This window comes from Caloenas nicobarica, chromosome 5, assembly GCF_036013445.1.
Source record: "Caloenas nicobarica isolate bCalNic1 chromosome 5, bCalNic1.hap1, whole genome shotgun sequence".
Taxonomy (NCBI): Eukaryota; Metazoa; Chordata; class Aves; order Columbiformes; family Columbidae; genus Caloenas; species Caloenas nicobarica.
In genome coordinates, this window is record NC_088249.1 from 5,952,209 (window position 1) to 6,238,741 (window position 286,533).

General features: G+C 45.0%; 3 protein-coding genes across 5 annotated transcripts; all 3 read left to right on the plus strand.

Moving 5' to 3' along the window:
* The first annotated feature begins 7,845 nt into the window (after window positions 1-7,845).
* On the plus strand, window positions 7,846-126,926 carry PRKCH (protein kinase C eta). Its single transcript, XM_065635143.1, has 14 exons — window positions 7,846-8,272; window positions 32,503-32,566; window positions 54,940-55,090; window positions 55,912-55,946; window positions 57,412-57,500; window positions 59,186-59,315; window positions 60,235-60,362; window positions 62,522-62,665; window positions 63,391-63,564; window positions 77,356-77,510; window positions 104,657-104,795; window positions 105,751-105,939; window positions 124,348-124,491; window positions 125,934-126,926. Exons 1-14 carry the CDS (start codon window positions 7,913-7,915, stop codon window positions 126,078-126,080), a joined length of 2,049 nt encoding a protein of 682 aa, XP_065491215.1. The 5' UTR covers window positions 7,846-7,912; the 3' UTR covers window positions 126,081-126,926.
* A 47,016-nt stretch (window positions 126,927-173,942) lies between these two features.
* HIF1A (hypoxia inducible factor 1 subunit alpha) lies at window positions 173,943-208,290 on the plus strand. Of its 2 annotated transcripts, none has more exons than XM_065635812.1 (15): window positions 173,943-174,135; window positions 188,886-189,076; window positions 190,042-190,187; window positions 190,289-190,373; window positions 193,100-193,212; window positions 194,265-194,467; window positions 195,845-195,951; window positions 196,108-196,255; window positions 197,135-197,355; window positions 197,541-197,821; window positions 198,352-198,474; window positions 198,737-199,131; window positions 199,982-200,090; window positions 202,874-203,000; window positions 203,160-208,290. In XM_065635812.1, the coding sequence occupies exons 1-15, from the start codon at window positions 174,101-174,103 to the stop codon at window positions 203,309-203,311; spliced, it is 2,436 nt and encodes an 811-aa protein (XP_065491884.1). In that variant the 5' UTR covers window positions 173,943-174,100; the 3' UTR covers window positions 203,312-208,290. The 2 variants fall into 2 exon arrangements, with proteins under 2 accessions (XP_065491884.1, XP_065491885.1); XM_065635813.1 differs by lacking the exon at window positions 173,943-174,135 and adding an exon at window positions 174,496-174,759.
* Window positions 208,291-211,915: 3,625 nt separating this feature from the next.
* SNAPC1 (small nuclear RNA activating complex polypeptide 1) lies at window positions 211,916-223,994 on the plus strand. Of its 2 annotated transcripts, XM_065636398.1 has the most exons (10): window positions 211,916-212,066; window positions 212,716-212,875; window positions 214,347-214,487; window positions 214,943-215,047; window positions 216,072-216,230; window positions 216,681-216,755; window positions 217,485-217,547; window positions 218,521-218,656; window positions 221,016-221,099; window positions 222,974-223,994. In XM_065636398.1, the coding sequence occupies exons 1-10, from the start codon at window positions 211,939-211,941 to the stop codon at window positions 223,006-223,008; spliced, it is 1,086 nt and encodes a 361-aa protein (XP_065492470.1). In that variant the 5' UTR covers window positions 211,916-211,938; the 3' UTR covers window positions 223,009-223,994. The 2 variants fall into 2 exon arrangements, with proteins under 2 accessions (XP_065492470.1, XP_065492471.1); XM_065636399.1 differs by lacking the exons at window positions 221,016-221,099; window positions 222,974-223,994 and adding an exon at window positions 220,648-221,001.
* The last annotated feature ends 62,539 nt before the right edge of the window (window positions 223,995-286,533 follow it).

The following is a 286,533-nucleotide window of genomic DNA, read 5'->3' on the forward strand; positions in this document are numbered from 1 at the left end:
CGGCTCCCGCTGTTTCTCACAGAGGTTATTCCTCACTCAATGCCAGCAGACAAGAATGTCGCTTTGTCTCCTCGGGACCAGGGCATGGCAGCTCTTGGTGCTGCCTGCCAAACTCTCTCCAATCTCCTCAGCAATGGAGCCCTCAGCAGAGTTCCTGCCCCAGAGACATCGTGTCAGCACCTGCACAAGGTCTAGCACAGCTCGCAGCCTGTCCTGTTGATCCAGAAGCACGCAAGCTTCATTTGGCTGTGGTGGGTATCTTTCCTTCACGATATCTTGTCATCTTTTACCTGAGACGTGCATCTGTGCCTGGTGCAGTGTGTGTTCCAGAGACAAGGGAACCACAGGGTTGAAAGCTAAGTGCTTGTCCTCACTAAAATCTTGCTGCTCTGATTGGGAACACCGGGGCTAAGTCTCCATCACCTGAAATAAAGTTACATACTGTTGCAGTGACAAGCCCTGGCCTGACTCTCCCCTCTGAATCTTAACATAATTTATTAATTCACTTTCTTTTAAAATGAGCTGAATTTGAAGTTCTGACTGCGTGTGTAGGGGGCTTATCAGCTCGCCTTAGGCAGCAGCTCCTGACCAGAGTAATGTGGAGAACATAAACCAAGGTATCAATGTGCTTTGGCTGGGTGCACTGGCAAATCACAATGTGCTCTTCAGTTGCTGCGGCAGGATCTCTCTTCCTCTGCTGATCTGACACCTGGATACTTGGAGAAAGAAAAATGATCCACTGGGAGCACAAAGAAGGAATAACACGCTGCATTGAAGTGCAGAGTGACTTTGTTAGAAAGACCTATTTCTGCAAGAGCTGAAGGGAGAAGGAGGGGAAGCAGCTGAGGGAGGTTGGTACAACAGCACCGTGTCTCATGCGTGAACAGGGAATGGGCTGCCCAGGCTTTTTGTAACACAGGTCTAGATCACGGCTCTGGCACCTACTTTCTGTATTAAAGCAAGGACTGTGGGGCCTCCTCAGTGTTTGAACAGTCCTGCTGTTCATGGAAAATCCTGGGATTTCTTATGTTCTGAGCTGTATCAGGAGCTGAAAGAGGCAGAGATGCTCTTTTTATTCTACCCTGTTACCAAAAGGTAAGGAGAATGTGTACATGCCTGACGATCTGGGGCCCTTCCTAGCAAGTCTCTGCTGAGTCAGCTGCTTAATGGCATAATGTGCACGTCCTTGGGCTTCTTAAATACTTCTAAATTTCTCGTCCGACTGGTTTCGTTGCACAATATGTTAGCACGTGCTAGCTTGGGAAAGCAGGCAGGAAGGAAGTTGTTATCAGAAGCTGACAGGAGAGAAGTTGTATCAGAAGTGCCTTGTTTATGGGCAGGAGCAGATGAGCTGACTCATCGTTCTGTCCCCAGCGCCACAACATGACACATGCCCGTGCGCATACCACGTGAGACAGGCATGGGCAAAGAGAAGAGGCTTTAACCTCTGCCCTGAGGATAATAGAAGCACTTTCTAATTACTTGTGCTAGTCATGCAAACTAGCAGTGTCTTGGGCCTGTTCTTAGCAAAACCTCTCGTCTTTTTCCTCTTGATGCTGCGTTAGATCCATTGGCTCCCATAGCATCCAAATGGGTTTGCAGGTAGCACTGGGCTGATGTAATTTGGCCAAATTTTCACTCCATGAGCATCCTCTCACCACTTCGTGCGTAATCAAATCATGATAAGACCCTATTTCACGAGCCAAATGAGAAGAGGATTGGTGGGGCATCTCTGGTGCAATGTGAATAGCTTTATTTGGAGGAGTTTGGCCTTTCTTCTTCAAAGAGTTAAGCACCGTGTGTGCCGCTGATGCGCTGTGTCACTGTGCTGGTCGTGGCCCTCTCTTTCTGATTGACCCGAGCCTTTAGTGAACAGGCTGGATCATTGATACCAGGTGTACCCTTGTGCCTTTGTAGGAGGAGAGAAGAACTTAAAAGTACCATTAGTAACTGCAGTGCAGTAGAAAACAATCAATAGCTCAGAAACCGAGCTATTTCAATCTCATTAAATATACCCATCCCCACAGAGGGTAAACCACAGTCACTTCACATATCTCCGCCTCTGAATTGCTGATAGTTGTCTTGCAACACCAGTCAGGTCCGAAACTGATTGCGGGGAGTCCAGAAGATCCTGTTTCCAAACAGTAGTAACACCACATTTCTGGGTGTCTCCTCTCTTATTTGTGTATCATGGCACTGCAAGTTGAAGAAAACTGCTCAAACTGCTCGATGAAAACCACTTTCATGACAAGCCATTGCTGGTTCTTCATGACAATTTGACACCGGTATTGTTATTCCCTTGCTTTGAACTGAAGCAGGGTGAAGAAAGCAGAGCAAGTAAAGTGAGCATCAGGGCTCTTTGGCATTCAGAATGTGGAAAGTCTTGCAGATCTTGATAATACTGGGCAATATTCCTCACATACAAGGGTTTGCAAGAGGGTGGCTCTAAGCTTATTTGTAAACCACAAGACCAGAAGAGACTTCTACAATTATCTGGACTAAACGTCTGCACAAGGCAGAAAGAGATCATCCTTACTTGATGTATCAGTCCCAACAAAGAGGAAGGAAAAGATATTTTAAAATTTGATTGTTGGATTTCAGTGAATTAGAGAGAGAACCATGAAGCAGAAGATTTTACAGCCTCCTAGATACACATTAATGAATCTTTTACTTAAATCTCGTTATTATGTATGCGGATGAAAGCTGCTGCCCAACAAAAAAGATACAGAAAAATCAGAAAAGCAGAGGCCACTCCAGATGCCTGGTACTTTGGAGCTCTCTTTTTTTAAAGGAGAGGTTTGTTGGGTGAGGTGGGGCTGGCAAGAGGGGCTGGTGCGTGGAACCGACAACCTCCGTGGATGGTTTGAACCCATCTCTGAGTGTGTCAGTCATGTTTGGGAATAAGCAAGGAGCTAAATTATAAATAATAGGGCAAGACTGCTGGGAAAGAAATAAGCCCCAGTAAACCAAAACAATCAGTTTGTTCTCCAGTGTTTCCTGTACAAGTAATAAAATCTAATAACTGAGTTGCTGTTAACGGTTAATGACCACTGCATTTGTTAATGGACCCAGACAAATGAGAGCAGTTTAATACGACAAACAGGCCATTAGTTGTATTAATGGTTGGCTTGTAGGAGTTAGTGCTCTTATAAACTATATTCTGCAGTTTATAATACCAGCACTTTATAAAATGACCTGGTGTTTTCCAAAAAAATAAAAAATAATAAGGATCAGGTGAGCTCCAATTTACTTGTGGAAAATAAGTGTATGCATGCTAACTAAGAAAAGCTGGTATTAAGCTAAATCTCTTTTTCTAGTTTGCACTGGAATAAACCAGGAGCAAGAGCAGACATATAAACCAGGGCTGATTCTTGTACAGCTTAAATCAGTGGCAGCTCTGCTTTTGATTTCAGTGAGTTTTGGATTGATCTCATAATTATTATCATTAGAGAGGAATTTGATATTTTTTTTCTTTTGGCCCAGACCACAAGTGATTCCACACATGGGATATTCAGTTTTTAGCAGCTGTCATTATTTAGAGATTTAACAAGCACTCTTATAGAAAGAACTATGAAAGGGAAGTTGTATAAATAGACTAAAATTAATAGAGGAACCAAATAGAGTTAGTTCCTGCTTCACTAGCCTCTACAGCTCTTTTAATTTTTGTATTTTTAAAGTGTATTTAACTGCAGTTCCATTTACAAGAAATGTCAGTAGCATTTTTGCAAAGGTAGTTGTGAAAGCCAAAGTCTCTCCATCGGTTTGCAGACTCACTTCTGAATGTAACCAGTGTTAGCTAGAAATTTAAAGTGGAGCAATTTAAGCATTTGCCCTTAAATTGCCAAATAGGGCCGATCCTAAATTATTACAGAATTATAGGTTACTGGTGAAGGGAATAATGCACACTTTGGTAGGAAAAAGAAGTGGAGGTTTTTACATGGTACATGAATGGACTCTAATTTGTGTGTAGCTGTAGTGTAAAATGAGGCCAGGCTGAAATCATAAACTTACAACAGGGCTTAACCAAGCTCTTTAGCTTTGTTTGTGGAGCCGAACTGCAAGTTTTCCAGATAGACTCCCAAAAACATAAGAGACAACTTGCATAAACTTATCCTTAAGGTTACTATGACCTGAAGGAAGAATTCGAGAGTCAACTTGGAAGATTGTTCCCGTCTTTGGTCAGTCACCCATCTGCAGGGAATGATGTCTAAGCCAGTCTAAAGAGGTGTCACTCCTGAGTTTGCTTACTTAGATATGGAAATTACAACCCAGATGAACGTAATAGGCACACTGGGTCTCTCCTAGATTCATCATACCTTGGCTGTGCTGTTCCAAACAGTGGCCAGTAACTGAGGCTTCAGAGTAAGAAATAAGATGCTTAAGCAGAAAAGGCTAAGAAATAAGAGAAAAGCAGAGTGGTCCTTCCTCTGCCAAATCCTCTCAGCTGGCAATTTGTGGTTTAAGAACTTTCTGGGCCAGGGTTTATCTCATGATCAGTAGCTACTAGTAAGTCCATAAATATCTAGCCCTTTATGAAGCTTTTTATATTTCTGGCCTCTACTTTTGGTAATTAATTCTATATTATAACTATGCATTATGTGAGTGTTTTCTTCTGTATGTTTTAAACCTGATACCTCATAATTTCAGTGAGTGCCCCTTAGGTCTTGTCTGGGAAATAATGAGAAATCCTTTCTCATTCATCCAGCTCAGACGGTTTATGATTGTACAGATCTTCCTCACATTTTCCCTTTCAGTCATTCTTCCCCAGACCCAGAAATCTTAAGCTAGGCAGTCTCTCTCCCTTCACAACCCTGTTTCATGCCTTTGATCACCTTCATCATCTTTTTCTCTGCCTTTTCTAGTCCTACTCTGCATTTTTTGAGCTGGAAGGAGAAGCAGACTTGCATGCAATATAAATGGTATGGGCGTACCATTTACAAGGTCCTGAGTGAGAGTTTTGGCTTTGCTCTCAGTTCTGTTTCTAATAATTACTAATAGTCTATTTGTCTTTTTGATAGTCAGCGAGCACTAAGCTATTTTCTCCAGGGGTTTCTCCACCATTACACTAAAATCTTCTCCTAGAGCAGCAGAAGCTTAGTAAGATTGTCTATTGCCTGTTTATCCTGTAATTTACGTATAGTTCATATTTTATCACCTCATGTGCTTTATTCTGTATTTGTTGCCCACTGCATGCCATGTCTGGAGCCTCGTCCTGGAGCTCCTGCTGGGGAGGAGAAGAGAAGAGAAGAGAAGAGAAGAGAAGAGAAGAGAAGAGAAGAGAAGAGAAGAGAAGAGAAGAGAAGAGAAGAGAAGAGAAAAGAGAAGAGAAGAGAAAAGAGAAGAGAAGAGAAAAGAGAAGAGAAGAGAAGAGAAGAGAAGAGAAGAGAAGAGAAGAGAAGAGAAGAGAAGAGAAGAGAAGAGAAGAGAAGAGAAGAGAAGAGAAGAGAAGAGAAGAGAAGAGAAGAGAAGAGAAGAGAAGAGAAACCATGGTCCTGCAGACCTGCCTGGCACTGGGAGCTGTGCAGGAGGTTCAATGCAGCCATCACCAGATGGTGCTGCTGCTTTCAGCCTTGCAAGGTCATTGTGCACAGGGATGTTTTGTTTCTTGGAAGAAAATACTGAACTGGGGATGTTTTTTCAGTTGCTTGGATGTCTGGAGAGTAGGCAGGGTATGTTCTGACTTCATGTCACTAGTCCGTCCTCTTTGAGAACTGGACATTTGGGCTTTGGCTGGGAGTTCAGAATAGGGGTGTGTTCTGATGCTGTTTGAGATGATTTGTTCCAGACTGGTTCAAGTGGATAAACAAAATTAATTAAATTCACATCATATGAGTCCACAGGATTGATTTTTTTCTCCAATGGAAAACTGGCTAGCAATGGGTACTGCTGCTCACCAGAAGTACTTATCACTATAGCTCACCTGTTTTTTTTTCCATAAGTGTCACAGTACTTGCTAGTTTTTGTAAAGGCTCATGTACAGGAAACATGTTAGCACATGAGACTCCAATGAACCAATGTATAGAAAAAGTTCTTTAAGTCCCCTTTCCCATTGCTATTATATATGAAACTCTGGTGCAGCAAAACACTTTAGCTTGTGTGATTAAGCAGAGGAAACTTTTAACTAGCAGATTTTGGTCTTCTCCCTGTTTGTGCCGGTAAACATGTGAGCCAGTAGTTACTTCAACCCAACAAAAAATTTCTAAATTTTTAAGTCTTTTCTAGGAAAAGACTGCTCTGTGTTCACTTGGCAATACCTTCTGTGAAAAGACCCGGAGCTGGTCACTTCTGGAGACAAGATCCTGGACCCTGCAGTAGCTGGATTTCATGTAGTTTAGCGATTTCTGAGATGAAGCCTGTGTTCCTCCCCAGGACAAACTGTCCTAACCAAACTCAAGAAATTCTTAAACACTCGTTTTCTCCAGCTAATAGTGACAGATCAAGGAACTTAAAAGCCTTGCAAGGAGACCTGTCAAAAGTCTGATTTAAGGGTCTAAGAGTTTTTCTGGCAGAACTGTTGCTTCCATGTGAAGAATGATCACATTACAGAACCTGTTCCACCTGCTCTCTCCTTTGGAGGCAATAGGAGCCCTGCTCTGTCTGAGGCTGGAAGGAGCCTTGGCTTGGTGCTCCTGCAAAATGTGGAGTGCCTAGAAGGAGAAGAGGGTTTGGGGAGGAGGGCCAGGAGGAAAAAGGGTGGGAAACCAGAGGCAGTCTGCTGGGGAATGGGCAGAATGAACGATGAAGGGCTGAGGGGAGAGGAATAGGCTGGAAAAGTAAAATAAAAGAAAAAAAAATGAAAGGAACACACACACACAAAAGAGACTGCATGCTCTCAGCCAGCCTTGGCACCAACCAGCTGTCATTGGGACTTTCAAAAGACCGCATCTTCTTCCGCTGTGGGGATTGCAACCTAATTCAGGGAATGTAGGCCAAACAGCATCACCAGGAAAGCAGGATTTCATTGTTCCCCTGCCCAGTCCACACCATTTCGCCGTGAACTTCGGAAATCCATTAAAAGTATTTAAATTCTGACTTCATTAAGTGCAATGAAAACCCCAAAGAAATCCACCCCAAAACAAACCTCGCTCGCAGAGTGCCAAGAATGTTAATCACATACAATTAATCCCAAGTTGTAACATTAAACTTTTCAATAGTAAACCCAACATATCTTTGCATTTTCTCTACAGGTTGTTACAGTTAAATGCGCTGCTACGGTGCTGCACAAAACGAGGTCCAAGGCAGCTGAGACAACAGCGCGCTGTGTCACTGCTCTCCGTGCAGCTGTGCCAGCGATTACACCGCAGGTGCGACCAGGGGCAGCCTCAGCTCTTCCCCAGGAGGTGTGAACCGGGCTGGGAAGGGGCTGCGGCAGCCGGGGGGTGTGCGGGTCCGCGCCCCGTGTGTGCGGGGGCAGAGAAATGCGTTCGCCCGGGCAGGCTCCGCACCGGCGCTGCCGCCGTTCGCCCCGCCGCGCTTCTCGCGGCTCCCTCGGCGGGGCTCCCGGCCGCACCTGTGCTGGCGGCGGCGGGCACCGCCGAGCCCGGGCCGGGCTGAGCCGTACGAGCGCCCGTCCCGCCCGCTCCCCACCCCGTGCCCGCCCTCGCAAGGCGGGTTGGCGGCTCCTCCCCGCCCGGCGCCGTCCCACGCCCCAGGTGTCCCGAGCCGCGCCGCTGCCCCTCGGCAGGAGAGGCCCGGGCCGGGCGCTGCGGCGGGGCTGGGCGGCGGAGCGGCTGCCCGGGGCCGCGGGACGTGGGCGGTGCGCGGGGGGCGGCGGTTCCGGGGCCCCGGCATGGCCCGGGGGCGGGTGCGCCGCCGCCGCCCGGCCCCCTGAAGAGACGCGGCGGGGCTGGCGACCGGCCCGGCTCCGCGGGAGAGGGGGCTGGCTCTCCGCCGGGCTGCCGGCGGGGCGGCCATGTCCGGAGCTATGAAGTTCAACGGGTACCTGAAGGTGCGCATCGGGGAGGCGGTGGGTCTGCAGCCCACCCGCTGGTCCCTCCGGCACTCGCTGTTCCGCAAGGGCTACCAGCTCTTGGACCCTTATGTCACCATCAGCGTGGACCAGGTGCGCGTCGGGCAGACCAGCACCAAGCAGAAGACCAACAAGCCCACCTACAACGAGGAGTTCTCGGCCACGGTTACCGACGGCCATCAGATCGAGCTGTCTGTCTTCCACGACACCCCCATCGGCTACGATGACTTTGTGGCCAACTGCACCTTGCACTTCCAGGACCTCCTGCGCTCCGCGGGCCCCAGCGACAGCTTCGAAGGCTGGGTAAGTAGCCGTCTCAAGGAGAAGCTGGAGTCGGGCTCCTCTCTGAATGAATGAAGGTGCTCAAAGCGTATTTGCAGAGCGGGGGCTTGTCCTTGCACGCCTGTGCTGCAGATGCAGGCAGCCCAGTGTGTGTCTGCATTTACACAGGTGTACCTTCCTGCACGTGTTTGTGCCCCTGTGCTTAGAATGCTCATCAGACTGCTCTTTCAGCTGATGCATTTGGAGCAAAAAGCCTCAGCTGTCGTAGTTTGAGGGTCAAGAGCCTGTAGCTGAGGGCTGTGAGGTAGATGTAGCAGAAAGGAGACTTGTCATACATCACTGTCACAGTACACCTGCAGACTCTCACAGTCACGTACCTTCCTTTTCCTGTTTAGCACACAGAGACAGGCTTGGGAACTTGCATACCTGGGGTTGGATGTATTTCTGCTCAGATCTACACATGCTTGCACAACTGTTTGATGTGTGCGTGTGAATTTCTTTGACTTCTTCACAGAATGGCAGGACTGGTCTTGTGTCTATGATGTACACCGTTGTGCTGGGTGAACACAGTTTCACTTGGAACTAATTCTAGGTTATTTCCAAGTAGATGTCACTTGCATCTGGCCCAGAGAACCTCATTTATGTCTTAGTCCTAGTAGTAAGTGAAAGGAATAGTACAGGCTCTGAAGTTGTTGCTTTGCTTGTACTGTTGCTTTTCCAGTACTGTATTGCTCCAGACAGTAGTTTGCTTGTAAGTGTTTGATTAAAAAAGAAGATTTTTTTTAAAAAAAGGCATTTCTTCTGGGTAGAGACAGTGCAGAAGAGCTGAGAACTTCCGAGGTTAATGCAGGTATTAACTTTTTGAGGCCAGGAAGTTCAGCACGTGTGGTCAGGTAACCACCACAATAAAATCAGAGGTGGAGGAAGGAGAGCTGACATGTAGAGAACAGATAGACATCTTGATCGTATCGCTGGGGAGGAGGATGGTACTTTCTGTTCTCAGCCGGTGTCTGTGACTGAGGTGTGATGCTACACCTCTGGGGTGATTACAGGGAAATACCGGTCACAGAACTGGTTCATAGGTGTATATTGGTACTTTTTTTTCCTTAATTCTTATTGTGTACCCTATGGGTAGGCTTGAGGTTCATGCATTAAAGATGGTCACTCTCAGGCTAGCGGTACCTTTGGAGAGAAACTGCTTCAGGGACTTGTCCTAGAACACTTTTAAATACAGAGGGGGCCCGTATGGGCCAGGGCAAAGGAGTGAGCTCAGGACAGAGAAATGTGGTTTTGAGGAGTTTCTTTGTGTTTGATTTGTTGGGGTATTTCCTCTTTGGTGTTGAGAGAGGCCCCGTCCTCTTGAGAGGCCAGAGTCCTGGTCGCACTGGGTCTGGTTACACGTGGGATGGGGCTGCTCTGTTGAAAAGGTGGTGGCCTTATTCACATTACTAAAACATTTATAATAATATTGCTGCTGGTATGGATAGATTCGTGCCCAGGGACCCGCTGGTTCTTTCATTTCATCCATCCTGCAGTACAGATTTTTAGGGCAGATGTAGTTTGTGACCTGACATGCTTGTTTGATCTTTGGTGAGGGAAAAGTTTCCTATCCCTGCTGGATAGGCACGTGTTTTATGAACTCCTGTACCTGTGAGTTGATGGGTGCGATAGGATGGGAAATCAGTGAATTTCTTTAACTAGACTGATGTAAACTGATGTTATTTCTGGGCATGTAGACAGAGGCTGAGAGCTGCTACTCTCCTTTTTAGTTAATGTCTATAAATTACACCTGGGGTGGATTTAGTGAGGGGTGGGCAAACGTTCATCTTCTGTTCCCTTTCTCCTTTCCCCTCCCTTTTGACTTGCTTCGTTTGCATCTCGCATAGCGTGTAGCCAGGATCACATGATGACAGGGAACAGCATCTTGCTCTGATAATCTAATATGTCTTGATAAATCTAGCAAGGCTGTCATGGGGTTTTGTGTAATCAGAAGAGTAGGAAATGCTGGTTTGTACTAACGCCAGGTCCAGAAACTGCTGGCACGATACAAGACATCACAAAGGATTTGTAGATGATTTGCATCACCTCCACTTCAGAATCCTTCATACTGCCCTTTTTCCATCCCCAAAGCAAAAGCACATACAGGCAACGAAGGAGTGAATGGAGTGAGGGGAAAACTGATGAATCCTCAAAGTTTAACCTGGCTTACACTTAATTGTCTGCGCACGATGTTTCATTTTGATTTGAAATAGAATGTTCCCATTCACTTATCAGAGACAAGGACAACTATATATAGGTAAACTCTAAATGCTGCTTGGATCGCTAACAGCCAAGCAGGGCAGGGCAGCTGGCTGCCTCCGCTCCCTGAGCATTCCTCTGGATTGCTGGGGATTACCTGGGATATTCCCTCAGCGCACGTGCTGGCCTGAAAGTTTTGCCCTGAGCTCTCAGGCTCATGCTGCTCTGTTTATAAATGTGGATTTTCTCCGGCTATTTAAGGAAAAACAAAGAAAGGGGATTAGTTGTAACATTGGTCACTACCTCTGGTGAGAACTGTGGCGAGAGGCAGGTAGGAGCAGTCGGTGTGGAAGCGTTGGTGCTTCCCGCATGACTTCATGACTTGCAGGTACATCACTGCAATTATGACCCCAAACACTTATGCACATGAGTAAGTGTATGGACATGAACTGTCTCATCAGTAATGCTTGTACACCTGAGTCATCCCACCGGGTACTGGGACAGAGTTCTCTGTTCAAGGTTTGCCTTAAAATCCATGTTCCAGAGGCTCTTCAAAACTGATCCTTTTCCTCCTAACTGTTTTGATTGTTTTCTGAAGTCTTTCTAGTAAACACATTAGCACAGTCTGGATATTTTTTAATTTGCCTGTTAGTTGTCAAACACTTTTGACCAATTTTACACAGACGAAATCTGTAAGAGCTTATTAACTTCAAGATCCTTCTCTCCATTTCCCATTTCTTAGATTTACTCGTCAAGTTGCAAAGCAGTAGTTTTTATTAATATTGTCAATTAAATGCCATCTTGCCTTCAGCATGCTTTAATGTCGTTAAAACTGGGAGCGATCTCTCCAGTACCGTGTTCTTTCTGGTAGGCATTTTCCTGTGTGGGTGTGAAATTGTGCAAACCTGAATGGCAGCATTTTACACAGGTGTGCATGACCCTGCTAGGTGCAGCGCAGTGGAGGATTAAGCTGGCTGCTATCCGAAAGCTGTTATGTTATGATTTACGTCAGGGTTGAAACTTGTCTTTTTAAAGCATTTAATTTTGCACTAGCATGTGCTAAACTCTTTTTACTCAGCATATGCATCTTTAAAAGGTACTATTCTCTCTTTAACTGTCTCTGAGTGCAGTATAAGAAGCAGTGATGTCAGTGAAACAAAACAAATAATTTGGAGTACTGACTTGTAACTGAAAGGGGAGATGTTTACAGTACACAGGATTATTCCTCTGAGTTTTATATAGTAGCCGAAGTAAATTTCAAGCTTGGGGAAACACTATTTATAGATACTGAATTGCGTTGTTACTAAGGAATTATTTAATTACTATTGTAAAAATTGTTAGTCCCTGGGTAGAGATGTCATAATTTAACAAGGAGTTAAAATTAAACCTTGATCTTGAAGTAGTGAGTTATCAGATTATACCGAAGGAAATTAGATAACAGATGGACTGTAAGATTAACGAGCCAATCGCAATTTCCTGATGAGTTTGTTACCATTTGCTCATGTGTGCAGGAAGAGATTAAGACAAATAATTCTAATGAATTCCTTAACTTGAGTTTTTTTCGCCTGTATCCTTTTCTGGGAGGTTTTTTTCTTTCTTAAGGCAAAAAGAACAGTATTTTACCCACGTTTATATGCAACTTTATTTATTGAACATTAAACTGAAGAGTTAAAGGAGAATGCAACTTCTTCCCCAGAGCAACATGACCTTGGCAGAGAACCAGGGTGCTGCAGGTCAAATATGATATGGTTGCTTCTTGTTTTAGCGTGCCATTTGCTGCAAAGTGTTCTCCAGGTGGGCAAAACTTGCACCAGGAAGCCAAAAATACCTTATAACTGTTGACAGGGGGTTTTGCAGTGCAGTATTTCATGTCTGCATCAGCCTGTGCCCGCCTGTACAGATGGGCTGCAGCTTGTAGAGCAGCAGTAAATGGTGTCTCCTTCCACAGGGCAGTAGCAGGCTGAGCTGAAGAGCAATAACAATCTGTCCATATGACTTTGTTTCCATGCACATGACAACCACGTATGTAGATCTCTGATCTGTGTCAGCGTCAGGCTGTGCATTAATTGCAAACTAGGCTTGAGTAAACTAAGCTCATTCCCTGTTTCTTGATAAGTTTTAAGTTATTTCTGTAGTTATTATTACTGATGTGCAGTTATTATGTTGAATGGGAATAGTGGAGAGAAACACCCACCACAGGAGGTAAAAAAGTTTTTGAAAGCAACCAGAATTTCAGCTTCTGTTTCTTTTCTTTAGCACACAGCTGTGCTTTGGCCCTACGATCAAACCCTTCAAAATGCAAGCAGAGTCCCATTCACCAAGGCTACCTGAATGTGCCCTGCAGCCTAAAAGAAAGGCTGTAATAAACGGAGGAAAAAATGTTGCTCTTTGTCAGATATTAAATAATCCTGGGGCGGGTGTGAAGCTAATAACAGTTTTACTGATCAAGGTGGATAAGAGTAAAGCCGAGTGTGTCACGAGGAGCTGCACGCTTACCGCCTGGTTTCAGCATCAGAAGCCGAGCTGGTTAGGAGTCCGATTTCTCGCTCGTCCATGAGCTCCTCACCAATAAATGGCCTGTCCGGCAACTGTGAGCATTCTTGGAGAAACACAGGTGTTTTACCTGAGAGTGTGTTAGGCTGGACAGGTTTGATCTAAGTGTGAGAAGAGCCTGTTTCCAGTGGTCAGAGCCACTGGGATGCCAGTGGGGGTCTGTGGGATTGGAATTTATGCCCTGGCTTCGAACTCAGGGTGTGAGTCTGGCTTGCCTTGATACAGCTGGGCGCCTGCTCCTGTTGTGGTACCAGCTTTCTAGTGAGTTGCTTAGTCTGATTTTCCATAACTTTGTCTTGAAAAGTCTTGCTTTGATGCTGTTGGAGTTGGGAAGGGCTCTGGGAAGATCGGAGAGGTGTGCAGGAGAGGTGCACGCTTGCCTACGCCGTGTGGTTTGGCTGGGACAGGCTGTGCAAGTGTCACCACGTCACTTTTCCCGGTTGCGAGGAGCCACTGAGCCAAAACCTCAACCAAAACCCTACTGAAAGGTACCCAGGCCCTCTGGCTCGGCAGCATGGTGGGCACTCCAAGTTTCCAGCCATAGCCCAGTCCCCCCGTCAGCTGGGAGAGTCCCCAGCTTGCACAGTCACACAAGGTTTTCTGGAGTTGTTTGTCGGAGCCCTTGCTAACGTGGGTGCAGGGCTGCGGGCTTGACTTTGCTGCCAGGCTTATCTCTCTGTCCCTGCTGCTGCCTGGTCAGAGGGGACGGGCCAAGGGCTGGTGCTTGGGTCTCCTTCAGCAACGTTGGTCGTGGCAGGAGCAGCTCCTGAGAGTGTTTGCAGACCTGTGTCCCCAGCCCTGGGGTTGCTCTTTTCAGAGAGGATGTGTGCGGAGGACGAGGAGGAGGAGGAGGGGGCCAGCGGGGCGACCGCAGCACAAATGAGCCCAGCACCCCAGGAAGCTCTGTCCCCAGCCCCGCTCTCTGCCACCACGAGCCTCGCCTTGCTCTGTTCACGTTTTATATTTAGCTTTCACCACTGGTCTTTCTGTAAAAAATGCATTTCATCCAGGCTGTCTGAGGCTTTCTGTTTGGAGTATTTTCTGAGTAATGATTTGGTTTCTGGCCATTTTGAGCTTATAGGCAATAAACCCCGCAGAAAAGATTGTCAAGGGGGCCATTTAAGCTATTGAAATGCCATTAGAAAGTCTACTGATTTACAGTGTAATTCAATATGAAAGCATATACCTTACTGAAGTGAGTAAGACTCCCACCCTTTCTTTGCAAACTATTAAAGCTCCTTTGATGTTTTAGGCTTGATTGTAGCTATTGTGCTTTGCTAATACAATCAAGAAATCGGGGACCTTGTGTGTAACCATGGAGAAAAAGACAAGGAGAAGAATTATCAAGTGAAAGAGTTGCTGGCAGCTTTTGTAAAGGATTCTGGATCGGGCATCGCGCCTTCTTGCCTCCCAAATCTCAGCCTATGTAGGCACGTGGTTAATGTATGTCAAACCATGCTTCAGATTTAATTTATTCTGAATAGAGTGAGCAGTCTTTGTTCTGATGGCTTATTCTGCCCCTGTGTTATTATTGGGGCTGCGGAGCGAACCAGACTGGAGTCCTGGGCGACTGGCCTGGCGTTGTGTCCCGAGGGAGCTCGCCGGGCGGCTGTTGCTCTCCCAAGCTGTGCCCTCAATTGTGCTGGTACAAGAAGTTCTGGCTGGTTGCGAGGGAGAGACTTGCTTTATAATTATATCAAAGATAGCAAATGTACGTCTAAAACAAAGTGCATCCTGAAGCTTCCAATTAATGTTGCTAAGCCACTTAGGGTAGGCCAGACAAATGACTTAAATTTCTGCAATGCCAATGACATTTTTTAATTCTTTGAGATCATGAGATGTTCTTGTTGCTCAGGGAAGTCAATCACTGAGGAAACCATCCTGTTTTATTCTGAAAGCCAGTGCCATGAACAGATATAAGCCGGGCTTTGTTCCGTTAGCGCGACGCTGTGTGAGAGCAAGCCTTTCTTCAGCAATTCTGGTGCTACCGAAATTCAGCGCTAAAATCTCGGCATCAATGCTGGACCCAAGGTGATGGAAAAAATTGCTTTTTCACTGCCCCTGCGAGGCCTTGTGTGCCCTCGTTACGCTAGACCAGAGGCATCTAAGCGATGGCCAGATCCATCCCAGAGGCTGCCAGAGCAGTTTTACCGGCCGATGTGCCGCTGCCTGCTTCGCTTTGTCCTGGGGCCGCTCAGATGCGGGGCAGGTGGAAGAATTCCTCTGGCAGCCTCCAGCTTGTTTTCAGCCGCTGTTGTCCTAACTGCATCTCCAGAAAGCCTCGTGCTCTCTAGCCCACCGGTGATCCGTGCCCTGATGGAGGGATTTAGCCTTCAAGACAAAGAGGTGCAACCACCACAGATGGAGGATGTCTGCACCTTGTCTGTGTGACAGGTGGGTGTCACATCTGGAGTTATCTTCTCTCAGTGCCACCTCGCAAAGCCCAGCCTGGGAACACTAGCAGCCCTGGCACTGCGGGTCTTCAGGTCTGGAACAAGATTTCAGCTTGTCCGCTGGCTCTCCGTGGCCCTGAGTGGGGATTTCTGCACTCCGTGATGCCACACGGACCTGCCCTTTGGGTCGACACAGCTCGTCAGGCCGTCCTGCTGTGACTGTTGTCACCCACGGGCTTCGCCAGCACAAAAAAATGTTGGCAGGAGAGGAGGGAAGGGAGTGTAAACCTGTAGATGACATTACATAAAGACTTTTTCTTGGTATTCACTTGCCGAGTTTCACAAGTATTGAATTTCGTGTGTGAGCTGGTTGTGTTTGTATCAGTGATATGGTGGCAGCTCTCCAGGCTCCTTCCAGGAGAGGTCTCCTTGCTGTTGAGCAGACAGGGGGTGAAGCACTGGGGCAGAAACAAAAGCTGGGCAGCTTTGGTAGCTGACTTCAGTTCGGAAGATTGGTTCTTTATTCTGTCCTTTTAACCGGCATGACAATGCTGTGTAGGCCTTAGTGGAATTTTTTTTTTACTTTCTTTTAAATTATTTTACCTTTTATTGCAATGCAGGTATTTATGTCAAAAGGAGGAGAGGAGGAAAATACGTCCATGCAAGACATACTTCTAAACATGTGATTTAGTGTATGGGTATTATATGTCTGCTGGGCATTAAAAAAAAAATAAATTGATAAAGTCATTTGCAGCGTGAATCACTTGACAGATCAGCAGAGCCCTGTAACCTCTCAGATGGAGGCAGGTGAGGAGGAGGATGTGAGGAACAGGCTGCATATCTGTGCTCTCCCAGGACATTACACCTGATAGTAAGAATTATAGTAACAATCTGACTGTGCATCTAGGGCTGAAGAGAGGTTTGAGATGGTTGTTCCATAACTGAACACTAGAGATGTTTTTCCTGCCATTGTCTCATGCATTTAGCATCAGCCATCCTCAGAGGGAGGATTTAAACGGGTCAGCTGGTCTGATTTGGTCTGAAAAAGCAGCTCATACCTCCCTACAGCACTTCTGGTTTCTAGCCCTTTCTGGCCTGCTCTGTGGTTTCTGTCTTTCCTTTAGTATTTTCTTATTTTTTTCTTATGTCTTTGTCATTAGTCTCCATTTTAGCATAGTACTGTATCTTGTGTTTTTCATTTGAGTAAATTTAATTTTACTTTGTCATGTAAGCAAGATGTCACTGCAAATTAAGTTCTTCGTATACATCTCCACTTACTTTAGTATCTTAAACCTCCTATAGTAGCAATGAAGTCTTAGATTGGGAATCCTTTTATTGCTTTTTGGATAGAAAATACTTGCCATTGTTCACGGTTTTATAGATGCTGTAGCAGATTCAGGCAGGGATCAGTCATAACTGCTGTGGGTGTGAGTCAGAGAGAGACACGTGCTGTCAGGGAGATCATTTGGGGTTGTGTCAGTTCTCTGGGTCTGGATGGGAAAGAGGGGGACAGTTTTGCTGTGGCGGTAAAAATCAGCATGGGATGTCTGTACTCCTAAGTGCCTTTATCTGACAAAATAGTTGCAAATAAATGCTGTCTCTGATAGCATTGGAGCTGGTTTGTGTACATGTGAGTTGGTCTCTAGAGTGTTTTTCTCCACCTAGACTGGTCAGTGTGCTCTTCTTATACTAAATGTATTCAATTCTGGGCTTAGTTCCTTCAGAATAATGAAGGTGGTTTAGATCAGGAACAACTAATGAAAAACTAGCTTATCCTGTTTGAATTCCTGCTTTGTCCTGAATGTATTTTCCTTGGTAAACAAGGCTAAGTAACTTGTTGGGTTGTTTTTTTTTCCCAGGACTGAAGAGCAGAGGAAAAGTATGTTGCTCTGAGTGGTGAAATCTAGGGATTGATTTACCGAATATTTTCAAATATCTCATATCCTTTAATTCTTTTAAAATTTAAATGCTTTAAATCTGAAGAAGAGAGGGAGAACCCTTTCATGCAGTAGGGCCCAATTCTTATACTCCCCTCACATGTAAACTCTGGCACACTGCATGAGAAGATGCTCTCCCTACCTCACTTCTTTCTGGCATATATTTTTAATAACATTAATGTGGAAGTTGTCTTTTTCCTTTCTTACTTGTTGTAAAATGTCACTCTATAAAGAGTTTGCCTTGTGTCTTCTGTGAGATTTCAGCAAAATAGGAGCCCGGTGCTTGCCTCTGCTTTTGCTTGCAAGGTTTACATCGGTGGGTTCCCAATGGCATCAATGAAGTTACGCTGCCAGCTTTGCACTGATCTAATTCAGTGAAGAAGTGGACATTTCTTTCCTCCTCCTTGTATGCAACAAGGGTTTATAATGATGTCTGGATTGTACATTATTTATTGAGGACAGTGAGTGCTCATGGAGCTCTGAGAAGGAGGAAGGAATTGGCTTCTGTGCAATGAGTTTATTTTCTGGGTCATTCACAGACTGAGGCATCTAACATTAATATATTCAATGCAAATTTATTCTGTAAGGCAGTTTGCTGCTTAGCCTGGAAGAAAATATAACCATGTGAGGAAAATGTTCCTGTGCGGCCCAAATCCATGGTGGGATTTCGTGTCAAAGCCACTCAGTTGGAACATGCTAATACAAAAGCTACAATGGTGTCAAGTGTGTAGGGTGATCTTCCATCTCCTAATAGATCTTTGTGGGAGTACTGCCGCTGATAATCAGTTTGTGAGATGGAGCCCCACACCTAGCACTTCATTAGCTGTTTACTTAATAACGAGTCCAGTGTAGGAGCTTCGGGTGCTCCCACAAGAATTGCTCAGACTGGCTTGTGAGGGAGGATGACTGAGTGGCGATGGTTGGAAATGGCCCTACAGGCGGTTTCCTTTCTTACTAGTTTCAGCCTCTTGTCTCTGCAAGGGACTCGTGATGCGGCAGCTTACAGACCTACACGAAGGGAAAAAAATGCCAGTTTATTAATTATTCATTCATTTATTTATTATTGTTGCTTAACATAGTGGGAGCTAATTGTGGTGGTTTAGTGGCTACTATACAAGCAACTAAGCTGTTCTTTTTGGTTTGGCGTGGAGCAAAACTGGGTAGAAACGCTGCTGTGCCTAGGATGAGCCATCTTCCTTCCAAAAATTAGCCCCTATGATAATAGCCCCATTAGTACTTAGCAACTCGTTTTGACCCCATTTTCAAATAATTAGCTCAAGTAACATTTAAACTGTTTTGCCAATAAAGATGATAAAGTTTTTCCCCATCTTCTTGATTCTAGGAAGGAATATCTTTCACTTTACCTGGCAAAATCTTGCTAAGTGGTTTTTAACCTGAGCGTAGAAGAACATCAAGTTCATTGTGCTCTTGTCCGAGAAAAGAGCAAGTTCTAGAGCTGCGCTAGTGAGCCCAGACAGCAGGGCCTTATTCTTTCCCTTTGAGGGCCAAAAGGGGTGCAATGCAGACAAAAGAAGTGCGCAGTAATGTTAGAGAAGGAGAAATTATTTCTCTTGCATGTTCCAGATCTCTGTAGGTTGAGGTTAAGACCTCTAGCTCTACCTAAAGGATGGGGGGACTGGGTTTACTGTTACGGTGCTGTCTCTGCAGGCCAGGACTCACTGTACCCTAATACTTAGGGCTTGTTGGAGTGACAGTCTTCAAATAGAGAGTAAACTCTTGGATTCTGGAGCATCTGAGTGGCTCAGGAATAAAGCATCAAAAATTCAGGCTATGCTGCACATCCTCACAGAATTGTTTTCAGTCACTTGTAGTCAAAATATGTTCATGTGCTAGTTAAGGATGAAACCCTTTTTCTTCAGGTGAATGCTTACAAAATCATCCAGACTAAGAATGGGGTTTGTGTTTAATCATGATGAAGCACTTTTTCGGTAGAGTTGTGAGCTCTGGCAGTTTGTATGGGGCAGACCCAGGAGGACACCCAGCAGGTTTTTGTCCCCCTGTGCCCCATGGCGCTTCCTGCTCGCGTCTCTGCTTCTCGCCTACCCCGTTTCACAGCCGAGCTCGCTGAAGTAAATATCAGTCAGGGGCAGGATGAGTTAACGTGGTGGGCTGTGAACTGTGGTTTCCGAGACGTGCGAAAGCGGCGTCCATTCTGCCGCCTTTGCAGAGAAGTGGTGACGCCCAGAAGAAAAGGGGGGGGAAGATTTTGGGGGGACTGGGAGTATTAATCTCCTTTTAATCAAAGCTTGATACTGAAATGGCTTTTCCCTTTGCCTTGTGTCTACTGAAGAGCTTGATTAATGATTAATCAGTTCATCATCAACCCTATGTTCTTCGCAGCAGTTAAGCACAGCCACTGTTGGACACGTACAAAACCGCGCTGGGATTTTCCCTGAGCTCCACCGGAGCTGGTGAAAGCCATGTCTCAGAGCTTGTCGTGCGTGAGCAGCTGCTGCGTGGGGCTGCACATCTGCAGGAGTGCAGATGTGCACGCTGGACGTGTAGAAGTGCTCATAGAGATGTGCGTGTTGAGTGGCAGGCGGGACGCAACGCACACTCATTTCAGTCCTCGCTTAGCGCTGCATGTAACGAGATGAAATCCCTTTGACTGGTTGTGTTGCCTCTGGTTACCGCTTTGTTGGGTAAAGCTCTTAGAAGTGAGAACTTTAAAACTCCAGGAATTTAGAACTTTAGAATGAAGAACTAAAGCTACATCCAAAATTAACAGATGGTTCATTTAAAAATTGCACTCTTCTGATTTTTGTGAGGAACAAAATTGTAGGGTCTGGGTGGTTTTCTTCAAAGAGGAGGGATGATAATTCAGGTCATCACATGTTTTGGCTGATGTGGATGCGATCTCAGAAGGTTTCTGATGTGTCCTTGCAAGTTTGTAATTTCCCTTTGTCATAGAGAAAGGCGTGTTAGTGATTAATACGAGGTCAGTGGATTTATTTTTACATATAAATAAACTTACTGCAAAGAGACTTGCCTCAGCAATGGATATGCAGTACTCATTGGTTTTAAGCAATGCTACTTCTTATTTTAGTAACATTTTAGAAGCGCCTGTTCCTGTTTTGGGCATGAACATTAGGTGAGAGAAGAGTAACTGAGTCTTGCTGGTTTTAAACATCCTTCAGTGGCTCCCAAAAGATTGTTCTGAAAGAATCTTCCTGACCTCGAAAAAACTCGTGGACATTTTCTCAGTTTAAGTTTTGTGGTTCATTTCTGGGTCAACTAAACAGTCTCCTTCTGCTAATAGTCCTGGGCATATGAAATTTTATTTGCAGGAAAATGTGGGTTTGTTGTGTGTAGTTTTGTTTTTTGTGTTGGTTTTTTTTAATTACTTCAGCTGCACAAAATACTTTTTATCTGTGCCTGATAATTTTTTTTAATATCGACAATAGGAACGGGACCTTTTTTTAAAAAAAAGAAAAATACATATATAGCCACTAAATGGATAGCTGCAAAATTCTGTACACCTACAGTATTTATTCTCACTCCATGTCTAACAATATTAAGCAATTATTTCCACAGGAACAGTGCTCTTTACAATAGACGGTGTTGTGGCTTGCTTCAAAGCCGCAGTCAGAACACACAGGTGTTTGGGGGGTACCAAATCTTTCCATCTCTCGCTATGAATTTTCCAGTGGGTCATTACTTGTTCAGACTTTCTATCTCAGTATCCGAAACCACCCCAGTGCTTCATATTACTGTGCGTGGTGATGTCCCAGAAGCCTTTCGAGGGCTGCGGGGCTGCAAGAGGAGTCTTTTACATTCATAAAAAGCCGAAACTAAGGGCGCAGCAGTGGTGAGGATCTAGTCAGCAGCTCCAGCTCAGCTAGGTCCAGCTCATCGCTTCTGTACTCTTATCTAGGGCTATTTCAATATCATGCATATAAGGAGTTGAACAGCATTAGGTGTTTTATTCCATTTCTTAAGGGTTTGCATTTGTAGTGGTTAGTGTCATTGGATGTACAGCAGTTGTCAGGGTGACTGTATCTCTTTCATTTTCTCCCCTCACAAGGTCGTTACTGGGCGTCCTGCTTGTACAGAGGAATTGTTTGGCTGGCTTCTTGGCTTTGTATTGCAGGGCTCTGTAAACCTTAAAGAAGGGAAGTTATTTGATTTTATTTTGAAAGAAAATAAATGCTGTCCAAGGGATTTCTCCCCTGAGCTGGTGAAAGCTCTCCGGTTAAGGTTGTAAGACTAAAATTGATGGCACTTTTCCTGGAGCGAATAAAATTTTGCTTTGGTTAATTCCCAAAGCAAAATTTTATTCACTCCAGGAAAAGGTAGTCTGTCCCACCTCAGCAAGAGACATTTGTCAACGGAAAGAGGAGCATAGTGTCCACATTAGCAGTGCCACCCAGGTAGGGAAGTACTTTTCTCCAGAACGGAATTTATACTTTGAAACGTATTAGTTAGTGGGCTGGAGTCAAAGGCATGTTTGTTTGTAATATGAAGGACATGTAACACTGGCTGTAGCACAGATAACATGCCAGGCCTGCAGTTCACAAAGAAACAAAATATTTATCGAAGAGGAAACATGGCAGCAGTTGTCCCAAATATGATGGCCATGTAATGGAGCTTGTCCTGCTCTTGGCTTACTCAGGATTGCCACGTGCTTGGACTTTCAGCGATCCCCAGCAAAAGCTCTGCTTGAAGAGAACATTATGTGCAGCTTTGCAGGTGATGTTGAGCTCCGGATGGGAAATGTGGTCAGCATCAGGTTGTGTTCTTGGTTAACGTGAGCAAAGCCACTCCAACCCTGTTCTGACCTTTCCCCATACAGACCCTTTCTGGATTCTCCCCCACCGCCCCTTTCTTAATTTTCTTCTTTAATCCAAGGTACCTCTCGGTTGTGTTGTTCGAGAAGTGCTTCCTCATCTTGAAACCACACTTCGGAAAGGGAAAAAGAAATATTAAAAAGGGGAAATATGTGACAACGTGCTGTTGGGAGATGCCAGCAAGCTGCCTGTCAGCTTGCAGTCGCACGAAAGCCCCAGAAGAGCCTCGTCCTTCCCATGGGGGCAGATGGCTGGGTCAGCTGAACAGCACATCCCAGTGACACAGCACCTTGTCACCCGTCCGGCAGCCTGGACAAGGCTGGAGGCCGATGCTTTTCAGTTCCTTCCCGTCTCAGCTCAATTGCTGGAGTCACAGCTATGACTCTATGGTCATAAGTGTGTGGTGAGATCATCTGTCTCATGAGGTAGATGAGGAAAACTGTAATCACAGACTTGATGGGACTAAAAATTGCTTGGTCTTGGACAGTCTGCCTGCTATTGCAGTGCTTGGCTTCAGGATTTCAGGACTTCTTTTTTTTTTTTTTTTTCTTTCTCATCATCCTTGCAGTATGAATGTACGATCCAGGGTCCTTTACTATGAAGAACCTCATCTATGCACCCTTTTATTAACTGCTGTTTTATAGAAATGTTTATTGTACTCTTCTCCCTCTTCCCTCCCCAAAAGAAAACCAAGCTGAAAAACAAACCCACAAACATAACCCACTGTACAAATAGGATATGATCTAACTTGGCAAAGCAAGTGTTGGCAATGGCGTGTCCTTTCTGGGTGTTGTCAGCCATGTACTGGATCCCAACCTACATTCTTTTTGCTGCATGAAGACTTGACTGTGACTCCCGGTGCTGAACCTCATGGGATTAGAGCGTAGACATGAGGAGGAACATCTGGACAGCAGGAGCAACAGTCATACCTTCAGGAATGCCGGGGGAGTGCATGCCTTGGCACTCCTTTTTTTGTACCTTTAGAAACATCTAATTGGCTATGTGGCCAGAAACTGCTACTGCTTTTGCATGGTGTTCTGGGATGTGTGTACCAGGGATATTAAACAATCCCATAAATGGTTGGCAGGGAATGGGAGAGGCGTTAGTGTGTGGGCCGAAGTACTTTTAACCTTCCTCTCCATCTTTCTGTGTGTCCTAAGCAGATTCTCTCCTGTGAGACACCACCTGTATCTGATAGTTTGTGTTTCATCCTTCCGTGTCATTGTCCGTTTCACTGGACAGATCATCTCGCAAGATGGAATGTGAAAGGAGATGCAGTGTATTGATACTAGCTGGATATAAATGTTAGTTGTTAATAGTTTCAGGGTTAAGAAACTGCCAGGTAAGGAAGTGAGAGGAGGAAGAAAGAAGTTGCTGTGATTAATTCAAGATCTGGAAAAAATGGTCAAAGCATAGGTGCTTAGGCTTCTCCATGGTGTTACAGTCTGTGCCAGGATCCAAGTTTCGTAAGTTGCTGGAATTAATCCCTCCTTTTCATACCTCATTGAGTATGAGTAGTGCGGTTATGGCTCTAGATGGGGATATCTGTGATGGGAGCTGTAGTTCTGAAGACTGGCATGCTGCTGAGACGTGTCATTTGAAACCACGCTTTTTGTCAGAAATGTTGCTGATAACTTGATTTTGCACATAAATTAATTCATCGTTATACTAACAGAGGTGGTGGTGGTGTTGTCCCATTTGCTCCCCCCCATAATGCACTTAGACCAATACCTTATAGTCACTGAGAAGAGCGATGGATTCCGGTGCCGTGGAGCAATTGACTCTCGTTGACGTCTGGACTGCTGTGCAGCCCAGGCACACGGTGCTTTCATGGGTACTGCAGAGTCTTCCTTGCGCTTTTTGACAGCAGTGTGCCCGCCCTGCGGTGTGCTTGGCCAGGCTTTTGAAGACCACAAGCACTGTTTCTAACATTGCTCCTGCCATCCCCATATATTGCTTTCCTTGTCTATAAAATTGGTCGCGTAAAGATTCCCCCAGCACTCCAAGGGGCTTTGCAGTCTTTGATCGAAAAGGTGCGGATGTGTATGATTTCATGTATGCAGTTCCGTATATCATGTTGGCTTTAGGAGACAGCAACACCGCTGTAGGAATGTGGTACCCGTGTTGCCACAAGGAGATGGCAGCCTGTGTGGGAAGCTTCCCTGGGTGAAAGCAATCACTGTGAGTCTACTGGGTATGGGGGTTCCCTTAGCCCTACCATCCATGTTTTGGGGTTCCAGCTATCCCAGTGTAGTGCTACAGCATCTCTGGAAGTTGGGCTGAGGTAGGTGAGCCATGATCAGAGCAGATAGCTGTTGGCCCCTCATACAGCACGTGAAACATTTGCCAACCAGACAGCATAGCGTTGGGTATTGCAAGGCCCTCTGTTAAGTACAGATCTCTTTGACACTTGGTGTCGAAGGGAAGAAGAGAGTAGGTGCCTGCAAACCAAGCTCTATGCAGAGTTTTTTGTTTGCGTTTGCATCTCTGTATCGTGGAACCCCAGCTTCCTGCCATCAAGCTGCAGGCATCAAGATGCTTATCTCACTCTGGGATCCTTGTTTGATTTTACAGCACCCATTAGTAGTGATCAAGCACCATAAATAGCTGGACTGTTCCAGCAGATTGCCTTTTGCTATACCACCAGGGCTTAACTTTTTAACTGTTGTTAAAAATATGGGTCTTGGTTCTTCAAAAGTGAGTCTCTGACAGCAATGGTCCGAGTAGCAGAAAGTTGTGACCTTTCCCCTTTCTACCTGGGGTGTTGAGAAACTTGATGGGTTGTATCTGGAGGACTAATGGATTTTAGTGGTTCATGATCTCATCAGCTGTGGCCTAGTTATGGAAGGAAGAAAGAGCTATTGGACAAAAATAGAAAAGCAGCAGTACACCAAATGAATTATATGTAGTAGGAAGATATTTTAGGAACAGTGACACACCTAACGGAGACTTGAATGAGAAGAATTTCAGAGAAGTTTAAGATTATGTAATGAAACCAATGAATAGAAGAAAATATTTTCCAGCACTGAATACTGGAGAACAATACAAGATGTAAAGAGGCAAAGTGGTGGCGGGACAGCTGCAAAGGGGTACTTTGCAGAGTGTTGCAGCTGGTTTAGGGGACCACAATTCCTTGGGCTGGATCCACGAACAGGATATTGAGGCCGTGTCTGACACTGTACAATCCAGTGGATTTCCCTCAAGTTACACAGCGCTCTCCTGCTGTAGCTGTGCGGTGACATTCCTTGGGCAACCACCAAGAGTGCCTTGAACAGAGAACCTCAGACGGTGATGCAGACTTTGCTGCTTAACGTAAAGTCATGAATGATTCATAAGCCTGCCTAGATTTGTTAATAAGGTTAATTAAAACTGCAGGTGAATGCTGTGCCTTGGAAGACTTCTCCTTGAGACCAAGAGCCTTGTTATTGCTTCTTTGCTCAATCTTGTTGTTTACTCTCCCCCATTTCCATCTGGTGCTTGTTCTGTTTGTCCCCCGGGCGAAACCCAGGTCTCTGGTGTGCGCTGGCTAGTGTGTGGGCTACCTGGGCTCGCTCCATCACTAGCCCTCACCTGCCCTTGCCTTCTTAGGGGCTATTGCATTGGTGCTAAGCTCAGCTATGTCAGTGTTTTACTCTGAGGAAACTCCACTCACCAACTCATTGCTATTGGCCCTTGGAGCATTTCCAAACGGGAAGCGCCACCAACTCATCTGCTCGGCACCCATCAGTGAATTATTTCTTTCTTACTGTAAATAGCAAAACTGACACAACTTCCTGGTTTTTCTGCCAAGTTATACTGAGCTAACATATGTGGTGCAAAGTAAGTGTCTTGGTCACCTCCAGAACCTGGAGACAGAAAATGGTATTTTCTGCAAGGTGTACTTGGTGAGAGACCTAAAACATGAGGTATGTCGTCATCCCTTCGCAACTCCTGTCCAGGGTGTAATAGCTCAAGTGGTGTCCCAGTGGCTCTACAGGTGTTGAAAGATTTTTGGTTTGTTGCTAATAACTGATTGTTGAGGCTTATTGACCTGTTGTTAGTGTTCATTGAATGGAAACAGAAGGTAGCGTGTGTGTTTGTTTTTCAAAGCTCTTAAGTCCTCTCAAGAGCAGAGACCCTGTCCCACTTTCATCCTCTTTTACCTGCAATTGGAGTGTGTGTGTGTATATATATGTGTGTGCGTATATATATATATAGGCATTTGCAGGCAGATTTCCGTACATTGCATATGCAAAGCCAATAGCTTGATAACAGCTACTCAATGTGTACTTGAGTGTATTTGCTGTAATCAAGTGTTCAAACAGCTGAAAATGAAGCCCCGCGTTTGCCATCCTGTTATTTAGTGGTCCTGCATTGATGTCGGTATCTGCCTGTTAGGAAATGAAAGTAATCTGTGATTCTGCTCCCGACTGCCCGGCTCCATCCCTTAAAAAAATAACTAAAAATAGCTGTAGGAGGAAGGCAAGAGGAGCTGGGAGAAAAAAAATCCAGTGATGGACAGGAAACGGGCTGTGGTGTTACAAAGCAAAATCTGCATTTAATAATTTGTGCGCAGTGGAGCTAAAGCTCTACTTGTATGTGCAGGTGGTGGCGAAAGGCAGAATGTGTCCTGCCCACACGATTGTGGTTTCACAGGGGCCGCGGCTGTGGGAGGGAGCCGGGGGAGGTGGCAGCAGGTTTTGGCTCATGCTTTTGAAATTTTTCTTTTTTTTAAGATTTGAAACCTCCTTTTTAATCTATATTTTATTTGTAGCCCATCAAGCAGGTTTTCTCGGGAGGAATTTTCATGGGACAGGATAAGTCTTTTTGCAGCTCTTGCTCTTCCTACCTGGGCAAATCTCCTGTTGAGCTGGGTAGTCTCTTGAATGAAACCAGACTAAAATTGATCAAAGAGTCCAGGATTGGCTAAGAGTCATTAGTTATGCGTGATTGTTCATGGCTGGCACACAGCTTATAATTATGCAACTTGACTGAAAACAAAAGTAATATTTTAAACAGCTGTCCTGGAATAAAAAATTAGAACGACAATATTACAGTAATAGCTGGAATAACTGGTTATAGGAGTTACAGGAGAGACTAACTTTCCACCTATTTGTGGGTTTACCTCCAGAGTGTTAAACATATGGTGGTAATAGTCATTGGAAAGGTTTCTTTTTCCCAGTGAAACTTTGACATTTAACATCACTTGCAGGAGACAGAAGTTTTGAGTCTTCATCCCCTACGAGGGGGGAAAAATACTTTAAATCTGCTGTTGGTCTGGAAATGCCCTATGGATTTCTCTAAGGCGCTTGACTTGATAGGCAGGTGGCTGTCAGGCTCCAAACAGTCAAGAGGGACTGATTAATCCAGCTACCGTGTATTTGGCTGAGAAAGTTGCTACTTGACCTGTCCAACAAAGGCATGCTCAGGTGGAGGTGCTACCTTATTAAAATAGAGAAAGATCTGACGTTCCATAAGCATGATCTGTTAGGAGGTTAAACAAGAAAAATTAAAAGGAATAACTAGAGGCATGTGAAAAACCAGCTTTAGACCAACCCAGACTTTCAGCTCTTTTGACTGAACAGAGCCTTGGGAATTGCCTCTACAAATGACTGATTATATATGCAGTTCTGTTAATTAAATTTTAAAATGGTGTAGGAAGTCAAAAGATATAGCTACTTGTTTAATTAAGCTAATTAAGTCCCCAGGTAGCTTTTATATTTGCTTTATTCACTGCAAGCGTCTGACTTGTTCTATTTTTGAAGCCACGTCAGCATTGACATGGCTTAAGAAAAGGTTGTACTTCTAGGTTTCTTAATAATTGTGCCTGTGGGGAAGACAGGACGGAGCAGCAATGGGATAAAGCATGTTCAGGGCTCCAGGGTAAACACTGTCATTTCTTGTGTCTGATCCAAAGCCAATAAAAAGATTCCCACTGATTTCAGTGTACTTCAGATCAGTCTTCCCAGAGTGGGCTGTTTGTTGTGGGGAGAGGAGGAAAAAAATATTCTAAATCCTGTGTTTGCAAGAATTAATGTTCATGCCAGATGCAGTGTTGAAGACGTCTCTTCATCCTGGATGTCCACCTGGTCTCCATTTCGGAGAGCGAGCGACTCGCAGGTAGCAGCCACCCTTCGGAGCTGCTTTTTCCCATCCGCAGCCAATTTTACAGAGAGGCACGTCAGGCTCTCTCGGAGGCCGACTGACTATACCTGCTCTTCGAGTTCAGCGGATGCTTCAGCTGGGTGTTGATATGTTGCCTGAGCGATTACCCTCCTCCCAAATTTGTTTTCCAAACCTCTTCCATTGATGAATCACGCGCGACCAGTTTTTATTATATGCGTGAAGGCATGTGATTAAGGAGTCCTGTTTCAGTCTCCTTGCATCTGTTTGCTCCCAAACTAGCTTTTTAAAAATTTTTTTGTAATGCAGAGAAAAGGAGTAAATAACACCTAGATAGTTGTCAGGAATAACGTTAGTACAACCCTTTTCTGGAGAAGGTGTGTGAGGTGGTTGACTGGGGCCCCTCCTTGTGGGAAACCAATCCCTTGCAGCTCCCTTTGAAGTCACGCGGAGCTGCAAGATCTCAGCAAGTTCAGGCATGGGGCACCGTGTGAGAGGTTTGAATTAGGAGCGAAGATCTCCTCGGTCCTGTGTGCAGCCTGGCTGCCAAGATGTTGCGTCTCGCCGTGGAAGCATAATGAAACCGCGGCTGAACTCATCAGTCCTTACCTGCTCATTTCCAGCTCGCTTGCCAAAATCCTCCAGTGTTTTTTTTTTTAATTAGATACGGCTGTGAAGTTCAACAGGAGTTAAAGTGTTCGCTTAGCTCTGGGCCAAAATTCTGCGGTGTTCTTATAGATACAAAGCATGTTCCTGAGTAACAAGTCAATATTACCCACCCTTTATGCTACGGGGGAACATGCTGTCTTCCAGTCCCTTGAACTAGAAGAGAGCGGCAATAGGAGACTTTGCTACACTGATAAGCACACTTTCCTCTCCTAGTTAGCCAAAACTTGGCCAGGTTACCTCTAAACCAGCCAGAAAATCAATGTTTTTTTTCCCCCGTTGTTCTCTGGAGGACCAGGCTGAGGATGAAGGCACCAGAGAGGGGATGTTGGTTACGGTTTACAGCTATGCATGGCGATGGTGTGATGTTGCGCTGTGCGGGCTCTTCTTCCTGCTGCATGCCACCAGCTTAGTTTGATTTGTTCTGAGATCAGCGTATCTTGTAGCATTCACAATATCATGCATGCATGAAAATTCAGATTTCTCCTTTGCTTGTCCCAATACAGCAAGACCTTCCCATTGCAGTGTATCTGCAGTGCTGATACTAAAACATTCCAGGCAGTATTGTGCTATTCCCTAAAAGAAGTTATCCTGTACCAAATAGATCTTGGCATTAGGAAACTTTTCTCTATACTTATTACTCTTTGAATGTTGTCAAATACATACAGATGGTTACATTCCTGTATCACTTATCTCCTATATTTTGATATGGGAGCTCCCCCTTAGCATCATCTCTGCTGCCTTCAGGCTGTTGAGTTTCTCTGAGCCTCTCCTGCTTCCTTTGAGAAAGAAGATCAGCATCAGCTGCATTGTTGACCCAAACTGACTGCATGGTCTGCTTCGGATTTTAATAATTCTGTCAAGAATAATACTGTGGCCTCTGCTTCTCTTTAAAAACATAATTTTTGCCTTTAAGCACCCGTGGTTAATGCTGGGAAGAAAAGAGATGAGAGGCAAAAGTTGGCATAAGCGTGGCACTTGTGTTACACCCGCACTGCTGTTGTGAGGCTGGATCTCAAGGGTGTTTGCTGGTGCTGGGAGGTACCGACGTTGCCAGAGCTATGTCAGAGCTTGGGCCGCCAGCCAGCCGTGCTTAGGTAGGGTTATCCCTTCCGTGGCCGGAGGGCCAGGCCTTTGGCAGCTGCTTCCTTTTGAAGTGCTCAAATCTTATTAAATAACAGCATAGTGAGAAGTCCTCTCAGTCTGTGAAAGTAGGTGCTGGTGACAGACATTCTTTAGTGCCTGAAGAGACTGAACAAGGGTATATATAATATAATAAAATATGTAATATTTGGGGGCAGAAGTTAGGGTACCACACTCCTCATTTGTGGGCATCTGGCTTCAGATGGTTACAGGCATGTTTCTGCGTGCCCAAACGTGGCTTGCTGGATCGGTAACGCTATCCCACAGCACGTGAGCTTTCTGTAGCTGCGATGGAAAGGGCGAAGGCAAAAATAAAGGTGTAAAGCAGGAGCGGGAACACGGGGAGCTGTGCTGCAAGGATGACCGAGGTTAACCCCGCGGCTTGGGCTTGCCTTGCTGTGAGCATCCCTGCGGCGGCACCGGCATCACGGCTGTGGCCAGCAAGCGTGAGGAGCCCACAGGACAAACTGCCACCAGCACGAGTCCCTCCACGTTGTGTGGCTGTGGGACGAGGGGTCCGTGTGGTGGCGAAAGGAAGCACGTCCCGTCAGGTGGGTGTTGCTGTCCGGGAGCTGCTCGGTTGTCTGATCTCGGGCAGGTCTGTGGTCAGACATTTTCCTTTCAGTTTTCTAGGTCAGAGATAATTTTCCGTTTCGGGCACTTTCCACATATCTGGGGGTTGATCTCAGATACTGCATTGGCTGCTATTTAGCTGGTCAAATTTCATCTTTAAAGGAGATCACAGCAGGTCCGAAAGCCAGGCTTTTATCAGTGGTCTATTAATTTTAATTATTTAATTTCTTTGTAATTTATCTTTTATTGTTACTATCAATTTAAAACCAGAGAGACTATTAAGACTGTCTGCTTTAATCTCTTGCATAACACGAGATTTTACCATCGTTCCTGCATCCAGCAGGATGCCAGTGTGCCAGAGATGTTCTGCTTCTTCAGCTTCTGGCATGCTGGGACTTCAGCCCTCATTCTGGAGCCTTTCAGCTGTAATATTTCATTAGATCCTGCTAATGTGTGCCATGAAATGATCTTGAGCGTAGCTAGATCCTCTTTTTTTGAGACCGTTTGGCTCCTCGCTTAGATATATGGAGTTCAACTTTCTTTTTTACCTGTATCTTAATGATATTCCCTTGAAAGGACTGGCTGGTGCATGGCAGGGTTTTGCATGCCACAGGCAAATGTTGTGTGGATTAGTGGTGGTCCCTACATCATTGCTCTGAGAGTTTAGATTTGTGGTTAGAGGTTTGTTTGAATGCTGTGGTATGTGTTCATACTGGAGAGGAATCAGAGTCCTGGCAGGATACATCGTGTGTTACCCACGACAAAAGGAGGAGCCAGGGCTCATCCTTTCTTGCAGGACCAGGAAAATATTTTCTGCTCCGCAGTACATACTGAGACGTATTAAATTCTGAGCATCTCCGTGATGAAACTTGGTGCTGCTGATGTAGAAGACTTTGCTTCTGTTTCTGCCAGACCAAGGAGAGGTGACTGTACGAGAGCAGAGAGAGTCTGAACGATCATGTTTGGTCATTCCTCCAGAGAGCTCTATTTTCAGAATTTCTGTTCTGCACAGATTATCATTATCACAAGGTGTGAAGCTCCTCTTTGCTAATTCTGACCTTGCAATTCGGAGGTGTATGAGGGTTTGCCTGTTTTTTTTGAAGTGAGATTTCTGTGTGACAGTCTGACTCGAACTTCAGGGATTCTTAGCTAAAAACTAGCTGATGAGCAAAAAGCCAAAAGCAAGACCTTAATTAAGAATGTAAATAAAAATGAAAAAGCTACTCACCGAAAAAATAAATACCTTATTTCAAGGATGGGTTGACAGACACTGGGGTTGAATCTCTGATCCGTAAAATGTTATTCTGTATCTCTAATTTGGATTAAATGACAACAGGTCTTTACATAACAGCACTAACGGTTTCCTATTTTCTATGGTTTAAGGCCAAAAGGTGATTTATGTAAGAAATTAGAGTTTACCCCAGCACTGATGGTATTTTGAGAGACTGACATGATTTCAAGGGAGTGAGAAATAATAGGGAGAAAAATATGCATATAATTCACCAAACAGATGCACATGGATCTTTACAGAGAATTGTGCGTGTTTAATGTTACTTTTTTTTTTTACCTCGAATCTTTATTTCCTCTAGCAAGTTTGAGATTGTTCAACATTCAGGCTCCATAAAAAATAAGGAACTTGATTCCTTCCTTTTCCTAGAAGTGCTGAACAATTTGAGCCACGAATGCTTGATTTTTTTTTTTTTTTTTTTTTTTGGCAAAATTAAGGGTGTGCATGCAAATATATACAGATCTTCAAATATTATCAAACAGTGACAGGATTTCTCCTGCAAAATCCTGCCTTGAAAAACAGTCTTTTAATATTTCCTTTACTTTTTCAGGTGGATTTGGAGCCAGAAGGCAAAGTGTTTGTCGTCATAACTCTTACAGGCAGCTTCACAGAAGGTAAGGGAATTATTTTGGCCTGTTTCTGTTAAGAGCTGGACTCTGGTATGTGTTCTTGCCATCAGTTACCAAGTGAACAGCATTCTTCACGTGGGCCATGTGCTGTTGTGCATTGGAGATTTCTTGAGCGAGGTGGGAATTCTGGAAAGGGCCGTTCGTACTGGCTGGCGCTGTGTGTGCCCAGGGAGCCGATTCCTGCTTTATCTCATTTGTTTATCTGAAGTTGTCCTTCGAATGGATTGTTTTTGTCACTTGTACTTTTCACCTGGGTGCCTCTTGAAGGGCAAGCTGAGGACCGTGTTTAAAATAGAACATGTTTAAAACATCTGGAGGATTTTATTCCGTGTTTCCCATCTACTTCACGTGCGTTTGTTTCCCGCGTTCACTTTGCACAGGAAACTTTGAAGTTTTTAGTGTGACAGCTGCCCTGAAAAAGTATCTGGCCAGATTTTCTTTTTCTCTGACTATATTTTATAATGTGATGGTTTTAATTTCCTTGTTGTTTGTTGTGATACCAGCTACGAGCATGGATGTGAGCTGTGCTGGAGGAACCCAGGAAATCTGGGATGGAGCTCAGAGAAAGGTTATTTTCTTCAAACCTACACCATGGTTCTTACTTGTTTTAGCTGTGGCCTCACACTGCATTTGTTGGGGGTGTTTTCTGTACAGAAGCCAAGAATCAAGGCAGGATCTGCTCCACTATCGGTTATCTGCAGCCTGAGCTGGATTTTTAATGCTTTCTCTTGGTCTGCCCGGAAAACTGATTGCTTGGCACAAAGATTCTGCTGGAGGCTTCAGAGGTGACGGAGAGCTCTGCTCTCCCACCTCGCAGCTCCCCTGGCTCCCACCTTGTGCCAGGTGCCCAGGCCTGTCAATACCCCTGCTTTTGTTTTTCAAATGCAGGTTTAAATATAATACAAGCTTGTGCTTTATTTGGATGGTTTTGGGAAACTGTCTCGCTCTTCCTGAGCTGGCAGCCTGGTGTGTGCTGGGCCCCGGGCAGATGCCAGATGGGGAGTTGCTGCTTCAGAGGAGCTGGCGATGCTTTTGGTTTCCTTTTGGGCGGTTTGCACCCTGGGAGAGCTCTGCTCCTGGCAGGATGGCTGTGGCCTTTTAATGCGTTTGAGCCCAATCCAGTCTCTGATCAGCTGAGCCAGACTTGTGGGTCCAGCAAGAGTTTGCAGGAAGACGGTGTCCGTGTTCTCCTTCTCCTCCTTTTCCTCCTCCTCTTCCTCCTCTGCAGCATCCCCAGCCCCGTGGCGTGGAAGCGGTGGCAGGATTTGCAGACATCTTTCCCTGTATGCATCTAGGAACCACGGGCAGGGCATAATCCTGCTTGCAGGAGGGATGTCAGGAGGTAGACAGGAACAGAAAGCCTGGCTGGCTTTGACTTTTAAGGAAATGTGTGGTCTCAGAGTGATGGAGAAGATGAGGAGTATCACACCCTGGCACTGCAGGAGGGCAGAGAGAAGCAGAGTTATCTTTTCCAGTGAAGTTCACTTTCCAAGTAAAGCTTAGCAGGCCACAGAGCATCACTGCAACTTTCAGTTCTTTATCTGTCAAGTAGGAATGTGTGTTTTTCTCTGCCCGGGTGGTAACTCTGGGGTCTGGGAACTGCTCTGACATTTACCCATGTGTTAAAATGTTTACAGATCATTTACCCTTTCTCCTCTAGGGAGATGCTCCCTACAACTGTGCTTTGACAGGGAGACATAAGGATTACTTTTTCACGTTATAATTTGGGAGAAGCTTTCTATTTGTAACCAGAGAACGGGGAGAGTGCAAAAGGATTCTAGGGAGACATGGAGGACTTTTTTGCAGGTCCAAGGCAGTGGCTCTTAGGGAGCAATAGGGGTCAAAAGGACATTAGAAATTGGCTTTAGTTGCCTATGATAAGCTGATGATGGAGAGGGAGTTGTATTGAGATCAAGAAACTAGAGGGCTTTTACTGACCAGCATGGCAGTTTGTATCCACATGCAAGTGTGTCACGCTTGGCTGTTTAAGGCAGGACTGAGCGGGGATGATGGGCTTCAGCATAAATCCAAGGAGTGGTTCATACTCATGCTGGTAGCCAAGCATTAAGGCACGTTGCTAACAAGGTCTCAGAGACGAGAGATGGAGAGCTCAAATGTTTGTACCGCTACTGCTTTCTGAGGAAAATGGGAAATGTTGGAAATATTTACTTCTCATTCTTCTGCCCTCTTTCTTCTGAAAAATACTGAGGTCTTTTTCATAACATCATATTTTATTCTATGTTTCTCTCTCTCCTTTTTTTTTTTTTTTTTTTCTTCTCTCTCCTGGAAATGTGGATGCTCAGAATTGTATTTGAAATGGAAGTCTTTTTGGAAAGAAGTCCGAGAATAACTCACAACTTGAAAGCACAAGAAGTGGCTTTCCTACATGTTTGCCCTAATCTGGGGAGCAGCAGCTACCACGTCCTCGCTGTTAGTGACAGCTAACACAGCAGAGACTGCTTGAAGGCTTCGTGTGCCTATGGGTACGCAGAAAACCCAATTGTCTGGGTTAGTAGTTATAGTATGGGTTAGTAGAGATATAGTATGAGTTAGAGATATAGTATGGGTTAGTAGAGATAATCCACAAGATCTCTGCCCTGGTGAGGCCACATTAGACCCCAACAGGATATCATGTAGACCCATGCGGAATTTCAAGCAACACGATGTTTAGGACTTTTGATCATTTTTTTGTGACTTATAAATGGTTGTGTGTAACTCCAGTGCGTTTCCTGCTCTGAAAAGGTTCCAGCAATGGTGATGTGGTGCTGCAAAAAAAGCCAGGCTCCAGCAGGTAAAAAGAGCAATGTGGCAGTGTCTGTAGACTGATTCTTTGAGACACCAACATGCTTTTCTTAGCAGGTTTTGCCTCACTGCTTTCAGGAGACCAAGGAGACAGAAGGATAACTTAATGGAGTCAGTCTGGACTATGGGGAGCATCTTCCTCTGAAAAGCTTCTGAGAGCTCCACTGAGCAAAAGTGGAGGGTCTGTGCCTGCTGCTGGTCCTCATGCTATGGACAAGTTATTCATTTCAGAGAGGTTTTATGCCAAGCTTGTTGTTTTGTTTACGGAAATAGCCAAATTCAGAGGGTCTCAGCCACCATCATCTAACTCCAGCAAAGTAAAAGACGAAAAAGTGGCTGGAGAGAGGGAAGATCACAATTTTTAAAAAAATAAAAAGGGCAAAAAAACCCCAACAAACAAACAAGCCTGAGGTGTTTGGTCCACCTGAGACTGAATAATTTTGTTGTCCTAGAAAGCTTACCTAAAATAGACAGTCCCGGTGGTGTTGGCAACGTGTACTTTCTTTAGCTTCAGGAATAGTGGGGTTTTTTGTTTGATCGAAAGTTCAATTTGGTTCTGCTTACTTATGGTGGGAATGGGGGAGAGGGTGGCCCTTCTGCCAGGGATGCAGTGTGTTCGACATAAGCATTCGTGTACCATCGGGGTGAGGGCAGTATAGAAAACGTACAGCTGGGAAGAGGTTAGTACTTTGTAGGTTCCCATATGGCTCTTCTGTCCATCTGTGTTAACCTGCAGTTTTGAGGCAGGGAAATAAGCCTGTTTCACGTGTTAAAAATACATGTAATTTTTCAGGAAGAGAAAGGAAAGGAGCTATAGGAAGCAAGGAAGGTCTAGCAAAATTATCCCTGCCGGTCTCTGTTTTCTCTGCTGGATGTATTTGTTGCTGTGCTAAGCTATATCTGATTATATTAACTCCCCTCATTCAGCTGACATTTCCTGTGTAAAGCAACCAGTGCAAAATTAAATGAAAATCCCCTTACCTCGGGAGGAGGTGACCTCTCCCAGCGTGACCGTGTCTCTGCTGGTGGTGCCGGGTCCTGGTGGCCCAGCTGGGGTGGAGGGAAGCACCCACTCCTCCTGCCATCTCCCACATTGCCCCAAGAGCTGTTCCACTCCAGGCTGTTTTCTGGAGAAGGTGAGGACTGACTTCTGCCTGCCAGACTTCAGGTATTGCTAAGGAATTGATTTCTCCCCACTACCTCCCTCAGAGGATTTTTTTTTGCAGTCTTTGTTAGATTTTATTTATTTAACCTTGCCAGCTAATGAGATTTTTTTTTTTTCCAAGTCATCAAAAATCATGATTTCTCTTTAAATTTCCTTATGCTTCTTAATCTGGATATTAGCATGTGTTTGTTGCTGATGGTGCCTTTAGAATTTCTTACCTCTCTCTTTCTTTGTGTCTCCTTGCCTCTTTCTCCTTTTAAGAAAACAGATGTGGCTTCTCTGAGAGATCTGTCTTTGTGCTGGATGTGCCTCATCCAAGAACGTTCTGGGGATGAGAGCGGGGCATAGCATGCTGTGCATGGGACCAAGCAAAGCTGTAGCTGTCCGAAGGACGTTCAGCTCTGCCCATCCCTGGGGACCACAGAAGCTGTGGTTTAACTGAAGTGCTAGTGTCTTCCCGTCCTCCCTGTGATGACCCATGTGTGTACCAGGTTTTCTGAGATAATCCACAAGATCTCTGCCCTGGTGAGACCGCATCTGGAGTACTGAGTCCAGTTCTGAGCTCCCCAGTTTAAGAAGGACAGGGAATTGCTGGAGGGAGCCCAGCGGCGGGCGACGAAGATGATGAGGGGTCTGTAGCACCTTTCTTATGAGGAGACACTGAGAGAGCTGGGGCTGTTCAGTCTGGAGAAGAGAAGCTGAGAGGGGATCTCATCAATGTTTATAAATATCTCAAGGGTGAGTGTCAAGAGGACGGACCAGACTCTTTCAGTGGTGACCAACTACAGGATGAGGGGACAGACCGAAGCACAGGAGGTTCCATCTGAATATGAGGAGGAACTTCTTTGCTGTGAGGTGCCAGAGCCTGGGACAGGCTGCCCAGAGAGGTTGTGGAGTCTCCTTCTCTGGAGACATTCAGACCCGCCTGGACACATTCCTGTGCGATCTGCTCTGGTGACCCTGCATTAGCAGGTGGGTTGGACTGGATGATCTCCAGAGGTCCCTTCAGCCCCAGCCATTCTGTGATTCTGTAATCTCAACTTAAGGGAGAGTTTCTGTTTTAGTGGTCTCTAAAATAGGTAGTGCTGCATGGGGTGTCAAGTTTCCTAACGTTGTTCCTCTTCTCCTCACCTTGGTCATAACCGTTTCCAGGTGGGCAGCTTCTGAGTGGGGTTGTCTTCCTCACCACTCCTGGAAAGCACCTGGGAGCATCCTCTCAGGAAGGCACCACTGACCAGGAGCCATAGTGGTTCTCCAGCGCGGTGTGCCTGAGGGTATCATCTAGGTTCTCCTGGCTCTGGCTGAAGGTGACCTGGTGCCTCTGAAGAGACTCTGTCTTTGGGGCTTGTGTTCCTAGTAAGTGACTCTGATGCTATCAGGGTGCCCCGTCAGGTGTTGCACAGCTGTTGACGGTGGCATGAACTCAGACCTGCTCTACACAACCTGTCTTTCCTACTGAATACCAGTCTCATCTGCGAAAGGACAAGCCACGGATTACCTTCTTCTTGGGCAGGGGGTGATTGATTTTAAATAAAAAGCCTTGCAATGAGTGTGGGTGAATTACTTGTCTTGTTGGTGCTTCTGGACACCTGTGAGAAGTTAGTAGAGATACTCAAGAGCAGGTGAAGGTGGATGGGTCAGGGTGTTTCACTGCAGCAAGCCCAGACTGGGCACCAAGAGGCCCCAGGTATGTGCCCAAAGGATGGCATGAACCTCTGTCCCTTGCAGTACAGGAGTCCCGGAGCAAGCAGAGTCCTCTCGCAGCTTTGCCTGCAAGGTGTGTTGCTGTGCCCTCAGTTTCCCATCTCTTTTGCTGTTTGCCATTTTTAATTTTGAGCACAGCTAATTAAATTAATACAACGTAATTATTTGACAGAATTAATGAATGAAGCAAGCCTTGTAGGAAGTAAGGCGCTTCTATTTTAGTGCTTTGAACACTCGCAGTTTTCTTTTTTTTTAATGTTGTCACTCAAAGTGATAATTCTGGCTTGAATTTCAATTTTAATTTCATCGTTGTGGGGTAAGTAGTGGTTGTTTCTTTTCTTTCAGTGTCAGGAAAGACAAAGACAAATTTGAGTTCTGGGCAATAAATAGAACAATGAGAATATTGAAAAGCCAAGTGACTTGCTAGAAGAGCATATATAGAACCCTTTGTTGAATATTTAATGTCGGTAGGCTTTGCAGCAGCAAAGAAGCCTGAACCTGACTCTAGAGCAAGGAAATGCTCCTTTAGTTTGCCACTGTCACATCTGTGTTTGGGGTGGTTTGTTCTCAAGCATGAAGACTCTTAGTCTTTTGGTGTTGTTTTTCTTAGAATACATTTTTTTAAGGTGAAGTGGTTTTTGTCTTAAGAAACAGCACATAATCACACAGGCACCAGTAAAGATTTGCAATCTTGAAGTCTCAACCAGTATATAGGCTATATGCTAAGAAGGTTTTTAGTTAAGGGCATCATTATTGGAAACCAGGAACCAGGAATGGAAAATGCCCTGTTTTCATCCCCTGGCTAGTTGGTCCACTCTTCTGTTTTGGGTTACTAGCCCAAGCAGAATTTTGAGGCATGTAGTAGACACCATCCAGAGAACCTCCTGATCTAAACAGGCAACATCAGTGCAGAACAAGATAAAAAAAGTTTTGCTCTCTTTGGTTCACAGTCTGAGAACATGGAAGTCTTCAACGTCTAGCCCAAAGTCTTACGTGGCAGAGAACAGCAGGAGATGTGTTTTTCTATATCCTGTACTTTTTTCCAATGCCTACACTTTTTCCAGTGCTTTACACTTGTCACATATGTGCACACTGCAGGCAAGGGATTTCCATGTGCACTCCATGATGGTTCAACTCTGCATTTCCAGATGGAAATGGGTCAGAACAATGTGCAGTCCCATGGGAGAGAAAATACACCCTAAATGCACCCTGGAGAAGACTCAGCCCTTGCAGAGACCAGGAATGTCATCCACAGATGCTGTGAACTTCAGTGCATCCTCAGCCTTGCTGGAAGATGTCCATCAGGTTAAAAAGTAAAAGGCAATTCCAGAAGCTGATCTGGACGTCCTGAGCAGGTGCTGCTCTCCTGGAGGTCAGACCGTGCAAACCTGCACCCCAAAGGACCTGTGTCAGCCAAGCCAGCGGGAGCAAGAGCGGCTCTATCCATGTCACGAAGCCCCCACAAATTAAACACAAGGACAGTAAAGTTTCTTAGCAATGCCGAAGGTCTCAGGAGAGAGTTTAAAAGCCAGAGAGACTATGAAGAACCTCTTGGAGATCTTTTTCAGAGGGAGGAGCCTTTAGACATTCTGAGAAATGTCCTGTGGGCTATGAGATGCCGTTAGGAGAAGTGGCTGTAGTGCATTTTCCCAAGCACTGCCTTTCAGTTGCCCTGTTAAAGCTGACAGTAGCATGAGGAGAGGTCACTGTAATGAGACAGCCCAGCCTTGGAAGATAGACAAAATGGAAAAGCATGGGGGTAACAAATAGTTATTACTGTTTATGGTGGAAGGATAGTGTGAGTAATTTTTTCTAAGGTGAAGCCTTCAAAATTTACATTTGCATTTCACATTGAAGTATTGCAGAGAGAAGCCAAGTATTTTTGCACCCTGGCACTCTTATATCTCACATACGCCTCTCCTCCTTCTAAAAAAAAAAAACCAAAAAACAACGGAGAGAAAAACAAAAAAACAAGTTGAGTAAATTCTGAATTTTCACAGGGAAAAAGGTTTTCAACTGGGAGAAAAACAGCATCCCTAGACAGTTTATTTCTGATTGCTGAAAGATCTAGGGTGTGGGAAATGATGTGCATTGCTCAGTGTTACAGAGGGACTCTAATGCAGAGCCAGGAGGTGAGCAGCACCCCAGTGTGCTGCATATCCACAAGATCACCTTTATTTCTTGGAAAATGATCCATTTGAGCTCCACAGCTATTGCAACATGTCTAATACTGAGAGGTTTTTGGCAGTAATTCAGGACTTGCCAAGATCTGCCAACTGCTTAGATATCCAGAGGCCATAAAAATGCAAAAAACAGCAATATCAGGGTTAACTTCACTTCCTCAGTGGGCTGTGTTTTGTCTGGGCTCTGAAACCTAGATATAAATATGCAAGCTTGCAATCTGCTCTGGGATTTCAGTGTTCCTGGCTGTAATGAGGAACAGAGATGATTTTTTATTTTTTTCCTCCTTTATTTTAATGTGATCCCTGGAAGAAGTGACACTCATTCCCAGAGGAGCCTAAATCTCTCTACTTGTCCTTGGAGGGTAGTGCTGTGCTGGGGTGGGTGTTTGTGCCGCGGTGAAGCAGGATGGCAAACGTGGGCTGAAAGGATCGGACCAAGAAGCTGTTGGAGGTTGGGACCATGGTCCTGTGGCCAGGGATGATGACAGGAGCCCTGTCCCCTGCTGCTGCACCCTGTGCTGGGGGATGCTGCTTCATGGGCATCTCCCTCTGCGCCCATTGCGGTCAAGGGCACCTGGATGGTGCTGTGGACTGGGGTGAAGTGAATTTCCCTAGACAGCAATTTAGGAGATACCTGACTGATGAAATAGGTGAATTGGCTGTTCAAAAGCCCCAGTATTTTACCGAGGGTCATCGTGTAAATCTGTAGCAGAAGCTGAAGGAAAAAAAGAAAACAACAAAACCACGCTTTTTTTTTTTTTTAATAACCTCACCTCAGCTGACTGCTAAATCAGGCTGTGTCCCATTTGATCCATTTGATATCCAGGACTGTCAACTCTGGCTGCTGGAGGATAGCGTTGAGCAATTTAGGTGGTAATTTAGTTGGTAGCACCACAGACAAGGGTTTTCCTTCTTTCTGGGTGTCGGACAGCCCAGTCTGTCAGGTGTCCCAAAGTCCCTGTCACCTGGATGGGACAGCGCTGGACTTGGTTCATGAGTGGATCTGCTGGGCTCGTCGGCATGAGAGGATGGGCAAGGTAACAAGATACTGTTGTGCCGCAGTGCTTGATTACCTCAGTTTACCTGGAAGGTATTAATGCATCATTAATTGCTTGCGGGAGGACCAGCAGCATCAGTCGGCCGCATATTGAGGATGTTGTGGCACTTAATTCCTTCACTGCACTGGACTGGGGTAAAATCTCAATAATAGCCAAGCAGAACAGGGTCTTCAGGCTTAGGCGAGCTGGTGTGGAGCTGTAGGAAGCAGAGCTTATCTTCTAGCAGTACTTTTGAAGGCAAATACTCATGCTCGCGAATTATACACCCTTGTTTTAGATTCTTCCTGAGTGTGGCCAGCATAAAATGCTGAGTTTCCTGCTCTTCAGTGCCAGCTGTTTTTTGTTTTCTGGAGCACTTCACTGTTTCCCAGAGAGATGCTGCATCAAAATAGAGCTTTGAGTGAAGAGATCCTGATGTTGTTTTGCCAGGGCAACCTCAAGTTTGGCAGAGGAGAGGGTGGGAGGGCTGAGAACCTCTGCAATCCCCATCTGCCTTCTGCTGTCTTTGGGAAAATCTACCCATTTGTGATCTTCTGGGAGAAACTGCGTGAGATCAGCGTGGCTTTGAGGGCTCTGGACATCCCCTGCATCAAGCAGGTTCCCACCTCAGTGATTGTTTCTTCTGGCAACGCTGGCACTGAGGCGATTTCATAATTGAGGGTAAATCTGCCTGTCTGAAAAGGATGCTCTTGGGTTTCCCTTAGGCTGGCCTTGCACGGGACCAGTTCTGCACCGGCTGGCTGGACTGGGAAGCTGAGCAAATCTGGAACAGGGGTGCGGGTTGGTTTTTGGGTCAGATCTGTCCTCTGATTGTGCTCAGCTCTGGCCCGGGGTGCTGCGGTGGGGCAGGAGGGGGGTCCTTGTTGGTGCACAGAGGAGGGAGGAAGGTAGGAGGTCTGGATGAGCCGATGTCCTGCTCTCCATATCCCATCTGCTGGGGCATGGGGCAAGGACAGTGAATGGTGGAAACAATGGGAAAAGTCACTTGGAGAAAGAATAGAGGCATAAGAGTCTAGAGGAAGGACAGAGAAGAAATATAAGGAGAGAGAGAAGGAAACAGGAAACTGGTCTAGGGAATGGTGGTAGGTAGGTATGGGCAGGAGGTATAAGAAAGAAGAAGCTTAAAGAAGCTCAAAGGGTTAAAGAAGGTGGGAGGAGGAGAATATGGACAGATGGATGGTAGAGGAGCTGCAGAGGATGATGAAAGGCTGCAGGGGAAGGGCTGTGACCAGCAAAGCCTGTTTCTTGCTAGAATCTGGAATCAAGCTCTTAATCCGAGAATCTCAGCTCTTTTCTGCCGTCTAGCTGTCAGACTTGCTGAGCAAGTGTGTGTGTCGGTCGCTAGTGCTGGATCTGCACAGCAGAGCACAGTCCTGTTCTGTGAAGTGTTCTCCTGTTGGTGCTGCCCCCGCTCCCTGGAGCTGCGTGTTTGAGACCACAGCCGTGCTGGTGAACCAGGACCATGGAAGGGAGACGCTGCTCCAGTTCCAGTGGGTGAACTTATTTCCAATGATAGTTTTTTTCGAAAACTTAGGAAATCATCTTAGAAACTTTTTTTTCTTACAGAATCAAACTCTCAGAAGTCAGGGAGCACTGAATTTTTGTGCCTAAAATTTGTCCTTTCTATGTGTTCACGGTACAGACTTGCAGATCAGCAGGAGCAACAGCAGAAAGATGTTTTTCTCCAGCTTGCCCAGCTCAGAGTACTTAAGTGGTGAGTGAGGAATCTGGGGCCTCAGTCTGGTCCTACACACGTTTTTACCTGCGTTGTCTCTGGTCTTGTATCTCGCCTGCGAATGTGAGGTAAGGCGCGAAAAGCCCTTCAGAGAGAAACTCCAGTGTTGTATCCAAAAGGGCTCATGGCAACTTGCACATCGGGGCCATCGCACACCTTAGCCATAGAGGTGTCCTATGTTCCTGCAGCGCAGGTGGCTTTGGGCTGTGCTCTGAGGAGGAGCGCAGAGCCTGGATGCCGGGGACACGGAGCCTGCAGAAGACACAACTGAATCTGGCGGATTTTCCCCCCAGATTGCTTTCGCACGTCACATTGCGCCAATGCAGCTGCTTGTGGGGTGCATGGCAAACCAGATTTGGGAACTGATCCAGCTGGAAAATGACTATGTGGAAGGAAGGCAGGATGCCGTATGGGGGGACAACTGCTGAAATCTCTGTAAGTGAGCATCAAACCGCAGGCTGGCTGTCATCTCCTGTCACTTCAGCGTAAACAAAGTCCCTCCCCATTGAGGGACTGGGAAAAAAAAAGTTGAAAAGAGGTGCAAGTTTTAGGTGTTTCTCACAAGCTGTAGGAGAAAGTGGCTTTATTCCCACTCACCCACCTCTACTTGTTTGTTAATTGGGAGGAGTGAGATGGGAGAGCCTGCGGGAAGGCAGAATATGTACCTATTACTACCGCTCTTACACCGGGTGGAAAGGGCCACCACTTTGCGAGACTAAAATTGGTTGGTGGTGCTCGTGGCCATTATGGAGCTGGTGGAACTGGTAGAGTCCTTCGCGCTCTCTACGTATAAAGAGATCCTGAGCCGAGGCAAGCAACACCCTCTCCATGTGGCACCCAGCATTTTTAAAGCTGTATTTGTATGGATTTGGGACATCTGCTTTTGAAGTCTCAGAAATGGAGAAATACATATTGCAAGGTGAAAACCCTGTTGGGGAGGAGATGGGGAAGGGGGATGGATCAGGTCTGGCTGTGTTAGCTGCAGGGGAAGCTGTTGGGAACAGATGTGTTTTCTGAACACGCCGCTTCTCCTGGCCTGCAGCCCTTGGGAAATCCCTCTGGGCGATAATAATAATAATAATAATAATAATCTACCAGCACTCGGAGGGGTGCAGTGCATGGCAGAGCAGTGACGGCCCCTGCCACTGGTGCAAGTGCTTTAGGACAGGCTGTGCAATGAAGCCAAGTGCAATTGATAGTCTGAGCACCAAGTATTTCCCTGCGGCATTACCAAGGTGGGGACTGTCCTGATGCAAAGAGGTGCTGCTTTTTTGGCAGATATCTTCACAGTATCAATAAGATTGGAATACAAGAGGCTGAATTTGGAGGGGTTTTTTTGACAGATGCTTTGCTGCAGCAGCGTGTGGCGCAGTCTGTGGTGCTTGGGAACGCGCGTGGGAGAGCAACATGGTAAACAACCTGCTTTTTAAGGTTGTTGCAATTAAAGAACTTATTAGCAAGCTGCCCCATGGAACTCTCAATAGTACTGAGAATCGGCTGCAAAATCAGAGCTGAGTGTGCGGCTGGACAGCTTGGGCTGGGTCTGGGCAACTGCTGGGTGACCATTTGACCAGGAGAATCCAGGTATTGCAGGGTGGTGATTCAGGTGCTGGTCATCCTCCCAGGGGAGCACAAAGCCCGTGCACGACCAGGGAAGGGCTGGGGCATCGCGCAACAGCAGTCAGAGGCCCCGACAGCAGAAAAAGGGGAGTGTTTAGCTTGTCCTACTTCATTAGCTTTCTCAATTGATTTGTTCCTGACTAGATTCCAGTTGTGCTTTGGGTTACAAATTGCTTTCCCACTGAGAGGTGCGGTGCCCGTGGTGAAGGAAGGCTTGAGGTTTTGTCCCAGGGATGGCTGCCCTGTTGAGGAATGTTCTTGCCGTTTGTAGAATTGCTGCAAAACCTTGGATCCTTCTGGATGCATCTTTCTAGGTGCTTGATACTCCCATTTCAACTGGCTTTCTGTTGATCCTGGTTTCTTTGTGTGTTTTGTTTTGTGTTACATAAAGAATATTTTCCTGGTCATCCTTCTTTGAAACAGATGTTCAGCTCACGTCTCTGGAAAACCGCAGTGCCTAAACATAAAGATATGCATTTTAAACAGACTTAGTTGAGTGCAAAACCTTGTGTGGACACTCTTGTTCTAATACCAAAGTGGCTGATTTTGAAGCTGGCCACACAGCCCAAAAGAAGGATGTCCCCAGAGCATCTACTTAAAAATAGCTTTAAACTGCATCTGGTTAAAAATAGGTTTAACTTGGAGCTCATGCTTCCCTGTGTGGGTAGGGCCTTATAATGGCCATTGTGATACCACCTCCGAGCTTGTGAGTTGCTGATGGTTACAACACGCACGAGCCCCGAGGCGTCGGGAGCAGGGGAGGGTTCAGGTTCTCTTTGCTCTTTGCCCAACCTGCCAGTTCTGCTTTTCTCAAGGATTTTGCACAAATGATGCTAACGTTGACCCGTAAATGCTGTCACTCCGTTAGTCCTACTTCTACACTGTGGCCAGCGTAGTTTGAAGTCTTCTAAAACTTACGGTGCAGAGCGCATGAATTAATCATGGAAGAGATCAAAGTTACTTTGTTAGTTTTATTTTCCCATTTTTAATGAATAATTTTTAAATAGTTTCCTTCCCTAATAAATCACATCTCAACATTTTTCTCTTGAGTTCAATAGTTGGGAAGGACTAACAGGAGGTTTTACAATGGAAATTCACTTGCCTAAGCACAAGGAAATAATAATGATTATAGTTGGTGAGGGGAGGAGAAAGAGGAATAGTTTTGTTAAAGCTTTAATGAACAATACAGTAAGAAGCACGAGGTATTAGTATTATTTGCACATCTTAAAGTAAGGAAGAATATTGTCCCCATCTTATGATAAAATTGAGACTGCAAGCAGGTGTGCCTTTCTGCCTGAAGCTGAGGAGGGAAGGCAGTTGTTACCGCCAGTTTCACACTGTTCGTGTGGGTCAACTTAAAATTTTAATAATACAGCTTTTCTTTTTTATTTGCTGCCTGTTCTTACCCCAGATCAATGTGACAGGACTGGCGTATGGAGTGCTTGCAGATGGAGTCATGCTGGCAGGTCTGAGATGGCCAGGAGGGGACTCCATGGTGAGCAGGGAGCAGTGGGGCTGGGATGTCCTTTTGGATCTCTGCCACTGCTGGAAGATGACCATAACTACAACCAGAGGGAAGTGTGTTATCTGTCATCCCACTGGATACAACCTGCCTAATTCATCTTGCTTTTCCAAACCTCATGGGGACTGTGTGGCCTTCCAGTTATGATGCCTATCTGGCGCTCTGAAGGGCTCGGTTCAGAGCTCGAGTTTCTGCTGTTTCCCTCAAGTCCGTCCTCTAATTTAAAATAAAATCCTTCTCTCCTGGCATCTCCTCTTTGTGCAAGCCGAGGCAGTTCTTCTCCGCTGTTATCACTCCAAGCTGATCTCTTTCACAAACAGAAGTATCATAAGGTTACCATCTCCAAATTAATGCAAAAAACTTGCGGAGATGGAATGATAAAATGAAGTGCAGGTAAAATGTTTCTTGCCTTTGGCAGAGAAGGAGGCGCAGGGTGAAAAAAAGGGGCTGTCCCCTTCCTTGTCTCACAGTGGTGTGGCTGTAAAGAGAAGTGGTTGTCCCCTTCAAACATCCTCCGTGGCAGCCAGTGACTTTTCTGTAGCCTGTGCCCTGGAAAGCACCAATGATCTCTGAGAACCTCATCTCTTATGGGACGGAGTGGCTTATGTTCACTGAAATATTTTGTTGACCTTCACTATTCAATTTGCTCAGTTCACTGTTACTGACTGCAGAAAATAATGGAAAGGCTTTTCCATTGATATTTTTCAGCCTTGCACAATATGCTGCAGTGCCTTGCTTTCATACTCTGTTTCCCTGAAAATAAAACAGGCTCTTATATTAGTTTTTGCTCTAAAACATATTACTTTTTTACACATATAGCTGCCTGGACACTATTTAAATTGACTTTTTTTAATGAACTGTAACTAGGGCTTATTTTTGGAGTAGGGCTTATATTTCAAGCATCCTGAAAAGTCATGCTAGGGCTTATTTTTGAGGTAGGTCTTATTTTTGGGGAAACAGGGTACCTGTTAACACCTGTTAAGCAGACATCTAAAAAATTTTCCCAGACATAACTTGCAAGAGCAGATGTGGAAAATAATATTTTTGAGCTGCCCTGTGCATGTCTGAAAACCTGCGCAGCAATCACAGGTAAAACTCTATGCAAAATAACCTGTATGGTATTCATAACTGGTTGGTAGACTTGAAGTGGCAGCAGAATACTTGCCTTAAGAGTTTCTCAAGCTGCTTTCTTCCTCCTCTCTCACGTTCTCACAGACGTTATGCAAACAGATAAAAAGCAGCTATTCCTTCTTCAGCCCCAGCACCAGGCTCTGCCGACTGCTTTGCATCCCTCTCCCCTCCTGCCCATGTGGGTGGCTGCCTGACAGCCGCGTCCCGGTCACTCCAGCTCTGCAAAGCTGTCCCGTTGTCCCTGGCACTGCTGCATCTAAGTGCAAGAGACTGTGAGTAAACCAAGCTGAACCCCCCAAAAAGGTCCTGGACCCTGGTTCTCCACCAGTGATGGATGGAGCAGGGCTGTAGCTGGTAAGCCTGGGAAAATGTGGAGACATTTCCAGTTGGCTTTGTGGTCTCTTCCTCACCCACTGCTGCCACCAGAGCTTCGGCATCACTGTGTAATTCTAGAAATAAGCCTGTGATGGGCTCTTGTAGCAATAGCTGAGAACTGTCATGTTTGCTAAAATTGTTGGGTGAACTTCATCGATCCTGTTGTCACTGCTGCCACACTGAAACATCATTGTTAAGCCTCAGTACTCAAATGCTGCTAATTGCTGAGAGCTGAGATGAATTTATGCCCTAGACCTGGCAGGAAAACAAGATGGATCTGCTCTATGTCATCACTTGGATGAGAAACAGAGACCTTACCTCAACTGCTAAGTTCCATGTGATTCGATACAGAGATAATTACATTTTTTTGCATTTTCAAGACTACTGATAATGCTGTTTCATACTCATGAGTGGGAAAACTTTATTTCTTTTGATTCAGAGCATCATCGTTTCAATTCATTCTTTCAGACAGTATTGATGGGTTGGGATCTTAAAAGATGAACAGCACATGGGTTTCCTGCGAAGTACTAGAAGACAACCTAGTGCTGCCAGCACTAGCTGACTCTTTGTCTGGCCTTTGTACAAAACTTTATCCAGTTTCAGAGGGGAAAACAGCAACTGGATCAAACAGAAGTCCCAGCCTGTGTTTGATGTGCCACATGTTCACTTTGCAGTGAGCCTCTCCTGGGATTTGGACTGCCCTGGTTTCATGCACAGGCTGGCAAAAGCAGGAAAAGGACAGAAACTTCGACGGACGTAAAGTGGGAAGGAAACCCGGTGTGGTTAACATGATCTCTGCAGATGTGGCTGTTTTCCAGTTGGCCGATTCATGCATCCAGCTGACTTTTGAGAGGAACTGAAGAAAAAGCTTTGCAGTAGTTATGAAAGGCAAGGCTTTCATTCTGCAGCACTAATACCAGCAAGGCAGAACAGTCAGCAATGGAAATACCACTTTGGGTTGTAGCCTTTAAATCCTTTTTCCTTTTCAGATTCAGGCTGTTGGCCACTTCTTCAACACTGTGTTGTGTTCATAATGTTTTCATTATCAAGGCTTCCTGTGATTTTGACCATCCAGGGGATTATGGTGGTAGAACTCTTGGTTAAAAGATACCAAGCCTTTGTAAGGGATTCTTGTCATAACATACGTATTTTCCAGCTTGGAAAATAAACATCTTGGTTTAGCCTCTGTTTATATTCAGTAGGTGTGAGGAAGCCGGCTGTTAGGTAAATATTGAGAGAACACCTCCATACTGATGGCTGGAGGGGTAGGTGTGTGTATTCATTCCCTACCGTTGACTTGATTTTGTTTTATATACTCTTTTCCTAAAACACCCACTACTACTTGCCATTAAGGCATGGGTTAGATGTGCGTTTAGCCTGATCTGAAATCGTTGTTCAGTGCCGTGGTGCTTGCGAGAGGTGAGGGGTCTGTCAATCCGCTGTCTTGCTTTCTACAGTCTAATAAGTTCAGTGGTTGGTTTCCGCTTCCCACTTGTGTATCACTCAGTGCAACGGGATCTTGCTCGCATCGGAAAACCTGTTTACTGTTCCTGCTGTGAGTAAAAAAAGGCCTAATTAAGCTTTGATCTGTTAACATTATTGCTTTTTTGAATATCTTTCTTTCAAAGAAAAAACCCATTGATGCGTATGGCAGTATAACACTAGAAATTGTTGTGTATGGGGACGTATCCAAATGACCCTTGTACTCAGCACTGGTGAGGCCGCATCTCGAACACTGTGCTCAGTTTTGGGCCGTTCACTACAAGAAAGACATTGAGGTGCTGGAGAGAGTTCAGAGAAGGGCGACGAAGCTGGTGAAGGGTCTGGAGCACAAATCTGATGGGGGACAGCTGAGGGAACTGGGGCTGTTCAGCCTGGAGAACAGGAGGCTGAGGGGAGACCTCTCTACAGCTACCTGCAAGGAGGTTGTAGCGTGGAGGGTGTTGGTCTCTTCTCCCAAGTAACAAGTGGTAGGATGAGAGGAAATGGCCTCAAGTTGCCCCAGGGGAGGTTTAGATTGGATATGAGGAAAAGTTTCTTCATGGAAAGGGTTGTTGGGCATTGGAACAGGCTGCCCAGGGCAGCGGTGGAGTCACCATCCCTGGAGGTGCTTAAAAGACAGGTAGATGTGGTGCTTAGGGACATGGTTTAGTGATGGACTTGGCAGTGTTAGGTTATGGTGGGACTCTCTGATCTTAAAGGTCTTTTTCCAACCTAAATGATGCTATGACCTTCGCTGTGCCAGCGTTTTAGCAGCAGTTGATAGTGCGACAGTGAGATTGATTTCCAATAGATGAGACCTTGACGGTCTCTAACTGCTTGGGGCAAATAGTTACACACACAACACTTCATCCTGCAGCTCTCCCTCTTGTCTCACTGTTGTAGGTATGTCACCACTGTGACGACTTACCTGAAATTACCCTGTGGAATAGAAGATGGGGTGAAGAGAAAGTGGGGATCTGTGGCTGGGAAGGGCAGGATCAGAGAAGCTCAGGGGCAGGCGGGGCGGCGCGATGAGGCTGCTGGGGGGTGAGCCATGTGCTGCTTTTATCATATGTCCTCAGATGACTTGGTGGGTTATTTATTCTCCTCTCCCTCCGCATGCATAATTTCCACTGCCATAAACACGTGTTAGGCATGAGAGGAGAGGAAGGAAGGGGGAAGAGGCTTTTTAGTATTTAACTTCATAGTTACTTTTACACATAGCCAGGCACAGTAAATACCCCGTAGTTACAGATGTCCAAATTTAACTGTGGATGTGGACAACTCCCTTCACTGAGCAATTACTTGCCTGTTTTTATAGCAGTATTTGGACATTTGAACCATTCATAGCGGTTGTTGTTTTACCACAGATCAGAGGCTTTTAAAAGTCTGCGTCTCCTAAAGTGGTCTAGAGCTGCTTTGTTTTGTAAAACACTCTCCTCGTGCAGAAGGAAAAGTACATATTCTATAGGACAACTGTCCAGAACGCGGAATATGAGTGGGGAGAATGTCCGTGATGACTTTACATCCTCTGACACTAAAGGTGAGAGGCACGAGGGGCTGGAGCATTGGCCACCCTGTCCACAAACAGACTTCAGTGCTGTGTGGATGGTTTCTGCGCGTAGCCCCTTGCCCAGCGGCAGACGCGAAGGATGTGGGATGAGGAACTGCGATCTTGGTGTCTGGGAGGAAGGTGGTTTTGGTAGCGATATGTCCCACCGTTTCAAAATCACTTGCACCTTGTTGGAAGGTTAAACTCGCCTGTTCCGTGGTGTGGTGTGTGGGATGGGTAAGCGCCCAGGCCTTCTGAAAGAGGGGTTTATTCTGTGGGGTGCGGTTGTATGTGTAGATCCACTAGATCTATGTGGTGGATGGTCTCCTGCAGCCCGAGGTGTGGCTGAAGTTGTGCTGTGCTCTCCCTCTCTTTTTTGCTAGAGACAGCATCAGGAAATGGGAAGAGCAGTACCCAAAAGAGCAGATTGCCAATGAAAAGTAATCCAGGCCTTGCTGAAGTCAGTCTCAAGCTTATTAATGCTATAATTTAATGAGAGATTAATATAAGCATGAACGAGGATCACCTGGAAGATGTGCAGCATCTGGAGAAATTAGTAGCCAAGTGGTGTGGGAAAATGAGGAATTTGAGGAATGTTTTAAATCTGAATGGTGCTTTAAAAAGAAAAAAAAATAGACAAAAACTTTGTGGCATGTGTCTTAATGAAAGGTAGGCCTGTAAGATGGGAGCTCTTGCACTGCATATGAGATATTGGTGTCTGGAGAACAGGAGATGGAGGCCAAGTACAGCTCAGAGAAGACGGCTCAAGGCTGGCTATGGATGTGATCCACCAGTGCAGGCAGCATGGAGACTGCCCCCACCGCCCGTGAAAAAGCAAGTGCCTGTCATGTTTCGGTCTTCCTGAACCATTTCAAGCTTACACTCTCTCTGAAAGCAGGCAAACCACAGGGATACACGGCAGTGTCCATCTCGGTGGTTTTACAGGTCACCTTTGAGTGTCCCCCGTCCCTCTGCAAAGGGCTGGTCTGTTCCTGGCTGCGTGTGGGCTGCTCGCTGCGTGGGAGACCGCCGGAGGGACAATTACCCCATGCTGATCCTCGAGGGGAGCCGTAACAAAACCAGAAACCATGTGAGCTAAATTGGGAACATATTCTCTTAAACTCTGGTATATGTGAGTGAGTGAACTTAAAGAGCATCAGCTGCTGGGCTTCTAATGGAGCAGCTGGTGTAAAGCAACTGGATTGCTTCTTTAGGTGATTTACTTACATGCTCAGTACTCACAAGCCCTGCTCTTCCTTTTCCATGCCTTGGAAGTTCTCCTGTACGTACTGGATGCCAAGACAGGATACTTTGCCAATTGAGGCTTTTGGCCCTGATCCAGGAAAACACTTAAGCATATGCTTAAACCTAGATCGAGATGTTCTCTTGAATTTAAAGGTGGGCAAATTCTGTAATACTGTAAGGATTTTTTTTTAAGTGTTTTTAATTCTCACATGAAGCTGCAGGAGTCTTGGGCTCAGTGAAGGAACTGGCTCTTGATCTTTCTCTTTTGGGGAAGAGACATCAACTGGTTGACCTGTCCAAGTTCTTCTCAGCCATGTTTTCTACAGTGGATAATGAGGCTATTGAAATTGTGCAATGATGATTGAATGCTTGGAAGGGATATTAAACCTCTGCACATCAGCTCTCACTTCTGGAGATCAAAATGACATATTGTGTGTGTGTGTAAGAGGCAAATTATCCTCCAGCTGCAGGATTCCTCCGTTTTGCTGTCATGTGTTTCTGGTTGCCCACTGACAGAGGCAGAATGCTGAATGAGATGGACCGATGTTCTGATTCATCCTGGCAATTCCTGTGGTCCCTGGAGTCCTGTTGACTTCAGTGAGAATTAAACGCGTGTTCAAGCACTTCCCTAGAAAGGCAGGCTTTTCTGCACCAGTCTCTGCCCAGCTGTTTGAAGCTCTACAGTGAAGAACACAGCTTTCTGTTAAGTGCTGGGATCAGCCCTACCACATACTTTTTTGTTTTAACGCAAAAATCTTAATTTATAGTGTGCACTTCCATTTTAAAAATAAATGCAAGCTGTCTTAAGAGTGCTCCATGTTGCAGTTTTGCCATCAGGCAGGAGGTTTCTATTAGTGCCTGTGGAGGGGACACATGCACAAATGGCTGGGAGAACACAACAGAAAGAAAAAAAGCCCTTGAGCTTTACGGCCGGCTTTGCTTCTAAACCTATGTCGCAAGAGTACCGAGAGGAATACATTGTGTGGCTTGCAGCCTTTTGAAGTGGCTGGATTCGGTACCGACGGGATGGCTTCCCTTATCTGCACTCCTACAAAGAGGACCAGGAAATAACGCCTGTGATGTGGGACTCTTATGTTTCAAGCCTTGATCAGGTTGACAGCTTTTTCCCTTTTTGTTTTCCCCCCCAAGCGGTTAATCAACAAAGCCGGTTGAAAGCAGGGAAATGCTCTGCTCTCTTTTGAGGGGTAAATGAAGCGGGAGGGTAGCAGCTGTGTTTGGGTACCGATGCACCGCTCCGGGATGATCAGACATGTGGGAAGTTTAGACTGCTCTTCCCTTCCTGTGTCATTATATCGTACAGAGGGTTTGGCAATAGCTGGCATTTTATCTTGCATCCAGTCCATGCTCCAAACAAGAGTCCTGAGTACAAACAAACATACATCGGTGCACGACCACCTCTAGCAGGCTGTATGTGTTCCCAAAATGCACTTGTTAGCAGCCCCTTTCTTTGCAAAGCAACTAACTAGATAAATGAAAATTTCATGTCTGTCTTCTGGGGTGAGTGTGCCCCGGATGAGGCTTTGATCTGGGAAGCTCAGCTTGTTTTGGGTAAATTGAGCTTTGCTAGGAAATTGTATATGGCTGAACTAAAGCCAGTTAAAAAAAAGAAAAATTAAATTTTGGAAAAATTCAGATTTAAGCCTCAGCAGTTCCCGGGTCCCTGCTTTCCAGAACTATAAAATATTATCTGTCCTTTGGAAAATGAGTCCTTTAAAGAAAACAGAGAGTGGTGCATATCAAACAACTAACAGTCGTTGAAAAATTAGGCCGTGCCTACAAAAAATGTGGACAGGCTGGAGAGGGTCCAGAGAAGGGCCACAAAGATGATGAAAGGACTGGGAAGGCTGATGTAAGAGGCAAGGCTGAGAGATCTGGGCTTGTTCAGCCTTGAGAAAAGAAGGCTTAGGGGAGACCTCGTCACCATGTTCCAGTATTTAAAGGGTGGCTATGAAGATGGAGGTTCCCTTTTTACAAGGAGTCACATGGAAAAGACGAGGGGTAATGGGTACAAGTTACTCCTGGGGAGATTCTGGTTGGACACAATAGGGGAATTTTTCACCATGAGAACAAGCAGCCTTTGGAATAATCCCCCCAGGGAAGTGGTGGATTCCCCAACATTGGACACTTCTAAGATGCATCTGGAAAGGGTGCTGGGCCATCTTGTCTAGACTGTGCTTTTGCCAAGAAAGGTTGGACCAGATGATCCATGTGGTCCCTTCCAACCTGGTATTCTATGATTTGATGATTGTTATACAATACGAGTGGTAATCCTGAGGCGTAGCATGAGAACACCAGATGTGGATAAATGCTGTTCACCAAGCAAGGCCCTGCTTTGGCTCAGCATGTGGGGTGCTGCCATCTGGGGCTGGTCGATTAGTTGTACGCAGTCATGTTTTCAGGAGTTATTGCCCCAAAAATTGTTTGTTATAATAACTCATTAGCCTTGAGCATCTGGTCCATTTACAGCTTGTGTATTAATGGATTAGTATATGTCTCAACATGGAGGAGGAGCAAGAGGAAGATGGGAAGAGCCGGTTATTTCTGGATAGAGAATATAATTTTGAGCTAAAGAGGCCTTTGCAATTGGCTTCCTCTGTTGCCTGTCCCAGATGTTCTCCTTGTTCTAGAGTGTGGTCCCGTGACTTCTAAACCATGGATGTAATTGTGGCCTTTGAAAGCAGTTTGTGCCATAGCAAAACCAGGAGTAATAACTGTGCATGATCATGTAAATGGTTTGTGGATGTTTTTCTTTTGTCTTCACAGGGACCCTCCAGAGGGATCGAATTTTTAAGAACCTCACTCGGAAACGCCAGCGGGCGATGCGAAGGCGAGTGCATCAGGTGAACGGGCACAAATTCATGGCTACCTACCTGCGACAGCCAACGTACTGCTCACACTGCAGGGAGTTCATCTGGTAAGAATGACTCCAACACGGTGGTGTGGAGCTTCCCATCCCTTTGTGTTTTTGGGACCAACATGCCACCCCCGATCCTTAATCAGTTACCCAGCACTTTACTAAGGGCCACTGATGTGACTTCTCCTGGCCATCAGGTTTAGCAGGTTACATTTATGCTGCAAACTGGATTCTACTGTGGAGAACCTGGAGATGATGTTTATCTTGGATGCTGGAAACAAACTGGGAGAGTGTAGGGATGGGGAAATGTTCTTCACTCATGAGCGTAGATATTATTTCAGGGTGTAAAAAAAATAACGCAAGCAATCTGAAAAAAGACCTCAGATAATAACTTGAGTGGAGCTTTGAGATGACACTGAGGAAAAAAAACAGTTGTTTGAAAGACTAGAGAAAGTGCCTGAGAACAGAAAAGCAATCAGAGGTGTGAGGTGGGGTGATGCATATGGAGGAGTGGGTAGAGCAGGGAGAAAAACTTAGATATGTCTCAAAAGAACATGGAGTGGGAAAGATAATAGCAGGGTGTGGGCTGCTGGTATCGGTCGAATAATTGTGGTGTGTGTTGTAATAAAGTGAGATGTTTCAGCAACTAGAGTGAGGGGGAATAGGGGGAATAACAGGCATGTTGACAGCCTGTCCTGTAAGCTGTGGCCCTTGCAATGTTTTATTACCCTTTCACACCCCTGTGCTGAATTGCACCATTATTGCTGGGAATTTTTACCTCAGGGATATGGTCGTTGGGGATCCTCTTGCATTTTGGCTCTTGATCTGCAAAAAGACTGGCTTTCTGATATTAGATTATGTTCCTATTTTGTTTCGAACAGGGGCGTGTTTGGGAAGCAGGGATACCAATGCCAAGGTAAGGTGCTCTGCCCCTGCACAGTGTGTGTGTGGGATGTGCTGTCCTGGGAGAGCTTCCCCGTGCTGCTGTGTCATCCTGTGGTTACAAGCTTCTATGAAGTCACCACTCCTCTTCCTCCCCAGCCAAAAATGTACATTTGAGCAGCTGTCAGGCTGACGCCTTGCACGTGTGCAGGAGCAACCACCTACTATGCTACGTTCATGCAAAACCCCAGGGGTCCAGTTGCTGTTTCATCCTGTGCAGATCCACTGAGCTGCAGAGTACGTGCAGCACCCAGCTAAGCTTGAGACATCCGTGGTCCCTTCAGGACAGTGTTCAGCTGGTACTGGGACACAAAGTACCCTACTGGAATGGCCACCCTCTTCTTTTCTCTCTCTGTGAAGTTCAAAAAACCCCAAATCAGGAATGTGACTTCAAATGGCAGCCTTGTGGGCTGGCACGGCACTTTTGTCTGAATGCATGCTTTGGCTGAATGGCTGTATAGATGTACGTGGTGCTTAATTATTGTTCTTCCTTTCCCTTTTTCTGTGGTAAGGTGACAGAATTACTTGCTTCACAAGTGCTTGGTCATTCAGCACAGCCTTCTAACGCAGCCTGTTTCTTGTGCAATATAATAGGGCACTGGTGTCCTCATATGAAAGGAAGCCGCACATAAACAAAATGTGTCTGGGGTGCAAGTGAATGTTTTTGGTAGATGCTCATGGGTGCAAGCTTGAGCTGGCAACAACTGGAATAGTGTGGGACCCTGCAACACATCTGTGACTTCAGTTTCCAATACAAACATCTTGCGCAGGCAGTAGCTCTGGCCCTTAGTGGTGTTTACAGTGCCTGCTGGGTTCTGGAGTGGAGGAATCCAAGTTCATTCCAGCCAAGCCAGCTTTAGACCTGAAGAGAGCCCAAGTTTAGGGCTGATTAGCCCTCTTGATGGGGACTAACTAATTAGCCTCAACACAGCACGGTTCTGCTGCAGTTACCAGCTTCCCAGACCCAAGCTTTGCAGTGAGCCTCAGGGACAGACTAACCTGGGCAGGACTCACCTGGATATCCAGCGTAGGAAACGCTTTGTCACTGAGATGAAGGGACGGCTCTGGGTATCTCAGACCTGTGTTCTCTAATGTTCTTTATGTGAAATCCTCTCCGCTGGATAACTATTTCAACAGCTTTTTTTTTTTTAGTTCATCTAAGAAGTTACATTGTCGTTTCTGTGTTCATGACCTGTATTTTCTATAAGCAGTTGTTTTCTAGGCTGTATGAACGTTCCAGTGCAGAATTTCTCTTGCAGTGGGTTGGAGATGCATCTCCAGATCTGTTACGAGATTTTGGACGTTCCAAGCCCCTGATTATTTTTCACATTTTTACTGTGTCCTGATGAAACAGCTGAGCCTTAAATGACCCAGCTGGTGGTTTGATGTGTTCTGAGTCGTTCAAGAGCTCTTTTCAGCATGCCTCTTTTATTTCCTAGTATGCACCTGTGTTGTACACAAGCGCTGCCATCACCTAATTGTTACAGCTTGCACGTGCCAAAACAATACTAACAAGACCGATCTCAAGGTAAAGTCATGTTGGTTATTTCGGGTCATTGTATTTTTTGAATATTCAGGGTTGCCTGGGTTGCTGGGGGTTGTCCTATAATAGAATTTACTCCGTGTTATCTTTATTTATGGATTTAAAAGTGGGAAAGAGTGATAGAGACATGCATGAAGGCCATGCAATATCATATGGCTGTTCTTCTGTTAATGCCAATAACTGGCTGGAATAGCACACAGTTTAGGAAGGCAGGGTGTCTTCATTGGAAGACATCATGAAACAGCAAATGCACTGTTTATGTTTGTTGTTTCCTTGCATGATTAACTGTATTGTCATCAAAATTTGGTGCCCAGTTCTTAATGTGGATTTCTCTGGCTTTAAAATCCAACCACTGGTCTTTGTTATGCCTCTTTTTTTCTTTTCTGGTAAGTCAAAGAGCCTATTTAGTCATTGCTCCACACCTTTACTCCATGAAATTATTTATGTAGTAATGAAGAACTCTTGCATAACTTGTGTTTCTGAAGGTTTTCTTCATTGCTAGTTTTGGCTGTATTTGACAGGAGTAGCATCCCCACCCAAAACTGCCGTGTGCATTGCATGTCTCATTTCTGTACCTGGAAATTGTTTAATAACTGTGCAAGGAAAATTCAATTGAAATATTTTTAATTGGGAGGTAGCTCTGTATGGTGTTCCATGCAGAAACCTTCTTTCCAGTGCAGATAAGCAATTGCCTTTGCTCGTTATTTCTTGCCTCTGAACTGCTGAGCTAGACTTCTTACAATGACCCCTTGCCAAACGAGATGAAAATAAGTTAAAATGCTTACGGCTAGTTAAATGATGAGGCTTCTCACCCCACTTTTAGGATTGTGAAGGGTTTCTAATGCCTCCAAGCTACTCTGAAAAAAAAAGACAAAGGTGAGGAGCCACCGCTCGCTTTGAAGTCATTGTTTTGGTCCCACCTCTGACTTTTCTTTGTGAAGTGGTGGGTCCCCCCTCAGTCTTCCAGGATCTGCAAGTTGAGACACAAAATGGAAACTAATTAATAGGCTCAATGGAGATGGGTTTCTTCAGCTGCTGTAACATTTTTCAAAGGTGTCTTTGAGATCTGAATGATTCACATTTGGAAAATAACAAGGTTAAAAAGGGGATGAGAGCAAGCGATAAAGTGAAATGTGGGCCTGAAATGAAAGACTATTAATAACAAGGAGGGCGAGAAGAGGAATGAGAATTTTAGGAGGAGCTGGGAAAACCAATCTGTATTGAATTTAATAAAATCAACAGTTTGACCTGAGGTTACATGTTTGCACGTAGTATGTAAGTCAATAATTTGAAAACTGTTTAGTTACAAAATGCCATCGCTAACTTAATTTGTATGTGGCACTTCAGTGTGATAGGTCTGTGATGAGGTAATCCGCACTTCTAATTCTACTTGCTTTTAAGAATTTAAAATTGGCTAGACAGCCCTTTTTAAAATCTGCTTTATTAGGTAGTCGAGCCTGGCCGGCAAGGACACCAGAGCAGCTCGCAGCAGGTGAGGCCGGTCACTCAATGTCCACTCGCAATAAACCTCAGTGAGGTGGTGGATTGGGTCATTTTCTGAGCTGGAATTGTTTTTATAGTTTTGCACTTAAATGCCTGTATGTAAATGAACATCAGCTTATATCCATGTATTTGAATTTTAAATCCGTGCTTTTCTTTTGGTGCCTCAGGTGACTGAACAAAGGTTTGGAATCAACATTCCTCATAAGTTCAGCATCCACAACTACAAAGTCCCAACTTTCTGTGACCACTGCGGTTCGTTGCTCTGGGGAATCATGCGACAGGGCCTACAGTGTAAAAGTGAGTGGCTTCTTACCACAGCCTTTTCACAAAAATACATATATTTTTAGACTCTTCATGCACTACGTGGGCTTGATTTGTGGAACCTACAAGAGAAAGCCAAGCAATGAATACTAATCTTTGCAAAAGTTAAAAAACCACTGATCTACCTTTTAATCTCTGGCTTCTAGAAGGACTCAGCTTTGCCCTCTCAGCACAGCTTTATTTAACTGGCAGTATTGAAAATATTATTGGGTATCCCTGCTTCTTGCATTCATTTTTCCCTTTCCCTGAAAGTTTTTCTTCAGCTAATGAGATAAGGCAATGAAAAGGCATCTGAGGGGAAAAAAAGGTCATTGCTTTAGGTCGACTGCCCTGTCTGTCATGCTGTTAATTGATGACAAAGCATGTCCTGATGTTACGTTTTTGTTTCGGTAATCCAGGCTGTAAAATCTTAGCAGTCTCCATTTGCCTTCATCTCCCACAAGAGAGGGTGTGTGTGTCCATGAATGAGAGCAAGAAAGATTTTAGTTTCCCACTGAACAATATGTCTTTAAAATTAGATACCTGCAAGTACTGGGAAAGATTGTTGCAAATTCTGTGACACAAATACTAATTTTGTCTGCAGGCATAGATGCAATTATATTTATATACCTGATGAACGTGTGCTTATGAATAGCTGCAGGCAATGTGGAATCCTGCTTGGAGAGTTTGGGGTGCATTCCTGATTTTCAGGAGTTTATTCTCTTATGAGAATCCTGATTTTATTCTTGGTGAGATCACTGGCAAAAATCCCGTTAGTTTAAAAACATGGAGTAGATTCAAATGGGTGTATTTTCTGAGGCAGAATTGCTAGATAATTTCTCAGCAGTAAATCCGTCCAAGACATTTTAATTGTTCCTTTCCTTTTCCTTTCCATCCCTACCATCACCCTTTTTAGTCTGTAAAATGAACGTCCACATCCGATGCCAAGCGAACGTTGCACCGAACTGTGGGGTGAACTCAGCAGAGCTTGCGAAAACCTTGGCATGTATGGGTCTGCAGCCAGGAAGCATCTCCCCAAATTCCGTGAGTCTTTTCATTTTTTTTTTCCCCTTCTCTATTTAAAACGTTTACAACTGAGTCTTTATATGGGTGCAGGAGAAGTTGGAGACATCCGTTGTAGCAGATGGCGTTGGGCGCTGGACTGCATGAGGAGGTTGTTACTGTCTGTGGCTTGTGGCAAAGACTTCACCTAGGAAATGGGTTTCTTATATCCAGGTTTACCCTGACAGAGGCTTTAGTCTAGAGGTGTTGCTTCGTTGCCTGCTTATGCTTCACAGTGATGTGACTCCATTAACTTTTGTCTGTTTGGCATGAATGAGAGGAGAATAAGACCCCAAACTAATTAATGGTCAATGTAATTCATGCCATACCCTTTTTTACTTTCACCGAAGCCCAGATGCTCTGCTTATGTGGATTGGAGTAGAGCATAAGAAGAGCTCAGCAGGAGGCCTACGTTCTCTGCCCTGCTTCTTCACTGTTTTTCTGAGTGATTTTGGAGAAACCATTTCACTTTTCATTACAGTTTCCCCAGCTAAAATTTGTGGTCCCTGACAACACAACATCGTCCCTGGTCTTTGCTGTCTGAGGCAGGGTCCCAGTGAGATTGCTGCCAGAGCTGGGACATATGTGTACCATTTCTGCTTGGCAGTACTTAAGGCATCCTAAAAATCCAGCTGTTGTATATCTGAATCTATTCAGAGAGTTTAAAACACACTGTAAGAATTTGAGTGAAGATGGCAATACACAGTAATAGAAATCAGAGCTGTCATTCGATAACAAATCAGTTTTCATCATGCTTCCTTTGCAAGCAGTTTTGGAAAGTGAGTTTGCTTGAGACCACAATAACCCATAAAATGTTGGTCTATTTATTTTTATTTGACCAAAAAGGAAATAGTAAAACCCAAAACATAATTGCCAAGCATGGTAAATCTTGTCATAGAGTTAACCAGCGACATCGATCAACCACATGATGCTGTACCAGCCCAGCCTGCTCCTTAGGCTGTGCTGCCTCTTTTGATTTCAGTTAGTTCATAGCAGACTGTCTTACCTTTGCTCTTCGTGCTGTGGCATTTCAGGGGACAGTTATCCTGGGAGTTACAGGGAAACACAAGTCCCAGGCTCCCTGCTCAGTTCTGTAAAAATCAGCACTTGTGAGTGTTTGTTATTTGCATAATCTGCATATCAAAAGGAGATAAAACTAGGAAAATAAAAATCTGTGCTTGATGTTTTAACAGTCTTTTCTCATTATTTGTGAGCTAAAGGCTCTAGGTAAGTGTTCAGACTGTGCTGTAAGCTTAAATCTATAGGGAGTTGTGCTGGGTGCTGTTCTGAATGCTCTTGGTTCTTTCCCTTTGGCTGGGGTTGCCGTGGAGCAATTTTGCTTTACACCAAAATAGTCACAAGGTGGAGCTCAAGAAGTCTTGTGTGACTTTGTTCGGGCTAACAAACTGAATAGAAGTACCTGTGGTTTGTATGTGTACTCATACGTGAAACAGAGCTGTGAACAGAGGGCACTAGAGGTTGACTTGATCTTTGTATACTGCAAAACTAGAAGCTCTAGAACCGTGTGCTAATACTGGTACAATTCCTGAAAACGTAGACATCTGACTGCTCGTGTGGGAATGAACAACCTTCCTCCACTGCTGTAAATTTGATGGAAGCCAGCAGCCCAGCTGTGGGAAAGGAAAATGTTTTGAAGTTTGAGTCCCACTGAACTGGGCTTTGAGTAAGATTCTTAAAATCGAGTAGAAACCTAAGAGGTTCAGATGAAATCTGCTCAGGTTCTTGATCTCACCAGCACTTTGCATATTGCAGAAATTATGCAGTCCTCCTCGCTCTGATATTAAATAGGAGACTTGGATCTGATTTTTTTCTGGGGAGCGAGGATCGAGAGAGGCAAATTTGCCTCTTGGATCTTCTGGGCACTGGGTTTACAGATTAAAATGCCCAGGTCAGGAAGCGGTGTTGATATCTGAGCCCAGCTCTGTGTGGTGCTGAGGTTGACCAGTCACATGTAGGAGCTTTCTGGGGTGGTGGTACCAACGTGCTTTCGTTCCGGTGGCCATTCAGTGCATCTGAACAGGTCCTTGATGCCCAGGTTGGTAGGCTGACTACCTGTGAGCACCTCTGAGGCCGAAGTACAATTTCTATGCAGACTGATGCTTATTTACTTTCTTCCACAGAAACTGGTTTCAAGATCTACTTTGAGACATCAGGGGAAAGGCAGCCTGAAAGATGGCAACAACGTTAATGAAAGTTCAGCGAGCAAACTCGGGATCAAAGACTTAACCTTCCTTCGTGTATTGGGAAAGGGCAGTTTTGGAAAGGTGAGAGTTATTTGTGGCTTTTTTGGGGAAAACCACAAAGCTCCAAGGTAGATGAAATTAATTCATAATGTGACACACAGGCTATCAAGTGGAGTATGCTTTGTGCAACAAAGTTGGTTACAGAGAGCAGGGAGAAAAGGGGAGAGAAAGAAAGCTGACAGCAAAGTGAAGAATTGGAAATCACAAAAAAAGAAAAAAGCAACCAAAGGAACAGCTGCATGCCAGGGCACATACCATAAATTGCAAGTGTGTATGTTAGCACTCGTTTGGGCAGCATTTCTTGGAGCATGTAAAGAGTTTTCCTTTAAAGGAAACGAGGCAATGGTTTCAAATGCAGTGAGACCAGGGTTTCATTTCTCTGCCTTGCCACAAAGCCAACGTGAAATGGTGCATTTGGATTTGATAACTGAGGAGGGAGGTGGGGTGGATGACGCTGCTCAGGGGCTTTGGCCTGGCACGGTGGATGAGCTTCGACCAGCTAGCCCAGTGCCAGACGTTGGAGCAACGTGTGTGGGTATTTCTATCCGGAGAAGCCTGCCGCAGACAGTAGCAGATGTGCCATTGATCGTACACCGATGCCCATGCTAACAGGCTGACTCACTCGCATCTACAAGCCTGATCATGACGCAACTGACCTTTCTAGTGTGAGAAGGTGCGAGAGGCTCCGTGTTGCTCATAGAGACCGAGGGCTCAGCCCTTGCAATTCACCCTCCCGTTTGGTTTAGGTGATGCTTGCCAAGATGAAAGAGAGTGGGCAGCTCTATGCAGTGAAGGTGTTGAAGAAGGATGTCATTCTCCAAGATGACGATGTTGAATGCACCATGACTGAGAAACGCATCCTTTCCTTAGCAAGGAACCACCCATTCCTCACCAAGCTCTACTGTTGCTTCCAGACTCCTGTAAGTATAGCCCAGGCAGTTCTTCCTGACACTGGCTGGCATGTTCAGGACAGAGGCTGTCCCTCGTGTATTTGTTCCCTGGCCTGTTATAAATGTCCTCCTTAGCCCCAGGAGAAACCTCTCTGCTCAAGGGCGAACAGCACACTCTGCTATATTCCACCTCTAACATCTGCTGGGCATTTGACAAACAAAATCCTGGCTTGTTCTAAGCTCCCTAACAAAATGGTGGGAACAGGGGAGCATTTCTCTGTGTCTTCCCAAGAAACATCTTTGTGCCATTCAGTGTTTCCAAATGCATATGTGCAAATGTCTGCAGACCTGCAGTGTCCTCCGGTTCCTGTGAGATCTCAGACTCTGCTCTGAATTTTAACAGGGCTGCATTTGCATTGAATTATCTGCAAACTCAACAAATTGTGCCTGGAAGCAGGGGTAGCGTCCTATCTCTCTACCAGCCTTAGCAGAACTGCTCAGAACTGAATGAAAGATCTTTCTGGGGTTACTGGAAAGGATCTTACTGACATGAGTGGACACTGAATCAGATCCATATACAGTTGGTATTTCTTCTGGTGTAGATAAGACAAACGATAGCATTGCTGTCACTAGCGGTGCATACACCTCAATGGAGGAACGCACACGTGCCTCCTGTCCAGCTTAGAGCATCATTTGGTGTGTGGGTGGAAGCTCGTTGCTGATGTGGGTGGTGGAGGGAGGAGAGGCTGTGATGGAGGCAGCAGCCGCAGCCGTGTCCCAGCAAGGTACATTTGGGAGTCCCCAATCTAAGCTGTTACTAGGACCAAAGCATTTTGTGCAGTTCACCTCTTCCAAAAACTGCCTGGGCTTATTTCCAGTTGCTTTTTGTCCATTTCTAAATGCTAGCAGAGCTTGTTTCCCTCTTAGAAGAGGCAGGAGAAACTTGCCCTTTTAATTTTGGCTTCACTCCTCCTACATAAACCCAAAATACTAAAAAAAAAAAAAAAGAAAGGGGGACAGACAAATGCATCCTGCCACTCACCCGTTTGTCTTCTCACTGGGGTGATGCAACAGCCAGCTATGGAGTTTAAGAGTTGTACATGTTTAGGGTGGAGCCCTTGGGTAAACTCACGTAATAGAAATGAGGTGATTTTTCTTTTTTTTTTTTTTTTTTGTGTACAGCTTATGTGGTTCACAGAGCAGCTGTCCTGTATAGCAGAAACAAAACTTAAAGCTCACTGTTGTCACTAGTAACCAAGGAAACTCCTCTTTTATTTCACAATATAAAGACACAGGGCCAAAATTTGAATTACTTTCCTGAAGTTCACATGTAAAATATCAGAAAAGTCCAGTACTGATGTGTGCTGTTTGAGGTCAGATGAGGCAGAGCCGTGGTTTTTGTCACTCACTGGCATGCTCTTTGCTATGGCTTTGCTTACTGAAGTGTGATGTAGATGTGAAAATAACGTGTGCTCCTGGGTTGTGTATTTTCCATGAGCTTAGGGAAGATTTAAGGTCACTGTGCTAGTACCATCCGTCATGGTCAAAAAATGAATGCAAGCTGCAATGGGTGCAGACAAGGTCTTCTGGGCTGGTGAAGTAATTGCAGAGTCTTTTGCAAAGGGGAAAAAAAAAGGGAAGAACTCAGACTGTTTAGACTAGCAAATTGAAAGCAAAAAGAGGATCTGATTGATGTCTGCAGATGTCGAACACTGAGGAGGGAAACAAATATGTCAGAGTGCTGGCTAAGATTAAATGAATCTAGACTGGCCATGGATACAGTTAGACTGGAAATGTAAAGGAGGTTGCTAAACAGTAGAGTAGCCTGAAACAGGAATTTCTGGACCAGCTTGTCATCAGAGGGGTGAAGGACCCTCGGCTTTTGCTGCCCTGAACACAGGGCTGGTCAGTCTCCGAAAGGCTGCCAAGGGAGTGGTGCAGGTCATAGCAGGACCCTCCTGTTTCCAGTCTTTCCCAGATTCCTCTTTTGCTTCAGTCCCACTTTGCTTCGTTATCTGGATAGTTAGTAACAGAAAACCATTTCTCCCCAGTAATAAAAAACCAAAACAAAACAAAAAGGGAAGCATTTACAAATGAAAAAGTAGATTTCAGACTGATGTTGTTTGTTGCGTCTTTTGCCCATGTTCTACACTCAGTGACACCCACTTCAATCCAGAATAACCAGATTTAAATTGCTTATAAAAGCATAATTAAATCCCTTTGCTATAATAGAGAAGTGATTGCAACAGCAGGGTATTCACTGGACAGAGTCCTTCCAGGAGGGCTTAACCAGGCTGATTCAGTACTTAAGGCTTCTGCCTGTTCTTTACATGGCATTGGGTTATTCCCTCCATCAAGATGAACTTGGCAGAAAAGAATATATATATATGAGTAACCACTTATTCAAAATGTTGGCCTGCAGCCTTATTTAAAAATGTTACCTATGCTTGGAGTTGGGGGCAGGGTTACACAAAACAATACCCGGTTTCACTTGCAATTATGTGGAAACCGTACCACATATATCTCACTTACAGCCCAAACTCTGAAAATGTGGTATTAACAGTTCACGTTATAAAAAACAAAGCATGACTTCAGTCTGCTGTGGAGATCCTGGGTAATTAATGACCTACTGGGCCTGCCTTTAGGAATTTTTCAAGAACTAGCCGTTTTGTGCCTTCTTACCATTTATCAAAGCGAAGTCATAGCCTGATCCCATAAGATGCATCAAGACAGGCTGGGACTAACTGGCAAGGTAGTAGCCCAGTTGGAAGGTACCTGGGGCTCCTGGTAGGTGCCAAGTTCAGGATGAGCCAGCACAGCAGTCTCATTGCACATAAGTTAAATTACGTCCTGGACTGCTTCAGAAGCATAAGGGAAATCATTATCCTTTCTGCTTGGCACTGGTGAGGCTGCACCTAGAATAGGGGTGTGCACTTATGGCCCTCCCAGTTCAAGAGGAAATTGTGGAAACTGGAAAGGAAGGGCCTTGGAAGCACCTGAAATACTGCAGCAGTTTGAGGACAGAGCGCTCAACGGGTTTGAGGGTTTGGCTGGGTTTAGAGCCATTTGAGTTCTGACTCTTGTGTAGTATTTCACCCAAACCAGCAAATTCTTCTCGTGACTTACGCAGCCTAGGGCTGACTTAAACAGCCCGGGGCATGTCTGTGCTGCACGATGCAATGTCATGTAGTGCCAGTAATTTAGCATTAGCTCAGCTGGCACAAGTAGCAGAAACAGCAATGCATTGCCTGAGTTCATTTATATTGCTGCTACTTTTGCTTGCCTGTTTTGAGCTCGCTGAGGTTTTTTTCTGTGCTTACATTAGCCACTGATGTTTTTTTCAGAAAGGTTTTCTGTTCTCCTGTGCTGCCTCTGTGCTCAGTGTGGTCTTAATTTAGTCTCAGCTGCAGCATAAGTGATACCCACTAGCAAGGCCTGCTTTATTTTATTTTATTTTATTTTTTCTCAGCCAGGGTGGGCTGAGGCTGCCTGACCTCCAAAGTGCCTCCTTCCTCTATCACAGAAATACTGCAGCCACTAGGTGGTAGGAGCTGCAAGGAGTGTCTCTGCCTGGTGTGGGTGACAGTTTTCAGAGCCTAAAGAGGAAATATCAGCTGCCCAGCAGGCTGGCAGAGCCCAGACCCTCTTCGTGCCCAGCGCTGGGCTGGGCAGTTTTGGACTTGCACCTCCAGATTCCTTTCCTGTGAAAGGCATGGAAGGAGTCCTGCTGCTCTCTTGCAGGGGGGCAGTTTAAGTCCTGCTCCAGCTGCCTCTGTGTGAGGTCTTCCTTGCTCACACCACCTCTGGTTTTTTTATTTTTATTTTTTTTTTTCATTGAAAGCCTTGCCTTGGGAACTTTCCACCTTGCCTAAACCATTTACCTCTGCTTTTACTAGGGCCTTAGAATCATCCTTTAGTGTCAGAGAGGATTACACTTCTGCTCCAGTAATCTGTGAGGTGCTGACAGGTGCTGGGGCCAACCTGCGGATAATCACGGATCCTGTGTTAGGGGTCACAAGCCCCCAAAAGTGCTTGTTTCCGTTTACTTGACACTGGTGTCATCCAACACCTCAACAATACTGTCCTAGAAAGGGTGAAAGAGGCTATATGTATAAATAGCTAAGTCAGTAATTTAATCCTGGGGAATGTGGATCCTGGAATGTTTTAATTAAAATGAGTTTGCACTAAGTAGGTTCTGTCTTCTGTGGGGTTTGGGAACCATCCTTCCTGCGCAGGTGGTTTACCTTTAAATCCTTTTGTCTCCACTCATATGCATGAGAATGAAAAGGGCTGGGGGCAGATCAGCTTCCCGTGCAAATAGTGTCAAATAGCTCCTGCGGTTTATGTTTATTGCCTTTATCCCTTTTCTCCTGACCATGGGGTGCTTCCAGAGGACGGTGCCCCAGGCGATGCTGTTTCCAGCACTGTCCCTGCTTGCCTGATCATTATATGGATTTTCTTTCCGTGTTGTGGCTCTGCTGACAGTTGCTGAGGCACAGAGCCTGCCCGTGTCCTTCCAAAAATAGTGAGACACGAGAACTTGGTAGAGGGATGTGATTTTCTGTAACGAATGTCCTTCCAAGATAACAGCTACCGGGGTGCTACTGAAACTGGTAGGGACTGACCCAGGGACGCCAAGGCAGTTAATGATTGAACTGGTCCCATTTTACGAGAGCAGCCTGCTGTCCAGCATGCAGCTTTCTGCCCCCTTTACAAGCTCGAGGCCGATGTCGTGCTCTTGACATGGAAGGGGAACGTTTCTCCACATCTCCACTGCTTCCCCGGGTGCTCAGACAGTTCTCCCAGGGTCAGCGTGGGCATCATGTCATGAATCACCCAGGTGTGTAGGGAGGTGAGCCTGTATTTCGCCTCCTAGAAGTGTTAGAGCTGACCTGGAGCATTCGACAGGGCCATAACTTTCAAGTGAGGGCCAACAAGCAAAAGTGGTGGGATTGAGCCATGGCAGCTGGCTGGTTGCTCACCCACCCGCTGGTCCCTGGGTGCCACAGGAGAGGTCTAAGTGCCCTTGTATATCCTCGGAGTCCCCCGATCATGCTCCCTCCAGGGGATCTCCAGCATCAGCCTGGTTGTCCACCAGCTGCTCCACTGTCACCAAATGGGTAGAGGACAGGGCAGCCCTGGGGCAGAGCCTGCCATGGTGGAGGTGAGGGAGGCTGGAAAGGCAGCAGCAGCCTTTATGGAGCTCTGGTTAGATGAGCAAGCATCCTGACACAGAGCTTGGAGCGTGCTGGTGGGTGGTAAGGAAGCAGTGAGGCCTCTCTGATGTTCTCTTTGAAAGGTGCTGAGAGGGATCCCTTTGGGAGGTGAGAGAACAGCTTTGATCATCTCCCAGGCTCTAAACCCCCAGCCTTCCCTCTCTGGCATGTCGAAGAGGCACGACTCCATACCTGCATACACCCAGCAGGCATGTGAACTTCTTGGATGTTTTTCTGCAAGCACTGAGGCTTTTTCCCCTGTCCCTGAGCATCAAGACCATTGCTAGCCCCAAGCCACTGTTCTGGAAGACCAGCATGTGCTTCTGTTTTGTTGCTGCCAGTCAAAATCAAATGAAGATGTTGATGGGGACATCCTGTTTCCAGGCCTGGCATTGCCCAAAAAGCTTGGTACAGTCTACTATACCTTCTGGCCATCAACACAGGCACCCTGCTGGAGGCTTGCTGCAGAGTCCTTCTGAAGTCAAGTTTGAAGGAGCTTGAGTTGTGGTTTACTTGAGGCCCTGAAAAGGTGAGTTAGTTTTTTTGGGGGCTGTTGGACAGAGAGGTACCAGGGAATCTCCTCTCTCCGTCTTTGCTCTCCAGTGCAGCTTATGCAGATGTATGTGCCATGGTGCCCTCATGTTGGCTTTGTGACCATGGGAGAGGTAGTCAGTTTGTGTCTTTCTGTGGTTTGACAGTGTTCACATCTACCAAAAACCTGTGACATGTCTGCTGGCATGCTGGCTCAAGTTGCTGGTAAACCAGATGTGTGAGGCCTCCAAAGCCGGGTCTGAAAGGCTGAGCTTTCTCTGATGTGCACAGTAACATCTTGTGGTGGTCTCTTCATTGCGGGAACATACAGTGTTGGGCTATTTTTTTGTAGACAGAGTGGTTTTGCTTGAAGAAGATGAAACAAGATCAGACTGACATTTCTGATTTTGTCTGTGAACTTTGCTGGTGTCCGCACTTCGGCTGCACGTTGAGGTGATATAAGCTGAAGTGAAAATATGAACCAAAGGATTAGCTGCCATCGTTGTGTTGTAGCTCCCGAGTGCAACTTTCCCACCGCTGGTTGTTGAGGGACTTTGGATTTTTATGAAGCCGAGAAAACGCCTGTCTCCATCTGCAGTGGCTTATGAGAGAGATTGTAACTGTTAGACAAAATTGTGAAGCTTAGTGCAAGGGTGCCTGAAGGAGATGCTGTTGCCTCTGGTTAGCCACAGTACCTGAAACTAGTATTTTTTTTCTTTGGGCTCAAAATTGAGGAGGCTGTGGCATAAAAAGGGGTTGAACTGGAACCAAGTCACAAACAGCCTGAGTGAGCAGGTGCCAGGCAGTATTGAGGAGAAAAATGAAAAAAAAAAAAAAAAAGGCAATTGAAGCTCAGAGAAGAGGTAACTAGTTGAGGTGTGACCCAGCAGTGCCTTAAGTTTCTATCTTTTTCAGTCTGTATTACTTTGCAGGTGCTGTTTGAGGTGAGATGATGGATCCACAAAGCCCTCGTAGCAAGCCCATTACAAGTGGCCTTGGGTATTTCAGCACTTTTAATTTTCCTGAAGATCTCTGGCCAAGCTTGTAGAGGTCTCTAGCCTTCCCCAGCACAGGCTGGGGCCAGCAGATATTGCAGAGTTCAGTATTTTTAAAAACAGGACATAGCTGTCTCAAGTTGGTCACCCCAAACTGGAAACAGCAATTCCTGTAGCTTTTTTCTGAACTGAGAGCTGTAAAAAGAGCAGCTCTGTCCTGGGGCACCATGATACCAGCAGCCAGCTGAGGGGTGCAGATGTCCTATAAATCTTTGATTAACGGGTGATGTCTATAGCTTGATACATTCTAGTTCATTATCCCTCCATTTATTCCTTCGTTTTTCGATCTTTCAGGTGGGAAGGAGTGTTTATTTAGTTTTCTATGATACTTTACAAAGTCTGGAGGGGGAGATTTAATTTAATTTTTTCTTTAAATTTTTTAGTATTTTTTTAATATTTTGTTATAATGGTGGCCAAGCTGTCTTTTTTGTTGTTTTTTAATTGGGAGTACACAGACATTTTTTTTGTATGTGATTTAACTGATTGACCTAGTACTGGAGTTTGGTTTGTTTTTTTCCTAGTTGGGGTTTTTTGTTTTGTTTCTAATGGAACAGAAACAAATGAACGATAGTGATAAAAATCATCCTCTTGCGTGTATGTTGAGTAACAGTTTCTAGTCATAAGATGAGCTAGCCATGTAATCCTGCTGTAAATTAGACCGTTTTGAGGGGAGGGGATGAGGAGGAAGGATGCACATTCAGTTCAGTCGTGTATCCCAAAGGATGCATTGTTCCAGAGAAACGACTGAATTTATGTGTTGCAAAACTCTCCAGCGTGGGAACTTGACATTTCAGCCATGCAGTTAAGAAAACAGGGGCAGAAATTTGGAGGCTGTAGTTAGATTTGTGATGATTTTGTTTTTCTCTAGGGCAGGTGGGAACCCGCAACTCCCATCAGCTCACCGTGGGTTGTGGTTGTCGTTGTTCAGCTCTTCTGGAATGAGCTCTGCGTTCATACGGTGCACACATGCGTGCGGGAGGCAGCCTTTACCCCGAGGGACCCCGCAGAGTTGATTTATGCAAATGGCAAGAGCCAATTTATTATTCTCCAGGCGATGTTTATGTGCCTCGCTGCCACGGCGTAGGAAAGCCTGCATTGTGCCCGCTATCGGCAGCCTCAGATAGCAGAGCGCGGTTGTGATAACTGGTGATAACTGCCCCATTCCCGTAGCTGTGACAATGACACCGGTGGCTTTTGTTGAAGGAGCTAAAACCGAGCTCAGCCCACTCACTGGCTGCCCAGCCTAGGGGAGATACCACATGTGTCTTACACCCTTTCTGAGTTCACTGAATATTCACTGTGTTTCCCTCTGGCTAAAAAAACCACCCCAAAACCAGCGAAAGGAAGAGACCTTCCCTTTCTCAGCATTTCAGACGTGGCACAGCGATCTCCCCCGTCTCAATAGCCCCAGGGCTGTGTGTGCCGGCACACTCCCTCGCCGGGCTTGATTTCTCCTCGGCAGTAGTGGTTCCTGAGGCTGGCATCTACTTCTGCAGTCACTGAAGCAGAGGGGTAAAGTGGCGAGCAGAGCACCAAAATCAGCTGGCAGATGGCTGTAAAACCTGCCGCCTCGTTCATCTGGGAGTCTCGGGCCACGGCAGCAGGTGCCGTGGCAGTCGTGGCTGTGGCTGTGTTTGGGAAGCGGCACTAATACGTGCAAATAATTCTGGCTGAGCAAGCGCAGGGCGGAGTAATTCTTCTCCTCTGTTTAATGTCGTTATTCTGATTTGAAATCAAAGGACCAAATCTTTGCCTAGCGTAAGTCTTGCTCCATCGCAGTTGGGTGAGTGCAGCTGTGACACTGTCCAGAAATTTGGGGCTGAGCTCGTTACACCTACCTCGGCTCTTGTGCACGTGTTTGTGCCAAGGTTGTTAAGGCAGCTCCCCCTTGGTGAGCCTGTTCGTATGACACCTGCGATGCTCTGGTTTTGAAACACTGCCATGTACAACCCCCTGAACAGCCTGTTCTCCCCTAAACCCCTTCGCTGGGGGCAGCAAGCAGCTGCCAAGGATGCAGCACTGTCAAAGGGCCAGGTATGGAGGGAAAAGGCATTTTGGCACAGAGCAGCATCTGAGCATGGTTCATGGTAGTGTTTCTCCTATAAAGATAAATATTGAGGAAAAAAAAAAAAATGTTTATTATTCCTCCTCCGGGTCCTATGCTTTGGCGTGACTTGACCCAGATGTGGACAGCCACTGGCACGGCTGGGGAGATGGAACATGTGGCTTTCCTAAGCCTGGTACTGAGCACGGTTTATTTGTGTGCTCCCAGCAAGACCTGAGGTGGATTGCTTTGTGTGGGGGTTGTGGACCACGAAGGGCAAACGGGAACATTGGGAGCGCTGAGGGAGCCTGCCAGCTCTTGTGATTGTCTTGTAATAATTTGCTTGCAAGCTCCCTAAGCCCTGCTACTCTTTTTGGAAACAATAAACTTTCACTGGGAAGCAGTGACACAGCTGTCTCTGTATGGAGTTAATGCTGAGAGCCTGCATTCTGCTCTGCAAAGCGTAAACTGCCAAAACAGTGAAAAATGCCTGTTTTCTTGGGGAAACCCTTTGGCTTCAGTGAACTCAGATTGAGCCCAAAGCTGATTTTGTAAGAAGTTGTGTGCATGAGTTATTTCCAAAAAGATGAAGTGCAAACTTTGCAGAGTTCCCAAGCCAGGCCAACCTTTTTTTTGGGGGGGGGAGGAAATTGGACGATTGCTCTAAACAGCATTTAACCAGGTCTCCATATCCTCCAGATTCTGCTTATATAGCAGCTGTCAGCTAAAGAGGAGGCTTGGGTGAAACTACTGCTGGGATGTGTCCTTGATGGGGCAGCTCAGCCCCGTGTCCTGCAGACAAATCAGTATCTGGGGGAGCTCTGCTGAGACAGGGACGCGCAGAGCTTGGCCAAGCCTGTTCCTGGTGGCTCTGGAGGCGGGAGAGGCCGTGTTGGTGTTTCCCAGTGGGTCCCCTTGGGTCTCCTGAAGCTCCACCGATGACTGTCTTGAGAGAAGTCCCCTCTGGTCTCCATTCTGCCCTTGGCACAGCAGCTCTCGTAGGGTGGCAGAGAGGGGAGGCAACTTCGCTGTTATCTTCTTCCATGTTTGCAGGTAGGAACCGCTTCTCTTTACCCACCTGCTCCCTCCACGCTGCCTGAACCAGGGTGGTGGTGCTGCCCTGTCCCGTTTATTGAGCATGAAAGCCTGTGGTCAGAGATAAGGTTCTCACCCTTGTTGTCTTCAGAGCTCTTTGGTCTCGTGTGGGTTGTACACTGACGTCAGCTATGACTCTTAACTGGAAGGCCGTGGAAGTCAGCTGTCACACTGGCCTTTTTTGGGCATGGGGAAGGAAAGGATGCTCTTTTAGTAAAATCTGGATTTTTTTTTTTTTTTCTTTGTTTGTTTCCCCCGTGATGATGAAGAGGAAAGGTCTGATGGTTCAAAACAGCTTTCTAGTAGAGCTGGTGAGGACAAAGGGCTAAAGTGATGTTTGAGTTGGAGTTCAGCGGGTGCTTGTGTTTGCAAGGGGCAGTAACCAGAGTGTGGATTGTCCCACCCAGTGGCTTTCGCAGCCAGGGACTCTCTTCAAGCCTCACCAACACCCCACTGAGATAACAAACAAATAAAGTGAGTACAGGTAATTGCTATCAAACACTGTCCTTAAGACATAGTATATGGTTCCAGCAGCCCTTACCCTACTAATAGTGAACAAATACAGATGGCAAACTGAAATTTAAACAAATTGAAAAAAACCCATCTCTCTTGCACTGAAATTGGCAGGGCTGATCTCCAGATGTAAGCCAGGAACTTTGTTTCCTCCAAGTGTTTCTTTAATTTACAGTAACAATTGCTCTGAGGCTTTATTCACCTCAATCCCAGTCCAGAAATGGTGCAACGCGAGTTCCTCATCTGTCTGCCGCTGCCGCGAAGGCTTTTGCGTCACCATTTCCTGTTGACTCAAATGCTCTTTTCTTACTTTTGCCGACGTCAGAGATAGCGGATCAGGGAAGACTTCTGAGCAATGCAAAACAGAAAAATAGAAATGCTAGGATTTCAGCATTAAGGCCTATCAAGAAACACTTCAGCTTTCAACTCCTAATTCCCGCTGGTAGACCCCAAGAAAGGAGGCACGTAACTCCAAGTCAGGTCAAATTTGCAAGTATCAGAGCTACCTGCTGTTTTAGTATTTCCTTTTCCTGGCCCCTATTTAAGCTATTTATTCACTCTTACTCTGCCTGCTGCAAATTGCCTTTCTTTTTTCTTTTCTTCTTCTTTCTTCATAAAACACCACTGTTTATTTCTCAGTGATTCCTGTGAGAGTGGTTGGTCTCTGCAGTTTGGCAAGCTGATGGCCTTGCTTAAGAGTAAAAATGGAAGACCTTGCTTGACTACTAGATCCTGGTCCCCAAAGGGTGTTCATTTAGTGCCGATTTTTCTGATATTGTTGCCAGGTGTGTAGCAAACCAATGCACAAACACTGTATTATAAGTAAGTTGTAATACCCATCCTGCTCTTTTCTTCAGCAACCTCATAGGATTTCTGAGTGTTAGGAAACTGGACAGGTAAACAGCTGGGCCCCCTTAAAAAAAAACAACGGCTAGTCCACAGTTTTGATAGGCCTGAATTGGAGAGCTTCAGTAATTAAATCATCCCTATTTATGCTTGACATGTGAAACGAGACCATGGGTGAAGGTGAGGTGTTAACCGTTACACTTGTGAGCACCATGTAACACACACAATGATACTTGCTCAGGTTTGCAGTTAGTCTGAAGCAAGAGCTGTTTGTAACAAAAAGATGCTAATTCCATGTCATCAGTGATGTGAGTTGTAAAACTGGCTGTTTCTGTGCTCACCTGAACATTCGAGATAGAGGTAGTATCATCCTTTAAGCATCATGGTACAGATGAGTACATCTAAATGTGCTGCGGAGTTTTGCCAGCGCTGGAGAGAGAAGCAGGACATGTGTGTTTTAAGATAGGAAGAGTTCACTTTGTTTCCCCGAAGCTCACCTTTAAGGAAAGATTAGAGAAAATATGGATGTTCACCTAACCATATGCATGTTTATACAAGCACATGTATTACGTACATAAATACACACACACACATCCCTCCTCAGGTTGCTGGTAAATTAAATTACTTCCTGTCGGAGACCTGGCAAGAGAGATTTCTTTTTTTAAGTACTGGCTTGAAGAGATGCCTGGACAAGCTGGGCTAGATAAGTGTGTAGGGAGATCAGTGAGGAAGGAGGTGGGAAGGAATAACAAGCAGCTGTAAAAGCTGCCCGGACTGGCAAGACAGAGGTGGTATCTGTGCTACAGCTGGGGGAAGGGTTACAGAACAGGTAGGCGCAGCATAGCCAGTCTCGGTTTAACCAACTGCAGCAAAGATGCGGCATTAGAGATCTGATGTGGGCTGAAGAGCTGAGATTGCTGGTGGATTTGTGCTGCTCGGGCTTGGATTTCTGGCACAGGCGAGCTGGCTTGGGTGTCTTTCAGCAGCCCTGTAATAAAGGCAGAGTGAAAAAATGAAGTATTGTTGTTTATACAGGCTGGAGATAGCACTTAAAATGTAGCCTCGGTGCTACATGCAGGAGTATTGCGACATTGCTGGGAACACATCTATCTTGGCTTCTGGAAGGAGCTGTTGAGCAGAGCCCAGGATGGTGACAAGAAGCAAGTTGTCCTCATCTGTCATGAGCCATTTGCTCTCCTGCTTGTGTCCAGAGAGGGATGAAAGGATTCCTGGTTGCTTTTCTTCTGCCGTGTGCATCTCAAGATGTTAATACCAGTAGTCATTTCAAGCTGGCTGGCTGCCAGAAAGTGGAGCATAACAATGCTTATCCTCTTAAACTTAGAGAGGCTTTAAAACTAGCTTGTAGATGATTAACATCGGACCTGCGAAGGGGCTTATGAGGAAAGAAGGGCAAATAGTACCATTAAAAGGCTGACTGGTCTCAACTGAATTGTATGCCTCTTTTTTCCAGTCTGCTTGTTCCTGATATTGAGAGTAAAATTGAAACAATCAGTACGGAATGTCCTGAAACAATTGCTAGGGGAGGTTTTTGAAGCAGCCTGCAACAATTCTAGGGTTTAGTTTTGTGACAAATCACTGTGTGTCCTTCTTCTCACAATTAAGCGAGCAACCCTTGTTTGTGCACTGAACCCACATCCAGACTATTGAGCACTCAGCTTAAGTAGGTCCCTCCCTATCTGTAAACTCTTGCAAAAAACAGAACAAAGCCAAAAAAGAAACCTCAGACACCAGCAGCTGTGGTTAAGGAGCTGAACTTTATTGAAGAGGTTACTTTTCTGCCCAGCAGAAACTTTGGTTTATGCTTTGTCCTTATCAGTTCCTTCATCGCCCAGAGGCCTCTGCAGGTTAACCAGAGCTGTGAGGAAAGCTGAAATCTGGGGGCCCAAAAAGCAGCTACCAGGAAAGCGTATGGCAGGAAACTCCATTCTAGAAAACAACACACGTTCCCCAGAAATGGTGCCGAGATACCCTCGAGACAACATCGTCATTGCTGTTCCTGAGCCCTTGTGCTGTTGCGGTGAAGCTGCAGTCTGGTTTTGCATGTTATATTATGGAGCATGTTTCCCCAGAGAGCTGAGGTGTTTAGTAGGGAGCAAGTGATTTTTTACAGATTTCTCTTGTGCCCACTCAGCTCGGAGAGCGCTGTTGAAGGGGTGTCATCCTCTGCTGATTCAGGCTAAGGACAGTCAAGGAAACCAAACAGAAGCTGGTTAGTAATGAGCACCCACCTACTGATAAGCCTAATCCACATGTGAAAAGGAATTTATTTCATGACTGGGGGCAAAATTTTTGGGAGGAGAGCAGGACAAGGAGGTACTAACAGATTTTCCTGGTATTGACTTAATCTTTCCTGAAGAAATCATTTTTTTTTTTTCCCCCATTGTCTCATGGGTGCTTAATCTGTGTTTGTTTGCAATATAATAGTTTTACTTGCAATTTTCTAAGCCTGCAGAGGATATGATTAATGCTGTTCATATCTGTTGTGTTTGTGTGTGTGAAGGATCGCCTGTTCTTTGTGATGGAGTTCGTAAATGGCGGGGACTTGATGTTCCATATTCAGAAGTCGCGTCGCTTCGATGAAGATCGGGCCCGGTTCTATGCTGCAGAAATTATTTCAGCCCTTATGTTTCTCCATGAAAGAGGCATCATTTATCGGTGAGCTCTGCATTCATTCGTTCATTCTCTTTGTCTGAACCTCACGGCTGAGTTGATAGCTTGAGTTTTCTGCTTGAATAAATAAATGTCACTTGCTGCCCACCAGGAACGAGTTGTCAGCTGGGATAATGGTACCTCCACTTTCCCCCTGCACATTGTCCAAGTTCCAAGAAGGAGCAAAATTTCTGGCTGCAGTATTGACTACTGGAGGGGTCTTCCTATGACGTGTGTGTGAGCCCATAGAAAACTAGATTTTCCTTCCGAGGCACAGGAGCTAGATTTTGTATTGCTGTCAGTTCACGTTACTGTGCAGACACGGCTGGTTTATATCAGCCCCAGAACTGCCCCTCGTCTGCCCCTGGGGTGCCTGCTGGGCGTTAGCTCTGACCCACAGAAGCCTCCTCTGGGCTGCTCTGGGCCTGTCCTGCTGCCATACAGCACATGTCAAACTGATGACAAAGGGGCAGGCGTTAAATGAAACCTTCCTAGACTTTCTGGGAGATAAATGCAAGGGGCTGTTGCTTTTGACACTGTGTGCATTGTTATTTAAAAGCTCATATGTGCTGGTGACATGCAAGCCTGTTTTTTTCCCTGTATTAGCTATGGGCCTGTGTTTAAACTCTATCTGTTTGACGTTCCTATCCAGTGTTTTCGCGCTCAACCACTGTAAGTCTTTTCATTCCTGCCGTGATCCTACGGCCGGAGTTTTTCCTTCACGCCCATGTCTGACATCTTTGTGTTTGCGACAGGGCTGGAGCATCATTGCCTCCTGGTGTCTCAAGGTTGTTCTTAGGAAGCTCTTTCCCATACACAGCACTCTTTTTTTAGTCATTCCTCTGTACGTGGGGGGTAATTGTTTATATTTGTTCCCTTCTATAATGCCAAAGTGCTCTATTGTTCGCTCAAGCATCAAGGCATGGATCGGGCAGACAGTCTGCTTTGCAGAGTCCTCCCTGACCGAGATGACCATCTGACCAGCCTCCTCCTGCGTTAGCCAGGGGTAGGGCCAGACCTCTTCTGGGATGGAACAGGACAGCTAGAGCAGGGACACGTCACCGCTGAGACAGTCTGGTTATACAGAAAGGTTTCTTTTTGACATGCTTGCAGAACACCTCTGGCATCCTCTTGCCCAGAGCACTGGAAAGGAGGAACAGTCAGTTGTTTTATTTGGGTGCTGTTACGTGGGTTCCAGCAGCAAAACATGCGTATGTGGGTATGGTCTGCTCTAGGCCTGCTCAGTCCTACTCGTGGCATGCCAACACTGCAAGGAATAACATAAACTCTCTCTTTTTGATGCTTGGTTACAGTTGTACAGCTGGAACCCACAACCGGGTCCAGGATGGGACCAGTGCCTGTGCCAGTTGGGCTCTGTTAGTACCGTTTCAGACTGTGGTTTGGGCCAAGTGCTGTTTGGTTTGGGACTTTGTATTGTTTAACCCAGGCAAGGCAGTCCTGTATTGAGTAGTGTGTCCTTCTGCATCAGCTAAACCCCGGTTTGAAGACACTAAAACCAGAATAACTGAGGGCTAAAGTGGCCAAAGGGCCAGAGGCTGTGTGGGGAAATCTTTCCTATCTGATGGTGAGATGATTAGATAAATGGAGTAAAAGCAACTTCTCTTCCTAGCTTGATCTCCAGTAAGAAACAGATAGTCAGAGGAGGACAGAGAATATTAAATTATTTTAAAGTATGAAATCATATGATATGTGTTGCACAGTGAAATAGAGGAGGAGTGTCATTTTAATATTCTCCAGGTCCTGAGAGTATGGAAATTACAAGCAATATATACCATGTGTATTGAGCTTCTAAAGCCCTGTGATTGTCTGCACAGAATAGCAAATCTACCTGCTCTACAACTGGATTTCAGTCTAATTCTTCCCTTGTGAATAACGCCAGCTGCTCAAGAGAGACCCTGCCAGATAATTACGCAAATGACATTACCCTTAAAATAGCGACATCCAGTAGTTATTGTCAATCATTCAGCAGCAAAACTGTGTCTGTGCATAATGTAATGCCACTGGGCTTACAGCTTGTCCTGTCCCCCCAGCCTGCTGCCTGTCACAGGGCAGGAGGAATCAATCCCTCTGGGTTTTGGCACTCTTCGAGTGCTGCTGTAATTCATGATAGAAACTGGAGGAGTACTTGAAAAGCTCCTTGAACAACTGTACAGGCTTTGATCTTGTTGCGAAACTAGTTGAGCTGTGGAGTCAAGTAGCTTCAGCCGCATGGGGCAGATTTGCAAGGGGCTGACTTGTTTTTTTAAAATTAGTCGGGGTGACTCCGTTCAGGAAGATGTAAGAGGAGAGAGCTGCTGGCTGCGGCTGGCCTGAGCTGAGGCCCCCAACACTGACCGGGCTGCAGGATGGAAGGAGATCCTCAGAACGGAATCACTGCACTTGTGTAAGAGAGTTTGGAGATTTTATGATCAGCATGTGAGTGCTTGCTTAGGAAGCTGGGAGCAGGGGGGAGACACACCAGGAAAAGCCTGACCAGAAAGTGTTTTGCCACAAGCTGTTCCATGTGCCTCTTCTTTCTGGATTCCCACAGTCAACAGAGTAAGGGAGTTGCTGGCCTAGAATACCCTGACCGTTTGTTTTTCTTCTGGGCTAAACTTAAACATAATACCATATTTTTCATTTCCCCCTTCAAGATTAAGCAGTTCAGGAGAGAGTCTGCATATACCAATGCAATGAGCGTTCTCCCGGTAAGTCAAGTTGCTTTTGCCACAAGTGCTGCCAAAAGCTGGGTGTGCTCTCCTTTGAAATGCCAGAGAGGCTTGAGAGCCGGCACTGAAAGTTCATCGAGAAGTAGCTGAAATGTGTCACTTTGGCCTGGGGTGACAATGCTGGTAACAGCTAAAGTCAGGTGTTTGTTGATTCCTTTTCTGGCCACAGACACGCAATTCGAAATGACCGTAGTACGGTATTTCTGTGGTTTCTACTGTGGCTCCATGGGAATGGGGTTCCTGAGGCAGATGGTGTATTTTGGCGATAAGTGATTATGTTAACATAAAATCCAGGCTTACTGCTGGATTGGTGCTCTCATAGGGTGCTTTTCACGACACAACTGAAGTTTTCGATAGTTTGCTTCTCTGAGGAAAGTCTGCTTTCTGTTACTTGTGTGTGTTTGGGTTTTTTTTAAAAGAGAGGTTTCAGTTTCACAGCTACTTTTTTTTTGGTTTTCATTTGCAACACTGCAAGGTAGAGATGGCTTTCTGGCCTTATCAAGGAAACATCTCTGTCTTGCCTTAAGCCGAGGTTTAGCTGTCAACTCTGCAGTGTCTCCTTGTGTAATAGTTGCTTCCTGAAGAGAATGTCGACAAGTACAGTGTGGTTCCTTATCCCATCATACAGGGCGCAGGACTAGAATAAATCCAGCCATGAAAACCAGCTTTTCAACATGTCAAATCATAGTCTATTGTGCACCCCACAGAGGAATAGGACAAGAACATATTTGGGCTCAGCTCCTGCTGTATGTTGCCAGGAAGAGGTTAGGCAATAATCAAAGCTATTGTAGATAAAATCTTTGCTCACAGGGCAGTGTTCTTGCACTGCTGCTTTTTTTTTTTAAGCTTACTTCTGAAGGAAAATAGAACGCTGGGTCATGCTGCAAGTAGGTAGGTTGGTTTGTGATTTTTATCAAAAGACGTTATGTGCTATTTTTCTTGAGGCAACTCTTCCTGACTTTCACTTTCCAGTTCAGCAGTTCCCAGGGTAGGGAAAGCATATTTTGGTTTCTGTGCATGCTGGAAACAAAACAAAACAGCATGCATATTTGAGCAGTATTAGATTGTACACTGGCTTACTCAACGCAAGTGAGCTAGTCCACTCCCAGTCTTCTAAAAAGCAAAGATATAGTAAATAATCATAAGGGTTTATTTTAAAAGCAGGACTCTTCCTTCAGTGTAGCGTTATTGTAAGAATGGCTGGTCTGCTCTGCTGCTATCAAATTCAAACCTTTGCACAGGTTGATACAGAACTTTGCTAGTGGATGGGTCTACTTGCCAAGGTCACCTAAATGGTGTCCTTCAATAGAGGCATCTACCTGCATAATGAGGGCAAATGCAAATGTTTTCTTAAACTTGGTTGTTGTGTTGTGGTTTTTTTGGTTTGGTTTGGTTTTTGGTTGTTTGTTCGTTTATTTTGGTTTTTTTTTTTGACAGGGGAGGGAGCCTAGGGGTTTGCCCTGCAGACTTTTTATGTTTTGGGATGATAATGGCCTTTTTACAGGCAACATAGGGCAATCGACCCAACCTAATGGCATGGTCTTGATTTTTATTACAAACCTCCTTTCTCTACAAATATGTCAAACCTCTACAAATATGTCTTACTGGTAGGATGCATGGACTGAGATGGTAATTTTTTAGAACATATCTTTGCTACTTGCGGAGGGGATATAGCATGCAGCACATAGAATCATAGAATCATTTCGGTTGGAAGAGACCCTTAAGATCATCGAGTCCAACCATAACCTAACTCCAACACTAAACCATGTCCCTAAGAACCTCATCTGCATGTCTTTTAAACCCCTCCGGGGATGGTGAGTCCACCACTGCCCTGGGCAGCCTGTTCCAATGCCTGACAACCCTTTCCAGGAAGAAATTTTTCCTAATGCCCAATCTAAACCTCCCCAGCTCAACTTGAGGTGACATACCTCAGCTGGCCATGGGCGATCTGTATGTGGAAGCACAGGCAGTGTCACCTTGGCACGCTGCACTTCAATGCTGGTTTTGCCATCTCTGGATATGGAGTTGGATAGTAGAGAGAGATATGTGACCCAGCCCACTGCTTGGCACAACAGAATGGCAGATATATCATTACGGGTATAGATAGTTTAGCATGTAGGTACCATAGCTAATCAAGAGCCAGATGACCTAAAAGGCTGGGCTAGAGAGCCTGGGAGAAGGACTGGCTGTTGGTGGGCCGAAGAACCTTGTTTTTATCCTGAGGGCTCGTGCTAGTTAGCTTATTCCACTTTGTGCCTATATTGATATTTCTAATGCAACTGGTCCTTCTAGAGATGCTTGAGGTCTGCTTGTGGTCCATCACACCTCTCAATGTGGGATGGTGTGCAGAGTCCCCATGCCCTGAGATGGCACCAGCCACCAGGATGAAAGGCAGAAAACGTATTAAGTAGTTCCCGTAACCTGACTGTGTTTAACAGGGGGAGTGGTCCCTTTAGAAGGCAGAAGATAATTATGCAGCTATCCAGATGAGAACATGGTCTTACCTTGGGGCTAAACACTAGCTATTGGGGAAAATATGAGGGGGTCATTAACAGCAAGTGTTTACTTTTCTGTGTGTTATCCAAAAGCATCACCGTCGTGTGTGATGCTCTATATGACAGGGAAAAGCTCTGTCCCCTCTGAGATCTGAAAGAATTGCTGGATACTGGAAATCATCAACTTTTCTTAGCGTAGGAGACCCCTCAGGTCTGCAGCTGTGTGTCTCATGACTGTTGGCTTTTACACAGGATGAGGTTTTTTGCAACAGGTTAATTCTGTGCCAATTCAAACAATAAGCATGTGACACTTGGAGGAAGGTTTACGTAAGCCTTTTACAGAGACGAGTTTTGCTGGAAAAACTTATTAACTGAAACAACACTAAAGTTTCTTTCAGAAAAGTCAATTAAAAGTTACATGCTGAAAACAGAAGCTGAATGCCTTTCCTAATTACATGGAGCCACTGTTAACAGAGCAACACTTATTAGTGTGCTGTTTGCTTTTTCCATGGGTCAAGACATTGTAGACATGGGATCCCTCGTGTTCTCTGTTGTTTTGGGTTTTTTGTGGTGGGTTGTTTTTTGTTTTGGTTTGTTGGTTTTTTTTTTTTTTTTGGCAGCTGATGATTTTGTTTATTCTCATCTCATGCCCTGTTTCGCATCTGGAGCCAGACCTTGTTTCCCCTAAAGCCAAGCGGCTTTCCCTGGGGAGGTAAATTAGCGGTTGAACTGGATCCGTGACTGACACCGGCAGTGCCCTGCAAGGCAATCGGGCTGGTTTGCAGCTATCCAGGGATTATCGTTGGTTTGCTTAGGTGCTATGGATACCTTTGTTTTCTTAGCAAATACGGATGTTTTGTTTTAAAATGAGCTGGTTTTAAGCTTTTCTGAAAGTTCTGGCTACAGCAGATGCTGTTGTAGATAGGCTTTGATTTGATGCCTCCCTCTTCCCTCCCCTGGTTTGGCTACATGCAGGCAGGGTCATGTTGTTTGCATCCAAGAGGAAAAGGTGGGGAAACAGCTCCGCCAGCACCAAACCAGGTGTGAGTCTTTGCTCTGTGGAACACCGTATCCTCAGCTGCGGGATCTGGTCCCTGTCGCTTCGAGACCTCAATTCAGGAGAGCTCCTAGACTTGGCGCTTGCCTGGGTTGGGGCTCCAAAGACAAGAGCAGATATATGTAAGCATGACAAAATGAAGGATGTGTTATGAGAACAGTGGAAAGAATGATATATAAGCTGATTTTACGGTGAAGAAGTGAAGCAAATCGGCTAAAAGCTGCAAATTGGCACAGAATAGCGTACCACCAGCCCTGTCCCTACAACAACTGCTTAGTGCAGGAGAGAAATTTTCATGCTGGAGCCTCTGGGAGTGCTTCATTCAGCTGTAGAAAATATAAAGGAATTTCTCTTAGGGTCAGGAGTGTAGTAATGTCTGTGGCTATCTTATCTGACAGTCAACAGCTCGTGTGGACTGATTTGTGCTCCTAGACAGTGCATCTTCCTCATTGCTTTCCACTCAGATGTGGTTGTTGCACGCTCGCAAGCTGGGCTCTTTTCCAGCCTCTGGCATGCAGTGTTTAAAGTGGTGTTTCTCTGCACTTGATCAGATGGAAAGTGCAGAGAAAAAAAACCCCAGCCTCTCACATTTCCATGTCATGTTTAATCAGTCACCATGCAGGACAGTTTAGTCCCGATTTACAGTTATGCTTACGAAGAGCAGTCCTGTTTTGAGATCCACGTATCAGATCTCTGTGCCCCATTGACTCCACTGTATATAGTCTGCGAACTTTAATGCAACTTTCCACATGACTAAGGACTACTGAATAGCCTGCAGAAGTTATTGGCTCTGCTAGTGTCTACTTGTCCTTTATGGCTATTTAAAGGGATTGATTTGAAACCTGCAAACCCTGCACATAATGAGTTTGTATAAATCATTAAAAACCAGAGCTCGAAGGGGCCTCAAGAGTTTGTCTTGTTCATCCACCTACCCCAAGGCTGGATAACATGTACCAAAAAGCAAGTCCCTTGTACTTTCACTCTTCTTTTTTGGTGTAGTTGTTACATTTGCATGTAATAACTTGTGTACTACGCTCTTACAGGCACAGACTCTAATTTACTGAATGTTTGAAATGAGAGCTTGGTGTTAGTTGGAAATTCTGGTACTGGTGCAATAAAAATAAGCAATACTGCTAATCCGTGGAGGGGATAAGTGATTAGACATGACTTGCGTTCTGACTAATACATGCTTATGGAGGCATTTCACAATTAAAAAGCATGCAGATGCAATTTAAGAATTAGCTACGTGCAGTGATTACAGCCAAGTTCTTAAAGTAAGAAGCCCAGAATTAGACAGTCTTTAAGTCTCAAAGCACCTGAGAATATTTAAGTTATAACTTCTGAAACTGAGATAGTTTTCAACAAAAAGACCGTTTTTCTGCCTTTACTGCCCTCTTCATTCTTTTTTGAAGGCATGAAGGCCATGAGAAGGAAAAAAATATTTGAAATAAATTTTAAGACATCAGATTTATTTTTTAAAGCTGCCCCTGCATATTATTGCTACTTTTTTAGCCAGAACTGCTTATCTGACTTTAATGTGTTCCTGATATCGGGGGCATTCAGGCCTGTGATTTTAAGGACCCAATTTTGAAAACTTTTGCTCTGAGATCTCTAGAATTGCCCAGCATTATTCCAGTCACTTTGGTGATCTTTGTACCCATCTTGAATCGAGGAAGCTTTCAATGTTGCTGTCAGAGAATACGACCCCTGAGTTAGCATTAGGGAGCCTGATATATATATATATATAGCCAAGGAAAAGGTCTCAGTCAACTTTAATGAATGTTTTGTACAATTGTTTCAAACAAAGATTATGCCAACAAAATGCTGTTGCCTCTGCTCCCTCCGACTTGCTGAAATGGAAGATTTCTTGTGACATGACATGTTGCAGTGGGTGAAGCTGCTGTATGCGTAAGGGAGACAATGAGAAAATCAGTATTGTTGACATACTTGGCCTGCAGCAACTGCCGTAGCTATCCAGGGAGAATTTGACTTATTCTTTTAACTGTAGCAGCATCAGCACCTGATGTTTCCTCGGTCAGTAGTCCCAGTATTTACATTTTGTTCTTTATGCCATTTTGTTCTTTATGCAAACAGAGGGATTTTTTTAAAGTTACCCAGCAACTTTTAATACCAATGGTGCAATTGAAACACTTTCGTCTTCAGATTCTAGTTCAAAGTCATTAGCTCCCTGTTAACGATTGCAGAAAAATTTCAACTACTACATGGTAACCCTGCAGTAATAGTTGTCTGGTTTACAATTCAAAATTTCTGTGGGAGAAAATTCTATCTTCTGCCAGTGGTACCTGGGGCAGGACGGTGCTGGGGCTTGTAGTCGGCTGCTGGTGCAGGGCAGGGTGCAGATTGCAAAGTCTGTTCCCGTGGAGCAAGGGGAAAGCATTACTCATCCTTTGGCCTCTGAGTCACACCACCTTTGCTGTTAATAGGATCAAGAACCTCCCCTTTTATGAGACTGTGCCTAAAGGCACAATTTAGTCTTGGAGTTGTGTTACCTGATTATTATTCCACTAAGGCAGGTGGAAGTATTCCAGCTGACAACAATGGAAACGGGAGCAAGCCTTCAAGTCTCAACCATGTACAAGGTGGGATATATTCAAAACCACAGAGATCCTCCACGCTCTGGGCCGATTTCTTCTGAATCAACTAGATTTTCACAAGCACGTTGTATTATTAACATCTAGAGCCGCTTCCACAAATCTCTCAGCAATGTAACAGAGAACTGCTCCTGAACCAGGAAAATTACTTCCAGCTAGGAGAGGTTACTTACTAGCCAAGTCTCTGATCCAGGTGTGCTGCCATGGCAAAGTCCATCCAAAAAAGATGTGAGTGTTTGCATATGAACCGTTTCTGATCTACGCCACTTTCAGGGAAGGCAGCAGTGTCGTGGTGCCCTGTTGAAGTGGGTCATGGCTTCTTTGTGTCGGAAAAGGACGAGGATGCAGGAGGGGACAGAGGAGGGGGAAATTGGGAAAAGCAGGGTTTGCTGGGCAAGGCAGCAGGGGGAAATAGTTCCATGTGCAAACCTGTGTGGTAAAGGGGTGGTAGGAACTGACCCCTTCAAACCGCTCATGAGTTTTTTAAATAAGCTTGTGTGTGCTGTCGTATCAAGGCTGCGGCACATTTCGGCACGCAGGCACTGTGGTACCCGCGTTAGAGTCCGAGCCGCTGTGTGACATTTAATGTGTGGGCTTTGGGTTTTCTCCTCCCATCTCTGGATCTGGTTACGTTCCTTTTGACATTTACCTGAGTTTGAAAGTGTAGCAAGGTCTTGTGTCCTTATTGCCTTTTGCCTAAAAGCTGAATTAGTGTACTTCGTATTTCTGTTTGTCAGTGTGTCTTGACTGTAAGTTGAGGAATTGTATGCTTATCTATGTTCTGAGGATTTTAACACAATCTTATCAACTTTATTTAGCCCTTGCCATTGCGTGCACCTTCTCTTAAATTTTGCCTCTTGTTTTGTAACCATTTTTCCTATCTGGAGCTCCTCATTTCAGTACTTCTCAAATCACTAGTTTGAAACCTGGTGGCCAAACAGCACCTTCACAGCCAGAATTTCTACCTTCAGCCACTGTTAAGCACAGAAGGGAGCAAAAATCTTGGCAGCTGGCTCCTGCTGCTTGCTTCTCTGCCCAGCTTTGATAAATGAGAAAGCCAAGGAGCTGCTCTGACTCTTGCCAGCTGGCCAAGCTCCCAAAGAGACAGCCCACCCACTGCAAAGGTCAGAGCACGGTGCTGCCCGGCTGCTCTGCCCTTTCATCAGCATGGGGCATGGAGCAAGAGCTGGTCCTGCCAGTCCTGCTCACACTGGGGCCTCTTTGGGGCCCGGGCAACCCCCTGGCCAGATCAGGAGGGTTCCAGCTCTCCATCTTCTATACACTGCTTGGAATGCTGCAAGTCAGTGAAGCTTCAGCTGGTCCAACTTACGCCTTGAACTGCAGAGCTAATGTCAAAGTTGTGATGGCCGATCGATGGCAGCCAATCTGCTGGTGGTAGGTTTGAGATGGGACTAGTGTAACTCATACCTGAACTCATGTTTTTTTTTTCTCTGTGCCTACACAAAGAGAAAATGCCCAAATAAGCCTTTACTGCACCATGTCTGTTAAATTGATAGCTTTTGTCTGTGACTGAGCTACTTGAAACACACTTTCCTATCTGCTTTCAGAAAGGCGATACTAACCTGTGCTTCTTGTTGGAAATCATGATGTTTTGGAAAGCAGTCAGAGCAAACTGAGATCAGCTTTTGAACCTCTAAAGCCACAAGACATCTGTGGCTTGAGTGGGCTGCAGTCTGATTCATGAGTGGGGAGTCTCTGTGTCGCACGTCCCCCTACACTCTTTTGATCTAAACGAATTGCCCTGGTCACTCAAATTAGTGGCTACCCTGACAGAGGTAGCCCCAGGGAAAAAGGCAGGTGTTTTCACTGATAAAATTAATGGAAGACTGTCTTGCCACTTGCTCCATTTACTGCACCTCATCGTCTCCAGTCACAGCTGCCTTTGGGGTCCTTCAGGAGCGATAGCTTTTCCCAAGCCACAGGGCAGTCAGGAGAAGGTCCTACCAAAGCTGTTGGATGCTGCTTCCCAGCATGAGCCGGTGGCATCTCTGGAGACAGCAAATTCCAACTATTGCCATGAACCAGTAAGCCGACATTGGACTGGGGATGTGTGAAAGGGAGGGGATGTCGAATGGTAGTTTCTGGAGGCCTAGCTGTTACCCCTGCATAACTGTGGCACAGAGCATCAGGCATCTCCATGTTCCATCATGTCTAGGACAGGTTAATTGAAGTTGTTTGTTAGAGCCCTCCCTACATTCTCTTCGCTTTCTTACAACCAGACTCATGCTGAAATTCTCCACTTCTTCTCCAGGGAAGCTCCTAATATTGCCAAGACTTTGCTCTGCTTGTGTCTTTGCTGAGACTTTGCTGTGGTTTGGAGCGGTTTAGGCTGTTCTCCTGTTGCCTGAGAGATGCACCCAGTTAGAAGATGGATGTCCATCAGTAGAGTAGGTGTGAGCACATAATTCCCTTGGGCTCCCGATCCCTAATTCCCCGAAGCTCACACCAAGTCCGTGAGGATCCCTGTAGGCACAGGGTATAACACAGGCATCGCTCATTTGCTCACAGGCATTTTCTTGGCCTGTGTTGGCTGTTCGCATCATCAGCCAAGTGAATGGCTCTGTCCCAGGCACTGTTATGTAAGGAAGAATTTCAACATTAATTACATGTCTTGGCTTTAGGTTTAATTCTATCTCTCCAGATACCAGAAATAGTCTCAGAAGTTTCAGTGTGGCTTCTGCCAACAAAACAAGCAAGCTTTATTTTACAGGCTATGGGCTTTACTGCTTTTTCCTGGAGCATCTGCTCTTGTGGGACATTTTCCCTTTGTTTCCCTGCCACTGAGAAGGGACAGCCGTTTTTCTAGAGACGCTGCCAAGCATAGCTAACACGCTAAAGTATTTGAGCTGTGGGAAGGCTGACACTTCCAGTCAGACAGATTAAAAAAGAAAACTTAATGTTTCTCTTTGCTCTCAGCCACCCTCCTCATTCTGATGAGCTGGAGGAAGGAGGGGTGGACAGATAGATGTGATGCCTTCTTGCCAGCACGGCTGTAGAGGTGTCTGGGGCAGAAGTGTATGCTGGGCAGAGAAGTCTGTGCAGATCGTGGTCTCACCCTAATGCCTTTCCTTCCCTTATCCTCCTGCAACTGAAGTCATTAATGCTCATTAAACCAGGATGGAAACAAACCCAAACAACAACAGTCTACAAAATAATTCACTCACTCCAGACTGTTTTGCTTTTTGTTTTTTTTTCATTCTCCAGTGAAGCAATTAGTCTCCTGTCATCCCATTTTTAGCCAGACTGGAAACAATCTGCTGGACAATAGCAGTTCCCCTCCTGGCAGGGTAGTCACCAGATCCGCTCCATGATGGGGATGATGAGGCGCCTTCCCTCACCTGTCTCTGGGGGAAGAATCTCCCTAAAGAAATTCCTGTGGGCCTCGCTGGCAGCCGTGTTTTTGTGCAGCCCCTCCTGGGCTGAGTCACAGCCTCTGGCTCCTCTGAGAGCCCTCTGTACCGGTCGCGTTTCTTGCCAGCCCGCTGCAGGTCCTTCTGTGGTTTTGCCCGGGCGCTCTCATGCGTATATGGCCCGTCCCACTCACGGACTGATGATGTGGACTGTGGGTGCCAGAAAGTCATGGAGTAATCTGTAGTTTAGGGCTCACATGGAGGCAGGGAGGATTTTTCCATGCTTGCTCATCTGAGTGGTATTAGATCTTAGGAAAGGCTCAGCCTGGGTAAGGGAACAGTGCTGCAGAGCATGGGACTGCATGATGCAAGCAAGTAAACTGGAGTTTGGCAAGAAGCATGGGGTGTGATAGGGGGCACATGGGCCAGCTGAAATCCTGGGCAGGGGGACAGGGGACAGCTGATAGCACCACGGAGAGCCACCATGCAGCTTGGCCAGAGCAACCAGAGCTCTAGAGCCCTCGGCACAGGAGAGACATGGACCTGTTGGAGAGGGTCCAGAGGAGCCACAGAAATGATCCGAGTCCGGAACAGCTCTGCTGCGGGGACAGGCTGAGAGAGTTGGGGTGTTCAGCTAGAGAAGAGAAGGCTCTGGGGAGACCTTAGTGCAGCCTTTCAGTGCTTAAAAGGGGCCGATAAGAAAGATGGAGACAGATTTTTTAGGAGGGCCTGTTACAATAGGACAAGGGGTGATGGTTTTAAACTAAAGGAGGGGAGATTCAGGCCAGACATGAAGAAATTTTTGACACTGAGGGTCGTGAGATGCTGGCCCAGGGTGCCCAGAGAGGTGGTGGATGAACCATCCCTGGAGACATCCCAGGCCAGGCTGGACGGGGCTCTGAGCAACCTGAGCTGGTGCAGATGTCCCTGCTCATGGCAGGGGGGGCACTGGATGAGCCTGGAAGGCCCTTTCCAACCCAAACTATTCTATAACCCAGGAAATCTCTCTGTTCCTATAACTACTCGTGACATGAGTTAATGTGAAGTGCTGTCCCCTGCTGAGGGTACAGGCTGCAGCCATGCCATGCACAGGGCCTTCCTCTTGCTGCTGAGGTTGGTTGTAGCCCGTGGGGAAGTTCTGGATTCCCCCACCCTCGCTGTCCCTCTTTGCAGGGCACTGAGCCTGCCCAACATGCAGCACCCTCACTGCCCCAAAAAGCATGGATGGGACAGGGCATGGAAGGGCAGGTTCAGTTGGAAAGCAATGTGGTCAAGCTGCTGGAGGAGAAGGCTTAAATCACCAGAAAGAGGGACCTTGCTGTCTTAGCTTATTAAAAACAGCCCTGCTGGCACCTTAGCAGTTGGCCAGTACTAAATCTGAATCCTTTCCTTTAAAGATTCAGGAAGAAACTAAGCTAAAATTCATGTTCTATCTTGTTTCTGCATGTGAGGTAAAAGCCACAGGGTTGCTCATCAGGTGCCAGAAAAAGCTCCAGCTGCCCAGGGCAGCCGAGGAGAAAGGGGAGCTCTGCTTGCTCGGCTGCTGGATTTAACAGCAAGTCACCGCCTGTTTGAGAAATGCGTCACCAGTGCCCGAACTCTGACGTCTGTGGTTTGAAGGTGCCATGTGGGCATCAGGGCAGTTGGGCTGAGGAGCACTTTGCCTTGAGGTAGAAAGCTGGGGTGGAGAATCACTCGGCAAAGAAATTCGCTGTACAGGCTCATGTGGGGATGAGCAGCGGGGAAAGTGTTTCTGCCTGGTCCCTGAAGCTTGGATGAGCTCTGGGGCAGAGCTGTGCTGCGAGTGCATGGCGGTTGCTGGGGGGGAATGAAAGGCTGTTGATGAGGGTTGTCTTCTTGTTGGGTGTTTTCTGTTTTGAGTCATTCCAGCCATGGCAAAGGTTGCCGGCGGTGCCAGGAGTGGCAGCAAGTGCTTGGTCTCAGGACAGAAAACCATGCCCAAGGGTTGAGTTCCAGATAGTAAGGGTGGCTCTGGAGACAGAGGCACGTGCTATGGAAATGCAGAGATTCAAAACCACTAGTACAAAATTAAGGAATTCGCTGGAGAGGAATCAAGCTGGGTTTGTATTCATCTCACTGTGGTGCTGTCCAAGTCACCACAGGGACAATGCGGGGTGCGAAGTGAAAGTAACCCTGCATTTAAAAGTTGATTCCCAGTGCACATGGTTGTAATCTTGACGTGAAAGTTGCTGCTTTGTCATGGTGTGGTTGCTTTCCTATTACAGTCTAGCACAAAGTATGCTGCAGCACCCCCACCACCATCCCCGACACAGCATTCTCGGCTCTCACAACCCTCCTGTGAAATCATTTCTCATGCAAAATCATCAAGAGGTTTGCAAACCATCTGGAAAGTAAAGCACTCTGAAGTCTACCTGAGAACAGAAATGGGGGACAGGTAAACCCCATGTATATGGTGTCCCCAAAGTGCAGAGAGGACACAAGTCATCTACTGCTCCTCGTCTGTGTGGCCTCTCTAAAACAGTTCCAGGAATTCACTTTATATATCTTTTGTGGGTGATGCATTTCGGCATGTTAAAATAAAAATATTTCACTTTTTGTTCTATTTTCTCAGGGTGGTAAAGAGTTGTTCTGCTTCCTCTGAGCCTCTATGGTCTTCCATTAGTCCTCAATCAATTATTTATTCATGGGGAGAGTATCTGAAAACAGCAGTCCAGTCTGAGAGTGGCGGCACTTGACTGTGTAGATGAGTTTGAAGTACCTGATATCTGAACCCGCTGGAATTGTCAATAACATTAAGAACTGCTTTCCTGCCAGAAAATACAGCCTTGTAGGTGGAGTGTGCTAAACTTTGATGGGGACAGGAGCTAAAAACCAGTGCACTTCAGATGTCACCTGGGTGTACCTTTAGGAAGCAGAGACAAGGAGTTTTTTGAAAATCATCTTGTCTTCAAGATGACTAACTTTTGTATCGCGATAGAAAATGTCCGTTGTTGTGCAATTCTGACCTATGTAAACACAGGAGGTTTAGATACAAAGTCTTGAATTCTGTGTTTTGATCTGGTGTGGTGCCATCACACCTCTCAGCAAAGATTTCTGTCTGGTTTGCTTGCTGCTTCTTGTCTCCCTAGATTAGAACTAAGTTTCAATGAGGGGTTATGGTGTCTTTTTCCTGCAGAAAGGGATTTATAATCAAGAAAATCAAGCCTGTTGTCAAGGCCTGCATAAATAAGAGGGACCTCACAGCTCCAGATCTTCCCCAGTTAAAACAGTAAATCCCGGAGTCTTGTAGTCTGTGGTGTTGGCCTGAAAATGGATGAGTTAAGAATAGCTGTTGCAGGAGGTACCTTCCAGTAAGCGAAGCATCCTGGGCCTGGAAATAAGGGTGAACACACAGAGTGAGAGCATGAACTGACTCTGACTCAGCCAACTGAAAGGCACATGCTACTCGTGGGTAACACCTCCAAATTTCCACCTTAGCTGGAGCTTGCTGTGCACCAGTGTTAGTCATTATTCCCATTCCTGTCCTGAAAATACCCCTTGTACTTCCATTAAGCAAACTTCCCAGTTGTCCCCCCCATAGAGCTGATACTCTGTGTATTGGGTGATGAAAGGAATGGGTGCTGATTCTTCACGTTGCAAAGATGTGACTGTAGATGCCCGTGGAGGGGCTGGCTTGTTTAGTGGGGGAAGGACTGTAATATTTGGGCTGGAAAACAGTCTTTCAGCGTGGTGCCACAGAAAGCCGGGTCGTGCCAGGAGGTGTGTTCCCAGAGACACACGGTGGCCCTGGGTATCCTCCTGCATGGTCCGAAGGGCTCTGCTGCAGACTGGGGTGATGCCAGCTGGGTCGCAGTGCGTTGCGTGCAGGGACTTGACAGATCCGTGGGCAAGCAGTGTAAAGAGAGACCTTGCTCATTCAGGTCCCATTTTTGTCCTTTTTCTAGATGGGGTCAGTTAAGGCAGGGCTTGTTTTCATTTTTGGATTCATTTGTCTCATGTATTACAGGAACAAGGGAGCTGGCAGCTTTCTGTGCATGGTAGCCATGTCAGCTGAGCATTGATTGACTCCTGCTCTGAGTTGCTTCTGCATTGCTTGCAATTGGGCAAACAGCTAAGGCACCTAATTTGTGAATTTAAGTGGCCTTGCCAGCTGGTAGGTCAAATTTTAAAGGGGCTGAACTTGGGAAAGCACCCATCTCCCTCTGCTAGCTGGAGAGGGAGCCCTGATCTAAGAGACCCATGGGTTAAATACCAGGTGTGACACAGCGACAACGCTGGCCAGCATTGTTCACGGGCAGTTTGGGGTCTGTTTGCTGCTCGTATGGCTTTTGGGGTGGCACACAAGGTTGAGTTTGTCCCTGTTGGCAGCTTGAGAAGAGACTCCAGAAGTGGGAGCGGGATTGCAGAGAGCTGGACATGCCCAGCCAGGAGTTTCACCTGGCTCTGCTCTGCTTATCCAGGTTACTTGGGCTTCACGCAGCTCTGAGTGAATCACTGTAATGAGTGAATAGCAACAGGAATCCACGTGAAATGAGAAACTAAATCTTGGGATAATGACCCATTTGCTAGGCTCCTACAAATACCTCCTCCATCTGATTTTACTGTTGCTGTTTAAGTGAGTGTTGTGGGAAGAAGCAGGGAGATCAGAGCAGTCAGGGAAGCACTTTGTGTGCCTGCAGGATCACCAGAGTCTTAGAAAAAAAGAGAATCAATGATACCAGTGATGGTACCAGTTTCTTAAGAAACAGCTCTCAAGGCAGCATCTCCTAGGAAATATATTTAAATTTTATTCCAAGCGGGGCTAGGCAGCATCCCCTCCTGCGCAGTACTGGGATTCCTGCGTGTTTTGTGCCCACAGTGTGTCCCTAGCACTGCTCTTTTGCTGTGTGCTTAGAAATTCAATGCAGATGGTGGGATTTTCAAAAGCATCTGTGCTGCCCCGGTGTTGCTCTTTGAAAAGTTAATGGTAGATTGGGCAGTGGAAATCTACAGGCCAAAGAGAAGTGCTTTTAAAGATCCCACCTGAAAGTACCAAATACTTTTGCCTTCAGCTTTGTTCATTCCATTATAGAAAGGAGATGAGTACCTATAGCCACAGCTTTATAGATCTGGATCTGTAACTCAGAGCTTTAATAAGGTTGTTTGGTTTTTTTTCTAAGAGCTTAATCCAAAATTGACTGAACCCAACAGGACTTTTTCAGCTGATTTTGCTGGGTTCAGGATCAGGCTCAGAGTAAAGTGAGTGCTATCCCTATCGGATGAGTATGGAGAAGTCTGCCTGACTAGACATACAGGTTCAATGCAGGAGTGTCTTCTTCACCACAAAGCCCTGCTGGCATTACCGGTGCTGGCACAGGTTGGTTTGCTGCCCAAGCTGTTCCCAGAGGCAGTCTGCACACATGATCATGATGGGTAGGGCAACCTTTAGTTTTATTTTTTGTTATTTCCAGGACTGAAACACTCCTCCTAACACTCCGAGTGTGGGGAGGGTGGATTTCGGGGCAGCTGTGAGATGAGCAGTGAGAGTGCAGGAAGTCGCTTTGGTGGGAGCTACTGTCTAATTCCCCCAGGGCAGGCTTAGTAGCACATGGTGGTGACATGAGGACATGTCACTCCATGCTGAGGGAAAGAGAAACCTTTTCGGCAACACAGTCCTGCCCCAGTCCTACCCGGACAGCTCGGAGCTGGGACAGGGCCTTTGAACAGCTGTATGGTGGGCAGTTGGCAATGGTTAATCTTGGGTAACTTTAACTCCACCTTGAAGCACTGAGACCATGTTGCACCACGGGCACAAGCCTGATTTCATTTTAATTTCTGTATCAGGTATCAAATCAAAGTTGGGTCTATTTTTGTCAAGGTGACATAATAGGCTTATGCTTTTTAACCTCTCTCGACACTGTCGGTCCTAAGTCCACACCTGATTCTTGTCCGTGCATTTGGGTCTTGAGTCTGTTGTATGCCTTCTCGGAAGACTTCAGGCGAGGACACTCACAAAAAGAAGCATTGTGGTTTGTTTTGGTTTGTGGTTTTTTTTCTCTTTCCCTCTTTTTCTGGCAAGGGTAAAATAGAAGCTCTGTTGGGAGCAACTCTGTGAGTGATGTTTCAGGGCCAGCAAATTCCAGTGTCGCTGCCCAGTGGGACCGAGGAATCTATCACAGGACTAGGCTGGCTGCTCATCCAGAGAGGGAGTGCGTGGCATGCGTACCAAGAGCGGGACACGAAGCCTTTTTCTGTCCACCTCTTTCCTTCCTGCAGTAAATGGGAGGACGTTTGCTTTGGGATTCGGGGAAATACCTCAAGTGTAACTCCTCCTTCCTGACCAGACTGCCACATAAAAGTACAGCAAATAACACATAAATATACATATATATAAAAAAATGTACGCACACAAATGTGGACATATAAATATATATGTGTTGCACCATCATTGGGATTATTCCAACGTGGCAATCTCCAGCGCGTCTGTGTTTCAGCAGTAATGGCTCAAGCTCTCAGCTGCCCCATTTCACAAGAATGTCTTTTTGCCCTTGTAAAGCTGCCTTTGAAAACTATCATTAGGTTTCTTACAGCTGACATGCATATAGTAAAGGGGAAGCTTATAGGTGTTCCCGACCCTGACGGGACTCAAGGCACCCGTGGGGTCCCACTGGATCCATACCACGTGGCTTCAGACCCACTAGCATGGTGGAGACTTTGTCATTATCTGTTGTGGTATGCCAAGGGGTTTTTTTTGGTCTATGCCTGTATACTTTAGCCTACCACTCTTAATTTAACTGGAGGATGAATCATGCCCGTTCATCTCAGTAGCAATGAAATCATGTTGGTAAGTGTGTTAGCTTCCACAGACGCTTTTCTAAAGTGCCCAGAGGGAGAGGAGGTGGGACTGTTGGCACTTCAAACCTTCAAGAGAGGTCTTGGGTCCTGGCTGATGCCAGCTCCTTCACCGTAAGAGAAGTCAACGCCTTGGGCACTGCTTTATCTCCAGAGCAGCAGCCCTGGGGAGTGCTGGGAGGGGACTGGTGCTTTGATGTGGTCTGGGGAACCAGCTTCCAGAGAGGGGAAGGGGTCGGGCAGATGGGGAGCCGACAGCGCTGGGTTCCAGCCCATCTCCACCAAAAAGCCCGCGGTGCTGCCTTAACCCGGGCGGATGGCTTGCAGAAACTTGTCTTTAGGCTTAAAGGGCTGCTTGACTTTACGATTAAAATGGAATGGCAGAGCACTTCTGGATATAAGTGTTTGCCAACAGAGTTTAGTCTAAAGCCCAAGCAACAGAGCAAGAATGTATTTTAAAGCTTAATCAGACTTATCCACATGAGTGCGTAAGACTGATACAGGCTGCCTTTGGCCATACTGAAGGGCACAGATGCAGGTGGGTGGGAGGATCTCCCTCTCCCTTGCACAAGCTCAAACACCCTCCTTGCTCTCCAGAGTGGTCCTTGGATGTGTTTTCTGGCGTGAGTTTTCAGAGAAGTTCAGCCGTGTGTTCTGGCTTTGTGTCTGACCCTGGACACGAGTGCATGTTGCATCACTCTGCCATCCTGGTGTCTGCAAGAGAGGTGGAGCCTGATTTGGAGGTGGCGTGGTTGTAATCCTTCATGTCTTTATCCTAACCCATGGGCACAGAGCATCTCAAGAGGTTTGTACTCTGTGCCAGCGTGGGTAGGTCAGGTGAAGCAGAGGAAAGCTGTGAAGCTCTGTTATATTCTGCCACATTCCCCCTCCGCAGCTCTCTGTGGGGTCTGTAGGATGTGCTGTGGCAGGATGAAGCCATAAAGTCCCCAGGAATGCTACTGGGCTCCTGGATGGAGAACTGCTCAGGCACTGAGATGCCTGTGGGATTGACCTACTCCACGCACCTCCTCTGCCTGCCATGGCTGCACAAAGCAGCCAGCAAGGACATTGCTATAGCAGTGAGTCTTAATTTGCAGTAGAGTTTCACTCGCTCGTACCACTTATCCTGGGTCTGAGTTGGATTCTTGAATTGTTATGTCACATCTCTGCTTTTGCTTTGTTTCTGAGAAAAGCGGTTCAGTCTAGCTGTATTTACGGTCCCTAAATACTTAAGCATGGTCAGGTTTTGAAAACAACTTCTGGTTGTTAAGACAGTGCAGAGGGCACCTTACTATATTTCATTCCTACTTTCTGGTAATTACAAATACCTGGAGAGATCTTCCTTTCCTTTCTGTCCAGTTACGTTGCACTGCAAGTTGCGGTACACCTGTGGTAGCTGGAGTGTCTCCGTGCATGCTGGTGGTCTGGATGGGTTTGCACCTCAGAAGTTGTTTGGAAACTAGGAAAAAAACTTTTCCTTTACCTAGGAGAATGTTTTTCAAGAAAACAAGGAGTTGAAGTTATGTTTTGCAGCCCTGTGCTATATTTTGACAATACTTTTTGCAGTGCCTGGAAGGACGGAGCGCATGGACTAAATCCCATGGGGTTTAGAGGTTGCATGGTGAAGCTGTGGGCACTTAAAGCTGCACTTTCCATCTCAGCTTGTCAAACCTAAGCAGTGATGTGAGTGGCTACACACTCGTTATGTGCTGTGTAACAAAAATGAGCCTTACCTCCGTTTTTTTCACATTGTTTTGCGCCCAAGAGGTTGCCTTCTGTAAGCTCCAGCTATCCTGATTTTCCCTTTTAAAGTACGACAGGAGTCAAATTAAGGGAGAGGAAATTCAGGCTGGAAATGAGGAAGAAATTTTTGACACTGAGGGTGGTGAAACCCTGGCCCAGGTTGCCCAGAGAGGTGGTGGATGCCCCATCCCTGGAGACATCCCAGGCCAGGCTGGACGGGGCTCTGAGCAACCTGAGCTGGTGCAGATGTCCCTGCTCATGGCAGGGGGGGCACTGGGTGAGCTTTGAAGGTCCTTCCAACCCAAACCATTCTGTGATTCTACGATTAGAGGAAGGCTCCAAGGCTGGAAGGAAACAGCTCACCCTCTCATTTGGCAGCAAAACTCAGGATTTCAAACTGGTTTTCTCCAGCTTGGTGCAGCTCAATCTTTTCCTGATCTCTGCTTTGTGGCTTCCTGTTTCAAAGGCCAGTAACCTGGTTTTTCATTAGTGACTTCAATATTCCCCGCTACCCTGAAGATGTGGTAGCAACTAGGCAAATATCGGCAGCTCAGCCTGGCTTTTTATGTCCGAGCTCTGGGAGAATATATTGCAGGTGTCGTTTTTAGCCTGTATTTATTGCTGCCTGCTGACACTCGGCTTTACTACTGCTTAGGAAATTTGCTTAACTCTTCCTTGGTGCTGTGAGAATATGAGCTTCTGGTTGTAAAAACTTACTTGACCATAAAAATAAATAATGTTGGGTTGTTATTAGAAAAGATGTGGGAGATGTGAACCATTTTCTATGAAAGAATTTGTAAGTGTGTTCTCTACAACCTAAGGCACACAGGATTGGAAGTAGGTTTTATTCTCAAAGTGGTATGAAATCTTGGGAACAAAACTTGGAGGTCCCTCATCTGAAGGTGGTGGGAATGGAATCATGAAAGTAATTATATGCTTTGAGTTTGGTAACCGAGTCTCCATAATGTGGTGTGGAAAGAAAGACAGAAAATTGTTTCAGATTTTGTGGGCCCAAAATAATTGTTAGGGCTTTTGTAAAGCAACGCTATTTTTTGGCAAGTCCAAGAGAGTATTGTTTTCAAGTAAAATAAAATACTTTGTATGGGGTATTATTCATGAATACAAAGGAAAATAGGAAATGATATTAGCTTCACATGAGTATTTAGAGTTATACGTAAAACTGAGACTTCCATCTGTTCTCCTCCTTATTTAATCAAAATATTGGTTTAAATTTGTTTTCCTCTGTATTTGGAGCAAGGCCTCCAACTTGAAAAATCCAACCTCTTTGGTAAGTGTCTTACCAACTGTGCTACTCTGCAGGTTTTACATCTTTAATTCTTCTCTGAAGTTGCTTCGTTTTGCAAAAAAATAGTTTAGAGTTTCACTGGAGCAGGAGTTGGAAATGTGTATTGCATTGCTACCAGAGCAGGCAATAGAAACACATTTTTCCCCATCCTGATGGAGATTTCAGTATTTCTATGAAGTAAAATGACTTCAGCAGAAGAGGTGGAGAAAAATAAAAATCTACTCCCTGCTTGCAAAGGGAGTTTGATTGCACATTTGCTCACCCCAAACGTGTTTCCAAAAGAGTGTCCAAATGGCCTTGCATGCTGAATACTTGAAAAAGTAAGTATTTCCCTTTCAGAAATACCAAAATGATTCATTTAGCTAATTCCAGGTTTCGGGATTTTATTTTTAATTGTGTGTATATATATATTACTTTTTAAAAAGATTATTATTATTTTTAACATTTGACTGGAGTATTGCACTAGTCGCACCTATGTTTGTGGCCAGCTCCCACTGCTCTGTACTTACATCTTTCATGACTAAATGATTTACATTGAGACGGGAACAGCAGGCTTTTATGAGCTTTAAACTGGACCTTTGAGATTACCAAAACCTGGGAGAACCTCAAACCAAGGCAGTTCAAACTGGAAACCAGTTTCTGCAAAGAAAAAGATCCTTACTGCAAGTGCAGCCCTTCCAGGGTGGTGAAACCAAAGAGGAAAAAAAGAAAAGCAAACCAAAATAAAACTTCATCCTTTCAAATATAGTTTCTAGATCATGAGTGAGATGATCTAAGCAGAGCAAGTGGTGGGTACGTGTATAACACCTATTCACTGGCAAAACTCCCTGGTGCAGGGAAATCGCATTTGACAGATGCTTCAGAAAGTGAGCAGATCATCTGCAATTGTAAAATATATATATTTTTTTTTTTTTTTTTTTTTTACAAATGTTAAACTCAAGCGGCAGATGTATAAAAAAACTCCTCTTCCAGCAAGCGACGCTGAAGTAGCTCATTTTGTCATTTCTTCTGGGTCTAGACTAAACTGAGACCGTTAAGCCGATGTGCCATGGCTGCCTGCGAGGACAAAGGCTGCCTTTCTGAGCCAGGCTGAAGCCCGTTTTCCAGGGGAGGTTTGCCAGTGAAAGGCAGAGCCTCAGCAGGACCTTAGAAACCCTCTCCGCCGTTATTGCTTCATCGAGCTGCTAAAAATATTGAATGGAAAATGCAAGTATTAAGGAAATGAGGTAGATTTGGGCATTCTGAGCTGGGTGGCTTCCAGTTTCATCAGCTTCCCGGAATCCTTACTGCAAAAATGAAGAGCTCCTTGTAAATCTCAGAAACCTGTCAGTGTTTTTCCTCTCATGTGGCTGTGCTGGTTCACGGGGTACGACGCATGGGGAGACCTGTCAACGTGGAGCAGCTAGTACAGAGCTTAGAGCTGCTGGGATCACTTGAGACAAATGCTTAAACATGAGACCAAACCACAGCTTTCCCAGAGATTTATCTTATGGGGCAGCTGGCGGGAGCAGGCTCCAGAGGAACCGCATGACTGAGCCTGTCACTGTCCTGACCCACCAGACCTGCTCCAAGAGGGATGTGTGAGGCCATCTTCTGTGGCCTTGCCAAGCAAAGAGCATTGAGAAGTCTTCTTTGGTCACGAGAGGTCCTCTTCTAAAATGATCTGTATGTAGCCAGAGCACCTGAGCAAGCGAGAGCAGATTAATGTCCTGTTACGGGTTATGTGAAGATAGAAAATGCAAGTTTTGGATTTCATGTTGCTGGAAAGAAGTCAGGAGAAGCTGGTATCTCAACTGCAGGAGGAGACAACAGTCACTCTTAATGGGTTTAATGTGCAGTATAGAGAAGCCAAAGGGCTGGAGGTTTGCCTTGGGTGGTTAAAACTGTACTCGCTCGGCAAGAGGCAGACAGTTTAAAATTTAATGGCTATTACATATACAGAGGCTCTCTAGGAGGACGCAGCGAGCACAGAGTGCTCTTCATAAAAGCATAGAATAGTTTGGGTTGGAAGGGACCTTCCAAGCTCCCCCAGTGCCCCCCCTGCCATGGGCAGGGACATCTGCACCAGCTCAGGTTGCTCAGAGCCCCGTCCAGCCTGGCCTGGGATGTCTCCAGGGATGGGGCATCCACCACCTCTCTGGGCAACCTGGGCCAGGCTCTCACCACCCTCAGGGTCAAAAAATTTCTTCCTCATGTCTGGCCTGAATCTCCCCTCCTTTAGTTTAAAACCATCACGCCTTGTGGTATCGCAACAAGCCCTGCTAAAAAGTCTGTCCTCATCTTTCTTATAGGCCCCTTTTAAGTGCTGAAAGGACTTGCACCTGCAGAAACTCCTGCCATCTCGATGAGGAGCATTGCACACGATACAGCTAGCAGGGATTTCGGGCTTTCTGCAGCATGTCCTGTGGGGCAGAGGCTGAGAAGTGGCCCAGCGCCTGGTGATCTGGTCTGCAGAGCTGGCCCTGCCTTGTGGTTGTGTCTTGCTTCTGCTCCTCAGGCCCTCCATGAGGGACTGTAACCTCCTCACTCAATGTACGTGACTGTGTTTCTGCTGGCTCGGGTATAAGGTGTATTTTGAGGTATTCCCAAAGCATGCCAGGATGTGGCGGATGTTTTGGGGAGTGAAGGGAAGTCTGAAGGGGTATCTCCAAACAGGTTCACTAAAATTCCCCTTCCATCCCACCTTTAGGGGCACCCTCCGTCAGTCAGGCCTGCCCAGGGCCGAAAAGGTGTTTGGTGCATTTAAAACCGAGCCAAGACTAAACTGTGCGTTTCAAGCACATCATTGCAGATTCCTGGAAACAAGGCCTGCCTTCATGCTTGGAGGGCTTCCCTGCTCTGCCAGGAACCACAGGGAAGAGCAACAGGAGCTTTGGCTGTAAACTGCCGCTGAAGGCGTAGTGTCATGGGCGAGCATGTACAATGCCTCTCACTGTGCTCGTCTAAAGCCCTTCCAAGATGAGCCTTTGCCCAGATGCCTTAGCAGCCATTTTCGATTCTCAGAAAGGGAAAAAGAAGTGTCTTCTGCTGAGCATCCCACCCAGAGCAAACTCTGGAGCATAAGACGGGCATGGGCACCGTCCTCAGCGCCCAGATTTCACTGGCCACCGGTAGCTGCTGGGCCTGCTGCTGGGAAGGGCAGCGTTGTTATAGAGGGGTTTCTGCTGGCTCGCGTTGCCATGCCATGTTAAAGTCAGAGAGAGGATGTATGATCTTGCGATTAAAGATCCGGAGCTGGAATTCAGGAAGCCGCTGCTCAGTCTTGGCTCTGGGGAACATGGGCAAATCTCTTAACCTCTACCCCTTGCTTTCCCATCCATTCAACAGGCTAATAATGCTTTTTCTTTTCTCTTCAGGACAGGACGTGGCTCTGATTGTCTAGCACAATGCGTCATTGATCTTTCCACTGCAACAGGGAAGTTGAGGGAGAGCTGTCTCAAGCTCCAGAGAGGCTTCCAGGGGTGGTGTGGGCTGTAGAAATGCCAATGCAAAATACGGCAATTGACCACCTGATTTTCACTTTGAGGTCATAGGTGGATGACGAACAGGATCAAGCTGAATTCAGGTTTCAGCTCTCCCATAGGTTTTCATATTGATATGGTTATGCCACCAGCTATGTTACCACCCTCCCCATTACTCTCCCTTCCCAGGGAAATAAATGTCCAACCATAAGGTAAAATGACTCTAAGTTCCAGCATGGAGGGCCCTGAGACCCATAGATGTATTTAGTTATTTGATCCTTAACTGGGCATCTGAATGACTTCAAAAGTGGCTTTATCTAGGCCTATAAGGTGTCCTCCATTTCACTAAAATAGCAATAGCAACACTTCCCTGCCCCAGAGCTGCTGTGAGAGCTCTGTGCACTCTTGGGCCAATACCTGAGATGGTTCAAAAAAGGAACGTGACCTATTTGTACTGCACAGAGCTCCCATCGTAGCTCCTTTCCTCCATCCGTGAGGGTGCCCATAGCTTGTCTGGCAGCTGAAAAGCCAGATGTGCTGTGAGCTGGTCTGTATTTTCAGGAAGGCATTGCCCAAGTCTGCAGATGACCCCGTGCTTTCTGGTCACGTTCCTGACAGCACTGCTGACTGAAGGCTGTTCCCTGGGGCAATCTCAAGGTCAGGCAAGCTGATAAGCTTTGTTAGGGCCCTGTCATTGTGGGGGCTCTGCTTTCGATGAGGAGCTCCTGTGCTGTTAGAGGTCACGTATTGGAAAACGTGCCTTTCTGCAGCTTGTACGGAATGGCATTTGGCTGCGGGTCTCTTGTGATAGTGACAAGGAGGTGCCTACTGCAATGAGCACTACAGGGGCCATACACTTCTTACATCAGTGCAGTCCTGATACAATCCATACACTTGGGAGGACTTTTAAGACTTTGCCTTATGGTGGAGGCATCCCATGCTGGCTGAAGGTTCACCTTGTGCATGTGGTGTCGGCAGGGAGTTTCTTTTCTTCTCAGCTTGGATAACATTGCAGGTGAGGTTTATCAATCAGGCTTGCTCAGATCCAGGGAAGTCTGGGATTTTACCCCCCAAGCCTCAGGAGAAGAGGGGATCTGCTGCCCCTCCGAAGAGGCTTTCCACACCTCCTTGGCTTCATCATGAGCTCCCAGCACGGTGCTTTGCTGAATCAGAGCACATCCCATGTGGTGTGTTCATTTTGCTGCATCATAACATCCTTACGCAATTTGACAGCTCTGGCAACCTCTGCCCCAGTGAGTCCCAGAGCTAAATGAGCAAGAGCTCTGCCAGCCAGGCTTGCGGTGTGTTTTGAAAGCCATGTGGGTGAACTCGTGTAGCACCTGCCCATATTAAATGCAGTTCGGCAGAATGATGTTTGTTCTTCCCTCCCTTTTGTAAGAGATGAAGCAAAAGAAAACCCCTCCTGCATGACTTCTGTTTATTTTTTTATGATGATGAGGCTTGTCTAGTTTACAGGTTCAGCTGCTGAGGTCTGGGACGCTGCCTCTACTTGTACTGAGGCTCCCGCAAGCACGTAGCGACTCGGTGAACAATTCTCGTTTCAGGGACTTGAAGCTGGACAACGTGCTGCTGGACTACGAGGGTCACTGCAAGCTGGCAGACTTTGGAATGTGCAAAGAAGGCATTCACGATGGCATTACCACAGCCACCTTCTGTGGTACACCAGACTATATCGCTCCGGAGGTATAGGAAACCTTTCTTTTGGCCAGGAAAACTTGGTTACAATATGAAAAGCGTGCCTTAGCTTTGGAGCAGCAAGTGTACTCTCTGGTGTCTTTAGCTACACCTTATTTGACTGCTGGCTACAAGGTTTACTCCTAGGTGCATGCTTGTATTATCAGTCCCTTGTGCAAGCAAAACATGACTAAATTTTCAGTCTGCTACAGGCACCAAGATAAGCCTATATTTTTCTTTAGGAAATGTGAGGTGAAAAATGGAGGCACAGCTGCAAAAATCTTGACAGGCACATACTGGCCCAGTTTGATTTCAAAGGAGATTGAATTCTTCTTCATTTCCCAGTTCCTTTTTATGCTTCCTCTCCTTCCCTATCATTTCCCAATCTCACTACAAAATTAACAAACACCCCTTTAAGGAACAGATGCCCTCTAGATGCTGCCAGATGTTCTGACAAGGTTTCAGGTCCATCTTCAAGACCGTTGAATTTTTGTCTGTAGTTGGTGTTTGTGCCCTTTGCACACACTGGCCCTCCTTCCTCACTCCAGCTGAAAGCCTTGCCTTTGGGACTCAGTAAGTGTTTCCTTCCCAGAGACAAGGAAACAGTGGTGCAAACTCCCACACGTGGCTGCTCTGCCACTTCTGAGCTCAGCTCATTTTGCCGAAATGCCCCTTCTCCTCTTGCTAAACCCCAGCATCATTTCTAAAGGCTTGTTTCCCAGGACACCCTGTGAGTAGCCAAGTAAGTTCAGCCCTTGTTTAATGCATCTGATGTACCTTTGTGCTGCTCTGGGGGTTCCCAGCTTGAGATCACCTCTATGTTCCTGGACATACAGCCAGCCTAGCAGAGAGTGCTGTTAGGACATAGCGAGAACTTCTGCATTAATGTTTCCAAGTTGTTTTTCTTCACCTGCTCTATTTAAGAAGCTTCAGGGTTGATATTTCTTTCCTATGTCATCTTCAGATCCTGCAGGAGATGCTGTATGGCCCTGATGTGGACTGGTGGGCCATGGGCGTCCTGCTGTATGAGATGCTGTGCGGCCACGCGCCCTTCGAGGCAGAGAACGAGGACGACCTCTTCGAGGCCATTCTGAACGATGAAGTCATCTACCCAACGTGGCTCCAGCAGGACGCAGTGGCAATCCTCAAAGCAGTGAGTTCCTTTGGCTGTTTGCTTTTCTCTGTCCTGCCTTTCTTCAGCCTAAATCTAGCAAAAGAAAACAGGGCTGGTGTATGGGCACTCAGAAATCACGGTTACCCTGACCTTTTTCTTATCTTGGATTTAGGGGTAAACAGAAAAAAAAATCCTGCCACACTTAGGTGTGTTTGCATAGTTATGTCCTTTACGCAGTTCAGCAGCCAACTTGGCAAGCAAAGTGTGTTCATGTCTGCGTGTCTGGGTATTCCCCTTCTGACTTAATGATTTACAACTGTCGCGGTTTAACCCCAGCTAAGCACCACGCAGCCTCTCGCTTACTCCCCTCCAGTGGGATGAGGGAGAGAATCGGAAGAGTGAAAGCGAGAAAACTTGTGGGTTGAGGTAGACAGTTTAATAAGTAGAGCAAAAGCTGCACACACAAGCAAAGCAGAACAAAGGATTCATTCACTGCTTTCCACGAGAAGGCAGGTGTTCAGCTATCTCCAGGAAAGCGGGGCTCTATCACCTGTAATAGTTAGTTGGGAAGACAAACGCCATCACTCTGAACATTCCATCCCTTCCTTTTTCTTCCTCCAGCTTTTATACTGAGCATGATATCATATGGCTGGAATGTCCCTTTGGTCACTTGGGGTCAGCTGTTTTGGCTGTGTCCCCTCCCAACCTTTTGTGCACTGCCCACCTTGTTGTTGGCAGGCTGGTATGAGAAGCTGAAAAGTCCTTGACTGCTCAAGCAACAATTAAAACTTCGGTGTGTTATCAACATTATTCTCATACTAAATCCAAAACACAGTGCTATACCAGCTACTGGGAAGAAACTTAACTCTATCCCAGCTGAAACCAGCACAATGTATGGTCATCTTCCAGAACAGAAGCAGTATTTGATACACAGTATTTAATCAGTAGTGACCATATGATTTCCATGTGGCTGGAGTGGTGAAGAAGTGAAGTCTTCATGGTAATACTTTGTTCTGACTGTTGGTAATACCAGCCATCCCCCAGGGATTGTTGTCTGCCTGCATACAAAGACAGTTTTCTGATTTTTGTGTGTTTGGAAGAAAAAAAATGGGGCTGTACAGCAAATGGTTAGAGGAGAGCTGTTGCTGGCTACACCTAGTCCTTGTTCTACCACGTATTCCTGGATTTTCCCAGGAGCTCTCTTATCCACGTGCCTCATAACTTTCTTTGCCTGTGACATGAAAATGAAGCTTTTTAAGACGTCAGGCTGTTCATGTACAAACAGTGCCCAGTGCACTGGAACTCCCTGGCTTTACTGTAGTGAATCAAAAGGTGATTAAATGACAAGGGTGTTAACCCAGGAGTCAGGAGACCTAACTTGGCTGTTCTGCCACTGACTTATTACTGCCCCTGACCAAATGACTTAATATCTTTAAGCACCCTTTAGAGAGAGAAGGAGTATTTCCTTTCCTTGCCAAAGCATTGTGAACAAAGATGCATTTAAGACTGGATACTACTAACTAGTGTGGTAATAGAGGGCCAAAGAAATAGTTGGATAAGATAGTAATTTATAAGAACTTGTGGAGCACTGACTCACAGGAATGGGCTAATGAATGACGGGACCGTTTAAACGGAAGAGGACAGTTTGTTTTCATCAGATCTTTAGTAGCAAGAATGTGAAAGTTTTCTGCTGAAATGTTTCTGTTGGGTATAGGCTGAGCAATTACTTTTTGTAGCTGAAAATGCATCTAATAAATTCAACAGAAATCAACTAAGAATAAAACCCACTTCTTGAGGAGGGAAAGGGTTGTGCTTTGAAATGGGTTGTGCTTTGAAACAGGTCGTGCTCAGGAGTTATCATTTGTCATGCTGAAGGCTCTCTTGGGTTTTGTAAATAACCTGCAGCATATTTAAAATAAGAAATATGAAATTCAAACTTATTGCAGCTCCTGGAGCAGCATTCGTGTTGTTGGATGGGGACACTTGAGTGCCTGAGCCAATTTCTCTTCTGCAGTGACAAGTAATAGCAGAGTGAATTTGTTGTAGGTATCTGGCATAAGTATGAGATGGAGATAAAATGTCAGACACATGATCAGCATAACAGGAATTTCAGGGTATAATAAAATATGATTTATGTTTTAGCCTTTTAATGATGGAATGCTTATTTTCCTCATTCTGATAGGAACCTCATCGAAACAGTCAGCGCAAGCTGCATTCACCCTGGGTTGCTCTAGTCCATGTGCAGAGCCCAACTTTTAACAGCAGGTTCCTTCTGTGCTTAACAAGCAGCAGCACTATGAGATGCACTGGAGAAAGAGGGTCAGAACTGAGGAGGGAGCTAAGAATTTAAATAGAGATTGACCGAGCGTCTCCAAAACTGCACAGTCAGTTTAGCAATTGCCAATTACTTGCCTGGAAAAGGTCTTCTCTCCAGCCACTCTGCTGGTCTGCTGTATCACGTCTTTCTGTTGAAACCCAAATGAGTACAAAACCGCCTCTCTGAAACGCACACATGTTGCTCAAGAGAGGCACTGTGCTATCAGGAGATGTCTGTTTCGGGGAAAAGGCTGAAATTTCGGGCATCAACCAAGAACTTTGTGATTAACTAGTGGGTAGTTGCAAATGAAATTTTTACTGGACCTTCAGTTCTTCAATGTTTCTGTTCTCTGGGGGGCTGCTGTCTGGAGGTGACTTTTGCGTCATTTTACAGCACTGGTGGTAGTTTGCTACAGCCTGAATTTCTGCAGCGTCATAGTAGCTGCTTTCGGGTTCAAGAGTTGTTCACTAGAAATGCTCCTCGTTTCCTCTTCCCTTTCATATCCTGAGGTTTCAGAGGCATCAGAGCATGTTGTCTTTAATGGCAAGGAAACATCCTGTCATGAGATTGTCTGGGGCTGTAGATTAAAATGGAAAAAAACCACACACTTTGATTTCCTTTGAATGATAACAAATGTGATCGCTGCTGAGCTACTATATTTGCAATGTACTGTTAATGTTTAGTTGGTATAACACAGAGTAGTGAACCTGGCTTTTTTATTCCCTTGTGTCTATTTTATGAAGGAAGACAGTTGATTTTCTAGCTGCTAAATATGCATATTTTTTTCCTCACGGAATTCTGATGCTAACAGTATTTCTCTGAGATACAGCATTAGTACCATGTGAGCATCTTCTAATCACTACCGTGTTTGCGTCCAACAGTGAACTCGAACTCCATGATTTACAACCTTGACAGTGCCTTCTAACCCATGATATCAAGAGCTCTGGAAAATCAGAGCACTCAGCGACTGCAGTGACATAAGTGATTTTTAGTAATTACATGGTACGGGAAGCCTACAGAAGACCAGGGAATTAAACCTGGGGTCTCTTGTATTGCAGGCTAAGGCCTTAATAGCCTTAATAACTGGATTATCCACTCATTAAAAGTTTTGGGCTCTAACATTGAACAGGACTAGTGAGAATTCATTTAGTCTTGAGTGGTACAAAGCTCTGAAATGAAAAGCAAATTCTTCTGCCAGGAAGATGCAATTAAGTGTAGGTGCTTAAAGATGCTCTATGAATGGATAGATCCAGGTTTAGAAAGCACTTGATCTGTTTGCTTTCAGGAGGAGCTTCAATGTAAACAAGGACAGTAGGTTTTAGGACCCATTTCACAGGTGTTCTTTTGTTTTGCTTTCATATACCGTAATTGTGCTTCACCAATTTCCCCACCATCAGAAACCACACGATTTCTGAAGGCTGCATGCTGTTAATCTTTACGGTTTCCTGATAATAACCAAAATATATCCTTAGGACCTCACTTAGGTCTCTGGGTGTTCCTGTCTTGTTTCTGAGCGCTGGTACCAAGGAAAACAAAAACTGCCTCAGTGGCCTGGGACCTTGTTTAGAATTGAAAGCAGAAATATCTGCTCTAAAAAAAGAAGTTTGTATCTATTTCCCTTTTAATGTGTTTTTGTCCTTGATATTTTCCCTCAAGAGCTGGGGAAAGAGTAAGGCAGAGCTAAATCAATGTCAATCAGCAGGATTTTGCTGGAGTCGATACTCCCAGAGGAGGGAAGTAGAAAATCTCACTCGTGTACCTGTGCCGGCTGAGTGTATCACTGGGGAATTTGGGAATCGATGGTTCCAGTCAGACGGAAAGGTCTCAAACTGAGGTCCCTCCTGCTTGTTTGAGCAAGGTGAACTGGGCATGGATTTGGGAGCAGAAAAAAGTGCAGAAAAGGAGAATTGCTGCTGAACAGGTTCAGACAACTTCAGCTCATTCTAAATGTAAGTTTTGCTTTGATTTTTCTCACCTCCCAAAAAAGTTTCTCCCCAGCCCTACCTGAATGCAGTCACAAGGAGTTTATGCCAGAGGAGCTATTGGGTCTGTGTCTCTAAAAGAAATTCTTTCAAATACTCTTGGCCATCAGCTGACGGTGTCACTGGTGTCTGATGATGAAGAGACTGTGAAAGAGAAACTTTGTGAGCATGCAGAGAGCAGAGACTGCTGCATCGGATCTTTTACAATGTGAGTGCAGCAGGAAATTGCTTTGTTACAGCATGTCCATATTCTGAATTTGTAAATTGTCAGTGGCAAAATGTGCCTGAGCAAAGAGGGTGGCTTTCCAGGCAGCCGAGGCTTTAGGACTCAGCTGAGTGAACTGTGAAATGAAATACAATCCTCTCGTTTCCCGTAAGTGGGGTGGTATTTTGGCAGCGTGTTTCACTCGCTTCATGTATGACTTTCTCAAATGCAATCCAATCACACTGTCTTGCTCACAGTCAGGCTTAGTTGAGGGGGAGAATGAAGGGACACAGTGAAAATCGGATCTCAAAAGTCGATGGTGTAATGGGAAGCAAATTCACAGGGAAGGCTGCAGGGATTTTCTTTTCCAAGTCTGGTTTCAGATGAGGAGAGAAGGACTAAGCCTATTGAGTCTCTTCGTGGACCGATGATCTGAAGTAGCAATGGTTGGCTCAAAGGCTCGGAAACTTGGATGTGCAATTGCAATTTAACTGTTTTCACTCTCAGAGCCACCTAACAGCAGGGGCTAGAAATCAGCATCTCCCCAGGGAAGCCTTTAGCGTTACTCTGCCTTCTGCACCCTGGATTTCTGACCTCCTGGCACAGCTGAGTCTGCTGAAGCCGAGGGTGTTCCTTGGCATTTGTGTGCCAACCTCCATGCTTAATGTGAGCTCTGAAATGGTTTTGGCCTCACCGAAATCCCCCTTCAAAAAGTGAGGCTTGGGCAACCCTGTTTGTAGCTGGATATTTTGGGGACACAAATGAGACTAAAGCCTGTTCTCCCTCAAGCTGATTAAAAATATGTATTTTGAGGAAAACATTACTGGAGCTGGGAGACCGGTTATGTCCCCCTCCAAGTGGTTTTCATGTGAAAAATAAACACCAGGCAAGAAAAGAGGAAGGTGAGGAGGAGCTTGGCTGTGGTTTGAGCAGCCTGCACTCCCACCCAGCCCAGGTGGACCAGCACAGGGAATCCAAACGCTGGTGGATCAGTGCAAAGGGGTTGAAAGGTGAGATTGCTCAGCTGAGAGCAAACATGACCTGTATTTTGGAGAAAAATTATGTCAGCAACACAGTGCCAAGCACGCAAAAGATAAACTTGATCTGTTTTTCTAGAGAATAATAGCCTGGAAGTGACGCTGACTCAAAAGGCCAATACTCTGGTTTAGTGAACTCTGCTGCTTCACTTCTCCCCTCCGGATACCCCGGTACCCTCTGCACCCCAACAACACCACTAAAGTCTAACACATACACCCCACCACCTCCCCATCTTTAGACTTTGCTCTTGCTGACTTGCCTAAAGTCCGCTTTGCTCTGCCCTGTTAACATCAAGGGGCTGTTGTGTCTGCGAATCAGTGCTTCAGACTCGGCCGCAGCAATAGTGATGTTCTGTGGGTCAGCAGGAGCCTGGTCCTGCTCTGATGACCTGTGATTTATGGACTTATTTTCGGCTGTCAGAGAACAAGGTGGGAGAACTGGGATTTCCTTCCCAGCTTCTGCCAACAGCCAGGAAGGGGCTTGCATGGCTCTCGGGAGCAGCGGGAGGGGGAATGGCTAAATGTGCCACAGTTTAAATCCCCTTTGCCTCCAGACAGCCTTGAAGCCTCATCTAGAAGTCCTGATCTACAAAGGAGAATCCTTTTTTCCCATTCCTGTCAACCCACATCACAGACTGAAACCCAGAAACTATGGCTTTTCACTTAGTTCCTTAGGTTTTTTGGCTTGTTTGTACAGCTAGCCCACACAGTGATATTCAATACCGATGGCTTTCCAGCAGTGTAACTTATCCCCCTTTGCCAGGAGGCAGCACACACCGTTTTTTCTGGAGAGCAAGAAAAGGGCTCAGGAATGTTGCAGTGCAGACAGCAACCAGCCAGTTCATCTTCAGTGGGAGAGAGGTATGGGGGCCTTTCCACAACAGCTTGGCCAATTTTAATCTTGTTAATTAACAAAGCCACTCAAAACTCTCTACAGAAGTTTGTCATTCCTTGGCTGCCCAGAAGAGTGCATATGAAGCTGCCTTAGGTCCCTCAGTTATTCGGGTAAGCATCAGACACAAGGGACTTCCCCAGAAGGTACTGTAATGACTATAATGCTCCACCAGCAATTTCTCTTGAGTTGTTGGGTGGAAGCCTGTGGATATTATTTCAGAATGTGAGCCAATTCTACCTTAAAACAAGAGGTTAATTTAAAGGGCACTGGTAGTGAATCGTAGAAATGCTATGTGTATCCATATGCATACGTAGAAAAAAGTTGGGTAGCAGCTGGGAAAGTGTGTGTATGTATGTCTGGGTTTTCTTCTTCCCTGCGTTTGCAGGTGATACTAGATGAGAAAAAACTAAATCCACCACCCCTACTTCTGGTGAAAACAAGCCCATTGTTTCTCAGGAATTCTGAGTGATGGCTCCTAATGAGAGATAAATTTGATTATTATGTTTAAGTGCAGGTGTGTGAGTTAAATCCAGGAGTCCCTGGGGAGTACAGAGCTTGGGTGGTTGCTTCTTGCCATTCTGAAGAAATTCTGAGGAACTTCTGATAACCCATGTGGTCAGAGCACAGGGCAGTCCAGTCTGGCTGGATGCAGGATAACAGCTCCAGCAGAGCCCTTGGAGACTCGGGCTGTGCTGCACGAATTTACTGGAATGGGTTGAGAAGAACCAAGACTGGAGTGACACAGAAAATAAATTTCCCTGGGGCACTCCAACCAGGCCCAGCAGAAGGAAAGAAGGCAAAGTGAACACCGAGCCGCGCTGCAGGGGTAGTGAACCACCCATCCTAAGGGGATGGAACCAAGGTTGCCCAAACCCTCGGTCAGGACCCCTCTTGCATGTGCCATAGCTTATTTTCAGAAAGACCACATCTGGAATATTGTGTCCAGTTCTGGGCCCCTCAGTTCAAGAAGGACAGGGAACTGCTGGAGAGAGTCCAGCGCAGGGCCACAAAGATGCTGAAGGGAGTGGAGCATCTCCCGTGTGAGGAAAGGCTGAGGGAGCTGGGGCTCTTGAGCTTGGAGAAGAGGAGACTGAGGGGTGATCTCATTCATGGTTATAAATATGTAAAGGGTGAGTGTCACGAGGATGGAGCCAGGCTCTTCTTGGTGACAACCAATGATAGGACAAGGGGCAATGGGTACAAACCGGAACACAGGAGGTTCCACTTAAATATGAGAAGAAACTTCTTCACAGTGAGGGTGACAGAGCCTGGCCCAGGCTGCCCTGGGAGGTTGTGGAGTCTCCTTCTCTGCAGACATTCCAACCCGCCTGGACACCTTCCTGTGTAACCTCATCTGGGTGTTCCTGCTCCGGCAGGGGGATTGGACTGGATGAGCTTTCGAGGTCCCTTCCAACCCCTGACATTCTGTGATTCTGTGAAAGGCTTTCTGGATGGTGAGTGCTCTGGGCTGAACCAGACTGACCTCACCGCTGTAAGCAACTTGAAAATGCCATTAATGAGGAGAGGAGGCAGAGGCTAGGGTTTTTACAGCAGATAGACTTAGAAGCAGATTTTTAACATAATCAAAGTGAACAGTTTGCTGTGACAGAGGAGTGGAGGGGAAGGGGCTGGTTTCAGACTGCTGGTGGGGACGTCTAAGTTCAGGAGAGAGCTGGATGGTCCAAGCTGCCTCCTTGCTGCAGCTGCTGACCCCTGACATCAGCCTGGATGGTGAGGTCTTCTGAACTTCGGAGAAGTTTGTTCTCTTCATACACTGCACTTGCTTGGGGTCAAACACCCCTGGATACTGGGAGGTCAGACCAGGCTGTCATCAGCTCAGATACCGTGGTGGGTGTCTGCACCCTCCCTGCATGCTCCAGCAAGCAGCACATGACTCAGGATACCTAGGCTGTGCTTTGCTTGGCACATCCAAGCGCAATCCGTGTGTGCTTCCTGCTGCCTTTGTGCCTCACCTTCTCCCTAAATCCTGGGCGGTCAGTTTGGCCACTGTGTGAGCCGGAACAAACCCCCCGTTTGTCCTCCCCCGTCCTCTCCTGAACACTTAAGGTGTGAAACGAGGCTGCCGGATGCTGATGGTCCAAGGTACCTACGTCTCCTTTACATAGCTGTGCCCAAGGCGTGCGTCTCTCCTTTGCATTTGCATCCTACAGATCAGGGCCAGGTTCTTTCTTTCCAAGGGACAGAAAAAGGTGGATAATCTGTTTCACATGCAGTGCTGGAATAGCCAGAATGAACTTGTTTCTAAATGAACCAGATGCTGGGAGTATTTTTTAGACAAAGATTAAAAGGAACACCACAATGGGGGACTCACTGAAATCAAAGAGGAAGCTAGATGAGCTCACTGCTTTATCTTCAGAGCTGAGGCACCTAACAAAGGCAGATATTAAAAATGCCCTCAAATTCCCCAATAAATTATTCTCATTGGCATCTTTTCAGAGTTGGCAGCCTCCATAAATCCTCTTGCACATTTCGATTAAGCTTTGGCTGTCAGAGTGAGGCCGATATTTAAACCTGTCTATGAAGCTCTGCTGGATCTGTGTACACATTTTTCCTTTATTTTGTTTTTTAGAAACGCTTTCATCTTGCATTTCCTCATTGGCTCCTCTGCGGCAAAAGCAGGACTCTGGAGCCTGTCATTTCCCAACTGGATAGGAGTTCTGCAGTTTTAAATGATCTCTCCTCTAGACCCTTTTTGCCATGAACACACACCTTGGTGAAGTGACAAGGCTGTGCTTCACTGCAGATTGCCTTCTTACCTTCTTTGCCTGAGCTTGCGTATCCATCTCTGTAACATGCTGCCTCCTACTCTTTGCCTCTTAATTCTCAAACAGCTTTCCCAGAGATTTTAATCTCTTCTGTCCATTGATCACACTAATTTCTGAGTGTTACTTTTCCCCACAGTAACATTCCCATGCTTCTGAATAATTCACTGTGAAAGAAAACTAAAGCCATCTCTATATACCTTGCCAAGGCTAAATTCATCTTAAAGTAGTCATTAGATCTTTTGCCTTTCTCTTTCAAATGTGTTGAAATTAGCTTCTTGTTTCAGTACGCAGCATGCAGGCTCAGATTTGCTTCATAACAAAAGCTCCTAATGCTGCCTGTTGTAATGTCAGGTGTGACTCATCCTCCTCTTTCCTGCCAGAGATGAGAAAAAAAAAAAAAGTGGAGGAGATGACTTTTTCTTCCCCTCTTGTTTTTCTTCTTGCCCCTAGGAAGAAGCAATTCTCATGGCCAAACCTAAAATTTGTGGCCTGGGCTGACTTCTCTGCTCTGCTGCACATAAACTGTGATTATAGACGCTCAAAGGTATTTCGGTGAAGTGCAGTAGAATATAATCTTTGAGGATGGCCCAAGGATTCGCTTGAGAACCGGGGTCTGACCTGGAGATGAGGATGATGGCTGGATGATGGGACCAGCCCTCGCGGTGCAACCCCAGCAGAGGGGTCCAGCCCGTCTGACTGGGAGCTCTCAGCATCGCTACAGGGGTAACAAACCTCCCATTGTCCAAGAATTCAGGACTGTAGGTCTTACTTGTCCTTCCAGCTTTGAGCTTTCTGACCTGCTGTATCTTTTCAGGAACTTTAAAAGAATTGAAATACAACCAAGACCACAAAAAAGCTCCTTTGAAGTATTTTCCTGTGATTTTTTTTTTTTCGCCTAATTGGCCTTTACAGGTTTGTCTGGGGCACTTTACTCTCCTTTATACTTGACCGTATGTAAATAGGCCACCCAGGAGTGTGTAATAGATTCCCAGTTCCTCTTGACAAGACAATCAGAAAAAGATTGTTTTCCCATGCAGCCCCAGGGAGATTTTACCATTGCTTAAAAAGAGAGTGGGATCATGCCCCCCGTCTGTTAATGAGTATGGTGCTCATTCTCCCTCCTTGTTTGTATTACTCTGATGTATTGATTTAGTAATTGAACTGCATATCCCCATGGTGTACCTATAGTCCAACTGGGGTAATTTAAAAACAGCAGCTGGAGTTTGAGACCGAGCAGTCAGTGACCCACGTGGGAACTGGGGTTGACTCAACAGTTCTGAAAGCACAGATTTCTGGATTGACATCTTGACTGAAACCTATGTTAAATATTCCATATATATAATGACTAAAGTTAATTTCTGTTTATTTATTACAGGAATACCAAAGGCAGATACGTCAAAAATCACTAGCTATCATCAGGGGCCGATGTGCATTTGATACTTGTGGCCTCTTCATTCTGGATTAGTGTTGATGAGTTATTGGTTGATGAGTGGGGAGAGGCAAGGATACAGGTAGATTGTGGCACAGCAAGGAAGTTTGTATCTATTCAGAAAACATTTAATTCCCGTATTTTGGGCCAAGTTCTCTCCTGGTGATAGTCGGCGAAGTTACATCAGTTTACGCCTCCAGGAGATGTGGAGCCAGATGTGTCTATCCCACACGTGAGTTGCTCTGTCTACCTTGGTTTATTTTGCTGGTCTCTTGCTCAGTACTATTTGCAATACAGTTAATCCTTCTTGTTCCCTCGAGCTTTGACTGGGCAGCATTGAGCAGCCATTTCTGCACTAGGGGGAAACGAGATCAAATTCATGTGCTAAATATCCACTGCACTGACATTTTGTCCTTCTTGCCTGCGGCTGGCATGTTAAACATGTGACTGCTGTCATGCTTATTGTTACAGTCTTCTGGCTTTTAGGAGCAGGGCTGAAGACTGGTTTTTACCTCCCTTCCCATTCCTTTTTTATCCGGAAAAGGAAATAAAGGAGATCTCACACTCTTTTCCTCCCCATCTCCTTAAAATACTTCCAGGGCAGTCTTGTACTTCTGAGCCCTGTCCAGTGAGCACAGTGCCCTTCTCTGTACTGAAAGATCTCACCTCCTCACAGTTTTCTGTAGCCAGAACCCCAGCACGGGGGTAGAAGCACCATGTGCATGCGTGGGTCACGCTCTGGCTCAGCAGCATGGTGCAAACCAGGGCTTTTAGCAATCGACCCTGCTGTGTGCAGACTAGGAAGCCGAAACACCACGTGGCCTCTAATCATAGAATAGTTTGGGTTGGAAGGGACCTTCCAAGCTCCCCCAGTTCCCCCCCTGCCATGAGCAGGGACATCTGCACCAGTTCAGGTTGCTCAGAGCCCCGTCCAGCCTGGCCTGGGATGTCTCCAGGGATGGGGCATCCACCACCTCTCTGGGCAACCTGGGCCAGGGTCTCACCACCCTCAGTGTCAAAAATTTCTTCCTCATGTCTGGTCTGAACCTCCCCTCTTTTAGGTTAAAACCATCACCCTTTGTCCTATTGCAACAGGCCCTGCTAAAAAGTCTGTCCCCATCTTTCTTATCGGCCCCTATTTTGTACAAACAGGCCGCAATAAGGTCTCCCCAAAGCCTTCTTTTCTCCAGGCTGAACAACCCCAGCTCTTTCAGCCTGTCCTCACAGCAGAGCTGTTCCAGCCCTCTGATCACTTTTGTGGCTCCTCTGGACCGTCTCAAACAGGTTCATGTCTTTCCTGTGCTGAGGGCACTGGAGCTGATGCAATCAGAGCAAATCCCCAGTGTAAAACAGAGGTAGCACTCGAGAGAGCCGTGGTGACTCCAAGTCCTACTCTCAGCAGCACAGTCCTCACTGAAGGTCAGTAGGACTCGGGCTCCCAAGCGCCTGGCTCACACCCACAGCTGAATCGCTGCAGTTTAAGTTACCAGCTACCAGCTGAGCTGCCGTAAGTACAAGGATTTCCACGGGAGAGCTCTCCCACCACCCTGCTCTTAGGGCTGTGGAGCTTCAGCTGAAATTTGGCTCCCTCGGTCCCTGTAACCTACTTGTGTGTCTGAGCCCTGGATTGTTCTGGTGTGGGGAGCGAGGCATGTTTGTGAGCATCGCCCCGGCAGGACTGCGATGATAGTTGATGGGAGCCTTGCTCAAGAGAGCAAAAGACAAGACTGGCTCAAAAGAACAGCTTTTTTATTTAAAAAAAAAAAAAAAAAAAAAAGTCTCTCTGCTATGCTAATGCTTCCTGGCTTCCAGTCATTAAAAATCATACAGACGTTAACAGACGGAGCCATAGAGCCATCTTTCTTCTCCTTTGTTTAGGAGTGGATGGAGGTTGATGAATCCCCAGACTGCGGGTTTGTTTGCTTTACGTAATAGGCGGCCAAACTGTCTTCAGCAACTGCAGCATTCAGTGAGAGATTCATGGAGGGAAGCCATAATTAGAGTAATTGCTCTATTTATATAACGACTCCCTTTTGTCTGAGATCAAATAGATCTTTGAGAAATCTTATTTCCTTTCGAGTTAATTTCTGCCCTGTTAGTTTAGCTCATGAATCTTAATGAAGGTGAGCATGTTGGGTATCTCCTGATCTCCCCGCTCTCCCTTGTTACTGGAGGGGAGACTGTGGGGTATTAATCACCTGTGCTGCTGCTGATTTTCACTTTGGTAGCAACACGGGAGAAACACCAAGAGGCAGGAAATGTTAATACCACGAAGAAGGAAATTTTGCTTTCCTTTGATGGTTTGAGCTTGACTACTGCGTTGGCACAATCCTGAATAGGGGTCCTCTGAGGCAAGTGGTGTGATGGAGGGGAGGTGAGACTGAGGGTCTGCCATCGTATCTGTGACAGGCAGCCCTTGAGCTCCTGGCAAAATAAAGGGATTAATTTCCGGGGTCTCTGTTCCCTGCCTGTAAGACTGGGGAGAGGTTCCATCTCTGCCATGCACTTGCATTTGAAAGATGAGCTGCTTGGGGGCAAGGTAAATACAGCCCGCCCAGGGCAACGAGTCCTGATGGGAGCTGGTGCATCTAAGACTTTGTTTAATACAAGAAATAGCTGTTTCTTCCTCATCCAGATGGCTGTCTGTGTGAAAGGAACAGCTGAGCAGAAAGTCGTATTCTTCTTCCTGAAGTGCATTACTTCTGTGAAGGGATCCGGGCTTGTTAGTGTTTGCCTAGAACGTGACACAATTTCACATCATCTAGTCACTGTGATATCACTCATGAAATTAATTATCCTGATGCAAATAGCACATATAAAAGTTACGTAAAACCTGTCAGGGATTCCAGTATTGAGAAAGGGAACTTGCAAATTCAAGGAAATTAATGCTTGGAAACATCTGTTTTGTGCAAACATCCCTTCACTGACTTCCAGACTAATTCGCAGACTCAGCCTCTTGAGACCGAAGTTGCGATGCTGCATGTGAGCAGCACTGGAGGAGTGCAGAGACCTGGAGCCCTTCCCAGCGCGGTCCAAGGCACGTAGTGGGTGAAAGGGGGACCGGTGCAGGTCCCCTGCTCTCCATCACCTCCTCACGGGCTGAGCTCCCAGGGCTGACGCAGATTTTTCCCAGCGGTTGGCACTTCTATGTCTGCGTTTTTCCCTTGTAACTTCACGGGCCCTCTGCGGACTAATCTCCAGCTTTTAATTTCTTGTCATGGCTTGCTACATTTTCTTTCAGTAAATGTTTTCAAATGATTTTGTGAAGTCATGTTTTTGGCTCATTCCAGCTGCTGGTTTTGGCTGCGATGCTGCTGAGAGGGGTTAGCTGAGGTCAGTGAGAGCCTCACTCAAGTTTGCTGCTCGGCAAACTGTTGCAGCCCAAAGTGACCCAGTCTGTGGATGCTCCCAAGGGGCTCCTTACACCAGGAATGGAATAATTACTCATGGCTGGATGTGACCACAGGGCAAGGGCTTGACTGGCTCAAGTTTAAGATTGATAGTCTAGCTATTGATTTTGCTGGGAGGCATCTTAGATTTGAGTGATTATGTGGATTTTTTTTTTTGCTCAGGAACATCTCTGGTTTGGTGTCTTGTTGTTACTGTTGAATTTTTTTCTCTGTGTTTCCTCACCGGGCTCTGTGTGCTAGAAGCTGAGATTCATGCTGAATTCTTGATTATTGTACAAATTTAGAGATACTCAGTAAACATGAGGAGATGACATCTCACCACGAAATATTTTCTGCTGAACATCTTACCACCTGCAAAAACATTGTTGGGTTGTACTTGGAAGGACATTTAGGGCTATCCAACCTGTGAAGCAAGAGTCCATCCCACTGTGGCCTTCCCGTGGATGACAGGAACAGCCAACACTTTGTAAGACATTTTCCAGCTGTTTCAGAATATTGCCGAAGGGATCTGGTGAAAGATGAGCTGCGTTTCCAAAATCCTTTCCCCTGCGCAGCCTGCACGTGGGCAGAGGGCAGCATCTGGGTGCTCGGGGCACCCAGCTTTACCCTTCCTGCCGCAGAAGTGCCTCTGACACTGTTGGAGACATGAGTACGTGCTCCAGCTACTTATTTCAGAGATGAAGGCTGAGCTTGTAATTAAGTTGCTCAGAAATCCCAGGTCCTTTGTTTGCTTTGCTACAAATGCCATCAGATAGCGGAGGCGGCATGAGATGGGCTGTCAGATGCTACCCTATAGCAGCTGAGAAATGTCAGTACGGCCTGAGGCAGAGAAAGAGAAGGATTCATAGGCTTTTGAGAGGTCATTATAGTCTTTCGTTTTTTTCTTGGCAACATGTCGTCCATTTCTTTGCCAGTGCAATAATTTCCGGTGAATTCCAATAATGTTTGAGAGGGTTGGTTATTCATTTTGGTGGAAACCGTCTTTAAAAAAATTCCTTTTATTTTACATACCTCTTACAGTAAGGCAAGTAACTCTGTTCCAGTGCAAAGCATCAGTACTGTCTCTATTGGAGTCACTGTTTGCAGGTCTGCCTTTCAGCCTGATTGCCAAATAAAGACTGGAGCCCCTTCCCAGAGAAAACACCCCATCTTCACCAGGCTGTGATGGACCAACTGTTTCCAAAATTCACCAGGAGATTTTACATAAGAGAAGAGCAGCCATGGCCAATCTCTTGTTTTCTGTCACAGCCCCTGGGTGCAGAGGGGTGTAAACATCCACAGGCTGAGTAACCTGCAGGGATGCTGTGGCTGCCCAGAGTGCAGGAACATATTTCATGTACTGCACGATGATGCTTAAAGAAAACATTTTCAGTGCCAGTTCCCTTGCACAGATGCAATTGAGAGATCAACACAGCGCACAATATGTTTATCAGGGATGTAAGTTAACAATAAGAGACCGACTATCCTTTGAAATGATATCTCACCCTTTTGTTGGAGCAGATCGGAGTGAGTTTGCTGTGAAAAGGAGGCCTCTTCATGCTGCGTTGATGCTCTTTTCAGAGTGCATGACTTATATTCACTTTCAAGGTCCTGCTAGCCTGCGTTAGGCACTTGCAGTGTCTGGAATACAAGCTTAGAGAAACCTTGTCCAGAGTGGTTTATGGTGCTGGTGGATCACTTCATCCCTTGGTACCCTTGTCCTTCAAAGCCCTGTTTTTACAGAGCAAGAGAAGCAGCAGTGTTGAGTTCATGCCTGACAGCTGGGGAAGGTGCTGCTTGGTGGGGTGTCCTGTGGGTTAGCTCACTCCTGTCAGAGGCAAGGATTATTTCAGAGGGGTTTTGTGGCAGCCCAGCATCGTTCTCAGCAACCAGCCAGGGAGATGTGTCCCAGCAGTGGGTGAATTTGTAGCCTTCACTCTCTTCCTGCCTCTTTTGGACACCAAATATTGGGGTAGATGGTGCCTAGAGTTACCCAACTGAGGTTTCTCAATCTGCAGGTCCAATGCCAGTCGTATCCAAACTCATTTTTTGAATGTTATGCTTTGCTTTTTCAGAGCTCAAAACAGCCCACCTCAAGGGATGGACCTTGGCTAATCCTCATTGTCCCAGCAAAAAGGGTGTTTTAAGCAGCCAGGAATGCATTTGTGTTGGCTCTCAGCTTGTTGCATTGGATGCCTTCGCTTGGTGCAATGTTGGCATCTTGTGGACCAAAACAAGCAAACAGGAATGTAAACACACTTTTATATCCCAGGACTCTACTGGTCTGGGAATGGGCGGCGCAGTTTAGGTTTTGGTCTTATATGGTTGAGCATGAATGGGAACCCAAGCAAAGCATGTTACCAGCCCTTTTCAGAGATTTATCTGCTTTCATGATTTTTTTTTTTTCCCCTCCTGATTTAGCAGAAGCTTCCTGGTCTAATGGAGGTGGTGGTAGGTCAAGAGCCAGGAGACATGGGATTTATTCCCAGCTCTCCTTCTCTTTGTCTTATCTTTTTTGACTGTTTTGGTCTATACCACTCCCAGCACCAGCAAGCTCAGATCTTGTTTGATCTTTCTAGCTGTTCCAGCAATGCAAATAAGAGCTAGTGAGGCGCAGATACCCATCTGTGGGGACAAAGAAGCTGGGCAGGGATTTTCTAAAGAACGATGGGGCTGCTAAGAGGTTTTTGGCCTGCTTTGCAAACCAAAGAAGTTTAGCTTGAGACTTGCAAAGGCTTGTCTGAAGCAGGTCTCTGAGAGATTTTGGCTTGACCCATTTCTGGTTTGGAAACCAAGCTGTTGTCTGGGGATCATTATCCCGCAGAAATTTTGGGGCAGAGTCTCTGGGGAAACAAATTGTGTTTGGGTTCTCCTGGTAGAAAGGGAGAAAAACAGGTTGAAAGGGTTGAGGAGACAGAGTAGTTGTGCTTGTCCTTGGGCCTGACCCTGGAAATGCTGCATAACTGAGGGCTGAAGAGTCCACAGAAGCAGCTGCCATGTTGGCTTTGCTCCTGTCCTGGTGACTGCTCTTAAAAATCTGGATGCACTCAGGAGCTCTTTCCACTGACGTTTTGGGGTGGGATGGTGGAAAACAGTTCTGCCACAGGGAATCTGGCAGTCTTCTTTCTTCTCCTCATCATCTCTCTAGGTAGAGAATGACTAGATCTTTTGTCCCCTCTTCCTAGGAGAATTTGTACCTTCTGAAAAGCTCCTGCAGTCAGAACGAAGTTGGTCGCTCACTGCACCTCCTCTTCTTTTCACTTCCCCATTGCTCAGATGCAGCAGACTTGGTCATTCCTGAAACAGTGACCGATTGTCTGGTTTGGCTGGTTCAGCTGTTTGCTAAACATAATGCTCTTTCATCTTCAAGGAAATCGTCTGGACACCTCCACCAGAGTGGAGCTTGCTTTATGCTGCTGTTTCAATAGTCAAATAAAAGCAGCTTTTTTTCGCAGTTCAAACATAACCTGATTTATCCAATGAATTAGAAATACTTGAGGCGAGGGGTAAGATTGGTTTTTACTGAATTTTTAAGAACTAGAATCCTAAATTAACAAGCCAACTAGACCTTTTACTGCCTGGGGAAAAGATTCCCCTCCTCCTCCAATATTTCACCTATGAAACATCCACAGCACTCTCACTTCATCATTCCTGTCGGGACGTAAAGGGCACCCGCCACGGCCCTCCCGCGCTGTGTGCATGATGTACGGCCTGCCTTATTGCTCCCTGGCAAATCAGAGCACTTTGACTGAGGTCTGAGGTTTCTTTTCACTGACAGCAGAATAAAAATGTTACAAAAAGAAAGCCTCTTTATAGAGTTTCACCATCAAGAGAGGAGATGGTCGCCTGTCTGCTCTCATCTGCCTGGGGCTTGGGGGGCTCAAAAAGCCCCAGGCCTGAAAAGCCAGCGTCTTGCTCATTTTCCTCTGTTTCCCGAGATGACAGGAAGGAAAGCGTAGGCTTCTGGCTGCGCTTCAGCAGGCTGAGGTTTAGGAAAAAGGCACAGCTCAGGACTGACTCCAGTCCAAAGCCTGGCTGGCTGGTGAGCAGCGTTTGAGAGCGAGCTTGTATTCCTGAGAAATTAATATAGAAATGAATAACCACCAAAACCACTGTGCAACATTTATAATGTTGCAAACGATGCAATTCAGCTTTCTTATTTTGTTAACCAAGGATCTGACCAGAAGAAAAGGGACTAAGGAGAAATACACCCCGACTTCTTCCTCTAGAGAATGAGTCAAGTTCCTTGCATGCAGTTCCAGTACAATGAAACTGAGAAGTCTGGCCAGCAACTGGGTTCAACAGGAAAGCTGAGGACAAGCTTTTGTGCGACTGCTAATAGGCCCCTCTCCCGTGGCTCTGCCAGATGGGAGGAAACAAACAGTCTTGTTTTTTATTATTTTGCAGTTCATGACAAAGAACCCCAACATGCGGCTGGGCAGCCCAGGACTGGGCGGCGAGAGCGCGATTCTGCGGCACCCCTACTTCAAAGATCTGGACTGGGACCTGCTGAACCAGCGTCAGATGGAGCCACCGTTCAGGCCCCGAATTGTACGTGGGAAGGAGGGGTGGGGGAAAGGGATTCCTGTTTGTTTGGGTTTTTTTCCTCTTCTGGGCTGGGCTATCTAAGCAAGTTTATTACCATGAGACAGGAAAGGAGGTGAAGGGGCCACAACCTTGACACAAAAAGCCCTGAGCCAGGAGGTAAGGTCTCTGGTCTTGGCTTGGCTCCTGGTTTGCTACCTGATGTTATACAGGTCACTTTTTCTCTCCATGCTGGGTTTTCAAAGGCAGCCCAGCCAAAAGATGCAAGTTTGTAAAAGCAACTGAAGCACATTAGGCACCTAACAACCCTTTGCCTTGCCCCAAACATAAAACAGGGCAAGTAATCTTCATCCTGGCTGTTCCAGCCACCCCTTCACAACTGGGCTGTCTCTCTCGTCTCTCTGTTCCTTGCTCAGGACATTGTCAGCTGTGTGGTTCCGATGGCAGACAGGCTGCAGAGGACACTGCTGCTCCTTTTCCCAGTAGTCCCACACAGCCCTAAGGATGCTCTGTGATAGGAGAGCGCTGCTCTCCATGGAGAGCCTTTCCAAGGTTGTCTCTGTGGCTTCCTTGCCTTTGAAATTGTCACCTGGAGTGGCTTTGTCTCATGCTGTGGTCGCTCTGTGAGGTCTTAGTGGCAACAATCAACCCAGTCCTGCTCTGTGAAGGTCACTGAGTGCAGGATCAGTCACTCAGGGGAGCTGTGGCAGCTCAAGATCAGGCTCTTGTGTTATTTCTTGTCCTGAATCAAAGGCCACAGGAGCCTCCTCACTCCACCGTGAGCCGGACAGGATCTGGGAACATTAGGCTTCAATGTCAACAAAACATCTTGTTCTGGATGCAGGAAAAACACACGCCTTGTCAAAATGTGCCACAAACCCAGTTTGTGTGTGTGCATTGTAAACAGTCTCACTTTGTGGCATGAAGGAAGGAATCCAGCACCTGGAGCCAAGCCATTTGTCTTCCCACGGCCCAGTAATTCATTATTGTGCAAGCTTAATGGCTTGCACATAGAGGAGTGTACACCCCCCGCCCCCCCCAAAAAAACTCAGCAGATAAGGAGGGACTGTGTGGAGTCAGCTAAATGGAAGCACGGCTGATAACTGCTTCAAATGGCTGGGTCTGTGCTGCCACTTGAGGAAAGGAGCTGATTTATGTGGCCTGCCCTGTCCAGACAGGCTACTCATCAGAGGTGGTGTGAGTTAAATCAGAGGGGGGGTTCCCTGTCAGAAGCCTCAGAGGCTCCGACAGGCTTTGCACTGACAGAGGCTCTGTGGGGGCACCCAGCTGCTCCCGGTCCAACCCCAGAAAAGGCTTTCAGTAAGCCCAGCCTGGGTTGTGGAGGTTGACGGCTCATTGCACTCAAGACTAGACTAGATGCAGAGCGAGGATCAAGCAGATGATACATACGTTTGACATCTCTTTCCTTTGCCTTTTCTGTTTGACAGAAATCCAAAGATGACGTGAGCAACTTTGATCCAGATTTTATAAAAGAGGAGCCCATTCTGACTCCCATTGAAGAAGGAATTCTTCCGATGATAAACCAAGATGAATTTAGAAACTTTTCCTTCACAAGCCCAGAACTGCAGCAATAGCTGTGACTCTGGGGAAGGGCTGCTGAGACGACTGGGAGGAAATGAAAACCAAGTTTACCAGAAATTTCACTCTCAAAGAGTAACAGTGCACTGACTTTAGACAATTCAGCAGCATCACTGTCAACATTACCTTAATGTGAAGTTGAAACCTTCCTGTGTTTGTAGGATTTATGCAGCTCTTGGATCAAATATTGACAGGGGTGGAACAAACACGATATTGTAAATAGCTGATGCAGATAGAGAATTGAATGCTGAGCTAGTTGGCTCAGCCTGAATGTCACTGCTTGCAGTGGATTCGAGGAGTCAGCATGAGCATGAAACAAGTGTCTTGCAGCCCTGAGCCAAACAGACTTGTTACAATTCTGATTGTTTGCAAGACTATTTTGAGGAGTCCCAGTATTGTCTGGCATTTTGGAGCCATGATCCAGCTTCCTATGGCCTGACTGAACCAAATGTTCCTACTGACTTTACCTTTTTCTGCAGTATTTATTTCTTTCCGAAGGACAAATGGCTGTCTTTGCCACTGTTTAGGTTTCCATGTGAAATATTTCATTGTGCCGATTAGCAGAAGGAAGAAAACCAAATGCCCTGTGCCCCACACAGATTCTTCCAAGTCAAAGGGAAGTCATGTGCTCATAGTGTTTTACTGTTTGTGCGATATGAAAAGTTTTAGTGTTTGCATTCTGTGAAATGCCTTTTTACATCATGCATCTTCAATGCTCCTTTCTTTGCCTCCCAGCTGTTTTCAACTATAATGTAACTTGTAAAACCTTACTGTTTATTTAGGCCCATTCTATTTAATTATGTTATACAGAGCCTCTTTTGTGGCTTTAGTGCCCCATTAAAATTTTGATCCAAAGTGGTAGTGCTTAAATTATTTGTAGCATTATTGTGATGGGAGCAACAGAGCTGGTAAACTGCTTGAAAACAGAGTTGTCAACCAACAGGTAACACAAAAGGACAACTTTCTCCCAGGAGAACGACAAACCTTATCTAAGAAATAGAGTAACTTGGTTTGGTTTGGATTTAAGGGCTTATTACTCACAGGGCACTTCTTATCAGTCGCAGCCTCAAGCCTCTGCCACAGACAGACTGAGACAAATTTTCAGTGCAGTTTGTAGAAACCAGACACTCCAGGAGATGGTTCTGTGCCGTCCCCACTCTTCTGGAAGCTGAATGATTTTTCTGTAGCTCCATGGCACCCCTTTGTGCTCCTTGCTGGGCCTGAAGCTGTTTGTCAGGATTATAGCCTCTTCCTTGGGCATATATGAATTACTGGAGAAGACAAAGGATTTCAAACCTCTTGCAAAACGGATCATGTTTGTATAGTGCTAATCACATGCTTTAACTTGAGATAAGGGTGAGATGCAGCAGAGGGACACTTCTGCACAGACCTTGCACTGCTGCAACTGTGGAGGTGACACAGGGGAGCATAAGCCTTTGTCAAGGAAATTACACAGGCTCAAAGCCTTTTACAGCAGAGACCCACCAGTGTGTATGTGCTCACCTGCTGCGAGACCAAGTTGGAAATAAGAAATCAAAGCTGAGATCTACATACAGGTGACACCCGTTCCCACCCAAGCCCTCGCAACTTGACTGAGTCCCTTTTACTTTTGTCTCTAAACCAGCTGCTGAACTGTTCGACAAGTGGAGCTCGGGTTCACTTACCCCTGGACTCCTCTTGCCTTTGTGCTTGTGTGTTACGCCAGTTTTCCCTCTTTCTTTCCTGCATCTTGTCTTGCATAGCTTCATCCTCTGGTCTCTTGTCCCTTCCTTTGGCATCTTCTGGCCACAAGGCAACCAGCCAGCCTCTCATCTCTTTGCTGGTCCATAGATACCCAGCTCCTTCTAAGCAGGGCAAGAGGGGAGGAAAGACAGGTTGTATAGTATAAGTGGGAGAAGGAAGAGCCGATATCCAGAAAAATGATCCAAGAACCAGTCACGCAGGGTAGTTTGAACTGCTTCCCCTTCTAGGAAGAAAAGGTACAGGGATGATGGCATTTGCATGAGGGGGCTACTGTGGCATCTTATTCACATGTGAATTAGGCATAGTGTTCACCTGTCTGGTGCAGACATGGCCATAGGCAACTCCTGATTCCATTTCCCACCCGGTTTCCCAGTGTTATGACTGCAGCAGCGCTTGCCTGGCAAAGGCTAAGTGCAGCTGAGCTGTCCAGAAAGAGTGGGAGCACCAAAACTTTCTATGAATTTTGTGCTGACAGCTTTTTGACTCTCCCACTGTTGAGGATTATGAATGACCTCTCCTTCCCTGGAGATCAGTTCAGGAGAATAGTAAGTGATACACTTTTTTTTGCCAGAATGTTGGTATCATCCCAGGGTTTTGTTGGTTGTATTATTCCTCGGGCTCTGGAGACCTTCTGGACTGATTCCTGCTGGAGAAGCTAGTGCTGTAGTGTTGCCTTCAGCATCAAAATGTGATCCCATCTCCATGGCCCCAGGAGTCAAGCAGCTTTGCTTACACCACTGACAGCATGAAGTGTGGAATATTCGCCTTCGGAGACTTCCTGGTGTAGCGATACCCACCAATCCGTGTCCTGAAAGCTTGGGCAATGGAAACCAAGACTCCTCTATAGGTGCTCTGTTAGGATTTTCATGAACTGTAAATCAGAAAGCTTGTTTATCACTGGAAGATATAAAATGTTGTCTAAGGACACCCTGGGGAGCAGAAAAAGCTCCTGCCCTGGCCAACCAGTACCTGCTTTGGCCCAGGGATTATTGGCTTGATGGGGCAGGGATTGAATCATAGAACACCAGGTTGGGAGTGTCCTCAAGGATCATCTGGTCCAACATTTCTTGACAAAAACACAGCCTAGACAAGATGGCCCCGCACCCTGTCCAGTTGCATCTTAAAAGTGTCCAATGTTGGGGAATCCACCGCTTCCCTGGAGAGGTTATTCCAATGGCTAATTGTTCCATCGTGAAAAGTTTCCCTCTTGTGTCCAATCAGAATCTCCCCAGGAGTAACATGTACCCATTACTGTCAGCCAGTTCTCCACCCACCCCACAGGCCACTTGTCTAGACCCTAACACACCTGTTTCTCTAGGAGAAGGCTGTGGGAAACCGTATTGAAAGCCTTGGAGAAATCCAGGTGGAACATGTTCACCGCTTGCCCCACATCAACCGAGCAGGTTAGTTGGTTGTAGAAAGTGATCAGGTTTGTCAGATATCAAAGGGAGATTCTTCCACAGCTTCAGTTTTCATTGATTTCAAGTGACGCTAGGGTCATTCCACCCAACCATCACCCTAGCTGGAAAGCAGCTATGTAGACTCATGTTTGGACTAGAAGCCTAATTTTTTGCTGTAAAGTAATTTCCTTGATTTTCACAATTTCACCTGGATCTTGCTTCATAATTTAGGGCAGCTCTTCCCCTCCATTGCCTGCCCAGATCACACATGTCTACGTAATGATTTCAGCCGCTCGAGTCAGCAGAACTTGAGTCAGCCACATTTGGCCGAGATCCTTGAACTCTGCCGTACTTTTTACGAGGCACTTCTAGTTCAATCATGTTCCCTCCGGACTTTGTCGGCAGCATGGACGAAGATCAGCTCTTTAAAAAGTATCTGTGCGATATCTTTGCTTTTGAAAAAGCTGAATTAGTGTTTACACTGCCATTGAATATGTAAAGCAGTATTGATTCTTTAACAAAAACAAAGAGATATAAAAAAATACTTTTCCCATGAGCTAGCCTGCCAGCTCTTTTGGCTTCATTGCTTGCCTTAGTGCATGCAAGATGGCTTTAGTCTAGTAATTTGGGCCTGGCTTTAGGAGTGTATTAAGCTGGCAGCCACAGGTTTGTAAGGTTTAAAGCCAAATAGGTCTGTATTTTCTCCAGTGTGAAAACTGGCAATAGAGCAAATTATGATTCGTTCCCTTTGCACTGCTTTTAGTGCTTGCATGAAAAAGGAAGGTCCCTTTGATGTCTCTAAATTTGTGTTCTGTGCAATCTTTTCATTTTCAAAGAGGTTCATGAAATTTAGCTAAAAAATTCAGTGGCCTACATCTCATTCAAGGCCTTTGAAAGTTGCGGGTGAGAAGCAGATGGTCTAGAATGAATAGACGAAAATCATCTCACATCCACTCGGGCTGGCTGTGCTGCCAAAGATACTGTTTTTAATACCACTGCTTGATAGGCAATGGAAGAAAAATCTCACAGACTCCAAGTGCCTAAGGGATTTTAATGTAAAAAATGCAATTCTAACTGCTGGGTGAAGAATGTTTGAATGCATACTCAAAGCCTGGCACAGGTTCCTTAGTCCTTGTGAAGTCCTAAATGGTTTGCAACAGTATTTTCCCTTGAAGCTGCATGTTCCTCCTGCAGAAGTTGTCCAGCTGGATATCAGAGAGGCTCCAGTAGCTGTGGTCTGAGGACTCGATTAGTCCCAGAGCCAGGAGAAATGAAGAGGAAAATGTGTCAGGGATCATCTGCTCTGTTGCTTGGCCAAAAAGGAAAGAGCCGTTCCCTGCTGCCTGTTCTCTGTTGGTTTGTGCAGCTGTTCAGGTGTGTGGTCAGGAGGTTTCTGCTCCTCCCCAGGGAGAACATTTCACAGCTTTTACAGCTCTTGCCATTAAGTAAATTTCCCGATATTTGGAAATGATGTGAATGAGATGAAAATCTGTCTTATCATGCCAGTAGGACTCTCATTGGAAGCTGCAAGCCGGGGTTTGTATTACTAAATATATACAGGGCTGCCAAACCGAAACATTCAAAAATGATGAGTCAGGTTGTCTGAAAATCATGGCTCGCTCAGAAATCAAGAGCTTTCCAGAATAATAAATGTCAAAGTATTTTTTTAACATCTGGTTTATGAATATTTCAGATTCTGACTTGCAGTTCTTCTCCACATCAATAGTCGATGGAATGTTGTGCAATTATAATTTTTTTTAGATGAAAGTTGGGGTCCATGAATTGATGTGAAGCCAGGCATTGGAGCTTGGAGGAAAATACCAAACACCAAGAGATGTGTGATAAAACCGTAAGAACAGAAGGCATGGGTTTTAATGTATTTTTTCACATCTTCCTATTCTTTACGTATAGTCACCACAGTGCGGTCCTTTGCCTCCCTAGTCAAAACCCACATAACAGGGCCTGCAGCGTAGAGGAGGCCCAGGAGTGAGGAAGAGGAAGGCTGGGGAAGGCATTCACATGCTGTATAGTCACTGTGTGTAGGGCTTGTTCAGCAGCATTTCTGAACTTGTGCACCAGTCCTTGCACAAAGCCTGTCATCTTTTGCCTTCTGCATCCCCTGCTGCCGTTCCCCACCTGCCCCGCGGCCCGTCCTGCCCACCCCGGGGCACGGCACTCTGCATCGCCCCTCGGCCATTGTCAGCTGGAGGTGTCCTGCTGATGGAGCCGAGCCAAGAACAGGATGTCAAAAAGCACGGAGGAATGATAAGATGTGTTGGCGGTTCACTACCTGCGTGTCTTCTGGTCCTGAACAAGGTGTTGGGGACTCTGGTACAGCTGGTGTCCCAGTGATGTCCATATATGACTGGAAGCTGTGGGACAAGGCCAGGCTATCATCCCTCTCACACATGGAATCATAGAATAGAATCATAGAATCATTTCGGTTGGAAGAGACACTCAAGATCATTGAGTCCAACTATAACCTAACTCTAGCACTAAACCTTGTCTCTAAGAAGCTTGTCTAAACGCCTTTTAAACCCCTCCAGGGATGGTGACTCCACCACTGCCCTGGGCAGCCTGTCCCAATGCCCGACAACCCTTTCTGTGAAGAATTTTTTCCTAATATCCAATCTGAACCTTCTCTGGTGTAACTTGAGGCCGTTTCTTCTCATCCTATCACTTGCTGCTTGGGAGAAGAGACCAACCCCCTCCATGCTCCAACCTCCTGTCAGGCAGTTGCAGACAGCGATCAGGTCTCCTCTCAGCCTCCTATTCTCCAGGCTAAACAGCCACACTTTCCTCAACTGCTCCTCATCAGACTTTTGCTCCAGGCCCCTTACCAGCTTTGTCACCCTCCTCTGAACTCAACCTCAATGTCTTTCTTATGATGAGGGGCCCAAAACTGAACACACCTTTTATTAGAAGCTGGGAAAGAGAGGAGATGGGAGGGTGTCCTCTGAAAAATGGAGTGACAACTCTGGGCTGTGACCAAGAGGACAGAGTACATTTTAGAAGTACCTAAGGACACTTGTAGGCAACTAGTGAAGACGTGGGAAAGTTGCCCTTTCATCTCTGCCCTATCCGCAGCGGGGAAGACAGATGCCTTTGCCTCAGTGAGGGTGGTTTGATCGAGGAGACTTGGGGACCACAGGTCTCGGGGATGGTGGGAGTTAGAAGCCATTGTGGCAAAAGGCTGCTGGGCAGAATTACTGAGGAACATCCCCAGACCCTTTCATCCCATGAAGAAAGCTCGAAACGAGCCTGGGTCAGACAGAGACAAAGGCTTCACTGCATGGGAACCCACTGGTAACATGTCAGTGTGATTGTTTTAGCCCTGAAAGAGTTTTCATTTGCTTGTGGTGTCAGCTCTGAGCGTGGGAGCTGCTGTTGGCAACAGGTCTTATAAAAGTGGAGATGAGAGATTTTAGCAGTGAGTTCATGATTGCTCAAAACTAGTGACTCAGTTCTTCCAGTGCTTCCACCCCGCCTCCTTCAAAAGACGGGAGTTTATTCATCACCTGGTTTCTCATTTCCAAAGGTTTAACGTAGACTGGGGTCAGAGCCTCAGTTTTACTACAGCAGTGAGAACTAAAACTGTGTTCCTTCTTAAATGAAACTTGTTTTATCTTCATCTCACTTGATCACAGGCACAAGATCATGAGATTTTCAAACCACTGCAACAACAGCAACACCACCACCATAGCCACCACATATGCCAAGATAGAAGAACATTGCAGGAGTTGTCAATAAAGCCATTTTTGGAGACTAGCCAAGGTGTGCTGTGGTTGGACTGGGAGCGGAGGCAATTTTATGTATCTTCATTTATCTGCTTCAAGACTCAGATGCGAAGCAGTTCCAGGCCTCCTAGTCATTAGAGGCCTGTCTACTGTACAGAGATACCTTTTGCACAAAAGTCTTTTTTTTTCCCAAATGCAGAGTCCAGAAGAAAGGAAGCATTAAGAGCCTTTATTAGAGATTGGCACTAACCACAGATTTCTTCTGAACTGAGACAGTGTCATGTTCACCCCAAGGACTGGATCATCGGGTTTGCAAATGCCAGCAAGGCTGGCTGATGTCTCCTCTAGCTTCTGGGATGTTGGTATCTCCCATACCTAGAGTGAAGGCAGCGCCATCGGTAGCTCAAACCTTCTGACTTGAGGCAGGAGGACATTGCTACGGATGAGTAAGTATTTCACTTAAAACTGAGTCACCATTATTTTTAAGCTCCGTGAAGACACTCTGGGGCTTGGGCTTAAGCGTTGTTATCTGATAGACATATCTGAACACGTTGCTCTCCTTGGGGCAACCTTTCTGTTTGCCACTTTTTAGGCCCTTTATTCTCACTCGTCACTAACCCTTTCTCCAAGAGGAAGTCAGGGTGGTGGTTTCATTCAGTTCAGTGCTTCTGCCACTTCCTTGGACACTGAAGGAAAACCACCTCCAACTGCCTAAGGAAACTGGTCAATTGAGCCATGTGTCACAGGATAATGTTCCCTTTCAAATGCTGATCTCATTAGCTTAAAACTCAATTTTAACTGGAGATAAAAAGCTAAGTGTGACCTTTGAATCTGCTCAGCTAGGCCTGGACTTTAGCAAAACCCTTCCACTTGTGGGAACCTTCATCACCGAGTTTCACCAGACCCATGAAAATTGCTACGTATAGCCTGGGTCTAAATTACACCCTGGCAATCGAAGGCTGTCTGTTTTTCCTTCTAATGAGCAAGAATTTCCCCTGCCAGCTTGGGATGTCTTCTCTAATCTGTTACCCTGGCTCCTTTAATTTTCCTTGCACTGCAACAATTTATCATGGCCCCGGGTCTCCTGCCCACAGCAGGCTATTCCCTGGCTTACGCGGGTGCTGGTGTCGATCTGGTGAAGATGTAACCAAAAATGGGGCTGTCTTTCAGCTATTTTGGTGGAGCCTGGTAATTTGTCTGAGACGGAAAAATCCCCAAACTGCAATCAGTGCCTGGGACACTTGAGTGGAAAATTACAGAATTATAACATGGCTAAGCTCCTCATGGTGAATTACTGTGTCTACGTATAGACCTATCGGCATTGGTCTGGACCAGCCAGCATGACCGTAAAGGTATCTGGGGCTTTGTTTTGGCTCTGTAGCCTCTATATTGGGTTAAATATAGAGGAAGCAAAGCGCCCGTAACCATCCTAACAACAGAGGTTTGTTATACCTGGGTGATCCTCTGTTCCTCTGAAAGCATCTTGGGCAAAAAGCCACCAATGCTGCCTTCTCTCCCATTTCAGCCAGGCGTAGGGGGAGGGGCTGGGATGGACAGACGGATGCTCTCTCCTCCCAGCACGAAGGGACATGCCTCCTGGGCCAGAGGGAGGTCTCTAGGGGGCCTGGTGATGGTGGCTGTGTTCTGAGGGTGATCTCATGTAGGCGTCTCTTGGTTTTGGTGGAGTGTGAGTGTATCCTGGGGACTCCTGAGCACTAACAAATGGCTTAGGAGCCCCCGGCAGCAACTGGAGTTCAACACTGGGCAGCCGGCCCATGGCATCCTGCTCTGGAGACTGGTTCCTAGGCAGAGCCAAGGCATGAGCAAGGAGGTGCCTGGAGCTACTCAGACCTGGAGTGAAAGCCTAAATGCAGCAAGCTTATTAGTGCTCAGCTGGGCTGGAAGAGGCACATGAGGTCACTCGGGGACTTTGCCTTAGTCCTCCACCCACCCGTGTCCTCAGGCTGGGGCTATGGTGAGCAGCTCCCGGAGGAGCAGAGCCTGCTTGGTGTGCAGGACCTTGCAGCTGGCCATGGTGACCGCAGAAAAAGGCACCCCGTACGGCTGGTTGCTGGAATCAGGAAACTTCTTTTAGACAATACCTAAATGAGCGTCCTCGTTAAGAACTGGCAGTTGAAACCTAAGCTGTTGTGGGTGCCAAGACCCACCCCTGCTTCTTGTTCCCAGCCTTTCCCACTGGGCAACACTGCCCGTGAGCCAGTTGTTTATGGGACAATGACCACAGGCAGCAAGAGCCCCACGCAGATTTAGGGCCATCAGGCAAAGGCCACACAGGCAACACCTACGTTTCTAAACCGTGGTGTTCACGCAGAAGCAGGATTCTGCAGCTTACTTTTATTATCATCATAAAGTGAATATGGCAGTTTGCTGAAATGAAGATATACCTGAAACAAACCTGAGTAGACAAGTAATTTTCTTTTAATTGCTGTTGTGGGGCAGTATAAATGAAAAAACATGTGTCCAAGGGTATACACGCCCTCGTCCCCTGATTAGATACATATAATGAGATGGAAAGCTAATCTATCATATTTAGAATCCGTCAATTAGAGGGTTAGGGCTATAGATGCATTTAGCTTTAGCATTAAGGAGATATTTAAACCACATGCTGTACGTAGTCATTACCATGCTAAGTGATAGTAGATGCAGGTCACCCTATATATGGGCCGTAGTAATCAGCTTGAAGTATTACTAATTAAGCCTTTTCACCTTTGGGCTCCCTTCCATGCCACCACGCATAAAGTGGGCCATCAAGGTCATGGTGAGATGCTCTTTAAAACCTGACACCCACTGTTTATTTTGGAGTGGAGAGTGATTTGGCTTTCAAGTTCAGCCTCTGCTGCGGGGAGAGAACTGTAAACAAACAGCTCTGTTTATCAGCTATTTTGCTTCTTAGTTGCCAGCAAAATCAGTGGTGGCACATGCCAGCTGGGCACTGCTAGCCCTTTGCTTGCCCGGATGCCTGCCTGGCATTATTTGAAGCCCATGGACCATCCGGGTGAATAAACCACATCAAAGCCAGCGCAGCTCTGGCACTCCTTTTTGGAGGAAGTCAATGAAAGCTGCAAATGCTGTAGTTACTCTGGAAAGCAGCTTATGTGATTAGGTGGAAAGTCTAAAATAGAAAAGCCCAGAATGGAAAGCCTAAATAATTGTGGATGTGATACAGCGATGCCCAGCGATGTCTTTACTGCCTCCCTCCGCACCCCATGAGACACAGCTGGGCATCCCGAGGTCCTCAGCAGCCTCTGGTACCAGCCCAGTCACCACAGGACTTCATGGACTCCCTCAGGCCAAAAGCTCTTGACAACTTTATTTTTATAAGAAGGGGGTTTGCACCTGCTTTAAAGACTCTGCTGTGTCAGGCTGGTGGCAGAGCCACAGACCACCCCGCTGCAACTAGAAGACGGAAGATTCAGATTAGACATAAGGAAGAAATTTTTTACACTGAGGGTGGTGAGACACTGCCCCAGGTTGGCCAGAGAGGTGGTGGATGAACCATCCCTGGAGACATCCCAGGCCAGGCTGGACGGGGCTCTGAGCAACCTGAGCTGGTGCAGATGTCCCTGCTCATGGCAGGGATGGCACTGGATGAGCTGTGAAGGTCCTTTCCAACCCAAACCATTCTATGATTCTATGCAGATGGCCAGGAGAACAGGCAACTTTGCAATGCCTCCCAGCCTAGGAAAAAGGCAATGGGTGGCCATGGAGAAAGAGATACAGAGTCTCTGAGTGCTCTCCAGCCCAAGGGGAGCTGTTTTTCTGGACCAGTTTCTATCTCACAGTATTACCAAGGCATTCCCGGCAGCAGCTGAGCCCTGCTCTGCTGGGAAACAACTGCCCTGCCCTTAAACCTTCACCTCTCCATCTCTTCCTCAGAGGCTAATTGCTCCACTTCTGCTCACATTTCTGGTCTCCCAGGAATCTAGGTAAAATAATCTTGCTTGTAATGGGTAAATCTGAATACGTGCCCATAACAATCCTCTCCAGGCCCTTGAAAACCCCATCCACCCCCTCCCTCTGGGGCAAGTCTTTGCAAGCAGGCAGGAGCTGGCACAGAGATCTCAGAGGAGGGTGCTCCCTCTGTGTCTCAGAAGAACACCAGGAACTGGCACTGCTCACCAGGAACTGGGAAAAGTCTCTGCTTTGGCACGACCTGGGACCAGGAAACAATTTGAAATGTCAGGTATTTTCCAGGACATGGGGCGAGCCTTGCCCCAGCTCCTCTTGGCTGGCTGGGGCCGGCTAGAGAAGTTCTCCTAGGGGAAGCTGCCAGGTTTGGGGCTGATGGAGACCTGCCCCGGGGAGGTGGAGGGAGGATGATGCAATGGGCCGTGGTTCTTGCACCGCTGAGAAGCCCGGGTGGCTGGTTGGGGCCAGGACGTGGGCAGGGAAAGTGGCCACAGTGGCCAGCGCAGGCACCGGGTGGTCTCGGGGCAGTGCTCTTCACTGGGCTCCGGTGGGGCTGGCAGAGCTATTGGCTTTCTTGGCAGGTCCCTGGTGTTTCACTACCTGCTTTCCCATGCACTCTATAGATGGAGCACAAGATCTCAATGTAAAATAAATTTAGCAGCAAGCACCCATGACAAAGAAGTGTGTGATCAACGTTGTTTTCCCCATGTGATGACCTGTGCGTTGGTAACACGTCCCCAAACTCACACTGTGTCCCACTTATTGCTCCCCTTCTTTGCTGGCAAAGCCACTGAGGGTGGCTGGGCAGGTATGGTGGGGTGGGAAGCGTGGGGCTGGAGCAGCAGTGGTGAGCCCCCAGCCACAAAGCAGCACCATGCATCGCCAGCCGCAGGAATTGCAGTCATTGGTGGCTGCCATAACCCCCATGATATTTCACTTATGCTGACAGGGAAGCTCAAACAGTCAGGCAACAGCAAGGATGTACATTTTTGTCCCATGAGCTGTGCTCTCCAGGGGGGTAAAATCCTCTGCTTGATTTTTTTTTTCCCCCTTACTTCTTAGCCAGTGACCGCAGGTCTTTGAGAGACTTTCCATCTCCCACTAATCTGGTTACCAGGTCAGGGTCAGCTGCATCCCGGCACTCGCAGGCTGGTGAGTCACAGAACAGCTCTTTACAAATCCACGTTAAGTCATGCCAGCCCACAGTGACTTGCTCAGTACCTACATGATCTTCTTATTGTCTCGTTTATCCTCCTCTCTCTCCTTCCATGTTTTTGTCTGTCTGTGATCCTCCTGTGTCATTTCAGGTCCCTGTTTGGTAGGAGCAGCATTGTACCAAGGAGAAAGTATAAATGTGATCTATGAAAAGTTGATTTGGTAACTATTTATGCCTGTGTTTTGCTCGGTGGGGGGCTGCTTATTTTTTATTTACCCAGCTTGCCAAGCTACTCCTGTGCTTGGTCAGCACCTGAAACTGGTGTAAATAATCACAGCTCTGCCCATCTGGGTAGGGATGTGCCCGCTGCAGGTCCATGTCCTGTGAGCAGAGTGTTGCCATGGCTGTGAGATGGCAGCTTTGGTGATGGGGTGGCCAGGATCCCCCTTTGCCACCGGTGGGGAAGCCCCTCGCTCAGCACCATAGTCGGACTGGGGCTGCTCCCATTTTACTGTGAAAGGAGATGGGTGTTCTCAGCACAGGGAGTTATTCCCACTCTTCCTCAGGTTTCTCTGGCACAGCAGCTTTCAGTGCAGTTGCACGAGCAGCCTGGGCCCACCACAGCACCTCTCCACTGGGCTCTCCCAGCGGCCCTCACCGGCACGGTGGGTGGGAAGGGCAACCTGTGCTATCAAGGAACCTTCTTGACCTCCACCTTGTGGCGTGGGCATCCATATGATCCACCACCATTTTTTGTTGGCTCTTTCCCCTCTCTGAACTTCGCTGGTTTTTCCATAGGCACTACCATAGTCCTACCAGCCTTCCCACCAGCCACGGCCCATCTGCGATAGCCAAGAGCAAAGGTGAGGAAGGCGTGGGGGTCCTGCACATCAGAGACCCCCAGCTCACATCTGTCTCTGCTAGGAAAGATGAAGATTTCTTTGCCAGTTGGGTATTGTGAAACAACAGCCATGCTGTGAGCGAGCGGGTGGAGCCAGCAGGAAGCACGTGTGTGATTTATATATGGGGTGAGAGCTCAGATTTTCAGAAGTAAACTTTGGGTCGTGATTTTGGGAGGTGCTGGGATTGGGTTGGTTTGGGTTTTTTCTTTTTTTTTTTTTTTCTGTTTCATTTCTTCCATTGCAGCTCTAAGTCTCTTTCAAGAGGTCTGAATCTCTGAAGAAGGGTGCTTAGCCTGGGCTCCAAGCCTGTGTTCCTGGTGATGGAGATGGCAAGCCCACCTGTAACCTGAAGCACCATCGGCTTTTCAAAGCCTAAGCCTAGCAAAGCCCTATGTGGAGCATTACAGTGAATTGACTGAGCAAGCCCTCTCCTAACTACCTGCTGGGGGGATTTGAGGGGAAATAAAAGGCAATAGCCACACCGGACACTGACCCAACTGCTGAGCCCAGAGCCGAGGTGGTGTGAGCATCACAGGGCCTGCACCCCGGCCTTGTGAAATGAGGGTTAGAGGCAGACCTGCCCGGTGTGAGCAAACAACACAGGCTGTCAGGACATTTAGTTGCCACTTGGCCGTTTGCCCCTATTACAAGGCTTGGCTAGGAGGGGATTGCATTTCTTGCAACATCCCCCGGTGAGGTAACATGGGTTGCCAGCACTATTTGTCTACCAGGACACAGAGCAAACAACCCGGCTGTTTGTCCTGGCCTCCTGCCCGGTGGCCAGTGCTGAGCGGTGCTGCTGTCCCCGTGGGATGGAGGCCCACACTCGCTGCAGGAGGAGGCATCATTTTCAGCTGAAGGAAGCCCAGAGACCAGTTTTTTGCTGTCCCCACTGCGGAAGCTGAGCAGATGCCACAGTGATGTGGAAGCCGCCTGCTCAATGCACTCGCTGCTTCGCTTCGTCCAAGGCTGTTGTACCGTCACAGCCGGCAACTCAAACATTGCAAGAGGTATACTTTACTCCTTCCTCAATCAGCTGCTGCTGAATCACTCAATATTTGTTCTGATTACAGGATCCTTCTTATCAGACCTTTTTACTCCTTTGCCCCTCCATTTCCCCCTTCCCAGCACACTGTGGTTCGTATGACCCGCCAGGCATTTCCAAGCTCTGTTTGCAAACCGCCGGGGTTTCCACCGTGGCCCTGTTAGCCAGGCAGGCTCGGCATCCCCGCTGCCTTCCCAAGGCGCGTGCCAGAGCTGACTGAGGGCTCTGCCTCAATGTCCCAGGGGGTTTAACCACAGCACCTAGCGTGTTTTTGGCACCTGCCCACCCCTCCTGCATGTTTGCATTGCCGCTCCCGTGGTCCTCTGCTCCTTCTTCCCTCTGGTTTGCAGACCCAGGTTATTAGTGCAAAAAGCTGCTGCTCCCGATGGCATTGCCTTGCAATGGGGAGGCCGGTGTCTGCCCACCCTGTCTGCTACAGAGGCAGTGCCTTCGGCATCGTGGAGGCCAGGCAGCGAGACTGCAAGGGCTGGGGTGAAATCCACCCTCCGGCATGAGGCACAGCCCTCTGCACCCGCTGACTCAGCCCGGCCTTTTCAACACCCCCAGCAGCTTGGGCTGCCAAATCAACTCCCATCGTTTTGGAAAAGGAACAGGGCAAACCAAGCACCTGGAGTTGCCCAAGAAGCCAAGGATGGGTGCAAATGGGAGACGGCAGAATACACAGGTTTCCCCCTGGCTAAATCCTGGGACATCTCTGCCCTCTGCAGCACCCTGGATGCCCCGCAGCCGTGTCCTGCTAGCAAAATGTGCCTGGGGTGTGAGTCGAGAGTATCCCAGAGGCTCAACCCACCCAGAAATGGGCCCACACACCATGCGCATGGACATGCCCGGTGTTTTGTTTTTCTCCCTTCCACAGGGCAAGAGGGTTGGGGCGCTCAGGAGCGCAATTCATGGTTGCCCACCTTGGGATGTAGCTCAGCCAGCTCACTGGCCATCCTGGCAGAACATACCTGAATGTTGGATGTGGCCCTAACCCAGGTGAAGCCGAGCATGGAGTTTCCAGCCGCCCTTGGGGAAGGACAGTGCATACGGCCCTTGCTGGACACTGGCGAGGCTGGCGTGTGGAGCAGGTGTTTCGAGAGCTGTGGTCGCATTCCTGCAGCATCCAAGAGCTGCCATCAGGGCTTGGTCTGATGCGGGGGAGTCGCAACTCTTCCCCCCTGCCTCACACCATAGTGTCGGTACCCTACACATCCCCTTTTTCTCCTCCTCCATCAGGGAACCAAGCGAGGTGAGGCAGCCTCCCCACCAGCATCAGTTTACTGCACCCGCAAATTTATGCCGTAGCTGATTAAAGCTTCGAGTGAGGCCATTGTGAGGTGCAGGGTGTATAAATAGGAGGTACTGGGGTGTTGCAGGCTGGGGAGAGGAGCTGCTCGACCTTGTTTGGAGGTGGCTGGGGGTGTATTTGGGGCTCGCTTCTGCCTTTCTCACACCACCTCATATCCAGCCCAGGTTGCTGCGTTTGCCTAATGGGATGGCGGTTTCCAGTAGTGCTCAGCATTGAACTTGAGGGAATTTTTGTGTACCTGACTTAGCAGTGTCTTCGCTCTCTGGCAAGGATGCTTGAAGCCACCAGGGAGCCTGGCGCCCCTCGTGTAGCATCCAGGCTAAAGCAGACCCGGGAAAACCACAGCCAACTGGTCTTCACTCTTAGAGCCTGCAATTTCACTCCAACTTTATTTTCAAGGACTTTTTCTCAAATTGCAATACTGAGCTAATAAAAGATAATCTTGAGGAAGGAAGGGTGAACCCAGCTCAGTACCAGGGCACTGAGCATCCCTCTCACATCTCAGGGCTTTTTTTTTTTTTTAAATCTTGGTTGCATTTGAATTTTTCTTCATTTTCTCCTCACAAGCCACCTTCCTGTCTCCTGGAGCTAGAGAGAGGTTGAGACATGGTATTCATGTGCATATACATGTTGTATATGGAGAGATTCCCTACTGATCTCAAATGTGCTTTGATCAGAAAAGTAATAACTTGCTGGCATGAAATACTTTACAAGTTTTGCTTTTGTGGAGAGAAGCTTCTTGGCTTAAGCTTTTACTTCCTAACAGGAACAAGTTATATCAGACGAACTGACTTTGCTGCTTTCGCTCACAAAGCAGTAATTTACTCTTCAAGTGACAGCGTAACAACTTATCATCCCCGCAGCACCATTTATTCAGCAGCACAGCCAGCCGGGAGGGTAACACAGGGTGCAAGCGGTGGGGCTACTATCTGCTCGGCACTGTCTGGCATGACTTTCCTCTTCTTGGTATATTTTAGGACACATAAACTAGAGGGGAAATGTTTTTCTTCATGTGAGGAAATTCAAGTCATCACAGGACCAAATTTATCCCACAGAGTAGCAGCTACAGCTCCCAGTAGATCCAGTGGAAAATAGTTGTTAGCCCAGCAAATTCCACTTTGGTCCCTACAGCTGCAGAACTGTAAAACACTTGGATGTTTCCCTGCACAAAACTCCTGTAAAGGTTCCTGCAGCCTTGACTCCTCGCCAGCCCAGCCTCCATAGCTGCCTGAGCACAGCCAGGACTTTCCAAAGAAAATCCTGTCAAAACCTCCCCAGTTTCTCTGGTTTGTGTTTTGTGCAGCGCTCTGATGTGAAAATATAGATTCTGGATTTTAAAGCAGCTCTTTTGTATGTTCAAGGGTACCAAAGTTTGGCCTGAACTGTCCTTGTCTGGTTCCTTTTTTATCTTTCTAATACAGCTTTAAAAGTGCAATAGTTATTGATATTAGGAAGAGCCAAATATAACAATGATGCAGCATAAATCTTATAGCCAGACAATATTGTCCATCTTGGCTACATGCAGATTTTTTTTTTTCTTTTACCCTCCAGATTGTAATTAAAATGGAAAATTTTTAAAAGCCATTTCAGGAGAATTTTAAGCATTTATGCAGAAACAGGGAAAAGTAAAGCTGATCTCTTTGCTGATTGAAAAACTACAAAATCCCAAGAAGTGTTCACGGTACCGTGGTGTTTCTACAGGCAATCTGGGAGGTGCTGAGCTCTGCTCAAGCTGGAGCTGCTCACACTCCCCGATGCTGCAGGAGCTTTGCCCCAGGTCAAGACTCTGCTTCACCCCTCAGTGCCTCTGCAGCCAACGATGAGGGATTCAGTACAGCGACTTCAAATACACAGGGCCAAATTCATATTAGTGAGTATGAATTAACGGGCTGTGAGCGTCAGCCCCTCCCTAGCAAGGCACAACTCATCAGCAGAGGGCTGAAGCTCCATCTCCAGCACCAGCTCCAGCTATTGCTTTGGTTTTTTTCCAGGATCATTGCAAAGGGCACGTCCTAGTCTCTGTTATCTCATAGGGACCAAGGACTTGATGCTGCCCAGGACCTCCAGGCTGTGGTTAGTCTGTCCCTGGAGGACCCGAGCCAGTCGGGAGGTTGGGGAACTGCATCTCTGCTTTGCATCTCTGGCAACAACCTTTCGCTGTTTAATTGTACTGTCTGCCTCCCTCCTTCCCAGCCTTGCAATCAGCAAATGAAGGCGAGTGAAAGGCATAATCAGCTGTGTGCGGCTTTATAGTCTTCTGCTCTGCCTTTCGGGCTGGCTGCAGCTTGGCAACCTCCCACGGGGAGACAAGAGCCTTGTCCTGCACCCCATCACCTCAATCTTCCTCAGGGTCTGAGCGAGCCAGGGCACGAATTCACTCCCAAATCCCCCCCACAGGACTGGGGTACTTTTAATATTATCATTACATCTGCTAATCACTTGAAGAAATGAGACTTGAATCACACTCATCAGAGATGGACCTGCCCATGAATTTCTGTGCCTTGTTTTTTTTCAGTGATTTCTGCAAGGGCAAAGCTTTCCATGGGTTTGAAGCTGCAATAGTTTGTCACAAAGAGCTGAAGTACATCCCTCACTCACCATTCGCTATGCCTCAATTAAAAGTTTTTATTTTGGTTAGCACTGGCTCAGCTCATGCCTGTGCTTTCTCCAACTGCAATTCAGGGGAGAGCATCATTTGGAGGTGGTCTGGCCCCATCCTCTGCACCCTGCAATCCCCATCCTGGCGCTGCCTCCTGCCAAGCAGCCCTGAAAGGGACTCAGGTGACAAACTGTTTCAGCAAAGCTGCAAATGGTCCCACCTGCAGCTCCAAAGCCCTGCGGCAATGAGATTTGTGCACCAAAAAAACCACTTTGCCCTCATTCAGTGGCGTGAGTGCCATGCTGAGCCAAGCTGAAAATTTAACCCTTGGATGAGGGTGCATCAAAGATACATTTCCTTTAACTTGGAGGTGGTTTGACATCTCTGATTCAAAACCTTTCTAGAAGTTTGTCCTACTTGAAGCTGGGCACATTGTGTAAATTTTCATAGCAACTTCTCCCACCATTGCATCTCCCACCATTGCTCTGCCCTTGTATGGGAGACACGTGGCACAAGGGCAGATGAAAAGCCAGCATGTGTTTTCTCTTCCAGCTCCCTGCTGGAAGCACAAACCAGCCCATAATTTTGCAGCTAGCCTTGAGAACAAGGTGTTTGCAGCGCCTGCCATGGGGACCAGCTGTGGACTGAACATCACCTCTCTCCGGGCAGTGTAAGAAGCCTGACCTGCCCCAATGGCTCTGTGCCCACTTGATGCTGGAGGAAAAAAGTATTGTCCCTTGCCACCTGCATTTTGCTCTTATCTCCGCCTGCCAGCATCCTGTCCCCTTACTTGGTCCAAGTCTTTTTAAAGGGCCAAAAGGTAAAGTGGGAGGCTAAAGGGTGGGGGATTTCCTCCTGGGCATGGCTTGGTGACACCATGTGTTGAGCGTCCGAGTGCAACTATTTTGGACACAAAGCAGACAAAGCAAGTGGTAAAGGGATGGCTCCTTTTGGTGATGTGGCCAAGTATGTCTGGGCCCAGCAAGGGGAACTGGGGACATCTCTGCTGCCATCAATGGAGGTCAGGGGGATGCAGTGGAGCCAGGGCTGTCACAGGGGCTGTGCGTCCCTCCTCAGCAACTTTGGATTGGTGAAATCCGACAACTTTCTGGATTGCCTCCGGGTGTCCAGCTCTGCAGGACAGCAGGACTGAAAAGGTGCTGAAGATGGATCACAGGCTTCCCACTGAGCCCAGCAGCAGCTTTATGGAAAAGCTAGTGGGTCTCATGAGGTTGTACCCAACCTCTGCATTTGGGGGAGAGGGAAGGAAAACCACCCAGCTTTCTGTCTCTAGCTTCTGTGTCTTTCTCACAGAGCTGGCAAACACTGAAAAGAAAGTGTGGGGAGAAGTAAGGAAAACCTTGTGTAAGTGAGAAACACAGCATGACGTCCGAAGCTGGAAGCTGTTGTCTTGGTCTTGTGGGAAGCTGCTGCTGCAGCGGGACTGGGTCTGGTGCACACCAGGCAGCTTTGCAAAAGTGTCCTCAGGAGTGCCACAGGACATCTTTACTCTCTCCAGCTCATTTTAAAAGTCAAGGAGCTGATAGGAACCTGCCTAGCATGACTCTTCACAAGCAACAGCAACTGCTTTAGCAGGTGGGTTGGACTAGATGATCTCCAGAGGTCCCTTCCAACCCCAACCATTCTCTGGGTCTGTAACAAGACCATGTGCTGTGGGCAGCCTGGCACGGCTGCATTTCGGGGCAGGTATCATACTACATTCAGGTGACATGGGGCACGGGGGAAGAGCTGAATTTCAGATAACCTGGTAAGACTAAAGCAAGATCAGCTGAGGAAGCCAGCCTGCCTTTCCACTGCTGCCAGACCAGCAAAAGCCGGAGACGGAGCAGTCCCAGCTCAGACAAAGCAGCTCGCTGGGCTTTGTTGCTGGCCTTTGTCTGCCTGCAGGCAGTTTTCCACAAGGCTGGTTCCCCAGCTCCCTGTAAAGCTGTGCAAAACTTTCACATCATGGAAAAACATGAAGGACTAAGCTAAGAACAAGAGCTTACAGGTCACTTGAACTCGACGTAAAGCAAAGGTGAGGGTTGCTCCTGTCCCCGCAGGGGGATTTACCCTCCCAAGGGCTACAGGAAATACCTTAAAGTGATGAGAAGGGGAAAAGAATCTTCAAATTGAAGAGTTTCTGGAGAAATCCCAGAGGATCCAGGCTACTTGCTCAGGACAGAGCAGCAGGAGAGGGCTAGAGGGGACTGACATTCAGAAGAGAGGCACGAAATGAAACTCATCTGAGTATTTGAAGTTTTGTGCCCTGACTTAGTGCTCTTGATGAGCGTCTTCCTTACGGCATTTGGTGAAAGAAAGTCTGACGCTTGTTTAGGCTCCCAGTCTATCCCGGCAGTTTATTTTTAGCTGAGATGGCTTGTGACAGCACCGTGGTGTTGCAACACTACAGTTCTTGTTTGTGGTTCCCCTGTACTTTGGTACTGGAGTAAGTCAAGGCTCCTGACAGGGCTCATTGTGCTGAAAAGTGCAGAGATGTTGCAAGAGATGGTTCCCTCCCAAGGAGGCAGCGTCTAAGAGAAAAGACCTGCAAAAGCAGAAAGAAGAAAGTGGAGTTGGCCTCATGTGACGCCTGCTGCAAAGCGATGCTGCCCTGGGTCTGGGTCGCTGTTCCAGCCCCACAGACCCGTTGTGGCATGAGCCATCAGTATGGGAAAGACATGGACCTGCTGGAGAGGGTCCAGAGGAGGCCACAGAAATGATCTGAGGCTGGAACAGCTCTGCTGGGAGGACAGGCTGAGAGAGTTGGGGTGTTCAGCCTGGAGAAGAGGAGGCTCCAGGGAGACCTTATTGCAGCCTTTCCATACTTAAAAGGGGCCAATAAAGTAAATGGGGACAGACTTTTTAGCAGGGCCTGTTACAGTAGGACAAGGGGTGATGGTTTCAAACTAAAGAAGGGGCGATTCAGGCTACACATGAGGATGAAATTTTTTTTTACGCTGAGGGTGGTGAAACACTGGCCCAGGTTGCCCAGAGACGTGGTGGATGAACCATCCCTGGAGACATCCCAGGCCAGGCTGGACGGGGCTCTGGGTAACCTGATCTGGGTGAAGATGTCCCTGCTCATGGCAGGGGTGGGATGGGATGAGCTTTGAAGGTTCCTTCCAACTCAAACTATTCTGTGATTCTATGAGATTATCTACCCCAGCCCCACATGCCCCACCACTGCCACGTGCCATCTAAGTGACCCATGGACCTTCTCCTTTGAGGGGATGGTGATGAGAGGCTCCTGCCATGGGTTATGCCACCTTCCAGCTCTCCTTCCAACCTCACTGTCTCTTGCAGCCACTGAGGGCTTGCACAACTGCTTAGTTTTCCTCGCCAACCCCTCCATGAGCATGAACCAGACCTCTGAAATAGTTTTTCTAAGTCCAGCAGTGTCGCCATGAATGAAGTGACAATGAGGGGAGCCAACACAAGACAGGGAGGAGACAAAGATGAGCTCTGAAGGCTGACAGTAAGTGTAAACCTACAACTCATCTCTGTAACTAAACCTGCCTGCAAAAAGACTTCACAGTCCAGCTTCTTACCTGGTGTAAGTGATGTAGTCAAAGGAATAAAGATCCGGCCTCCTTGGTTACTCCCCCTTCACTTATGAGTGCTTTATGTCCATCTAAATCCATTAACTTCTGCCCAGGGTGACACAGAGCAGACCGAGGTACCTGATCTGCCTCTTCTCAGGCAACCCAACCCAAGATTAGAGCTGAGCTGGCTCTGTACGCTGTGCTGTAAATCTCTGCGTGTTCGTTCCCTGTTTCCTCCTCAAGTTTTACAGGATGCCGACAGCTTGCTGCTTGCTTTATGATTTCATGGCGGTTGCTCGACACATCAATATGAGAATTAATTAATCTTGGCTACAGGGTAGGCAGCAGCTCGGGCAGCCCAAGAGCAAACAAGGTCAGGATTTCAGCAACGGCCCATTTAGAGAACTTGCTGGGGCCCAAGCGGAGCAGCCTCGTCTCTCTGATTTTTATTTGGATCGCTGCACTCTTGCCTTGTTTGCAAGTTCTGTCCTGTTTGTGAGGCTGATGTAAAGCCAAACCCAGGAGACTACAGCAGATGACTCTGCTCCACACAGGGAGTAAGGATTAGGGCAGGGGCAGCGTTTAGCTCACAGACATTCAGCCACTACAAAACAATTATTGACTTAAAATTCCTTTGCTGATGTCCCAACTCCCATTTGATTCTATTAAAAGGTCAGAAGGAAAATTAGAGCTTTTTTGCCCTAATCCCTTTAAGTGCTAAATTCATGGAAAGCAATCGAACCAACAATTTAGATTAAGGCAACAGCTTCAGATGATGGAGAACCTCTGATCCTCAAAAGATGCTTGAATGAAATGCAACTTTTCAGAATGAGATTGGAATTGCCCTTGGCCTCCTGTTACAAAGATCCTCCCGGTTGGCTCAGTAAGTGAATAATCCAAGACTACCATTATTATTGCAGCTCTCAGCTCTGCAACATGCCCTTAGATCACAGCGAAAGACTCCAAGCGGTAACCATAAATACAGGGGAAAAGAAAGATCTCTGTCTGACTGGCTCCAAATTAATCTGTTTCCCAAACGAATCATTACTGCTACTAGTGAATAGCATTTATCAAGTCACTGCTGCTCCTTGCGGTCCTTGGTAGAGCTGAAATACCCTTTTATTTCTTTTTTTTTCTTTTTTTTTTTTAATTTTTCTGCTCCCTGTCTAGCTTTTTTCCAAATTTTCTCTGGATTTTCAGGGTGCAGAGTGAGGATGCCCAGATGGGAAGGAGGAATGTCCTCTGTCCACAAAGGGAAACCAGTGCGTACTAATCACGGCAAGACAGCAGATGCAAAGGACATCCTAGAAGTGGGCTCAAGGGCAACGTGGCTTCTTTCTCCCCCAACCTCTGGTCCCAGACCCTGCTCCAGCTGAATGCCCTTGGCACAGGCAGGCAATAATCCAACAGGCTGCGAGATGATAGATATGATCTTTTACAGTTTAGTTGGTTTTCAGCCAGCTCGTTTCCTTGGTGCCTCTGTTGATAGAAGGGCTTTTGCTGCACATACAAGCCTTAGCAGAGACAAAACTCATGTCTCCTCTATTAATAGGAGAATTGACAGATATGACGCTGTCAGCAAAATATATTTTCCATGTACGGCTTCGGGTAAGAAAAGAACCCATCCCTGCCGCTGTGCTTAGCAAGCGAGGGGGTGTCCTGGGGACAGGAGCCAGGGGTGGTGCCTCCCGCAGCAGGAGCAGCCAGCCTGCCTGGGGCTGGATGTCGAGGGAGATGCCTGGCTGTATCCCTAAAAACTGAGCACCTCTAAGGGCTAACCTGATGACATGTCCTGTCAGCTTTCCAGAGAGGTGCCTGCACCACTGGCCCGCTGGCAGGGCCACCTCTGGCCACCACCTCAGGTTAGACAAGAGGAAGAAATTTTTTACAGTGAGGGTGGTAAAATACTGGAACTGGTTGCCCAGAGAGGTGGTGGATGCCCCATCCCTGGAGACATCCCAGGCCAGGCTGGACGGGGCTCTGAGCAACCTGAGCTGGTGCAGATGTCCCTGCTCATGGCAGGGGGGGCACTGGATGAGCTTTGAAGGTCCTTCCAACCCAAACTATTGATTCCGTGATTCTATGCTTCTCCTTCTCCAAAGGCCTGCTCAGGGCTGGAGAGGACACCATGCAAAGAGAAAGTCATCCTGGACTTTCATTCACACTAAGCCCAAGGGGTGATAAATAGGGGTGTGTGGATTTCTATGGCACAGCCCCTATAAACTGATAGTTTTGCTGCTGCTATCCCATGTGAGATGGCTCTTTGTAATGTAAAGCACAACAGTTAGCCATCCTGGTGAGGGAGGAAAAACCTTTCCTTAGCAGCAGCAACAGCTTAAATTCCCACGTACCACTCTTGTGTGGCAGTTCCAGCTCTATCCCAAGCCTCTTGGTTTCAATTTTTCCTTTTTGTTTTTTGAGTTTTAGGTTTTCCTAGTAAAACATAAGGAACATGTTTTCCATGACGGATTCCTTCAGAAATATTATTACTGGCCTGGGGTAATTCTTATACAATAAGATTAGGTTTCTCTTGCTGGAAAATTCAGACATTACAAATTTTTAATATCAAAACCAAACAAGTAATAACAAGTAATTTCCTAAGAGCTTACACAATCTGACACTGGTAGTCTTTCATGGGAAAATGCTTCGTTCCAGTGTGTGTGTGTCTGTTCCTAAGGAAACTGATGGTAAATGGGGTAAAAGGAAAAACACACAGAATAATTACAAACCCTCACTTATCAACCTGCTTCTAACTATTCTTTGGAGTGGTAGGTAAACATGCAAAACACGGAACCGTTCTGTATTTTTATGCTGCTTTGAAGTGTCAGTTCAAATGAACTTTAACTCACATCACTTCAGCATTTCCATAACCGGCTAATGCCAGTGTCTTTGGTTGGCAGGCACCATTTGGCTTTCCAGAAAGAAGTCCAGAACAGATGTCCTGGTTGGAGGTACCATGTCCTTAACCAAGAGAAGAGATGGGCAAAGGAGGGAGCTGTCAAAGTCTCGCTGACCAAGTCCCACTTTGGTCCTTGTACACTACAGGATGTCACCAGCATGCAACTCCCTGTGATCCAGGGTGGCATCTTCAAAGCACAAACACGTTCTCAGTTTGCAGAACAGGAACCGAAGTCCTTGGAAGGTTTCAGAGGCAACTTTTAAGGGATGCTTTAGTTGGGGTTCTCTCCCTGCTCCAGCCAAGCATGTGCATTTCATGCTCCTCTTTTTCTCGTGGCAGCAGCAGATAATCTTGTATAAAAATCTTGTATAAATCTCCAGTGAGGTGTGGCATCGAGAGGTGTTGGGTGTCGACACTCGGGAGCCTCTGCCATCAGCAGATGCAGGTGTTGGCAAGTGCAGGCGGGCTTCTAAAAATATCCTGCGTGCTTTATTCTTGTTTCAAAGGCCATTAAGTATTTCTGTGAGAGCCTTTTTCATCTTCAGTGTGGAGAACTGCCTAATACTCCCACACATCCTTTATAATCCCCCGAATCTCAAGTTCTTCCAAATGTGAATATCTGGGTTGCAAATCTGTGCAACAAAACTTTTAGTGCTGTGCAGCAGCGCCAAGTACTATGGGTGATGAACCTGAATTTCTTCTCATTTCAGCTGTCCTTACGACATTGTAATTCTACCGAATGCAGGCTGCGGGTTTACTTCCCATATCTTTAAAGAGCACAATCAAATTAAATTACTTTTCACACGAGCATAATCCGCTCACCTGACTTTTTAATGCAGAATATTTAGGTCTTCTTAAATAGCACTGAAGTGTCATGAGGAACTATTGCCTCGCTCATAAACATCTCACCAAACCCATTTTACAACCGTGCAAAGGCAGGAGAGACCAAAGGCCAGCCTTAAAAACAAAAGCACGTTGCTTTTCTCTTGCTCTGGGTCTGCCGCTGCGTTTCCAGCATGTGTGCTCTGTGATTCTTTGCAGCCTGGGGTTTTAGTCATCCTAATGTGTTTGCTTAGGCACCAACATTAGTGTCAAAAGCACTTAATGCACAGGAAACTTCCCAGGAGTGCACCGATGGCTGCCAGAGCAATCACTCTTGTGCTGGGCGCGTATACAACGTGCGGTATTTTCTACTGCGGCCTGGAGAATGAATTGGCCACAAATTCTAAGCGTAACGTGGAGGTCTGCTTCCCACCCGGCCATCTGCGGAAAAGCTGGTGTGCCCCATATCAGGTGTCCGTGGGTCCTCCCGTGCTCGCATCAGCCTCCGATGACAATAAATCTGAGCCGAGGATAGAAATATTTATTCTTGGCGGATGCTGCTATCTTGTTTCGAGCTTATGATTAAAAGCGGTGTCAGTGAAGCTGTAATATGTGACACCCCCCCCCCCCCGCCTCAACCCTGGACTCTGTTCATGGAAAATCATGTTTGCCATTAGCCTAATTAGGGTAATTGCAGGTGAGGTTCGGCTACTGGGAGCCCCTGGTGAGGTGTCTGACCCCTCTCCCAGCCCTGGCAAACGCTCTGCCCGGCTGCCTCCAGGGCTGGACGGTGTTTCTCCTGTGCTTCCAGCTCTTTTGCAGTGTAAGCTGCTCTGTTTGGAAGCACGGTTTTAAACCAGGCTCACCAGAGCCTAGCTATGCATTTTGGGGTGGAGGATTTAGCCAAGAGCCTTCCCGTGTGACCCCATATTTTAGTAAGCAACTGCAAGGCTCTGTCTTTGGGTTCTCCTCAGGCAAATGAAGGGAGACCTGGATCCCTCGCTGCTTTAAGAAGCCTTTTTTGGTTCATGATTTGTTTGCCGCTTTGATTATTATTTTTATTTCAAGTTTCTGTGTCTTTGATGTAAAGGAAACAGTTATGAGGAATTTGAGCTGAGCTGTGGAGGTGAAGAAGTAATTAGAGAACACATTTAAATCTGCTGCCGGAGTTTTGAAGGCAACTCTTACAGTAATTTTTGTTTTCTAATCTCTTCTTTCCCCTTTGGTAGCAGAAAATGAGCTTTCTGGGGGTTCCTGGGCACTGCATCTTGCCAGAGACGGGTGAACCCTCTTTGTGTCCATCTGGTGTCTATTGGGAGGTGCCGCTTCGCTGCCGCACACCCTTTGCAGATCAGCCCTTCCTTTGGTGGCCACAGCCTCCCTTCCCCGGGGGCAAATACTCATTAGCTGTAAAAAGGAAAACACAATAATAATATGAATATATTAAAAAGACAAACAACAACAACAAAACCAACACATTGCTGTAGCTCAAGTATTTTTTTTTTCCTACTGATTCTAGTGCCAAACCCTTACTCCCGGAAATATCCAGAGTTAATCTCTCTCTATAGATGCCAGAGTCACCTTAAGAGCAGCTGAATCAAAAATACGCTTCCCTGCCCCTGCTTTGTACCTACACATGGTACCTCTGCATCCCGGCAATAACCGTCTGCGACTTGCAGGGCACAGTCCCAGTTTCTCAGTTTCCCAGTTTCCCATTTTCCCAGTTTCCCTGCAGACGGGGGGCAGAGGATCCCACGCCTGCGCCGGAGCTTTCCGGAGGGAAGCGGCGAGGCTGGTTTGCTCTTCCCACACGGCAATTTACTGCAACGCAAGGCAAGTCGTCTCATACGCTATCATCAAAGTGGTGGTGGTTATTCCAGGGGATTTTTGGGGTGGATTTGCCTAAGGCTGGTGCCTGAGCTGTAGAGACCATTAATTACAGCAAACAATATTGACTTTGAGCCTCTTTTGAGAAACTCAGAAGCCTTTTTAAAGAGACAGCACCTTCCAAGAGCCTTGTGCCAGTCTCTTTGCCATGCCAGAAGGGTCCAAGCCTGCCTGGCTCATCCCATCCGGGGCTGCACTTCCTGCTCTAACGAGGATTTCACATCTCCACTACAAATCCTTAGTTTCAGGACTAGGGGAACTGATTTTCCATATACAGAGGAAGAGGGAGATCACTAGGAACAATGCAACTATGAACAATTACTTGCAACGTGAATATCGCAAATGATATTTAAATCCCAAATCCTAGAATTCTGCATCCTGCGGAGAAGGGGTGCGAGCTCCCTGGGTTGAAGCCAGTGGTTTTATGCAGCCCAGGAGCAGAATTTCGAGTATTGGTGCGTGGAGATTTCTGCAACAACTCCATCTCTGTCACCATGTTCTTCGGCAGCTGAAACGCGGAGCTCCTCAGAGAGCACACCGTCAGATTTCCCGGCATAGTGCAATTCCCCGGACTCTTGGCATTTTGCAGCCCTTAGAAAAGGTTTCTTGCTCAGGGCTTTGTTAGTGTTTGATGTTTTTAAAACACTAAGCAGACACTGCTCTCCTAATCCTGCCAGACTTGGCAATGAAGCAGATATGTAATCCTTCACAGGTACTAAATTTAATAGCAATAAAAGATATTTAAGAATGACACTGTCAAATGCCTGCCTAAGCAGAGGAAAATATACTTAATTTAAACTTCTTCAGAAATCTATTTCCAGTTGTTGTTGCCTGTGAAAGCCTCCCCTGCATGCGTGGGAGTAAAGATGAGAAAAAACAGCAACAGGCAGTCCCAGATCGCTCTTTTCTCAACATTTACGGCAGAAACATTTCCCTGTGATATATGACTAGATTCACGTGTGTGCACCTACTTCTATAGGACTGCTTCTTCTAACAGCAGGTGTAGATGAATTCAAGGGCACCCCCGTGCATAAGGAAAAGCCCCAAGCAGCGTGGAACATATTCATGCCAGCTGAAGGATTTTGGGGGGAGGCGGGAGGGAGGCGAGCTGGGGGCTACGAGAGGGAGGAGGTGGGAGCTCCGCTGCAGACAGGACCAGCCAGCCCTGGGAGCCATCCCTACAGAGATGTGAGCAAGAGATGGGGGAGCTGAATAAGGCAAGGGGGGCACACCCCTGCGGAGGGGAGCAGCAAGGAAAAGTCCTTGAGCCACTGATTTTGGATCCTCTTCTAATTCAGGAACTGTAGCTTGGATTTGTTGGATCAAACATGGGGGCAGGCAGCTCGTTTTCCCAGCTGAAAAGCAGGTTTCTCAGCTGAGTAAACAGCTGAGTTAACTACCTAATTTAACAATAATTTTAGCAGGTGATTAAAAGCTTTAACTCAGCCTCTACTATTGGCATCAAATGAATGAAAGGTTCTTCTCCAACCCATGATTCCCCAGTGCTGTGCCTGGGAGCCCCAGTGCAGGTAGGGGGGTGAGGTGGAGCTGCTGTGGTGGTGGAACCCAAAGTATGGCTTGTGGTGGTGGGGGTTGTCCTACAAAAAAAGGCTTTTGTGAGACATCAGGTTGGAGGAAAAAAAAAAAGGCGGGGGGGGAAAACCCCATCTACCCTGGCCATGAGCTATGTGGCAGGATGAGGTGGGCAAAACACAGAATGCTTGTTTCAGATGCTGAGTGGCTTTTCTCCAAGCAACAATTTCCATCTTCTTCTCAGCAGCCACAGCACAAGGCACTGGCAGTCAGGACTGGAGAAGCGCTTCAGAGGTGAGAACTGCCTGAAATCCAGCTCATCTAGAGCTTGTCGCTTCCTATCAGGGCATTGCACAAACAAATCCTATCTGATGTGACTGACCCCTCTCACCTTCACTTGCCGCCGCTCCGGCCTGCCTGGTGGTCAGGCACAGTTTTTCTGTGGTTTACAAGAAAACTTCTTCCATCTGACAAAAATGAGCCCTGTGGTATTGTTCAGACGCATCCAGTAGTCAGCACAGGAACTGCCTGAGACCACAGGCTAATTAAGGAGCCTTTAAATAGTTTCCGCCAGCGATATGATAAAGCGCTGACTCTTGAGATGAGGAAACCTGGAGAAAGGTGATAGGGTTTTCCATGCCACCACCCTCTCCTTTCCTTTCCTACATCCAGCTAGTGGTGACTGCCTTCCCAGGAAAGCTGCTTGATGCTGAGGCGGTGCTGGAAGATGCTCCTTTCCTATTCTAGAATCACAGAATGGTTTGGGTTGGAAGGGACCTTCCAGGCTCATCCAGTGCCCCCCCTGCCATGAGCAGGGACATCTTCACCAGCTCAGGTTGCTCAGAGCCCCGTCCAGCCTGGCCTGGGATGTCTCCAGGGATGGTTCATCCACCACCTCTCTGGCCAACCTGGGCCAGGCTCTCAAAACTCTCAGTGTAAAAATTTCTTCCTCATGTCTGGCCTGAATCTCTCCTCCTTTAGTTTAAAACCATCACCCCTTGTCCTGTGGTAACAGGCCCTGCTAAAAGTCTGTCCCCATCTTTCTTACAGGCCCCTTTTTAGTACGGAAATGCTGCAATAAGGTCTCCCGGGATCCTTCTCCAGGCTGAACAACCCCTACTCTCTCAGCTTGTTCTCATAGGAGAGCTGTCCTATCCCTCTGACCATTTCTGTGGCCTCTTCTGGCCCTTCTCCAACAGGTCCATGTCTTTGCTCATGTTTTTCTCAACGGGGTTTATTCACATCAGACCTATGCCCGGCCAGCACAGACATCTCCAGGCTGCTCCTCTCCCTCCTGTCGGGTCTCAGCAGACTGAGCCAGCTCGGACACCAACCACTCCGCACAGAAAGCCGGGGCAAGAGCTGGAGTTTGCAGATATCCTTAAAAACCCAGCCCCTCCCTGGGCTGCACTAGGGGGCCCAGGCCCAGCACTGAAATCAGTTTTGGTTTGATCCTGATTAGAAGAAAGCGGGAGCCTGAGCCAGCGCGGCTCCCGTTGCTCTTAACCTCAGGTGACCCCGTGTAAATGCCGAGCACCAAAGCTCTGCCAGCCGCAGGGACCGGCGGCTGCTGGCAGCGTTCCGCTGTACCGACCTGTATAAAACTCCTCTGCAAAGAGCCTGGGGTCCCAGCGAGCAGGTTTCACTCCTGAGGATGGGAGTCTTTCTAAATAAGTCTTTTGCTGTGAGACTTCATGGGGACAAATCTTTGCAGGTCCCTCCTCATCGTTCAGGCATCTGCTGAAAAACCACCACCTAGATACCAATGCTGGGTCCTTTTTAAAGCAACACAGGTATTGTATTTCATACATAAAGTACATAGCCTTTAGAAAGCATTTAGTCTATACAGTTTTACATTAGCTAAAACCTGTGAGATAAACGTCTTTTGAATGGAGAATTTGAGCTGAATTCCATCATGGAATAAGCGGACTGAAATCCCCTAAACTTGTTTTTTACAGAGTTTGAAATGTGTGATAAAAGGCACATATTTCTGTGGCTCAGTCACCTCTTCAAACAGAGTGTCACATTAATGTTTGCCTAGAAACACCTTCCCTCAGAGTGGCCAGCCTTGACCCTTTCTTTCAGACAGCACGAAAACTTATATATATAATTTCAGTGGCTTTTCACACTGTCTGACCAACTGCCAGAAGCTGCTTAGGAGCTGCCTTCCTCTTGAGGTAAGGACACAAACAGGAATTTGAATTATGTCCTCAATTTCCTCTTAAAAGGTAAAATCGACTTTTTAACAAATTAGAGAGGTCGGCTGATCGTGGCCTGTTCTGTGATGGATGCTGCTGACTGATGAAGGCTGTAAATCTGTGGTTTGCCCAATGGAGTAACGCTGATTTACATGGGCTGAGGATTGGGACCATCGGATTTATGTTGGACAGCGTGACTTTTGACTCCCAGTTATGTCCTGGGGAGTGAGGGAAAGGAAAAACTCATCCGAGCAAAGGCAGCCACTTGCCTCCACGTCTGGGGAAGCACAATATTGGCCTCTTAATTTCCTACTGATTAAACTGTAGGAAAACAAAATCTGCTTTGCCTGGAGCAATTTGGCTTCTGCTCAAAAGCTTTCTCATCAAAATGAAATATCATTTGCTGTGAAACCGTTAGCAGGAGCATAAATGTAGTTGTAAAAGCTGCTGTTTGTAAAAACCCAAAAAAAACAGAAAAAAAAAAAAAAACAAATGGGGAGAAGCAAAATGCTGTGATTTAGGGGGAAATCTCTGCAGGAGCTCTGGAGGGCAAAACTTCTTACAAAGCTCATGTCTCATCAGGATTGTCTGTTTACTGGTTTGTCGCTGCTGGTGTCTGTATATGGACCATACAGGTACAGAAACTTTTGCTTTGCCAGCATCTCTTGTCTAAGGGATGAGCTGGTTCGCCTGGGGCTGATGGGACCCTCCAGTTTGACATCGATGTCCCCAAGCCCCGAGGTGAGGTTGGTGGCGTCTTGTTGGGAAGCACAAGGCAAGAAAAGGTGGTGTAGCCTCTCGAACACCCACAAACTGTCAGTGGCAGGACTTCAGGCTGGAAAACAAAGTGCTACTGAAAGAAGCAACCTAAATAATCCTTTATAATGACGAGTAAATAGCAGGTTGCTTTAGTCCTGGGAAGTAGCCACAAGAGGGAGATGTGATTGGATATACCAAATCTGTGTCTTTAATAGGCAGAAATATTGAGCAGTTTAGTATTAATTCAGAGATCACTAGAAGCTCAGGAAGGAATTTCATCACAGGACCCTGTAGTTTTGAAGTGACCAACTAGCTGAGCTGAATTTAGGAAGTACTTTTACAATGGCAAAAATATGGTGATTTTTCCTCTCCTAAAATCTCCTTAGTCCTCATGAAAAATTGTGTTTTCTTGAATATTGCCTGAATTACATTAACGATTTTGAGTGAAAAGAGGGGAAAAGTTGACTTCCCCAAACCCGTAAGAAAATAAGGAGTGAAATTTTCATTTCAAGTTGATTTAAAATAAGTGTTTGATCAGTGAACCAAAAAATCCCTCATCCAGACAGCACAGCATAATTATCTCACCCTCAAGGGCAGACTGGCCAAGTGATGTTGAGGCATTTGGAGCATGTTATGGAGATGACTTGAATCTGCTTCCTGCATTCTGTGCTTTTTGTTTAAACAAAATGTTTCCCGAAAGCTATCAGTCTATCACCTTTCCCCTGTCTGAGAGTCACTTCTACTAAAAATAAATGTCCTTATTTCTCCTCTGTCTTTTTTTTCCCCTCTATCCCCTACAAACCCAGACTCTAACATCAAGAGCTTTGCGCGGCTGAAGATTTAGGAAGGGACTTGTAAGCACAGCCAGTGCTGTAGATTCTCCCTTTAAAATCATCCCCATGTCCTTTAAATCATCTGGCTCTGGACTGTCATTGTAACAATGGGGAAAAAACAGCATTTTTTTTCCTCCTCTTAGTGCTGCTTCTGTTACATAACTGCTAATACAGTATCTGGCTCATCCAGCCTGTTGGTCCTTGGGGCTTTTAGATCTATTTACACACAAACAGACTAACATCCATCTGAAAGTCATCTCAGGCACAGAGAAGTGATCCTTTTGCCTCCCTAAAATAACAATCCTTTTTTTTGGGGAGCACTGAATAACTGTTTGGCAAAGCGAGTGCCATGTTGGTGCTTAAATTAATCTGCTTAGATTGACTAACATAGTTGTGCAAGAGTAGAAAATACCCAGTCAAGTAAATTACATCATCCAGAGAAAAGCTATTCTAAAGAAAGAACATTTTATAAGCCTGAGCAAAATCCTGCTCCGTTAAACATTTACATATATTTACAAGCAAGAGCAGAACTCATTCTTTTTCTTGTGGGAAAAAAGAAAATAAAAAAGATCTTTGAAGTTTTGGCTGATGGAAAAGCATCTGACTAAATAAATCACTGGACAAGATCCAGAATGAATTAAAAACTCATTATAGTTTTTCTCACGTTAGTAGTACCAAGGTGTTACATAGCGCCCTGTGTAAGAAATGGCGATTCCCTGGCTAAAATTGGAGCTGTCTTTGAAATGTCATGTTCTTCCTCCTGTCAGGTCATCTTGATGTTTCATTACATTCTGTTGTTCTCTCTGCAGTCTTAAATATGAGAGGAAAATAAAATGAACTTGAAGGGGATGAGGGAATTTAGAGGCCATGACCACATCTGGATTTAAATGCTTAACTCCTGCTGACTTGGTTTTTACTGTCCCGCACAGAAATATTTTTAGTGGAAGATTTGCTGTCGATGGTGAGACCTGAAAAAGGCTGATGCTGCAGAGCCCGGCTGCGAGCAGCTCTCTGGTTCAGTTTTCTAGGCTGGTCCCTGAAAACATTTGCCAGAGGAACTCTTCAGCTTTTAGCAAAAAGAAAGATGGGATCAAAACTTAGTTTTTTCTTGTGATGGGGCCTGGGCTGTTGCCATCATCCCCGGTTGCAGGACAGAGGTGAGCTCTTGCTGGCAACATCCCGCTCAGGTGTGCCCTTGGGAATTACAACCACAATTACAAGCACCTCAATGACCCCCCAAAAAAAGAGGAAAAATGCCACCATGAGTGTGTTGGAAGGGTAGCAGAGGGCACAGACCAGATCTTGGGGTCTCTGTTACATTCCCTGGACCAGAGCCCGTTCCAGCCGCCTTACACCCCTTGCTGGCAAAACCCCAGCGAAATAAAACATCGTGCTGGAATGAAGCGGCGGTTGTGCAAAAACAGCAGAACATGACACAGCCAGGTCCACAGGGGTCAAACTCCGTGCACAGACCTCTGAACCCAGCCTTGGGTCACATCGTGCCTCTGGTTTGGTTTTGCTTTGGCAGAAAGCGCTGTGCTGTACCAGGAGCTCTGCTTCAGCTTTCCGAGGTTTTCCTGAAAGCTCTCCTCTAGCAAAGCTCCTTGCCGTGGTTTGAGCCTAAGATTATGCTTTGGGCCCAAATATGTAAGTGTGTCACATAGGAAATTCCCACAGAATGGAATAGAAGTATATAATGTGGTTGGACTAAGACCGCGTTTCAACTTCGTGTTGGTTTTTTTTTTTCTTTTTTTTTTAAGCCCTGGTTGAACTTTGGCTTGATAGAAAATAAGGTATGGGTTCAAATTATTTTGTTTCCTCTTCTTCCTCCCAAATTCATCTTATCAAGCCCCCTTCAATTTTAAGACCTCCATATTCAATTTATAGTCACTTTATTTCAGAATAACCTTTGCTTGCTACCTTTCCCTCCCATCTCTTTTCATCATCTTTTTCCAGCTTTTTCCTGTGCTCTTGATTCACTTTTGCTTAAACTCGTATAAAATAATAGCCATATTAGTAACAAAAAAGGATAAAATCTCTGCGAGTGTAATTTAGCCTTGTAGGATTTTCTCTGCCTCGTCATGTTAGCAGACGGACTATTCAGCTAATGTGAATTTTAAAACCAGCTATTGTATATTATATATTGGTGTCTACAGTGTGTGCACGTGATCAGCTGGGAGCTGGATGGATGATTCATCACTATAAGACTGAATATTGCTCAAGAGTTGAACTGAGCAGCATTAATCAGGTTCTTCACCCTGATTGCCTGTGCCTCTCCAGCTTTCCTCCATCTCCTCCTTTCACCAGGTCAATCCCCCAGGTACTCTCAGTTGTAATTTCATACCAGTGCTGTAGATAACCACATCTATCTAACGTGTAAATACAATCATACATATTGGTCTTTGCGGCATGAGAGTCATAATATCATGTACAGTTTTATTATATGTGTTACACAGAGTCCTTCTATTCATGAGAATGAGGAAAGTCCTTAATAAGCATTATTACTATTACCAGTATTTAGCAACAGTCTTGTCACTGGCATAAGTGTTCCTATGTAAGCGTATATTAAATGCATACTTAAAATCCCCAGTCTATTTTTTTAATCCTGCAAATGAGCTGATAAATGATTGCAGCCTGTTGGGATTATAATATGAATTGACATTCCAAAAAAAAAAAAAATGGTTCCAACTCCATCTGTTTGGGTTACATAATTCGTGATCTCAAGCAATCTCAGAGGCAGGATTTTCTGCATAAATAGTACAATTTCCAGTAAGGAGATTAAAGCTTCTTTGCTGGAAAAGGAAAAAATTACCAGAAAAGCTGACATTTCAATGAACACAAATCATGTTCCAAAATACACAGGAAGACAAATTCATGTCATTGAGTCCCTCTCTCCCAGATGCTCCCTCCCCACCTGTCAGAGAGCAGTATTTTGCCACAAAATGCCATTCATCCTCCAAACAGTCAAGAAATGCGGTCAGCTATATTTTCTACATACGTTGACTCTTTTAAAAACCAGCGCTGCTATTAATATTGTGCATTTTTTATGGTTTTAATCCCACTGCCTTTTTTTTTTTTTTTTTTTTTTTTTTTTTAATATCCAGTGGCTTTCTGGAAGTGCCAGACTTCAGTAAATCCACGTATATTCCACGAGTGTAAGCAAAGGCACTCAGAGCAGCCTGGCAGCAGATCCCGCTGCAAGTGATGGAGAGAAAATCTCTCCACCAGCAGCTGACCGTGCTGTGTCCATGCTCTGCAAAAGCACGTGAGTTTTTAAGTTAAAAAACACCCTTTTTTTTTTTCCTTTGGTGTGTGAATGAGGAGAAAACTCCGTGTTTGGCCTATTTTTGCAGACAGACGGGCAAGTGTTTCTGCAGGCAGACTGTTACCACACGTCACATCCTCCAGAGGCAAAAGATCCCATTAAGAGGCTGCTGGCAGAAAGTGTTTATTAAAGCAACCCACACCACCAGCTCTCCTGATGGCAGCGCTGCTCCAAACCCAGCAGCGCACAGCGAGCGGCTCCGCATACCTGCCCCGATGCAAATTCTCGATCCTAGAGAGGAAAAACAAGCAGAGCCCACCCGGGAAAGCCCCAGGTCAGGCTCAGGCTCTGAGCAGGACTGACCCCCAGTGCTGCCCGAACCTCTACCCGGCTGCCCGTTTCTGCCCCCCCGTTTGTTTTTTTATTGCCTACTGCAGGTCTCCTGTGTACCCAGAGCCCCCTGGGCTGTGATGGGAGTTTCTACCCTTTTACATCTAAGGTAACATTTTGGCATGGACTGAGCCATGGCTCCTCAGGAGATCCTTCCTTCCTCTCTCTGGTGTCTTCTCCTCGGAAAGCAGAGCGAGTCTGGTATGTGGTTAGCAAGAAATGTTGTGCTGTTAGCTCCCATTTTATTGCTTGTGCATGACCATCCCTCTGCTGAAACCACTTCATGCCTGAGTCATATGTTTACTATCCCTCTGCTCTCCAACCACCTCCATCCTTTTACCCATCCCGTGTGGTTTAGGGGCTCAGGGACCTCCAAGCGCAGCTCAGCAGGATGCCCTGGGAAAGCCTCCTTCTTCCCAGGCTTACCTCTTTGCTTTTCTGCCTAAATAGTGTGTAAGCAAGTGAGGAGGCCCTCACTCTGCTCTCATAGGAGTCTCCAGGACTTTAAAATAACTCTTTATCTCCTTGTTTCACCACAGGGGAAATGAACTTGGCTGTGCTGATGTGCAGAAGAAATGGCTCAGCAAAGGGGAACAGCTTCCCTGGAATCATGCACTCAGCAGCATCGGCGAACTGAGTCAAACTCAACATGCTTTGGAGAAGCATCCCGTTTGGTACCTGGGGAACCGCTGCTTATGACCTGCTACAGCAAAACGTCACAGAGGTGACCTGAGAGAATGGAAGTTATTTGTGGACGGTAGGGATTACAGAGTCGGTGCCTTCTCGCTGCTCGTCCTCCGCTCTTCCATGTGCATCCCTGCAGCTTGGCAGCCAGAGAGTCCTTGCTCTTTGGGGGATATCACACCTGGTACGTCCCCCCTGGGCACCACAGTCAATGCTTTCTCATCAAAACCCCTGTGCCTCAGCTTCACAAAAACCCCACTCCAACCTGCTGCCCAGGGAGGTAAACGGAGACACAGGTTTCCACGGCTGGAGTCTGTATTCCTAGAAATAAGCTGAATATTTAAGGGGAAAACCCTGGGTTTCCCTGCCTTGCCAGGTTCTGCAGGCAGCATATTAAGAGTCTGCATGGGTGCCGTAGCGAGTGCTAACCTGAGAGTTGCAATGTGCCATTGCACGTATGACGGACTACAAATGCTTCCTCTCATCTGAAAGGAGAAAGGACAACTTCTGGCCTGGCCAAGCAGAGAAGCAAGGGGTTGCTGGGGCTGAAGGAAATGGGGCCAGTCCCCTGAACCCAGGCCCATGTAACACCACACGCCCTGGGAGTCTGCAGTCACTTCGTAAAGGTCAAAATCATATTATAACGGGACATGAACTCTGCTGTCGTTTTGGAGTGACCGATCAATATTCCTGGCATGGGAGAGTGTCCAGCGATGAGGCAGAGTCCCACTGTCACGGCCAGGCTCGGCAGCACCGTGTGGCTTGCCAGCGAGTTTATAATACAGAGTTGCTAATGTATTTACGCTATAATTGCTATTTAGCAATGAGGCACTTGGGAGGAGTCGCCTAAACAGGAGAGATTACAGAGGGCCAACAGAAGAGATATTAATCAATGAGATTGACTTTCTCTAGTCAGATGTGTTGGCTAACTCCAGGAAATTATATTTTCCTCATACCCCTCCTATGAGCCTGCAAGAGCTTGGCCTGATTTCACTGACACCCAGGACTTCAAAGCTGGTCACATCCAGTCTCAGGAAGGACGCTTGGGTCTGACACAGGCCATAACCCTGTGACCAGCAGCTACCTCTGCCTAGCAGCATTTTTAGGTGAGCATGCATATGCACCAATTAAGTACTTGCACCGAGATGTGCAGTTCTATAATTGATTTTAAAAAATAAACTGTTTTTTTCTGTCTCAGACACGATAGATGGAACTTCACTACTCTTTCCGCAGGGCTGCAGTCGTGATTTCTTTGCCATCGTTTGCGGCGGAGGCTGCAGGACGCTCACACATGCTACAGAAACTCTGAGATCATACGGAAACTTTTCAAATTAATGAGGGCTCCTGGACATGAGATAACTGTGTTTTGCAAAATAAACATTGCTCCTGAGTAGTTTTCAGCTCGTTTAAGTCATTTTCAGCCCATTTTTTTCAGATGAGTTTGCTTTGCAGGGAAAAATAATAAAAGTTGTATGATGCAAGCTACTTGTCTTCTCTTGATGGGTTTGTGAGGGACTTTTTGTCTGTAAAAAAAATCCCTGCCAGGAAGATTGGTGGTTACCATGCAGGTCTGTGAATTTGGAAAGTTGGGATGCATCCCTGAGGAGCTCACTGGCTGCCTACGTGATCTTGAAGAAGTCAGTGGACTGGCAGCGAGCTGACCTTTGGGTTGAGCCAAGCCTGCGTGTCTGTACTTTGAGGGAGGAGAGGGTGTTTTCGGTTGGGTTTTATTATTGTGGCTACGCTTCTACGTTTCCACGTTTCCAGTTTTCCACTGAGAAGCCGCACGGTCGGAGCAGCCTGTCTGTCCCTGCCTGTCCCCGCAGCCTGGGGCACCTGGCACATGCTCTCCTCTGCCCCCTCCTCTGCACACACCTGCGGGGAAGCAAGATCACGCCAAGATGACACGTAAGAGGCATTGCTGGGTCAGCGAGGCTGGTTGTGAAGGAGCCTGGGATGTCACGGAGGTGTTTCTTTCCTAACTCTACCACTAGCAGGCCTTTTTTTTTTGCCTGAGCCTTAGGGATGGTTGGCAGATGGGTGAGGGTGTGGTGCTCTGGACATGTCAGGCTGTGCGTTCCTGCCCAATAAATCAGTTACAGTGATACATGTGCCTCTAACAAGCTACTGAGACTCTTTGGCTTGTGAATTCCTGGTCCACTTCACCTCGATGATTCCTCCTATGGATCTGGGTGCCTAACGGGTTGATTTTTGTTTGCTTTCAAGCTTAAATCAATTTAAAACCCTGCAAAAGCGTTTTAGTTACACCAGAATGGATTCTTCCTTCTCCAGAAACTGTGCTCTACTCCGCCAACTAGATTTCATTTGCTGCTGCTTTAGGAGAAGATGGTTTAATGTTCAGCTGCTAGTCCTATCAATAATCCACAAGCTGCTGTACTAAGGCCTATGCTTGTTTTTCCCTGGGGGAGATTGTGGGCAGTACTGTCTTCTCTATTTTGTGTAACCATTCTAGTAATATAAATGAGAAGTAGAGATCCTATTGCTGTACTCCTCTTGCATTATTCTTTTTTATTTTTTTAAGAAAGGCAGCAGCCATGAAATAGTGATGAAATTTAACCGGTTTCTGACCTTGCTGTCTAGTATTTTGGTGAGGTATGTTGTTCATGATGAACTGAAGGCTTCTCAAGTGCCTAAAACCGAAAATCACATCCATGAACTAACTTTTTTTTCCTCTTTTCCAAGACAATAGGAGAAAGAAAACTTGATTAGCTTGTGTGTGTATCTCGGTCTGTCGAATGCATGAATACATATATGCACTAAAGGCTTGCACTGAGCAAAAGCTGTCAGCATAAACACATTTTCATTTGGTTCTGAAAATGGTGAGGTCTGTGGCCATTCTTATCTAGATCCAGTTCCTATGAGATCTTTGTTTCCCACGCTCATGAGTTGCCTCTTATTGATAAACAGTTTCGTCACTTAACATGTGATCTCAGATAGCAAAGAGAGGTTTGATGCACCAACTTTGTCATTATGGTTCTGAATTGTGCTTACTCAGTTCCTTGGCAAATTCCTTCCATCCTGTGTGGACATCTTTTAACATATGAACCCTGGGTTTTCCTGGTCCCTGAAATGCTGTGCTCTTACCACAACCTGCCAGGACTACCAGATTCTTCATTAAAAATATAAGAATGCCCCCAGCCCATTCTATGCCTCAACTAGGTGTTGGTTTTGTTTCGTTGTGCCTTTTTTTTTTTCCTTTTTGTTTGTTTTGTGTGTGTGTGTTGTGGTTTGGGCTGTTTGGTTGGGGTTTTTTTAATTTTCTCACCTCCCAAAGGGCCCAGCACTGACGGTCCTTGTTTCACTGCCCCACATTTCACCCCTCCTGCACTCCATGGCGTCTCCTGCTAAAGTCCTTGTGGATGAAGAATTTGAATGAAGAAACAGCTGGAAGGTGATCACAGGGATATTGTTCTCTGCTGCTGCTGGCCAAGTTGGGCAGCACTAAGGAGGACACATGGGACAGAGGGCTCAGATGCTGCTTTGGGGTCAAATGCAGTGGAGCTGTTCAGTCGCTGCCTTTCCTCAGCTCTTCCTTGGCCTTTCTTTGTCTTCCATTACGGGAGTTGCTGCAGCTTTGCTGGAAAGTACCTGTTATCCCACTCGTAAGTAGAGAACTCAGTCTCCCTTCCAAAGGACCAGATCCACAAACTATTTTTGTATCTAAGTCCAACTGATTTCTATCTCAGTTGCCTGAGTGTCTTTTGCATATCTGGATGTAAGTGTTTTGTCTGTGGTCATGCAGGAAGTCTATGGTAAGCAGAGAAGTGAAAATACATCCCAAGCTAAAGCTCTAACTACTGTGCCACTCTTCCCTTCACTGGGATTTTTTTGGGGCAGGAGGAGATCTCAATTTGCTGTGAATAACAGCAGTATTTTGCCTCTGCATTTTGATATCTGGCTTTAAAATAAAAACCTGTATCATTGCTGCAAATTGATTGATTAGCCTTTCATAAACTGGAGAGCTCACTTCATCTGGCATTGCCGTGGCTGAAAGCCAATACTGCAATTGATCATTTAATTAACTGGAAGAAAATTAAAGGAACTGTAATCTGTGTCTCAGGTCTGTTGTTATCAAGCTGGCAAAGTCCTTATTTCTGCCTAGAGCAACAATCGGTTCCTTGACCCTGCAATTTAGAAACGCTGGTTTAGGCATCCCCCACCTCACCTACCCACCTGGCTTTCTGCAAAGCAGGAAGCAACGTGACCTGATCCTTCCTTCATCTGCTTGTGGATCCCAGACTCTGGGGTACCTGACATCTCTCACAGCTGGCTGGATCATCTAAATTCGCATCTTCTCACCACATCGGGGAAAGCTGTGGTTCTAGCTTAATAAAACTGAGCCTGGAAGAGAAATGGATGTACTATAAAAGTCATTTTTTTAGAGGCTGAAATGAGAACATGGGAGATTTTTAGTTTATTTGAACACCAACATTTCCTTAAAGGGATTGCAATACTGATTTTCATTTTGCTACTTCAAATACATAAGAGAGAGCAATGTGTTTGACAGAGAAATTACCAGTCCTGAAAACATGGTGAGCCCTTAAAGCTTTAACTTAAACAAGCAACTTGACTGGTCTATGAACAGAGAGAGAGAAAAAAAAAAGAGGTAAGAAGCCATTGTTTTAATGATTGTGTTGCCATATCAAGAGAAGAAAGACAGCTGCTTCTAACTCGTCTTTGCATGCCTAAGTAATTTATTAATTACCTCATTCCCCCATAAATGCCTACAGTCCTCCAAAAGGCATGCTAAAACAGACATAGTCATTAAAGCTTGCACTGCATTTTCTAATGTGTTGTGGGAAAACAAACAAACAAATAAAACCTCAAGCCCTTTGTGTTTTAGCTAGATCCAAGTTGGGGAAATGTTAAGTAGAAACACTTAAGAAACAGTACCATCATTGAAAAGAAAATGTGTTTTAATGCCAAAACAGGAAAAAAGACTGAATGTTAAACAGTTCTCAGTTTTGGATAAGGTGAAATAGTTTGTTCCCCTTTACATTTTAATTACAACTGAAGCCCATTTAATTTCATTTTTCGATTTATTTCCAAATATTTCTTGCTCTGCGTGAGAAACTTGTGGTCCAGGCTGTAAAATAACAAAGGGCTTTGTAGAAAGGATGAAAAGGATCAAAAAAAGGAAAAAGAGGAACGTTCTTTCAGAACGTTCCTGTGGATCATAACTAGCTGTAGGAGTCAGAAATCTGCATGAAATTGAAACCATGTCTCCTGAGAAATGCATTTTCCCTCTGCTCTAGATTGGAACTTATGCAAAGACTGTCGCACAGTTCTCGCTGCATCTGCTGACTGCTCGTCTGGTTTCCCTTGTGCATCCTCAAAGCATTTCACTTGTGTTTATGGTACCTTCAAAAGGGAAGCTGGGCAAAGAAGAAAGTAAAACTCGCCTGGTAGGTATGAGGTGTTACAGGCTTATTGGCATATTGGGAGTGTCTTCCTGGCTCCAGAGATGTAGGTTAAGAACATTTTGTTGGTCACAAGGAAAACCAGCCGGTGCTCTGCTCGCCGGTGTGATGACAGACCGGGCTGTGCTGGTCACCGCGGCCTCGCGAGAAAGTTGTGCTGGGAATGTGGTGTGAGCAGAGGCGAGGGGAGAACGAGGGGTTTGTGTCTCCATCTTACACAGTAAGACCGATGGCCACGAAAATGTGCTCCAGAGTACTCAGGACTGAGCTGAGGAACACCAAACCCGCTGTCTAAGCACACCCGCACCCTTCAAATACCAAGTGGGTAAACTTGTGCTCAAATCTCTGTTTTGCCTGGTTTGGAGCAAAGATTTAAACCCAGCTCCACATGTCTCCAAGTGCCTCTCTGTAAAATAGCAGTTTAGGGGCTAAAGTGAAACAGATCCCAGAGGGGAGAAGTGAGGCTTTACCCACGTGGGTACCAAACCTTGTGTGAGCTGAACAGGACAGAGACTGAACAAGCATCTCTGACCTCCAAGAGAGTGCTTTACCCCCCAGACTTTGGTTAATCTTTCCAAGTCACATTGTTGTGCCCAGCTGCAGGGCAGACTTACCAGCTGAGGATCTGAAGCAGACAGAAGTATCTTGAGGGCCAAAAACTGGACCTGGCCTTGGCAAGGCCATAGGTGCAAGCAGTACTCCTATTTACAATGTTCCCATTGTGGATTTCTCAGTCGTTTTCTCCTCAGCTGGTTTCTGAGGCTCCTGCTCAGGTCTCCACATCTGCTGGTGCACCCGGCACGCAGGGAACTTGCCGCCCAGCACTGTGCCAAAGGATTGCAGCGCTGAAATCCAAAATCCTTTCTCTAAGTGATTTGTGTAACGTCCCACAGGAAGCCTGGAACCAAACCTCGGCTCCCTGAGTCTTCGTTCGGGGCTTTGACCACAAACCCATCTTTTCTGTAAGGACAATTTTAAAATTCCATCTTGCTTTTTGTTCACATCAGGAAAACCACCGTACAATTGGCAATATCTGCTCATGGTGGCCTGGGGTTGGCAGGGTCCAGCCGACTGGTGAAACTGTACGGCATTGCCTGCTGAGTGCCTGCTCCCCTTGTGCTTTCATCTGGTGAATTCCTTTCATGGGTAGAAAAACTTTCCCCTAAGCTAATTACACTGAATTTGACATAGAACTTCTATTATACTGCAGATTTTTTAAACCACATTGGTGTACGTCTCTGTGCAGGAATCACAAGTCTTTCCAAATGCCTAAATGTGCACTGAGTCAAGCAGGCTTTAAGAGGTGGTCATAGTTTAAAAAATGTGGATTGTGTAAATGCGAAAAGAAAAATAAATAAGGTCCTGGCACAAGAAGGAGAGGAGAAGCACTAAGGTTAGAAAATACCAGTGGAAATAACAGTTGCCAAAGAGAGATTGTGTCTCCCATCATGTACTCTTGTTTTAGACAATATTTTGTATTTGAGAAACAGCAGCATTAGGCTTCCACTACCAATGGTTTGACTTGGATTTGATTTGAATTTCAATTCACTTTTCTACTGTGGAATGAGTTGACCACCAGAGATCTCAGGTTCTTGCACTGTTAAGCACAGTAAGTCATAGTAATGAGCATTAGATGGTTGGCAGCCTGTGTAGCAGAGCCACGGGGCTGCACAGCCTCAGAGACCTTGTGGCACTTCTGGAAATGCTTGCAGAGGGGTGCTGTGGATAAGGGAGGTTTTCTAGTCACATATCCATAGACTAGTATGTGCCCTTCCTTATAGGACGGTGCCTATTAATCACATTAATATTAATTCCCTATACCATAAATATTAATTCCCTATATGTAGAGGACTGTACTACTTTTGCTTTGTAAAACAAAAGCCCAGGAAAGCCAGTGATGCAGGCGGGTCATTACAGTGAAAGCCCATGTGATGCGAGTTGTCAACTCAAGTGAGATAAATACAGTCCTTACTTCTCTTCACCACCACCTGGTAAGTCCATGCTCAGGAATTGTAAGTGTTCTTCAGAGAGAAGATGCCTAAGAAAATTAAACCCCTGTTCTTCGTCCCACTGAAGTCAGTGTAGGTTTTGCCAATCGTTATTGATGGGGATGCGTTAAAGCAGGCAGAGCCCACTGAGTGAGATTTGAGCCACCAGCAGACAGACCTGAAGCCACAGATGGGAGCATATCTCACATCTTCACGTTGGTTTGTTCTGCTGCTGAATCCCTGCTGCTGTCCTCACCAAGCCGTTTGCTGACTCATCAGCTTGTGCATTTGCCCTAATTAGTCATATGCAAATACTGTTTTATTCAGGAAGTTCTCTTAACGTAAGTCGGAGTATGAACTTAGCACAGCAATAAAGGTCAAGAAAAGTGACTGAGGCATTATATACTGTAATAAGTTTCTGTTATCAGCCACTGGCAAAGTGGGAAAGAACATGTATATGCAGAATTTTAGTGGAGTGACACAAAAGTTTAATAAAGGGGAGGATGTGAAGGGGAGAGCATTTGCTTAACATCTCTCTAGAGCTGCTATAGTATGAAATGCTTAATTGTTGAACAAGTTTCCACTAACATCCTCCTGTAACACAGTCGGTTTTTGATGCAGTATTCTTTATTATGAGCTTGGGGTAAGCATGTTTGGCATGAGAGAAATGTGTCTAGAAAGGAGACCACAACACTTACTCACAGTTCCTCAGCCAGTTCATGCTGGGAAGTCTGACATCTTTCAACAATTAACTTGAGCAGTGTTAGTAATTTGTATACTGAGATTTTTCTACAGTGTCTTTTACTCAGGGATTTCTAACACATTTTGAGCCTTTGTGCCTGAACGATTTGAAAAGATCAAAACGTAGCAAGAGGACTCTCAATGAGGAACCATTTTGATGTGTTGCACAGTATGTGAATTTAGATAATGGTAATAAGGGTGCCCAAGTGGCTCCTAAGGTTTCAAAGCTTATAGGCACCAAAATTGTCATTGAAAGGACTGACAGCTGTAGGATGGAAAATAAGAGCCCACTGGGAAGGGTAAGGTGGGTTCTGTAACATTACAGCTAGGCAGTACCTGATCTCGACCACATTGGTGCTACTTGGTCTTTAAAGGGGGTGTGAACACCCAAATTGCAGTCGAAATGCAAAAGAGGCTTTCAGTTCTGAGTGCGACAAGCTCACCAGGAACCACTTCATCCCCACACTCCGATTAGAGAAGCTGCGATAGCTGCTTTGAGTTGTACCAGCCTCCTCTAAGGCATGGCAAGTACCCCTGGTAGCACCACTTCGCTGTCGAAACTCCCCTGATGCATTCTCTGTGGCAGGGACTCTGATGGAGAAGGTGGCACTGAGCTCTGTATGTCACTTCTGCACCTGCCAGGAGATCCCCCCATTTCACCAGGGAAATTCCTTAGGGGCTGTTAGAGTGAACCTGTGACTTTATTAAAACAGTGCATGGCTGCCACGCACGAGTGAATTTGCTCCTATGTTTAAACTGCCTGTACCTCATTTTGAAAGACAAAGTTGTCCGTGAGCTTTTGTTTGGGGTTTCTTGGGACTTATGCAAGAGACCTGAGTGTGAGTCTTGCTTCGATTATTTATTTTCTTGAGGCTCCAGTGAGCACAGAACAACTGAAATATCAGTAATCCACAGCCATGGGCTGTCGTGTTGTCACATCTCATAAGCTAAGTAAAGCTGGGCTTTGTCAGCGTTTGGATGAGAAACCTTAAAGCAATAAAAGGAGTCTACAGCACCTCTGCCTCTTCTGTATATCTGACTGTTGTGAGCAGAAGCAGTTCATGTCATACAGAAACTCCTTGTGATTTCTATTAAATGTCATGGTCACTGATTTTCTTCAAGATTTAAAAACACAACACCCACCGTTGTATGCAAAAATGACTGTTGATACTTGGAAGTTCTGAACCCACCGCAGAAGTGTCAGGGAGGTGCAGTACTGAAACGACATCACTTTGCCCCGCAGGTGTTTCTTACAACATCACGTGCACACAGCAGCACAAGGATGTTACTTATGCCTGTCAAAGCTGCTTTTTTTTTGAGGGTATCATTACCTCCAAGCTGTGAATCGAGTAGTCTCGGGAAGTTCAGCTCCATATGATCACTTCAAGTCCTTGCTGGATGAAGCCTACAAGACATAAAGGAACCTCTGAGCTCTGTGGGGTCCCGCCACCTGCAACCATACCCTTCATCCTCCCACAGCGCTCAGACGCGCATGGCTGAGAGAACATAGATAAGGCCACTGTGGAGCCTTTAATTTTAGGTGCGTGGGCTTTGCCCCCAATTTTCCTTCCTCTGTGACTCCAGAGCAGTGGCCTGGCTCCTGATAAGGGAGACCTTATTGTGGCCTTTCTGTGCTTAAAAGGGGCTGATAAGAAAGATGGGGACAGACATTTTAGCAGGGCCTGTTGCAACAGGACAAAGAGTGATGGTCTTAAACTAAAGGGGAGGAGATTCAGGCTGGAAAAGAGTGAGAAATTTTTGACACTGAGAGTTTTGAGAGCCTGGCCCAGGTTGCCCAGAAGAGGTGGTGGATGAACCATCCCAGGAGACACCCCAGGCCAGGCTGGACGGGGCTCTGAGCAACCTGAGCTGGTGCAGATGTCCCTGCTCATGGCAGGGGGGACACTGGATGAGCTTTGAAGGTCCCTTCCAACCCAAACCATTCTGTGATTCTATGACCCAAGGGACCACTTATGAGTGTCTGCATGACCATGTCTATGCTGGGCCTGCCTGTTAGGCCTGGGCCGGCACAGGTCTTATCACCTGTGCAGCTGTTCATGATGACCCCTCCAGGGCCAGCCGAGGTTTGTAGGAGACCCCGGGGCCTTCGGGTGACCCCGGCCACGCAGGGAGGGGATCGGGCCCCCCCCGCCCCTGGGGCGGCTGCTCTATGGCGCCCCCTGGCGGCGGCGGGTGGCGATGGGGCAGCGCGGGGCAACACCGCCGCGGGGCCGCGCCGGTCCTAGCGCCGCCCGCCGCCCCCGGAGCACGGTAGGAGACCGGGACGTTTGCCCCCCGCGCCCCGGCGGAGACCGCGGGGCTGCGGGCAGGGACCCCGCGTCCCGCCAGCCCGAACCGGGGCTGGGCCGGCGGGGTTCGGGCCTGCCCGGGTGGGAGGGGAGGCAGCGGGGGAGCGGTGCCTCCGCGCAGCCCCCGTCCAGCTTCCCGGCTCTGCCTTTAGGCTTTGGGGTTTTCGAAGTTGTAAAACTTGCTCGAAATGTGCTTAATTTTCTGTGCGTTATCCTTCTGGCCCGCCCGGCGATGCAGTTGCCTGTTTCCTTTAATTAATGTGAGGGTTTGAACTCTTTGACTGGAAATGTCTTGGCTTTAAGACTACGAAACCTTCGGGAAAGAAGAGTCGAGCATCGGAAAAAAGTTCCTCAGGAAAAAAAAAATATTAATAAAAATGCGCGATGTGTTCATAAACGTGCGGGCTCGGGGGGGAGGCGGCGGTATCATTTTTGGCGATTTTTGAACGATCAGCACCAGCGCTGCTTGGCGGGATACCAGGGCACCCCGGCTCGGGCGAGTCCCCCGCCGCTGCCCGCACCCCGAGGTGGCCGGTTCGGGGCCCGGTGTCGGCGGTCCCGCCCCGCACACAGCGCCACACGTGAGGCGCCGGCCCCCTCCCAGCTGAGCGCTCAGCTGACCCCGCCGGCCGAGGGGCTGGGCCGCGCCGCCGCTCCTCACTGGCGCAGCGCGGGGCCCGGGCCGGCCGCGCCCGCCCCCGCCTCCTCCTCCGCGCCCAGCCCCGCCGCTGCGCCCTTCGCCGCCCGCACCTCCCCGCAGCCTGCCCCGATGCTCTGAGCCCGCGCGGCCCCAGACCCGGCCCCTTCCCGGCCGCGCCGCCATCTCCCCGCGCCGGCCATTGGAACCGCCCGCCTCGCATCCAGGGAGCCGGCGGGAGGAGTGAGCCAGCCCGCCGCCATGGAGAGCCCCGGCGGCGTCACCGACAAGAAAAGGTACCGCCGGCCGACACCGCGCCCTCCCGAGCTGCCCGCCCGCGGCACCGGCGCTCGGCCCGCGCCGGCAGCGCGCCGCCCGCCCCCCCCGCTCACCGCCCGGCCTGGGGGCCGCCTCCCCCCCCGGCGCCGGGGCTGCCGTCCCCCGGGCCCCCCTCCCCGCTTTGTTACCGCCGCCCCCTCCCTGTCCTCCGTGTCCCCGCTTCCCTCCCCGCGCTCCCCCAGCCCGCGGAGCGCTTCGCTCTTTCATTCCGCCTCCTCCTCCCCGCCGTCCACGTCGCCATTTTGTCGGCGGGGGGAGCGGGCCGGCGCTCCGCCGCTGGGGGCCTCCGTGTGGTGCGGCGCCTCTCTCTCCCGCGGCGGGAGCTGTCCCGCCGGCGCGGCGCGGCTCTCGGGTCCGCGGGTGGGAGCTCCCGGCGTGTTTTCCCCCCGCTTGGGGTCTGCGTGGGCCCCGCTCCCTCAGCCGGCGCGCCCGGGCGGCCTGCGCGCCCAGAGCGAGACAAGCGGGGCGGGCCGCGGGGTGTCCGTGAGGGGAGCCCGGGCCGGGGGGAAGCGGCGCCGGGGTGAGCCCTGCGCGGCCGCGGAGCGACCCGGGGGCTGCCTTTTGCTTCTGAAAATGAGCGGGTAGGAATTGATCGTGCGTTATTCCAGGCGGCCACCGAGCCTGTGGTGTTCAGGGTGGGTTTTTTTTTGTGCTGAAAAGGGCCGTTTTGGAATCTGGAAATATTAAGCTTAAAAAAAAAAAACCAACAACCCAAACAAACACCAAACCCACGCGAGGAGTGGGGGGCGGCTGGACAATGTGAGTTGAGGAGTATGAATAATTCACCAGGGATTGTTAGCTCAAATTAGGAGGGGGAAATAAACGCCTTAAAAGCCTTTGTTACCCGGTGAAGTTAGGGAATTCGAGTATTTGGGTGACCGGATTTCTGCGTGTGTGCCCCACCGGCGCGCTTTGTGGAGGGATTAATTGCCGTAATCGCCATCTGCAGAAGACGCCGTTTGTTTATATTGATATCGATACCTTTTATTTTTCTTCCTTTTTTTTTTTTCTTTTTAAGATGGGTTTTCTCCGCTCTCGTATCAAAGGGTCATCTGAGTAGGTTAAACGCAATAAGTGTTAAAGCTCGTAAGTCGTGTTGGAAAGGCGACTGGCCGGCTTTAAAATGGATGGTGAGCTTTGTGCTGAGCTGGGAGCGCAGAGTGCTGGGCTTGTGAACAGGGAGCCCTTCACCTCTAGGACAGTCTCACCTCGGGGATGATCTGGAGTTGTTGCGGTGGGGCAGGAGGTGAGGTGAGAGAGAAGCAGCTCTTAGTCTAATGAAATCCGTACAGCGGGGGCACCTGGGGGTGGCACTGATTCCCTCACCTTCGTTTTTTCTCCTCAAAGCTAATAGCTATTGAGAAGCCTGGGAGAAAATGTTGCAGCAGAAATGATTGTTCTGAGCTTTGCTGGGCTGCCTTAATTTAGTAGCAGGTCTAGAAAGGGGTTTTGAGATGAGTTGTTCTCTTGCTTTTTTTTTTTTTAAACCCTTGAGCATTTGTTATTTTTTTTACTTACCATTCTGTCTCACTTGGGTACTTTTTTTTTTTTTTTTTTGCAATTTCCTTATCCTGGATGTAATCTACTTTCTTCAGAATGTAAGAATCAGTATGCAAAGCTTATCCTTCCTTCCTAAAAGCAGGGCTTAAGAAAGAGAATTTGTTGGTTTTTTGTTTCCTGTAGACAGAGTTCAAAGTTAGGAATGTTTCCTATAAAACAGTGAGGAATATTCAGATTACTTCTGTTGTAGGGCATATTTTAATGGAAAACATAAAGCTGTATCTGGGGGCTGTCAATGTGCAGTTGAGCAAAGATGGCTAAGCAAAAAAGGAAGGATATGAACTCACCGGAGAACTTATTGAAAATCTCAAGTGTTTCTCAAGAGCCTGCGTTGTTTTAGAAGGGTTTAGGTTTGACAGTGTCCATGTTCAGAATAACTTTAAAGGAGAAGACTTTCCAGTCCTGTTCTTTGATGATAAAAGTTTGGCTGATTGTATAAATAGTGCACCTCAATTTTGGCATGTGTTAAGATCCTTTTATTCCTTGTCCCACCCTGTGCTTGAATTTGGGTAGTGCTTAGCTCTTGATAGTTAAAGTGAAGCTTGTTGTTTTGCTTAATTACGAGCTGTGAGATGCAGAAATTATGGAATTTGACTGTGTATCTCAGTCTTACATAACTGAAATTAAGTCGTAATAGTAACTGGAAGTGTGGATTTATTTACTGGTTTGTTGAATCCATTCTTTGATGTAGTCTTGAGCTGCTCCTATACATACAGGGGTCACGATTCCGTATGAAACCAAGTACCAGCAACATGATTAGGTGTGGAGTTATTTGGGTTTTAGCTGTTCTTTGGTAGCTGTACCATTTTCATGTGCTCCTGGGTTTTCTCCCATGTGGTACAAGGAGCAAGTTTATCTCAGTGCATCCAGTGGGTAAAGCAATATTGTTGGGAGCTTTGACTGCTTATTGACTTCAACTGCATTCAAATTTCAGACTTTTGTTGAGAAGTACGCTGATTTTTTTCTCAATATTCTTTTAACAGCAGATGGCTGATGCTATGAAAACTTTACGGTGGTCTGTGATGTGACACGTCGCTATTAGCAGAGTTATTCTTGCACCATTTTAAGTAAACGAGCCATTTAGGGTTACTGATTACTTTGGTAGTGGCTTGCAGCTGGTAGAAACACTAAAAAGATGAATCTTGCATTGTTTTAAGACATTACTTGTAGCATAAAATGTATGTATTTTAATGGTATGGGTGCTGAAAAAAAATGAGAAGTGGAAGGATTTTTAAAAAGTGATTTCTTGAGTTCTCAGTCTGAGTCTTAAGATGGATGGTATAACCGGTGGAATTTAACATCCTGACTTGAGTGCCTTGGAGAAAAACTGAAGCTTTTCAGTTTTTCAGAGTTGAGACTTGAAACTTAACATCTAGTGTCTAAGGGGATGATCTGAAAGACCCAGGTTTTGCTCCTGGTTCTCAGCCACTGAGATCCAGCCTCAAAATCTGTTGGAGAAGCCCAGGTCCTGCGTGAGGTCTTTAGGACTGTACGTGCCATCGCTTTTTGTCTGTGAATTTCTTTCAATGCTGGTGGAACTGAGCCACCATTACTAGAGTTGAAAGTGAGTACAAAACCCTTTTGTCTGTGCTCGAACTGTACTTCCCTGCGTGTTGTAAGACGAGGAGAAATCTTTCAGTAAATCTCCTGTAGAGTCTTCCCACAGAGGCAGAGAGGGCAGAGCGGTTTCTGGCTTACAGAATGGTGGTTTTATTGCTTTCTGGATTTTTCTGGATTGTTTGCCTTGCCATAGGGCTTACCTTTTGGTAGTGCCTGTGTTGTCTGTTCTTTGCGATTTCCTCAAACATGAAGGAGTTTTGAATTCCTTCAATAAAAGTGATCAGAAACTACTTGCCAGTGCCCGCAAAAGATGAAGGCAACAGCATTGTGCTACCACGCTTCTTCGTTGTTATCAAGGCCCTGAACATAAGGGAAGAATAGCTGTGGAGGATTTGCCTACTGCAGATATTTTGCGTAATTTTGCTGTGCTGGTGCTTTGGTTTCCTTTTATCGGCGAAGGTCTCAGTGTTTCGCAGTATGTTGATAGAAGCAGCAGGAGAGTTTTCTGGTTTATGTTTACAGTCATGTTTGCTTTGCCCTTTTAAAACAGTGTCTTTGGTCTGCAGTCAGGGTCTCTTGGTTGGTGTGCTCGAAATGCCAGCAACTGGCCCACACTTAGTGGGGAGAGGTCTAGTGTAGACGTGATCAGATGGTCCAGGTTGTCAGGGGGTCTGTAAGAAGCTTTTATTTCAAGTACTTTCAAGCTTTTTTAGGAACTGTGCCTTATGAATAAATGCTTTTCCTTTCTGGGGTCTCTGGAGGCACATCCTGGACCATTTTTGGGAGGGGGAGAATGAATGTAGCTTCATACAGTTTTCAGCAACTTAAATCTGGCAATTAAGTCAACTATTGGTTTAAAGGTGGAGGTGTGAAGTGGGTGATCCATTTTATTCCCCCTTTTAATTGCCAGCCCTGTTTTCTGGTTAGTTTCTCTCTTCTCAGAGATGTCCATCAAGGGCTTATTTAGGTTCATCTAAGGTCATGCTAAAGTATGTCCTGTGTAAGCCTGGAGAAGCTAAGCAGCATGGTTGTGTGCTGTGTTTTTACTGCCACCAGAAGAGAGGCCAGAGAAGATCATCCTGCTACCACGTGTAAGGCTTCCATCAGCGATGCAACAGCAAGTATTTACACATAGGCACTTGCTTCCCCCTCTGCACATCATGAAAGCAACGTAGACCTTTGTTCCTCCCTATCCTTGAACTATAATGCACGAAGTTTATAAGGCTGTTTCCAGGACTCTGATTGCTGATGTTGAAGAGAGGAAAGAAGAAAATAATAAATATTAATAACACTGGCAAATGTCAGCAGTGTTGTGGTGTAAGCCCAAACCCTTCTGAGGTTCCTAAGAGTGCCCATGTTCGCTTTGGTGGCTTCTGACCAGAAAGCCGTGAAGACTCTTGCTGAGCCTACGTAACATGATGGATTCTTGACTGTATTCATGCTGTTCAACAGTAGTATTGCACCAATTTATGTTAGAAGGCTGTATTTCAAGTAGGATTGTGTGAAATTTTTTGTATTAAATGACAGAAACTGCTGATTTTTTTGAGTGTTTTTTTTTTGTACTGCAAGAAGAGAATTTGGCAGTATTTCTTCACTTATTCTTGAAAAGCTTGGTGTTATGATATGCCAACAGAATAATTCTTGTGTGATTGTAGAGTATGCATTGTTAAGTAAACCCGGGGGGAAGTCCCATGGTGGTATATGAGAGAATCTAGATTTTCCTGATGATACTGCTCTTTCAAGGAGATGCAAATACTGATCCGATTACAATATGCGTTCTTTAAAAAAAACAAACAGCTTCAAAACAAAAATCTCAAAAGAACCTTAGCAAGGAGGCGCAGTAACCCATTTCTAGCAAGGTGATGTCCAAAAGGAAGGAATGTTCCAGATTACAAGTCATCAGCTCAAATGCTGCTTTTATCTTCACACACACAGTTATACAGGCAGGTGTTTACATGCCTCAAAAAAACCACCTTGGTAATGCATGGAAAGAACTTGGACCTTAATCATCTTTTCATGTTATAACAGCCCTTTCTCTTTTGAATTCGAGAAAGTTTGAGCGTTTTCATCCTCTCTTGAGAAACCTCCTTTGTATTAGAGCAAGTGGAAGAGCATGCAGGAGAATCTGAGTTTTCCACTGAGAACTGCCCCAAAATGGGAGACACTTGGGGGATTTATGACATTGGGAACTACAAAAATGGCCCAGGAGAGAAGGTAAGCCTTTTTACTTTAACTGATGACTGAAAATTCAGGAAGATACGGTTTCCAAATTACCATTGGATATGATGGCTATTAAGGTTTTCCTCTATTGAGATTTCTATTTAGTTCAGAATAGAAGTCTCTGAAAATTAAGTTCCTAGATTATTAGAAACATGAAATCAGGTGAATACCTGCCAGCATATATATTTTTTTTAAATACAGTTTATGTAGGTGACGAACATTTCAGAGTTCTTTGATGTGGAGCCATAGCCTCAGTTGATGTAAATTAGCGCAGGTTCATTGAAGCTGCGCCTGTTCATACCAGCCTGGGGGTTTGGTCTGGGGTCTCAGAGTAACTGCATAAATAAAGAGGAGCTTCATCATATGCATAATCTGTCATTTCTTTCTGCTGAAGCCTGATAATAGTGGGACTTATACAAAAATGTAGCATTTTAAAACGCTGCGATATTTTAGTGGCAAGACGTTTGAAATGGCTCTGCTGGCCCCGAAGAACTGGTGCTTCAAGAAGATCCATTAGCAGTTCCTTAAAGATATTCAATACGTAATAAACTTTGTGTGTGTTAGGAGAGACACTGTGCAGCTTCTGTTTAATTTGGTGTGGTGCAAATGAATGCTTGTTAAGCATTTCGAGGAAAAATGTTACAACAGATCTTGTAACTCGATACATTAAAACGGAGCCTGAAGTTCAAGTGAAGCATTGAGGAAACTGAATCAGCAGCACTGAACTGTGCTATTATATTTACGACAGTGGAAGGTTTTACCAAGTAACTTATTTAATATCCTTTTCAACTCAATTTGTAATAATTCTTGGAAGTGTTACCTGGAAAAGATGACCGATTTTTGTTTACCAGAATGAGTCGTTTCGCCGTCATCAATCATAAACCAAAACCAGATTGGTGTTACTTGGTGAAAATTCCTGCATTTCAAGAAGCAAAACAATTTGATACTAATGCTCCCATTTTTTGAGAAGTTATTTCATGCTGCTCAGAAGTGAGAATAATAAATGTTACGCTAGAGAGTTACTAGAGGTTTCCCTCATGTTTGCCTCGTGCTCACACCCATTGGAAGAGATGGGAATATGCTCTAAGGAACAGAAAACTTGAAGTAATACACATCAAATATAAAAACTGCAGCCTCTACTAGCTAAGCTAAAGAAATGAGACTCTTTTTGTGATTTAGCTGGCGATGGGAGTCTTCAGTGCTCAGTCCTTTGGGAAGGACTTTGTCCTTGCATCCTATTGAATCTACTGGATGTTGAGCTGACATTGGTGGAGGCTTTTTGTCTGTCGTTATAAGCATTTTTCTTGGCTCCAGTTGGGGAACGTGAGGTGAAGGGATGAGAACCCGAATGGCAGCAGTGAGGGGAAAATGCCCGGCCTCCAGTCTGGAAAACCTGGATGCAATGACAGAAAATAAATGGCGTATTTTAAAGCCATGATTTAGACTAAAATGAGTTACATTATGAAGAGTCTGCGTCTGTTTGAAGATAGACCAGTTAATAGCTAAAATGTTAACTGCAAGACTGACTTTTTGGCATCTTTTTTTGTGAGCCTGGTGGAAGCAAAAGCAGGAGGGCTGAAGGGAGGGGAGCACTTAGTGGCTAGTTCTGTCAAACCCATGTCCAGATATCTCTTGAATAGTTGTGTTTTTTCAGTAATAATAAACACATTTAAATTACCATGTCTCTTTCATCCTGAAGGGCACAGCACAGCTAATTAAAAGGAAAAAAAAAAAAAGAAAAAGCTGTATTCTAGGAAAAATCCAAATAACCAAGTTGAAAAAAAACATAATTTTTGCTACAACCAACCACTGTATGCCATGGGGTTATTTTAAAACAGTAAATTACTATGTAAAGGTAAAATATCAGTGGGTTGTGTTGTAGTAAGACACAGCAAGATCACTTCACCGTGTTCTGAATTAGAAATACTAATTTTGGAAGCTTTTACCTTCTTACTCACACTTTCTAAGCGGGGAGGTTGTTGGGGTTTCAGGTCAGCTCAAGGCCAAATCCAGATGACAGATAATCTCAGCAGTGTGGTCCTGTGTTGGCTTCAGAAGTTCCAGGCTTGGCTGCTGGCTCTTTATGTGCCATAATTTACTTGTCTGTAAAATACCTGATTATATAGCCTTCATGGTCTTGAAAGTAAGACTTTGTAAGTTAAGGCACAGCCCAGCACGGGGGCTCTTCTCGCTACTTCTCCCCGCTATCGTTTTGCAAACAGCAATGGGTTTCGGTTTTTGCTCTGAATATTTGTGCTGCTGTAGGTGATTCAGTCTGAACTGCTTGTTTGCTCTCTTAATTTGTGAGGGTTTTTTTCAGTTAGAGTTTATTTTTGGTGTTGATCAAGTTTTGGTAAATGCCCATAACTACTCTCATGTGAAGAAAATAGTTTAAATTGCTTTGTCAGAAGGCAATGTACAAAGGAATGAATTTTCATCGTTTACATACAGAGGTATTGTCTTTGTGTTTGGTTATTATGCTAGTTTCTGCAGTTAAATCTCTCTTTAAATCTTGGTTACTGTAAGGAATTTCTGATTTCTTTTCCTGCATTGAATTACTGGGCTGTAATGTTCATTAATTCATAATGAGCAAGACTTTCTTCTAGAAGATCACATGCTTGTGATTACACATGAGATTCTTGTGTGTAGGGTTTTTGTTTGGTTGGTTTTTTCCTCACAAAAACTTTCTACACAGACTATAAAATAAAGATAATTGGTAAATAAAATTGGCCACAATGGCAAAAGCAATATTACTTAAAATTATGTCAAAGCAAGAAGAGGCAAAGCTGTAGCCCAGAGCTCATTGTGAACTGGTAGCTGAGATAGATTGCATTAATTCTGTCATGCAGCGATAGGAGGAAGATGCACCCCCCTCATGGATTTGGAAAAAGTAAAATTTGTGGAGAATTTGCAGATAATTGCAGTTGCCGGAAAGCCTCCCTGTTGAACTGAGCATTCAGGCTTTGCAGTAAGTGTTCGAGTGCAGTCTGAAGTGCCTTTTCCCTGCCGTCAGGACCGCCTGATCACCACCAACGCGTAGCCTGGGAAGCCGGCACATGAGATGAAGCTGCGCCTCTGGCCCCTTTCCTCCTCACCCCATTGCCTGCCTTTTGGGGTGTTTAAACAGCAAAGATTGGGGCTCCCTTGCAGGACCAGCTGTAGTGCACCCGGGTGCCCCTGCCCTTCGCTCACAACCTGTTTTATCGTTTGCCTGCTGAGGGATGAACAGCCCGAGCTGCTGCGTCTCAGCTGCTGCTCGGACCAGACCAGTATGTTACTGCTGGGCTGGGAGGTGAGAGGGAATGGGGCTTTTGGGGCTGTCTGCAGCTCTGGGTGACGTTTAGTGCTGATCTGTCCCAGGGCCTCATAGCGTTAACACTACGGCTCTGTGACTCCCGCCTGAAGTCGATCAACTCAAATTAAAAAGTGTTTTTGAAGAGATAAGGGGACTAATTGGCATATTCTTTGTCTATGCCAGGTGGACAATGAGGAGACTTTCGTTTTGCAGCGTTTCTTTTTTTTTTAAAGAATACTTGCATCATTAACTCACCGTGTATTTAAATAACTGGATTATAATTATAAACTCATTTTTCGTATAAAGTAGTCTTTAGGGAGTTGAGCTATACTGTTTTAGTTTCTCTGTGGTAAGGGCTGGGCTTGCCTGGGACTTCTTTCCATGGAAGAATAATTTAGTAAGTATTGTGGCTAGCAGCTCTGGATAAAATAAAGATCTAACAAGCAGCGGAGAAAATTGAACGGCTGCATATTCAGCACAGTAGAGCTGTTGTAATATGCTCTTTGGCATCTGCGTCTTTTGAGTGAGTTTGCGTCTAGTTGGTGATTTATTGGCTGGGATGTGATGATGTGTCGTAGGCGAGAGTGGTCGGCATGGACCTGCCCGGGATTGAGCTCTTGAGATGGTCTCCATGAACACAACTGGTTGCACTGGTGTAGCGATACCTGCCTTAGGGTGTTCTGCTGGGCTACGGCTGCAAAGCGTAGGAAGGGATTGCGTCTCTGTCCTGTCCAGCTGTGCTGGCAGAGGCAGCTGGTTTAGCTGGGCAGGAAGAGATGACCAAGTTTTGTACCAGCTGCAGGAACGAATTCAAACTTAAAAGCTAAATATGAGGCCACTTCCAGGTCTACTTTTTACGTTTTAGTACCATCATGATGACATATACTGCTAATTTATTATTTTGTTGTAACAGCTGGATCTTGCCCTTTTGGTTTTGCATATTGAAGAAAAATTGAAGCTGTGTTTTAGCAGATACGGTCTTTGTGACTCCATTTCCAAGCCAGGTATTTCCAGTACTAGTTTTACAGTCTTGGGAGAGATTGTATCTAACATGGAGGTATTGTGTATGCAGTCTTGTACTGGCAAATGATGGGAACTGGTGTCCAAGATAAACTATTTAAAGTTCAATAATGAGATGTTATCAGATTTGAGGCACAGTGTTCATTTGGATTGTATTGCTTACACATGGTGTACTTCTGTGAAACTGTTTAAGAACAGATACTGTGATGAATACAAAGCAAATTGATTGTAGGAAACAATTATAAAGAGAAAAATATGAATTGCTGTGAGAAGATGCTTATTTTCTTAAAATTTGCTCAAAACCTGGATCAAGAAAGATGAGCCTCGATTAGTGAATACATGCACAATAGCTGTTTTTCATGGGAATTGAAAACATGTCAAGGGAGAAATCTACCTGATTAGAGAAACAGTAAGTTAGAATGTGAGTAATGCTAGAAAATAGATAACAGCAGTAAAGCAACATACAGGAGAAAACCCACCCTGATTACTTGTTTTAATGTAATACTGTGTACACCATGTAAAATTTTCCTTGACACTGGGTGGTGATTTAAGAAACAAGGAGACGAAGTTGAAATGCTACATATCTTAAGATCTGTCCATTGACCATTTTAATCTAGTTAGCAATTTTTAATTGAAATTTATCAGTTACAGATGGCATTTTCGAGGGTTCTTTTTGGTCTTGTTTCTGCTTATTTACCACCAGTAACTAAGTTTGGTTTACATGTGACCACTGATCAGTTTTACACTTGAGGAGATGGAAACTGTGGGCTGTATGTAGAATGTTGGATGGAGAATCACTTGTAGAAATGTGCAGTGGTGGACGGAGGGGTCTTTGGGGTGGCAAGGGGAACAATTCATTGGCTGGGAGACATTCTGACCCATAATGACAGGAATTGCACCTTCCAGTACAGAGGCTGTGTTAACATCTGTAACTGGTGCACATGGGACTGCTGATGGGGTGTTCTGGTCTGAAGGGCTGTTGGGCCAATTTTTGCTGTAAAACTTTGCTTATATTCACCTGGCAATATTTTAAAAGCCTTTTTGCTTTGAGGCAGTGAGTGGGAGCCTGGGTAATATCCTCCAGCTGAGCTCTTGGTTCAGCTGCAGTGAATCCTGGTTGTAAAATGTCTTTTTGCTCTGGGTTTCTAGCTCAGGTATCTTTTGGAACTCAGGTGTTTGTTCAGCTATTGCATGTGAACCTCTTTTAGATATAAAACGTGCTAGGTATTGGGTTTAAGACTCATTTAAGCACTGCTTTCTGTGAGCTGCGGTGCATAACCTGCTTTGGATTGCTCTTTGCTTCTGTATTCCGGTGGCAGAAATACGAAATGGAAATGAATGTCTGGGACTGAAGCTGTACAGGAAACACCAGACCTGAAAATACATGCAATTTCCTGTCCCGCACCGGCATTTCTGATATTTTCATTGCACATATAATCCACTCTTCAGCTGAGATATTCTTCGGGGTCTTCAGGTGTTTTTCTTTCATGTGAGACTGATAGCAGAAGGTTGCAATACAGCTCTCAAGTCTGGTGGTTATTTTAAATGGAGCTCAGGTTCCTCTTGTCTCTGCAGAATAGGTATTTCTGTTGTGAAGGCCATGACTTTTACATGTGGGCACTTCTGAAAATGTCTTTTAAATTATATGGCTTATTTAAACTGATTTTGTGCCAGTTGCCACCTCACTGTTTAAAGTCCTCTTCCTTGAGCTCACCTCTTTTTTTTTTTTTTTTTTTTTCCCCTACCCCGTTTCCCTGAAAATAAGACCTACTCCAAAAATAAGCCCTAGTTACAGTTCATTTTTAAAAAAGCCAATTTAAATAGTGTTGAGGCAGGTATACATGTAAAAAACTAAGCATCTTTTGGAGCAAAAATTGTATAAGACCCTGTCTGTCTTTGGGGAAACAGTGTAGTTGAGAGCTCACTTAAGAAATACATTTTCTTTATAGGAGTTGAACATCCTTTAATTGACTACACAGAAATTTGTGGGCAGGTACATGCAGTGATTGTGTCCTTTTCTATATACTGTGCGCACCTGAAGTAACAAAGCATAGACTAGTTGCAACACTAAAGGATTTTTTTTTGCCTTTTTTTTATTATTTGGTGGCATCCCTTGTTGAGGCAACTCTGACTTCACTTCATAATTAAACCTCATTTGTGAAAGACATTTTCCCTATTAATTTGATCTATTAAAGAAATGCTCTTTGAAGCTGGTGGTTAATCTTCCTATTTAAATGGCTGGGTTTTACTCAGATTGGTTACAGCTTAGTTTTAAACAGCTCCTAAAAATAGCAAACTGTCGTGCTGTACAGCTTAAATATCTATCTATAGTAGGAAACTCGTAGTAAGAGGCAGAGGAGACTTTGCTGCTGGTACCATTGGTGCCACTGTTGCACTTGAGTTTTGCCCATCACAAAGTCGGGCAGCACTTGCTTCTCTTACTCCAGGATTAATTTTTAACAGAAGCGCTATGAGCTTGATTTGAGCAGCGTTTCAGTCGGAAATTAATAATTCAATGGTTGTGAGAAGGTTTGGCTGTTTGTGTTGAAGTCTGCTGCTAAGCATGCTAAAACCAGGCAAAAATCTAGAAAGTAGCTGGAATATTTTCATGAACATTAAAAGCTTTCAGAAAGGAAATACAGAGGAGAGGGCTGAAATCACAACTTGTGTGGTTAGCGTCTATTTTAATCTCTTGCTTGAAGACGTGAAGGGCACAGCATTATTGACAAAGCTTGGGGTTTTTTAACTGGAGTATCTGTAGCTGAAAAGGAATCTGTGACAAAACTGCAGGCATCTGGGCAGATGGAAACCAGTTGCTTCCAGTAACTCCCCTTTGAGTTTCTGAAAGAGCAAATTTCTGCAAGTGAAGGGATCTTGAATGAGTAGCTAACAAAGAAAAATCAAAGGTATAAAGGTGAATCTGTCTAAGGCAACGTAATTCCCTGTTTCACCTTTACCAGTGAAATCTGTGATCCAAGGGGGAGACAAAGGGAATCCAGATGGTTTTTCACCTCTACCCTCTAGTTTTCCACCAAAAGAATAGGTACTTGAGGCCTGTCTTCAGTAAGAAATGTTTAATCAATCAGATTATATAGCTAAAGGTTATTGTTAAAGGTCAGACTTGTCGTAATGGCTATTTTGGATATACCTGGATGTCAGGAGCCTCACACTTCTCAGACCAAGTTATCCATGACTAGATCAGGAACGTCTGTTGTCACAGGGAAATTATTAGATATTTTAGGCTACCCTTCTAAGGAACACGAGCTTATATTCACAGAAACCAATAGAATTATTGTAGGTCCAGAAATTTTTACTACTATAATACCCATATGTAGGTTTTCCGAATATCTCCATTATAATTATGCTGGTTTATTAATGTTTCTCATTACATAGAAATAGTATTTCTGTGATCTAGTAGCCTGATTTTGCCACCAAAGGAGAAAACCTAATCTTATTCTTAGCTCTTATAAAATGATTCTGATAATCAAGCTTCTAGCGCTTCCTTCTGCGGGCAGTGGCAGAGGGTGGGAGGGGGATGGATGGGGATGCTGCACAGTTTCATGAAGTTGGAAAAGCTGAAGGTGATCACAGAAGGAGTTCTGATGGCTTACCTCATCTTTATCAGAGCTTATTAAACATATTTTGTGCTTCAAGGCTTCCAAAAGTCAGTCATAATAGTATTGTTGCTTGCACGTTTCTGCACAAACTAGGTGTTTGGCTCTTGTGGGTAGCACATCAGGTAAAGAATTGAAAAATGTGTTCGTTTGAGTATGTATTTGTCTGTGTACTTTCAATCTGGTTCGTTATTTGCCAGGCAATATCAGCTTGTGAATAGCTTTCCTTTGTTATTTGTGATACCTCTCACAAGATGCGTGCTCATTAAAGAGTGGTTTTGCACAGATCCGCAGACTTAGCAATATGAATTTGGCAGTGGTAGTACATAACTTTTAAGTCTAGTGAAATTTGAAAAAGAATAATTCTTAAACAGTTAGTAGTAAATAATGCAGTAGTTTACTTTCTGTCTTTTTCAACTAGTGACACTAAATATCTTTATGATAACATTAAAAGGCACGGAACTTTGAATTACAAAAACAGTGTTTATAGGCATATGCTTATCTTGCAACTTTCACAAAAGTCAATGGAAGGGGATCTTACAGATTATGCAGCTGCTTTTTTACCTTAGGTGTACGCAAAATGAAGATAGGGTGCCTTCAGGAGACATAAATGTATATAAAGAAAAATGGACAGTAATACTTTTGTATTGTGTGTTTAAAAATAAAAGCACATTTAACTGCAGTGGCATCATTTCCTCGGGGACCACAGCAGCACTGAGTTCTTGTTCAAATGTAAGATTGACATGGAGCTCCCACCTCAAAATACATAGTTTACAACTCATGTGACAGATGCATGAGACAAACGCGAACTGGTGTGGGTACTGTCAAAGGGAGAATTATCCGCGTTGCCGACTGACGGAGAGTTTCAGGTGTTTTGGTGTTTGCTTTTTGTGATCTGACCTTGAATTCGTGTGTCCTGCGGGAGGAGAGTCTGACAGAGGTGATGGAAGGAGAATGAGGCAACTTCTTTACAGCTGGAGTTTTCCATTGTTGGGGAGACTATGGGAGAGGCTACACTGGAGAAAGAGCTGGGAAAAGGGACTTTTTGGATCACTTGAAAAGCAGGACGCCTCATACTAGATAGCCTTGCTTATCTGACCTATTAAGTGGCCTGTGAAAGGATGGTAAAAGGGATGATCTTGGAGAGTGTATATGATACTACTGGATGGAGCATCGAGATGGACTTTAAGGGGTTAGGAAAGAGGAAGGAAACAGGATTTGAAGGCTAGAGAGGCAGCAGTCAAGGTAGGAGATAAGGACATCGGGAGCGGTTCTGAGTACGTAGATGTCTGTTTGAATAAATGATCTTGTTGGAAGACTTTGTGGGTTTGAATTTAGTTCTGGCAGAGCCCAACCACAGCAGAACTCCATACACAGAATTTCATTTGCACTTTCAATTTCCTATTTCCTATATTAACCCCAAACTTCGTTTATATAGGATTAGCTCGGAACGTAGAAAAGAGAAGTCTAGAGATGCAGCGCGGTGCCGACGGAGCAAGGAATCGGAAGTGTTCTACGAGCTTGCTCATCAGCTGCCCCTGCCCCACACCGTGAGCGCACACCTGGACAAGGCATCCATCATGAGACTGACCATCAGCTACTTGCGCATGAGGAAGCTCCTAGATGCTGGTAAGCGAATAACGTGGCAGAATCTGGAAAAGAGGCTGGAGGTGTACTGAGGAAGAAGCTATCTCACGAACCTATCAGCAGTTAAAAATAAATACATGAATAATTGCATCCTTTCTGTGGAAAGGTGGAAGGCCTTACAGTAGAAATAGGCTGTTCCTGATGGCACAGGCAAAATGGTCACTGTTCAACAGACTTTTGCTTTTCCCTTTCTGTTCTGATGATCCCGGTTGGTTCATCACAGCCATGCTGCCATTTGCAGTCTCAGTTATTTGACACTTGTCCCAAAGTTAATTTCTGTTGTTCAACCCTCTTTTTCCCCCTGGAGTTGGTTGTTCCAGCTGCACTTTGCTAAACTGTACGTAGTTGGTGTAAGGCTGGCTTACCGAAATATAGGTGTTTCTCCTTAATAAACTGCAAGAAATTGTTTTGTAGTCATATTCCACTGAAGGTGAAGTTAGCTGAGGATATATCAGTTTCTCTGCAGCTACACCTACACATAAAATTACAGGAGTATCTGACTTAGCTTATGAACCTGTATGTGTATAGCATGACATAGGTGCTGTACTGGTTTTCTGTACTTATCCATACCTACCTAGGCTGTATGGAAGAGTAACTTTGGTAGCCGTACTCTGAAATGTTCCCTAGGAAGCCCCCGAGAAAAGTTTATAATGCCTTTTTGAGATAAATGGTAATATTTTTCCTATGTAGACTTTTTCCTGAAGGTGGAAAGTCTATTCCTTTATGCATAAAAGCACAGAGGTTTAACCCCACTCTGATTTTCTGTGATTTGTAATACCATTACTTGAGCTTGAAGAAGTCACTTGATCACTTACCTCAGTGAATTACACTGATTTTGAACAGTCCTGCAAGATTGGCTCCTGTCAGACTGGTGCCAGAATTCATTCCTGATGGTAAGTGAAGAATGGCTGATGTTTCCTTGAACTAAAATGTGTGGCTGCTTGTAGGTGAGCTGGAGACAGAAGCCAAAATGGAGAAGGAACTGAACTGTTTCTACTTGAAAGCTCTTGATGGATTTGTCATGGTTCTGTCTGAAGATGGGGACATGATTTACATGTCTGAAAACGTGAACAAGTGTATGGGACTCACTCAGGTGAAATACCGACGTTTCCTAAGACTGTTTCAAATCTGTAAAATTTGTTACATTTTTCTATATGTAAGGTTAGACACCTGTATGCCTCTTATTTTTTGCAGTTTGAGCTAACGGGGCACAGCGTATTTGATTTCACTCATCCATGTGACCATGAAGAGCTGAGAGAAATGCTTACACACAGAAATGGTGAGAAGAAATTAAAAACTGATTTAATTTACTGATGGATAATTCCTGTTGGCATTAGTACAGTTGGCTGTCTGCCAGAAAGAGAGAACAAACTAATACATTTTTCTGCTTATATCTCAAAATAAACCTTGTTCAGAGATACTAACAACAGAAATAACCAGAATGTTTTGGCAATATCCTAACTGTATGAGAGATTCATCAGTACTTCATTAGTACTCTTTTTATCTGAAACAAAATTAATGACTAAAACGGAGTTATTGAGGGTGGAAAGAATTAGCGTGCCTACAGGAATAAAATTAGAGGTAGGTTGAACGAGAATGATCTTAAGCAATTGCCGTAGAAGGATACAGGGAAGTTAAATTGGTGCATTTGTCTTGGTCTGGGCTTGCCTTTAAGCAACAACTTAAAAGCAAATGCTTTCTTCCAGAAATCTGCGGTGGTATACTTAAGACAAGAAAGATACTATATTTAGAACGGCATAAAACTTAATCAGGGAGTACTTGGACAGTCCCAAAAAGTGCTTTAGGAGGGATGCTTCTCTGCACCTTTTAATTGGTGCATGAAATTGGTATCTTTTCAAATTTCTGACTGTTCTTCGTCCGAGGGAGTAGAACACTGTGTTAACATATTCTGTATGCTTTCAAATTTAACAAATGCCCATGAATTGGTGCTTTTATGCCTTCTAAAGGTTTGCTAATGACTATAAAGACTTGGCAGTCTTTGTGCCTCGAAACAAATCTGCTTTACTCAGTTGTCAGAAGTCTAAAATCCAGCCTCTCTTAATTCCTGTTCCAGCAAACAAGGGTTACATGGACTCTGAATCTAGACAGTGATAAATTACCAGCCTGACCTCGGCTTTCACATAGCACTGTGAATCAGAAATCTGATGTTGTCGTTCTATTTAATTCAGTGGAAGAGACCTGATAAAATATCTTAGCGTTAAGGGCCCAACTTTGATTTTGTAAGCGTTTTCTAGACTTGTCTGCCCTTAGTGTTGATGTATGTTTCTAAGGCTAGATTAGCCCCGCCCCGGCCTTTGGAATAAAACGTCATGGGGCGTGTGGGGAAACAACTGCAATAAGGCAGTGTAAAAAATGGTCTTGTTGCAAAAGCTTATTCTTAAAAATGTCATATTTACTGAGTTTCCTGCAAACCAACTCTAGTGTGTCTAAACTGACCAGACTGGAGTAAGATGTCTAAAAAGCATTATTACAAAATCTGTTTCGCAAATGAAGTTGGCAGACAAAAGTCTAAGTTACAGTAATAATAGTACTTTTTTATATTTGTTAGGATTCCCAGGTTGCATTCTACTGCAGTTCTTACATCAGTGGAACTATTTTGCTTTTGAATTGAGTGTTAAACACTCCCCTTTGAGATTGTACAGGTGCAAACAAATACAAATGTGACTGGCAGAAGCTGAACTGTGTTTTGTCTTTACGAAGTTGCTTTTTAAACTTTCAAAGCTGGCGATTTTAAAAATAATGTCCAGTGCTGAATCAGCCTTTAGAAAGTTGCTCCATCTCTTATGGTTGCTTCTCAAGGCAGAGCCTTAAGCATCAGGAGTTGGTAACAATAATGCTGTGTGATCTTCAACTATGAATTTCTAGACTGGTTTAACTCTTTTAAAAACATACTGAAATAAGTTTGGGCTGCTTCTCTGAACGCTGCTGTGGTTTTTATTAATTTTTTTAAAATTTTTCCCACACCCCTCCTTTATTGAGGATATTTTGATGTGGCATAAAGCAGGCTTGTCCATGTTAGACTTTGCCCCTGCTAGAAGCCCTAGACAGAGTGGCATAGGGGCTCTCACATTTTTCTAATGAATTTTGTCAAGCTAATAGCTGCAGCGCAAGCCATTTCATAGCTATGATTTGGTCCTCGCTCCTTTTGTGTCCTGGCAAACTGGCTCTTCCAGCACTCCTTATCCGAGGTGCTTTTATTTCCTCCCTCCATGCACAGCAAGCCGCTCACAGCTCTCCCAATAGGATCAGTTTGCACCTTCTCTGCGCAGAATAGCCTCACTAGCAATCGACTCGGAAAGTTCTTCCCTCTAAAGGCAAAAACTTAACTAAAAGCTTGCTGTTAGCAAATAAGGCTAAAAAATTAGTGCTGTTAATATCAGTTTGTATTAGGATTTCTTGACTTTTTTTTTTTCCCCAAGAATGCTAATAATACGTTTAAAAACTTGGTCCCTGGTTACTCTAAGAGAACAAGTCACTGTGGGAATATTTGGATGCATGTAAACAGCAGAGCTGTTAATTCTGAATTTAAAACCTGAAAATACTGCTGTCCTGAAGCCTACAAGCCCAAAATGTATTTGATTTGAACCTCTCTACTGTGAGTTACTGATGCATTTCAGTGGAAACCAACTCAACAGTACTTCTCACTCAGCATAGGCTTTTGTTGTCCTCTGACACAATCTTTAAATGTATTAAATTTTCAATCAGTGTTTCTTTCTCCCCACCCCTTTTTCCTGAAATTCGTGAGTGTAGAGTTGGCTGCAAATACAATACTGATTGTAAAACATTGAAATATCATTTTTTGCCTACCTCACAGTAAAACTCATTCTGAAAAGTGTTACTGTTGAAAGTGCTGTTAGGTTTTTTTAATTTATTTTGGGGGTTTTCCCCTAGTCTTAGAGTGCCGTAACGTGTTAGGTTTTTTTTAATGCCTTTGGAAGATGATCCAAGAGCTTAAGAATTGGTTTTACTATTTGCTTTTGCTAGGTCCCGTGAAAAAGGGCAAAGAGCAAAACACGGAGCGCAGCTTTTTTCTCAGAATGAAGTGTACACTGACTAGCAGGGGCCGAACAGTGAATATAAAGTCTGCTACGTGGAAGGTAACTAATGCCAAGGAACATTTCTGTAGGTTGGCGGCTGCTTCTTCAGATGTCATAACTCGCCATATTTCAACATTTTTACTTCATGTAACTAGCTTTAGTTTCATTAAGTACTTAACTAATTTAATGATTGTGCTTCAATAAGCTGAATTTTAATGCTGAACACATCACGGGAGTAACTGAAACAATGTTTTAAAATTAGTTTTTCAAAAGTCTTTTAATGAATTCTCCATTTTAAATTAGAGGCCATTTACATATTGGAAATTAAAATTACTAAATATGTTTGCGTAAAGCCTTCTCCTCTGAGAAAAAAATACTTGACACCACTTATGCTGATACCCGATTCCTTTTCATTTGACCCTGTAAATGTGACAGTCGAGGTCTCCCCAAAGGACTTCAATACTGTTCTTTCTGCAGCCGCTGCCTGTCCCTTTTGTAACAGTTGGAACAAAAAGAGCCCACTAACTTTCTGCAGCGAATGCATTTTCTCCTCTGGACAATAAGTAACCTTTTACTGTAGCAAGTGGTGTTCCAGCTCACAGTTCTCTTTAATAACTTAAATTTAGTTACTCTGGATCAAACAACTTCTTTCTTCTTTGCTGCTGTCTGTGAACAATTTCTACTTCAGAATGGTTAGAAGAAAACCAAAGGAAACCACAAAATGCAAAACTTGTGTTTTGAAGAACACATTTGATCTCTAAGATCACTTGTGCAGCAGAACTAAAACGGAGGTTGCTGCTGTTACCATAACTTTCAAATTGAAATAGTGAGATACCTTCTGCTGAGACAGTTGCGTATCAGTGGTGTCACTGGTGTAACTTTCAAAGAACAACGGTTCACCCAAGTGCAGAAACGTCTCACGTTGCTCCAGCAAGTGTCCGAGAGGAGAGAGTTGGCCTGAGGAGAACTGCTGCTCCTGCCTTTCTGCTGTGGATGTTGCATCCAGGGGAGGGGAGGGGAAGAACTTCGCCCCAGCTGTGCTAATGGAAATACAACTGTGGTGTTTGACAGACAAGACCCTGGTCTCTCTTTAAAATATACCTTTCCCATAGGTACTCCACTGCACTGGACATATTCGCGTATATGACACGTGCGGTAACCAAACTCACTGCGGCTACAAAAAGCCTCCCATGACGTGTCTGGTGTTGATCTGTGAACCTATTCCTCATCCATCAAACATTGAGGTCCCCTTGGACAGTAAAACGTTCCTCAGTCGTCACAGTCTTGATATGAAATTTTCCTATTGTGATGAAAGGTAATATATATATATATATATATTAAAAAAATACTAATTCACTTGAAGGATTTGTAGGGATTGTACATGTTGGCTAATGTTGGCCTTGTACATTTACAGAGTCTTACTTGTTAACTTGATTATTGCCTGGATGCTTTGGCTTTTACAAACTGATCAGGATATCTTATTTAAAAGACAGATTTTTAAATCTAAGGAGGCTGCAGGGTTCTTTGGAATAAATCCTTTGCCTACAGTTAACTGCCTGCTCAAATGGGTCTTTAGTGTAGTGGCAGTGGTTAAATTGAAATAAGATTCTTCCGGACATTGGAAAAAAAACCAGGAAGGATTTTTAGTTTTGTTAAAGATGGCGCTGCATTTTGGGGACTGCAAAGAGCGTGTGTGTAGTACTTGTCAGATGCATTTTATTGCTACCACTTCCCCCCTCTCCCTTCCTCAGGACATCAGTGTTTGCTTTCTCCAGTCCAAAAAAAACCTCCAAAACTTCAGCTGTATTTTTGATGCGACCCATCTGCTGTTCAAAATGAAATTTTGTGTTCTGGTACAAATCATGCATATAGTCAAATACATAAGTGCTCTTGCTATGCTCCAGAACCTTAGCTTGACAAATTTGAAAAACAAATGAAGGAAATTATTGACTTGAGGTTTTTGTTTTGTTTTAAGTGGGTATTATTTGTTCCTGCCTGCTCAGAGTTTAGTTTTCCTTATAACAAAAATGAACTTCTAATTACTTGCTGCGGTTTAGATGCAAAGAGATGTTAGTGCAGGTCATTTTCTGTCCTCTGCAGTAACTTCATATTTCTAGGGCTGATGCTGTCACATAAAAAGTACTTATTTGGTCACATTCTGCATGTAGAATAGGGCAAAATAAAGGCATTCCACTGGTTAGCATTGCCCTCTAGGGGCTGAAGAAAATACTGTTTTCTTTAAAAGCTGGCTATGATTGACAGTGGGAAGAATAAATCTGATTCCTAATTTATTTCAGGTGCAGGTTTAAAACCGGTGAAGCATGTCCATGTTATTTTATTGAATTCTCATATTTGTATAAGCTGGGTTTTCTAGTCTGTAAGTAGCTGGTCTACCTTTCAGGGAAAAAAAAAAAAAAACCTCTGGAAAGCAGGGATTTACATAATCCTGTCCTCCATAGGACATAATTTATAAATATTCAATGACAGGTAAAATCCTCTGCCTGCTGATATTTCTCTCTTAAAGAAGCATAAAAAAATAGTAATTTATTTCAAAATGAAAACTCCAAGTAAACCCAAATTGCTGCTAAGGTGTATGGAAGTGACACTTGGGATATCCAAGCATCCCAATGCTCTAGTATTTGTGCTACTCCTTGCCTGCTTTTACTTAACAATTTTTTCCCTTGTTTTAAAGAATTACAGAGTTGATGGGGTATGAGCCAGAGGAACTCCTGGGTCGCTCTATCTACGAGTATTATCATGCGCTGGACTCTGACCATCTGACCAAAACACACCACGACAGTAAGTGCGAAACCCTCTGACTACAAGAGATGAGATACAGCAGCAGCACCAGGGCCTGCTTTAAATTGCAGATAGGAATCCGAAGTGAATATTTCTCTTAAATGGTTTCATTTTTTTCCTGCCTGGAATTAAAGCTGGTGTCCTTTCTGCTTTCAGTGTTCACAAAAGGGCAGGTGACAACAGGACAGTACAGAATGCTTGCGAAACAAGGTGGCTACGTTTGGGTTGAAACTCAAGCGACTGTTATCTACAACACTAAGAATTCTCAGCCGCAGTGCATAGTGTGTGTAAATTATGTGTTGAGGTAAGTTGAGCGGACATCACTAATCTTTGTCATCGTCTTTACTGAATATGAATTCAGATACTGATGGAGCTATGTCTCTTCAACTGACAATGTGGTCCCATGTTGAATACGTTATGTTACTATTTTTCCTACCAGTGAAATTTTTGCTTAGAATACTGCCAGTCCTAGGATTAGGAATTGTACTTGAAAACAAACCACTTTTTTGATCTAGTGATGTCAGTGGGAAGGTCTCTTGCAGGCAAATGAGTGTAGGGCCAACCTCTTCTGGGCTGTTGTGATGGAAGCACTTGAGAATTTGTGTGTGTTCTGGACAACTCCTTAATCTTTGTCTGCAGTCTGGAGCAGTTAATTTCGCTAATAACTTTAGTCATGGAGTCAAAGCAGCCGTAATGGTGTCTTTCTTAAGTCCATTTATCTTTTTCTTCCTTAGAATTCCTCCTTTAATTGAAGGCTTCAACTGAAGGCAGACTTGATGCCTGTTTTTCTGTAGAATAGTCTTACGGTTTTTTCAAAACTTTGGCAAATGTACTAATGTCAATCTATCAACATATTGTACATTTGTTTAAAACAAAGTGTTTTAGGAAATGCCTAACATTTTTTCTTTACCTTCAGAAAAAGCATATGTATTTTTGTTGCTTTTTTGATGGCACCACAGTTAGTGCTTGCTTTATCTATCACATTTGAGGAAAGAATGAGAAAAAAAAAAAAGCTTAAAGCTCCTATCTTGGTAATTTTGTGGTATGTGTGGTGGTTTTGGTGGGTTTTTTTGTGTGTTGTGGTGTGCGTGTTTATTTGTTTCTTCCAACTTAGAAAACCATTAAGCCTGAATTTATTCCTTTTAGCTGTTTGTTAACAGTCATCTCCCTCTCTGTCTGACAGTGGAATTGTTCAGAAGGACTTAATTTTTTCCCTCGGACAAACTGAGTGTATGCTGAAACCAGTAGAGTCTCCTGATATGAAAATGACCAAAATATTCAGCAAAGATGACCTGGATGATACCAACAGCCTTTTTGAAAAACTTAAGCAGGAACCAGATGCTTTAACTGTGCTGGCCCCAGCTGCTGGAGACACAATTATCTCCCTAGATTTCAGCAGTAATGGTGGGTGTGTGTTTCATTTGGAGAGCATGCTAATTAGTAAAGTTAGTATTTTACAGTAAACTTTGAAACATCACCTCCCAATATCACTTGCCTGGTGGTATTTCAGACGCAGTTTAAATGTAGTGAGGTCCGTAGACACGCTCAGTATTGTTACTTAGGTTGATGGTTTCTTTTAATTTTTGTAGAGTCTGATGAGCAACAATGTGATGAAGTTCCTTTGTATAATGATGTAATGCTCCCCTCATCCAGTGAGAAATTGCAGAATATAAATATGGCAATGTCCCCACTACCTGCCTCTGAAACTACGAAGCCACTTCGTAGCAACGCTGATCCCGCACTCAATAGAGAAGTTGTATCAAAGCTGGAGCCAAACACAGAGCCGCTCGAACTTTCTTTTACCATGCCGCAGGCGCAAGAGCGACCGACCAGCCCTTCTGATGCGAGTACCAGCCAAAGTTCACCTGAGGTTAGTTCCGATATTTGGATGCGCTGCCATTGAAATGGATGTGCTGTTAGGGCTTGTGGAGCAAACCTGGTTAAGGATGCAGCCAAGACAGGAATTGAAAATTATTTCCAAGGTGCGACTTAGTCAAGTCACGCCGTGTTGAGGAAAAAGATAAATTTTCATACTGAGAATTATCTTTTCTTTAAAGTGAGTCTTGCAAATGCACACGATACCACCTGATAGAAATAAGAAGAGCTTGGGAAAGGTCTTTCTATAAAAGAATGGTTGAGAGACACAACTGTAAACAGCAAATTAGTTGTAATAAATTACTGCAAAGGCTACTTCCAGGTTCCAACTAATCACGTGCTTCCCAAGTGCGGTAAATTTGAATGTAGACTGATAAGTGTCTTTTCCTTTCCCATTTTAATTTTGTGAAGCTGTAGTTTGGAATTGGATTTTACAGCAGAACATTTTTTTCAGAGAATCTGTAGATACAATGCGACATGATGTAATGACAGAAACTTAAAACTGCGCTCAAAATGTTTTCACAGCCCAGTAGTCCCAACGACTACTGCTTTGATGTGGATAATGAGATGGCTAATGAGTTCAAACTGGAATTAGTGGAGAAACTCTTTGCGATAGATACAGAAGCAAAAAATCCATTCTCTACTCAGGTAACGTACATTAACTGAAAATTCTGTATCATCTTAATTCTTAGTTTCATCTTAGTTTCATCATCTTAATTCTTAGTGTACTTCTCTTTCCCTTTGAATGTCTTCAGGAACCTCTTTCCTCTTTTATGTAACATTTTTACTAGAATTAATTGCAAAAAAAGTATTGTAAGAATTTGGTAAAAGGAAGAGCCTTAATGAAGCCATGAAGTCATAGCTGAGATGTTCTTACATATTTATAATTTTTACCTCTCGTCTTTTCCAGGAAACTGATTTAGACTTGGAGATGTTGGCTCCTTACATCCCAATGGATGATGACTTCCAGTTGCGCTCCTTTGATCAGCTGTCTCCACTGGAAAGCAGTTCTTCTGGCTCTCAAAACACAGCCACCATTACCATATTCCAGCAGACTCAAACACCATCAAGTACTGCTGATGAAATAAAACCAGCGACAGAACGTGTGGATGATGTGAAGACGCTAATTGTTCCTTCATCTCCTGTCCACATAATCAGTGAAACGAGTAGTGCCCCAGCATCACCTTACAGTGGGAACAGGAGTCGAACTGCGTCTCCGATCCAAGCAGGAAAAGGAACAGTGGATCAGACGGAAAAATTGTGTCCGGGAGCGCCCAGCTTGCTAACGGTCACGCTGAACAAAAGGTATTTTAAAAGCAAAGCTTAAGCACTAGTATCTGTTCAAGAAATTAGATGTAATACATTTTTAAATACTGCCAACTGCTGTATGTTGTCTTCGGCATTCTATGTGAAAGTAGAAATTGATACATTTAAATCTGGACATTTAGAACAAGTTTCTTTTTTTTGTGTGTGTAGCAAGCTTCCCTAAAGTTAATTTCACAGTAGCTTTTACATAAGCATCTTGTGTCACAGGCAGCTACTATATGCAAACTGTGTTCATAATTTTATTCTGCTCTTGTATCTGATTCTTCATTCTTTTTAAAAGAATGCAGTAGGCAACGTACAAGCAGTTGTACCCACACAATATTTCTGGTGCTTTTCCTGTCCACTTTGTTATGAGGTAAGAGGCGACAGTAGTCTGTGTGCTGCATTTATTGCTTTTAAAGCGAGACCTATTTCATAATGATGGACTGTGGCATTTGTAGTAGATATTTACCACGACAGAAAATCCTACAGACATCAGACCTTTGATACATAGAAGTTTTATTTGTACATAGAAATATTCAGAATAGACTTTTTCTCACCCTTCCCTCCCTCCTTTCTGTTGAAAGTGAATTGCTGAACTTTTATGCTTTGTTATTTTTCTGCAAAGAATTAAAAAATTTTGTTATAACTCATTCTGAACTTCACAGCAAGATTAAAAGCTAAGATTTGCTGTGCTCGTAGACAATGATTGTTGAAATGAGTCAATTATTAAACAAAAGTAGTATAGTTCATTAATTCAGTTCTGTGATATTGTATATAAGTGTCCACAAAAGAACAACGGCTTGAGGATAGTAGAAACGTCTTAACAGCCTGAATCAATTTTTCTTAGATCTACTGCAATGGATGAAGAACTAAATCCAAAGATGCTAGCTTTGCATAATGCTCAGAGAAAACGAAAAATGGAACATGATGGTTCACTTTTTCAGGCAGTTGGAATTGTGAGTTTTATTTTACCATTTTAAAATATTCACTTTTAACCTTGCAATTTCTGAAATGAGGCATCAGTGCAGACTCCTGAGTTTAGCTGTTGGTGTGCAGTGGAATCTTGGGATCAGAGATAATTGTTCTATAGCGAAGTGCCCAATATATGCAGATACTCTGATTTCAGTTCTTTTGCTGTCAGCCGTTTCAAAAGTGCCCTCTATATCCAAGCACATTGCTTGAATAGAGAGAAGATATTCGATATTCTTCTGTGAAAATACATGTTCTTCAGTAGAATAGGCACAAATGTTAAGACATCACATGTGAATTTACGATTGCCATATTTATTTCACTTTTAAATTCAACCTCAATTTTTGGATTTGTCAGTACTGGAGATAGTGTCCTTATGCTGCTTTCTACGCTTTCATTTTTCCATCGAGTCTGAGATATTTGATCAGATAACAAGACCATTGGAACCATAAAGGAATAGAATTCGTATAACCTAGCAAATGTGTATTACTGCCACTTTCATTTCAGGCACCCTCTCTCTAGTATTAGTGTGTGCGGTTGTGCGTAGCTTATCATCTGTTTTCACTATTCAAAATAATCTTTTTAGGTATTCTTAGATTTGTGTCACTTAAATGTGGCTATCTAACTTGTTATTTTCTGCAAGAGTGTTTCATCTCCATGATCTTTGTCTCTTGCTGTCAGTTCTTAATATTTTGAAATCTTGAGCTTTGCTATTACAAAGTTCTCTCCTCTTGCCTTCGTTGCAAGTTCTCTCTTCTCTCAAGTGTTTGCACAGTTAATTCTTAGTTCCTCTACCGCATAGTAACCTTTGAGATTCTTTCTTTAGTGGTCCATCTCCCAGGTGTATTCATCCATCATGTCTCACAGTGCAGGATTATTTTTCTTCTGAACTGGGAATTATTCCTGTATTACCATTCTGGTTTGGGCATGAGACAAATCACTATATGCTGTCTTTATCATTCCTTTCCTCTAGAAGAGCAGAGAAAGCTGTTATGTCTTTTTTTTTTTTTCTTCCTCTATGAGGCAAGCAGACTTTATTTAAAAAAAAATCATACTTATGCCATTGTTTTCACTTGGTAAATGCTTTGCACTTTCATGCATGTTGTCCTGTTACTTCCAGTAGCCCTGTAAGTATTCACAGCTCTGCAAGAAACTTTATTGCCTTTCATTGCCTCTTTCTCATGTGATGGTGCTGCCGCTGTCGTACAGTGTTGCCGGTAAAATATTCAAAATAGCATGGGCTGTCATTAAATACCTAGAACACCAGCGGTTCTGTATTAACTGCTGTAATAGTGTTCAGGCTTCTTTTTAATGCTTATAGGTTCAAACTTCATCCTTTGCTAAACTTTTTTCTTCTTTTTTGTATCTGACAAAAATGGTATAAATATTTTGATAGTTTCTGCACAGACAGAAGCTGCATTTTCCACGTGGCTGGGTCTTACTGACATTATTTCAAGCAAGTGCTTCTGATTTTTGGCGTTTTTCTCCATAATGGATTTCTGAGTGGATGAACTAGGCCTTGCACACACACACAGAAGAAAAATTGTGATAAATCCAGGCTTATAACACATGGTATTCTAGGATTATGCAAAAACTTGCCACAACTTCTTAGCTGTGAGGAAGTGGGACTTACTTTGCAAAGACTGAAAATAAGTGAAGACGACAGTGAAATACTACTTTAGTTTTCTAGAAAATGGGAGAATGAGACAAGAGCAAGATTTGTTGTAGTAAGATTATGAAACTGATGATCCAAATCCTGATGCTGAAAAAGATATGAGCTGTATCTTTCTTAATATGAAGGGCTGTATTGCATTCATAATAAACAAAAACACCCACCAAATAAACAAAAAAAAATGAGTAATGATGTAGGTGACTGACCTTACTATGAACTGCAGCTTGTAAGTCTGAGTTGTTTAGCTATAACTTCTATTATACAACTGTCCTTTTGACTTGCATGGGTGTTCCAGAACCTGAAAACATATGTTTTTTACAATTTTAAGTGTTCATGATAATGGCAGCGTTCTGAAATACCTTTTCCTCTCTGTGCAGCAGTCAGTGCTACTAACAAGACAAAACTTCGCAGATTCAACTACTTTTGCCAGCAGACTTGATACTAGGACGGCATTTTTCCCTTCCATCCCATCTTTTTCAGTGGCAGCTTCTTCTTACTTATCCTGATTATATGGAGCCCTTAAAAGCTTTCTAATCTCTGTATCTTCTGTGCTGCTGTCAATATGCTAAGGAGCCGTATCTGCAATGAGTGGCTTAGGACTGCATTCCCTACAATGGGTCAGGTGGCTGGGTGGCAATAACTGGAGTGCCAGCAGAATTTACGTCTTAAATTTAGATAGAATCGACCTACCAAGGTTCCCGAATCTCCTGTCTACACTATTAATTCCAGTGCAGAAAACCATTAGGGACTGGAGTGAAAACCTGATGCTTACTCACACAAGAGCAGTGGTAATTAAATGGGTGTGTGTGTACATGTACACGCTAATCTTGAGTGTGGTAACTGATGATAACCAGCATTTAGTAATTATTTGCTGTAGGGGAAGTAAGGTCTTGAAATCTGATTCATTTTTCTTGTAAATAGTTTTCAAAGCCGGTGTATTTGGAAATACATTTCCCCCTCAGTTCTGACTGGAGCGCCCTTTCAATTGTAACAATGCCTACATTAGTAATTAGCGACAGGAGCTGTTAGTTTGGAAGAGGGATGTGGAGGCCTAGAAAGATACAGTATTCAATAAAGATTTATTTTATTTCTTTCTAGGGGTCTTTATTCCAGCAGACAGGTGACCGTGGAGGAAACGCAACACTTGCTTGGAAACGTGTAAAGGGATGTAAAACAAACGGTCATAACGGAGTGGAGCAAAAGACAATCATTCTATTATCGACTGGTTAGTATTGGCTTTTTTTAATGTGTAGAGGAGGGTGGATGGCGGCTGTGTGTGAACTGAGTGACAAAAGCATCCAAACTCGCCTTTATAAGCAATTTTGGAGGAAAGGTTAAGCCTGGCGAATAAAGTGCACTTTTTTTCCTTCCCCTCCCTCTATAGACATAGCAAGTAAACTTCTAGGGCAGTCGATGGATGAGAGTGGACTACCCCAACTCACGAGTTACGACTGCGAAGTAAATGCTCCCATACAAGGCAACAGAAACCTGCTACAGGGGGAAGAACTGCTCAAAGCTCTGGATCAAGTTAATTGAGCTTTCACAATACTTGTTCCTTTTTTGGACACTGGTGAATCATCACCTAAAGCAGTCTATTTATATTTTCTATATCTGATTTTAGAAGCCTGGCTACAGTACTGCACTAATTCAGTTAGTTCAGTTTTGATCCCCTTTCTACTTATTTTGACAGTCTTTTTAATATGTTCTTTATGTAACAATAACTCAAAACTATAGTGCATTTTTATAATTCTTTGGTACATACACTTTTATGTCCATTACATTTAAAACACACTCACAATAGCAGCTTTGAAATATGCACCTGATTTTAAAAAAAAAAAAAATATTTATTTTTTGGCTGGGGAGTTGGTCACCAAAACTTATCATTAGTGAAACGTCAACACAGGTAAAACTGGCAATACTTCCATCCTGCTCTTCATAGGTGGTTGGAAGACTTGTGCTCTCTTACTCTTTATGTTCAAATAAGTTTTTTTTATTTTAATAGTTTTTATAAGAAACAACAATGCTTTGCAGCAGTGCATTGTAGCCACAATCGCACAATATATTTTCTTAAAAAATACCAGCAGTTCCTCATGCAATATATTCTGCATTTATAAAAACTAGTTTTTAAGAAGAATCTTTTTTTTTGTTTGCCTATGAAATCATGTTTAAACCAGGATTATGTCATTATTTTAGTCACGTTGTAATATAAATTGTTCTTAAATGCTGTCTGCTTTTGACTTAAATGAGTGTGGTTAGTCAAAGGAAAGGCTTTATCTGGAAAGGGCTAGCAGCATTTTATTTGGATACGTTCTCAATTTAGAGAGAGTTTGATGTTCTTAAAGTAGTCACTTTGCCAGCTTAAAAAAAAAAATCCCTGCCTGTAGTTGTTGAAGTTAATGCTAATATTGTGTATGATCTTAAATCTAAATGTTCAGCTTACCCTGTGTGGTATAGGTGATATTTCAAGCAGATTGTAAAACATCTTGCATTGTTAGCCAAGTTTTATCTAGTACTTCATTGAGTTGCTCAGTATTTTGATGTTTTGGTTTTATGCACCTTGTTGCTATTAACATCCATATGTTTTCATGTAGATTTCAATAACTTGAATATATTTAGAAGCCTTTTTATTTAGAAATATATAGTTGTCACAAACATCTTATTTTCCTATATGTACTGTACAAAACCTTCATTCACTCATTCTTTTGCTCTTTGTGGTTGGATCTAACACTAACTGTATTATTTTCTTACATCAATAAACTATATGTGGACCAGGCCCCCTTGGGGAGTGTGTTATCTGAGAGAAATGAGATAATTTATATTTTTGTTAGTGGTTATTGTTCATCCATGTTCCCCTTTTAAAACTTAGAGCTGATTGGAAATCACTGCTTCCTTATTTTGATTGTAACATCTCCGCGTTAATTATTTGAGCCTATTCAGTACTGAAGTCTCCTAGACAGTGTTGTACTACTGCTCGCCAAAGACGTTAAATTTTTAAAAATGTTATCACACCAGTTAGCAAACTTGAAAGTGAGGAGATGGCATATTTGTGTTGTGTTAGAGTGGGAAGATTTTTCCTTATGAACAGCTTAAAGGCTCGTCTCTGGAAGATGTATCAAGGTAACACTGGAAAGCAGGAAAAAGTAAAAATTATGGGAGTGATCAATTAAAGATGGATTTTTATCACAAAACTGCATGACTAAATATTGAAGCTGGCACTTAATGATAAAGCTTTTTCTACATTCTTGTGCTGTTCACTCGGTATCTTTGACCAGGTGACTTTTCTCCTTTCCCTGTCATAAAACATGATGCTACTGATACAACCTTGTAATGTGTAAATAGGGTGAAGACAGTCTGTGCATTCTTCAAACCATTTTAAGAAACTTAGCTCAGTGTAAGACTTGGAGTGCCATGACAATTGTTTTGGCTTGTTCTGGAAACTTTAGTTTCATTGGACTCTTTTGAAACCAATATAATAGATTATATTGAGGGTGCTGAGGCATTGGAATGGGTTGGCCAGAGAGGTGGTGGATGCCCCATCCCTGGAGACATCCCAGGCCAGGCTGGATGGGGTTCTGAGCAACCTGAGCTGGTGCAGATGTCCCTGCTTATGGCAGTGGTGGCACTGGGTGAGCTTTGGAGGTCCTTCCAACACAAACTATTCTATGATTCTATAATAAGCTTAACCCATTTTCTAAAATTACTGGAGCACTTTTCAATCTGACACAACTGTATTAATTAAACTCAATTGGTAGCTAATAGTCTCCATTTAAAAAAAAAAAAAAGATAAGGCACTGGTAGTGGAGGATAACTGCATGCTTCTTATAGTTTGAGTAGATGTTGCGCAAATAAGTACAGTACCGGCTGTTTAGGGTCATCCTTTGTGCTCAGCTCTGCATGGAGTGACCCGAAGCTTCCATGAGATGGTGAGGAGAGCCCTGCAGACATGGGGAACGTACCAGTGGCTTCTGCTTTGAGCTGGCCTGGTGGGCTGTCCCTTCTCCTCCCCCAAGAGAAACTCCACACCTTCCTGCTTGGTGGTGGTCTGCTACTCTCTTGACCTCATTTTGGAGGAGCCTGACGTGTTTGGATCTGTCAGTTCCTCTTCAGTATACTTAAATTTAAGAGGGCTGCAATTTTTTGTAGAGAAAAGCCCGTTTTAAAAACAGGAGGAAAACTTAAGTGACCCATGTGATCTATTCTGGAATCATCCCTGGTCTTAATGACAGCAGCTGTGGATTTCAATGAGCCATGTTTCATGTAAGAATCTTCCCAATTCTCACATGGTTTATCATATGTAATAACACGGGGTAGCATTTTGTTTACTGTCCTGGTAGAAGTGACTGAAAGCAGCATTTAATGGAATGAACCGCAGTAGCTGTATTGGTCTACTCTAGGAAAAAAGAACACAACACGAAACCAAAAAAAACCCCACTGAATCTCCTAGAGACACTGAAGAAAGAATGGAAAAGTAATAGTAATTGCTCTGGCATTGTAAGAGCTTTGCTAAATGCAGATGTGAGTTCACAAAATCTAGAAGTGCACCTTCTAGCTGCTTTTTTTTGTGTTGGTTTTTCGTTGTTGTTGTTTTGGTTTTTGTGGGGTTTTTTAGACTATAGGAGTACACAGCCTGATTATAAACTTACTTTGGAGTACAAACTTCTAGAATACATTAATTTCTAAATGTTTTCTTAGCGATTTTGAATAATTTACTTGATGACTTGCTACCTTTTTAAAATGTTGAGGTGCTACATTCTTGCGTTTATTCTTCACCAGTAGTAAAGAAGAAACTGTAGGTAGGTACAGTGTTTCCTTCTGCATAGGAAACATGGTGGATTAAGTGGAAATTGATAAACTGGGGAGAATAACAACTTCCAGAAAGTTACTGTGACCACAGCAGTCATCAAGCCATGCCTTCTTCATGGCATAGCACAATTATTTTTACAAATGGATTCTTATTTGTTTTTATCATTAAAAATGCTTGTTAAAAGGTAAAGGAATTTTTAAACTAGTATTTATGATGATGTTGTTTATTCCTTTACCTGAAAAGGAAGTCCAAGAAGTCACTTCAATCTGCTGTCCAGTAACTTAGAATCATAGAATGTCCTGAGTTGGAAGGGACCCACAAGGATCATCGAGTCCAACTCCTGTCCCTGCACAGGACAACCCCACAGTTCACACCGTGTGTCTGAGGGCCTTGTCCAGGCTCTTCTTGAACACTGTCAGGCTTGGGGCCGTGATACCTCCCTGGGGAGCCTGTTCCAGTGTCCAGCACCCTCTGGGTGAAGAACCTTTTCCTAATGTCCAACCTGAACATTCCCTGGCACATCTTCCTGCCATTCGCTCAGGTTCTGCCATTGGTCACTAAAGAGAAGAGTTTGGCACCTGCCCCTGCTCCTCCCCTTGTGAGGAAGCTGTAACCACAATGAGCTCTCCCCTCAGTCTCCTCCAGGCTGAACACACCAACTTGCTCTCAGGTGTAACATACTGAGTAAATTAAGATAGCCTGGAGTCCAAAGTACACCTTCCTAACATACCTTCCTGTCCTGGATTGAGACAGGCTTGGACTGTGTGTTGATCTTTGAAAACCTTGGGTTGAAATAGAAGCAATTAGCTATTAAATTTCCTCTCCTGTTGTGTCTGTGTACCCATATTAAACTCCCCCCAAGTAATTATGAGTTACAGATTAAGGCCAGAAAGAACAATTAAAACTTTATATATAACATTGGTTGCAATTTCAAGCCTTCAAAGCTTATTTTGAATGAATTAGTCAACTTGGCTTCCAGTGAAATAAAAGTGTAGGAATCTATAATATCTGATGATTACAGGTTAAAGTGCTGCATATTTAAACAGCTCAACAGTGTAGCTAAAGGCAGAAATGTTGGCTGTGTCACCAGTATTCTCCGTCGTCACAGTGCTGAATGAACCGTTTTGTGGAAATTGTGAGAAAATGACCCTGGTGAACCAGGGCTGGATGCGCCCCAGGTAACCCATCTGTTCCTGTCCCCTCTGATAGCTGCTAATGCAGAGAACACACATCTCACTCAAATCTCACTGTGCTTATGCACATTATTCAATCTGTAATTGCCCGGCATGAAAATCAACATTTCGCAGGTCAGGAGGACTTTTTAGAAAGACCATTTTCGTAGAAATTCGTGAGAGTTGCGTATCTAGCTTTCATTAAAAATACCATTAGCAATTAAGCACTTGACTCTGGGGAACTGTGAGTTTTGATCCAAATTCTAAAAATGAGTTGTCATTTTCCTTCTGCTTCCCTGTTTACCTTGAGTAAGGCTTCCCAAGTTACCAAAAAGTTAAAGAGTTTGCTACTGGATTTATACAGTATGGTAGATTTTGTGAATAATAGCAGTATTCTCTCATGAAGAAGTGGTATATTTTAATGGAATTCTTTTTTTGGAACCAAGTACAACGTCTTGCAATTGATATTTCTCTTGAAACATTGACATCTTTGTGACTGTATTTCTTTTTGATTGTGTAACAGTATAAAATTCAATAAAATAGAGGGTTTGTTTCTAATTCGTGACCTCTGTGATCTTTCTGTTCATCCATTATCCCTGTTCTAAAAGATGGAGATGGCAAAATTGCTTTTTAAAGTGAACTAATTAACCACTATGCAGTGTAACTAAAACTCCTTTTACATGTTGGAGTCAGAAGTTTGACACCAGGCATGAATACAGTCTGTTTTCCAATAGCATCTATAAATTCTGTCTTGCCGTTACAGCTGAATCCTCTTCACCTTTGACACAATAGTTATCCCACCTGAATTAAGACAACTACATGCATGGACAAAAGAGGTTAAGCACACAATTTAACAAGTTGGACATTAGGGATGGTGTAGGCTTTCCTATGGGAAGATGGAGAAGGGAGAAACAACTACAGAGGCAGAGGGAACAGAGAAATTTGATGAAACCACTCTCAAGTCATCACATCAAGAATGCCCCCAGTAACAAAACAGAAACCAGCTTGAAGCCCAGATGACACCTCCAGGTGATTTCAGTTGCTGTCGGTACATGCAAATAACTTGACAAGAATTTGTGACTCTTGCTGTCTTGTTAAATCGATACCATTTCCTGTTGCACAGATTAAAAATTTCTTGCAATGTTTTTGCTTTGTTGGGAAGTCTGAAAGCAGAAGGCATGTGCAAGTGCTGCCACAGTAGAATATGAGCTGCTTGTTTGGTATTAGTGATACATTTGTACATTCAGAAGTTTTAATACACTATTTAATAAAATATATCCATGATTTAGTTCCATAAAAATCCATGAAAAGATGATTTATGGATTTATGTTCATATTTTCAATTTGAAAGTGTGTTCTAATACAATTGCACAAGCTTTTTTTTTTTTAAAAAAAAAAAAGTTGTACCATATGCAACTGGAAAAAGACCCTGATATTTATATCTGTGCAGGATAAATGGCTTTTTAACTTGCAACTTATAAGCTAGGAATTAATAGGGTAAACAGGACTTCATCCTTTTTTTTAGGAGTTAAGTTAGAATATACAGAAGATACAGTAACCAGCACACTCCTCCTTTTTTTTTTTTTCGTTTGGAAGACCATCTATTAAGAATTAAAATGTACTAATGAAAAATCTGAAGGAGCACTAGATGAAAATACACAATTTATCAAGAACAGTAGAATATAATTAGCCTAAGAATTGACAGTATTTCATTGTATATACCACAGAAGGGGGATTCTACAAAGACACCTTGTTGCTTTGTTTAACTCCTCTGCATTTTCGTTATTTACACCGTGGCCAAACTTTCTGCAAGGAAAGACTTAGCACTTAACACATGGACACAACAGCCTCATCCTCACTACATCTTATGTCATCTTAAAGAAAGTGTCATGATATGCAGCCCCATCTGCCTTAGGAAAAAAAAAAAAATCCATCTAGCATTTCTTGAAACACCACCTCTGAGATATCACAACACTCACTGCACACTTAAAATATAAAAATCAGAAAACACACTTAAGCTCTACAAATTCAGCATCACTCCAGAACCAAGCTCCTCTGTTCCTTTTAAATGAAGGGATAACTCCTGTAACTCAGGAGGGCTTGGCTTGACCCGTAAGTAATAACGAACTAGCTCCATGATGTGTCAGTTATTAACTTGCTTGTGCTTTGAATGCTTCAGCCCATTGGAGGGAGTGCATTATAACTGATTTCCCAACAGCGCTGGCATTCTGTTTCAAAATCAGTACAATCTGTTGAAGGCAGGAGCTCATACCAGCTGAACGGGGTCGCTGCCCTATGTCTCTAAACGTGGATTAAAATTACAGACGAAAATGCCTCCCCAAAATTTAAAAAAAAAAGGCCAAACCAAACCCAGCAGGTGCAGCTCTTGCCCTGCAGCTGCTAAAACCTGTCCAGTTCATACGTAATAGCTCCGCTAATGGTTCTGTTCTACAATCAATGGAAGCGGCAATCGGTGGTGCTTAAAGCCAACAGCTGTTTGATGGCCATTCATTTCCTGCTCATCTATAAAGACAGCTGAAGGTTGGATTCCAGCAACCTTTTGGGAAATATAATAAATAAGGAAAGATGCTTTTGTGCCTAAAGCATTGTGGAAGCGACCGTGATTGTAGGAGCTGACAGCCTGAAGTGCTTGTGTTTAAGGAGCGACCTTCGGATCAATTAGTTGATGTTAATGGTGAGTTGGAGAACATCACAGCACCAGAGCCAGCAAATTTAGAATTCATTTTCCAGCACATGATTATTTAACAACGCGAAACTCCAATCTTTAATCTGATCATGGTGCGAAACTCCCGCAGGTTTAAATATCCTCCTAAAGGATATTTAAACGCACCATCCCATGTGTATTCGCTACTTTCTCTACATGCCTTTTTTTCACCCGTTAAGGTTCCCCCCCCCAGAGCAAGATCCATCTCCCACAAGCCGAGTCCACAACCCACGGGTGCAGCAGCATCCCAGCGCTCTCCTGCCCGGCCCGGGACCTGCCTCTGCCCAGCCCCGCTCCCACGCACCGCAGCCCGGCCCTGGCCACGGAGGCGATTCCGACGACGCCCTGACACCTAAACCCTCCTGGGAGCTACGGAGAGCTGTGCGGTTCCCCGTGGAAGACAGAACCAAAACCGACTCCCTCCCCAAGAAAACACCTTGCGACCAGCCCGAGCCGGCGCTCGCTGCTCGCCCGCCGTCCCCCGCACCGCGGGTCCGTACTCACTGGGGGCACAGGGACGCTCCGGCGCCAGCGCTTCTCTCCCAGCCGCCTCGGGAGCCGCTCGCCCCTACGTGCGCGGCGGAGCGCGGGGCAGGGGAGCCCCCGCCGCCCGGCGAGGCCGCGCCCACCCACCCTACGTGCGGCTCGGCAGCCGCGGCCCCCTCCCCTCCCCGCCCGGCTCGCCCCGGCCGCCTACGTGTGGCCGTGCATGCGGGGAGCGGGCGGCACGCCGCGCCCGGGCTCACAGGGCGCGGCCGCCGGGTGAGCCCCTGCCCGCCGCGCTCGCTCGGGTGGAAACGGGGCTTCCCGCGGCTCCGCGCCGCTGGCAGGGGAGCAGCCGCCGAAGCGCAACCCGGAGCTGCGGGAGGGCCGGCGGGAGCCCTCCGCGGGGCACAGCCGGCCGGCGGCGTGGCGGCGCGGCACGTCCGCACGGCCGCGGAGCTGCGGGCGCAGCCGCGGTGCTGCCGGGCCCCCCTTTCCCTCAGCAGACCCCGCCGCTCCCGGGCATGCCAGGCCGGCGAGCTCGCTGTGCGGGCTTCTGCGAGGCCAGGGGTGGGGAACGCCGAAGCCCCCCGGGCATCCCCAGGCTCCCTGGGGCTCCCGTACGGAGGGGACTCCCTGGCAGAACCTGCTCCTTCCCGCCCAAACCCCCTCCTCCCTCGGGCTGCGCTCCGGGGCTGTCCGAGGGGCGCGCTGGCTGAAGTGGCCTCTGTGCCTGCGGACCGGGCAGGGACAGCAGGGACAGCCGCTCCCCCGGCAGACAGAACCAAGTTCCACCACCACCTGGGCCGTTCTCCGGTAGGGAGACCAGGTCTACCCCGCTCCCGCACAGGAGCCCGGGCTGCGCCTCCTGGCAGCGGGGAGCGCGCATGCGCGGGGGAGCGCGCAGGCGCCCTCCGGGCAGTTGCGGGGCAGCTGCGCATGCGCGCAGCGGCGCGGAGGGGAGCGGGCAGCGCGACGGGATGAGCGCGGTGCCGGGGCTGCAGGCGGACTGCGAGGAGCTGCTCGGCGCGTTCCGGGAGGCCGACACCGTCCGCTTCGAGCGCTTCGCCGAGCTGTGGCGGGAGCGCCGCTTCCACACCGTCTTCTAGTGAGTGAGGGCCCCGCGGCCCGCCCGCCTCCGGGCCGCCTCTTCAGCGGCCTGCTCGCCGCCGGCCGCCCCCAGCGGCACCGGGTCCGGCCGCCCCTTCGCGCCCCTTCCCCCGTTCTCCGCCTCAGGGAGCCCGTCTTCCCCCTCCCAAAGCCCGCAGGTCCCCGCTGCGGAGCTCGCACCGTGGTGGCACAGGGGACCTCGAAGAGGGGTGTCGGTGTGAGCCGGCCTGTCCGTCAGGCACAGGCTTTGGGAAGGAAAGGTTTGCCCGGCTGGCGTGTGGGTGAACGGCAATGAAGCATGGGTCCCTGCGTGATGCTGGAAATAGTGATTCTGCTTATTTTGTGCATTAGCAATGCGTGCGATTTGAACACTGACACCCTAGGGAGATTGATACAATCCCAAAGAAGTAAAAAACCCATGGTTTGTAGGACATTCCCTTTTTCACTTTTGATCTGGTTTAATACAGAGAATTTAATGCAGTACTATGAGAGCTTAACGTCTGGCTGTCCTTGAAGGCTTCTCAGAACTTGGGCCCTGTGATAATGTGTTTTAAAATACCTAAAGCTTGGTTCTGCATTACAGATTTTCTAAAACCTACACTTTTATATTTACTTGCTTTAATGTTCTTCCTTTCCGTTTACTCTAGTGGTAGAATAAGAGCTTTGGAGAGGAATAAGCTCACAAAGAAGACTTTAGAAGTGGCACAGCAGTACTTCTTGCCCCCGTACACTTTCCAGATTCGTGTTGGTGCTCTGTACCTTTTGTACGGGCTCTACAGTACACAGCTTTGCCAGCCAAAACAAAAGGTAATTGTTCTTGAGGTTTAATTCTCAGGAGGTACTAGGTGTAAGATTTATGTTATACGTCTGTCTATTTTGTCATCATAAATGGGTAGAGCATATCTTCTCACTTTTTAAAAATCAAAATATTTATAACGAGATGGTCCCTTTGGAAAAGGCATCCTTCCAAACATCTTTGGGTTTGAGAACTTATGCGGTGGTGACCAAAATATTGCTTATGCCTCTTAAAATGTAGCTACGGCCTCAGAAGTCTTGTTTGCCAGATGGGAAGCTCTTCTCTGTTCATAGATGAAGACGACTAGCTTTCAAAATGTGATCAGAGAATGTGCTCAGCAGCTGTGTGGAGAACTCTGATTACAGCCCCCTGTTAACCAGAAGTGAAGGTGGAAACTGTAAATAGATTGAGAGGCTGAATGCCTACATGATGTGCCTCCTTGCTGCTTTTGGGACAGGAAACCAGTATATAAAGCAGTTGGGAACTCAGTGCAAGAAGTGGTTTACTTGGAAACTGTGTGTTGTGTGCCTATATATGCACAGAGTCCAAATTCTTTAAATAACCTGAAGTTTAAGTAGTCTACAATGATGCTGTTGCATCTCTTAACTTCAGAGAAGTCCATACCTTTTATGGAGAAGAATTTAGGCAGTTTAAAACCACTGCTATATAGCAGCTGTTGGAGAGTACAGGAGTTATCAAAGAAGCTAACTCAGGTAGAGAGAAAATGAAATGGACAAAGTAAATGTGAGAAGAGGGAAAGCAAGAAATAAGGGAGAGATACTTTTATGAGCATTTTGCTGGCAGCAAATCCTGATACAAGTATTGTTTACTAATCATTTAATGAATGGGAGTCTCGTAGTGCATATTGTTTTTCAGACACTTTGGAATGTGAAGAATTAACTTTTTCAAATGTCAAAGAGGACTTGTGTTACATGTTACTGTCAAAGAAAGCCGCAGTGAGAATATTTGCAGCATGGAGGGTGTTGTTCTCTTCTCCCAAGTAGCAAGCGATAGGACAAGAGGAAATGGCCTCAAGTTGTGCCAGGGGAGGTTTAGATTGGATATGAGGAAAAATTCTTCACAGAAAGGGTTGTCAGGCATTGGAACAGGCAGCCCAGGGAAGTGGTGGGGTCACCATCCCTGGAGGGGTTTAAAAGACATTTAGACGAGACTCTTAGGGACATGGTTTAGTGCGAAGAGTTAGGTTATGGTTGGACTCGATGATCCTGAGGGTCTCTTCCAACTGAAATGATTCTATGATTTAACACAACAGTATAATAAACTTATCTGCATACAATTTTGATAGTAATAACAAATGTTACAGTAGGAACCTTTCTGTAGTTCAGTGATCATATGACATGTTACATCCTAGACATCCAAGTATTGTGTATAGTATAACATGACCCCAGTAGTCAGCTGAATTAATTTTTATTTGTTGAAATATGCAGATTGGTATAACAATATGTAACTGTTTTGTTGCAGATCAGAGTTGCACTCAAGGATTGGCCTGAAATCCATAAATTTCAACAGGATCTGATAGACTCTCAGCATTATGACGCAGCGTACATCTTTAGGACACTGCGACTCGCCAGAGCATTCCATTTCACGGCAATGCCAAAGCTTGTGAGTTATTACATTAATGTCATACTGTTTTTAATAAAATACCTCCAGCTTTCAATGACTGACAGTTCAGCAGCACTCATGTTTACATTTCAACACTGCCTCAAAGCTAAACTATTGTCTTACTTTCTGTAGCTAGGTATGTGACGTAAAACTTAGAGGATGTTTGCATGTAGCATGCTTCTCACCTGAAAGTACTTTTTTTTTCAGTATCTGATGTTCTTATTAGATTTGAGCTGTGTCTTAATTTGTGGAAGTGTCAAACTCTTGAGTCTGTGTGCAGGATTAAATTATTGATTAGGCAATAATTTTTGAAAAGTCCTGACTCTGAGCACTTGACAATAAAGCTGCATGCTATCGTCGAGGTGGTTTTATGCATCTCTCAATTGTTGGATATGCAGCAAGAATTTTCAAAAGAAGGTGCTGTTTAAATTACAAAGTGTTATCTCTTGCTTTAGCTGAACTACAGAACTAAGAAGAAGTTCCAAGAAAGTGAATGTAAAGAAGAATTTAAGGACCCAAGTAACAGAGTAAACAGCCTCATCACCAATGATGTTTTGGAGGTACAGTAATTTTTAAACTACAAATTAATTGCTAAAGGTTTTTTTGTTTTGTGTTGTTTTTCTTCTTCTGTTGTCCAAGAGCTATAACTTATTCGATTAGCACAGTCTTGTCCTTTGTAAGTCTTCTTATGGAATGCAGACTAGGGTAATAGTTGGTAATTTTATTGAACTCAGGAATGCAGAATTTAATTCGAAGAACTGTTAGTACTTTTTTCAATGCTGAAATATGCTTTTATATTATGTAGTTTTGCCTCAGTAAGAGGAGAAGAGTATAAATGGCTGTCACTTAGGCAAAGAAAAATAGAAAATATGGGTGAGGGGAAGCATGTTTGTTTTGATGGGTCTGCAGATTACAGCTGGAGACTTGATACTTGTGATGATATGAAGTTACATGTCTGCAAACTTATAGCCTTCTCTAAGCTTTATTTCTCCTTTTAAAACTCTGTTTTTTTAATATATAGTATGCGTTATAGAAAACAGAGTCGTTCAAGCTGGGTATAGGTCCTTATATTGCTCATTATGACTCAGTAGTAGATCTTTGTTTACAGGTTTTTCCATTTGCTGCTGGCAAATATATATTGTCAGTAAGGCTGACTACAGTGGTACAAAAATTGATAATCTGTGAAACGACCGGGTGAGAAGACTTGCTTCCTCAGAAGGAAGAAGTAAAATGCTTCCTCCAAAGAGGTGAAAATAGGCCACCATATCAGAATGAAACCTCTGTGAACACTGATCCTCAGTGTCACTTGAGATTTCCTTCTTCGTTTAATGTGAGATACTCTTTCTTCTTTTGTTGATTTGGTGGGCTGATGGGACAGTGCTAGGTAGCAGTACTGCTGGGCTCCCCAAAACTGAACTGATCTAAACAGATCCTGTTTCTAACACTCCTTCTAGTTCCAGAGTCTCCTTAGAATGGTTTGTATAACCCTGGTTTATTCATTAAGGTCTAAAATTGCTTTACTGCTAGAGTTTTTTTTGTTGTGTGGTTTTTTTTTTACTGAAAAGAGTATCTCTTTTATTTTAGGAACTAATGAATATTCATGACCACTATCAGAAAATGAAGTGTGTCATTTCGGCTGACAAATCCCAGCCAGACAAGGCACTGAGCTTGATAAAAGATGATTTTGTAGTTACTCTCAAAGACATAACTTTGGAACATCAGGAATGGCAGCAGAAGAGAATGGTAGGTAATATCAACCTTTGTGCCATGTGAACAGGCAAGAACTGTCTTTCTTGTTGTGATTAGCTCCAAACTTACTTTGTAAATCTCAGACTTAAGTAGAAGGATCTGTAACACTGAAGACATGGAATGAGTAAAACCTCAGGCAGATTTATAGTGTGGGGAGAAGGACATGAACTTGTGTGTGGTGCCGCCTCTGTGATAACAGAAGTGACTGCTGAAAGGTGGGCCCTGGAAGGTGTGACTTATAGGCAGTATCAGAGTGACCATAAGAAATACATCTGTAACACTTATTCGTGGGTCAAGGAAAGGCCATAGTTTAAAATCGATGAAGAAAATGTGTGTATGTGTAAATGTTTGTTTTGTTTTTCACAATTCTTGAATTTTAGCTGCCTTGTATATGGCAGACACTTGAAAAAAATATTTTATGTGGATTTTTTTTTTTTTTTTCAGAAATTGTTCATAAATGCTAAGGAAACTGAGGAAATAACAAACAAAAAGGAAGAAAGGACTTTGCTAGAATCAGAGGTAAGAAAAATGAACTTGTTTTCTATGTTGCACCAGCCAAATCCATTAGTTTATTGACTTCAGATAAAAGGCTAAGCAGCATCTGTCAAGGCTTGATAGTGTCAAAGTAAGTTCCAGGAATAGCTAGTGGGGCTGGTTTGCTTTGTTTGTTTGGTTTGGTTTGCTTTGTTTGTTTGTTTGGGTTTGCTTTGTTTGTTTGTTTGGGTTTGCTTTGTTTGTTTGTTTGGGTTTGCTTTGCTTTTAAATCACATTATTTTCCGTTAAGCTTGGAGCATTCGCTGCTGTGATAGCTCTTAGATGCTTGTAATAAAAAGTCTCTTTCAGGTAAGGAGGGGAAACAAATGTATTTTCTTGGCCAGACTCCTTTATGGTTCCTCTTTGAGTTTCAACTAAATACAATATTCTTTTTTATACTACAAAATTATTTCATCTTGTACTTATCTGCTTATTTCAACTTTGAATTTGAGTAAGACGTGAGGTTTCAAATTTGATTTTCTCCTCCTGGGCTTTGTGACAGTGAAGGCAACCAAAATTATGGTCTGACTTTTAAATGAAATTTTGACTCTTTTTTTCTTTATATAACAGTTTGGCATTCTAGTTATAGAACTAATTATAATTATAGAATTACAGCGGTGTGATATTGCTTAAGTGATTGACGTGATATATCATTTCGGTACTGCTATAATAGAATATGAAAACTTTTTCTGACTGATCTCTGTTTCTTTGCAGGGTTCTGAAAGAGCAAATGCACTGGCTAGAATCAAATACAGGTCTTACTCTGCAGTTGTTGAGGTAGGTGTAAAATATGGTGATAAGGATGCATTTATTTTTAAAGAATACTTTTAAGTACCGTTTTAATGTAAATGCCGGATCAGAAAGGAACGAGTTAAAATTGCACTCTATAATTCAGCCTTTGCATGTTATGTGTTTCCTGACACATTGGGGAAACCTGAAGCTCTTATTTTCATGTTAGATTTATGGAAACAGCATGCATATGGTCTGTGCTTGCGGGGTTTTAATTTACAAGGTATTTTTGGATGTCTGTCCTCCATTTAAGTAGATGGAATTTTAAGTAGATGGAATAAAAAATACTTGTGAGGTTAATTGCTCAAGTTCGTTGAAGCTTAGGTGTTGGAATCTCTGAAGATGCTTGCGAAAATGGAATTTGAGGGTTTAAAGTTATTTGGAAGATCTTGGAAACATTGTTTCAATAACTACTACTTAAAAATACTGTTCATTTGTCATCTTTTATGGCAGGCCTGTGAGAAACATCACAACTTTCCTTGTTTATTAAAATCTCTTATTCGAAAAATGCATTGTAAAAGGAAACAGAGCCCTGGAATGTCCAACAGTCCAGACTTGTGAATATGCAGTGATATCATTTTCTAGGCACATAAGCAAAGTATGGCAGTGAGAAGGCTTTATGGTCCAGCAATTTTCAGAAGTGTTCCTTTTGCTTGCGCATCTCAGTGTGCAACACAGTGTAGGCTGATGCCAGCAGAGAATGGTTTGAAAATAAATGAATGTTACATTACCTGATTTTTAAGTGAAACACTTATTAAATCATACAAGTGCATTGTCCTGTTAAAACTGAAGAGCAGTAACCAGTGGGAGTCCTCCCTCCCCTTCCATCCCTTTTCCACCCTGACATGGAAGTTGCTGGTTTGGTCTTTGCTCATTTGTGAAGTACAGGGTGACATACTGTAATATCTGGCTGTAGAAGTTTAGCTTTTTCGTGTCGTTCATACGTATGTTTGGGTTCTAGGCTTCCAAATCAAGAAGACATCGTCAAGTAAAATTAGAATCATCTGAATCGGGATCCAATTATGGGAAATCTCCAAGTAAAAAAAACAGTAGGAGACCACAGCCAGCAAGGAGAAGAGGTTCTTTGGAAATCAAAGGTATTTCTCCATTGCATTCATGAACCTGGAGAGACTGCAAAAGTTTATCCATTGCTTTGCTAGATGAGGCAGCTGGGTTAAATTTTACTGTTGATCGGTGGACGTAGAAGATTAAAGAAATGTGTCATAATTGAACCTTTCTGGTCTGTTTTCCACTGTCTGGTCAGGTAGAAAGACAACATGAGTACATACAGTTTATTGTAATCTGAAGTCTCATACATAGTCCTGCTTATTTTTCTCTGGAAAGGTGTGAGCTTGGAAAAGCACATTCTGTTGGCAGTGTCTTAATTTTTCCTATTGCCGTATAGCAAACATACTGGAGATTAAGATATGAGTCTATTTCTTCTTCTGACAGATAGATTCTACTTTTGAAGCTGTATCATTTTGATGAAATTCAGCCTATCTGATAATTTTAGTAGTTCGTACTATCTTAATGAAATCCAAAGTAAACCTTGCCTGTTTCTATTCTGGTCCCGATCTCTTCAAGGAATATCTTCAGTATTTCTGAAGCGAAAATGCTATTGATATCTTAATGACAATGATTGCTCTGTAAGACGTAGTACCTGCACTGTGGCATCAGTCACTCTCCTTCCATCTGATATTTGTTATTTATTTTGTGCTTTTGTTACTGAAATTTTTAGTATTTCTGTGTGAATGCAAATACCTTGTCAACAACTCAGGTAGTTTCAAAACTCTTTTCAAATTGTTTCCTTAATCTCAGTATTGCTATTATTACATTATAACAGTTGTAGATTTGTTTAGTTTATAGCTAGACTTTTCCTGTCTTAACAGAAGGGGCTTTTTGTACAATCGTGACTTGTTTTTTGTGGTTCTGTTCTGTAATTCTGCTTTATTTCTCCTGAGCATTATAAATTTAGCTAGGAATAAAAGCAATTTTAAGGAGAAAACTTTTTAAAAGCAGGTACAGAGTACTTATGCCCAGACTTTGGGACCTTTTTTCTTACTTTGAAATGCACCCTGGAAGGAAATACCTTTAACTACTTGTAGTCAATATCGTTCTGTTTTATCTCCACTGATATAAGAAGCATTGGGATATTCCTGTATGTGCTTTGTGAAGGCCGTTGCTTAATGTGGTCAGAAAGAGACTTCAAACTTTTAACAAGAAATATTATGGAATATTATATCTCCCCTTGAATGCTGTGGAGAGGATAGAATTTTGTGGGTGATAAAAACAGCTGCCTACAGAGCAAAAATACATACAGAGAGAACAAGCACAAACAGAACGTAACAGAGTGAGGTTATGGTGAATGTTTTTAAAAGTAAGAAAATTGGCCTGAGAACTCCTTTCTCCCTCAGACCAGAAGTTTTTGTAAAAAAATTGACTTACCTGATCCAAAGCTGCTAAGTTAATATCTTTCTCACTTCTTTTATTTGTAAAGTTTGCTGAAAGCATGATGCCGAGACCAAGAACTTAAAGGATAGCCTTTTCTATGGATTCTTGTTGTATGGCGTCATCATTTATGTTAATATATCCTGAAAGAGATCAAGTCTCAGAACTTGAGGACTGATTCATTTTGATGTGCGATAAGTGTGAGACCTGGTGTGAGATCGAAAGAGGAGGTGAGGAAGGTGAGGGAGATCAGCCGTTTCATATCTCTGGAGAGATCCTGTCTGGTCTTGCTGATCTTTGGCATAGTTAATTATTTTACTGTCATAGCATTTATGTCATCTGGCTTGGTGCAGTTTTACTTTCTAGGTATTTGCACATCTCTGCTTATGCATCTTTTTTTTCTGTCTTCCAAGACTTTCTTTAGATCTCTGAAAACATGGGAAATTACTTTGCTGAAGGAAATTGTCTTTCTGATATTCAGCTTTTAAACTGATAGAAGTTCCTCTGCAATTTAAGTTTTTCATTTACTAATTATTTATTAAAGGTTAAGTGAAATTGAACAGGAAAAGAGTTTTGAATGAACTTTTTGAAGACAAGGATTTGTTTCAAAGTTCCAAACTCTGTTTTCTGATTTACTCAGCTTCTGATGGAAAAAGTTATGGAGAAAATTCATCCCTCTTGAGAGGTGAGCATTAGGCAATGTTGCTTTTGCTTCACTTAAAAGCGGTAGATGAAGTGTTGAAGAGGAATAAGGACATTTTGAATTATCTCTGGACTGAGTTGCTGATTAGCGTGCTTTAAACTTGTAGTGTTAATTGCTTGTGATTTGAAGGTGTCTTTAGTGAGCCATATGAAGGCACTGTGAAAGAGGTGTTTCTACACAGCTTTTGACTAGAAAATCAAGAGCAGGAAGTGAATAGTCTTTTAACTGATGGACCTGGGATGTAGAAGCAAAAAAAAAAAACCAAACTGACATTTTTCCCTAAAAAAACCAAAATCTATCTGCAGGTGAAGTGCAAGTGCCAAAGGAAACTGTTACTCAGCACATCGGCATGCCTGTAATCACAGAAGAAGATAACTCCGATGAAGAAGGTACAGTGTTTGAAATTCTAACAAACCGGTGAATTGTTGTTCTACTATGCTGTGTTTTTCTGAAACTAAAACTGGTATTTGAGACCATATGTTGCTGCCTTGCAAAAGCTGGGTTAGTTTGTAGCCTGTAAATCGTTGCATGAAAATTGAAGCTTTGCTCTGAGACTTTGTTATGAGCACACGCATGGTGGCAGAATCCTGCGAGTCATGTTTTTCTACGTAGATTTGATTATAGCGTGTTCAGAGTTAAAATTGGTCTAGTGAAAAGGAGACTTACTCTTCTGTAATACAAATTTGTCTTGAAGAGCTTCAATGTATAGAGAAAAGTGATATTTTTCAGTCATTCTTCTGCTTACAGAAGCTCGTAGCTCTGGGAACTTAGCGTAACCTGCGCTCAAGGTCAGGACAGCCCTTGCTGCCTTCACCTTTGTGGAAGTGAGGGGATACAGAGGTTTCTCTTCCAGCCTTAGTTTCAGCTGGGCAGTGCTTCAAGGACTAATTTCCAGTAGACATGGGCAGTCATAGCGTCCTCTGCTATATTAGAAGTTGTCTGGTGTAGTCGGTGTAGGATTCTGGGATCCGCAGCAGAAGAGTGGATGACTTTGCTATCGCTCGTTACTGGAAATAATGTAATTTTAATTTGGAAACAACGGTGAAGTAGGTTTCTCAAGGCTGATGGTAGAGTTGTTCTACAGCAGCATCAAATGTATGAATATATATAGTAGGAATTGAGATGTTAGATGATCTTGAACTGCTCTGCAACTCAGAAGCTTCAAGCTCTGTTCTCAGTATTGCTTGAGGAGAACATAAGCACCATGGAACAGGCATTGTATAAAGAAAATGGCATCTTCTTTGTCTTGAGGAACCTTATTTAGCTGTGCTCTGGGAGGAGCTCCTTTGCTGCCATGTCCCAAACACGGGCAGCACTCCTGGGAGAGGAGTTGGCCAGGTGAAGGTGTCATTTCTACCAGCAGTTCCTAGCTGGTCTAATTCTGATGGGTCTTGCTTATGTAGTGGAAGGCAGACTTGATAGACCAGAAGTCCTGGTTTTTAGCCTGAAAATCAGGATTTAATTAGGTTGCCTAAAGTGGGGAGCAAAGGGTTAAGTACAACTTCTGGAAAGCTTTAATGACATAGATGTGTGTGAGGAATATATATATCTCTTGCAGTTAGTTTACTATCCAAAACTGTATGTAATGGAAGGATATTTCATACAAGGGAGCATAATCACTACTAAAATACACTTGTAGTGAGGTAGCATATTTGTATTTGCTCTCTTTAAAAGCAAAAGTTCATCTTGTAGTACTGAAATGACATTACGTTCTCTGATAGCCTTAGTTGTAGACAATGTGAATTCATTCTATTTTAAATAGCTAGATTGAAGCCACAATGGTGCATTTAATATTGTACTTTATTTACTCACTTCAAGCTGTTGTGGACAAAAAAATTTTCTAAATTGGGAACATTCTCCATTTCTCACAATTTACCAGCAAATTCTGAAGCATTAAAAATACTCATAAGCAATCTGTTCCTGTATTTTGTGCTTAATTTTGTGAGCATTCCATTTACCAAATTCACAATAAAATCTTAGAGGTGTTCATGAGGAGCAGAAAGCTCTCAAGATTTAGTAAGTTTTGAAGCACAATATTTTGTTCACCAACGGAATTTTAATTAATATTTTGAATTATAGTGTGCTATAGAATCTAGAAAGGTTTTTTTCATATTTTAAACCATGGGGAGAGGGATTGGGAGGGGATCTCAAGAGCTCATCTAGTTCATTCCCTTTGCTGGCAGAATTAATTCTACTTTGATCATTCCTGTGAGGGAGGATAGATTGAAAAGCTTGTCAGAAAAATCTCTTTATTTCCTTTCAGGAGTATCTCTCCCCAAGAGGAAAAGAAGATGTTAGAGGCTCCTGTTGGAGAAGCACTAACGTGAATTTTAAGGACAAAATGTAGATGTCAGATGTGACACAAAGTGCTTGTTCTGGATGCCTTTGAACGTACAACAAGAAGTGGCTGGGACCAGAACTACAGGTGACACTGGGATACTGGTAGTGACTGGTTACCTGACCTGTCTCATGGTGCAGCACCTGGTGCCTTTATTCACCTGGCAGATGATTCTTGTGGGACACACAGTTGCTGTGCCCTGTCTGAGATGGAAAGAAGATGGTTGTATTTAGTTTGCACAGTGTGAGTTATCACTTGGAACTCATGCTGATTGGCAACGATGCTTTTAACTGAGACTGTTAAAAGAACAGCTCACAAAATATTTGCCTGTATGAGACACGTTCGGAATCTTTTACCTCTGAATGTAAAGTAGGGGTTATTGACTGTTTAAAATTAGTACAATAAATTATTTTTCACAGTTTACTTACTCCATTTTCTAGTGTGCAATGTCAGCAATGTTTATCATGGTTTCATCCCACAGATGTGGGAAATGAACGTGGTGCTAAGCCGTTTATTGTACTGTCGCCAGCATATCTGGTATCATTGGATATTCGAATGAAGACATATAATGTGCATTAAATTCTCCAGATGACCCTAAGCTGTTCAAGGACTGGAATTCAAAATGGTCGTTATAAACTGGGGAGGTGATGTGGAAGAAGTGGGTATGGAAATAAACGTGAAGCTCAGTCCTGAGTCCAGGTACAAAATGCAGAAATCATTGCTAGGCAACAGTGCTGCAGGAAAAGCAAACAGTCACAATGTAAGCTGGACTATTTTCTGTAAACAATAACAAGCAGCAGAATTGATGTCATTGTTCAGCCCTGTGAGGCTGTAGCCTTAAACACCCCCTTCTGAGTACGACAACCCAATAAAAATGTGGGTAGTTATTCTCCTGGGTGTTTTCTCCAGTTGATTGTAGCTGTACTACCAAGAAAGGCCAAAGGAGTGGAGATGTCTTCTCCTACAAAATAGAAATTTGAAAGTATTTTTAACACAAAAGGGGCCTAAAGTGAGTGAATTAGTTTGGTAGTGTGACTATCAAAGGCCAAAGGAATTGAAGTGCCCTTACCTAAAGAAGAAACACTAAGTGGAAATATAAATGATTTGAATATAAAATAGGCGTGTATTAAGCACATTAGTTGTTAAGTAGGAATGGGCCTAAATGACAAACAGATAAGACACTGCAAAAACTAATAAGCACAAGCATTTCACTCAAAACCTTGTTAATGGGAAAAGAGGAAACACTATAACGAAACGTAAACCTCACTGTGTAGTAGACTGAACAATTGAATATTCTGTTACCAGCACAAACCCATTCTGCACATTTCTGCTCCTAGTTTTTTGATAAGCTGATACAAGAGACAAAGAGACTGCATAATGAAAACTTAACCAGAATTTTGGTCAGTATTGTCTGCTCATCTTAATGCAGGGAGGATCCTGTTGGTGATAGTGCACTTGCCAGTGCTGCCAGTCCCCGCTGCTGCCGTGGGTCCGCAGGCTGACAGAGCAGCTGGCTGGTGTGGTGGGCACCAGTGTAGGTGCAATAGGGGAGCGATTTGGAGATGGGGTACAGTGGGGTACTTGAATCTCTTCTTGGGGAAGGCCTGGATGGCTGAGAAAGATAGAGATGGAGAGTTCTTTCTAGCAGATATTGGGAATACAGCTTCAAATTAATCATTTCTTATGTGTGTCTGCACTTCAGAAGTTGCTTAAGGATGAACTTCACAGCCCCATCCTCTTCTGCTGTTTCCAAGCACCGAGGTTAAGCTACGTCTTCCAGTTACATGGTATTGGGTTCTTCTCTTGAAGAGAAGCTTGAAAGAGATTTCTGTTTCTGTTTCTCTCTGACTTGCAGGTATGTTTCTCAAGGAAGTTAAAGATTTGACACAGCTACAAAAGCTCATTTTTCACTTTCTTGACAGGCTGTTTTCAGCTAAATTATTATTATTCCATATGTATGGCATAAGTTTAACATATTTAAGGAATATGTTTAATACTGTTCCCTGCAGTGGCACTTTTTCATGATGTGATGGTTTCGTTTGCCTCTCCTCGCATCTTGGAACCATCCCAAGAGCTGAGTAGGAGAATCGTTCAGAATTTTCAGTGTTCAGTGACATGGTTTTTCCTGCCCACGCTTCTGAAAATTATTTGCAAATCAACATCAGAAGCATGCAAGGGCTTGACTAGGGACAAAGGTGGCTGCAGTCAACTAGCAGCTATTTTAATATTTTAATTATGAAAGCAAGGGTTCTTTGTTTATAAAATTGCGTAGATGTGCAATGAAATTTTTGCTTAAGGGTAGACTTACAACTGCTGACTACCTGCAGTGGTAACATTTCAAAATGGTAATCCTGAGAATTTAGAGGCAGCTGTAAGTAAAGTTTCACAATGCTGGTATAATTTTTTTTTTTTTTTCAATCTCTTGCTGCAGCCTGACGGGCAATTACAGGCTTTGAAAAACAGGAGAGGGACTTCCTAAAATGCTTCATTGAAGCAAGCAGCTGTCATAAAACAAAACAAAACCGAACAACAAATACCAAACCCACAAAAAACCAAAACATACAACCCACCACCCCAACAACAGTACATTTAAACTTCCAAGAATATTGTTTTCTAGTATCTGACTGGTTATATCCTCTAATACAGTAGTCAAAGGCTGCAAGAAAACTTCATCTCTGTAACTCCCAGCTGACTGAGGAGTGAGGCAACATGACAGTGTGTATCTGGATGTTGTCGCAGTTTCTGCAAATAAATTAGAGAAATAGAGTTTGGCTGAAACTTCTCCAAGATGGGTGTATGACTCACTGAAGAACGACATTCATCCAATAGTCCTCACTGTTTCTTTGGCAAAGCTAAACCTCAAAGTGGAGTTTTGAACTAGTGCAATGCGATGTTTACAAGTACAGCGTGGGTGATGAGAACCAGAATAAGCTTTAAACACTTAGAGGTGACATCAGTTTAGAAACTGTTTAAGTGGAAGACATTTTCCAGTATAATTTTTATTCTAATAATGGGAGAAATCAACAAGGTGTAATTAAGTGAAGGTAGGTACAAAAGGCTGCACTTGGAAGAACGGATTAAATGCAAATAGCAGCTCGGAGATGCTGGTCCAAGCAGCTGTTGTCCTTCTGGAGGGTTTTGCAGCCCTGGAACCAGAGGTGGATCAGCAATGGGGGGGTGATGTGAAAAGTTCCCAATGCCATGGGTGGCAGTGGTGATCTGTGTTGTGTACAGGTTGGGGAATCTGTAAACAGCATCTCTAGAATAATTAAAGAATCCTAAAAAAAGGGCAACAAAAAGAAAACAGACGGCAGGAGATTTTAGTTTGGAAAAGAAAGGGTTTGATAGTGAATGATCTTTATGGCTTTGTAATCATGTTTATGGAAATAGTGATTAATTGTTCTCCATTGCGGCAGAGCTATACAATTTACAGCAACATGAATTTACTTGGTAAGAGATTTTTTTTTTTCTGTTAAATAAACAGTTTGGCCTTATAACAAACAGCAGAGTCAGTTTCGCTGTAGGAGTTCAGAACAGTGTTGGAAAAACATTATCTTAGTTGCCCGAGGTGGACCTAATCCTGCCTTGGAGATGGGAGATGGACTAGAGGACACCTTGAGGTTTCTTCTAGTCCCATACTTACATGTTTTATGTAACAGGACCCTATGCACAGAGCTTATATCCTCTTATCACACATGCTTAGCAAGTTCTTCAAATGGCACAAATATTTTATCCCTTCTTTTCTGGAATGTTTTCATTTTCAAGTTCATTCTACTTCTGGAGTTGCCCATTCATATTTTACAAAGCTTGCTGTGTGGACCTGGCTACCTCACCCCATTTTCATCTTCGTCCTCAAATCTGGGCATCCAATTAAGCCTGGTAATTTCAATACTTCTCCATCTGTATGCAACCCAACACTTGGAAAGTGACTGCAAGAACCTCATGAGCCACAAGGGGTTGAGAAATGCGCTAAACCTGTCTCTTGCTCCTGGCACTGCGGTGCTTGGGTGAGTCTTCTCTATGCTGTGCTGTAGTTTGGCTGCAACAGAAACATCCAAAGCATAATTGTATCGCAACAGCTTGATACTTTTGTAACAGATACCAAACTGCTTCCTCTGTGTTTAGCGTTTGGATGAGGTTCTTAGGGACATGGTTTAGTGCCAGAGTTAGGTTATGGTTGGACTCGATGATCGTGAAGGTCTCTTCCAACCGAAATGATTCTATGATTCTCTTTAGTCATAGAAATGTATACCTGGATGTGGAAAATAATGGAGGACGCAAGGGTTATCAGAGATGGGGAGTAACTTGTTTCTTTAGAAGAAGAGTTTTGTATGTGTGATGAAAAGCGAAGTAGCATTTAAATCTTAGGGACAGGCTCAGTGGAACCTGCTGTGTCTCCAGGTCCGTTTTGGCCCAGGGCTGCGTGTTGGCAATGCCCATCCAAGTGAGGGTGGAGTTGGCTGTTTCATTTTATGCACGCTACTAACAGGCCAATGCAGTCCTGAGGACCCGTGAAAAGACACGGCACAAAATTTTGGAAGATGAGCTGAAGCCGCCTACACTCCCAAGTTGGATTTTTCTGCAAAGATTTCACGGAGTCCCGCCCGTGCTGTGCACAAACGCGGCCGATGCGGCTGCAAGCCGGGATGTGCCGCCTCGCCCGCTCTCCCCCCGCCCGCTCCGGGCAGCCTCCGTGCGGCCGGTGCTGCCCCGGGGGGACGCGGCGCCGCTCGTTCCCGCAGCCCCGGGGGATCCCCACGCCGCGCCCGGCTCCCCCCGCTCTCCCTCCCCGCGCCGAGGCGGCGCCGTGCGGGTCAGCGCGCCCCCTCCCCGCTGCCGGCGGCGGCCCGGGCCGCCTCCCTGCCCGCCGGGCTGCGCCGCCATCGGGCAGCCAGCGCGGGAGCCCGGGCCGGCGCCGCGGCCATGGAGACGGACGGTGAGTGCGGGCGGCGCCCGGGGCGGGGGCGGCCTCCCCGGGGCGGCGGCTCAGGCACCTGCTGCGGGGGAGCCGCGGGGAGCGGGCGCGGCGGGGTGAAACCGGGCCCCGCTGCGGCGGCCCTGCCCATGGGACCGGCGGGGAGAAGCCGCAGCGGGGCCCGGGGCTGCGGTGACCGGCTGGGCGGGAGAAGGGGGTTTGGGGGCTGCGTGTCCCCTCCCGAAGGAGGCCCGGCCGGGCTGCCCGGGCAGCTGCGGGCGGTGCCCGCTCCTCCCGCCGCCGCCTTCTCCCAGGGGATGGTGGTGATGGTGATGGTTGGTGTGTGTGTCTGTGTCTGTGCCTTCCACACGGGAAGCGATGGGCAGGTGGATGCACACGGACAGGAATTTTAGTGAGAATAAAGGAACAGGAAAGCCTGCTTTTAAGATACTAATGAAGAACAGATGTTCTTGTAATTATGGGAGACTTGCCTGTGCCTGAGAGACTCTGATTTTTTGGGTTTTCTGACCACACTGTAATATGAATCATTTTTGGGATATTCACCTTCTGTTTTTTGATTGATTAGGCTGTTGCTCGACGACATGTATCACCCTGCCTTAGGTCTTGGCTTCAGCACGGATGCTGCTGCACGGAGGGCAGGTATTTCTCTTAATATTTCAGGTCACAGTGCCAGCGAGTTAAAACCTGAATTGCTACTGTTAGCCAAGGTCCTGGCAGTCTTCTGATTTACTGTAGAAACACCAACACCAATGCTTACTGAAGACTGCTAGGTGGATTTTGCTATATCTTTCGCCAGGTTGGGGGAAAATAATCATGTGAGCCATTAAGAGATGTCAGGATGGCATATGGCAGTTTATAAGCTCTCAGGAGCAAAATCTTAGGCTTGAGTTTTTCAGAAAGATTGGACTTAATGAGGAGTCTAATTTCTCTCTTCCTTTTGTCATTTGATGATGTTCACTCGTGTTTGCTGTTCCTTCTTTTCTTTTGAGGCTGCATCCCTAAAGAAAGGTCATCTTGGGCAAGGCCCAGGCTGATGCGATAGGGAGTTGTTCAGTGCTTCAAGATGGTCTTAGGAGAACTAGAAACTGACCTGATTTGTTCAGAGTAATAATACACTTTTACCTAGCAGAATCTGTTGTTTTATTAGTTAGATCCTCAAAGCAGAGATGCAAAGGCACTGATAATGCTTAGTACATAATTAACATTACTTTATATGTTATAGCATTTTACAAATTAATAAAAATATTGTGGGATAGCTTTTCAGGTCGGTTCCTGCTGCACAAATACAAAGTGGATAATTGTATGATATTTAGCTAATTAAACATCCTTCTGACCCAAAAGTCAGGAGAACTATTGCTTTGTTCCTTAAACAAGAGCAACTCTGTCTCCTCCAAATACTTACAAGGGGTATCATTTATTTAATTAATGTCTTCTTCTGGTAGTGGGCTCAGTCTTTGGGCTGAGGTGGTTGGTGGGTGACTGGTTAAGGTGTGGGGACAGCTGAGCTCCTACCACCCCAGCCCTGGGCTGTTGGCCTCAGGTGTTCAGGACACCTGGATCAGCTGTGAGGACAGGCTTTCCCAGCCTGGCATTGTAGTGGGGGTGAGAAGAGCACCAAGTGAGATTTCGTTTTGTGGGTTGTAGCTCTGAGATCGGGCTTGGGCACCCAGAAGGTCGGTGTTCTTTCTAGTGAGGGGAAATTAGAGGATTTTTTTTTTTTCTAGAATTTTAACTTCATCACATTATGCTCTTTTTTCTCTTATTGTGTGATAACATTGAACCTAGAAAGCAGCAAACAGAACATTAAACAGTTTTATGATGCTGTAAGGTAACCTCTCATAAGCCGAACAAATACAAGGGATGGGATTCACCAGGATGCGTGCATTGATCACTGTGATGGTAAAGAGCTGATACAGTGATTTTAAGTGTAAGAAGGCAGCCTGGAGACATATGCACCATCTCATGGTTCAGGTGTTGAAGCTCCGGTGCGGATCGTCATTTCCCAACCTGTTTTTAACTGAGAACTTGAGAAAGTTGGAAATGTTTGTGCTGCGTTAGTTGATGTTCCTCCCATGTGTTGCTTTCCTGGGGCTGCCACGTCCTCTCACTGGTGCCGCAGTGAGTCCCAAGCTAATAAGCCTGCTATACCTGTCTGACTTGGTCCAGAGCCACTTGAGTATCTTCCACTGCCCAATGTTTTGTGTGCCACTCCAGACCTGGTAAACTTAATTTTTTTCCACCCCACTCTTAGTTGTCCTTTAAACTTGAGATACTTGCTCTGTGGTGTCCTGCTTTCAAGGCTACTCATGTGCTTTGCATTCATTAAGTTACTTGATGGCTTGCAATGTCTTATCTTGGTAAGCATATCTAACAGTTAATTACCCATCTGTTTGAAAATTATTAAATGTTTTAATTGAGAAATAATAATCTGAAGTAAAAAAGACTGGAGGGAATCCTAGTACTAACATGAATAATCTGGCATTCCTTGGACTTAATGTACTTGTATTAAATTCCACTCCGATATAAACTATGATTTTTATTAAAGTGGGCAAATCTGGCTTGTTCTGTTTAGCTTTATATCTAACAGATGCCAACCCTGCCTGTTCTTGCCTGGAGCAGTGGCATCATCAGCAGAACTGGAGGTTCTTCTCGACTGAGGAGCTTTGGGAGGATCTTGATAGCTCAGCTAGTGTTGACTTCTGTCCTTGTATCAGAGCTGGTCCTCAGAGAAGGGAATAATAGCCAAAGGGTCTCTGTTCTTCTGTGATTCTGGGCTGCCAGAAGAGGTGGTAGTGATGACAACTTGAGGTGATCAGAGATATGTGTTACAGCAGTCCGCTCAGATTTTTATTGTTAAATAATTCATTGTTCCTGCTGGCTGAAGGATCAGAAGTGAGGAAGGTTTGTTCTCCAGTAACTTTGGCTTCAACTCAATTTGAAATGAGCATAGCTTGGACACAGTTCAGATCAGAGCTAGAAAGGAATCTGGACAGGCTGGATCTTTGGGCTGAGGCCAACTGCATGAAGTTCAACAAGGCCGAGTGCCGGGTCCTGCACTTGGGTCTCAACAACCCCAGGCAGTGCTACAGGCTTGGGGAGGAGTGGCTGGAAAGCGCCTGGCAGAGAGGGATCTGGGGGTGTTGGCTGACAGCAGCTGAACATGAGCCAGCAGTGTGCCCAGGTGGCCAAGAAGGCCAACAGCATCCTGGCTTGTATCAGGAATGGTGTGGCCAGCTGGACCAGGGCAGTGACTGTTCCACTGTACTCGGCACTGGTGATGCTGCACCTTGAACGTTGTGTTCAGTTTTGGGCCTCTCACTGTAGGAAAGACGTTGAGGCGGCGGAGTGTGTCCGAAGAAGGGTGAAGGGTCTGGAGCACAAGACTGATGGGCAGCGGCTGAGGGAATTAAGGCTGTTTAGCCTGGACAAAAGGATGCTGAGGGGTGACCTTCTCGCTGTCTACAACTACCTGAAAGGAGGTTGTAGCATGGAGGGTGTTGGTTCTGAGTAACAAGTGATAGGACAAGAGGAAATGGCCTCAAGTTGCACCAGGGGAGGTTCAGATTGGATATTAGGAAAAATTTCTTCATGGGAAGAGTTGTCAGGCATTGGAACAGGCTGCCCAGGGCAGTGGTGGAGCCACCATCCCTGGAGGGGTTTAAAAGACAGGTAGATATGGTGCTTAGGTTAAGTTGTGGGCTTGGCAGCGCTACATTAATGGTTGGTCTTCATGATCTTAAAGGTCATTTCCAATCTAAATGATTCTATGATTCTATGGTATCCTCACAGTATTAAGTACATTCTGTACATTTTTAAATTAAAAACCTCTTAAGAGAATATATTTAAAAGAGGGGATATACGTGTGACTGTTCAGAGTAGTTTTTAAATACTGGCAATATATTTGCCTATATTTGAAAGTTCATGTCGTTGCATCTGGGTTTTCTTTTTCCTGGCTTAGGATGTGTAGAGAAACCAGCAGTGTTATGGGGACGCCCAAGTTCTGCACCACAGGTCTGTGGCATCGGGGCTTAACCACATTTCACATTCGCAGCCCTATTTGTGGTGTGGATGAGTGTGCTGGCTCTATTTCACCCAAAGTACACTTCACTCTGCTAAAGGTCTATTGCTTGTTTGAACAAGCTCTTGATTAAACAATCTATACCTATGTATTTGTATCATTTCACGTACATGGGTATCATGGTGACATAATGTGGCACTAATACTTATTAGTGCAGTCATAAGATCCCAGGCACAGTAACTGAATCTTGAGTGAATTATTCCCCTTAAAGAAGATGCCAGGAAGGGGATGCAGGTCTGGTATTGCAACCTAAGGAAGATACTCTTATTCCCTTGGCTCTTAACATCCTTGTTAATATGAAAATACAGGCAAGACTGGTAGATACTTTTTAAAAAAAAAAAAAAAAAAAAGTGAATAAATTGCAATCCAGAGTCTTGTTGATTAGCTTCCTGTGTCTTTCTGGATGGCATGAAGATGTGGGTCTTGTGAACCGGTTGCCCTAGGAAATTATAAAACCTCTTGCACCTGTATGCTTGATGCCTGACTGTAAAATCGCATGTAAGTGTGGAAGGCTTTCTTCAGTACTGCCACATTGGTGCCAATGAAAAACCTGATACTGGAAATTAGTCAGAGCTGCTAGATTAGTTTTGGTGGTGGTGGTTTTTTGTGTGTGTGGTGGGTTTTTTTGTTGCTGTTTTTTTGTTACCTCTTTTGCTTCATTTTCATGTAGTGTTGCTTAAATTCCTGCTAATCACAACTTGCATCACATCTGGCTGTGCTGAAAGCAAATCTTGCAAAATGCCTGCTTTGTGGAAAATATTAATTGCAATTGTATGTTCTTTTCTGAATACATGAAACACAGTTACTTTTATAAAGAGCTTGTATTTGTGCTTATGCACCTGTCCCCATGAGAAAACATTCAAATCCATACCCAGATTTCAAAACAGCTTGCAAAGTAAGTTGGACAACATTTCAAATCTCTTCCCTTCCTGTTTTGATTCAAGTGGGGTGTGTTCTCCAGGGATGCTGCCTCTGAGAAGAGTTTGTTTTGGGCATTATTATTTGCAAAGATAGGCAACTTTATATGCCTAGGAGGAGAGAATGGGGAGTGCTGCAGCTGCAGAACTGGAATGCATTTGCAAAATAAAAGCTTAAGGGCCGCCGTGCTTGTGGACCCTAGAGCCAGGCTTTTAAAAAACATTTTTAGAGGTTCGAAGACACAAGTGAGCTACTGAACCAAACATTTTTGAGCGTGTGGGACACCTTAAATCAAATCCGGCCCCAGAGCCTCGCTGATAATTGCTGTAGCACTGATTTACTCTGCTTAGGTCACCGTGAGATGGGTCCCATTCAGTGCAGACAAGCAATTCAGGAGGAATTCTTGCGAGCGTGGTGGTGTGGCTGTGGATGCCCAGGGATGTGGCGCTGGAAGCTCTGCGGCAGCAGGAGCACTGTGAGCTGTGCCAGGGCTTGCAAAACAACGCGCCGTGGCTTGTCTTTGTTCTAAGTAATGATGCCAGCGCTTCCCCACAGACCCATCTGCAGCAGTCTGAATCATTTATTGCCTGTTACTTTTTCAAAGTGTTCTTTTGGTTACCATGCACGTGGAAAAGAAGTGTGTACCATCTGGGTTGGTGGAGTCCTTCCATGGTGCTGCTCAGCTCTGGAGATGACTCTTATGTAAATAGGCATAGTCCTAACGATCAGGGGAGGTTATCTAGATGCAACAGGCAGCTTTAGTTTGAAGAGCAGCCTCTTATGTGCCTTAGGTTGGCATCATGATTGGCGGGGTTAAGTAGTCATTAAGGACACCTCGTGTTCGCTTTCCATTTGTGTGATCTATTCCTGATTGTTCTGATGGTGCAGTGAGAAAGTTTGATCAATTATTCAGGCAGGGCTCAAGTTTAGTCTGTCCTGGGGCTGGGAAGACACCAACTCTACAAACTGGGATTGTTACTTGCTATCTAGATACTCAGACTTGCAGTGCCTGTCCTTCATGTACTTTTGGGAGATGAATTCCCACTCAGAGGAGGATGTAGTTATCAACCATTTATCTGATGTGCATGTACTCAACCTGTTACAGTGGCTGTAAACAAATAAAATTAGACATACTTTAATGAGTCATGGATGCTATGTTAGTTGTGTTATCCAGGGTGGACTTCTTGGATATCTTCCTTTTTATCTGTAAGTCAGACTGGTTTTGTGTTGAAGCATTAAATGAGTGGGTAAACCGTTGGTTAAAACTGCCAACAGCAATGTTGTCTATCAGCAGTGTGACCAGCTGCAGGATGCGGTTAAAGCAATGAAAAGTGACCTTTGTGGTACCCTTTCCAGCGGGTATGAGGAAGACAAGATGCCATTTGTGAAGTCCCAAGAAGATCATCTCACAGGAATGAAAACGGAAAATACTAGGGAGCTGAAAGAGTATGGGTAGGTTGCAAAGAGCATATCCATAAATTGTATAAAAACTAGGATGCTTCCTCTGTGTGAAACCCCAGAGCAAGTTCTGGGACAAGAAAATGTCCTGATTTTAGGCCAAACAAAATTAGGAGTGGTGCTTTTAGCCATGTTGAAGTTTCAGCTGATTCCCAAGATGTGCAGCAAGAGCACTGAAAAGGCATGCCAAGATCTAGTGTGGACAGAAGGGTAAACCTGGAGTGGAGGCAGAGCTGTGGGTCATGAGCAAAAAATACAGTCTGAGACTGGAAGGTGAAAAGGAGCAAAAGAAAGAACAGGTCTCCTAGGAAGCTCAGGGAGATGAGGAGGGTGTAGAGGAGGATGGGAAGATGCCACAAAGGAAGAGTTGGAGGTGTGAAAGGAGGGATGCATGAGCCAAGAGAGGAGATGATTTGAAGAACTGACAGGTTGAGGAGGACATAGTGTTGGCCAAAGAAAGAGTGTTGGAAGGGTATCACAGAGCTCACTCTTCATATACAAACAAATTACACTTATTCCTTCCTCTGCTTGTGGCATCACAGCTGCATTGCATGTGTGGAAGAGTTGGATGGCATCTTTTCATTAACGCAGTCCTGATTTCTGGCTTGGAATCAATTGTATGATGCTCCCTGGTGAAAGCTCCTAGTAAGAGGAGTGCAGGGGGAAAGGCGAAGATGCAATGGGGCTGGTTTATTTTCTTTTTTAGGGTACTCTCACCATTCTGGCCCCTCCATTTGTACCTTCCATATCTCTCTTGCCCCTAGGCAGGAGGTTTGGCTGGGACTTGTGTTGGGCATCAGTCCTTGTTCTGCTGCTGACTTCTTCAGAGATGGTGGCATTTTGCTTCCCCTGCCTGCACCTGTTTCCATTTGCTGTTTCTATAGTGTTCTGTAATGTGTGTTATATATAAGTGAGGCATTATTATTACCTGTATTATTATTATTATTATTGAGTTTTTGTGACTCAAATGTACAAGATACTGGGTGCCTCCAAGGAGTGGGGGTCAGCCTTAATTAGCCTTCATTGGCTTTGGCAGGGTTTGAAAGCATCTGGGAACTTACAGATAGTGCTTTTCCCTCAGCTGGCAGACATGTTTTCAGATGGCCGTTATGTTAAAAAAATACAGTTTCGCAGATACACAAACTACTTATTTTGGTCAAAAAGAAAATTTTGAAACACTTAAGCATTTCTTGTGAAAATGGGGAAAATCAGAACATGTTTACATTTCAAAAGTGTCTAGAGAGCATACTCAGATAATGTATACAAATTAAAAAAAAAAAAATCTCCCAAACATCTCCCAGAGATGTTGGCCAGAGAACCAGGTGCTTGCACAGCTGAAAGAAAAATCTTTGGCGGCTGAACCAAAACCCAGTAACTTTTTGACAGATCTACTCAGCCCTTTGTGGTATCTCACTGTGATTGAAAGAAAAGAGCTTTCTAAGAGAACTTAATGCTCTTTTGTGTGGTACTTTCTTTATTTCTAAGCATTAGCTCTTCAAGCGGAGGGCAGATTCTGCAGACAGAGGGCACCTGCACACTGCAGATTCCTGCTGGTATTGGGAAATTGTTCTGAAGATAAGCATTTGAGCCACTTTTAAAAGGTAATTATCAGGATCCTGCAGTTGTTATCTGCACCAAGCAATTTGTAATAGATTTTTCTCTTTTTCAGCATTTAATTTTGCTCTGAAGGAGACAAGGAAGTGAGACTTGCAGCAAAGAGTAAATCTCGGGAGCGGCTAATTGAGGCCACAAGCCCTGCCAACAAACACAGACCTGCGAGGAGGTGGCGTCACCCTGGCCTGGTACACAAAGCTCTTCGGCTGCCTTGAGGGTGCTCCCTTTCTGCAGCTTTTGCCTGGTTTGCTTGTTGCAGCCTGTTCCAGTAGTTTGTGCTGTTTAAACTGCTAAGGGGAATTATAAATTAACTAATCAACCCACAGCCCTGGTTTGTAGACAGTCACGTGCTAAGATACGGTGATCCTTCCTTTTTAATAGACTATTTAAGAATCAAAAGCATGACTAAGGTACCTCGTTGTCTGTGGTGTCTGTGTGTTGGCTGCAGATACGATCTACCTGCTTCCTTAGACCTGTGTCTTGAAGTGGTGCTTTAGCGGTTTTAGACCAGGTGTCTTAGAGGTTTTGCAGCCAGTTGTCACTGAAGTTACTTGGTCAGTGTTGCATTCACCATCTCTTGAGAGCCAACAGTGAACTACACGTGGTCTCTCGCAGCTGTCGGTATAAATTGCTGCTTGTGCATGGGATGTTCAGATGAGGTGTGCTTGGCAGTGTGGACAAAAGTCAGATATTGCATGTTGCTGGCCTGATGGGCAGAGAGGAAAGGTTTTTTTCACAGTTGATTAACAAAATATCAGTAACAGCCAGGATGGTCATTGATAGAAGACTCTGGCTAGTCACGCTCAAGAAACACAGGTTTTAATAAAACTACGTGTGGGTAGAGAGTTCCTCTCTAGGACAGTATTGTAATGCATTTCTCAAGTTTGGAGGTTATAAATTGGAGAAAAGCATGGGAAAGAGTGTGTGAAGGAAAGAGGACAGACACTGAGATGAAGAGAGGCCTTTGGACAAGACAGGTACTTGCTTCTGCTAGCAAAGATCTCCTTCAGTGAAATTAGAGTAAGGGTCCTGCCTGTAGGCTGGAGTAAGATATATGTGGTTATAAAAGTGGTTTTCCACAATATCTTTACATGCATCTCCAAACCAAGTAACTGTGCTGTTTAATGTCTGAGTTGTAGTAGATGAAAAAATTCACTTGGCCCAGTTTCAGATAATTATTTCAGAGGACACCCAGTCCTGCAACTTTCTATCCCCAAGGACAGGGCAAGCCTTAAAATTGAGGAGTTGGATTCTCTGGCAACATGAAACATCCCAGGAAAATTCAGAAATACCCACATAGTAGCAAAGCCACTGCTTGTGTCAATCTGAGAGATGTTAGTGCAGGACTTCTGTTTGAAGGTTTGTCTGTCTATGAGAAATGCTAGTGGGAGTATTTTTGGCACTTTTCAGAACTGTGGGTTAGAGTATCTGGATCTCAGGGGTTTCCAATGAATTTCTGAGATGTTGTGGTTTTCCTGTCTTGAGGTTTGCTGTTGTTTGGTTGGGTTTGGATGGGGGTTTTTTGGTGCTCTTTTGTACTGGACAAAAGGAGCCTAAAACTTATTATCAGACAATGGCAGAGGGGAATGAAACACTGTCTATTCTTGAGTGGGTATTTCCTCTCTCTTGTTTCCTAGTGATTCTTTGGAACCAACATTTCCTATCAATAACCTTTGTTGAAAATAAGCAGCTTTGCTGTTAGAAGCCAGTTCTGCATAACATGCTATGGTTATGCTTTGTGCTTAAAAACTTTGAGTCAACCCTGAAGCACCACACAATCCCCATAAAAATCACGCACAAAATGTTTGATGTGTGGGAGGCTTTTGTCCTCTTTCTTGTTTTGCAGCAGTTGAAATCCTCTGAGTTTCTTTCCAGAGGAGCAGATGAAAGGAAAGAAGGCAATTTTTCATCACCACAAGGACTAGGAAGTTATTTGTAATAGCAGCTGAGATTCTCGCCTCATCATTTGCTTCAGGATCCACACATTTAGATAAAATACCTATTGATGTTTGATGAAAGCTTAGAGTTTAGGTAGTGAAGTTGTGATAGGTGCATTTAAACAGTCCTTTAAAAAAATGTGTGTGCTCCATGAAGCATGGGTATAGTTACAAGTTATTTTATTTTTCAGTTTCAAAAATGTCTTCAGACGTTCTGTAACTTTGACCCTGCAATTATATTCATTAGTCCACGTGTGGGTGATACAGCTGAGCGGGAAGCCCTGCTGAGAAATTAGTCCAAGCAGTTCTGTTGCTGCACTTCAAAGTGAATGCTTGTTAAGGCTTTACTGAAGCTGTAATAGATGAGATGTACAAACACTCACAGCATTTTGGAGCAATGCTTTGGGTTTTGTTCTGCAGTTTGAATTACTTGATTCGTTACCTGCATTTCAGTATAAAAACAATAAGCATTCTCCTCCTTAACTGGGATTTTATATGCTTGTATCATAGGCTTTTAAATGGAAGCAGAGTGCATTTCATGATGCAGAAGTCAGAAGACAGCTTGTAAACAAATTAAGGTGTATTTCTCTTGCCGTAATTTATGTTGGGAAGTTCTGCCATGCTTTTAAGGCAGTCCACGATGAGGGATCAGACAGCCTGAAGGCTTTTTTGTCTAGGTTATTCACAATGCTGTGTATCAAGGGTGGTCAACCTACCTGGCTGCAAGAGCCACATGCCAACACTTTCACGCAGCTGAGAACCATATGATGTGCACCTAATGTCATGGAGAACCATAGTAAGTGACGCTTCATAAGTGGGAAAATGCAGTAATGCCACTGCTCAGTTACAGTGTCTTGACTGTATCTGATGATCCTCTCATTTTAGCCCAAATACTGGCAACCTCCCACCTTTTCAATTATCCAGGATCCTTATGGCTGGCCACATGACCTTGTCTGTCCAAACTGACAAAGTGCTCCAAAATGACCAAAGAGTTGTAATTTAGTAAAGACAAACGGAAAGTGCCACCCTGAAGGAGGAGTCCTCAAACTGATGGTTGTACTGGCTGCGCTGGTACGATTCAACATGTCCCAGTTTGGTGCTGCTCATGGTTTTCCTCTTCATCACTGGGACATGCTGTAGCGTGTGCTGCCATGGTCAGGAGGGGCAGAGGAGGCAGGACAATGGTTTAGGTGTGTCTGAATGAAATCCCTCAGGCCCTGTGAGGAGGTCAAGGTGAGAGTGTTGCCATGTGCTCCAAAATTGTGACCCAGGCCTCCCCAGCCCGTTAGCTAATATTGAAAAATCAGTAGTTTCAAGTCTCAAAAAGACCACACGTTCTGTCTGACTCTTTCACCTTTAGTCTGCCTACCTCTGGTTTTCAGATATTTTTTCTGTGAACATGGAATCATAGAACCATTTTGGTTGGAAGAGTCCCTTAAGATTGAGTCCAACCATAACCTAACTCTAGCACTAAACCGTGTCCCTAAGAACCTCATCTATATGTCTCTTGACCACCTCCAGGAATGGTTAGCATGTGAACTAGAAAAAAAAACATATAAACCAAAGCTAAATTTCTCTTTTGTAATGACATGATTCCAAGAATTACAGATTTAAGAAAAACAACAAATAATTTAAATTTGATATCAACTCCGCCAACAGAGCTGCAGGTCCCCCTTTTAGAGAAAAAGGAGTGGATTAAAGGTCTGCCAATAAGCAGTATCTTGCAAGGGGTGACTGATTCTTGCAAGCACATCTGTTCTTAGTGCTTCCTTAGCAAGAACCGAGCGGGACATAGTCATGTATTCGTGTGCTGAAGGCACAAGGACAGACCTCCAGAGCTATTCTTCTTCTCTTAATTTGCTTTCCTATTGCTTTCTTGCTTCTTCCTGGTTCAGTTCTTTCCTCTGAACTTTTCCCATCTCCTGCCTGGCAGAGGGACGCCGTCAGAGCTTCTGCTGTTGCCTTGGTTTGTAGTTTGTTCTCCCTTGAGACTAGCGGAAGGAGAGTTGAGTAGAGCTGGCCCCTTGGGATGGAGAAGGAGCACTTGCTCATATGGTGTTGCTCAGCAGCCCTTGTCTGCTGGGAGTGACCGAGCGCCATTCCTGAGTGTCCCTTGCTGAAACCAGTAGATAAGTCATGGGCAGTCTGCGACTTCTCAAGTTTATTTGGAACGTTAAGTCCATGATTAGATGGTTCCAGAGTCAGGGCAATGGAAAATTAGGAGTTGTGCTTGGTGTACTCACTCATGAGTTGGAAACACTGGAGGAATGTTTCCTTCCTAGGCACTGCAGCAAGATCCATGATGAGCTTTTGTGAGACCAAAAGCAGAATAGTCACACAGATCCAGTGGTCAGCCAGGTGTCTCCATGGGAAACCCTACAGCCGGCAGCCCGAGTGGGATCACTTCAGGTCAGTCAATATGAGACACGGAGCAGCACAGTGTGGAGATGTGTCCCTTTCTGAGCTGTTGCCCATGTTCTTAGTGGTTAACACCGGCAACCACTGGAGCGCAAAGAAGTCAGGATTGCCTTGTGCCGGGTAACCCTCCCAGTAGTGCACGATGGAGTCGCGTTCCTTTGGCATCTCTCTCTTGGGTCCATTGAGCATTTAAATGGGGCGGCGTCGGCAGGTTTACTGAGAGATCCTGTGCTCCAGGAGGGCTCCACAGGCCAGGGCAGTGTGGCTGCCGGGCTCCAGGTCCTTCCAGGCAAACCCGGGAATTCCACGCAGGGCTGTCCCATGTTCTGGCCATAGGCGCGCAGCTGCTGGAGGGAAGGTGCTGCCACTTGATCTCCTACAGTGCTTCGTCTCTTTGGTAACAGATGAGCTTATCGGGAAACGTAGGCAGAAGTTTCTCTGTTATGGGTTCAGGGAAGGATTAGGTATGAGTGAGTTCTGCTGATTTGGTTGGTGCTGTCACGGTTTCTGTGAGCAGGTGAGTGCCTGGGGAATTGTAATGCAAAACTTGTCAGATCCCCCAGGATTAGGTGTCAACTGATGATTTTTGAGTGCTGCAGTTTCAAATTTGGCACCTAAAAATAGCGATTGTGTGGGACTTTGTCACCGATTTCCTTTGAGAATCAACCCTTTTCTGAGAACTTCACTTTGGGATTTGGCATTCAATTCTAGTATGTAAATATTCATTCACCCAATCTCACTCATTTGCACTCTAACCCCGACCCCTGTAACATAGACTGTGTAGCTTCAGCTAATGGGATGACAACAGGTTGCATGATGTGTAGCAGGGTGAGGAGTGTATGGCCTAAACTCTGCATGGTTAGTAACATGTTTGTACTGTGATCGTCACAAGGTAGTAGCTGTCTTGCCCTCCTCTTCGTATTCTTCGTTTTTTCTTTTCCTCCTTCCTCCTCCTTCCTTCCTTCCTTCCTTCCTTCCTTCCTTCCTTCCTTCCTTCCTTCCTTCCTTCCTTCCTTCCCCTCCTTCCTTCCTTCCTTCCTTCCCCTCCTTCCTTCCTTCCTTTCCCTCCTTCTTTCTTTCCTTCCTTCTTTCTTCTTTCTTCTTCTTTCTTCTTTCTTCTTTCTTCTTTTTTCTTTTTTCTTTTTTCTTTTCTCCTTTTTTTTCTTTTTAAAAATTTTTTTTCTTTTTTTTCTTTTTCAAACCCACTGCACTTATTTTATAATTACTTGGGCTCATCATGAAGGTAAAAATAGCTTCTCTATTGAAAGAAGACAGATGGTTTTTCTATTTTTGTTTTTTACTTAACGTTGAATAAATTACGGTTGAGTCAGAAACTGCCAGCCCAGAAACGTATGTTTTCATTAGAGAAATACTTGATTAGGTTAATTGAGTGTGATTCAATGTGATGTACATTTGGCCAGCCTAAAAGCTTTCCAACTTTGTCTTGGACAGAGATAACAGTATCTCAGTGTTTGCAGTTTGCTCAGCAGTTTCCAAAAACATTCCCTAAGGAGTAACAAAACATTGAGCAGACACTACTGAATTAGCAGAGGGAATACAAGCTTTTATTAAAAAAAAAAAAGCAAGGTGTGTGTCTTCCCAACGAGCACACACCTGTATGTCATTTTGATGGGTCTGAGAACAGAGGTGAGATTCGGTGTGAGATTGAAGCACTGTGAAGGTGTGTGGTGGGCCTCTGAGCTCCCATTATGGTTAATGGAGATCTAGTTGGGATGGTCCATGAAGCTGGACAGTGATTCAGCTTACTTTGAAGCAGACCGATGGTGAGAGCTCAGCTGAGTGGCTCTCTGAGCTCCTGGGCTGTACTGGGTGATGATCCAGTGACAGCGGTGGGAGCTGGGATACCCATTGCACACCTACCTGCAGGGGACTGGGTTTTGGTGTCTTCATTTTGAACTGAGGCTCACCCTTGTTGTTACATCCGCATGGCAGCTGCTTGCATGCAGTTCCTCGTCTGTTGGAAATAAAAGATTCAGAATGTCTAGATATCCCTGAGGACAGAGGGTCAGGAGATAGGGTGGAGGTGAAGATGGAAAAAACAAGAGAATGTAACACTTCCATAAGGATTGGGAAGCATTTTAAACACCAGGACATGTTTGTCCATTCACATCTTGTTCCTGACAGTGAGGTCTTTGCCATCATTACTAAACAGCAAACTCCTTCCCTTTTCCACCTGAGATGCTTCAGAAGAACGAGCTGAGTTCAAACCCAAACCAAGAGAGAGCCAAAGTCAGTCATGGGGACCTAGCCCGGAGGGGAGGGACAGATTAATTATAGAGTGAATTAATTATAGAGTAAATTACAGATTAATTATAGGGTAAATTATAGAGTAAGTTTGCCTTTGGGAAGTCCCCATGTCATAAGATGGAGCAGGAATTCGGTTACGCTGGGCCTTGCTAAGCTAAAGATTTCAAGGTTGTGTTCGTGATATCCTGGATAGTGTGTCTTGTATCAGACAAGTACAAAGAATGTTTTGTGTATTTGAAATTAAGAAGGCAGATGTCACCTGTTGGGACAGCATTGGGGCTGCTCAGATGCAGAACTAGTAGGGGTGAAGCAAGAGGTCTGAAATGATGTGTAGATGATGCTCTGCCAATACCAGTGCAGAAGGATTAAATATCTTTAGACTCTCTCTTGTTACAGGGGTGATGCGAATGTGTGCATATGGTTGTTAGGAGGTTGTATCAGTGGAGGATACTTGATGTAGGTTTGATATGCCAGGGTTAAGGTATGTTTTGTTCTCTCCTTGCCAGCTTATGAATGGAAAAAATTGATGGTGGTCAGCTGCAGGCAGGTGGGTATGCATGTGTAGTAGTGAGCTGTGTTGGGGAATCTTTTGCTACAAATTTGAGAGAAAGGAACTAAAACTGATTTAAAATCAAAACACAGCTCTCATGGGAGCAATATCCATCTTTCTGTAGCACTGCACAGAGTTCGAATGCAGCAGGTCTGGGTGCAGCAATTTTCTATCCTGGAATATAGCCGGGTACATTCTCTGTCCTCTGATCTGAGTTAGTGGAACAGTTGTGGCTTCCGGGAAGGGAGCAAGTAAAAAGAAATACCATATTTGTTTTTACATTTGTTAGCAGCTTTATTTCTGTAGCATACAGAGATATTGAAAGTCCTTCCTAAAATGCAATGCCTTATTTTATAGATTTGCCTTTCTAAATAGAGGTGGGGGCGGGAAAGGGTGGCAGGGGGGAGTTATTGTCCAAAATAACACTGAGAATCACTTGGAAGAGTCTGAATCTGAACTCTTGTCTTCATTATTGACCATGCTTCATATCTGGTAGAAAGCACTCCCCCCTGTGATGTCTTTAGAGCCAATTTTTTAAGAAACCGCATCCAGATGCTGGAATGAGAAAGTGATGGAGACTCTAGAGGGCAGTGCAGCCTCCCTGCGATATGAGTATGGCCAGAGTTTTTCATAACAATCTTACTCTGCAGGACAGTTGCTTAAAATAGTTGAAAATTATATGGAATTAAATACAAGCTTTTGTTATTATTATTTCATAGAAAATTTTGATTCATGAAAATTTTTCTACCAAGAAGACATGACCCTCTTTTTAGAGGAACTTTGAGCATTAGGCTGGCTGTACTAATTTTTAAAAGGTTTTAATTGCTTGAAAAAAATTGTAGGATATTTGTGTGTGATTCAGGGAGACAAACAAACCAAAACTCATCCTTCCTGTGCATGTAGCAGAGTCCACAGAAGAACCATTTGTTTTCACATTGCTTTCCCCATCCTCCAGGAAAGTCTCATAATGTAACATATCCTTTGACTGGAAATGCTCTCTGTTTTCCTTGTAGACAGATAAATCAATAAATCATCATGCCAGCAGAGCACAGCTTGAAGTGAAATTTCCCTCTGCTGGAAGGTTTCAAATTAATTTTAGATGGGAGGTCAGATGTGCCATACACACATGACTACAGATAATATTACAGGGCTGCATCCAGAATGACAGGGCATTGATTCAGTATATCAGGCTGCTTTACAGCAGCCACAACCTAGAGGCTGCTGATGCTGTCAGAAGGGGTCGGTAGCTCCTTGCTACCCATTAAGCAGTTTGTGTGCAGCTGGCTGATTATCTAGTGAGCTTTTGGCATGGATTTTTGCTTTATGAGAGAGTTCACATCTCCAGCCTGTGACCTTATATGTCTCTGCAAAGTGAACCAAAATCGTGATCTCGCAGCACACGAGACCTGTGGAGCCTGTTGTCCTCTGAGCAGCTGCTGCGAGTTAAATTGGTGAAATCACACTCAGATGCCTCCGTTTCTCTTTGGAAAGGTGCACGTGCAGGTGCATCCATGCACACATGCACACACCTCGAAGGATGTTTTGGAGAGCATGCTTGGCTTGCGTGACCCTCTTCTGCTGATAGCTCTGACGCAAAGAACAGGCGCGTACAATAACATCTGCTGCTTTTTAAGCCAGCAGCAAGGGTTGTTGCTTTGTCTTTGCTGTTTTTCCAGAGGTGCCGCAGGCTGCCTTTCGCTGCAGGGTTGTGCAGCACCTGCACACTGCTCACACATGCATGGGGCTGTGCACAGGGTCAGGGCGTCATTCACGTTGCAGGTACCTCTAGTGATGAGCACTGAGGAATCGGGGCTGAAATCCAAAAGGCAGGTGCTTGAGCAGGGATCGTGCTGCCAGCGTTGCTCTGTAAGTCAGTGGATGATAGATTTTTATTAACTTTCACAGCAGCAATGCTTCTTCCAAATTATAACTGACTGCCTTTCGCAGCATGAAAGAGTATCGCAAATAGTTGCTCTGGGTGCACACAAAAATCTGTATGTGGACTCAGCATTAAACAACTGAATCTCCTTTGCATATGTTGTTTCTATTTAGGGACTCTTTCTTCCAATAATGTAATGAAATACGGCTGCTACCTTATATATGTCGTGGAAATTACATAGTGCATTTCCCTGTGCAAAGTGTTTTTAACTCTCTTTGATACTTTTGAAATACGTGTTTGTTTGTTTTCTAAGTAGAGTGCACCTTGTCCATCTGTGCAAATCAGAGATGATGATAGCAAAAGGAGAGCTGTGGATAACAGAGACAGGACTTTACATGACTGAGCTGAAAAATAAGGTGCAACATGCTCTCATTTCAACCTGAGTAAAGGAAAATTGCTTATGCATACTTCCAGAATAATAATTTTAAAAAGTAGTATTTTCCCTCTTACTTCTATCTGCTTTCTTTGTTTTCTTTAGTTCTGCCTTTAAAGAAAAGGTATACGAGACCTACAAATGCCATGCTTCTGCCATGTCTTATTTCTCTTATTGCAGCAATAATTATCCATCCTCTCTCCAGTCTTTGGAAGCTACTAGTGTCCTAAAGCTGGAGACAATGTCTTATTGCAGAAGGGGTCTGTTACAGTGGAGGGATCACAGACTATTGAAGGGGGCTGTCCTGCTCATCTGCCTTCCCCAGGGCCATGTAGTGACAACAGAGAGTGGCCAGAGCAGAAGACTCAGCTCCAGCCACTGTGGGCAAGGAATTACTGGAGAGAGTCCAGCAAAGGACTACGAAGATGTTCAGGGGTTTGGAGCATTTTTCTTATGAGGAGAGACTGAGAGAGCTGGGTCTGGTCAGCCTGGAGAAGAGAAGCTGAGAGGGGATCTCATCAATGTTTATAAATATCTCAAGAGTGGGTGTGAAGAGGATGGGATGAGACTCTTTTCAGTGATGCCCAATGATAGGATGAGGGGCAATGGGCACAGACTGAAGCACAAGAGGTTCCATCTGAATATGAGGAGAAATCTCTTTACCTGGAGGGTGTCAGAGCCCTGGAACAGGCTGCCCAGGGAGGTTCTGGAGTCTCCTTCTCTGGAGACATTCAGACCCGCCTGGACACCTTCCTGTGCAATCTACTCCAGGCGAACCTGCTTTAGCAGGTGGGTTGGACTGGATGATCTCCAGAGGTCGTTCCAACCCCAACCACTCTGTAATTCTATGATTCATTCTGTGATTTTTCTTCCCCTGAGATGTTGTCCTGGGCCTTCTCTGAGCTCAGTGGACTTTCCCCGTTAGGTTTCCTTCCTTCAGGTTCCAGGTCTGCCTGAGTCTGAATCAGGGGCAGGTATTGCAACAGAGCAGTTATTGTGGCAAAGCACGTATGCATCACTCTGATTGATTTTCCCGTTAGGTAGTGCAGAGCATTTTTCAGGACTGGTGGTGCGGTGGGTTTGTTCAGCTGGCCAGGTGCATTGAACAAGCTGCCTGTCGGACCACCCTGTTTTTCAGACACTGAAATGTAACTTTGTCAAGTAGGAGACCTCCTGGTAAGAGTCTTTTTGGATCTGACTGACTACTGCCTGATGAATGTTACATAGGTATTACACAGACATCACTGTTAATTTATGTTTGTACCCATTAATTTCACTATGTGTATTCTAATTAGCTAAGGTGTGACTGTAAAGTGGATTAACAGACTAATGCTAAATCCCTGTCTACGCAGTCTCCTTCTGAATGAAGGTTGTTATTTCCTTTGTGGTTTAAAACTGTGTACTGTCTTACTTGATTTAGGTTAAAGAGTATGAAATTTTATACTGTTATTGTTTAAGACTGCTTTGATTTTTGAAGAAGAGAGATATCCAAAGGGCTTAATGCCATTGAACTGTTATGCTGCAAGTTCTTGTCTTTAGCATTTCTTGTGTGTGCATGTCTCTGCCAACTCCTCTAATAAAAGGGATCTCTTCTCTACTCCCGCTTCTACCGTCAGTATCTGCTTGGCATTCTTACACTGTTCCTTTGACTGCCTGATGCTCCACGTGTTCAGAAGTGAATCAATAAAAGGGGGGGAGGGAAAATAATTTAAATATTTTTTTTCTTAAATTTTGAGATTCAAAGTGAGGTTGTCAGTTTTTAAACACAGCAGGGCTTTTTATTGTTCCTTTTTTCCTGAGTGATTTGGTCTCCTGTTAATGGGGGCGATGTGCAGTGGACTTTGCTGAGTTCTGCCTGTTTTGACAAGAAGAGATAAAAACCCCCACTCCCTCTAAGGAAAAGTTAAAAAACTTAAAATAGGTTCAGTATAAGCAGTTTGGCTATGAATGAATAAATCTACAACGCAGTGCCTGGAACTTGTATCTACCAGATACATAAAAAGTTAATTGCTCTACTAGCAAGAGATACTTCTGCCTCACTCAGCTGGGTCAGTTGGGATCTGAGAATTAAGCATGGTGACTCTGGGCCCTAAAGCTTCTGCTAGTGTCACTGCTTTTGTAATTCTTGCTCTTGCAAGAATGATGACTGTTGAGTGTTTAATATTCTTTCTCTTTATATGCTTTTATTAAAGGTGTGCTCATGGTTTACAGGCTCGATCTGATGTAATCAACGTAGCTTCCTGACTTTACTGGAATTAGCCTGCTACACTGGAAGATCTTACAAAGGTTTTAAGATGAAATGCATATGAGCTAGTTGCAGAGGCTGTTTCTCACCTGTTGACACTACAAGCATGTGTCAGCTTTAAGTAAAATCTGGACAGACACCTGAAATGTCAAGGCTAAGGTGACAGCAGTGCTGGAGAAAGTACAGCACTCTCTGCTTAGTCTTGTTCGACACACTTTTTCCTCAAATACTGCTCCCTGTTCTAGTGCTGAAACACTTTCCTGCCTAGCATCAAGTCGTGTGATGGTGGGACACATCCATGTGTCATAGCATGGCAGGAAACCTCCTTTTCATTGCCAAGCTGGAGACATGGGAGAGAGAATACATGATGCTGAGTCTGGGGAGACAGCACCTCCTGGGAGGTCCTTTAGTGGTGAGTCCTTTCCAGGGAGCACAGATTCATTGGTGCTTTGCTAGGAAGGTGTGAATTGCTGCTGCAAGAAGAAGAAAGTGCAAGACGGGGACTGGTGGGTGTCATGAACATAAACCACTCAAAGACTTGACAAGTCTGTGGCAGTTTTGCCAAGATAAAAAGGCTGGTTCCTGGCTCATCCCATGGGCCTGTCTTGCCAACAGCATGGAACGGGGGAGCCCTGCAAGCGTGCTCTATATTTTTGTGCCCTGTGTCCTGATTGCATCTGGGAAGGATGCGGCATTATTCAAGAGAAGGAAACGAGGGTGGCCAAGCGAAAAGGGATCATGGTGTGCTCTACACAATTACTGTAACAGGAGCTTGCAGCTGCTTCAGTCTGTGTCTGCCCTGGAGTTTAAATATAGTTGTTGCTATAATACGGGAGTGGGAAGAGACAGAAGGATCAGCCTGGCATACTGGCAGAGGATGGATGCCAGGGCTCATCCTTGAAGCACTGGCAGACACGGAGAGGTAATAAAGTTTTCCAGCCCACCCCTGGGGCTGTGGAGAGAAGCATGACTGCATTGGTTAGAAGAAAGATCCATCTAGCCAGCATCTTGTGTCTGACAGCGAGCAACGTCTGCTAGAAGCACAGGAGCGGAACTGACATGAGAGCTGCTTCTGCTTTCATGATTTCCCTCAGCTTTCATGGTTTGCAGGTCAGGTACTCCCTGAGCGAGGGATGGTTCTCTCTGCTCAAAGCTCCTGCTGTGTTTCTTCACCGGGTTGCAGAGATGCAAGCTCCAGGCAGGCAAGGTCATGCTGCTTTCCTGTAAATGGCAGGCATGTGCAAAGTGTAATGGATAATTCCATGATGTCAACGACCAAAAGCAAGCGTCTCACAGGGTATAATTGATTTTTCTATAGTGTCAAGAGCTTTTATGTGTTCAGCATAAATACCTTTGCATTGATTGGGAGAAGGAGATAAAAATCGATGATTTACAATGCAGAAGTGCTTAGAACATGACATTAAAATGACTCTGGAAGACTTAGTTCATAGGAGACATAGTAAATACTCAAGTAGTACAGGAAATGAAGATACACTTCCCAAGTCCTGGAACCAAGCAATAAATTTAATAGAGTCTGTGTTTCTCTGACTAATGGATTTTAATACTGACTTTCCTTTTGTAGAATTACTCTCTTTTTCATTGCTTAGTTTTGGTTATTTTTAACTCTCTTCTGTTTGGATGTTATGCTGGTTTTACTGGGATCGAGTTAATTTTCTTCATAGTAATTAGAATCTTTTTAGTAGCTAGCACAGTCTTTTGTTTTGGATTTAGTATGAGAATAATGTGATAACACGTTGAACTTTCCGTTGGAAAGAGTTAGTCTTCCCTGGGGCAGAGTTAATTTTTTTCTTTTCAGTAGCCAAGCTGTGTTTTGGAGTTGATATGAAAAGACTGTGGGAGCTCACTGATGTTTGGCTGTTGCCAGAGAGACCAAGGACTTTTTCAACTTTCCAGCTATGGGTGCACGTAGAAGCTGGGAGAGCGCACAGACAGGACAGCACCTAGATTGACATCCAGTCTGGCCAATGAAATATTCCCTAACATTAGCGTCATGCTCCATGTGTAGCTGCAGCCAGCTTTTCTGGCTCGTTAATTTTCGTCTTTTGCCTTTTTCCTCTATTTTTCTCTGTGATTGGCTGTTTGGCATAATTAATTGTGTTTGAGCATGAGCTGCAGTCTGGATCTTCGTTCTTCTGGGATCAGCTGTACGGGACCAGAGTTGGTGTTTGCTGCTCAGGGACGGGCTGGGTATTGGTCACCGGTTGTCAAGAGCAATTGCGTCGAGTATCACTTATTTTGTATATATATTATTTTTTTTTCTCTTCCTTTGCTGTCTTATTAAACTGTTCTTATCTCAACCCATGAGTTTTTCCCTTTCAAGTCTCTCTCCCATCCCACTTGTGTGGGGAGGATGAGTGAGCAGCTGCGTGGTCCTAGTTGCCCGCTGGGGTTAAACTACAACATATGTTTAGGACCCGAGGCTAAACAGAGACATTGTTTTATGAGGAAATTCTCTAGCTTGAACAAAATGGAAACCAATTCCTATTTTGTCTGACTTTGTACACTAATCAGCAGGAGGTTGTCTTAACCCATGAGTACTGAGGAACACAAATAATCATAGAAAATAAAGCTGAAAAGGACCACGGGTCCGTTACCTTACCCCACAACCAGATGAACTGTGTCTAACTCACTCCTAACAGGTTTTCTTGCTGCAATTTAAGCATTGTATCTAATGAATACAAAGATCAGATGATCCCACTTGTATCCATAGTGATTTTTTATTTATGCCCCTCCTCTTTTCAGCCTAAATGGCCCCTCTTTCTTTATATCTCTTTATGTGTCATGTTTTCCAGAACCTTTCTTTTTTGTATATTTTTAATGGGTATGTAAATTGTCCTTTTCTTTATTCCCAGTATACTACCAGACACTAGATGCAGTATGAAGCAGTAGTGAGAAAAGAGGAAGACCCACTTCTTGTGCCTCATGCAGGGATGGTCACAGCTCCATACTGCCAAAGACAAAGGCAACTAGCCATGTGGGATGCCCCCATGTAAAATTTCACCTCAGTGGAAAAGCAAGAATGTGCAGCCCAGTGGTGTCAGCTGGACATGCCGCTGGTGTCTCTTGGCTGTAAATGCACCATAGTTGTAGGGGACCCTTTACAGATGAAAGGGCTAGAGCCCAGAGAAGCTTACAGGCTTTTCTGCGTCTATCCTGCAAACTAATCATTGGTAAGATCAATTAGCCCTGCATTTCTGCCAGGGCTAGACTGTCTCCACTACTTGTGCAAACTAGCTTGAAGCCAGCTGAGATCTCTGCTGCATCACCTACTGCAATGGCTTGTACGAAGCAGACAGACAGCCTTGCTCATCTTTTGCAGAGGTTGTTCCATGTCAGGCCAGAGGTGCCTTGCTAGAACTCTGCCACAGCTGAAGGATTTTGCTGAGAACAGCATTTGATTCTTCATCCATCTTCTTCTGCATATCTCGGGTAAATGGGAGACCTGGTTACCCTGGGATATGGAGAAGGCTGAGGTACTCAGTGACCTTTTTGCCTTAGCTCTCACCAGCAAGTGCTCTAGCAACACTGCCAAAGTCACAGAAGACAAAGACAGGGACTGGTGGAATGAAGAACCACTCACTGTAGGAGAAGATCAAGTTCGAGACCAGCTAAGGGACCTGAAGGTGCACGAGTCTATGGGACCTGATGAGACGCATCTGTGGATCCTGAGGGAACTGCTGGATGAAGTACTAAGCGAATACCCATCATATCTGAGAAGCCGTGGCAGTCGGGTGAACTTCTTACTGACTGGAAAAGGGGAAACATAATCCCCATTTTTAAAAAGGGAAAAAAGGAAGACCCAGGGATCCATAGACCCGTCAGTCTCACCTCTGTGCCTGGCAAGATCATGGAGCAGATCCTCCTGGAAACTATGCTAGGGCACACGGGAAATAAGGAGGTGACTGATGACAACCAGCATGGCTTCACTAAGGGCATATTGTCCCTGACAAATCTGGTGGCCTTCTATGGCGGGGTTACAGCATTGGTGGATAAGGGAAGAGCAAGTGATGTAATCTACCTGGGCTTGTGCAAAGCATTTGACACTGTCCCACATGACATCCTTGTCTCTACATTGGAGAGACATGTATTCGACAGATGGACCACTTGCTGGATAAGGGACTGGCTGGACGGTCACACTCAAAGAGTTGCGGTCAACATCTTGATGTCCAAGTGAAGACTAGTGACGAGTGACATTCCTCAGGGTTCAGTATTGGGACCGGCACTGTTTAACATCTTTGGTGGTGACATGGACACTGAGATAGAGTGCATCCGCAGCAAGTTTGCCAAAGACACCATGCTATGTGTTGTGGTTGACGTGCTGGAGGGAAGGGATGCCATCCAGAGGGACTTCGACAGGCTGGAGAGGTGGGCTGGTATGAATCTCATGAAGTTCAACAAAGCAAATTTTTATACTCATCAGGAAAATCCTAACTGCCTTTCATTGCTGGCAGCAACTTGTGTGATGAGGTGTTCCCTGGAGAGGATAAATGCTTTGAGCTTCCTGAGCACTTGCAGCCCCTTGTCTGAGAATCTCAACTTGAGTTTGGGCTTTAAAGTAGAAGAAAAATTGAAAACTTAGGGATGAAGGACCCTGGTGCAGGAGCTCATGTGATGAAGTATGCAAGTGGGTTGCTGGTCTGTTTAGCTGAAAGTCAGATGATGTACGCTTGCATTTATGTGAGAGGTACAAAGCAGAATGCCCCTGAAGTACTGTGCTAGCATTGGGCATCAATATTAGCAAAAGACAGCATAAAGCTTTACTCTGTTCTTGAAATATCTGGAACAAACAATGGCAGGAAATCATCTGAAGGGATTTGTCAGTGAGATTTTCACAATTTTGCACTATGATTCCATGTGGCTACCTGCAGACACAAGGTAAAATATCACCTAGATCTAATGTCTCTTTTTGTCTTCCTCAAATCTACACTGGGGAAGGAAAAACTGTTTGCTCAGGACTTTTTACCTCTTCACCGCACAGGTCTGGTTTGACTTTGGCTGCCTGCTTTAATTGGTGTATAATGAAATAGCCGTAAAAAGCCCTTGGAGCAACCAATAAATCATTAATATATACAGAAAAATAAGAAAGCATGTGTGTTCCCAAAGTGACGCGAGAAGAACAGGGGATGCGATCTTCTGAGATCTTCTGACCTTTTTTCCCCTAAAAAACTCTGCAGGAGCTCTGGTTTTTCCACCTGGCTGTTGTCAGAATTGATGGTTTGTGTCTCACCATCTCCCCAGCCGTGAGCTGCCTTTGAATCCAGTCCAGCCCAGCTCCTTTGCCCGGCAGACTGGTGTGGGTGGTGCTGACTGTACACTTTATCTAGCACTGCCAGTAAACTGCTGCCCTAGGGTGAGGCCAGGAATACTTTTATTGTTAAGTTTTTAAGGAACAAGTCGAGGCTACTGCTGAACTGAGATTAGAAACGTGCTGTGAGTTGAAATAATTAACGCTGCTTTGATCACAGAAATATGGATTGCTTTGTGTATGGCTATGTAAGTATTACAGAGTTTACAGGAAAGAGTCCCAGTCTTGGTTGATACCTTGAAAGTGCTAATGCAATGCAAATTATCATTTTATCACAGTTGCGTTTATTAAAGTATTTATATTAATTTGTCACAGGACTCCAGATAAATGAAGTGAGTCTGTCCATGAGAAGGCAGGCTGGCTGCTCTGTGCCTGCTTTTTGGCTGTTTCTCACCGCGGGCTGGCTGTACTGCTGTGGGAGCTCTGGTTTCGGGATTACTCCTGCAGACAGGATGACTGGATTAGCTATGTTGACTTGTTTATACCTGCAAAACCATGAAAAGTGCAATGTTTCCTTCTATTTGGTTCTTCATCAAAAGCAATTCTGAACAAAGTGTTGATGATGCCTTTTGTTAAGTGATTAAATCTATTTTTCTCCCTCCTTAGTGCTGCTCCTTTTCCTGTGCCTTTCCCATTGCTCTCCCTACCTTATGGTTTGATGAAGTGGGCAGAATAAATGTATGGCAGTTTGAAGCACAGTTTAGGTGGTCTGACCATGTGGTTGCCACTGGTGAAGAAAAATCAGGCAATAGTGCCCTCGTGCTGCATGAACATTTGGCGTGCTGCGTGTTATCCCAGGCTGCTCTGTCTAGCCATTGCTTGTTTTCCTCTTGAATTGCCAAATGCCAGCACAGCTCACGAATCTCTGTGCTGAGTCCACACATTAATTATCATGCCAAGGGATGATCAGACAAGACTATGGAGGGGATAGGGTTGCAGGTAGTATCTGAAAGCAGCCAAACCCCCCGTCCCAGCCAGTTCGAGACTGGCCAGGTGACAGCTGTGCACACAGCTGGAAGGTCACACTGGTGGTTGGAAAGATGTAGATGTGTGATGCTGCCGAGGGATGAGCAGACCTTGTGCTGACTGTCCAGGCACAGATCCTCAGCAGGAGGAGCGGCGTGGTCTCTGCAGTGCTCCAGGCTGGAGCAGGCTGCTCTGGGAAGGTGCAGGGCTGCTGGCCCTTGCGCAGGGGCTGCTGGTGTAACCAGAGCTGCTGTGTGTGCCACCCTGCCCCCTTGGGAAGCCTCCCCACCCGGGGAGCAATTCATTCCTGATCAGAGCAGTAACCAGGGCTGTGGCTGCTGCAGCAGCTCCTGAGTGCCAGTGGGGAACTGTGCTTTTGGACATACTTGTTCCCCCTTCTCTGCCCCTGATGGGAGCTGGAAGGTGCATTCCTGGTGGGTGCTTTGTCCATTTTTTGGAGTGGTACATTGTGTGCGTTGGGTTGGCTTGTGTGTATTTGATTTCCTCTGAAGAGAAGAAGAAATCCTTCTTTATCCTGTACTCCATTTTTATTCTTGCTTGGCCATCATCACCTGCTGCCCACTCCTGTCTTTTGGAAGCTGTGCGTGTCCAGGCTAGGACAAACTGCAAGCCCTGTAGTGCTTTCCCTTCTCCCTCTCCTGTGTGTCCTTGGAAGAGCCCTAGAGAGGGCAGATGACTGTGCGAGCACACAGCAGTGACTGAGAACATCGGTTCCAGCCACAGAATAAGCAGAAGTAGTAATTTTTGCAAAGCTGCTGAGGGTTTGGGAGAATGGGAGTGGCAGAAGAGGACCTAGCTGTCCAAGTCCCAGTGGTGCTCTGTGTGTGGTGGCATGCACTGGGGTGTCCTGCTGCTGGGTGTCACTGCCCTGGGCAGAGCAGCCCCAGCAGGCAGAGCAGGCAGTGGTCCCTGCCAGGGCAGCTCTCCTGGCTCTCCTTGCAGATCTGTCAGTGGAGAAAGGAAGAAGGGAAACAGAACCAGCCTCTGTCCCAGTTGCCTGCCAGCACAGATGTCATAGAATCATAGAATAGTCTGGGTTGGAAGGGACCTTCAAAGCTCATCTAGTCCAACCACCTGCCATGAGCAGGGACATCTGCACCAGCTCAGGTTGCTCAGAGCCCCGTCCAGCCTGGCCTGGGATGTCTCCAGGGATGGGGCATCCACCACCTCTCTGGCCAACCTGGGCCAGGGTTTCAGCACCCTCAGTGTAAGAAGTTTCTTCCTCATGTCTAACCTAAATCTGTCCTCTTCTAATTTAAAACCGTTATCCCTTGTCCTATCATAATACACCATTCTAAAAAGTCTGTCCCCGTCCTTCTCATGGGCCTCTTTTAAGTACTGAAAGGCCATGATAAGGTCTCTCCAGAGCTTCCTCTTCTCCAGGTTGAAGATGCTGCTGGTCCAGGGCATCTGCCTTGGAAGGGCACAGAGATCCTGTGCAGGGAGCCAGCATCCACTGAGCCTGTCTAGAAGACTTGGCTGCTTGAGGTTAGCAGAAGCAGAAGTTTCTACAGCATGCCTACCAAGTGGCAGCTCAAGTTGGCCCAGGATGCTGGAAACCACTTTGTAGCCTGGGTATGTCTCCATCTCTATCCAATCTGTGCAGCAGCCAGCCGCGATAAAGAGCAGGGATCTGACTCTGACGGGGCCTGTCTCCTACAAGATAAAGCACCATATGGAAGCTGATGGCTCAGCCTGTGTAAGGTATCTAAAGAGAGAGAGGAAAGCCAGGGCCCACACCTTTAAAGATAAAGGAGGGCGTGTGGGTGCCATTCCTCAGCAAATGAAACCCTTACAGTGTCTGATCTATCTGTGGTTTAAATCTCTCTTCAATAGCACTTCTGCTAAGGGGACAGTTGGGAAGAACATTTGCTCCATAATAAACTTTAAGGGGAGGTCAGTTTTGAGATCAGAATATGATTTTTCTTGTTTAGTTCATAATTTCTCAGCAAATTGTGACTTTTTTGGATTTGATACTTTTGTTTATGTCCACGAGATTTCTGCTTTGAACTCTGATGACAGTGTATTTCTGATATATTCTTGGTTTGGTTTTTGTTGGTGTTTTTTTGGTTTGTTTTGTTTGTTTGTTTTTACATTTTTTTTTCCATTTTTAATTTTTGGCACTCTTCTTTCCTGCCTATTGTTATTTCACAATCCCCTTTCCTATTTTATGTCCCCTCCTTATTTTCTCAGAAGTTAAGCACTGGAATTTTTCACTGCTGAACCCAAGCATCCTTTCTGCTACCGTGCCTTTTAAAAATACCCTGGTAGTTGCTTAGTCCCAGATTTCTAGACATTTGTCCTATTTGCGGTACCTATTTTTGATGCTCTTTAGACTCAGGTTCTTTACAGGTAGAAACCCATGAAAAGTTTGGGCACTTAAGAGATTGAGTACCTTGTGTCTCAGGGTGGACAGACAGAAATTAAAGTGCTTGTAAGTCTGGACAACTTCTGGAAAATGTTTCCTCCCTCCCTAACTACTTGTTATTTACAAGATTATGGTGATTCTGCTGTGGGAGGTAGCTGTGAACATAGTGAATTAGTTTGCCGGTTCATAGGTGGTCCTTTTTTGTACTCTTGCAATTCAGAATGACAATCCACATCATTAAAACTCAGTGCATGTGTACTTGATATTAAACAAATTGGATAGCTCTGAGATTGCTTATTTCTTCCAGAGATACAAGGATAAATTGAACCAAGGCAGTTTGCAGCCTGGCGTGTTTCAGCTCAAGGCTGCTAATGACGCATCCTAGAAACACAGAGCATCAGCAAGTCCTTTGTACTTTGCTAATATTTTTCCTGCAGTAACATGAGAGCAATTACAGCTTGGAAGGATGGGAGCTGAAAGAGTGGAGGAGATGAAAAAATTCAAAGAGTAAAACAGAATTTCATGAAGTGAAGGCAGGGGCTGTGTGCGGGTGGGTGAGGGAGCAAGCATCTGTAAACAGTTGGCACTGACAGCTGCTTTTGAAATATATGGGAATTTGGAAAGAGAGGTAGAACAGCTGCGTGTTTGTGTGTTTTAAGGAAGAAGGAGCTTGTGAAGGAAGGAGCAAAATAGAAGAGCTAGGCAGGAATCCATAGAAGGGGTGAGAGTAATTGGAACACCGACAGAGTGAAGTAGGGGAAGAGATTAATTCAATTAGATTTTCAGGAATGGGTATAAACTACAGTGCAGCTGATATAAAATTTACTGTCTTACTAGTAGGCCCCAGGGAGGGGAATATTACTGTTGCTGCCTGCTTGCTGTTCCAGCCCGTCCTCCTTCCCCCGTTTTATCTTTTGATTTATAGTAATATGAAATTGGCCTTCCTAAGAGCAGGTCATGGGACTCGGCTGAGGGATTAAAGCCGAGTCTGTGACCTCTGAGCATACTGTAATGCCTGTGACTCATTGACTCATCCTCTGTATTGGCAGTTTGATGGATTCCTAACGAGGTTGTTAGTGGCATCTCAGCATTGCTGCCCGAGAGGTGCCTTTTGTGTTTCAACTCCGACTTGGAGAAACAAGTTCATTTCAGGCTCTTTGTGTTTCTTTCCTCCTCCTTTCCTCTGCTTTTACTTCTTTAAATGTAGACTTCTTTTGACGGATCATCTCCATGGTAACTAACAGGACCGGGCTGCCTACAGAAATTGTAGTAATAAAGTGGCTGGTTTTTACACATGATGAAAAGATGATGAAGCACAATGATAGGTGATAAAGACACAGGTAATTGCTCTAGAATAATATTGCTGCCAAGAAGATGACTGAACTCCCACACAGAAGATGAACAGATGGTGTATTTATTGAAATTCATAGGCTGAGAGAAGAAAAATGTAATTGATGGCTGTGTAGGTTTTGTTTCAGTTTACTATATACTAAGCAGAGCCGGGAGAGCAGCGTGCCAGCAGATGGAGCCCGTATGCAGAGCCACAGTATTTCATCACTGGAGAACTTGCTTTCTGCTTGAGATCAGAATTCTAATCAGGGTCATAAAAGTGGCAGAACCACTAATTGCTCTGATGCATTTTGCTGGTTTAGATCTGTCACATAGCTCTGTTTTCTTTTAGAAAGGGTGTAACACTTTTGTAAGAACAGTGGTGGTAAATTATACTAGCAAAGTGGGAACGCCGAAGTAGAAAGTAGAAGAGCGAATACTTGCAAAACTTGTGCTCAATACAGGTTTTCCAAGACCAGGTGTGTGTTTGTGTCAGTGAATGGCCGCTGTAGTTTGTTTGCTAACCTGGTTGCTGGAGAGACTTCTCTGGCAGGGCAGCTTGTTGTGCAGAACCCATGGGAAGGCAGAGTGTTTTCCTCTGGCTGCGCTCCCTGCATTTACAAGTATAAGATAAAACCGATCACTTTGATGTTGAGGCTCTTGTCAAAATGTTGTCTGCCTGTGTGTGGCAGTGCTATGGATCTGGTTTGAATGGCCAGATTGCTGCTTTGTGGTGTGGTGCACTGGTCCTAAGAGTGGAGTGCCGTGGCATCTCCTGCCACAGGGCTTGGTGCATTCAGGTTCCCAAAAAGATTATTTCAGCACAGCCAGAAGAAGATAAAGTCTGCAGGAATCATTATCTGAAGAACCTTTCCTTGAGAGGTGCAACTAACCCTACTTAGGACAAGGACTGCCATCTCTGGAGTGTAAAGATTTTTTCCCATGTATGACAAATACTAACTGTTTGGAGAAGTACCATGGGGAGGAGCGGATTGAGCTGAAGTACTACGGCAGACTGCTGCCTTCCCTGAGGTGCTCGCAGCTCCTCTGTTCTCAGCAGCTTTAGCACCCCTGTTGTGCCTCTGCTAACTCCCATAATATCATGATTTATTGGTGATAATGTCTGGGTGCTGTTTAGTATATGGTTCTCTCTTCCTCTACAGTCTGGTGCTACTTTATTGATTGTATAACTCATTTTCTCATCGCGTTCAGTAAGGAAACCACTTCCCACTTGCGTTTACATCCAGCTGCACCTACTCACACATTGACTACATTTGTAGGACTTGCATGCAAGGGGCTTTGAGAAGGCGTATAAATAAAAGAAGAAACAGGTTATTTGTCTTACAATGGTAGTGTCAATGAGAATGAAAATAAATGTGTAGGCAGTACGGAAGAGACTCTCTCCAGGACACTTTGCCCTAGGGAAGAAACGAAAAGTTGTGGGTTAGTCACTTGCAATGTTTGTATCAAATTCACCCTTCTTTTTATTTCTTCTCTCCAGATTGGCAGAGCCCCCACATCTTCTGTGGCACCTGAAAAATCTGATTTCCATGCAAATTGCTCCCGTTTAGGTTGAAACGTTGCTGTCATTTTGTTCAAACTTCTTCCCTTTTTCCTGCAGAAAAGGAGGGGGAGAAAAAGTTACTTAAGTGATACACCTTCTCCATACAAGATTAAACAGAATTGCGCTGGCAGTGAAAAGATGTGGTTTTTTTGAGACCTGTCAGCCAGCCAACAAGTAGAGCATTAAGTTAGAGATGCCAGAGAGATGTACTATATTAATAAAAGAAAGGAGAGGAGAGGAAAGGAAAGGAAAGGAAAGGAGGAGGAGGAACAGTGTAAATCTGAGCATCACAAGGAGACTGGCCTACCAGCTGTACTTGAGCAGTTACTCAAGTGCATGAAGCATGATTGGAGTCATATTAATCCAGCTTGATGACTGTCATTGTGGTGATCAGTTCCTAATGAGTCTCCTGATGTATTTTCAGCACCAGCCATTCCCCTTGCTAGATCCAGGCACCTGAGGGGCCCTGCGGACCTTACTGGGGGAGCTGGAAGGGTCTGAGGGACCTGGGCAGCCTGGGGGGGTTCTCTGGAGAAGATGGTACAAGGCATCCTGCAAAGAATGAGCCTTGCTTGAGATAAAGGGTTGGACATGCCAGCTCGACCACAGATTCATCAGGTGCTTGGTGGCGTGGGTGCTGCCAGCTTCTGTCCATCAGGCTGGCTTTGTTTGCTGCCCAGCTACTGACCTCTTCTTCTCCCACCCTATTCCTGCTCTGCCCTTCACCGCTAATCGAGTATTTCAGGCAAAGCTGGGCAAAACATTTTTATTCAAAACTTATTTTCCTGGCAGCCAAGCTTGGCAGCATGAAAGAAAAAGGTGAATAAAAAGATACTGTCATTTTTTTCTGGGAGAGCTTCTCATTTTCAAAGTTGGAAGCTGAACCACTGTCATGCAGTTGGGTGGGGACCTTTCCTATTGCTTTTTCCTTTTCTACTTCACTTTCTCTTTCTTCTTCCTTCTGCCTCTGTTCCCCTATCCCCATCTCTTTTTTTCTCTACTTGGCTGTATAAAAACTGCCAGAAAGGTCAAGGGAATCTAACTTGATGTGAAGATTTCCTCTCCAAGTTGAGTATTTTTTATTCAAAAAATAATTGGATGTTTTTCAATCTCCTTTCCCCCCAAAAGGAATGGTTATTCTTGGATATGTTTCTGCCTCAGATGGACTAAGGCTTCTCTGGTTTCCTTGCTCATCGGGGCAGAGCTGAGCTGATGCTCTGTTCCTGGACTTCTCCATTAGGCAGCAAAGCTCATCTTTGAAACCATCTGTGTCTCTTGAGCATCCCACTGAGGCACGTGGCTGAGGCTGAAAGAAGAACATTTTGCAGTTGCTGGGATGACGTTACCTGACCAAGACAGCTACAGCTTCTAAGTCTTTATCCTTATGCTTCTAAGTCTTTATCCTTATGGCAGAGGAAACTCCAGGCTGGAGGAGACCATGGCTTGGTAGAAGATTCATTACCAGAGCAGTCACCTTTCCCTGTGCTGCTTGGCATGAATTGAGATCACGTTGGGCAAAATGAGCATGAATAAAGATAAGGCTCCAAATGAATGCCTTGCCTTAGTTTAGGGGAGAGCTTGGATTGTGCAATACCTGCAATACTTTAGTGCAATTGGGCTGCAGGGCCAGGGAACTGGTATTGACTGGTATGTCCATAGCATACCACTTGGGCTGGTGGGGTGTGCTGTTAGTTGCTGGGTGATTAGCAGTGTGAACTGGTTTCAGATACCATTTCTGCTGGGACTGCTGCCTCTGAGCTTAAGGCATATGATCAGGAAAGTTTATTTCACAGGTAAAGCTACTGGAGCAGGTTATTTGTTTGATCTACTGAGTGAAAGCTGCAAACCAAGCACTTAATTTTTCATCTTCTGTTAACAGCTTGTAATCTTATGGGTTCAGATTATTCTTAAATTTAAACATAATTTGAAAAGTTAAACAGAAAAAGCACTCTGTGGTGCACTACTAGAAGAATGGTTGTGCTGTGTCAAAGCAAAGATCTCTCATGCTGGCTGGCAGCCAGCACCTGGGGACAATGTTTAAGAACAGAGTTCTGCTTGTGTTCCCAGGTCCTGACAATAAGCAGTTTGGGACTTTCTAACCCATGTTTGATAGCCCGTGATGAACCCATACTCCAGTTATCTGTTTGCTTTTTGAACCCATTTATGCTTTCAGCCGCTGCAACGTCCTGCAGCCATGAGTTCCATAGTCTTGTATTGCATTGAATGCTATTTCTGTGCATTGTGTTTTGTACCTGATACCCACTCATTTTGTCGTGTGCCCTCTAGTTGTTTTCTAGAAAGGAGTAGTTAAAATTCATTCCTCATTTGCCACCTGCACACCACTTAGATTTTATTACCCCTCCATCCCTGCCCTGATTCCATAATTACCTTCTTCTCTCTTTGAAAAAGTCAAGTTTTTTTACTTGAGTAGAAGCTATCTCAGACCCCTCATTATCCAAGTTGCCCGTCTCAGTGTGATTCTATTATAACCTTTTCAAGACTTCTGCACTGTACTGAAGAAAGGGGGTACAGTATGGATTTGTAGTGGCAATACTAGTTTTGTGGTCTTATTCACTAGTTTTCATTCTTCATTTGCCTTGTAGCTGAACACTGAGCTATTTTCAAAGAACTATTTGGACAGCCACCGAGATCCCTTTCTGAGGAAAACAGCTGAATTACATCATTTAGCTTCTCTGCAGGTAACACTGGTGCAAAATTTGGCTTTCCCACTCTAGCCCGGTCATCATGAGGGTTCCTTGTACACCTTCATCATCTCTGACCCCACCAGCTCTCAGGAAGGCATCCTATTTCTGCAACACTTGAAAAAGAGTTGTAATTAAATTTTTATGCTGCTAGGAAGTTGCTTAGCACAGTTATTTTTTTTGGTCTGTCCTTATGTAATTCCACATTTAACTTGCCAGATGTTCATGATCTTTTTTGCTTTTCCTCCTTCTGAACATGATATTCACATTCTGAGGGATATTATTTTTCCCCTGTTTACTGCCAGTAATTGCCTTATTCTGCTGTTCAGCCCCAAACAACAAATTTATTTTTCTGGTCCTTTTAAAGTATTTTGAATCGATGATACCTGTACCCTGATGCTTTCCTGTAGTACCTGTACATGGTCTCCTGGAAGTATTTCTACCTTTCTGGCTATTTCTTTTTAGTGTTACACTGATTTTATGTAGCTCTCCTTTTTCAAATCCAAGTTCATTGCTTAAATTTCTTTGTGCTTTTTTTTTTTTTCTTAATAGGGTGTTGAAGAATAGCCATTCTTCTCGTGTGTTGCTGGAGACTAGCTGCTTTTCCATTACAGGTTTTTAGTTATTTGTAATGTCTAAAAATATAGTGTTTTCATCACCCTGTCAGGATAGTTTCCCAGTCTGTGTGGGGTAGCTGTAATTTCAAATCATTCCTGCCTACATACCCAGTCTTCTGTAGCCCTGTGGACAGTGTGACAATCTGGTTGGTTTTAATATAATTTTAATCTGTGCTTTTTTAACACATTGCACCATTTCCCCACTGGCCTCGCTTACTCTGACACTCTCCTGCTTCTCGTATTGGGGGAATTACAGCTTCCCACTGGGTTTTGTGTCTTCCCTGGAGCCTTATCTTGCTGCGTCCCCCAGATGTGGGTCCCTCATGGGGCTTGCCCATTGGGAGGTGGGACCGTGGTGGATGCAGCCCACACCTCTGTGATCCTTGGCACAGCACCTCTTGTCTCTGAAGATGAGAAAGTGCCTGATCTTGTAAGCAAGCTGTTGTGTAAACCTAGCGTTTACCTTGAGGACTGTGTGAAGTTTTGGCCCCCTTGTTTCCAAGATGATAGAGCAGAAGTGGAAGAGGTCCTGCACAGGCAGGTACTTCAACAGTGAGGACATTTCTGGTACTGGGCATGACTAAGACTCATAAGATGGGAAAAGATATTAACTTGAGGGGATCATCAGAAATGATAGAATCGTTTGGGTTAGAAGGGACCTTCAAAGCTCACCCAGTCCAACCGCCTGCCATGAGCAGGGACATCTTCACCCAGTTCAGGTTGCTCAGAGCCCCGTCCAGCCTGGCCTGGGATGTCTCCAGGGATGGTTCATCCACCACCTCTCTGGGCAACCCGGGCCAGGGTTTCACCACGCTCAGTGTCAAAAATTTCTTCATCATGTCTAGCCTGAATTTCCCCTTCTTTAGTTTAAAACCATCACCCCTTGTCTTATTACAACAGGCCCTGCTAAAAAGTCTGTCTCCTTCTTTCCCATAGCGTCCTTTTAAGTACTGAGTACAGACTTATGTGAGTAGTAATGGAGAGGTGCTCAGGAAGTGCTCGTTCACTGCTTCACAAGACCTGAGGGGTGTCAAAGGGAGCTGGCTTCAGGAGGAGCAGAAGGAGTTGGACCTTCATGCAGATGGCAGGTGGTAGATCTGCAGAGATCTCTGCTCAAGGGTGCGTTGGGTGTAAAAAGTTCACCTGGCTTCAATGTCTGGAAGAAAATCAAGCCATGCCAGGCTCAAACCTCAGACGGCTACTCAGGAGAAGGCACATGTGGGTGTCCTGCTCTTGTTCTTTGCTTGGCATCCACCTGTGGCTGTGTTTGGAGAGCAGACTGTCCCGCCGGAGAGAGGTCCTTGCAGGGAAGAAAGGCTGCTGGTATGTTCTCATATGTTTCATATATTCATACCTTCAGCAAAAGCTGAAGTTTTTGCTACAGGTTTTGATTTACATCTCTGATCTCCACCAGACCTTCACCTGATTGAGTAGATTGACCCTGGCTCTTACACAGCCGGCAATTAATCAAAGACTGACTAATCAGCTCTCTCCATGGCTGGCACCATGCAGAAAAGCTGGAGATCACTTATGTGCTACCTCTGCAAACCAGTTTTATGCTGAGATTTATAACCAGTTAATTCTATTGAATTTTGTGGATTTACTGTAAACTTTAATTATTATAAGCTCTGAAATGTAATAAAAATTACTTGACTTAGCTACTTTAAGTGGGAATTTTAAAACTAAGCTCTGTAGATGCTGTAACTAATTATACTCAGTAGTTTTACCACACTATTAAAATTTAGCTGAAATCTGTCATCTCTCCCTGAAATAAAATAACTTGAAAACCAACTGGCTAAGCCATGGAGTCTGAACTTATTCTTTACGGTTTAAAAGTAGTTTTATTCAAAGTTCTTAATTTTCATCTAGATAACTTCCAAAGTTAACGTTTGACACTGCTGACATCTAGAACTTGACTTTTGAGCTAAGGTTCTCATTTACTAAACTGTAGTACTTAACAATCACTCAGTGATGTTAACTGCCATCTATCAGGAGTTTTAAATTGAAGATGCTCTGTGAAATAAAAGAAAATTAAATAAGGCAGAATAAACGTGTACAAACAGGCTCCGCACGGCCAAACTCGTTTAAGTTAGTGCAGTTTGTGCCGGGGCTGGAGCAAAGGACTGCGAAAGGATCCAGTTCGAGGCTGTGGCACCGTCTGAGGGGAACAAACCACTGTTGACATTTTTGTTGTTGTTGTTGGTTTTATGTTTGTTTGTTTTGGAGTTTTCTTTGAGCCAGGCCTATGTACAAGCTCCTGTGTTGTCCTCTGAGGCCCCTTCTGACTTCATTTTTCTGCTGGAAGGCGGTAAGCATACTGTACTTTGCTTGTTCTGTTGGTGCTGAGTTTTGCTATGATGCTCCAGAAAAATCACATCTATTCTCTTTCTGGTAACAAATGTTAAAATCTCCGATTTATCAGCATTAATACACTTAATTAAATAAACTAAATTGTAATGAACAATTCTATAGGCCCTCTCTTAACGTACTACAACTTTTTTGGTTCATCACCCTCTGAACCTTGGAGGTCCTACACTGACTTTTTCCATTGTTTTCCACAACTGATTGACAAGTGGAGCCCAGACACCCTCATCTCTGCCTGGTCATTTGTGGTCCTTGGTGCCTGTGTTGGAGAAATCGTTTGCTTCGCTTGGCTTTCTCTTGACGACTTCTGTGTCCTTTTTTGTCACTTCCGTGACCTAAAGTACGTTGCTATCACTGAAAGCACAATCTCTTTTTTTGCCTGGCTGGACTACCTTTGCAAGCTTATCTTTACTGATAGTGAATCCTCCCTGTATATTTTGCCTGCCCTGTTAGTCTCGTGGTTGTCTTCACTGTCTGATTTTCTTTTCATTGCTGGTAGATAACTATATTGTATTCAAGTGGAGTTGCACAGACTCTGGAAGCAATAGTTGCTCTGTTTAAATTATAGATTCCCTGTGCATTCTGAGGCATGGGCATTTCCCCAATGCATTTGAATTTCTCTTCAGAGTTACTGGAATTTTTTAAGGACCATTGTTTTGATATCTGTTGTTAAAGTATTATTTTTTTTTCCCTGGTCCTATCTGCATTCAGACAAATGTTTGTGTCAGAGCATGGCTGAGTTGGTGTCCTTTCTCCCGCCTATGATGGAGCACTCCAGGCAGATCCCTGCCTGTCATTCACATCCGCTGAGTATGGACAGATGACAGTGCTGCTGTCTGCCAAGTACTGTGAAGGTTTTGTGATAACATTCCCGGTGTTTTGGGCTCCTTGTTGGCCACCTGCATTTGCTCATGCATCTCCAGATGGTTTTACTGTGTGTCACAAGCAGCTGGTCCTTTTCCTTTACTCTGATACTGCTGCTTGTCAGTGTCACTGGGATTAGATTGTTGTGTTTGTACATGGCAAGTGTTTGAATTAGCTAAAGCCTCTCTGGAGGCATCTTCCTCTTCTTTGCTAGTGTTCTCCATCAGTGCATGTGTTGCTGTTTGCTGGTTTTTTTCTTTTTTCTTTTTTTTTTTCCTTCTAGGGTATTCAGTTCTGTCTCCTCCATCCCTGTCAAGATCGCTCATAGAGTCAAGCACTGGAACAGGCTGCCCAGGGAAGTGGTTGAGTCACCAGCCCTGGAGCTGTTTAAAAGATGTGTAGATGAGGTTCTTAGGGAAACGGTTTAGTGCCAGAGTTAGGTTATGGTTGGACCTGATCTGGAAGGTCTCTTCCAACCAAAATGATTCTATGATTCTATATTTTCCTCTCTGCCTCCCTTATCTTTTTCCATGGTAGACTGATTCCTATTGCCTGTTATTCCAGGTCTGGCTTCTCTGTCCAGCTGCATTGCTGTAGTAGAAGCCTATGTGCTGACTTGGTATTTGTGTTCTTGTTTTGGTTCCTTCCCTGGACAGAGCTGTTTTTTGTGGCTCTTTGCTCATAATTTTTTGAGCTTTAGATCTGCTCTTCTCCATGCTCTTCCTTGCATGCTCCACTCATGTAATCTACAAGCTCTGTAATTAGTTGGATGTTTCCAAAGTAGTATATGGACCCAGTAGCAAGGTGAAAACCACTGACCATCTATATCTTGATTTCTGATAAAAGCTGCCATTTTTTTGTGGAATTCCATCCTCCCTTTATCTCACCTGCAATTGTAATGTTTTTGGTTTAATTTCTGGCAACAATCTCTTTCAATGCTGGAATAGTATTTAAAAGAACCCTCACCTTTAACTAGAAAAAGAAAATTCTTGCCATTGACTTTCAGGTCTCTAAATAGACTTGAACCATCCTTGTGTACATGAACTTCTTCTTTGGAAATCCACCTCTTGTGGAGTTTGAGTTGTCCTGTCTGCTTGCTTTGTTTCTAGGTGCTGATTTGTCTGCCAGCTTGTCTTTGCTGGGCATCCCACCAGGCTGAGTGCTGCTCCAGGCTTTCCTTCCTCCCACCTTCACTGTCACAGTAGAATAAATGTAGGTTCCAAGAGAGAACAGAGACTCTTAAGTTCCCTGGAAACTTCTGCAAATTTCTGTAAATTGGACCACTCAGATCCATTTCATATACTATTAAATTAATGGAAAGCTTTTTCAGTGGAATAAGCGAGCCCTGGACTCCAAGTTTGGGGTAGAAGTCGGGACTGGATCTGCAAACCCATCTGTGCATTGTGCAGGTAGGCAGGATTGCAGCCAGCCCGGCCATCAGGCGGCACGTGCTCGCACAGCCACAGGGAAGCTGTTTGATCAAATTACTGCTGACTAAATAATCTAAACAGACTCATTTCTCTCTTTGCGTACTTCTGCAAACCACGTCAGGTTTCTCTACTACAGGCTTAGTGGGCACGTGGATTTTGTTGCTATTTCGGACTATCGGCGAAGCTAACCTATTTGTTTGTGGGCAATGGCTTATAGTTTCATTTCAGTTAGTTTTCAAGTGTGGTTTCAGGTGAACAAGGTCGTGCATTTGGTCTGTGCCACTTCATAGAAATGTTGTGAGGAAATGCTGTGGAGTCAGACTCGTGTTTAATTGAACCACTCGTTCTGCTGAGACAGTTTCTTCCTCTTAAATTCGGGGTCTTGTCATCTATACCTGTTAGCTAACAGGGGTGAACATGACCTAGGCAGAAATATGTTGTGTAAATATTTCTGATTTCACACTTATCTAGCCCAAGCATCTTCCTCCCAGTGTACCCAGCTGCTGTATTCTGTTAGCCCAGAGGAGTGGTGTACTGGGTGCTACTGGGCGAGCACAGCAGGATGTGCCAGAGGTGTTTTATTCATATATTCATACCTTGGTGAGAGGAGTGAGAAATGCATTGACCTGAAGTCCCTTTCATAAGGTTTTCTAGTTTGGGTGCTCTTGACTCAGAGGTCTGACTCTGTTGTACACAGTTGCCTCTTTTGTCTTATATTTCTTTTGAATAAGGCTTGGGGCAGAGAAGGAAGAATAATTTTACTTTGAGCCCAAGAAGTGGGAGATGTACTTGTTTTTGCAAGTCTAGAGCATGCTGAGGAAGGCTTAATGAAGTGAACAAAGTGAAAGTGTGAGTCACTGCTTGTGTGCAGTTTTACTGCTATCCTGCTTTTCCTGCAGATTAATGGCTTGGTTCAGCCAAGTTTACCTCTAGCAAATACTGTGTTCAGTGATAATGTTTTTGCGAAGGAATTAAAGAGAGTGGTGCATGTTGCTGCTATATTAAATACCGGTGGAGTGTCATGGCAGGTATCCCATGGCTGCTGCTCTGTCAAGGAGTGAAACCAGCCACACCAGAGTAAAACCTCCTTTTCTTGGTATTGGTCTGTGCCAGGGTTGATCCCTCACCCAGGCTTGGGGCATTCATGCTTATAGGGTCACCCTTAGTCCTCTGCTCTCCAGCGAGGTGTGCAGGGATGTGGGAGCTCAGGGATGGATGAGGGGCCCTGGTGTAGTGGGGGCAGCAGAAATGGCCCACTAGGTTCCCCTATGACTCCCTCCTATTCCTCCCAGCCTTTGTAAAGCCTCATCTTTCCCTTTCTCCCACCACTTGAAAACAGGTCTGGGTCAGTGCAGGTGTAGCCCTGTGGGGTGGATTTGCCCCAGGTGGGCCTCATTAATTAATTAAAAGGAGAGATAACATTCCCTGGTGGGGAGGTGATTGTAGGGAATGTGCTGGTCTAATTTTACTCCAGGTTCATTACAGGGTGATGTGCCTAATTATCCACATCAGGGCAGGGGAGGTCTAGACCACATTCAGTTCGGCTCAGGGTGGTGAGCCGCTGCCTGTGGGGAGGAAGAGTGTGGTGTGTGAAGGTGTCAGGGACTTTGAGTGGCATTAAACAAAAAAGGCAAATTCAGATCAATGAAAAAGTCAGGTAAAATACCTTCTCTGGTGCACCCTGAAAAAGAAGAATTAGAAATCAATTTATGAGGGGTTTGCTTAGAGGAGCCTGGGCAAAGCGCTTTTGGTGGAGCTCTGAAGGAAAGCGTGGCTGGGCAGGAGCTGGTTTGGTGGCAGATGCTTGAAAGGGATCTCGCTGAGCAGCTGAGCTGGAAGCATGTTTTGTTGTTGGGGGAACAGGCCACGCTGTGGCTACCAGGTGAAAGGATGGTTGATCTTTAAAATAATGGTGTAAAGGTTTACGTGAAATACATTATCTGGGTTTTAAAAATACCAGCTTGACATTTAGCGAGACATCAAAGGGAGTATTTCTATAGTTCAGATGGTAGCTGACAAATAATAATAAAAACTGGCTACATCTGAAAATGTATTTGAATTTCTGCTGATTGTTCTCTAGCTCTTTTTGCACAACAGTTCTGAAAAACAACAACAAAAACCACAGAAAAATGTCAGTGTAGAGTTGACGAGGGTGAGAATTTATTCTCTTAACATTATCGCAGTATTATTTCTGGATTACTTTTTCCATTGCAACTTTACAAATGATGGATTCAAGAGTAAAGTTTAGAGTAAGAACTTAGTATGTGGGAGAGGAAGCAAAGCAACTGAGTGCATGGGAGTCAGAGTGGAAGACTTAAATGGGCTCCCATTTTCTGTTGTAAATGTTACAGTCTTGATGAATTCTGGAGAAATTTGAATAAAAGTGAATAAACATCATATTAACATAGAAGAGATGTCAGGGGCTACAGCGAAAGTCATAGATTTCAAAAGCAAAGGAACGGCAGAATAGTCAACGGGAAGAAGTTTGGAGTGACTTCTCTGGTGCAGCATTAACTCTGTGGCAGCATGGCTCTCCTGGGTAAGCTGTGTTGAAGCTGAGACCTTCTTCTCTCCTTTTGGGACCTCATTTCGCTGCCTCCCTTCTGGAGCTGCTATTCAGACATTTATTTTCAATCGTGCAGCTTTGGGGCTAAATGTGTGTACAGCGAATGTGGCCACCACAGACCTCCATGCTGAACTGGACTGGCCTGTTCCTGGTAGCCCATCTCTCCAAGTCTCCAAGGGGTTGGTACTTGCTTCTAAATGAGCAGGAAAATTTCCCACCAGTTTGGCAGATGAGGCAAGTCTCCTTGGCAATAGAAAGAATTTGCTCAATTAGTTGGCTTTAGTGACTAGTCTGGAATAACCAGACTTTGTTTCCCTTGTTGCTCTGCTGCGCTCTTGTGTATTTTTCGCACAGTGCCATAACTGTCACCTCCTGCTCTGAGACCTCATATGGCTGATCAACCTGATCACCCAGCCATGCCTGATGTTGGCATCATGGAGACGGGGAGAGGCTGGAAAAACCTCTGCCCGTCCTGTGTGCCTGCAGCCATCACCCAGCCCAGGGACCCAGACACCCTCTTCAGTTCCTGATCCATGGGGAATCTGGTGCGGCAAGACTCACGTAAGTCAAGGGTCTTGATGTCTGCTTAATAAGGAATTTTCTGCCCCCTCTTGAGCTCTTTTTGAGCAGCCTTTATTTTGAAGATGCCAGTCTGGACTTCGGGGATCTGCCAGGCAGCACCTTTTATAAACAAGATCATCAGAATGTCTTTTTGGGAGGGGAAAAAGGAGTTGCATTAGGAGACCCTTCCATGTGTGCAGATCTCTGTAACCATTTGCCAATCATATAGAATCATAGAATATTTGGCTTGGAACGGACCTTAAAAGCTCATCTAGTCCAACCTCCCTGCAATGAGCAGGGACATCTTCACCTGGATCAGGTTGCTCAGAGCCTTCCCCATGCTCTCTTGTGTTTTGAGCCTTCTGAGTTCAGATGTGTGATTTTATTTTACAGCCTTTCCATGCCGTTTTTGGGAAGCACCAAACATTCTAGAAGTCGGAAACAAAATTTTGCACTAATTAGCAAGTTGCTGGGAAGAGGTCCAGTTTCACTGCAGAGAGACCTTTCACAGGCAGTGACAGTGGGGATGGATTTACCCGGAATCCTGGGGAAAAATAACCCTTCTACTGGGAATCAAGTCTACATCCAAAATGCATATTCAAAGCAGCAGTTGTGTGGATAGTGAAAACAGGATGTGATCTCACAGTAAGTATCACCGAGCCTTCCTTAAAACAGATATTAAGGTTAGGAAAAAAAAAAAAAAAGAGAGAATAAAAAAAAGGAAAACCAACAACAAAACATACAAAACCCAAACAATAAACAACAGGAGTTGAAGTCCATTCTCTACCTTTTTTTTTTTTTTTGGCAGTGAATTGTGACTTTGTAAGAGAGTCCTCAAGATGAAATCTCCAACTATTCATGGGTGTGTAGTAGGTATATGACCTGGTATATGTTAGAATCGATGCTGTGCTTCCACCTTTTGCTCTAAGAGCAGTTTTTACCTCTGTGTCTACAAACCCCATCAGCTAGCGCAGAGCTGCTCGTGCGGCTTTGCTCTTCCAACTCGGGAGCTCACAGGGATGGAACTGGGCTGGACAGAGGGTGGGCAGGGAAACAATGACAGTCTGAGGGCTGGCAAGTGCAAGGGGCAGGCTGCTCCCTGGGGGAGAAACACTTTGTTTTAGACTGAATACCTGCTCTGATCCTCACTTTTTTCAGTGCAAATCTGTGGGAATCCAGGCTGTAAAAAGTACATTTCTAAAGTGGGTCCAAAATATTTATTTATTTAAGCTGAGTAATAAATTACATCTCTGTACAGGAGAGAAAAATCACTCACAGTTTCATGATAAATGAATGGCAACTTTTTTTTCCAGGCAATTTTTTCAGCAAGATAATTGTTTGAATAAAGACCAAGCACTCTTAAGAGCAGTAGGAAAGCTACAGGTGAGGCGGTGGTTTTTAAACAAACCCCGTCAGAAGCAACATAGGCTGCTTTATCTCTTGTTTCTCTGGCGAGCATTCCTTTGGTGCCTGTCACATGTTTACCAACCAGCAGCCTTCCTTCTTCCTTGGGACATTAAATCAACAAGCACATGCAGAGAAAAGAGCACGGGCACCAGTCCTAGTTTTGAAACTCAGGACTGTGCTTCTCTTCAGCTTTGCCCGGCATGTGTGAACTGCGCAGGCCTTGAGGATTTAGCAGCCTGTCCCAGGAAGAACGCTTTGAAATGTGTTATTTGTGAGAAAAGTGTTGTTGGGAAATTTCATTTCTGGTTTGACTTGTTTTGCTGCTTTATGTAAGTGTGATGAGGTAAGTCTCATGTTTTGAATGATTTGTGGCTCTTTCTTGGTGAGAAGATAGCTTTCCTAGTTTGTTACTTTGGTGACAGCTACTGTTTGAAAAGCAAATCCTGTGTTACCAACACTTGTTACTTTGGATTTGCATGCATCTTTGGTTTTCATGAAATACAAAGGTCTTGGAAATTGCAAGTAATGAAATAGCAGTTAGCCTTTTCTTCTGTTTTCTGCTTTGACATTTTGCTGTTTCCTGCTGTCATTTCAGATTTTACTGTAAAGCAGTGGTAAGACCATGATTTTAGAACCATAATGAGTAACACAAGTGCAGAGTATTTGCATTCCTGATAAACAGAGGGCACATGTGATCACTTTGCAAGGGAGGCCATGGATACTTGCAGGTATTTGTGACTGAGGTAGCCTAAAAAAGGACCTAAATGTAGCATGATGGCTCTGGGATAATATAGCTGAAGAGATCCAGATGAAGTTGTAAGCAGACCCCATAGCTTGGCTCAGTGTGTCTGAAAACATCCAAGGAACAAGCTGCACTTTATTCCTGTGGTCCTTATGTCAAGTGTTTTGCAAAATGTGTGTGGGGATGTTTGCTCTCGAGAGTTTGACTGGAGCATCAGAACTGCAGAAGCCCTTGAAGTATGTGCAATCTATTTTAGTCTGTCTCCTTTGCATCTGTTTTGGCTAACAGTCGCCTCTATCTGCCTCCTCGCTTCTCACTCTTCTCCTGGCTCTGAAGTGGCGTGGTTCTCCATTTATCCCTGAGAACAGTCCAGCGTCACAGCTTTTGCTTGAAAGAAACTCCAGGCAGATGCTTTGAAACTTGTTAACGCAAATGAATCCTCCGAGGCAGCGTTGTGGTTGCTTTCATCTGGAGGGGGGCCATTCTCACAGGTTTTTGTAGTGCTGGGATCCTGCCCTACATGTTGCTTTTACAAAGGAAGTACGGGGGCTGTCTTGCATCATCAACATTTGTTTTCTCTGAGATCATTCCTGCTCCCCATTAGATCGATGACAACTCTGCTTTTGATTTGCATGCTTTTGATTTTCCATGCCCTGTAGAGACAGATAGTTTGGGCATGAGTCTCAGGGTCCATCCTTGATTCAGTTTGGCTGAACTGAGATTAAGCAAGGCTGAAGAGTGCCTGGAATAGAAACAAGGCATGATACAGGAAAGAATAAGGTGGGAAAGAACATGTGGAGAGCCAGCTGTTCTCCTGTCCATTAAAACCAACTCTGCTTCCCTCTTCCTTATGCCTGCAGGACTTCATTGCCTTTCCCGTATCACAGAGCCTTTGGTTAACTGAGCGATGACTTCAGTTCACTCTCCGTGCAGCCCTAGTAACAAGTTTCCTGGTTTGTTAAACTCATGTGGATAGAGAAGTGTTCACAGTGACATGGTAGAAGGTGGCAGTGCTTGCTAAGCTCTTCACCCTATTAAATACAGTACTCTAGAAACCACTGGTATTTTTTCCCCCAAGCATTTATTTTAATGGCTTTTGTTATTGTTAGAACATACTTTCCCAGGGCGTAGGTCACTTGGTCGATACCAGAGGCCTAGAAATCTTCCACAATATGCTCTTTCTTTGAAACCACACCCTGCTTTATGAGCAGCCTTCTTCTGCTTCAGGGCTGCCTTTTAAATACCAACAGTTCTTCTACCCTGTTCCTCAAGAGCTGGAACCTGAGCTTGGTAGCCAGCCCAGGTCCCAGAGAGCTGCGTGGTGGGGCAGCATCTCTTGTGCAGATGTCCTTCATATCGGGACAAAAAAACATCCAAGGGTTCCCCACACCAATTGTGGCGATATCATGAGTTAATCTGGCAGCAAACAACATGTGTGGAATGAAACTCAGTGTAGGGCCTGTGGCTTTTAGGTTTGGAGAGTGGTGGGTTAGTGTCCTTTGGGGTGCAGTAAAGAATGACCCAGGAGCAGAAGGAGAGCCTGAGGGCCAGGGTTGAGTCTGCTGTTCCAACACCATGATTCGCTTTGGCAGTTGCATGGAAAGGTCATAGTCAGGCCCACCTTAAGTGATGTAGAGCTGAGGGTTGTTAGATGGTAATTGGTGGCTTTTCACAGACATGAATGTCATCAACACCAAACAGAATTTCTTGTCTCAGCAGCAGCACAACTGTAGAAAATGTCTCTTCCTGTCTGCTCTCTATGCCTCTTTTTGCAACCCCTTGGTTGTGCTAAATGTCAGACTGATCATCTCTCTTTGTGGCCGGGCTTAAATGCTGGGGCTGGAAACCTTTAGTGGAGCTGTAGAAAGGTTGGTCTTGTTTGTACTTTAAAAAAAAAAAAAATCAATTACTGGTTGTGCTTTCAAGGCAAAATTACCCACCAAAGCTGCCCTTTTAGCATTGCCAATTGGAAGTTTTAGAATAAAGCAGGTGTTCTGCGCTGCAGTTTGATAGTAATCCCTGGTCTAGGAAGGCAGAGAGATATGTGGTTGTCCCACTTTTTTCTTTTTGGTCAGCAGTTTGCCACAGCTGTTACCTGGATGTGTTTAATGGGAGTTGAAAAAGGGACACAGAACGGATTGGCGCTACATGTTTTCATCCTTCTCAGGCCCGGAGGGAGTGTACGCTACCGATATTGGAAAGTTTATTTTTCTTTCAGAGGTCAGGGGCTGAGACACGGACCCTGTGAGGGTTCTGCTGTCCGTGGGCAGCTGGTCCCCTCACCACCTGCCCCCTCTGCAGCCTGCCAGGCGTGTGCTGAGGCCAGGGATGGAGCTGCCGTGCAGGCAGCAAGTGTGTTGCGGCCTCTTGCCACCCCTCATCTCCTTCAGTAGCTGTCAGGAGATGTCCATGTCCTACAAGAAGCCAACAAATAACGGGTCAAATAGGAGCCAGGGCTGTGTTCAGAGGATGCCCTGCTTTTGGTGGGTACATGGCCTGCTCTCCGCAGATGGGGAAATTGTCTAAGTATTAAGAGATTTGGTTTGATTAGCTGAAATCTCCTGTTGGCAGCACATTTCCAGTCCCTGGAGCAATGGAGATCAGCGGGGTTGCCAAGGCAACGCACAGCCCTCAGCGAGACGTTTACTGCTGCATCGTCCTTGGTCAATTGATGCAGTAGGGTTTATTTAGGTCTTTTGGAAAAAAAAAAAAATAAAGCGCCTATCCGGCTTTTTGCTGTGGTGAGTCATTCTGCCTTGGGTCAAATTGGTGGAACTCAGAACAAGGTTTTGTGGATTAGAAAAATAAATACATGAGAGCATGAAGATCCCAATTAGATTCTTCTTTGAAGAGACGAGAGCACTTTAGTTCTGAGTGGAGACAACTTACTCCTTGTTATCCCCCTATGTAAGAAAGAAGCAGCAACTGAGATCCCCTTTTCTCTTCCCTCTCCCCCTCTTTCTTCTTTCTCTCCCAAATGTAAAATACTTATTTTGTTTGCTAGAGGACTGTGTGCTCACTGTTGAATTCTTGACCCATACCAGGGATCTTTCATTGCTTTACATGTTGCTCTCTGGTCCCTCCTCTGTTGCAGAAGCCTTGATGAATCCAACTTACGTAAGTTTTCATTACATTCCGTTATTCCTCCTTTTGCACCACCTGGGAGATGAAAAGCTCATCACGTCACCACTCTGCATGCCGCTGCAGCAGTGGCGGAGAGTTGAAAGTCATCATGTCTGTTGTTGCCCGTTCATTCATCTGGACTCAAAGTCAGGGAGCGTGTTGGGACATGGGCATCTCTCTCTGTTCCTTGGTTTTACTGAGATAATGGGGTTGCACCAGCGGTGTACAGAGCTTTCTCTGAAATTTTGGAAGGGACCTGATGTAATGTTCTCGTATGCACAGTCAAGGAGGCAAGTGCCATCGTGTTGAGTGCAAGGCCTTGATTTGGTAAGTTAGTAAAGGTTTCTTTAAAGTAATTCTGGCAGTGATAGGAAAGACATGCTACAAGGCTAACAAGAACATCTGGTGTGTTTAAGGTGGTATATGGAAGACACCATCAGAGTGCCCTTTTTCTTTTCTCTTACTGTTGAGATAAATGTGAGTTGTGCTCAGCAGTAGATACCTTGTTAGTTCAGGAAGAAATCATTGCACAAGCAAGAATTACAAAGCAGTCACCGCATGGTTTAATATGGGGAGCCAGACTGGCATTTTCTGAACATGCAGGTGCTTCTGTTCTCTTGTGAGTTTGTACCTCAGCTGGTGTCAGGTAGCATGGGGAGAAGAGAAGGAATTAATAAATAAACTGAGACACTGCTTGCTGAGAGACAAATTCTGACCTTCTCTGCCATTAAACCAAGGCTAGACCTTTGTGGAAAACAACTTGTATGCGAGAGGGAAAAATTAAAAAGGGTGGAGGAGCCTTTAAAAGTCTCCATTGGCATCCTTACTTATTTACCCTTTTTGAGAGGATGGCAGTTGAAAGATGTGTCACTGTGATGATGCCCAGTTATCTTCTTTCCCTTTCTCAAAATACTGCATTAGTGATACCATGGCAACAAAGAACTCGTCTTTAAGGAAAAGGGAAAAAAAAAAAAAGCATGACTTCAGTGTTCAAGAAAGGTGGCAGACTGACAGCCCTCGTCTTCCCTTTCTCCCAGTAAGGCAGTGGTGGTGTCAGCTGTGATGAAATGTACCTGATTATGAATGCTGTGTTGTCCTGTGACTGAAAAAAAGCCTGGGACATGATCTAAGACAAACCTACTACAGTAAGAGCGGGTTCAGAATCTTCTGAGAAAGTGTGCTCTTGTCAGAAAATTAAATTCTGTTTAAAATATAACTTTTTCAAGGAAATACATCATTTTGAAAAAACTTTCCTATGCTCAAGTTGTGTCCTTACTCAGGATGGAATTCCTCTCTGAGCAGAGTGTGGTGATGGTGAGAGAAACCAGCTGTCCCTTGCCACTGTGGTAGGTTTTCGGGAGGTCAGACAGTCAAAGAACGCATAGACAGGGCAAGTTAAGTCTCTGTCCTGCTTGATTCAGACTTGCATTTGAGTACTGGTCTCATCACTAACACGAGAACCCTAAGCAGCAGGAGATTGACTTTTAGGGACTAGCATCTTTCGTTCATTTGATCTAATCCAGATTGCATAGATAGTTATCACTACAGCCTTTTTCTTGCTTTCCTCCATTTTAGGTGAAAGCTTTGACCACCAAGTTAGTCCCCTCATTGCTTTGTGTGATTACTATTTTGACAAGGGAAAATAGTTCCAGCGTGCAAAGCTGAGAATTTGAGCACAGCTCAGAGATTAGAGCGAATATTGAGACAGAGAAGAAATGACAGAGCAAAGACTTGAGTGTAAGGGTTTCTCATAGGTTGTAGACTAGCAAAGTAATTTTCTACTTAGTTCAAATTTTTCTTCGGTGGCCTGGAGAAGGGCTGACACAAACAGTCGTGAAGGCTGTGCTTTTCACTTTGATTATCTCAGCTGTTGGCCTAACTCTGAGAACAGTTCTGGCAGGGACTGGTGGTGGTACAGGAGGACCAAGGCCTGCGTGGGTTTCTCGTGCTGTCCCCATTAAACCTCTTCAGCCCTGAGACAGGGGGAACCAGCTTTCAGTTTGTGAATGGCAATTCAAGTGCCGTGCTGCTCAAATTCTCAGTCTCCCTGGCCCTGTTAACATCAATGGGTTTTAAATACCATGCTGAATTGGAGCCTTTTCTAAGATTATTAATAAGATTGACAATTAGTCTCTGAATCACCCGTTAGAGGCCTCGGTTATTATTTGAGTCACCTTCATTAGAAAGTGTCGATGCTTCCCTGTCAGGACACATTTCTGTTTCCTTGTTTCATCCGTATTTGTGGTGCGTGTGCTTACAGATGGAGGAATGGGGCGAGAGCCAGGACTCTTCTGGATTCAGAACATCAGGCATCATCATTTGCAAACACTGTGTACTTGCTGTTGACTTGAACTCGTGGTCACAGTCATCTGAAACACATCCAGCAAAACTAATACTTCATCTTCTCTAATTGGAGAATGCCTTTTGTTGGAGGCAGAATGTTTCACAGAATTGTATCTGCTTGGTTGCAAACGTCACCAAGAGCATTGCTCAAGGCCAGAGTGGGATTTCTGCTGCTGGGAAAACAGCGCTGTCACAGGGTAATGTACAGCAAGATGTATAGCAGCCTTTGTAAGGTGGAAAATCTGGCCTGAGGGAAGCTGCCTTGACCTTGGGCCTCCTCATTGCTGGCTTATGGCTCTCATAGGTGAGCTGCTGGGTACTCTGAGGTTTGCCCTCCCAGTGTTTACGTACTGGTCATTGATGTATAGCAGGTTCTCAGTGAAGTCCAGACTGTGTCCTGAGAACTCAAGTCTGGCTCTGCCCTTTTTGAACCTCAGTGAACAGGTTTAAAAAAAAAAAAAAACAACTAACCGGTTGTACCAGTGCTGGTCCCAAAGCGGGCTGCACAGTGAGCCAAGCTAAAGGGTGGAGGGTGCCCTCCTCTAGTCGTGTACCTAGGACATGGTGCTGGGAAAAGGAAAATGTGGGTTTAAGGGAGAACTTATTTTGGGCCTTCTATTTCTAAGGTGAGTGCCCTTGCTTAATGCCAGTGACTCCACATTCCCTGTTGTCCCTGATGTGCTTTCCCTTGAGCTCAGTGTTGCCAGGAGATGCCAGGCACCTCTTCTGGATTGTGTCCCTAAGAAGAATAAGGCTTTGGGAGATTAAATGAGTCTTGTGGCTTTCAGGTGACCTGAGGAGATCCCTAGAGGCCCGTGGCTGTCGCCGTGGTGTCACCTCTAGGAAGGTGCTGTAGATATTCTTTCTGGGAGCCTCACTCAGCCTTGGGGTGAAAACTGAGGTATTTCTAGACACTGAAGTACCTGCATAGGTAGATGGGATTATTCTTGATTCTTCTTTTGAGTCTGACGTCCACCATTTTGGGGTTGTGTCTGTGCCATGGCTCCCCTTCTGTGGAGCAGTTGTTTTGGCGTTGCTCTGCATCACAGAGTTGCTGATGGGATAAACACATTGAAGCCTGAAAGGTGTTTAGGTACTGTGGTTATATGGGTCATAGCAGAAAGGGAGATGAAGTTGCCATACTGTCTCTGAGAACTTTGAAATTGCCTACCTATGTCATAGGCCATAAGGCAGCTTAAATCTTTAAAGGTGACCTCATCATCAGCTACGAATGGGCCCATTCTTCCACGCTTTGATCAGTCTAATATTGCAGTCGAAGTTAGTAGAAGTATAGACAGGTCAAAAGTACCTTTCAGTCCTTCATATTTCTTATATAAAAGGACTGCCAAACATCCCCATTCTTGCTATCTGTAAATCAGCACATAAAAATAAAGTGTGTGAAACTGAGCCTCGATGCAGGGCAAGTCCTCCTGCCTTGGGTGGGAATTTCACCCTTCTGCTATAGTACTGAATGTGGTCTGATTGCACTTCTGACAATGTATTTGTGGATCACCTTGAGGAGAAGAGGAGGAGTTATACAACTGTTCCCTCACAGTGCTGTTAGGAAGGGTCGGGCTTTGTCTCCTTTGAAACACATATCAGGCGAGACCTGCAATCCTGTGAAAACACGCAGTTATTTCTGAAGTGTTTGTGTATTGTGTGTGTGGTGCACATGAATAGAATTGCCACCTGTCCGGGGCTGATAATGATGATCTGGGGAGCAGTGGTCATGCACTCCTTATTCTAGCAGTTTGCAGTATGAAGAATGGGCTCCTGCAGCTGAATTGGTCTGAATTTATGAAATGCTGCATGCAATGAGTTGCTTTACCCTTTGTGGCACTTTCTGAGCTTGCATAGATATGGATTCATTAGAGCTTCTGCTATAATGGAAACAGTGTTAGCTATGGCTTGTGAACACCCTTTACCTTTTTTCTGTCTTACTCTCTCAGAAAGATCCCATTAGTTATCCCGTTCCTTTGGTAATCCACATGTGGCACTATTTTCCTTTATAACCTCGACCTCTGCTTTGATTGGGCAAGGTGATGACATCCTGGTGCCCATGTGCTTTGGGCACTGAGCAGAGGAAGCAGCTGAGAAACCTTCTTGGTGTTTCCATTGCATGCAGACAGGGAGCTTGTCCTTGCAGTGGGGCTGCTGCCATTGTTTCACCCCACACAAGTCTACTTCAGTAGCTGCTGAGCCTTGCTAAGCATGAGACTTGCTACAGACAGATCCCTGTGCCTCGCTGTGCTGTGACCCTGCTGATAGGGATGAGGATATGTAGGTATGCAAGTAGGTGGAAACTTTCTAATACATCATAATAGTAATAATAATAACGTGCACTTCTACTGCCTTGCAGCTTTCACTAGAACTTCTGCCCACGCATCAGCCTACTTGGTTCACAATGCAGTGTGCATGCTAGACAATTAGTGGTTGATAATGAAAAATGTCATGGGAACCAGCAGGAAAATCATAGCTTACTCCAGATATATAATGAAATGTAATTAGCACAGACAGTAAAACAGACAATTTATGGGTTTTTTTCGTAATTAAAAAGTACCAGTAAACACTCCTTTTGCAGGAAGCTTGGTATCAAATGGAATTAAAGAGCTATTGTCTGGAATAGAATTTTATGCAAAATTTAACCCTTGCAAAGCTGAAAGGATTAAGGTTTTGTTAATCACAGACTCTCTTGTAGCATTTCATCCATTCATTCTCCTGGTTTTGTAGAGAAGCCAAGTCTTCTAGTAGAATTGCTGTGAAACCTTCTATAAGCCAAAAACCTAGCCATATTCAATGCATGTAACGATATGGCTGATACTTTCCTCCTGTTCTTCCAGACAGACTCTCCCTTGAAGTCATCTTGTAGTGTGGAGGCAGCTGTTGGAGCAGGAACAGGATTGTAATGTCTTGTGCAACCTGTGTCCTCTGTCAGGTCTCCCTTCCATCTCTGATGTGTTTATTCCTAGCTTGGGGCCCCTCACGCTGTACCTCTTGTTTGTTCTTCAGCAGCGTGTGCAGTTATTCATGCCCTTAACTCACCAGGAGCGCAGACAGCGTTTCTTGGCTTGCACTCTCACCTGGGACAACAGAATGTGTAGATCACTGTGGCATTGCCAAAGGCATCTACGGCATTAATTTCTTAGCTGAAAAATAGATGAGTGAGAGACAGTCCCGGCTGAATGGACTGTTCATGTCCCAAAGCACGTGGTGGCTAGCTCCTTCTCTGGACTTGGGTGCCCAGGGTCTGAACGAACAGTTGAATGCCTCGCTACAACTCCTCTTCTTGCCCTCAGGTACAGTCTGTCATCTATTGCCGTAAGGCTGGCCATTTTAATTGTGTGAGAAACTCTGACATACTCCAGCAGTGCTGTAACACAAGTGACGTGCATGCATTTCTGCTGCTCTTCCTCCTCAACACCCTCTCAGGCCCAGACATCCCACTGCAAGCAAGAACAGAGCTCTACTCCAAATCAGTTTTACAATAATTTCTCAGGCATAGTCTTAGCCTGGAGTTTCAAGTCTACAGAGAAAGTTTTTCAGCTGAGGGTTGAGAGCAGAGCCGGGCCATCGTGCTCAGGACCGTATGCAGGTGCAGCGTGTTTTCCTCTCCATGCCGAAGGAGCAGAGAGGCAGCATGCCTCCCATTGCAGAGGAATATGAGCTTCCAGCTGGAGGCAGGTGCACAGACTGTAACGCTTCTACCCACGTATGTGAGACAGTGCTCAGGTGCAAAATCACAGCCCTCCCTCAGAGACCCTGTGGCACAAACCTCTAGTATCTGGCACAGATAACGTGGGGGAGACAAGAGGAAACTTCTGCTCAGAGCTGTGGGACAGGCTGCACAAACTCCTTTACCTTGTGCTGCAGAAGTCCCAGCCACCTTCTTGCAGTTGGGCAGACTCTCTCTAGAAGAGGGGCTCTGTGCTTTGCTGCAGGAGGGGTCAGCTCCTGCCAGACCTGTGGGGGTCCTTCTGGAGCACTTTTCTTTGCTTGGTGCCTACAGTGAAAGGAGGAGTGGTGCAGGGATGTCAGCCCTTGTTGGCAGCTAGATGATGGTCTTTGCTGTTCAGGATGGATGGGGAGGGGTCTGTGCAGTTCTCGTCTTGCCCCTGCTCCCCAAACCTCTGCATGGACACAGTTTTTAGTGTTCAGCTTTGAAAGCTTCTTCCTAGAAGTTGCAGCTGGACCTTTTGTGAGCTCTGACAGGAGGTGCCTTTTACATCTCTGCCCCAAGGAGTAGAAGAAGCCTGAAGGATTGTCCCAAGACCTACGCCACTGAGTTACTACTTCCTTGTTCTTCTGTAGCTGACCAGGGAACAAGAATAGATGGGCAATAATGCAGTTGTGCCAGCCTGAGATCCTTTAGAGCAAGTGGATAGCAGCTGATAATTTGTCTCCAAACTTCCTTTCTGGATGCCTGGTCTAGTCAAGGGTCTGCTTGTTCCTCTAGGGTTTTTTTGCAAGGTACCGCATAGGTCTGCTGGAGAAAGGGGTACTTTGAGGATTTCTGCATCTGGGAGTCATGTGGCATATTGGAGCATGTGCTGGACAATTTGGTTTTAAAAATATTGGTGGCTTGCTTGTGTCCTCTCTGAAAAGGGAAAGCATCTCCTTGGGCTTGGAGCTGAGATTTTATAAAAGGGCTTAATAAATAGTAACAGGGGTGCCCTTGCCACCCCCCTACATCGCACCCTCTGCAATGAAATCACTCACATAGAGCCTTCAAAACGTGATTGTCAGTTTGCTACATACCTGCTCCAGCTTCATACAGACACATGTACATGTGAGCTTGTGCACACATACACACATACTTGTGTACCAAGATGTGGTGATCCCAAGTGTTTTATATGTAAGGTAAACTGTAATCCTTTTTCCTGCCTGTGCTGTGCTCAGGAAAAGGAGTCATCAGTGATGGGACCCAGCCAGGCTATCATCTATATTCTGGGTTGTGGCTAATTTGATTTATACTCAGCTCTTTTGATTTATACTTGGCTCCGGCAGCCACTTAATGGTGACTTCAGCAGCTGAAAATAGCCAGAGTGGATGTATCGCTCAGCCACTCTCACATCCCCAGCCCTGGTCCCTGGGTTGAGGTGAGGAGAAGACAGGGCTGGTGTGTGCCTGCCAAATTATCCAGGCAAGCTGTGGCACCACATTTCAGTGCTGGCAGGGAAACCCACTGTCCTCACAGATCTTGCTTAGTGCTGGTGTGGCACAAGGGAGACACAGAAGTAATCGCCAGGGAAGTGACTGTGCCCGTGCAGAAGAAAGCAGTGGAAATACAGACTTGATCTTGTTGTCATTTAAGCCACTGTAATTCAGTGCATGTTTCTGTTCCTTCCTTAGGCTGGTCAGAGACACCTCCAGAGGTTGTGTAACCTCTGGGTTCAGACCCAAACACTGGTCTGTTTTGCATTTGGGCTGCTGCTATGCATTGCAGAATTTTTTCCCAATTGAGGCACATTGGCTTGTATTAATTTAGGTTTTTAAATCCTCTAGGTCGTATGCCTGCTGTGCACTATCAAGGCTGTAACTGGAGACGGGGCAGCTCTTCTAGCCTAAGTCTTTCGCTGAGTCAAGTCTCACAGACTCCCAGTGGGATGTTTCACAGGCAGGGCTGGCTCTGTTTACATCCTTTCCTCCTGCTCATCTCATCTGTGAGCTGCAGCTTTGCAATCACAGGCATCCCTGGTGTGTCACTGATGCTGCTGATGTTTCATTTTTGTGGAGTCTTTGACTTGAACAGCTGAACTTCACCCCTTCCTGGTGAAGTAATTATCAGAATAACAAGCTTTTTTTTTTTTTTTTTCTTTTTTTAGGTGACACTTACAGTTTTTGACATGCGTGCCCTTGCTGTCCACATCGGATAATATATGTAGTGTTTGTCCCTTGTTTTGGCATTTTGATATGTGTGAGAGAGGTGAAATGGCTTTAAAAGCTTTTTGCTGGCGCCTGTGGTTTGTTGCAGACCCAGTGGTACAGGCAGAACATGATAAATGGAAATAAGACTGTTTCTCTACAGTTTGACATATGGATGTTGACATATAGGACTAGATCTTCAGCTGGTGCAAAATCACTGTACTCGTTACATGTGGCCAAACCTGACACCAAGGGAGCTAAACTGAATTACCTGAGCTGGAGGCTGGTCTTCTGCAGCAAAGAATGGTAATTATGTAGTACAGTAATATCCATCTTACTTAAGGGTAAAGTGACAGTTGAACAAGGATCATAGGCTATACGTTAACCTGGCTCTTAGTAAATGCAATTAAGTTAGTGAGTACTATTATGGTGTAATCTCATGGTTTCAGGGAAAATACACAAATTGCTAAGGAGGTGTTGGGTTCTCTCGCCCCCTGAGGTAATCCTCCCCACAGCCTCCCCTGAGAATTTACCACAAACTGTGCAGAAATGGTTTATGACTAATTGCCCTTTCTTGGCTGGATCCTTGTTGCAATACAGATTAAGAGTGTCTATCTTGAAGCTGGTGGACTTCTGCATTGATACACAAGTCTATTAAAACCAGTTAGAGTCTTTTTTGTGTTGGAGTTCACTGTATGACAGAAATGAAGACCTTAATCGGAACCAAGGCAGGTGCGTAACGTTCCTTGTTGTCGATATCTTCAGTAGACTGGTCCAACGTGGATGTTGTATCCATTTAACGCAACCCCAAGTTCTGCTGAATTTCATTGCTATTTCTTCTGGGGAGAGAATGGTGAAGCAGAGACATGGATACAGATGTGCTTAAACCACATCTTGGTAGTTTTTCACACTGGCACTGACCTTTTCTTTCTGACTTTCTGTTCCTAGTTACTCCTGAAGCCATTGGGTTTTTGTCTGCAGCTGGAGTCTTCATTATCCTCCCTGCAGTCCTCTTCCACTTCATCAACAAGAAGCTCTGCTTTGAAAAGAGAGGTGGACTCCCATGCATGGAACAACAAGGGAGAAGAAAACACTACAGAGAAAGGTCCAGAGATCATGAGTGTCTTGGTAAATATCACAGTATTATACCACCTTTGATGTACAGAATCTTCTTGAGGCTTTCATTGCTGGGAGGACAGAGATAGACCCATTCGCTGTGTCTTGGTTTATTTGTGTGGAAAACAGCAGAGTTTTAGATAGACTATAGTAACCTCTAAAACTTGATCAAATGGATATGCAATCGCTGCCAGGCTCTAATTAGCATTGTTTGGAGTAATCTCTTGAAAAATGGAGGGCAACACTGGGGAAAAAGCATACTCCCCACTCTGTGTGTTGTGGGAGTGTTTTGTTAATCCAGTGAAGAGCAAAATACGAGCAATTCCGAGTAACGACACTGCCTTTCTGCTCTCAAAGGATATGCCTGTCCTGGTTTTCTTGTAGTAGCTATTACACGCTCTTTCATGCGTTGGTTCTTGTCTGGAAACATTATGTCTTGGGTAAACCCGTGAGTCCTGGAGTCAAAATAACTGGTAATTTTACTGTGTTACAAAAATAACATTTTAATGTTTCTCAGCCATCAAAACTAAATCCATTCTGATAATGGTGGTAACCGAGAATCTGGTAATTTCATCATATATTCGTTTGTAAATTTTCATGTCATAAGTATATAATCATTGAAATAATCAGCCAAGAAGAGGCTACAGAAGCCTCACAATTAAAAGGTTTGCTTCTCAGTGGTTCAGTCTTAATGCTAATTGTAGAAAGGCACAATTGCAGAGTGTGGAGCCCCTGGAGTTTTGGTTGGGGTTTTTTTGTTGTTTTTTGGGGGGTTTTTTTGGTGCACGTTTTGCCTTGTACATGGAGTTCAGCATGGCTATTGCAAAGGACTTGATCTGGTCATACCTTGAGAGTCCATGATTTATGGACAGTCGAAGGCTTGGATGCCACATGTGATAGGAAGGCAGTGCCACTGACTGCTTCTTGCTGAATGCATTAATGAACCAGGAACAGGCACCAAGAAGTTAAAAGTACAAATTTTATTCCCACCTACCCCCCTCTCCATTGAAAGTCCTAACTTTAATGCTTCTAAACAAGGACTATGGGTTTGTTTGTTTGTTTGTTTGTTTTTAATAAGTTTCCTTCATCTATATTATTTTTAAGTCTTTCTTTAAGTCTCTTTGCTTCCCATCAAGTGGTGTAAAAATGTGGCTTTTATTTCGGATTTTAAGATGACACATCTCCCAGAAGTGTGTGGGTGTTGACATTCTACGGAGCTGTCACAGGCTATCATGTAAACATGTATTCGCAATGCTTTTTAAAATGTGAATTATTAATAAACAGGGTGGCTTGCTTTTTTGTGTTTTGTTCCTTCCAAATTTTGAAGGACAAAAAATTGCTTCCCAGCTGACACACTCAATGGCAATTTTTGTTTCAGAATAAATCTTACGTGTCTGAGTAATAAACCTTTGAAAACATGGGTTTATAATGGAAACACTAATTCAACTTTAACTACAGCTGTGCCGTACAAGCAAAATAC

Coding starts and splice junctions, on each gene's coding strand:
- PRKCH (XM_065635143.1), top strand. CDS start 7,913: ATGTCCGGAGCTATGAAGTTCAACGGGTACCTGAAGGTGCGCATCGGG. Junction 63,565..77,355: donor ACTGTTGCTTCCAGACTCCT/GTAAGTATAGCC, acceptor GTGTGTGTGAAG/GATCGCCTGTTCTTTGTGAT. Junction 105,940..124,347: donor CAGTGGCAATCCTCAAAGCA/GTGAGTTCCTTT, acceptor ATTATTTTGCAG/TTCATGACAAAGAACCCCAA.
- HIF1A (XM_065635812.1), top strand. CDS start 174,101: ATGGAGAGCCCCGGCGGCGTCACCGACAAGAAAAG. Junction 195,952..196,107: donor GACCAAAACACACCACGACA/GTAAGTGCGAAA, acceptor TTCTGCTTTCAG/TGTTCACAAAAGGGCAGGTG. Junction 200,091..202,873: donor TTTTTCAGGCAGTTGGAATT/GTGAGTTTTATT, acceptor ATTTCTTTCTAG/GGGTCTTTATTCCAGCAGAC.
- SNAPC1 (XM_065636398.1), top strand. CDS start 211,939: ATGAGCGCGGTGCCGGGGCTGCAGGCGGACTGCGAGGAGCTGCTCGGC. Junction 216,231..216,680: donor AATGGCAGCAGAAGAGAATG/GTAGGTAATATC, acceptor TTTTTTTTTCAG/AAATTGTTCATAAATGCTAA. Junction 221,100..222,973: donor AGATAACTCCGATGAAGAAG/GTACAGTGTTTG, acceptor ATTTCCTTTCAG/GAGTATCTCTCCCCAAGAGG.